At 45.7% G+C, this 243,793-nt stretch overlaps 6 protein-coding genes and 1 pseudogene across 7 annotated transcripts; 5 read left to right on the plus strand and 2 right to left on the minus strand.

Moving 5' to 3' along the window:
- Positions 1-14,349: 14,349 nt before the first annotated feature.
- On the minus strand, positions 14,350-18,543 carry GKN2 (gastrokine 2). Its single transcript, XM_054049679.1, has 6 exons — positions 18,509-18,543; positions 17,906-17,959; positions 17,247-17,378; positions 16,621-16,731; positions 15,534-15,687; positions 14,350-14,585 (listed from the first exon to the last, which is right to left on the minus strand). The coding sequence occupies exons 1-6, from the start codon at positions 18,518-18,520 to the stop codon at positions 14,506-14,508; spliced, it is 543 nt and encodes a 180-aa protein (XP_053905654.1). The 5' UTR covers positions 18,521-18,543; the 3' UTR covers positions 14,350-14,505.
- A 5,426-nt stretch (positions 18,544-23,969) lies between these two features.
- LOC104065552 (gastrokine-1) lies at positions 23,970-26,975 on the plus strand. The gene is made up of 6 exons (XM_054049773.1): positions 23,970-24,025; positions 24,657-24,710; positions 25,379-25,528; positions 25,931-26,032; positions 26,220-26,361; positions 26,858-26,975. The coding sequence occupies exons 1-6, from the start codon at positions 24,014-24,016 to the stop codon at positions 26,932-26,934; spliced, it is 537 nt and encodes a 178-aa protein (XP_053905748.1). The 5' UTR covers positions 23,970-24,013; the 3' UTR covers positions 26,935-26,975.
- A 14,486-nt stretch (positions 26,976-41,461) lies between these two features.
- On the plus strand, positions 41,462-43,715 carry LOC128854653 (gastrokine-1-like). Its single transcript, XM_054088786.1, has 5 exons — positions 41,462-41,707; positions 42,167-42,220; positions 42,584-42,787; positions 42,915-43,025; positions 43,542-43,715. Exons 1-5 carry the CDS (start codon positions 41,468-41,470, stop codon positions 43,713-43,715), a joined length of 783 nt encoding a protein of 260 aa, XP_053944761.1. The 5' UTR covers positions 41,462-41,467.
- A 7,792-nt stretch (positions 43,716-51,507) lies between these two features.
- LOC128849193 (gastrokine-1-like) lies at positions 51,508-54,359 on the plus strand. Its single transcript, XM_054049588.1, has 6 exons — positions 51,508-51,531; positions 51,788-51,841; positions 52,191-52,391; positions 52,607-52,717; positions 53,392-53,530; positions 54,227-54,359. Exons 1-6 carry the CDS (start codon positions 51,520-51,522, stop codon positions 54,313-54,315), a joined length of 606 nt encoding a protein of 201 aa, XP_053905563.1. The 5' UTR covers positions 51,508-51,519; the 3' UTR covers positions 54,316-54,359.
- A 6,508-nt stretch (positions 54,360-60,867) lies between these two features.
- On the plus strand, positions 60,868-65,311 carry LOC128854654 (gastrokine-1-like). Its single transcript, XM_054088787.1, has 7 exons — positions 60,868-60,969; positions 62,333-62,386; positions 62,721-62,924; positions 63,052-63,162; positions 63,597-63,735; positions 64,481-64,582; positions 65,301-65,311. Exons 1-7 carry the CDS (start codon positions 60,868-60,870, stop codon positions 65,309-65,311), a joined length of 723 nt encoding a protein of 240 aa, XP_053944762.1.
- A 55,272-nt stretch (positions 65,312-120,583) lies between these two features.
- On the minus strand, positions 120,584-123,259 carry LOC128854655 (gastrokine-1-like; annotated as a pseudogene).
- A 4,640-nt stretch (positions 123,260-127,899) lies between these two features.
- ANTXR1 (ANTXR cell adhesion molecule 1) lies at positions 127,900-240,521 on the plus strand. Of its 2 annotated transcripts, XM_009569678.2 has the most exons (18): positions 127,900-128,457; positions 135,695-135,766; positions 137,279-137,350; positions 139,882-139,963; positions 141,138-141,171; positions 143,011-143,090; positions 144,786-144,854; positions 147,256-147,336; positions 155,052-155,112; positions 159,972-160,070; positions 174,138-174,207; positions 174,497-174,575; positions 190,917-191,012; positions 202,125-202,166; positions 210,589-210,684; positions 211,174-211,341; positions 217,631-217,711; positions 240,249-240,521. In XM_009569678.2, the coding sequence occupies exons 1-18, from the start codon at positions 128,306-128,308 to the stop codon at positions 240,519-240,521; spliced, it is 1,707 nt and encodes a 568-aa protein (XP_009567973.2). In that variant the 5' UTR covers positions 127,900-128,305. The 2 variants fall into 2 exon arrangements, with proteins under 2 accessions (XP_009567973.2, XP_053905687.1); XM_054049712.1 differs by lacking the exon at positions 147,256-147,336.
- Positions 240,522-243,793: the final 3,272 nt, after the last annotated feature.

Below are 243,793 nucleotides of genomic sequence, written 5' to 3' on the forward strand. Positions count from 1 at the left end.
CTTGAAAAGAAATTGCCCACAAAAAAATCTATGCTAAAGAGATTAACTGAGGTAGCTGGAGAGAGAACATTAATAAGCATCACTGCTTAATTATTATTAAATCTGTCACATAAACAACAACCCCATTGCATGAATGGTGCATCAGGCAGGCAGATCTATAGAAAAGGTCTCTTGGCCCTCACTCCTGGAGAGTTGGAGTTGATTTCCCCCGTGAATTTTTGGTTGTACATGGGAAGATGTTGCTGATGAAAACCTGAGCCTCTGCACCGGCCCTGGCGGTGCCATTCGGCATGGATACAGCACTGTTTCATTACTGTTTCACCTTTCCCATCAAAGCAAGCTTCTGGTGGATGTGGCACTGTGGGTTGGACACCCTCCACTCTTATGCCACGGGAAGAACTGGAAGGGAAATCAGCCCAAAGAGCAAATAGCACAAAGCAGATGGGGCAGAAACACGAGTGCGGCTGACGCGACCGCAGCCAAAGCCGTGCAGCAGCTCCTGGGAACGGCTCACTTGTCGAAAGGGTCAGTCCTGAAGATTGTGGGGCTCCAAAATAGACTCTAATCTCAGGCACCCCACAACTTCCTCCAAGCTGATGCCTCCATGGCTTCTTCTGTCAAGAGGCAGCAGAAGAGCGCGGGTTTGAGCAGGAATGTGTGAAGCAAGCTCGGTGCTGAAAGGCTAAAAAGTGAAGGGGGGCTTTATGGAGTGTCAAGGTCGACGATATACAAGACTGAAAGGGTGTGATGCTCCTCTGAGAGAGAGGAAGTGGGGAAAAAGAATGTGAAGTGGGTTTTAAGCATCCTTGCCCTTCCTTAGCCTGACTTTCAGAACGGAGAATCACCTGCTCTCACTACACACTCAGAGCAGACTGGGATGTGGAACTTTTCCCAGGAAAAAACAATCCATGTTTCCTTCTGTGTCTTGTTTTTTTCTGGACATGAATAGTTCCCCAGTGAATAAAAATAGAATCTGCCAGTTAAGTCACACGGAATTTCTCCACATGCAAACTCAGGTGGATTTTTGGCTGAGTAATCCATACCTTAACAGATTTAATTAAGGTTTTAAAACTAGATTGTTAGTATTATGAGGCTTCTTTGAAACATGAAAAAATGTTTATTTTTTCTATTTTTCCCCTTTTTTCTCTGATTGTTTTTAATGGCTTCTACTGAAAGGGTCTCTCAGAAAACACCACCCAAACAAGCCCAAACGGATTAAGGTTTCAGTAAAGACAAATGGAGTTGTTCTTGGTTTCAACACAGAAGCATTGCTGAAAGCCTTTGAGTGCCTCTCTTTTTATAAAAAAAATATTTGAAGAGGGATATTTGATGAAAAAATATTCAATTAAATAAATAACCAACTGGAGTGGGATAGTAAAATTTTGCCTGTCCTGCTAATATATGAATAGAAATATCATAGGTAAAACTGGGCTGGAATGTGGAGCTTTTCATTTCAGACTTCCCAAGGGAAGGACTCACATCCAGTACAGGATCTTGGGAACATTTTGTGTACATCTTCAAACTGCAATTCCAAATCCCCATATTTAGGGCAGGTGAGACAGGAAACCTAACGAGCACCAAACGTTTCCAGTATCCCATGATCGCAAAGAGCTCCACAGTTCTCATTTAAACTTTATGCTTGTCAGCAGCAGTGTTGGACATTTACACATTCAGAAGACAAGAAACAAATCCTGTGCCCCAGGAGCGGGCTGTGCGTACAGAGACGTGCGGGGACGCAGAGTGAAGCATCCCTCTTCCATGGAAGCAAATCTATTGAACGACTTGTCCAAGGCTACAGAAGGCACAGAGAGCAGAGCCAGCAATCATGCCTCAGTTTCCAGAACCCACAATGCGATGTCCTGCTTCAGCACAAGAGAAGATGGTATCCCATCCTGCTCCTGCAAGGGATTTGTGTTACAGCACAAGGGAACCTTTGTTTCTGTCTGTGCTAAAACCATTGAGAAAACAATAATGTCAAGACTGAGAGTCATTTCTGTATGACACAGAGAGTTGTCACTCTCAGCCATGTGACTGATTTTGCCCATAAATAATAGAACATTAATAAAGAAGAGAAGGAAATAATAGAACATTAATAAAGAAGAGAAGGATATGCTTTAACGGGAGAATAAAGAGCCTCTGGGGATGGTAATTGGCCTCAAACCTACTGAGATCAGTTTGAAAAAATCCCACGTCTTTCCTCTGCACAGCGTAAGAAGGTGTAAGATACAGCTCTGTCACAGCACTTGGATCAAATCTGAATGCTCAGACAGAGTCAGCAGCGAGGTATTTGTCGAGAAAATTTTCGAATTCATGCTGGGCAAACCTGAAATCCTTTTCAAAAGCTGTGTGAGTGCAGGGACTTCAGCTCAAGGCCATTTCGGGGAAGTAGGAGGGTGACGCAATCTAACGCACTCTAGCAACCATCACAGCATGTGATTCGAGGTTTTCCAAAATACAGGGATGAAATTATTACAAAAATGCCCCACAATGGTCTCTGTCAGGAGATAGCTGTGGTATGAGGCAACTGCTGGATGTGATATGGGAGATAAAGAAGAGTGTGACACTGACAGTGTGATGAGCTTGCAATGGAATAACTAAAATTAGTTTCCATTCCTGCATCTGCCTGAGTCCTTATTCCTGTATGCCTCGGTTCAGGGCTGCTCTGGATTTCCTCTCCATAAATGGGCTGTTCCCAGCACCTCTCTGTTCCAATTTCAGATGTCACTGGAAAATGAGAAGATAGTATTTAATGAAAGCATGGGGAGAGAAATGCAGCAATGCCTTCCAACCAGTGTGATCGAGAAAAAGAAAACTGGGAGAAGGAAAGTCACTGTGCAGCTACAACTGTATAACAACCTCCTTCTGACCCTGAGACAGCGTGAAATGCCCATCAATAGCTTTAGACGGGAAGCCAGCAGCACCTCTTCTTCATCAGCTCTTTCCAGGCAAGTGAAAAGGATGGGAACACGCTAACGAGCAGGGTACACAAACGACTTGTGCTGCTACTGGCAATTCCCCCTCTCTGTTTTTCCTGCTGAGGAGGCAGAACCTCTGGGCTCCGGGACGGGCGGTGCGCGCTTGCGCTGGTGCACCCGGGGCTCAGCTGTGGGTCACTGGCCATGAGGCAGTTCAGATAGTGACAAGCACAGATTTTTCAGGCAGGCACAAAGCCTGAGCAACTGAAACAGAAAGAAAAGAGCTGGAAATAGCTGGACGTTCCCTTCCTGCCTGTGTCCTGTCAGTCACATGTAGCAAATTCGCTGTAAACCCATGGCCTCATTGTTCCTGTGAGTCCCAGCTCCTCACCTGCCTGTTCCACAAGCAATGATTTGGAAGAGCAGCCGTTTCCTACTGTGACTGGGTTGGCTTTGTATTCAATCAGGAAAGTTCTAGCACATACTCAAATATGTAACTCAGTCCTGCAGTCAGAGTGCAGAAAACTATTAGATCCTTGCATGAGAAAGGCAAAACAGACCTGTGCTCTGGTATCTGCTTCTGTACAATCCAGCATTTAACCTTTTTTTCTTTCTAGGTGTCACAATGAACTAACACAGGCAGCCCAAATGCTTCCGTTTAGCACAAATAGCTCCCTGCTCCTGGAAAAAAAGTCTTTGCTTCTATCAGTTATGTGTCAAGAAACCTACTGGTTTGCCTCTACTCCTGCTATCTTTATGTGTCTGTGCAGATGGAGGCTCTGACCAATATCAAAACTTTATTAAAGGTCACTCAGTTTCATTCCAGTCTGACCTGATTCAAACCTGGTGATATCTGGTCAAAAATAAATCGTTATTTGAGATCGTTGCACAGAAAGGGATTGCGCTGCAGTGCTAATGAGCAGCAGAGCAGGGACACTGTCAATGCCGGGAGCTTCTTATCACACTTGCTTCACAGAGCATTTTAACGAAAAAGGTCAAGAGAAAGTTTTAATTTTACATTTTTTAAATTCCTTCTCTCATCATCCGGTTATTTTATGGAGCTTTGGTATTCATGTGGGTGTGAAACTTGGGGCAGCTCTTGGAGCAGTGTCAGTAACACCGACAAAAGCAAGACACAAAGCTTCACAGGAAACTTCAAAACCCTTCCTCTTTCCATGGCCGCTGTGCGCAAGCGGTGCTTTCCCTTAATAACTCCACTGAAATACTCTCACAGCCCTAAAGAACAAAGCTCATGGAACAATCACTAAACGTAATTACCAAATGCATCTCACTTTTAGAGCTATGGATTCTCAATCCTGAGTGATTCATTGGAAGCAAATAGGCTCTGTTCACCAGGAATTACTTGACTGGCAGTTTTGATTAATACCTTGAAATTATTTAACTGACAACAGGAGCATTAAGCAGAGACAGAATATTTTCTGGCAATGTTAGTCGATGTCTCTGCACAAGAATGTAATTACAAAGCCAATAGCTTGTAATCTCTGCAAAATACAAGGAAAAATTAGACAAGCGTGTCTAATGTTCGGTCTGTTTATTTGATTTTAGAGTTGGGATCAAAATGGGAAAGCAAGTTGTACCCAACGATATAATCTCTAAAGAGTAAAAACCATTGTTTATGTACAGCCTTAAAAATTCAAAGGTTAAAATGTATTGTATTATATACAGATATTATATATAACATATACATAGAATACATATATTAGATATTAGATACAAATACTCAGTTTCTGTAACATGGTGATTGGAATTTTACTGGATAAATCAGGATTGTCAGCAGCCTGTCTCATTCATGTTTGCTGTGCCACTGAATACCAGATTTTATCTTTTCTATCCTTTTTAAGAGAAATAGTATAGAACTCTGTGTAAATTTTGGCTTTGGTTGCAGCAAAAATTCCAAATGTGGTCTGGTCCTCCTAGCCTGGCTTCTGCAACTTCATTGTTTTGAATGTTCAAAATACTCGTGTATAGGTTAGCATTACTGAAGGATTTAGCATAGAATCATAGAATAGTTTGGGTTGGAAGGGACTTTAAAGATCATCCAGTTCCACCCCCTGCCATGGGCAGGAACACCTCCCACTGGATCAGGCTGCCCAAGGCCCATCCAACCTGGCCTTGAACACCTCCAGGGATGGGGCAGCCACCACTGCTCTGGGCAACCTGGGCCAGGGCCTCCCCACTCTCATGGTGAAGAAATTCTTCCTAATGTCCAGTCTAAATCTGCCCCTCTCCAGTTTATACCCATTCCCCTTCATCCTGTCACCGCAAGCCTTTATGAACTGTCCCTCTCCAGCTTTCCTGTAGCCCCTTCAGGTACTGGAAGCTGCTCTACGGTCTCCTCTGAGCCTTCTTTTCTCCAGGCTGAAGAACCCCAATTCTCTCAGCCTGTATCCTCATAGCAGAGGTGCTCCAGCCCTCGGATCATCTTTGTAGCCTCCTCTGGACCCGGTCCTACAGCTCCATCTCCTTTTTAAGTTGAGGATTCCAGAACTGGACACAATACTCCAGATGAGGTCTCACAAGAGTGGAACAAAGGGGCAGAATCCCCTCCCTCGCCCTGCTGGCCACGCTGCTTCTGACGCAGCCCAGGATATGGTTTGATCAAATGCTGCTAACAGCTCACTTCATGAGGCAACTGCTGAATCCTCCTTGGTGAGGATTACTTTCCTACATCCAAGACCAACAAACTGAAGGACTGACTGCTCTCCAAAGTTAACTAGCACATAAAAATACAACTTTATCCTGACAGCTTTAAAAACAAATCACAGTGGGCAGGGAAGATGGGAATCCATAGTTAAGAGTTCTCTGCAAATCTCTTTAGAGACAGGAGAGTTACCTCAAGGAGACAGACTGTTTCCTCATTAGCTGCCACACCAGTTTCTGTCCATTTTAGTAGCAGCACACAGAGTCTACTCTCTCTCAGGCACAATCTATACTGTATTAACACACGTGAGGCCCAGGAACAAGAAAATACATTCTAATTCAAGATTTTTTTAATCTGTCTCCCACTTTTTAGATTCTAGTACTGCTAGCTCTATCATTCCTGTTGTGGTTGTAGTTATCTTGTTGTAGTTATCTCCTTCACAGCTGGTTAACACTCGTAAGCTAAGCACAAATGCTGGCCTAGCTGAAGGATCCCACCTCTCTGATAGTTCCTCACTTTTAGTCACCAAACCCCCCACATTTAGGATTGTAGCCTGGGGGAGTTTGTAACGTGCTTTAAATCCTGCTGCATATCTCCCTGTTTTTCTCAGCGCGGTTTGGCAGATAGGAGTGTCTTGTGAGGCGCGGATGGCAGCTTATCTCATCGAGAGCATGGAACAAGCCCCTCGCAGTCCCTGGTGTTAAAGGGCTCGACTTATCTGGAATGAGTGGCAGGGTGCCCTGGCTCAGCTCTCTGTGTGTTGCACCCAGCGTCATTGCTTAATGTGCTGCTGTCAAACACCTCCCAGTGTGCTCAGGCCACATTTCAGAGTCAGGGAGCTTCTTTAGGTGAAAACAACCTCTGCTTCCTATCACAGAGGATGGAAAAGGTTATTGGCTGCCCCTGTTGGCCCAAGCCTCAATGTTCTTATGTCTCAATTTAAACTTATTTTTAAATGCTTGACAATCCTTCTACGACCATCCATACAATGGTGCAGGCAGGAGAAAAGGGAAACTCCCCAGCGGCTGTAAATCATGACTACTGTGATGGGAAGGGTGGATGTGTTGTGTCCTGCCTGGGGAACACTGGGCAGGATTTACAGCCTGAAAACACATAAGGGTCTTAGCAACCTTTATAGCCGGGGTTGTCCTGGAAGCTATCTGAATTACATCAACCTCCTCAGAAAACTCACTGCACTGCTTTACTCCTCTGCCCTCTTTTATTTGCCCACATCCAGCAATTGCAAAGTGACCTTTTTAAGGATGCTCTCTCCACTCTGAGCAGAGCCACAAAAGAATCTACTTTATGCAAAATCTGCTTTTCTATCCAACAAGAAAAAGGCTGGAGCAACCTGCGATCCCCATTCAATAGGTCTGAATAAACTTCCTCTCTTTATGCACACCCTCCAGAAATTAAATAAAATGGAAACTCCAGCAACATGAGAGGCTGTCTCAGTGGGCTGAGAGAAAAAGAGAAAAAAGAACCTGTAGGGAGAGTGACACCAGCAGAGGATGGGGCCATGACGAACACAAGGAACAGCGGGACCTGCCTGCAAGAAACACAGATCTGGCTACAAAAGTCCAGCCAAATTCCAAGCCCTCTCACCTGATCATAGAATCATTGAATCATAGAATAGTTTGGGTTGGAAGGGACCTTAAAGATCATCCAGTTCCAGTCCCCTGCCATGGGCAGGGACATCCCACTGGATCAGGCTGCCCAAGGCCCATCCAACCTGGCCTTGAACACCTCCAGGGATGGAGCAGCCACAACCGCTCTGGGCAACCTGTTCCAGTGCCTCACCATTCTCATGGTGAAGAAATTCTTCCTATTGTCCAGTCTAAATCTGCCCCTCTCCAGTTTATACCTGTTACCCCTCATCCTATTGCCACAAGCCTCTATGAACAGCCCCTCTCCAGCTTTCCTGTAGACCCCCTTCAGGTACTGGAAGGTCATTCTAAGGACTCCTTGGAGCCTTCTCTTCTCCAGGCTGAACAACCCCAACTCTCTCAGTCTGTCCTCGTATGGGAGGTGCTCCAACCCTCGGATCATCCTTGTAGCCTCCTCTGGAACCGTTCCAACAGCTCCACCTCCTTCATACATCTTTCTCCCTTCATACCCTCAAAAAAATCCCAAACCAGATAAGAAGCCAAGCATAGAGAACCCTGTGGGTTCTTCATGCCCAAGGGAGGAGCAGGACTGGGCAGGGGCAGAGACAGATAAGGCTGGTTAGTTGTCACTTGATGGCAGCAGAATTGTGTTAAGGAGAGGGCAATAAGAAGAATGCAGGAGTCTTGGGGCTTACCCCCTCACCTGGGCTGCGGTCAGGGTGTGACTGGCATTTGTCAGATTTATCTTTTCTCCGTTGCTGCATCCTTTTCCTGAATGAGAAAAGATTTCACTCACTCATATTAGACCTTGTGAATCTTTGCTACTTAAGTTTCTAGAACATTTTGAAGTCTTTGATTAATAAACTTCATGCAAATGCAATGTCTCATTAGATAATGAGATCTTGTTGGGGGCTGGAACTAGATGATCTTTAAGGTCCCTTCCAACCCAAACAATTCTGTGACAATGAAATACATATCTACACACATATTAAAGAGAAAAATTGACAGATATTAAGGGATTGAAGAAGAATTTAGTTAGTCAGCAAGTAGGACACAATTACACCTAAATCCAAATATCTGACTGGTTTGGAAATCTGAAAGAAAGCATTCTAATCCTCTGCATCCTGACTGAACTTTTCCTTCCTTAGGAACAGGCCTCAGGTTGACAGGAATTAATTTTATTTTCAAGTTATATTTTGCTCCTAAACAATCATAGAATCGTAGCATCATAGAATGGTTTGGGTTGGAAGGGACCTTAAAGGTCATCTAGTTCCAACCCCTCTACCATGGGCGATATCTTTATTAACCTCCTGGCAACAAAATCTCACTTAATAACAGTGATGGATTCAGATCGCAATAAGAAAAATAACTCTTGGTGTCACTGTGATGATTTGCCATCTAGCGGTCATTCCACATTGCACTCAAGTAGAAAGCAAAGTGGACCAGGACTGGATTATATGCCTCGGAAAGCCTGGTGTGGCTCATTGGCAAAGACACTTCTTTTAAACAACCGTGCAAAAGGCACCTCACCTCCTTTCTGGACAATAATTAAAAACCTGAATATTTAAGATTAGGCACCTTGATTCAACCCAAGCACATGCTTTGCCTTTACTGGAATGTATCCACTTTTCCTCTTGCACACAGATCATGCCATGCTTTTCAGTGCTTGACAGCAGCAATTTGCTCTTGAGTGGTCGGTATTTATACAGACAAAATGAGACAAAACTTGTCTCTGTTTTCGTCTTCTAAAAATGACAGATATTTTTTTTCACCTCACAACTATGCATCAGTAGCACAAAAACAGTGGGGGGAACTAGCAAGTGAGACTCACTCCCATCTTTGGCTTCGCAGTTCAGTCCGCACCGTTGTTGTTTCAGTTACTGGGCTCAATTCTCCAGTCTGCTTTTGTTTTTCTCCTCTAGTGGAAATTCTGTCCTGTGAAAGAACATTTGCTAACGTTACTATCTGTCCCTTTTCATTACTTGATACAAAATGGAAAACTTGTTTTTCAGACAAGGTGTATGAGTATCTGCCCCTCCTCCGAATATAAGCAGTCTCTTTCATTTAAATGATATTGCTCACCAGGGTAAGGGTTTCCAGGTTAATCTCCAAGTTTAAGAAGATCACACTGGGTAGAGATATCACACCTCAACCTCGGTGAGTAGTCTCGTACACTGGGAAATTCAGGGAGGGTAAGAGGTCCTCAGTGGAATGGATTCGTTAGTAAAAAGATCTTGGATTAATGTGCAGCACAGGTGACGAGATAAATTGTTGTCCTTGACAGTGAGGGACCATAGAGGCTTCCTGCCCGGTGATATGTGTAAGGATCAAGAAAGGTTAATTGCAGCAGAGCTGGAGATGTGACTGGAATGTGTGTTAATTCCGCCCTCCCCGAATGCTTGACATATTTCAGCTGCCTGTCAGTGTGTATCCAATGATACGGCTGCTTGGATTCCAGGCATGCCCTCAAACACCTTCCAGGCTCTTTAAAAAAGCTGGGAGCAAATGATCAGCATTATTCTGATATCCTAGCCCAGGATAAATATTGTTTTAACTTACAAAAGCTGCTGATGCACTTGCACACACATACTCACTCGGGCGTGCCCAGACACACTCCCAGTGCCCTCTCCTCTACATAAAACAAATTTCCCACCGTTTACAGAAAAAGCCTAGCTGAGGAGCTAGCTAAACTTTCAAAACCTGCTCTTACTTTGATGGAGAGAAGCTCTTGGAAAGATCAGGTGTCTTTCAAGACAGTAAGAGTCACATCCTAATGCTCTCTGCCTCTTTCTTCGAATATGTCTTCAGGATCTAGGCTTGTGCTCTGGTTCCTTTCTTAATTTTTGTGATACATCTGGTGTCCAGTGCTGGTAGGCTCACCACAGCCCTGCCCCTCTCCTGATACAGGCACACCAGTTGCCTGGGCTATTTTCAAGGAGTTAATCTTATGCTTAAGGCTAATTAGCCTCATGGACAACCCACCCTGCACATTAACCTTAAGCAGTGGTCTAGGATAAGAACTTTTTCGTTGCTTGTGAACATAACTCTCTCTCTTATTGTTTCTGAGAATAGATGCTTGCTGGTCTCCAATTTGGAAGTGGCTGCAGTCCTCTGTGGGTCCCTCCTGTAGAAATCAGTGGGAATTTTCCATTGATTCCAGTGAAAAATCTCATGGATCACAATGTAAAAAGACCCTTACTGATAGACGATCGATAAAGCTGATGATAGCTAATAAGATGTACAGCACCAGGTGCTTCATGTTCTGTAGGACACATCTAAAAGAAATAAAAGGTAACTATATATTTCTTTCAAGTTTTGAACACTCAGACCAGACTTTTTGCTGATGGCTGTATATTTAAAAACTGAAAAGATTTACAGACTATGATTATGTGAGGCAATAAATCCACCATATCATCAGGGATGCTTTATCTGCTGATCACAGAATCATAGAATCATTTGGGTTGGAAAGGGCCTTAAAGATCATCTAATTCCAGCTCCCCTGCGATGGGCAGGGACACCTCCCACTGGATCAGGTTGGTCAAGGCCCCATCCAACCTGGCTTTGAACACCTCCAGGGATGGGGCAGCCACAACTTCCCTGGAGAACCTGTGCCATGGCCTCACCACTCTCATCACAAAGAAATTCCTCCTTATGCCTGGTCTAAATCTGCCCCTCTTCAGCTTATGCTGCATAGCTGATGCTGCATTTTGCTTCCTTGGTCTTTCCCTGTAGTCCAGTAATAACATCCATCACCTTGAAAGGTAAGAAAAAGGTGATTAATTATAGTCTAAGACAAGTAAGTAAAACATATGGTAAACTATGGGTTGTCAGCAAAGAAGGAAATAGAACTGGCCAACTACACTATCAAAATACCAATGTTCTCTCTCCTGTATAGATAATTCTCTCCACTTTTGTCCAGAGCTGACTCTACATTCCTGTTTGCTCTGCAGTTTGTTGCTATATTCAGCAGGAATTTGCTTTGCTCTGCAGCCATTTCTAGCACGATCTTTGAAGTCAGTGGTATGTTGGTGATACTAACGGGCCTCAGCACAAGGTCTGTAAATTCGGAGCTCTAGCATTACCCAACCACGTGCTCAGGCGACAACAGCCCATCCTCTGAAAAACGGGGGAAAGGAGAAGGTGGACGTATGAGTTGTATGGCATTTGATTCTTTCTGTGCTTCTTTTCCTTTTTGTTTTGAGCTATACCTCAAAAGGTACAGCAACGTCACCACAGATTTACCTCCAGGACACGTCATTCAGAACAGTTTCCTCTGAGCTGTGCCCCTCACTGTTGGAGGTGCGGTGAGAGTAAATGTGTAGCTGAAGCATAATTTATCAAACAGTAAACACAGCAGTCAAAACACAATGTATTGCTAACAGGTCTGACTGATACACTGAGATTGTGAACTAAAATAATAGATAGAAACAATCTTCTTCCATGTTTGAGTACATGAAGGGCAGAAACACTACCTCCCTATCTCAAACAAAATTAAACGGGAGATAATAAGGTATTGAAGCATGTTTCAGACTTCTTTGTAGAACCTATTTGCTCTAATGTCGAGTGGAAATCTACCAAGCGTGTAACACTGCCTTCAAAATTAGTAAGAAGTAAACACTAACTTATTGGTAGGCTTTTAGCGGTATGTGTAATATTTTTCTTTTTTATTTAAAAAGACCTCAAATATGCTTACAATTAAAATGAAATTCAGTCAAACCACAGAAAGAGGTATTTTTTAAGCCATCGGTGAAGACTGAAGAGCTGGACTGAGTTCCTGCCTCGGTCATGGATAGCAGGCAAATTGTACAGAGTAGATTCTGCTTCGGTTTCCCATTGAGAGTATCAAGGCAGCAATACATGCCTTATTTCGTCCATTCAGAATTATCCTTACTATTTGTAAGCAACTGTGAAAGAGGTGAATAGGGCTCTCTTCACATGAGTAACGCTCAATGGAAAAGTTTAGCCCTGCATTTTTTATAACCAGGCATAACCTCTCCCTTGTTCCATTCAGGTCTCACTCACAAGTCTGAAAACACTGTTCCACTAATAAATGGAGGCAGTACTCAGAGTGACGCCTTAGAGTAACTAATTCTGGTTAAGCTAATAGCAACAGTATGTCTCAAAGGACATTATTAGACTGCACACATAACAAAGGTTCAGATACAACTATACTGCAATTAGACAGAAATCCAGATTACATTGACTGATTATTTTACATAACTTCGAATTAAGTAATAATAATAATAATCTTAGAGTAATTAGACTCAGCTTTGCTCGTACATCTAGTCCGCCTCTCTGGAAGCTCTACCAGTTTGTTTTTTAGGGATCTACTTCAGTCTCTGGTCTTTAAACTTCCGCTGGATGGTCAATGTCAGGTCATCATCCCTAAAGAAATAATGCAATGTTATATAAAGCCTGAATAAATTAACACAGTTATCTTCTAGATTTTGAAAAGCTTGGCTGACTTGGGGTGGGAGTGAGTGGGCGCAGGGAGGGGTTTATTGTGGCTTCCATGCCTTCTAACAGAAGGATACACAAAGAAAGTGTTGAAACACGACAGTTGTCATCTGAAAACTAGGTTAGGGCTTCCAACTGAGTTTTTGAAATCTTGAAACAACAGCTTCTCTGGATACTGCAACCACAAACACTTTAAAACCCACTCCCACCAAGTGGAGCTCTCATACAGTGCTTTCAGGTGTTTCACATCCCCCGTGCATCAGCCAAGAACATCACAACTACAACTCCTAGTTTCATACCCCACCAGTGAGCTCCACTTCAGCTGAACGGGCTGTCTTGGATCTTGCAGACATGTGCAAGTATTCCTGGACTTAATTTCCAAACTTCAACTCTCCAGAAACATTCTCTGGATCATCAACCTGCAGCCTTTTGGGAACACTCTATAGAAGAACGGTTTCACCATATGATAAACCACTCTTTTAATAAATAGCAGCTGGGTTGACCAAGAGCCTGACTTGAAAATAACAAATTGCCAATCTGGGACCAGTTTCCTGGGCTCCAAAGGAAAGTCCTGCCCTCTGGCAGCCATTCAAGACTCAAATAAACAGTAAACATTTAGTATTCAGCCACAAAACATACTCTCATTCCAAGCACTGGTGAAAGAATGTGCAAATTCAACCTTTCACTGAGAAGATCTATCAGCAGAGCAGGCAGGCAACACCAGTGCTGTCTTGTGTTTTAGTCAGCTTCTGACACAAACTACTCTCCAGCACAGGCAGGATGCTCAGCAAGTGGTCACAGCACTTTTTACACTGATATTGTGAAAGAAGACAATTTTGTACTGGGTATGAATATTTTAAGACTGGGACAGTTTCCTCTGTCCAGGCTTGAAAAACGCCCAGAAGAAAAAGCTCTCTGACTAATCACATCTATGCAAATGTCTACAAATTTTCAATGGCCTTGCAGAATTCAAGCTTCTCTGCAAGGATAACGCCATCTCTCCATTCATCTCTTTGCTCCCTCCCCCCAAACAATCACGCGTGAGGTGAATCAACATCTGCAGAGGCTGGATGCTGCTGCCAAAGGGAAGTTCTCCAGTGGAGAAAACTATTCTGTTACTACTCTTCATTGGCATGAGGTATATATCAATGTCTAGGTCATGCTGCAGTCTAAGCGTGGGAATCATAGAATCATATAATCATAGAATAGTTAGGGTTGGAAGAGACCTTAAAGATCATCTAATTCCAACCCCCCTGTATGGCCAGGGACAACCCACTGGATCAGGTTGCTCCAAGCCTCATCCAGCCTGGCCTTGAACACCTCCAGGGATGGGGCAGCCACCACTTCCCTGGGCAACATGTTCCAGGGCCTCACCACTCTCATGGTGAAGAACTTCTTCCTTGTGTCCAGTCTAAATCTTTCCCTTTTCAGTTTATGCCATTACCCCTTGTCCCATCACCACAAGCCTTTGTAAACAGCCCCTCCCCAGCTTTCTTGTAGCCCCTTCAGGTACTGGAAGCTGCTCTAAGGTCTCCTTGGAGCCTTCTCTTCTCCAGGTTGAATAAGCCCAACTCTCTCAGCCTGCCCTTGTACGGAATGCACCAAAGGGGAATGTAGCTCTTCTACAGGAAAACGAGCAAGGCGCACTTTATTCCCGTTGATTTTTGGATGAAGAAAAAACATAGAGCATTTTTATTCCTGCGTTATCTTTATTTGTATATGATGGATTTGTTGCACTCAAAGCTTTAGATAGGCAAGGTAATTCTAATACCAAGTTTTTTTCTGGTTGGAGAATATTGCTACCATCACAAAAGCATGCGAAGAAATAAGCCATTTCCATGTAGCATAGTTGTCAAGATTCAGCCTAATTGATTTTATCGCAGATTTTAATGCCCAAAATGCTTGGAATTCCTGCACTGGCGCAGTCACGAGTATCCATTTGTGCTAAAAGAAACAAGAAAATAAATACATTATCATTGACAACAAGATCTCTGTATCCAGCAAGGAAAAGCCTGTTAATACACAAATTTCAAATAGCCAACTATGATCTTATTGGAGGCACCTGTTGGTCTTATTGGCTAATGTGTAAACCTTTTGTGGTGTAACTCAAAGGGAGGAAATGTCTGTATAGCTTTAAAACATCTTTGTGCTCCTTTCCCACACCAGCCTGCAGCAGTTAGCACGTTGGCATACACTAGGTTCCTTGTGGGACCATGGTATCACTGGGCCATAAGCTGTGTACAACTGCTACATAGGGCCTTCCTCTGACACTAGGTAAGCCACTTTGGAACAGGTATTCCAGATATTTAGAAGTCTAATAATGGAAACCAGTGCTTTACCAGATTTTCCAAAGCATCCCAGAGCCCTACCCTTTCAATCTTGCTGGGTATTTTACTCCTCTCTCAAACAGGGAAAAATGTTCCTGCCTCAAAGGTACCACATAGTCTTAGGTTTGAAGGACGGAAAGGATAGAAAGGTGAATGGTGTTCAGTCTGGAGAAGAGAAGGCTCAGGGGAGACCTTATAGCAACCTTCCAACACCTGGAGGGGGCTACAAGAAAGCTGGGGAGGGACTTTTTACAAAGGTTTGTAGTGATGAGAGAGAATGCGTATAAACTGGAGGGGATCAGATTTAGGCTAGACATAAGGAGGAATTTCTTCATAATGAAAGTGGTGAGGCCCTGGAACAGGTTGCCCAGGTAAGTGGTGGCTGCCCCATCCCTGGAGGTTGGATGGGGCTTGGAGCAACCTGATCTAGTGGGAGGTGTCCTTGCACATGGCGGGGGGGGGTTGGAATTAGATGATCTTTAAGGTCTCTTCCAACACTAACTATTTTATGATTCTATGATTATGTACTGTCACAGAAGCATACTATACAGATGTTGTCACTTACGTGCAGTGCTTTCAAGCTGGTAGAGAGGCAGACCTGAACAGAGTTGTTGAATGGCTCTACCATAGATAAGCCAGTCTTTCAGACCCCCGAGGAAGGAATGGCCAGATTGAAACTGTACCCACACATTGTTTGGAGAGTACACTGCCGCTAAAGTCTAAAAAGAAAATGTTAAACATCATCAATAATGAGGCTTTGGTTTCATTCTACTAGGATGTCCTTTGAGAAAATCCCCCAAACTGAAATGACCTTCTGTTGCCTTACACAAAGCATTAGCTGAAGATTCTACATGCTTTGAAAGAAAATAAATCTTTTCAATCTATTAAAAACCAAAGTTCACTAGATACTAATTCTGTCAACATACAAAAACTGAGCTGTATTACTGTTATAGTAAGTTATGGTTATCAGCAATAAGCTCTGCTGTAAATGCACTACTGTTAGGCTGTCATAAATGGGCCAGAACTCAAGTTCATCTCTGGGCAATAGTTCAGTCACCTTCATGAAACCCTTGCCTAAACAGGAAAGTCAAAGTCTGGCCAAAGTAACTTGAACACCCTGGAGGTGTTCAAAGCCAGGTTGGGTGGACCTTGGCAGCCTGATCCAGTGGGAGGTATCCCTGCCCATGTCAGGGGGGTTGGAACTGGATGATCTTTAAAGTCCTTTCTAACTCAAACTATTATATGATTCTATAATTTTTAAGTTCTATTCTGCAAGCAGAATAATTTCAAGTTATGCCAAGCTCAAAATATCAGCATGACAATGAAAAAAAGGAAAAGCCTAACTTATATTTGCAATCACATCAAAAGAGTCAAATTACACTGCTTCTGACAGGGAGTTTTATAGTTCTAGTCACAATGACATCCACTACAGAAACTGTACAGTGGGTCATGATGGGTCATTCTCTTAAAACAGTGTTTTATATGATATTGCCTTGCAGTTCTGTCTTGCCAGATCTGCTTGGTCATTGCTAATGCAGTAAAAGACCTTCCTAACAGCAGCTTTAAGGCAGAAAGGAGGGCTCCTGCCACACCACACAACTCTTACACAGTAGCCTTTCTTCTATACAGTACAGGTTTCACTACAAAGTCACCTTTTTCTCAAAAGCCAGGCGTCCAAGTTCCTGCAGCTCTGGGATGTCGTTCTTATTTATTTTCATGATAAAGCAGGCATTTCGTGAAAATAATCTTGTTGCAACATACCCCTATGATTAAAAAAATTATAGTTAATTCTTCAATTTAAAATGGCTGCCACTAATATGAATTGATTATCCCTAGTCTTTAGGACAACCTAGAAGACACCTGTAGTGGCTACAGGGGTCACTACTGTGGAATAACTCTGCATTTACATTGTCACCTTTGGGGAATGGAAGCAACTACACTACTATCTGTCCATAAGACTGGAAATATCTTTTCCCATAGAATTCTGCTGCACTTGTGATACATGAGTGATGGCAGTCCATCCTCAACCCTCTTGCACTGAGGTCAATGACATTCTTCTCACTTTCGTGAACCGTCACCACAGGTTTCAACGCAAGTCCTTTAAACTGTGCCATCATATGGGTGAAAAGAAGAGATGGCCTAAGAGTTGGAGAAGTGATGGGAGTCTTCAAAGAAACAGTATTTGACATCAACTCATAGTGACAGTACACTACAATAATTTCTGAGTTTAAAAACATCCTCAGAGATTAAGTCTCGGCAGATTCTTAGATTTACTTACACGTGAGTAGTCAAAAATGGTGTCAGAGGAGTACACGCCAGAACGGACATGGACATCAACAATGTGGTCCTCATTCTGGATAGTCATAGTTCCAGTGACATAGTTTTGGCCGGGTTCGTGCAGGAGATAGGTCTTTGGTAAAAAACACAAAATCATTGTTCATCATCTGGTTTGAAATGTAAAGAACTGCGTTCTCTAAAATAAACAAGCATGATTGCTTTATGTAAATCTTAAATCTGTATCAACCCGCTAGCAGCCTCAGGAGGCCCTTGAGGTGAAGATTACTTACGCAAGGGTGAGTTAAGGTGAGAAAAGAGGAGACAGACTCAATGCAGGCTAAGGAAAAATAAAATGGGGCATCCCAGTCATTACGTGCGGCAGCAGGGACTGGCAATAGGCTGGATCACACTCCAAATTTTAGCTTGAGGTAAAGGCACCTGTGTCCCTACAAATTTCTTGGTGCTCTGCAACTGCACAGAACCGCTTCTTCGGCTTATACAGTTGTCAACTTTGGCAAATGCTATTTTTCTCCATGCTTGGCAATAAAACATCTTGCTTGTTTCTTCTGTGCTTTTCTTTCTATGATATTTGCTCCCTGCCCAGGAATAAAATACATTTCAAATGAGTACCTGCGGCAGAAGGCTTACCGCTCCACTTACCTGCAATGCAGAAGCCTGAGTCCAAAAGACTCCCAGCAAAACGAGAACGGCAGCCTGCAAAAGGAATAAGCACTTTCACTGAGCAGAAACACCAGGCAACACCATAAAGATACCAAGGTCATGAATTTAGGGAAGCAGTTGTAGCACTGGCTTGAAAAATGACCCTCTTGACACATGTATTAGTTGAAAACAATTACAATTTTTCATTATAAAATTCTCACTATTAGGGTTTCTTTTACTTGTGACTGAAAAAGCAGAATGAAAACTTAACCCTTTTGTACTTTCCATGAGTCCTTTCTTCATGCCGTATTACTTCTTGATTTGCCTATACTGTAATAATTAAATTATAACTAAAACCCCCTCCTGACATGCAGTCAAGTTCTGCACTTTTTGCTCAATTGATGCTTCCACTAACTCCAAAGGCATTACTGCACACCCAAAAAACGCACATTTCCCACTGAACAACCCAAAGCAAAGATACACAGGTTGTATTATCTCCAGTACTGTACAAATTAACATGGAGCATCAGCTTCTCTATCCTCTTGTTTTTAAAAATAGGGAGCTTATTATAATATGAGCTCAATAAAAAATGGATATACTCACAAATCTGTCCATTTTTCTTTCAGATAAGAACCAGAGGCTGCAGAAAGTAAGAATGCAAGAAAGCCTCAGAGGCCTTCAGCTTTTATATCTTGCTGGAGGTGTGGGAAACACTTCACAGAACCTTCCTTCATGACTCGAACAAGTCAATATCAACATGCCACACTGTGGTAAACCTCATATCTGATTTTGGGGTTGGCACAGATAACCTGACACGGATTTGTAAAAGGAATCAGTAAGCGGGCTTTTGTAAAATTAATCACTCTACAAATGGCTATTATTAACGTGTTTAAACTCCCACTCCTGCCGGTTCAATTTTTTAAATATTTAACAGGCCATTGTCCAGAATTAAATGGCATCAGGAATAACTCTACTATTCATTCATACAAACTGCAGTTTGTCTTCCGCAATGTAACCCCTAACAGCCTGATTATCTGCAGGCAAATCCTGAAAAGAAATACTTACGTTACGGTGGCCTACGTGTCAGCCGCTGAGCAGACCGATTCTTCAGCAACTTCTTCTATCTAATAAATCCATGAAGAGCTCCTTATTTTTGACCAGTTACCATGATTTATGCAATACATGAATTGAAATTAGTGACATAATTAGGAATAACAACCTTTCTTCACAAGACCATCTGGGTAACTGTTATCCTCCTTGACATACAAAGGAGTGTTGAGAAACGTCAGAGGATGTGTGGATCACACAAGGTCACAAAACAAAAGCAGCAGGATGGGGGATTCCTTGTTTAAAGCTATCACCGCTTTCTGTACTTTACAAAAAGTCAATGGGTATAAACTGGAGAGGGGCAGATTTAGACTGGACATTAGGAAGAATTTCTTCACTATGAGAGTGGTGAGACACTGGCACAGGTTGCCCAGGGAAGTGGTGACTGCCCCGTCACTGGAGGTGTTCAAGGCCAGGTTGGATGGGGCTTAGGCAGCCTGATCCAGTGGGATGTTCCTGCCCATGGCAGAGGGGTTGGAACTGGATGATCTTTAAGATCCCTTCCAACCCAAACCATTCTATGATTCTGTGACCACATGGGATTGCTATGAGAAGTATTCTCCTATGAATGTGACCTTCCTTGGACTCCTCTTCAACTGTCTCTTCACGTCAGCCAGCGCCAAAACCATGTCAAATCACACTGCTTTCTACTAGAAAGTCATAACTGAGGCCTGTTCCCTTCTAATAAAATGAGAACTTAACGTAAGAGCCAACATGTTTCTGTCACCTCTGTCATTGGAAAAACAGGTGAAAGGGATTGCAGGGAAATCTCTCTCAGCAAACAGGCCTTAATGGAAAAAAGGAAATCGCATACATTTACTTGATTCCACCCAACTCAGCACAGGAAATGTTATCTCAAGTGTAACAAAGCTGTGCTGCTAAGCAATTTATCAGAATACATACAGACAGGTACCATATTGTGACAACCAGGGTTAGATTAGACTAATTAGATTAAAATGATGTTACCCTCCTCTTGAACTCTGGCTCTGCCTCTTCTTCTTAAGAGATTCTTTGTTTTTAAGATTACAGATATGTCAGAAATACTCAGGGTAGAGTACAGCAAATAACCCTTTCACAGCCAGAATCTAGCAGGATTCAGGCACCACAATCTAAAATACAAAGTTTCAGTGATTTTTAAATACTTTTAAACTAAAGCTTAAATTAACTTTCCATTACAGCATTCATACACACGTTACTTCTGGAAAACACTCAAGAAGCACGAGCTTCCGCATCCCTAAGTATTGATATGCTTAGGCCCAGGTAAGAGCAGAACAACATAGAATGATAGAATAGGTTGGGTTGGAAGGGACCTTAAAGATCACCCAGTTCCAAGCCCCTGCCATGGGCAGGGACACCTCCCACTAGAACAGGAGCTCCAAGCCCCATCCAACCTCGCCTTGAACACCTCCAGGGATGGGGCAGCCACAACTTCCCTGGGCAACCTGTTCCAATATCTCACCATTCTCATAGTGAAGAAATTCTTTCTAATGTCCAGTCTAAATATGCCCCTCTCCAGTTTATACTTATTCTCCCTCGTCCTATCACTGCAAGCCTTTATGTACAGTCCCTCTCCAGCTTTCCTGTAGGTCCTTCAGGTACTGGAAGGTCATTAGAAGATCTCCTCTGAGCCTTCTTTTCTCCAGGATGAACAAGCCCAACTCTCTCAGTCTGTCCTTGTAGGGAAGGTGAAACGTGAAATCATTCATTCAGTGAAGGAGAATTACAACCATAGCCACGATCTGATGGTTTTCATCTTATGCTGAACTGACTGAAATTCAATGATCTAATCAGATAAGGCCAAAACTTAATTTCCAAGAAGCATTTGACTAATAAACGTTATTGCAATAGAGAACGGACTCCTAGTTGTCCCAGGCAATAGAGACATATCTAATATTGGATATTCTTCCAACAGGAAAGCCTGGCTTTTTGAGACTTTTTCCCTGCGGTGAATCCACACATCTCCCAGTAATGCCCCTGAAATCAGCATCCATGCACCTGGAGGTAAGACTCCTCACGACTGCACCAAGAGTCCTTGCAGCAACCTTCCACATTAATCAACTGAAGTAAAGAGCTGCGTGAGAAGAGCTATAACCGACTCTGATTTCCACACACACAACTTTCTCTTTGGCTAATTCTCATGCCGAGTGAAGTTTAGCTTTAGGAAGCCACGACTCTGAACCCCTTGGTGAACAAGAAATTTCACAGGTCTGACCATATTCCCAGTTGTCTTCTTACTTCAGACACCTTTGGTCTAAGTGAAGACTCTCAAACTTTTCACCAAATAAAATCACTTTCCCTCAGCTGTTAGACTTGTGGTCAGGTTGGCCATAACAAGGAAGCCAGCAGAAAATGGAGCTCAATTTTTCTTAATATTTCCATAAGGCCAAATATTTTCAAATGCATTCTAATTTACCCTGATGAAACATGATGAAGTTACAGTTACTCTTAATCTACATAAGTAAAAATGCCAGAAGAATTGCACCCATTACTTGGCGCTGTCATTCACTAAAAATCATTTAAACAGAAGAACCTTGAACATGAAAAGAATAATTGCACAATTTCAGTTCAAATCCGATTACAGAACAGCGATTTCAACACGTAAGGGACAGCGATTCAGTCAAGTGAAGGTGAGAGTTTTCTATCATAACAAACTCACCTGGTGACTCATGGGTTTTTCCAGGTACTTTTCATAAATATTTTCTTTATCAGGGAGTGAGCAGGTAGGAGGAGAAAAGTAAAGAATGAAACAACACCTCAAAAAATCAACAAAATTCTCTTTACTTCCATTTGCGTTAAACTGGCATCCCACACACTGGATAAAGATGGGGTGACATAGTCTGGAAAAATCTGTATGGCACAAGGACAGGTCACGCAGAACTAATCACCTTCAGTAGTTAAAAAAAAAATCAGGTTTCAAGGGGGAATTCAGAAATAATTTCAGCAATTTTATTCTTGCCAGACAGTAAGGGATAGAAAACCACATGAAAATGTAAATGTGGGGACAAAATGAAACACTGAAGTAATTTGAGAGCAGGGTTAAAGTTGGAGTTGCTCTTACCATTAGGAGTTTGCTGCACAGTGGTACAAGAATTTAGTATGGAAACAATGCCTTGAGCAGAGCTTTAAAAATGAGGTAGAGACAAGCTCGGACTGAAAAAAGAATGGAGTCCTATACACTGAAAGTATTCCTCTCTGACTTTTTTTGCCAGCTTCTACTGTTGCAATTAGTTTTGTAAGCTATTCATACTGTCCAATGCTGTAGCTGAGTGTGTTTACCATACAAACTGCTCAAGTAATCAGAAGCTGATTTAAATTGTGGAGATTCAGACTTTCAAGTGTGGCACATTACAGTAATGGCCAAATCAGCTACGGTTGTTGGAAGAAATGGACACAACTTCTTCCCAATGTATCACTGATGGCACCGCTGGGCTTGGCATTGTACAGTTCAGATTTTTTCTTAAGAACCAGTTGACTAAGTAAATTTCCAGCGACTATGAGAGGATTTCATGATGTACAAAATAAGACCTTAATGTGTGTTTTGGATCTTGGAGGCTAAGGACATTCCTGGCTCAATTTGGTATCCACAAGTCAGTCCAATTCGAAGGACTGTCCTCAGTAATTTCTTACTTCCATCCACCATTTTTCACATCCTGTGCAAATTGCAAAATAGGTGAAAAACAGACGAATAACAGAGATCTCCAGCCATGACAGACTGCTACAATTCCTCTGCACTCACATAGTCCAAGCACAGCAGCAGTTAGTAGCAGAATGACAGTGTGGCCCAGAATGGTGTAAATGAGAACTGGGCCTCACCTCCTCAATCTGTAAGATGCCCTGGCTTTTCCAAAACCGGCTGCAACAGTGATCCTCAGCAAATGCTGACAGTGGAGGACTTTGTTCATAGACGTGTTCTAATAAGCATGAGTCCCCATTCTGGCTCTGTAAGGGGAACATGAGTTTGCAAACCTGTATGGAACAACAGCAAAGGGCACAGTTACGACACAGAGGGACTGATAGAAATGCTATGAGAGAAGAACTTCTGGAGCAGGTGAAAAAGCACCTCTGAAAGGGCTGCGTCTGTAGCAGGCACAGCTAAGAAACAAATCCAAATTGTCAGAGACTGGATAACTTTAGAACTCTCTATCTACCTTAGTTTATGAACAAGCAGTGGACAGTATTTCTGGACATAAGGACTCAGACATTTGTACTGGACAAGTGAAAACCCTAGATGTTTGTCAGATTTTCCACACCAAACAAGGCAAATAAGCTCTTATGCCACGGCTCTGTAGAGCTTTATACAATTCAGAGAAATATGAAAACCCACATTCGGAATAAGAATTGTCACAAAATGCCCATTGCTACGGCTCCTCCCTTACTCAGATGTTGTTCTCTCCACGTATGGCCCCTTTCTAGAATCAGCCCTTAGTCCATAATCAGGTACCACATTTGTGAAGAGGCTCTGCGAAGATGCAGACCATGCCTGAAGAGAGGGAAGCAGATCCCAAGAGAATGAGCTCAGAAACGAAGGTTCATGAAAGAACTCAGTCATTTCTATTGTTTAGAATCAATGTCCTGATTGCCAGACACTCACTTAATGTGTTTAACACAGCAAGATTAACACCTCCGTTGACTTAATAGATGGTATCATCTGTGGATAAAATATCAGGGTGAGTCCTTTGCCATGTAGGCACAAAGTGCCATTGCAAATTTTATCAGGTATCTGTTCTCTCATTCTGATTTTTTTTCCCATTTAAGTTACTATCAAACACTTTGAACTTTCCACAATATTTTTTTTTTGTCATCTTCCTGTAGGCAATTAATTCAATCACGCTGGTATCAAAGCCTCGTCTTATCAGAGCCCTTCCTCAGGAAACTCGTCATGATTCTGTGAACACAGGGCATGTGCCAATAAGTCAAAGCCATTTTAAAATTGCTGTATAAAACACTCTGTGTAAGGGTACACAACAGCTGCCGGCAGATCTTGCCTCACCTTCCATCACAATGAAGTTCGCTGTAAGTATCTGTATCACTTTCTCATAGAGCTCTTAATGCTTCACAGTTTATTATTGTGAGTCTTTCTTGGTGCCCAGCGAACTATTAGTGATTTAAGCAGGGAGTACAGAGTAAAAGTTTACATTTTTCTGTGAAAAAAAAGGTTGTGCCTACCCTTATACCCTAAGCCCTGCATTTGGATGCAGGAGATCTGCTATGGAGATGCTCAAGTCCCATTTCTGCTGTGTTCTGAGTACAGAGCTGACCTGTGCACCCACCCTCCAACCCTCCCCAGTAGGTGCACGTGCACACAGACTTTTCATGGATCTGCTCTACATCTGAAATTAAAAGCTCGTGGTGAGAATTTCTCTAATTTAAACAAAGGATTTCAGACCACCTTTCCCCAAGGAGAGTACTGAACTAGGGCTGAGCGTATTTTACCTGCTGAGGTGAAGACTAACGTATATAAATCGAGGATTGGATGTAAGCTGCACATTTAAATACTCTTCAGCCAGACCTCACTTCAGAAAACGTCTGAGCGTGTACACAAAGTTAAACAGGAGGGCAAAATTATTCTAAGACAGCAAATAACTTGATGTGAGCTAAACAGGGACAAAGTTCAAACACTGTGAATGTCAAATGTTCATTTCAGATTGTGATTGCTTGTCTTCTTGGACTTGTCCTGGCTCCAGCTCTTGCTGAGAGGGTGAGTACAGAGCTACATGCAATTACACACTGCGGCCAGAAGACCTGGGGGCCTTTAGCTATAGCCTTGGGAAACGAGGTTTCAGAAAATAAATCTGCATTTAAAATCTGATACTTAGCAGCAAAGGATCTAACGATGGAGTACAGTGAAATACTGTAAATAACACTGCTTGCAAGTGCCTGCTGAGGAAAGAGCAATTGAGAAATGATGTTACTTCTCCTAGACATTTTCTTTGCAAGTTTGACTTGCACCATCCAGTCTCAGGACAGAAGACCTGATCCTGAGTTTGACTCTGAATCCAGTTCAGTGATTAACTTTAAAAGAAATTCTCCAGTACTTAAACGGAACAGCGCTGTCCTTTCCGCCTGGTTTAATAGGCATGGGGGAACAGAGCAGTGATGTTAAAGCTTGTCTGTCTTTGTAAGGTGGGTGCATCAGAGACCTCAAAACCAGGGCAAGGCAAAGCCTGACTGTAAGGTTTGACACAACAGCACTAATGCTTCCCAGCCTCCCCTCTTAAGGCCAGAAACCATCACTCCTTTAATCTGCTCTCTAAGACCAACCATTTCCCAAAACATGGCTACTAGAGTTATTGCTTTATCGAATGAAAGACTCCTGGGAACCCAGACACCTAAATCCTTTCCTCCTTTAATCTTTCCCAAAATCAGAATGGCAAGAAACACTTCGAGGGACACAGCGATGAAAGCTCAGATGGAAGCTCAGACGAAAGCTCAGACCACTCTTCAGGTAGCGCTGGCGTCAGCTCTGAGTCAGAAGATGACTCTGAGCCCTGGAAATCTGTCTGGGACGTCAAGACTGTAAGTGCCTGTCACCATGGCTCAACCCAAAAGGTGTTTGAAAAAAATCTTAACAAGATTTTAGAGGAGATGCTTAAAACCCTTCCACTCCACTGCTTCCACTTTACCATATACTACTGCAGAGAGGTTTTCAGAAGTCAATTCCCTCAACTGCCTTAACCAGTGCGATGTGTCAGACACATGGAATGACTGGAGAAGGCAATTTACAATTTATCAAAGTCCCCTGTCAGCCTTCAACACTAACCTGGACAACATAATTGAAAAAACCACTATTTTCCTTCCTTACGATTGTTTGTGCTGTATAAAGCATATTTTTTTCTTTTTAACCAGTGATTTTCAGGCAATCCACTTACCTGTTTCACTGTATATTTGGAACAAGAATGTTTCTTTTTATTTTAACAGGGATACGTTGCAACCAAGGTCTTTTCAAAAAACACCTGCATCATTGCTAAAATAGACACAGGTTTTTTGCTTGAGAAACACTTTCCTGCTCAAGGACACAAGGTAGGATGGTGAATAAAAGGCAAGTTTCTCAGCAGGGCTGAGACCCTCCCAAAGTTCAGTCGCTGAAGTTGCCTTGCACTTGAATAACTCCCTCTCCGTTATCAAAGATGGGTGTACAGATTCTGAATGACATTCTTGGTTGTGCTAAATGTTCTTCTTGGGGTTTGTATCTTTCTTTGGTGCTTAGGGACCTGGTCCTCACCAGCTTCCACCCAGAGAGAATCGCTTCATTATCTCAAGAAGGAGACTCCAAAACTTACACACATATGGGAAACTCATTCAAGATCTGTGCCGAGGAGTTCCCTCTTACCTTGCTCACCCCGCTGCTGGTGAGTAGACTGCTAAGAGCGTTTGGCACACCAAAATAAAGATTAATGAGATTATTAATGAGGATGGAAAAGGTTGAAGGAAAATTTAATTATGGGAATGCTGTGGTTTTCTGTGACATTTTGTAAATCAGCGAATGCATCCCAAATGGAAAAATCAGCTCTGCAACGCACAACCTGGAGACCAGGCTTCGTCAGGAAGGTTTTGGGCTCCAGCTGTTGACACAAGGCGAGGTTTTGTAGGCAACTGCATGCAGATACAATCCCTGCTACCATGGCTCCTGCCGCAGCACGGTTTTGAGACTAAAAACTTGTGTTGCAGCTTAGGTTTGACCCCAAAGATTCACTAACAGGTGTGGTAGTCCCAGCTTAGAAAGACTCAGCTCAATTTCTAAATGGCATTTCCTGGTCCATTTCCAACACAATGTTGGAAGAATTTAAGCTACGTTGTTCTCTTATTTTCTCAGTCAAATCTAATCAGTTTTTCCTGTTCTTTCAGGATCCAACTTCCTACAAGAAGATGTCCCGTGTTTGAAAGTTAATATTAAGGAACAGTCTGTCTACTATTGTGATTGATTATTCCTGACGTTTTGAGGAACAACATTCACAGAACCCTGTACCTATGAACAAGATTTTTCTTCTAGATAATCTTCACTTCATCCCATTTTCAATCATTTTTCCATTCTTTCTGCTCTGTGTGGAACCTATTGTGTTTCAGTAAAATTGATCATCAACAAACATTGGTCTGTACTGTATTTTCACTGAGCCTTTAAAAAAGTGGAAGCAATTCCAAAGGCAAGTTTCTCAAATGCTGTTCTCACAAAATCCCAATTTTCACATTCATACCTCATCCTACGCAATTTCTCAGAGAGATTTCACATGCTGCCTTAAGCAATTATTCATCACTACCAAAAGCAAATGGTGCTATACCTACTGCCTAACCACATTTAAGACAATATAGTCTGAAGTTCAGGTTTCTAGAACAGCTTATCTGAGGTACTTTTATTTTAACTTTATATGAACATACCAAGCATTATAATGTTTTAATTTACTATAAAGATTAGCATTGCAATGCAAGACGGTCAGCTACAAATAGATCAAGCTGTGAATAAGTGTATTAAATGTAGTTTGGAGCTGAATACAGATGTTATTTGAAATAATAAAATAAATGTTTAACATGGGAAGCAAAAAAGCCTGCTCTGACCCATTAAAAGTATAGCTGGAAATTAGAACGAGGCCCGCTGGGCCAAAACTCAGGCCAAATGGACACCACTAGTTTCTTCTGGACATTAAGAAGAATTTCTTCACAATGAAAGTGGCGAGGCATTGGAACTGGTTGTCCAGGGAAGTTGTGGCTGCCCCATCCCTGGAGGGGTTCAAGGCCAGGCAGGATGGGGACTTGTACAGCCTGATCCAGTGGGAGGTGTTGCTGCCCATGGCAGGGGTTTGGGACTGGATGATCTTTCAGGACCCTTCCAACACAAACTATTCCATGATTCTATGATTCTATGATTCTATGATTCTATGATTCTATGATTCTGTGATTCTATGAAATGATGCATTCAGGGTTCCTCTGAGAAAAGGATGCAGCAGCCTGTTCTGATCAGGACTGAGTTTTGGGGGTCTTTAGTATTTCCCTAACATTAAAATCACAGCAAAACTGCACTGAAAAATATTTCAGCACTTCCAAAGGAAAGCAGCTGTATGGCTGCAATGTGTACACAAAGCTCCTGCCCAGCTTGCCTGGTGTTTCTGAAGAGAATGTCCTCTCCTTTTCCAACTTCACCTGGTACTTTTGTTGTGATAGAAGAGGCAAAGCCCACTTCACTTATCCTATTGCGAGTCCCTAGGAAATGTCTTTCTGAGGGCCTTTGGGCCGTGGCAGGTGATGGCCCAGACTCTGCAACTGATAATGATTTCAAGACCCCTGAATCAACAGTTCTTTTAGAGCAAACACCTGCATTGGGAGAAAAGTTCAAGAGAGCTATTGAGTAAAATTAAAAAGCCATAACAGAATCTAAGAAGTGCCATCGCACAGATTTAAAGAGCAGTTCGGAGTGTTGAGAGAACCAGATTTGTGAGGATTATAATACAGAAACAGACAGTGGGTCTGACAGCAGTCTCTTGGGAAAAGAGTCTTCCAGCCCTGTGAGTCCCCAACCACTATTTGCCACATGGACTCCTGCGAGCGCTCCTGCCTGTCAAGAACCAAGAACTTCCCCACAATTTGGAGACCAAAAGTGTCCCTGAGGCTTGTGCACTCGACTTGGTAACACCAAGACCAGATTTACTGAGATGTTGCTCTGGCAGCACATGATAGAAATCACTTTTCTACTTGAAATCCCCTTTCTCTTTTGTCATGTGCTGGATTCCAGCTGAAAAGGAATGTTCCCCACCACAGACACAGATCGCGCACAAAATGGAACTGAGCAACAGTTGGCATCCCCACAGAAAATAATCAGGGACAAGTGGAAGAAAAATTCATTGTTGACACCTGAAATAAAGAGCAGACCCTAGATTTGCAGGTACATGTAATATTTCAGCTTGAACTGCCCATGTAGTGTAACACAGTTCTCAGCAGCCACGTGGGATTTGGGCCGTGTATTCTAGGGAGCCCTGTGGTTACCTGGGCACATGCAGTACAATTTAAAAAGTACAAAGCCCCTTGTTTATTTTGTCTACTGTGAGGCCTTGTTTTACACCCTTGGCTATCTCTGACCATAGTTTGACATGAGTATTCTACTTATTAGTTCATGGCAGAAAGTTGGTATAAAACATTTGAGTTTTACTGCCAATGGATTCTTATCTGGGAATTATCGAAGTCCAGCGGGAAAAAAACCTCCCCTGTTTGTGAAGCAGTTACAGTAGGAAGTAATTTTCAGTCACATACAGACAGGGATACAAATCACAAAATAATTTTATTTCAACACTGAACTCTTCCACCCCTAAATCTGAACATGTATATAAGGTGGACGGTTCACATCGCTCATTCTGCCTGCACCAGCATCAGCTCTGCAGTCAAGATGAAACCGACTGTGAGTATACCGGCTTCTTTATTCCTTGTAAACTAAAACTCTGATCCAAATCCATTGCCTTTCTCTCTCAGGAGCGCCTATGTCTGCTTACAGCAAAAAGATACTCCCTGGGGAGATGCCTCTCCTCCCGAGTGAGCAACTCTCACCCTGTTCACCTGATCAGACCAAGAAGTCAGGATCTCTTTCAAGGTGTAACTGCATTTATTCAACCTACAGGAAACCAAATCCATGCTTATTGTTGTCAATGCCTTTGCCAAACTGGAGCAGTGCAGTGATGGATCAACCACTTTCTTGGAATGCTTAAGCAAAAGGAATTGAATTCCTTCTCCCCACTCTTCTAAAATACCCATACGTGACTGTACAGGTCTCAGGAGCAGCTTCAGATTCAGCTCTTTCAAAACCCAACGTTCCATGTGCCTCACTTGCATTCTTCCAGGGTAAAGCGAGGATGGGTCACTGTTGGTGACTACTGTAATTCCAGTCTGAAAGCAAAAACATCTCCCAGGCGTGCAGTTAAACACCAGATTGAGAAAAAGGCGCTAGGATTCTCATGACCAGGTTTGCCACTCAGACCTGCAGTTACAGCCTTCTTTCCCATTTCCATTTCAGATTGTGACTACCGTCCTCCTTGGACTCCTGCTGACTCCAGCCCTGGCTGATTACGTGAGTAGAGGGACCAAGTTATGCATAAGTCGTTGCTCTTCCCATCGTCCCCACTTCTCGCATTTTCCTTGCTTCTCTCCCAGTCCCTTTGGAGGAAAGGAATCTCACACTTCTTTCATGCATAAAACTCCAGCTCAAACAGATGACAGTTGTAAGATACAGAAATTATTCATTGAATCTATAAAACCATTTCTTACGAATACTCCAGAATGCCACAGCCTTTCTTCTGTGTCATTTTGCAAAAGCTGTGCTCACCAGCGTTGCTCCCTGTGGGACAGCCTTTATTCTGTCAGAGCAGTGATTTTCTATAGCTTTGGGGAGGCAACTGACAGTCTAAAAGTGTTGATTCATTTTGGTTTCTAGAATTTGGATACTGAAGGTAATCAGCACTCGAATGGAAATGACCAAAACATAAACGAGTTCTTCCAAAAGACTCCAATCGTGACAAAGCAAGTCAGTGTTGCTGGAGGCCTCCAAACTCTGACCATTGATGGGCAACGGCACATTGCAACTATCCAGCAAGAGGGCAGCCAGGAGTCATGGAAAATCATTTTGAACTACAATTCGGTGAGTGGCAAGGAGCACTCTTTCTCAGAAAATGAGCAAGGAGAGCAGCTCCTCTAAAGGTGATCAAAATACAGGACTTGTTTCTTTGTTCTTAACATTTTGAGTCCCAGGTTTCAGAGGAAAACTATCTGCATTTGTTACTCTTTTAATGTTACTCTTTTTTAATGTAGACTTTATTCCAACCTTAATTCTTAAGCAGCTGAATTCCTACATGCCAATAATTTTATTCCGCAGGGTGCAGTTGCAACCAAAGTGCTGCCACAGAGAGTCTGCTACATTTCCAAGGTGGACAGAATGAAGCTGCCTAGCCTTGATGAACTTCTCGGACTGGTTGAAGAGATCATGGTAAGATTTAAAGGAGTTATTACTTGTGAAGTTGTGCAGTAAAGCAGAGATACCAGAGACTGTGCTATTTTCTAAAGCTTTTAAACCAACAGTCACTTTCAAAGCCATTCAGGGTGCACCATTGGTGCTGAAGTTGCTTCAAAGTCAATGATGTTTGACATTAGCAGAATCCAAAAGCATTGAAAAGTCAGAATGCCCAGTTTCAGATGCTGTAGTGGAGGGCGATCCTGTTTTTTCAATGTTGTCGATGAGAGATACTTTTTATAATGTTGTAAAAGATTATATAGATTGACTGCTTTTGAATACTGCCTCAGACAGAGATTTCAGAATTTTGGCATGATGCTCTTCATAATCTCACATTCTTGGCAGGCTACAAAAAATCATCTTTTTAGGCTGCTCTAATGGAAGAAGATCAAATGATTCAGCAATGAGGAAAAAAAGTTTAAATAGGATTTCAAGTTCCCCAACCTTTTTTCACAAGAACTCAGCACTACATTAGCCTGAGTTCAGCTTCCAGAATTAACACAGACAATGTGAAAATGCTCTCAGCACTCAGTGTACCTGCCTTGACTCCCTTGGACAGATCAGCCACAGGAGCTCTCTTCAGGCCTTGTTAATGGTCCCCTGGTCATGCAGGGCATTAAGAGACTGCTCTAAACACAGTTTGGGTGAAACATCTATAACTGAGCCATCATTCCAGAAATGGGAATGTGCATAGCATTAAATGGATCAGGGCCCTGATCTCTCTGAATGATGTTATTTGATGTTTAGAGCCTGCAAGGTCAAAGACAACCTGCAAAGGAGGTCACATTCGTCGCTGAGAGACGTGTCCGTGACCTCAGGTCTTATGGACAAGATATCTTTGCTCTGTGCAGAGGACTTCCCTCCTATGTGGCTTATGAAGTGCACGGTGAGTGCAAGCAAATGGATTCTCTCTTATAACTAAGCAGGTATTTTTTTCCCTTGGGGAATAACACACAAGTACATCTGTTCAACAAGAGAAAGACACAAATCAAGAACCTCAGGAGTTGCAGAGAGGGATTGATATCTCTGCAGATCAGGATTGGAAGAGTGTTGAGTCACAACCTCCAAACCAGATCGACTACCCGTTTTAAGCAAGTTCATGGTGGCTTAAGTTTTGGCCCAGAGTTTTTCAGGGTGCCCTCACCTGCAATGCCAGAGTACAGGAAAAGGGTCACCCAAAGAGTTGCTGTCCTTCGGTTCCGAGACTGATAATCAGGTCCTGAGGAATCCCACCAAACACTCGTGTTTTGCTACACTAAGCCAAGTTGCCTTATTCCCTGTAGGACTGCCACAGGTGGAATGATCACATTGTCTAAGAGTTTGGTGACCTGCACTTCACAGCATTCCCTGGCACTATCAAACCCTTGAAGGGGCTGCTCACTGGCACTGGCACAGCCGTGTGACACACAGCGATATATACGACCAGTAGAGATTGTCATAGTGCCCCTCTGTGCTTATTCAGTGTCTGGAGTGGGACGAGTTGTTATGTGGAGGAGTTAATCCTGGAGCAGCAGCAAAGAACTCCGAGCTGTACTGCAGGCGGATCGTCTGCAAGCCCTGTTATGAGAAAGCTGCTCTAGAGATCAGGCAGAGGATGTTGCGTTCTGCCCTGGCAGCATCTGCATCTCCTCACTGTGTGCTCTGCTTTGGTTCCTGAGGTGGCTGCATTTGATCAAACACGCCAGTATGACGTGCCTGGTATTAAGGGCTGCCAAGCAATGCTCAGGGCACTTAACACCACCTCAGCTGTTTCCTCATGCTATGTTTTTCTTTTTTTGTTTTTCAAGGACCAAACTATCAATACAATCAAGAATCATGCAATATACTTGATGTCCTGTCACTTCTGGGCCTTCAGTACTGCCATCAGTATGAGAAGGGTATGAATGAGGATCAGTTTGATCAGACTGCGAAGCAAGGGTCAGTTTGAGCAGGGTGTGAAGCACGTCATTGAAACCAACTGAACTAAGTATGGATGCTCCACAGCTGCTGTACAAAGCCAACCCCAATGCTGTTCTTCCCCAGCATCTCCTCTTTTGAGGATTTCACTCTTGATGATTCAGATGCTGACACAGATCAATTGGTTACTATTTCTTTCAAATAAAGACCTTTAGCATGGTTTAACTCTGGCAACTGTCTCATTTACATACCCTTTAATCAACTATGGACACATCCAGAAACCTATTTGGATTGCAAATCTTCTCCCCATTTGGAGCCCTTTGAAATCTCTTTTCAAAGGCTGCTCATAACCCAGGGCGAACCCAGTGAGGTGGGCAGGGGGGGCAGAGTGTGTTCATTATAGATGAGGCACACGGAATGGAGGGCATTTCATAGAACCATAGAATTGTTTGGGTCGAAGAGACCTCTAAAGGCCATCTGGTCCAATCCCCTTCAATAAGTAGGAAAACATCAACCTGTTCATGTTACTCAGAGCTCTATACAACCTGACTTTGTATGCTTTCAGGAATGGGGCTTCCACCACTGCTCTGGGCAACCTGTGCCAGTGTTTCACCACCTTCAGTGTAAATAATTTTTTCCTTAGCTCTACTCTTTCAGTTTAAAACAGTTACCGCTTGTCCTCTTGCAACATCCCTTGATAAAATGTTTGTCTCCACCATTCTTGAAGGCCCCCTTTAAGGACTGAAAGGCCACAATAGTGTCTCCCTGGATTCTTGTCTTCTGCAGGCTGAACAACGCTGACTGTCTCAGCATGATCTTGTAGTAGAGGAGTCTATTTCTCTGACTATTTCTGTGGCCTCCTCTGGACTGACTCCAACAGGTCCATGTCTTTCCTGTACTGAAGATGCCAGAAGTGGATAAAGGACGCCAGCTGGGGTTTCCCCGGAGTGGAGTAGAGGGGCAGAATCTCTTCCCTTGTCTTGCTGGCCATGCTGCTTTTGTTGCAGCCCAGGATATGGTTGTCTTTCTTGGCTGCAAGCACCCATTGCTGGCTCATGTCCAGCCTTTCATGTTCCAGTGCCTTGAAGTGCTCCTTGGTGGGACTGCTCTCAGTCCCTTCATCCTCCAGCCTCTATTTTAAACTAGGGAGTGCCCTGACCCGGCTATAGGACCTTGCACTTGGCCTTCTTGAACCTTGTGATATTCACATGGGCCTAGTTCTCAAAGAACTCTCTGAACCAGTGACCTGAACACGCCAATAATGGCCTAACAGGCCAAGCCAATATCGCCTCCAACAACATAGACAGTGAGATTGACTGCTCCCTAAGCAAGTTTGCAGATGACATCCAGTTGAGTAGTGGCATTGACCCACCTGAAGGACTAGGTGCCATCCAGAGGGAACTGGCCAACCAGCCAACCAGCCATTTTTTTATGAAGCAAAGAGTACACTCCATCCAAGCTATGGGCTTCTAAACAAGAACATTCTGGGAGACAGCGTCAATGGCTTTACTGAAGTCCGTGTAGACAGCTTCCACAGTCTTTCCCTCATCCACCAGGTAGGTCAGCTGGTCATAGGAGGAGATCAGGTTAGCCAAGCAGACCTGCCCTTCATGAACCTCTGCTGGCTAGGCTTGATCCTGTGGTTGACCTGCACTTGCCTGCTGAGTGTATTCAAGATGAACAACTCCATAATCTTTCCTAGTACCAAGGATTGCTGATAAATGATGGAGAATGGTTTGGCAAACTCCTCCACTAGCTCCCTCCATACTTTTGGGTGAATCCCATCCAGCCCCACAGATTCGCCAGTGTCCAAGCGGTGCGGCAGGTTGTTGAATGATTCCTCCTGGATTATGGGGAGGAACGTCTTCCAATTCAGGGCACTGAATAACCTGGAGATAAGTGGTCTGACAAGACTGAGGCGAAGAAGTCATTAAGCACCTCAGACTTTACTTCAACCTCAGTAGCAATGTTCCCCTCCATACTCAATAAAGGATGGAAATTCTTGGTTCTCTTTTCATAGTTGAGGCATTTGTAAAAAGACTTTTTATTGTCTCTTCCATCAGTGGCCATATTGAATTTGAGCTGGGATTTTTCCTTTCTAACCCACCCATTTGACTTGGATTCTATGATTCTATATTAAACAGCACTGGTCTCAGTATGACTTCTAAGAGACAGGACTATATTATACCACAGAAAGAAGTCTCAAGATCACACCAGACCTGTAGATCTCATTGCCCAGATAACCATTGTTGACTGCAGCGCTCAAAAGGACAGGTTTGCCGGGTCTGCCCTGATAATGAATGCAGCTACCAGACAAAACAATTGCCAGGAGCTGAACATGCCCAAACAGGTGCATGTTTATGGCAGACAAGTAAGGAGTGGAGTTAGTGAAAGAAGCCTATTAGCAAAGCATGACCCTGAGCGTTTAAATGGACAAAGCAAGGGTGAGGTTTTTGAAAACATTCTTCCACCAGATTGAGCATTGGACTAGTGGGACACCACAGCACCGGGGGAGTAGCTATCTTTATGTTTTCCTTCCTTCCTTCCTTCCTTCCTTCCTTCCTTCCTTCCTTCCTTCCTTCCTTCCTTCCTTCCTTCCTTCCTTCCTTCCTTCCTTCCTTCCTTTTCTCTTTTGGTGCATGCCTCAACCAAATAAATAGTGTCACGTGACCTCGTTTGAGTCTTAATTCTGTGTCCAAGCTAAACATACCTGTATCTTTATGGCATCAATGTCTATCTGGACATTGGGCCATTTATATCTACCCTCTGGATGCCACCATCCAACCAATTCCTCATTCAATCAAACAGACCGTCCATAAAACCCAATTCAGAGATCAAGGTGTTGGGTGTGACCATGTCAGAGGCCTTATAGAAGTCCTGAGAGATAACATCCACAGCTCTTCTCTTGTCCACTGATGTAGTCATGCCAGCGTCAAAGGCCACTAGGTTGACCAGGCAGGACTTGCCCTTGGTGAAGCTGTGCTGGCTGTCTCAGATCACCTCTCTGTCCTCCATGTGCTTTTAGCATAGCCTCCAGGAGGATCTGTTCCGTCATCTTCCAGGCACAGGGCTGAGGCTGACAGGTCAGTAGTTCCCAGGGTCCATTCTACTTCAATTTAAAAATGGGTGTAATGCTACCCTTCTTCTGGTCACCAGGGACTTCCTCTGACGGTCGTGATGTTTCAAAAATCATGGAGGGTGGCTTGGCCAGTAGCTCAGCCAATTTCATCAGCACTCGTGGATGCATCTTAGCCAGTCCCATAGACTTCAGAATGTTCAGATTCCTCAGGCGGTCACCAACGTGATCTTCTCTTACAGTGGGAGGGACTTCGCTCCCCCTGTCCAAGCCTTATGATCCATCTACTTGAGAGGCTGCCTCCGTGGGAAGCCAGGATGCCTCTGCCCAGCGCCTGTGGCTGCTGTCAGCAAACGGCTTCTCTGGTGGTACCTCAAGCTGCCATGGTGTGTGTTCAGTGCACTCCGTGCACGAAGGAGAGGCTTCATCCAGATGCTCTGCTGGAGTTTCTGCCACAAGGAGGCGTTCCTTGAGCTGTTTTTGCTAAGACAAACTGAACTTTCCCATCCTTAATAATAACAACAATAACTCGGGGGGCAGAAAGCCTCAGACCCTCCCCGTATTTTCTGAAGAAAGCAAGATTTGTGAGGAGGCTGCTCCTTCTCTTGCCAAACAACGGTGCTGCTGCCTGAGAGCTGCAAGGGAGCCTGAGGGTCGAGTGCCTTTAAAAAACAGAGAGAAAGGGAATCTTGTGCCTCTGGAAATCTGAAACCCAGAAAGAGGAGGGTGAGGGAAACAAGAGGGAGAGTCTTGCAATTCCTGAGGACAACGGTTGCAAGTGGAGTTTTAAGGAATAAAATATACGAGCACACATTGAAAGGTCACTGGATGGCTTTTGTGGAGAACCCTGTGAAATAAAGGAGCCTTGGAAGAAGAGATTCTTTTTCTCCTCCTCTCTGGATATAACGGTCATTGCAAAGCAAAGCATCTTGCGATATAGCTTCAAATGCCTCTTGCTAGCAGCTTTGATGATGGCCTGTGACGGACAAGGTGGAAAGAGAGAGAATGGTGGTCCTGCCTGTTACGGAGGATTTGATTTGTATTTCATTCTAGACAAGTAAGTCAGTTCTACTCTGCTCTTGTTCAAAGAAAGCTTTCTCTGGGCATGAACTGAATGGTATTGAGCGACAGGGAGGAGAATTTCTGTGGATTTGGGTTTTGTAGAAGTCCCTGTGTCCCCAAGGGACCTGCACAACTCCTTCCGGCTCGGGCTCTGTTTTTGTCACGGTGACTTCTTTGGGAGGTCTGGTAGGGGATCCCATTGTGCTCTGTAACTCCAGTTGTTAGAAATTTGCTGCAGCTGATAGAGATGCTGTGGTGTGTAGGTGAGCCCAGAGCTTCTTCAAGGGGTGAGGTTTTCATCTTTGCTCCTGGAGTCTTTGGAGAGCTCATTTGTGTCTTTCTTGGCTCACTTCTGTTAATTTTTAAAGACTAAATAAAAAGATGCTGCAAACCTTCCTGGGTCAATGGAAACTCTGGAAGTTAGTCCAATACTGTGGAAGCCCATGGAGAATCTCTATCAGCATCAGTCTCTGCATCCGGTGCCTTCCTGCCCTTCCGTCAGGTGCAGTGCATGTAACTGAGTCTTTGTCAAAGAGTTTCTGGGCTCGATTCTGTTTTCTTCTAGTTGGTGAATTACATAAAACCATGGATGTTCTGAAAAGGTGCAATGGCAGCCGTGGAAATAAGGAGTCTAAGCAGTGCGAGAAAGACAAACTGTGAGCAGGTTTGAGTTGCGGCCCCTTTGAGTTACAGGGCATTTTGTCACAGTGAGCAGCACAAAAGCACCTGCTGGAGGGTAGGGTTCAGCCAGAGCACGGCTTTCCATGTCTGGAATCATGTGGAGGGTCTCTCTCAGCCCTGGATGTTGTTGAGATGTACAAAATGCCAACACAGTTGTCCACAGCATGTATCACTCTCTGGTTAAAGGCATGGTGGTTTATATAGTCTTAATTTCCATTTATTGGGCTTTTCTGCAATGAGAGAATTTGGCAGCCTCACGGTGAGCCTTTTCTGAAGGTGCGAGTTGACAGCATCAAGCATCCAGCAGCAAAGTGTTGGCTCGCTGCTCACCTGGTTCCTCTTTGGGAATGTGAAGGGATAGCGATTTTAAATTTGGCTTTTATTGTCTTGCAGTCAGGCTTTAGAAATACTTGTCCTGCTCAGAGTTCTTGGCCTGCCTTGTGAGAGGCTTTTCAAGGGACAAGTTTCTGTTGCTCCGCGGCTTCCAAATTCCAGAGCTGAAACTGCTGCAGGGAACACGGAGGCTGTAGCGTGCAGCCTTCAGGTGCTGAATGCCTCGAGACTGGATGAGAAATCTCTCAGGTGCAATGCGTGTTAAGAGAAACATTATTCGTCCCTCGTCTCCATGGTGACACCAGGAAGCACTCGAGTCTTCTTGCTTTAGCAATCCTAAGGTCAGGATGCAAGTGCCACTTACAGACTTTAGAAGGATTTCTCGTGGTTCACCTTGACTGGGAAGGCCCAGGGCAAACCCCTTCTGCTGCTCTGTTCTGGCTTTCGTCCTGTTGAGTTAAAATGCAGGTGGCAATCAGAGCATCCTGCAGATCTGGTGTTACACATACAGTGAGCTCTGGCCTGGACCACCACAATGATGTACTTCTTTCTCTCTTTCTCCAGCCCTCAGCTGAGGATGTCCTTCATTGTTTTTTCAGAAGAGCGATGGTGGAGAAGTTTGTTCACAGGCACTTCTACCTAATGACCATGAGTCCCCTTTCTGGCTCTGTAAGGGGAACGTGACTTTACAAACTCATACGGAACGACAGCAAAGGGCACAGTTAGGATGCAGAGGGATTGATAGAAATGCTATGAAAGAAGGAGCACTTCTGGAGCAGGTGAAGGAGCACCTCTGAAAGGGCTGCTTCTGTAGCAGGCACAGCTAAGAAACAAATCCAAATTGTCAGAGACTGGATAACTTTAGAACTCTCTATCTACCTTAGTTTGTACTGGACAAGTGAAAAACCTAGACATCTGGCAAATTTTCCACACCAAACAAGGCAAATAAGCTCTTATGCCACAGCTCTGTGGAGCTTTATACAATCCAGAGAAATATGAAAACCCATATTCTGAATAAGAGTTGTCACAAAATGCCCATTGCTATGGCTCCTTCCTTACTTACGAAGGTTCGTGAAGAACTCAGTCATTTCTATTGTTTAGAATCAATGTCCTGATTGCCAGAAACTCGCTTAATGTGTTTAACACAGCAAGATTAACACCTCTGTTGACTTAATAGATGGTATCTGTTGTGGATAAAATATCCGGGTGAATCTTTTGCCACGTAGGCACGAAGTGCCACTGCAAATTCTATCAGGTATCTATTCTCTCGTTGTGATATTCTTTTTCCCATTTAAAATTTACTGTCGAATACTTTGAGCTTTCCATGATAAGTTTTTAGTCATCTTCCTGCAGGCAATGAATTCAAGGCTGCTGGTATCAAAGCCTCCTCTTAACAGAGCCCCTCCTCAGAAAACCTGTTATGATTTTGTCAACACAGGGCATGTGCCAATAAGGTAAGGACATTTTTTGATTACCTTTGGGATATTGATGTATAAAACGCTCTGTGTAAGAGTACACACCAACTGCCAGCAGATATTGCCTCGCCTTCCATCACAATGAAGTTCACTCTAAGTATATGCATATGTCATTTCTTTCAAATACTGAAGGAAACCATTCAGAACTTGATTAATCAAGAGAAAAAGAGAGTTGCCACATGGGAAATAAACAATGTCTGCCTTGATGTTAGCACAGACTGTGAAAAGAATTCTGGGGAGTAAAACAAATATTAGCACGAAGGAACTGACAACAAATTGCAGTGAAATACGGTAAACAATCCTCTACCTCTAGAATGCATTGTGACAAGTTAAGAAAAATGGATTCTAAAGGACAACCAACAGCTGGACTGAGGTGAAGCACCAAAACACTGACCCAAACCTGCTAATGTGTCCATAAGGGAAAAATCAGGTCTGTCTCTCTGCAACGCACAACCTGGAGACCAGGCTTCCTCAGAAAGATTTTGTGCTCCAGCTTTTGACACAAGGCGAGGTTTTGTAGGCAACTGCATGCAGATACAATCCCTGCTACCACGGGTCCTGCCACAGCACGGTTTTGCGATTCAAAACTCGTGTTGCAGCTTAGGTTTGACCCCAAAGATTCACTAACAGGTGTGGTAGTCCCAGCTTAGAAAGACTCAGCTCAATTTCTAAATGGCATTTCCTGGTACATTTCCAACACAATGTTGGAAGAATTTCAGCTACATTGCTCTCTTATTTTCTCAGTTCAAATCTAATCAGTTTTTCCTGTTCTTTCAGGATCCAACTTCTTGAAGCCAACTGTTTCATGTTTGTAAGTTAAGATTAAGGAACTGCCAATCAAATGCCTGTGGCCACCTCAGGGCTGCTCTCACCTGCCCCATCCCTACTGCTCCCATGCCTCAGCGATGGGCAGTGGGCTCTGCCCTTGGAGTGTGACCCCGACACAGAGTCACACAGACACCTGTGAGCGCTGCCGCCAGTTGAGAACCAACGACATCCCCATCATTGAGCATGACAGCAGATACCAAAAGTGTCCCTGGGGCTTGTGCCCTCGGCTCCGTGACAGTGAGGCCAGATTTACTGAGATGTTGCACGGGCAGCACTGGATAAAAGTGACTTTAACTTACTCTGGGGACCGCTTTCATTACCTGGGCACACGCAGTGCATTTTGGAAGGTACAAAGGGTCTATGAGAAGGTCAACATGAGCTGGCAATGTGGCACAGTGAAACCCACTGTGTCCTGGGCTGCATCAAAAGTAACGTGGCCAGCAGGGCGAAGGAAGTGATTCTGCCCCTCTGTTCCTCCTCTGTGAGACCTCATCTGGAATCCTGTATCCAGTTCTGGAATCCTCAACATAAGAAGGAGATGGAGCTGTTGTAATGGGTCCAGAGGAGGCTACAAAGATGATCCAAGGGCTGGAGAACCTTCCCATATGAGGACAGGCTGAGAGAGTTGGGTTTGTTCAGCCTGGAGAAGAGAAGGCTCCAAGGAGACCTTATAGTGACCTTCCAGTACCTGAAGGGGCTACAGGAAAGCTGGAGAGGGACTGTTCATAAAGGCTTGTGGTGACAGGACGAGGGAGAATGGGTATAAACTGGAGCGGGGCAGATTTAGACTGGACATTAGGAAGAATTTCTTCACCATGAGAGTGGTGAGGTACTGGAACAGGTTGCCCAGGGAAGTTGTGGCTGCCCCATCCCTGGAGGTGCTCAAGGCCAGGTTGGATGGGCTTCGGGCAGCCTGATCTAGTGGGAGGTGTCCTGGCACTAGGGAAGTAGATGATCTTTAAGGTCCCTTCCAACACTAACTATTTTATGATTCTTTATTTTATCTACTGTGAGGCTTTGTTTGACACCCTAGCCTATCTCCGGGCATAGTTTGACGTGAGTTTTCTGCGTGATTAGTACATGGCAGAAAGCTACTATCAAGCATATTTGATATTTCATTGACAATGGATTCTTATCTGAGAATTATCAGAGACTGTCAGGTGCAAAATCCACCTACTGATGAAGCAGTTACAGTAAAAATTAATTTTCAACGACATGCAGACAGGGATACAAATCACAAAATAATTTTATTTCAACACTGGACTGTTCCACCCCTAAATCTGAACACGTATATAAGGTGGACCGTTCACATCGCTCATTCTGCCTGCACCAGCATCAGCTCTGCAGTCAAGATGAAATTCACTGTGAGTATACCGGCTTCTTTATTCCTTGTAAACTAAAACTTTGATCCAAATCCATTGCCTTTCTCTCTCAGAAGCACCTACGGCTGCTTAGAGCAAAAAGATACTCCCTGGGGAGATGCCTCTCCTCCCGAGTGAGCAACTCTCACCCTGTTCACCTCATCAGACCAAGAGGTCAGGATCTCTTTCAAGGTGTAACTGCATTTATTCAACCTACAGGAAGCCCAATCCATGCTTATTGTTGTCAATGCCTTTGCCAAACTGGAGCAATGCAGTGATGGATCAACCACTTTCTTGGAATGTCTAAGCAGAAGGAATCGAATTCCTTCTCCTCACTCTTCTAGAATAGCTGTACATGACTGTATTGCAAACACCACATTGAGAAAAATGCACTAGGAATCTCTTGACCACGTTTGTCAGCCACACCTGCAGTTACATTTTTCTGCCTCATTTCCATTTCAGATTGTGACTACCGTCCTCCTTGGACTCCTGCTGACTCCAGCCCTGGCTGATTACGTGAGTAGAGGGACCAAGTTATGCATAAGTCGTTGCTCTTTCCATTGTCCCCGCTTCTTGCATTTTCCTTGCTTCTCTCCCAGTCCCTTTGGAGGAAAGGAATCTCACACTTCTTTCATGCATAAAACTCCAGCTCAAACAGATGACAGTTGTAAGATACAGAAATTATTCATTGAATCTATAAAACCATTTCTTACGAATACTCCAGAATGCCACAGCCTTTCTTCTGTGTCATTTTGCAAAAGCTGTGCTCACCAGCGTTGCTCCCTGTGGGACAGCCTTTATTCTGTCAGAGCAGCGATTTTCTATAGCTTTGGGGAGGCAACTGACAGTCTAAAAGTGTTGATTCATTTTGGTTTCTAGAATTTGGATACTGAAGGTAATCAGCACTCTAATGGAAATCACCAAAACATAAACGAGGTCTTCCAAAAGACTCCAATCATGAGAAAGCAAGTCAGTGTTGCTGGAGGCCTCCAAACTCTGACCCTCCACAGGCAACGGCGCATTGCAACTATCCATCAAGAGGGCAGCCAGGGGTCATGGAAAACTATGTGGAACTACAATTCGGTGAGTGGCAAGGAGCACTCTTTCTCAGAAAATGAACAAGGAGAGCAGCTCCTCTAAAGCTGACCAAAACATAGGACTTAATTCTTAAGCAGCTGAATTCCTACATGACAATAATTTTATTTCACAGGGTGCAGTTGCAACCAAAGTGCTGCCACAGAGAGCCTGCTACGTTTCCAAGGTGGACAGAAAGCAGCTGCCTCACTTTGATGAACTTTCTGCAGTGGCTGATGAGAGCATGGTAAGATGAAGAAGGAGTTGCTGCTTGCAAAGTTTTGCAGTAATGCAAAGATGTCAGAGACTGTGCTGTTTGCAAAAGCTTTTAAACCAACAGTTACTTTCCAAGCCATTCAGATTGCACCATTAATGATGAATTTGCGTCAAAGTCAACAGTGTTTGACATTAACAATATCTCAAACCACTGAAAAGTCAGAATGTCCGGTTGCAAGTGCTGTGGTTGAGGACTATCATGTTTTTTCAAAGTTGTAAATGACTTAGATTCCTTTTAGAATGTCATGGATTACTTAGATTTCAAACTTCCAATGCTTTTTTCCTAAGAAATCAGCACCACGTAAGCCTGAGTTCAGCCCCCAGAATTCCTAACAGACCCCTGCTCATGCAGTGCAATAAGAGACTGCGCTAAACATGGTTTTGGCGAAACACCAAGCAGGGAGCCATCATTCCAGAGATAGGAACGTGCATAGCATTAAATGGATCGGGGCACTGATCTTGTTGAACGATGTTATTTGATGTTTAGAGCCAGAAAGGTCAAACACAACCTTCAAAGAAGCTCACATTCGTCACTGAGAGACGCATCCGTGACCCCAGGTCTTATGGACAAGACATCGTTGATCTGTGCAGAGGACTCCCCACCTATAATGCTTACGTAGTCTTAGGTGAGTACAGGCATATGGAATCCATCTATGACTAGCCAGGTGGTTTTTTTTTTCCCCTTGGGGAATAACACACAAATGATGCTATTCAGCAAGAGAGGGACAAAAATCGAGAACCTCAGGAGTCGCAGTGAGGGATTGATATCTCTGCAGATCAGGATTGGAAGAGTGTTGAGTCACAACCTCCAAAATTGATCTGATCCAACTCCTTACTACCCATTTTGGGTAAGTTCATGGTGGCTTAAGTTTTGGCCCAGAATATTTCAAGGTGCCCTCACCTGCAATGCCAGGGTACAGGAAAAGGTTCATCCATGGAATTGCTGTCCTTCAGTTCTGAGACTGATGACCAGGCCCCGAGGAAATCCATGAAACACTCGTGTTTTGCTACACTAAGCCAAGTTGCCTCATTCCCTGTAGGACTGCCACAGGTGGAATGATCGCATTGTCTAGGAGTTTGGTGACCTGCACTTCACAGCATTCTCTGACACTATCAAACCCTCGCAGGGGCTGCTCTCTGGCACTGGCACAGCCGTGTGACACACAGCGATATATACGACCAGTAGAGATTGTCACAGTGCCCCTCTGTGCTTATTCAGTGTCTGGAGTGGGACGAGTTGTTATGTGGAGGAGTTAATCCTGGAGCAGCAGCAAAGAACTCCGAGCTGTACTGCAGGCGGATCGTCTGCAAGCCCTGTTATGAGAAAGCTGCTCTAGAGATCAGGCAGAGGATGTTGCGTTCTGCCCTGGCAGCATCTGCATCTCCTCACTGTGTGCTCTGCTTTGGTTCCTGAGGTGGCTGCATTTGATCAAACACGCCAGTATGACGTGCCTGGTATTAAGGGCTGCCAAGCAATGCTCAGGGCACTTAACACCACCTCAGCTGTTTCCTCATGCTATGTTTTTCTTTTTTTGTTTTTCAAGGACCAAACTATCAATACCATCAAGAATCATGCAGTACACTTGGTGTCCTGTCACTTGTGGGCCTTCAGTACTGCCATCAGTATCATCAGGGTATGAATAGTGGTGATTTAATTTGAGCAGAGTGTGAAGGTCATTGGAACCGACTGAACCAAGTATGGATGCTCCAAGGCTGCTGCACAAAGCCAACCCCAATGCTGTTCTTCCCCAGCATCTCCTCTTTTGAGGGTTTCACTCTTGATGATTCAGATGCTGACACAGATCAATTGGTGACTATTTCTTTCAAATAAAGACCTTTAGCATGGTTTAACTCTGGCTACTGTCTCATTTACATACCCTTTGTCAAGTATGAACACATCCAGAAACCTATTTGGATTGCAAATCTTCTCCCCATTTGGAGCCCTTTGAAATCTCATTTCAAAGGCTGCTCATAACCCAGGGCACACCCAGTGAGGTGCGCAGTGGGGCAGAGTGTGTTCATTATCGATGAGGCACATGGAATGGAGGGCATTTCATAGAACCATAGAATTGTTTGGGTCAAAGAGAACTCTAAGGGCCATCTGGTCCAATCCCCTTCAATAAGCAAGAAATCATCAACCTGATCATGTTGCTCAGAGCCTTGTCCAATCTGACCTTGAATGCTTCTGGGAACAGGGTTTCCACCACTGCTCTGGGCAACCTGTGCTGCAGTTTTGGCACCTTCAACATAAAGAATCTCCTCCTTAAATCTAGTCTGGATCCTCTCTCTTTCAGTTTAAAACAGTTAACACTTGTCCTCTTGCAACACCCCTTGATAAAATGTTTGTCTCCATCGTTGTAGGCCCCCCTTAAGGATTGAAAGGTGACAATAACGCCTCCCCGGATAATTGTCTTCTGCAGGCTGAACAACGCCAACTCTCTCAGCCTCTCCTTGTAGCAGACATGAGTAGAGCAGTCCATCCCTCTAACCATTTCTGTAGGCTGTTCTGGACTGACTCCAACAGGTCCACGTCTTTCCTGCACTGGGGATGTCAGAGCTGGATGCAGGACCCCAGGAGAGGGTTTTAGCAGAGTGGAGTAGAGGGGCAGAATCCCTTTCCTTTGCCCTGCTGCCCAGTCTGTTTTTGTTGCAGCCCAGGAAACTGTTGGTCTTCTGAGATGAAATCACCCATTGCATCTCAGTCAGAATAAATGACAGAGGAACCAACGGGAACCTTGTCGTTGGTGTATACTACAGGCCACCCGACCAAGGAGAGCCAACCAATGAAGCCTTCTTCCTCCAGCTACAGGAGGCTTCAGGATCGCAAGTTCTCATCCTACTTGGGGACTTCAACCACCCCGACAAATGCTGGAAAAGTAGCACGGCAGCTGTAGGCAATCCAGGAGACTCCTGGAGTGCATTAAAGAGAATTCCTTAGTCCAACTAATAGAGATCCCCATGTGAGGGGAGACAATACTGGACCTGATGGTCACTCATACAAGTGAGCTCATCAGTGACATTCGCATTGGAGGCAGCCTGGGCTGCAGTGATTGTGCTCTGGTGGAGATCAAGGTCCTGAGGGATATGAGACAGGTGAGGAGTATAGTCAGGACACTAAATTTCAGGAAAGCAGGCTTCCAGCTCTTCAAGGAGTTACTCGGTAGAACCCTCCGGGACATGGTCCTCCGGGACAAGGGAGTGGAACAGAGCTGGAAAATATTTAAGAATGTTTTCCATAAAGCGCAAGAGAGCTCAGTCCCCGGATGTGGAAAATCAGGCAGGAAAGGGAAGAGACCAGTGTGGCTTAGTCGAGAGCTGCTGGTTAAACTCAAGAACAAGAGGGAACTGCTCAGGCAGTGCAAGAAGGGACAGAGAACCTGGGAAGTGTACGGAGATGCTGCCCGGTTGTGTAGGGACGAGCTCAGGAAGGCCAAGGCACACCTGGAGCTGAACTTGGCAAGGGAAGTGAAGACCAACAAGAAGGGTTTCTACATGTCTGACAATCAGAAGAGGAAGGTTAAAGAGACTGTCCCCCACCGATGGTTGGGAATGGTGACATCGTATCAACAGACAAGGAGAAGGCTGAGGTACTTAACAACATTTTTGCCTCAATCTTCACCCACAACCACACTCCTCACCCCTCCTGGGTCATGGAACAACAACATGGTGACATGGGGGGTAAACCCCTCCCACTGTAGAGGAAGATCAGGTTTGTGACCACTTGAGGAACCTGAACATTTACAAGTCCATGGCACCTGATGAGATGCACCCCAGAGTACAGACGGAATTGGCCGATGTGGTTGCCAAGACACTCTCCATGACATTTGAAAAGTCATTACAATCAAGAGAAGGCCCTGGAGACTGGGAGAAGGGTGACATTGTGCCCATTTTTAAAAATGGTAGAAAGGATGACTCTGGGAACTACCGACACGTCAGTGTCACCTCAGTGCCTGGGAAGATCATGGAACAGATCCTCCTAGAAGCTCTGCTAAAGCACATGGAGGACAGGGAGGTGATTAATGGCAGCCAGCACGGCTTCACCAGGGGCAAATCCTGCATGACCAACCTAGTGGCTTTCTACGACGGGGTAACCGCAGCAGTGGACATCGGTAAACCAATGGATGTGATCGATCTGGACTTCTGTAAAACTTTTGGCACGGTCCCCCACAACATCCTTCTCTCTAAATTGGAAAGATATGGATTTAATGGGTGGCCTCTTTGGTGGATGAGAAGCTGCTTAGATGGTCATATTCAGAGAGTAGTGGTCAATGGCTTGAAGTCCATATGGAATCTGTGACAAGCAGTGAACCTCAAGAGTCCGCACTGGGACCGGTGCTGTTTAACATCTTCATCAATGATATTGACACCGAGATCGAGTGCACCCTCAGCAATTTTGCAGATGATACCAAGCTGAGTGGTGTAGTTGCCACACCAGAAGGATGGGATATCATCCAGAAGGACCTGGACAGCTTGGAGAAGTGAGGCTGTGAGAACCTCATGAGGTTCAACAAGGCCAAGTGCAAGGTCCTACAGATGGGTTGGGACAATCCGCAATTTCACTACAGAATGGGGGATGATGTGATTGAGAGCAGACCCGAGGAGAAGAACTTGGATTGCTGATTGCTTGTCATCATCCGGCAACGTATGCTCACAGACCAGAATCCAACAGTTTCCTGGGCTGCATCCAAAGAAGTGTGGCCAGCAGGGCAAGGGAGGTGGTTCTGCCCCTCTATTCCTCTCTTGTGAAACCTCATCCAGAGTATTGTGTCCAGTTCTGGAATCTCCAACACAAAAAGGAGACGGAGCTGTTGGAACGGTTCCACAGGAGGGCTACAAGGATGATCCGTTGGGCTGGAGCACCACCCATAAGAGGACAGGCTGAGAGTGTTGGGGTTGTTCAGCCTGGAGAAGAGAAGGTTCCCAAGAAATCTTACAGCGACCTTCCTGTACCCGAAAGGGGCTACAAGAAAGCTGGAGAGGGGCTGTTTACAAGGGCTTGTAGTATAAACTGGAGAGGGGCAGATTTAGAGTGGACATAAGGAGGAATTTCTTCACTATGGGAGTGGGGAGGCACTGGAACAGGTTGCCCACCAAAGCTGTGGCTGCCCCATCCCTGGAGAAATTTGTCTCTGCCCATGGCAGAGGGGTTGGAACTGGATGGGCTTTAAGGTCCCTTCCAACCTAAACTATTCTATGATTCCATAATTCCATGATTCTATGACTTTATGATTGCCTGTTCTCATCCAGCCAAATTCATGAGGTTCACATGGACCCACTTCTCAAGTTTGTCCAGGTCCCTCTGGATGGCATCCCGTCCCGCAGGTGTGTCAACCCCACCACTCAGCTGGGTGTCATCTGCAAACCTGCTGTGGGTGCACTCAGTCCCACTGTGTATGTTGTTGATGATGATTCTAAAGAGTAGTGGTCCCCAGAGGACACCTGAGTGACACCACTTGTCACTGATATCCATATGGACATTGAGCCACTAATGCTGCAATGGCACCGTAAAGGGAGAAAACCATTTATTCCATTTATCCTTTTGCCTGACAAGCTGTGGAAACCAAACTCCAGAAGATCCCAGTGCTCTTTGGAACAAACCGTGTCCTCTGAATGCTGTTTGCATATTCACTTGCCAAAGTCAGGCACACGTTTCTAGATAACCAGCATTACCTTAGACTTCATTGCTTCAGGATTCCTGCCCCTTACTGACTCCGAGGGGTCAGTTACAGCTCTCTAAACACGTGATCAACTGGAACAGGCTCTGAAGGGGAATCCAGAGTTTGCATTCTGGTGAGTCACAGAGGACTGAGAGTCCGGACACCTCTGCTGTGGCTTGGACTTGGTCATCGGAGGATTCTGAGGCTTAAGCTCAGGTTCTTAGAAAACACTTTTAACCGAGTGCTTTCATTTCCAATGGGCAGCCAAACTCAGCCACCCACGTTTTGGAAACACTGAAAACCAGAAGCCCCTAACGATCTCCTCAGCATCTGCTCCAAACTCTGGAGGGTGGGAACCAGGTTGAGCATCTTTGTCTGAATTCATTTAGAGAGGAATCTTCTACTGATTACAGACACCCCTTTGAGCAGCCTGGGAGGAACTTTGTCCAGCAAGAAATCAGTGTGAAAGACCATATTCAGAAGTGCTGCAGGGATGCTCAGGCCCTGGGCAGTGCTTGGAAATGGCTGAAGTCGAGACAAACAAAAGCAAGAGAGACACAAGGCTGAACAGAGCAGGGCAGGCTGCTGAGAAGGGCATGGCCCAGTGACACAGCCCTCCTGCCTATGGCACTGAGCAAAGGGGACAGCAGCTCCTGGGACTGTACCCTGCCCCTAGGCAGGCTGCTGGATAAATGTGGCAAGTATTTTTGCAGCTATCTAATAAAACGGAGAAGGGGTTTCTACTTGAGAAACAGTTTCCTGCACCACCTCAAGGACACAAGGTAGGATGGCGAATGAAAGCGGTGAGAAAGCTAATTGATTGCTTGGGAAAAGTACTCATTCCCTACCCCAAAGGGGAGAAAAGGCTCCAAGAACCAAAGACAGGTCTCTACACAGGGCTGAGCCCCTTCCCAAAGTTCAGTCTCTCAAAAGTTGCCTTGCACTTAATTAACTCCCTCTCCCTTATCAAAGGTGGATGTACAGATTCCAAATGACATTCTTCGTTGTGCTAAATTCTCTTCTTGGGCTTTGTATCTTTCTTTGGTGCTTGGGGACCTAGTCCTCACCGGCTTCCACCCAGAGAGAATCGCTTCATTATCTCAAGAAGGAGACTCCACAGCTTGTGCCCATACAGGAAACTCATTCAAGCTCTGTGCCGAGGAATTCCCTCTTAACTTGCTCACCCCACTGCTGGTGAGAAGGCTGGTAGCAGCATTTGGCACACCAAAATAAATATTAACGAGATTATGAATGAGGGTGTAAAAGGTTGAAGGGAAAACGAAGAAGGTAATTATTGTAATGCTATGGTTTTAAGTGATATCCTCGAATTCAGGAAATGTGTCCCTAAGGGAAAAATCAGGTCTGTCTCTCTGCAACGCACAACCTGGAGACCAGGCTTCCTCAGAAATGTTTTTGGCTCCAGCTGTTGACACAAGGTGAGGTTTTGTAGGCAACTGCATGCAGATACAATCCCTGCTACCACGGGTCCTCCCACAGAACGGTTTTGAGATTCAAAACTCATGTTGCAGCTTAGGTTTGACCACAAAGATTCACTAACAGGTGTGGTAGTCCCAGCTTAGAAAGACTCAGCTCAATTTCTAAATGGCATTTCCTGGTACATTTCCAACACAATGTTGGAAGAATTTCAGCTGCATTGTTCTCTTTTTTTCTCAGTTCACATCTAATCAATTTTTCCTGTTCTTTCAAGATCCGACTTCTTGAAGCAAAGTGTTTCATGTTTGTAAGTTAAGATTAAGGAACTGCCAATCACATGCCTGTGGCCACCTCAGGGCTGCTCCCACCTGCCCCATCCCCGCTGCTCCCACGCCTCAGCCATGGGCAGTGGGCTCTGCCCTTGGAGCACAAACGCAGCCCCGTGTCACACAGACCCCTGTAAGCGCTGCTGCCTGTTGAGAACCAATGACATCCCCATCATTGGGCACAACGGCAGAGACCAAGAGTGTCCCTGGGGCTTGTGCCCTCAGCGTAGTGGCATTGAGACCAGATTTACTGAGATGTTGCACTGGCAGCACTGGATAGAAGTGACTTTTCCATCTGAAACCCCTTTCTCTTTCATCATGTGCTGGATTTCAGCTGAAAAGGAATGTTGGAATCTTGACATCCATTCCTCACCACACACTCAGGCCTCACACAAAATGGAACTGAGCAACTTGACACAACCCCAGGGGTTCCAATCCCTCCCTCCCTGAGTGATCGTACCTTTCCACAAGGATTGGCATCCTCACAGGAAATCATCAGGGGAAAAAAGTCACTGCTACCACCTCAAATCAGCTGCAGACCCTCCAACTTGCAAAGACGTGAAATATTGCACCGTGAACTGCCCATGTACTGTAACATGATTCTCAGTGGCAACATGGGATTTGCATCATGTATGTTGGACGTCTCTGTGGTTTCCTGGGCACACGCAGTACATTTTGGAAGGCACAAAAGGCTCTTCTTTATTTTCTCTGTGAGGCCTTGTTTTCACCCTCGGCTATCTCTGGCCATAGTTCGAGGTGAGTTTTCTGTGTGATTAGTACATGGCAGAAAGTTACGATGAAACTTATTTAATTATTTACTGCCAATGGATCCTTATCTCAGAATTATCAGAGTGTGGCAGGTCAAAAATCCCCATGTTTATGAAGCAGTTACAGCAGGAATTAATTTTCAGTGACATGCTCATGGGCATACAAATAAAAAAAATTATCTCAACACTGAACTGTTCCACCCCTAAATCTGAACACGTATATAAGGTGGACCGTTCACATCGCTCATTCTGCCTGCACCAGCATCAGCTCTGCAGTCAAGATGAAATTCACTGTGAGTATGCCAACTTCTTTATTCCATGTAAACTAAAACTCTGATCCAAATCCATTGCCTTTCTCTCTCAGAAGCGCCTACGGGGGAGGATGGGTCACTGTCAGTGACTACTGTAATTCCAGCCTGAAAGCACAAACATCTCCCAGGCATGCAGTTAAACACCGGACTGGGAAAAAGGCACTAGGATTCTCATGATCAGTTTGCCAGTCAGACAAGCAGTTACACTTTTCTCTTTTCTTTCTGATTTCCATTTCAGATTGTGACTACCGTCCTCCTTGGACTCCTGCTGACTCCAGCCCTTGCTGAGAATGTGAGTAGAATCACCAAATCTTTGTTCTTTCCATAGTCTCTACTTCTTGCATTTTCCTTGTTTCTTTCCCCATCGCTTTGGAGGAAAGGAACCTCACACTTAAACCTCTGGCCCTCCAGATGACAGCTGTAAGAAACAGAAATTATTCATTGAGTCTATACAACCATTCCTCAGGGCTACTCCAGAATGCCACAGCCTTTCTTCTGTGTCACTTTGAAAATGCTGTGGTCGCCATCGGTGCCACCCTTGGGCCAGTCTGTATTCTGTCAGAGCGGTGACTTTCTACAGCTTTGGGGAGAAAAATGGCTGACATGAAGGTCTAAATCCGTTATTTCATTTCGTTCCCTAGTATATGAACACAGGAAACCAGCATTCGAGTGGAAATAACCAATATATAAATGAGCAGTCCCAAAACAATCAGATGCTAACAAAGCAAATCACTGTTGATGGCGGCCTCCAAACTCTGACCATCCATGTGCAACGACGTGTGGCAACAATTGAGCAAGAGAGCACCCATGGATTATGGGAAACCATCCTGAACTTCAATACGGTGAGTGGCAAGAAGCATGCTGTCTCAGAAAATGAACGAGAGCAGCTTCTCTAAAGCTGACCAAAATACAGGACTTGTTTCTTTATTCTTATCATTTCTAGTCCCAGATTTGGGGGGAAAAATATCTGCATTTATGACTCTTTTACTAGAGGCTTTATTCCAACCTTACTGCTTGAAGAGATGAATTCCTACATGCCAATAACTTCATTTCACAGGGTGCGGTTGCAAGCAAAGTGCTGCCAGAGAGAGTTTGCTACGTTTCCAAAGTGCACAGAATGGAGATGCCTGACTTTGATGAGATTGCCAGACTGATTCAAGACGGCATGGTAAGACCAAAAGGGAGTCGTTACTTGCAAAGTTGTTGCAAAGTTTGATGAAATTCCACCATCATTTTAAAGGCGATGTCACTCCCAGCCCTCCCTGCTAAGTGTGCCCTTAGTCTGGTGTTCATCGAGCTGTTCGGTAACTGAGCTTTCTCTTTTTTGAGAGGATGAGACTTTCACAGGTGTCAGGATTGTCCTGAACAGGAACGTGGCTTAGGAATTCCTCCTGGCTACGGTTTCTCCAAAGAGAAGGAATAGGTGTGTGTATCTGCCAAGCGGTGCTACCATCCTCTTGGGTTCTGCTTTAGAAGGCAGAATGACTAGGCTTCTGCCATGCCTCCCAGTTACAGCCAGAGCACCTCGAGGGCAAGACAGTAGAGAGTCACTTTGGAGGAGGTCTGTGTTTAAGCACTGGCTGCCCCACTCTCTTCCTCTACAGCTCTTTCATTGAGCTTCCAGTGCTCTTGAGCCTCCCTCCACCTCCCTCCCTGTCCAAGGCTCCCTTGGACAGATCAGCCACAGGAGCTGTCTTCAGGCCTTGCTAATGGTCCCCTGATCACGCAGGGCATTAAGAGACTGCACTAAACATGGTTTGGGAGAAACTTCCAGAAACAATGATGTGCATAGCATTCAATGGATCAGGACACTGATCGTGCTATACGTTATCTGATATTTAGAACATGGAAAGTCAAGGACAACCTGCAAAAAAGGTCACATTCATCGTTCAGAGACGCATCCGTGACCTCAGGTCTTACGGACAAGACATCGTTGACCTGTGCAGAGGACTCCCCACCTACGTGGCTTATAAAGTTAATCGTGAGTACAGGAAAATGAATTCTCTCTATAAATAACCAGGTGGGTTTTTCCACTTGGGGAATAACACACAAGTGATGCTGTTCAGCAAGAAAAAAAACACAAATAAGGAACCTCAGAAGTTACTCAGAGGCTTCGATATCTCTGCAGATCAGGAGTGGAAGAGTGTTGAGTCACAACCTCTAAACTGATCTGATCCAACCCCTTACCACCCATTTTAACTCAAGTTCAAGGTGGCTTAAGTTTTGACCCAGAGTTTTTCAGGGTGCCCTCTCCTGCAATGCCAGAGTACAGGAAAAGGGTCATCCCAAGAATTGCTGTCCTTCAGTTCAGAGGCTGATGATCAGGTCCTGAAGAATCCCACCAAACACTCGTGTTTTGCGACACTAAGCCAAGTTGCCTCATTCCCTGTAGGACTGTCACAGGTGGAATGATCACATTGCCTAGAAGTTTGATGATGTGCACTTCACAGCATTCTCTGACACTGTCAAACCCTTGAAGGGGCTGCTCTCTGGCACTGGCACAGCCATGAGACACGCAGTGATATATACGACCAGTACAGATTGCCATAGTGCCTCTCTATGCTTTTTCAGTATCTGGAGTGGGACGAGTTGTTATGCAGAGGAGTTATGGGAAAGGGTACTCAACACCACCTTAGATATTTCCTTATGCTATGTTTTTCTTCACTTCTTCCTCAAGGACCCCAAGATCAATACAATCAAGAATCATGCAATATATTTAATATCCTGCAACTTTTGGGCCTTCAATACTGCCATCAGTATGAGTAGACCATGCAGAAAGGTTTTGAAACCAATTGAACCAGGTACGGATGCTCCACAGCTGCTGCACAAAGTCAACCCCAATGCTGTTCTTCCCCAGCATCTCCATTTTTGAGGGTTTTGTTCTTGATGATTCAAATGCTGAAAAAGATCAATCGGTGACCATTTCTTCCAAATAAAGACCTTTAGCATGGATTAACTCTGGCTGCTTTCTCATTTCCATACCCTTGACCAACTAGGAACACATCCAGAAACCTATTTGGATTGCAAATTTTCTCCCCATTTGGAGCCCTTTGAAATCTCTTTTCAAAGGCCGCTCTTAACCTAGGGCACACCCAGTGAGGTGGGCAGGGGGCAGAGTGTGTTCATTGTATTGTATACACAATGGAGACCTCTCCATAGAATCAAAGAATGATTTGAGTTGAAGGGACATTTAAAGGCCATCTGGTCCAATCCCCTTCCATAAGCAGAAAACTGTCAATCTGATCAGGTTACACAGAACTCTGTACAACCTGACTTTGAACGCTTCCAGGAATGGGGGATTCCACCACTGCTCTGGGCAACCTGTGCTTGTGTAAAGAATTTCTCCCTTCAATTTAGTCTGAATCCCCCCTCTTTCTGTTGCATACCCTCACCCTTTTTCTTCCTGCAACACCCCTTGAAAAAACATTTGTTCCCATCACTCCTGTAGGCTCCTTTTAAATATTGAAAGGCCACAATCACGTCTCCCCAGAGCCTTGTCTCTTGTAGACTGAACAACCCCGACTCTCACAGCGTTTCCTCCTAGCAGAGGTGTTCCATCCCTCTGACCATTTCTCTGGTCTCCTTTGGATGCACTCCAACAGGACCCGATATGAGCTACGGCCTTCATAATAGTCCCACTTCTGGCCTTTCTAGTGTGAGACTGAGGGACTGATAGAGGGAGAGGCTGACCCCTACGCTCCCAGCTCCCCTAGAGCTCAGGTGGGGAAGTCCAGAACAGCCACTACCAAAGATCTGGTTCCTTTCCTACCTAGCCTTAGAGAAGCCTGGCCTTCCAAGGGTTCTCCACTCCGTTAGCTCTGCCCAGGCCTCGGCAGCAGGAGCCAGGAGGTACCGTTGGCCCATGTCTCTGTCTTATCCACGCGGGATGGGATGAGGCTGCTGCATTTGCACTCTCAGTGTTTTAATCCTTGGGGCAGCAAGATGCCTGACTCACTTGTAGCCCAGAGGTCTCCACTTCTGTCCAAAGTCTGTTCCCATGCTGGCTGGTGGTCTCCCTTGAAACCTGGCCTGCTGCTTTTCCTGCTCTTTCCTCAGGCTGTTGCTTTTGCTAAGAATTTTTTAAAGACAAATTTCACTTTCTCAGCCACAAAACCAGCTCAAAAGCCTGAGTCAAGTGCACTGGCAGCCCAGCCAGAAACCTGACATGGTGCCCCCACACTTAGAATCATAGAATCACTAGGTCAGAAAAGACCTCTTGGATCATCGAGTCCAACCATTGATACAATTCCTGAAGCTGCTCCACTCCTCAGCCGTCAGGACTGGGAGAAGAGGCACGTTGCTGTAGTCCCAGAAGACTGGAGAAGGAAGGCTCGGCGCCCCTGTGCCTGGGATCTCCTCTTTAGCTCCTGCTGGAGTGGGGGCTGCTCTGACTGCAGCACGGTCTTGCTTCTGAGCTGTGCCGCTCAGGTTTTAGAGCTTGTGGTGGTGTTTGTGATAGGAGACCAAAACCACAAGTGGAGCTGAAGTTGTGTTTTCCAGCAAGTTCTGTTGGAAGGAAGAGGGTTCATGCTCTTGCAGCTGAAATGAGTTTGCTGAGGATGGTGCGAGGGGGAGCTCGTGTCATAGGCACAGTCTTTGCTGAATATTTCTGAGGACTGAGGAAACACAAGGGCTGAAGCCTGGCATGGCTTGTCACGCTGACCACTGGGAAGCTGCACCAGGTTTTCAAAGGTCTGTAAACACCGGGGCTGCCTCCGTGGGAAGCCAGGATGCCTCTGCCCAGCGCCTGTGGCTGCTGTCAGCAAACGGCTTCTTTGGTGGTACCTCAAGCTGCCATGGTGTGTGTTCAGTGCACTCCGTGCACGAAGGAGAGGCTTCATCCGGATGCTCTGCTGGAGTTTCTGCCACAAGGAGGCGTTCCTTGAGCTGTTTTTGCTAAGACAAACTGAACTTTCCCATCCTTAATAATAACAACAATAACTCGGGGGGCAGAAAGCCTCAGACCCTCCCCGTATTTTCTGAAGAAAGCAAGATTTGTGAGGAGGCTGCTCCTTCTCTTGCCAAACAACGGTGCTGCTGCCCGAGAGCTGCAAGGGAGCCTGAGGGTCGAGTGCCTTTAAAAAACAGAGAGAAAGGGAATCTTGTGCCTCTGGAAATCTGAAACCCAGAAAGAGGAGGGTGAGGGAAACAAGAGGGAGAGTCTTGCAGTTCCTGAGGACAACGGTTGCAAGTGGAGTTTTAAGGAATAAAATATACGAGCACACATTGAAAGGTCACTGGATGGCTTTTGTGGAGAACCCTGTGAAATAAAGGAGCCTTGGAAGAAGAGATTCTTTTTCTCCTCCTCTCTGGATATAACGGTCATTGCAAAGCAAAGCATCTTGCGATATAGCTTCAAATGCCTCTTGCTAGCAGCTTTGATGATGGCCTGTGACGGACAAGGTGGAAAGAGAGAGAATGGTGGTCCTGCCTGTTACGGAGGATTTGATTTGTATTTCATTCTAGACAAGTAAGTCAGTTCTACTCTGCTCTTGTTCAAAGAAAGCTTTCTCTGGGCATGAACTGAATGGTATTGAGCGACAGGGAGGAGAATTTCTGTGGATTTGGGTTTTGTAGAAGTCCCTGTGTCCCCAAGGGACCTGCACAACTCCTTCCTACTCGGGCTTTGTTTTTGTCACGGTGACTTCTTTGGGAAGTCTGGTAGGGGATCCCATTGTGCTCTGTAACTCCAGTTGTTAGAAATTTGCTGCAGCTGATAGAGATGCTGTGGTGTGTAGGTGAGCCCAGAGCTTCTTCAAGGGGTGAGGAGGTTATCATCTTTGCTCCTGGAGTCTTTGGAGAGCTCATTTGTGTCTTTCTTGGCTCACTTCTGTTAATTTTTAAAGACTAAATAAAAAGATGCTGCAAACCTTCCTGGGTCAATGGAAACTCTGGAAGTTAGTCCAATACTGTGGAAGCCCATGGAGAATCTCTATCAGCATCAGTCTCTGCATCCGGTGCCTTCCTGCCCTTCCGTCAGGTGCAGTGCATGTAACTGAGTCTTTGTCAAAGAGTTTCTGGGCTCGATTCTGTTTTCTTCTAGCTGGTGAATTACATAAAACCATGGATGTTCTGAAAAGGTGCAATGGCAGCCGTGGAAATAAGGAGTCTAAGCAGTGCGAGAAAGACAAACTGTGAGCAGGTTTGAGTTGCGGCCCCTTTGAGTTACAGGGCATTTTGTCACAGTGAGCAGCACAAAAGCACCTGCTGGAGGGTAGGGTTCAGCCAGAGCACGGCTTTCCATTTCTGGAATCATGTGGAGGGTCTCTCTCAGCCCTGGATGTTGTTGAGATGTACAAAATGCCAACACAGTTGTCCACAGCATGTATCACTCTCTGGTTAAAGGCATGGTGGTTTATATAGTCTTAATTTCCATTTATTGGGCTTTTCTGCAATGAGAGAATTTGGCAGCCTCACGGTGAGCCTTTTCTGAAGGTGCGAGTTGACAGCATCAAGCATCCAGCAGCAAAGTGTTGGCTCGCTGCTCACCTGGTTCCTCTTTGGGAATGTGAAGGGATAGCGATTTTAAATTTGGCTTTTATTGTCTTGCAGTCAGGCTTTAGAAATACTTGTCCTGCTCAGAGTTCTTGGCCTGCCTTGTGAGAGGCTTTTCAAGGGACAAGTTTCTGTTGCTCCGCGGCTTCCAAATTCCAGAGCTGAAACTGCTGCAGGGAACACGGAGGCTGTAGCGTGCAGCCTTCAGGTGCTGAATGCCTCGAGACTGGATGAGAAATCTCTCAGGTGCAATGCGTGTTAAGAGAAACATTATTCGTCCCTCGTCTCCATGGTGACACCAGGAAGCACTCGAGTCTTCTTGCTTTAGCAATCCTAAGGTCAGGATGCAAGTGCCACTTACAGACTTTAGAAGGATTTCTCGTGGTTCACCTTGACTGGGAAGGCCCAGGGCAAACCCCTTCTGCTGCTCTGTTCTGGCTTTCGTCCTGTTGAGTTAAAATGCAGGTGGCAATCAGAGCACCCTGCAGATCTGGTGTTACACATACAGTGAGCTCTGGCCTGGACCACCACAACGATGTACTTCTTTCTCTCTTTCTCCAGCCCTCAGCTGAGGATGTCCTTCATTGTTTTTTCAACAAGAGCAATGGTGGAGAAGTTTGTTCACAGGCACTTCTACCTAATGACCACGAGTCCCCTTTCTGGCTCTGTAAGGGGAACGTGACTTTACAAACTCATACGGAACGACAGCAAAGGGCACAGTTAGGATGCAGAGGGATTGATAGAAATGCTATGAAAGAAGGAGCACTTCTGGAGCAGGTGAAGGAGCACCTCTAAAAGGGCTGCTTCTGTAGCAGGCACAGCTAAGAAACAAATCCAAATTGTCAGAGACTGGATAACTTTAGAACTCTCTATCTACCTTAGTTTGTACTGGACAAGTGAAAAACCTAGACATCTGGCAAATTTTCCACACCAAACAAGGCAAATAAGCTCTTATGCCACAGCTCTGTGGAGCTTTATACAATCCAGAGAAATATGAAAACCCATGCTCTGAATAAGAGTTGTCACAAAATGCCCATTGCTACGGCTCCTCCCTTACTCAGATGTTGTTCTCTCCACTTATGGCCCCTTTCTAGAATCAGCCCTTAGTCCATAATCAGGTACCACATTTGTGAAGAGGCTCTGCGAAGATGCAGAACCATGTCTGAAGAGAGGGAAGCAGATCCCAAGAGAACGAGCTCAGAAACGAAGGTTCGTGAAATAACTCAGTCATTTCTATTGTTTAGAATCAATGTCCTGATTGCCAGAAACTCGCTTAATGTGTTTAACACAGCAAGATTAACACCTCCGTTGACTTAATAGATGGTATCTGTTGTGGATAAAATATCCGGGTGAAACTTTTGCCACATAGGCACAAAGTGCCACTGCAAATTCTATCAGGTATCTATTCTCTCGTTGTGATATTCTTCTTCCCATTTAAAAGTTACTGTCAAATACTTTGAGCTTTCCATGATAAGTTTTCAGTCATCTTCCTGCAGGCAATGAATTCAAGGCTGCTGGTATCAAAGCCTCCTCTTAACAGAGCCCTTCCTCAGAAAACCTGTTATGATTTTGTCAACACAGGGCATGTGCCAATAAGGTAAGGACATTTTTTGATTACCTTTGGGATATTGATGTATAAAACACTCTGTGTAAGAGTACACACCAACTGCCAGCAGATATTGCCTCGCCTTCCATCACAATGAAGTTCACTCTAAGTATATGCATATGTCATTTCTTTCAAATACAGAAGGAAACCATTCAGAACTTGATTAATCAAGAGAAAAAGAGAGTTGCCACATGGGAAATAAACAATGTCTGCCTTGATGTTAGCACAGACTGTGAAAAGAATTCTGGGGAGTAAAACAAATATTAGCACGAAGGAACTGACAACAAATTGCAGTGAAATACGGTAAACAATCCTCTACCTCTAAAACGCATTGTGACAAGTTAAGAAAAACGTATTCTATAGGACAACCAACAGCTGGACTGAGGTGAAGCACCAAAACACTGACCCAAACCTGCTAATGTGTCCATAAGGGAAAAATCAGGTCTGTCTCTCTGCAACGCACAACCTGGAGACCAGGCTTCGTCAGGAAGGTTTTGGGCTCCAGCTGTTGACACAAGGCGAGGTTTTGTAGGCAACTGCATGCAGATACAATCCCTGCTACCACGGGTCCTGCCACAGAACGGTTTTGCGATTCAAAACTCGTGTTGCAGCTTAGGTTTGACCCCAAAGATTCACTAACAGGTGTGGTAGTCCCAGCTTAGAAAGACTCAGCTCAATTTCTAAATGGCATTTCCTGGTACATTTCCAACACAATGTTGGAAGAATTTCAGCTACATTGTTTTCTCAGTTCAAATCTAATCAGTTTTTCCTGTTCTTTCAGGATCCAACTTCTTGAAGCAAACTGTTTCATGTTTGTAAGTTAAGATTAAGGAACTGCCAATCACATGCCTGTGGCCACCTCAGGGCTGATCCCACCTGCTCCATCCCTGCCGCTCCTGAACCTCAGCAATGGGCAGTGGGCTCTGCCCTTGGAGCATGACCCCAACACAGTGTCACACAGACACTTGTGAGCGCTGCCGCCTGTTGAGAACCAACGACATCCCTATCATTGGACACAACGGCAGAGACTAAAATTGTCCCTGGGGCTTGTGCCCTCGGCTCCGTGACAGTGAGACCAGATTTACCGAGATGTTGCACTGGCAGCACTGGATAGAAATTACTTTCACTTATCCTGGGGACCGCTTTGGTTACCTGGGCACACGCAGTGCATTTTGGAAGGTTCAAAGGGTCTATGAGAAGGTCAACATGAGCCGGCAATGTGCACTCGCAGCCCAGAAAACAACCGTGTCCTGGGATGGATCAAAAGAAATTTGGTCAGCTGGGCGAAGGAAGTGATTCTGCCTCTCTGTTCTGCCCTGGTAAGACCTCATCTGGAATACTGTGTCCAGTTCTGGAATCCTCAATGTAAGAAGCAGATGGAGCTGTTGGAATGGTTCAGAGGAGGCTACAAAGTTGATCCAAGGGCTGGAGAACCTTCCCATATGAGGACAGGCTGAGAGAGTTGGGGTTGTTCAGCCTGGAGAAGAGAAGGCTCCGAGGAGACCTTATAGCAACCTTCCAGTACTGAAGGGGCTACAGGAAAGTTGGAGAGGGACTGTTCATAAAGGCTTGTAGTGATAGGATGAGGGGGAATGGGGATAAACTGGAGAGGGTCAGATTTAGACTGGACATTAGGAAGAATTTCTTCACCATGAGAGTGGTGAGGGCCTGGAAAAGGTTGCCCAGGGAAGCTGTGGCTGCCCCATCCCTGGAAGTGTTCAAGGCTGGGTTGGATGGGCCTCGGGCAGCCTGAGCTAGTGGCAGGTGTCCTTGCACTAGGGAACTGGATGATCTTTAAGGTCCCTTCCAACACTAAGTATTCTATGATTCAATGATTCTAGGATTCTATGATTCTTTATTTTATCTACTGTGAGGTTTTGTTTGACACCCTAGCCTATCTCCGGCCATAGTTTGACGTGAGTTTTCTGAGTGATTAGTACATGGCAGAAAGCTACTATCAAGCATATTTGATATTTTATTGACAATGGGTTCTTATCTGAGAATTATCAGAGCCTGTCAGGTCACAAATCCACCTGCTGATGAAGCAGTTACAGTAAAAATTAGTTTTCAATGATGTGCAGACAGGGATACAAATCACAAAATAATTTTATTTCAACACTGAACTGTTCCACCCCTAAATCTGAACATGTATATAAGGTGGACTTTTCACATCGCTCATTCTGCCTGCACCAGCATCAGCTCTGCAGTCAAGATGAAACTGACTGTGAGTATGCCGGCTTCTTTATTCCTTGTAAACTAAAACTCTGTCCAAACCCATTGCCTTTCTCTCTCAGGAGCGCCTACAGCCACTTAGAGCAAAAAGATACTCCCTGGGGAGATGCCTCTCCTCCCAAGTGAGCAACTCTCACCCTGTTCACCTCATCAGACCAAGAGCTCAGGATATCTTTCAAGGTGTAACTGCATTTACTCAACATACAGGAAGCCCAATCCATGCTTATTCTTGTCAATGCCTTTGCCAAACTGGAGCAATGCAGTGATGGATCAACCACTTTCTTGGAATGTCTAAGCAGAAGGAATTGAATTCCTTCTCCCCACTCTTCTAGAATACCCGTACACGACTGCATTGCAAACACCACATTGAGAAAAAGGCACTAGGAATCTCTTGACCACGTTTGTCAGCCACACCTGCAGTTACACTTTTCTGCCTCATTTCCATTTCAGATTGTGACTACCGTCCTCCTTGGACTCCTGCTGACTCCAGCCCTTGCTGATTACGTGAGTAGAGGGACCAAGTTATGCATAAGTCGTTGCTCTTTCCATCGTCCCCGCTTCTTGCATTTTCCTTGCTTCTCTCCCAGTCCCTTTGGAGGAAAGGAATCTCACACTTCTTTCAAGCATAAAACTCGTGCCCAAATAGATGACATTTGTAAGATACAGAAATTATTCATTGAGTCTACGACACAGCCTTTCTTATGTGTCATTTTGCAAAAGCTGTGCTCACCAGCGTTGCTCCCTGTGGGACAGCCTTTATTCTGTCAGAGCAGCAATTTTCTATAGCTTTCAGGAGGCAACTGACAGTCTAAAAGTGTTGTTTCATTTTGGTTTCCAGAATTCGGATACTGAAGGTAATCAGCACTCGAATGGAAATGACCAAAACATAAACGAGTTCTTCCAAAAGACTCCAATCATGACAAAGCAAGTCAGTGTTGCTGGAGGCCTCCAAACTCTGACCATCGATAGGCAACGGCGCATTGCAACTGTCCAGCAAGAGGGCAGCCAGGGGTCATGGAAAACTATGTGGAACTACAATTCGGTGAGTGGCAAGGAGCACTCTTTCTCAGAAAATGAACAAGGAGAGCAGCTCCTCTAAAGCTGACCAAAACATAGGACTTAATTCTTAAGCAGCTGAATTCCTACATGACAATAATTTTATTCCACAGGGTGCAGTTGCAACCAAAGTGCTGCCACAGAGAGCCTGCTACATTTCCAAGGTGGACAGAAAGCAGCTGCCTAGCTTTGATGAACTTCCTGCACTGGCTGATGAGAGCATGGTAAGATGAAAAAGGAGTTATGGTCAAAGCCATTCAGATCGCACCATTGATGATGAATTTGTGTCAAAGTCAACAGTGTTTGACATTAACAATATCTCAAACCACTGAAAAGTCAGAATGTCCGGTTGCAAGTGCTGTGGTTGAGGACTATCATGTTTTTTCAAAGTTGTAAATGACTTAGATTTTTTTTAGAATGTCATGGATTACTTAGATTTCAAAATTCCAATGCTTTTTTCCTAAGAAATCAGCACCAAGTAAGCCTGAGTTCAGCCCCCAGAATTCCTAATGGACCCCTGGTCATGTGGTGCAAAAGAGACTAAACATGGTTTTGGCGAAACACCAAGAACGTAGCCATCATTCCAGAGATAGGAACGTGCATGGCATTAAATGGATGGGGGCACTGATCTTGTTGGACGATGTTATTTGATGTTTAGAGCCTGAAAGGTCAAAGACAACCTTCAAAAAAGCTCACATTCGTCACTGAGAGACGCATCCGTGACCTCAGGTCTTATGGACAAGACATCGTTGATCTGTGCAGAGGACTCCCCACCTACAATGCTTATGTAGTGTACGGTGAGTACAGGCATATGGATTCCATCTATGACTAGCCAGGTGGGGTTTTTTTCCCCTTGGGGAATAACACAGAAGTGATGCTGTTCAGCAAGAGACGGGCAAAATTCAAGAACCTCAGGAATTGCAGAGAGGGCTTGATACCTCTGCAGATCAGGACTGGAAGAGTGTTGAGTCACAACCAGATCGACTACCCATTTTGGGTAAGTTCATGGTGGCTTAAGTTTTGGCCCAGAGTTTTTCAAGGTGACCTCACCTGCAATGCCAGGGTACAGAAAAAGGTTCACCCAAAGAATTGCTGTCCTTCACTTCCAAGACTGATGATCAGGTCCTGAGGAATCCCACCAAACACTCGTGTTTTGCTACACTAAGCCAAGTTGCCTCATTCCCTGTAGGACTGCCACAGGTGGAATGATTACATTGTCTAGGAGTTTGGTGACCTGCACTTCACAGCATTCTCTGACACTATCAAACCCTCGCAGGGGCTGCTCTCTGGCACTGGCACAGCCGTGTGACACACAGCGATATATACGACCAGTACAGATTGTCACAGTGCCCCCCCGTACTTATTCAGTGTTTGGAATAACTCCTCACTGTGTGCTCTGCTTTGGTTCCTGAGGTGGCTGCATTTGATCAAACACGCCAGCGCAACGTGCCTGGTATTGAGGGCTGCCAAGGAATGCTCAGGGCACTTAACGCCACCTCAGCTGTTTCCTCATGCTATGTTTTCCTTTTCTTCTTCTTCAAGGAACCCCGTATCAATACAATCAAGAAGCATGTGATACACTTGGTGTCCTGGAAATTCTGGGCCTCCAGTACTGCCATCAGTATGAGCAGGGTTTGAATAGCGGTGAGTTAATTTGAGCAGGGCGTGAAGCAGGTCATTGGAACCGACTGAACCAAGTACAGATGATCCATAGCGGCTGCACAAAGCCAACCCCAATGCTGTTCTTCCACAACATCTCCTCTTTTGAGGGTTTCGCTCTTGATGGTTCAGATGCTGACACAGATCAATTGGTTACTATTTCTTTTAAATAAATACCTTTAGCATGGTTTAACTCTGGCTACTGTCTCATTTACATACCCTTTGTCAAGTATGAACACATCCAGAAACCTATTTGGATTGCAAATCTTCTCCTCATTTGGAGCCCTTTGAAATCTCTTTTCAAAGGCTGCTCATAACCCAGGGCACACCCAGTGAGGTGCGCAGGGTGGCAGTGTGTGTTCATTATAGATGAGGCACACGGAATGGAGGGCATTTCATAGAACCATAGAATTGTTTGGGTCAAAGAGACTTCTAAGGGCCATCTGGTCCAATCCCCTTCAATAAGCAAGAAATCATCAACCTGATCATGTTGCTCAGAGCCTTGTCCAATCTGACCTTGAATGCTTCTGGGAACAGGGTTTCCACCACTGCTCTGGGCAACCTGTGCTGCTGTTTTGACACCTTCAGCATAAAGAATCTCTTCCTTAAATCTACTGTGGAGCCTCCCTCTTTCAGTTTAAAACAGATACCACTTGTCCTCTTGCAACATCCCTTGATAAAATGTTTGTCTCCATCGTTGTAGGCCCCCCGTAAGGATTGAAAGGTGACAATAGCATCTCCCCGGATTCTTGTCTTCTGCAGGCTGAACAACGCCAACTCTCTCAGCCTCTCCTTGTAGCAGACATGAGTAGAGCAGTCCATCCCTCTGACCATTTCTGTAGCCTGTTCTGGACTGACTCCAACAGGTCCACGTCTCTCCTGCACTGGGGATGTCAGAGCTGGATGCAGGACCCCAGGTGGGGTTTCACCACAGTGGAGTAGAGGGGCAGAATCCCTTTCCTTTGCCCTGCTGCCCAGTCTGTTTTTGTTGCAGCCCAGGAAACTGTTGGTCTTCTGAGATGAAATCACCCATTGCATCTTGGTCAGAGTAAATGACAGAGAAACCAACGGGAACCTTGTCGTTGGTGTATACTACAGGCCACCCGATCAAGGAAAGCCAACCAATGAAGCCTTCTTCCTCCAGCTACAGGAGGCTTCAGGCTCGCAAGTTCTCATCCTACTTGGGGACTTCAACCACCCCGACAAATGCTGGAAAAGTAGCACGGCAGCTGTAGGCAATCCAGGAGACTCCTGGACTGCATTGAAGAGAATTTCTTAGCCCAACTAATAGAGATCCCCATGTGAGGGGAGACAATACTGGACCTGATGGTCACTCATACAAGTGAGCTCATCAGTGACATTCGCATCGGAGGCAGCCTGGGCTGCAATGATTGTGCCATGGTGGAGTTCAAGGTCCTGAGGGATATGAGACAGGTGAGGAGTATAGTCAGGACACTAAATTTCAGGAAAGCAGGCTTCCAGCTCTTCAAGGAGTTACTCGGTAGAACCCCATGGGACATGGTCCTCCGGGACAAGGGAGTGGAACAGAGCTGGAAAATATTTAAGAATGTTTTCCATAAAGCGCAAGAGAGCTCAGTCCCCGGATGTGGAAAATCAGGCAGGAAAGGGAAGAGACCAGTGTGGCTTAGTCGAGAGCTGCTGGTTAAACTCAAGAACAAGAGGGAACTGCTCAGGCAGTGCAAGCAGGGACAGGGAACCTGGGAAATGTAGGGAGATGCTGCCCAGTTGTGTAGGGATGAGCTCAGGAAGGCCAAGGCACACCTGGAGCTGAACTTGGCAAGGGAAGTGAAGACCAACAAGAAGGGTTTCTACAGGTCTGACAATCAGAAGAGGAAGGTTAAAGAGACTGTCCCCCACTGATAGTTGGGAATGGTGACCTCGTATCAACAGACAAGGAGAAGGCTGAGGTACTTAACAACATTTTTGCCTCAATCTTCATCCACAACCACTCTCATCACCCCTACTGGGTCATGGAGTAAAAACATGGTGACACGGAAGGTATACCCCTCCCACTGTAGAGGAAGATCAGGTTTGTGACCACTTGCGGAACCTGAACATTTACAAGTCCATGGCACCTGATGAGATGCCCCCCAGAGTCCAGAGGGAATTGGCTGATGTGGTTGCCAAGCCACCCTCCATGACATTTGAAAAGTCATTACAATCAAGAGAAGGCCCTGGTGACTGGAAGAAGGGTGACATTGTTTGTGGAGGGCAGGGAGTTGATTAATGGCAGCCAGCACGGCTTCACCAGGGGCAAATCCTGCATGACCAACCTAGTGGCTTTCTACGAGGCCGTAACCACAGCAGTGGACATCGGTAAACCAATGGATGTGATCGATCTGGACTTCTGTAAAACTTTTGGCACGGTCCCCCACAACATCCTTCTCTCTAAATTGGAGAGATACGGATTTGATGGGTGGACTCTTTGGTGGATGAGAAGCTGCTTAGATGGTCATATTCAGAGAGTAGTGGTCAATGGCTCGAAGTCCAGATGGAGATCTGTGACAAGTGGTGAACCTCAAGGGTCCGCACTGGGATCGGTGCTGTTTAACATCTTCATCAATGATATTGACACCGAGATCGAGTGCACCCTCAGCAAGTTTGCAGATGATACCAAGCTGAGTGGTGTAGTTGCCACACCAGAAGGACGGGATGTCATCCAGAAGGACCTGGACAGCTTGGAGAAGTGAGGCTGTGAGAACCTCATGAGGTTCAACAAGGCCAAGTGCAAGCTCCTACAGATGGATTGGGGCAATCCACAATTTCCATACAGGATGAGGGATGATGTGATTGAGAGCAGACCTGAGGAGAAGAACTTGGATTGCTGATTGATGAGAAACTTGTCATCAGCCGGCAATGTGCACTCGTAGACCAGAAGCCAACAGTTTCCTGGGCTGCATCCAAAGCAGCGTGGCCAGCAGGGCCAGGGAGGTGGTTCTGCCCCTCTATTCCTCTCTTGTGAGACCTCTTCAGACTATTGTGTCCAGTTCTGTAGTCTCCAACAGAAGAAGGAGATGGAGCTGTTGGAACGGGTCCACAGGAGGGCTACAAGGGTGATCCGTTGGGCTGGAGCACCTCCCATATGAGGACAGGCTGAGAGAGTTGGGGTTGTTCAGCCTGGAGAAGAGAAGGTTCCCAGGAGATCTTACAGCGACCTTCCTGTACCCGAAAGGGGCTACAAGAAAGCTGGAGAGGGGCTGTTTACAAGGGCTTGTATTATAAACTGGAGAGGGGCAGATTTAGACTGGAACATAAGGAGGAATTACTTCACTATGGGAGTGGGGAGGCAGAGGAACAGGTTGCCCACCAAAGCTGTGGCTGCCCCATCCCTGGAGGTGTTCAAGGCCAGGTTGGAAGTTGTCACTGCCCATGGCAGAGGGGTTGGAACTGGATGGGCTTTATGGTCGCTTCCAACATAAACTTTTCTATGATTCTATGATTCCATGAATCTATGACTCTATGATTGCCCATTCTCATCCAGCCAGTACCCTGATGTGCTTCTTGGGTGCTGCTCTCAATCCCTTCATCCACCCACCTGTATTGATATTGTGCAGTGCTCTGACCCAGGTGCTGGTCCTTGCACTTGGCCTTGTTGAACTTATGAGGTTCACATGGACCCACTTCTCAAGTTTGTCCAGGTCCCTCTGGATGGCATCCCGTCCCGCAGGTGTGTCAACCCCACCACTCAGCTGGGTGTCATCTGCAAACCTGCTGTGGGTGCACTCAGTCCCACTGTGTATGTTGTTGATGATGATTCTAAAGAGTAGTGGTCCCCAGAGGACACCTGAGTGACACCACTTGTCATTGATGTCCATATGGATATTGAACCATTAGTGCTGCAATGTAAAGGGAGAAAAAACATGTATTCCATTCATCCTTTTGCCTGACAAGCTGAGGAAACCAAACTCCAGAAGATCCCAGTGCTCTTTGGAACAAACCGTGTCCTCTGAATGCTGTTTGCATATTCACTTGCCAAAGTCAGGCACATGTTTCTAGATAACCAGCATTACCTTAGACTTCATTGCTTCAGGATTCCTGCCCCTTACTGACTCCGAGGGGTCAGTTACAGCTCTCTAAACACATGATCAACTGGAACAGGATCTGAAGAGGAATCCAGAGTTCGCATTCTGGTGAGTCACAGAGGACTGAGAGTCCGGACACCTCTGCTGTGGCTTGGACTTGGTCATCGGAGGATTCTGAGGCTTAAGCTCGGGTTCTTAGAAAACACTTTTAACCGAGTGCTTTCATTTCCAATGGGCGGCCAAACTTAGCCACCCACGTTTTGGAAACACTGAAAACCAGAAGCCCTAACGATCTCCTCAGCATCTGCTCCAAACTCTGGAGGTTGGGAACCAGGTTGAGCATCTTTGTCTGAATTCAATTAGAGAGAAATCTTCTACTGATTACAGACACCCCTTTGAGCAGCCTGGGAGGAACTTTGTCCAGCAAGAAATCAGTGTGAAAGACCATGTTCAGAAGTGCTGCAGGGATGCTCAGGCCCTGGGCAGTGCTTGGAAATGGCTGAAGTCGAGACAAACAAAAGCAAGAGAGACACAAGGCTGAACAGAGCAGGGCAGCCTGCCGAGAAGGGCATGGCCCAGTGACACAGCCCTCCTGCCTATGGCACTGAGCAAAGGGGACAGCAGCTCCTGGGACTGTACCCTGCCCCTAGGCAGGCTGCTGGATAAATGTGGCAAGTATTTTTGCAGCTATCTAATAAAACGGAGAAGGGGTTTCTACTTGAGAAACAGTTTCCTGCACCACCTCAAGGACACAAGGTAGGACGGCGAATGAAAGGCGGTGAGAAAGTAAATTGATTGCTTGGGAAAAGTACTCATTCCCTACCCCAAAGGGCAGAAAAGGCTCCAAGAACCAAAGACAGGTCTCTACACAGGGCTGAGCCCCTTCCCAAAGTTCAGTCTCTCAAAAGTTGCCTTGCACTTAATTAACTCCCTCTCCCTTATCAAAGGTGGATGTACAGATTCCAAATGACATTCTTCGTTGTGCTAAATTCTCTTCTTGGGCTTTGTATCTTTCTTTGGTGCTTGGGGACCTGGTCCTCACCGGCTTCCAGCCAGAGAGAATCGCTTCATTATCTCAAGAAGGAGACTTCATAACTTGTGCCCATACAGGAAACTCATTCAAGCTCTGTGCCGAGGAATTCCCTCTTAACTTGCTCACCCCACTGCTGGTGAGAAGGCTGGTAGCAGCGTTTGGCACACCAAAATAAATATTAACAAGATTATGAATGAGGGTGTAAAAGGTTGAAGGAAAAATGAAGAAGTTAATTATGGGAATGCTGTGGTTTTAAGTGATATCCTCTAATTCAGGAAATGTGTCCCTAAGGGAAAAATCAGGTCTGTCTCTCTGCAACGCACAACCTGGAGACCGGGCTTCGTCAGAAAGGTTTTTGGCTCCAGCTGTTGACACAAGGCGAGGTTTTGTAGGCAACTGCATGCAGATACAATCCCTGCTACCACGGGTCCTGCCACAGAACGGTTTTGAGATTCAAAACGCATGTTGCAGCTTAGGTTTGACCCCAAAGATTCACTAACAGGTGTGGTAGTCCCAGCTTAGAAAGACTCAGCTCAATTTCTAAATGGCATTTCCTGGTACATTTCCAACACAATGTTGGAAGAATTTCAGCTACATTGTTCTCTCATTTTCTCAGTCTAAATCTAATCAATTTTTCCTGTTCTTCCAGGATCCAACTTCTTGAAGCCAACTGTTTCATGTTTGTAAGTTAAGATTAAGGAACTGCCAATCACATGCCTGTGGCCACCTCAGGGCTGCTCCCACCTGCCCCATCCCTGCTGCTCCCACGCCTCAGCGATGGGCAGTGGGCTCTGCCCTTGGAGCACAACCCCGACACAGTGCCAAACAGACCCCTGTGAGCACTGCTGCCTGTTGAGAATCAACAACATCCCTATCATTGGGCACGACAGTAGAGACTAAAAGTGTCCCTGAGGCTTGTGTCCTTGGAGCCGTGACTATGAGTCCAGATTTACTGAGATGTTGCACTGGCAGAACTGGATAGAAGTGACTTCCACTTACTCTGGGGACCACTTTGGTTACCTGGGCAAACCCACTGCATTCTGGAAGGTACAAAGCGGCAATGTGTGCTCGCAGCCCAGAAAACAACCATGTCCTGGGCCGCATCAAAAGAAACGTGGCCAGCAGGGTGAGGGAAGTGTTTCTGCCCCTCTATTCCTCCCATGTGAGACCTCATCTACAATACTGTGTCCAGTTCTGGAATTCTCAATGTAAAGAGCAGATGGAGCTGTTGGAAAGGGTCCAGAGGAGGCTACAAAGATGATCCAAGGGCTGGAGCACCTCCCATCTGAGGGCGGGCTGAGGGAGACAGGCTGAGAGAGTTGGGGTTGTTCAGCCTGGAGAAGAGAAGGCTCCGAGGAGACCTTACAGTGACCTTCCGGTACCTGAAGGGGCTACAGGAAAGTTGGAGAGGGACTGTTTATAAAGGCTTGTAGTGATAGGATGAGGGAGAATGGGGATAAACTGGAGACGGGCAGATTTAGACTGGACATTAGGAAGAATTTCTTCACCATGAGAGTGGTGAGGCCCTGGAAAAGGTTGCCCAGGGAAGTTACAGCTGCCCCATCCCTGGAAGTGTTCAAGGCTGGGTTAGATGGGCCTTGGGCAGCCTGAGCTAGTGGCAGGTGTCCTTGCACTAGGGAACTGGATGGTCTTTAAGGTCCCTTCCAACACTAAGTATTCTATGATTCTATGATTCTATGATTCTTTATTTTATCTACTCTGAGGCTTTGTTTGACACCCTAGCCTATCTCTGGCCATAGTTTGACATGAGTTTTCTGCGTGATTAGTACATGGCAGAAAGCTACTATCAAGCATATTTGATATTTCATTGACAATGGGTTCTTATCTGAGAATTATCAGAGTCTGTCAGGTCACAAATCCACCTGCTGATGAAGCATTTACAGTAAAAATTAATTTTCAATGACGTGCAGACAGGGATACAAATCACAAAATAATTTTATTTCAACACTGAACTGTTCCACCCCTAAATCGGAACATGTATATAAGGTGGACGGTTCACATCGCTCATTCTGCCTGCACCAGCATCAGCTCTGCAGTCAAGATGAAATTCACTGTGAGTATGCCGGCTTCTTTATTCCTTGTAAACTAAAACTCTGTCCAAACCCATTGCCTTTCTCTCTCAGAAGTGCCTACGGCCGCTTAGAGCAAAAAGATACTCCCTGGGGAGATGCCTCTCCTCCTGAGTGAGCAACTCTCACCCTGTTCACCTCATCAGACCAAGAGGTCAGGATATCTTTCAAGGCGTAACTGCATTTATTCAACCTACAGGAAGCCCAATCCATGCTTATTCTTGTCAATGCCTTTGCCAAACTGGAGCAACGCAGTGATGGATCAACCACTTTCTTGGAATGTCTAAGCAGAAGGAATTGAATTCCTTCTCCCCACTCTTCTAGAATACCCGTACACGACTGTATTGCAAACACCACATTGAGAAAAATGCACTAGGAATCTCATGACCAGGTTTGTCAGCCAGAGCTGCAGTTACACTTTTCTGCCTCATTTCCATTTCAGATTGTGACTACCGTCCTCCTTGGACTCCTGCTGACTCCAGCCCTTGCTGATTACGTGAGTAGAGGGACCAAGTTATGCATAAGTCGTTGCTCTTTCCATCGTCCCCGCTTCTTGCATTTTCCTTGCTTCTCTCCCAGTCCCTTTGGAGGAAAGGAATCTCACACTTCTTTCATGCATAAAACTCCAGCTCAAACAGATGACATTTGTAAGATACAGAAATTATTGATTGAATCTATAAAACCATTTCTTACGAATACTCCAGAATGCCACAGCCTTTCTTCTGTGTCATTTTGCAAAAGCTGTGCTCACCAGCGTTGCTCCCTGTGGGACAGCCTTTATTCTGTCAGAGCAGCGATTTTCTATACCTTTGGGGAGGCAACTGACAGTCTAAAAGTGCTAATTCATTTTGGTTTCTAGAATTTGGATACTGAAGGTAATCAGCACTCGAATGGAAATAAGCAAAACATAAACGAGTTCTTCCAAAAGACTCCAATCATGACAAAGCAAGTCAGTGTTGCTGGAGGCCTCCAAACTCTGACCATCGATAGGCAACGGCGCATTGCAACTGTCCAGCAAGAGGGCAGCCAGGGGTCATGGAAAACTATGTGGAACTACAATTCGGTGAGTGGCAAGGAGCACTCTTTCTCAGAAAATGAACAAGGAGAGCAGCTCCTCTAAAGCTGACCAAAACATAGGACTTAATTCTTAAGCAGCTGAATTCCTACATGACAATAATTTTATTTCACAGGGTGCAGTTGCAACCAAAGTGCTGCCACAGAGAGCCTGCTACGTTTCCAAGGTGGACAGAAAGCAGCTGCCTAGCTTTGATGAACTTCCTGCAGTGGCTGATGAGAGCATGGTAAGATGAAGAAGGAGTTGCTGCTTGCAAAGTTTTGCAGTAATGCAAAGATGTCAGAGACTGTGCAGTATTCAAAAGCTTTTAAACCAACAGTTACTTTCAAAGCCATTCAGATCGCACCATTGATGATGAATTTGTGTCAAAGTCAACAGTGTTTGACATTAACAATATCTCAAACCACTGAAAAGTCAGAATGTCCGGTTGCAAGTGCTGTGGTTGAGGACTATCATGTTTTTTCAAAGTTGTAAATGACTTAGATTCCTTTTAGAATGTCATGGATTACTTAGATTTCAAAATTCCAATGTTTTTGTCATAAGAAATCAGCACCAAGTAAGCCTGAGTTCAGCCGCCAGAATTCCTAACGGACCTCTGGTCATGTGGTGCAATAAGAGACTGCACTAAACACAGTTTGGGTGAAACACCAAGCAGGGAGCCATCATTCCAGAGATAGGAACGTGCATAGCATTAAATGGATCGGGGCACTGATCTTGTTGGACGATGTTATTTGATGTTTAGAGCCTGAAAGGTCAAAGACAACCTTCAAAAAAGCTCACATTCGTCACTGAGAGACGCGTCCGTGACCCCAGGTCTTATGGACAAGACATCGTTGATCTGTGCAGAGGACTCCCCACCTACAATGCTTACGTAGTCTTAGGTGAGTACAGGCATATGGATTCCATCTATGACTAGCCAGGTGGGGGTTTTTTTCCCTTGGGGAATAACACAAGTGCTGCTGTTCAGCAAGAGACAGGCAAAATTCAAGAACCTCAGGAGTTGCAGTGAGGGATTGATACCTCTGCAGATCAGGATTGGAAGAGTGTTGAGTCACAACCTCCAAAATTGATCTGATCCAACTCCTTACTACCCATTTTGGGTAAGTTCATGGTTACTTAAGTTTTGGCCCAGAGTTTTTCAAGGTGACCTCACCTGCAATGCCAGGGTACAGGAAAAGGTTCACCCAAAGAATTGCTGTCCTTCAGTTCCGAGACTGATGATCAGGTCCTGAGGAATCCCACCAAACACTCGTGTTTTGCTACACTAAGCCAAGTTGCCTCATTCCCTGTAGGACTGCCACAGGTGGAATGATCGCATTGCACTTCACAGCATTCTCTGACACTATCAAACCCTCGCAGGGGCTGCTCTCTGGCACTGACACAGCCGTGTGACACACAGCGATATATACGACCAGTACAGATTGTCATAGTGCCCCCCTGTGCTTATTCAGTGTTTGGAGTGGGACGAGTTGTTATGTGGAGGAGTTAATCCTGGAGCAGCAGCAAAGAACTCCAAGCTGTACTGCAGGCGGATCGTCTGCAAGCCCTGTTATGAGAAAGCTGCTCTAGAGATCAGGCAGAGGATGTTGCATTCTGCCCTGGCAGCATCTGCGCCTCCTCACTGTGTGCTCTGCTTTGGTTCCTGAGGTGGCTGCATTTGATCAAACACGCCAGCGCGATGTCCCTGGTATTAAGGGCTGCCAAGGAATGCTCAGGGCACTTAACACCACCTCAGCTGTTTCCTCATGCTACGTTTTTCTTTTTTTGTTTTTCAAGGACCAAACTATCAATACAATCAACAAGCATGCGATACACTTGGTATCCTGTCACTTGTGGGCCTTCAGTACTGCCGTCAGTATGAGCAGGGTTTGAATAGCGGTGAGTTAATTTGAGCAGAGTGTGAAGGTCATTGAAACCAACTGAACCAAGTATGGATGCTCCACAGCTGCTGCACAAAGCCAACCCCAATGCTGTTCTTCCCCAACATCTCCTCTTTTGAGGGTTTCACTCTTGATGATTCAGATGCTGACACAGATCAATTGGTGACTATTTCTTTCAAATAAAGACCTTTAGCATGGTTTAACTCTGGCTACTGTCTCATTTACATACCCTTTGTCAAGTATGAACACATCCAGAAAACTATTTGGATTGCAAATCTTCTCCTCATTTGGAGCCCTTTAAAATCTCTTTTCAAAGGCTGCTCATAACCCAGGGCACACCCAGTGAGGTGGGCAGGGGGGCAGAGTGTGTTCATTATCGATGAGGCACATGGAATGGAGGGCATTTCACAGAACCATAGAATTGTTTGGGTCGAAGAGACCTCTAAAGGCCACCTTGTCGTTGGTGTATACTACAGGACACCCGATCAAGGAGAGCCAACCAATGAAGCCTTCTTCCTCCAGCTACAGGAGGCTTCAGGCTCGCAAGTTCTCATCCTACTCGGGGACTTCAACCACCCCGACAAATGCTGGAAAAGTAGCACAGCAGCTGTAGGCAATCCAGGAGACTCCTGGACTGCATTGAAGAGAATTTTTTAGTCCAACTAATAGAGATCCCCATGCGAGGGGAGACAATACTGGACCTGATGGTCACTCATACAAGTGAGCTCATCAGTGACATTCGCATCGGAGGCAGCCTGGGCTGCAATGATTGTGCTCTGGTGGAGTTCAAGGTCCTGAGGGATATGAGACAGGTGAGGAGTATAGTCAGGACACTAAATTTCAGGAAAGCAGGCTTCCAGCTCTTCAAGGAGTTACTCGGTAGAACCCCATGGGACATGGTTCTCCGGGACAAGGGATTGGAACAGAGCTGGAAAATATTTAAGAATGCTTTCCATAAAGCGCAAGAGAGCTCAGTCCCCGGATGTGGAAAATCAGGCAGGAAAGGGAAGAGACCAGTGTGGCTTAGTCGAGAGCTGCTGGTTAAACTCAAGAACAAGAGGGAACTGCTCAGGCAGTGCAAGCAGGGACAGGGAATTTGGGAAGTGTAGGGAGATGCTGCCCAGTTGTGTAGGGATGAGCTCAGGAAGGCCAAGGCACACCTGGAGCTGAACTTGGCAAGGGAAGTGAAGACCAACGAGAAGGGTTTCTACAGGTCTGACAATAAGAAGAGGAAGGTTAAAGAGACTGTCCCCCACTGATGGTTGGGAATGGTGACCTCGTATCAACAGACAAGGAGAAGGCTGAGGTACTTAACAACATTTTTGCCTCAATCTTCATCCACAACCACTCTCATCACCCCTACTGGGTCATGGAGTAAAAACATGGTGACATGGGGGTAAACCCCTCCCACTGTAGAGGAGAATCAGGTTTGTGACCACTTGAGGAACCTGAACATTTACAAGTCCATGGCACCTGATGAGATGCACCCCAGAGTCCAGAGGGAATTGGCCGATGTGGTTGCCAAGCCACCCTCCATGACATTTGAAAAGTCATTACAATCAAGAGAAGGTCCTGGAGACTGGGAGAAGGGTGACATTGTGCCCATTTTTAAAAATGGTAGAAAGGATGACCCTGGGAACTACCGACACATCAGTGTCACCTCAGTGCCTGGGAAGATCGTGGAACAGATCCTCCTAGAAGCTCTGCTAAAGCACATGGAGGACAGGGAGGTGATTAATGGCAGCCAGCACGGCTTCACCAGGGGCAAATCCTGCATGACCAACCTAGTGGCTTTCTACAAGGGCGTAACCACAGCAGTGGACATCGGTAAACCAATGGATGTGATCGATCTGGACTTCTGTAAAACTTTTGGCACGGTCCCCCACAACATCCTTCTCTCTAAATTGGAGAGATACGGATTTGATGGGTGGAGTCTTTGGTGGATGAGAAGCTGCTTAGATGGTCATATTCAGAGAGTAGTGGTCAATGGCTCGAAGTCCAGATGGAGATCTGTGACAAGTGGTGAACCTCAAGGGTCCGCACTGGGATCGGTGCTGTTTAACATCTTCATCAATGATATTGACAGCGAGATCGAGTGCACCCTCAGCAAGTTTGCAGATGATACCAAGCTGAGTGGTGTAGCTGCCACACCAGAAGGACGGGATGTCATCCAGAAGGACCTGGACAGCTTGGAGAAGTAAGGCTGTGAGAACCTCATGAGGTTCAACAAGGCCAAGTGCAAGCTCCTACAGATGGATTGGGGCAATCCTCAATTTCCATACAGGATGAGGGATGATGTGATTGAGAGCAGACCTGAGGAGAAGAACTTGGATTGCTGATTGATGAGAAGCTTGTCATCAGCCGGCAATGTGCACTCGTAGACCAGAAGCCAACAGTTTCCTGGGCTGCATCCAAAGCAGCGTGGCCAGCAGGGCCAGGGAGGTGGTTCTGCCCCTCTATTTCTCCCTTGTGAGACCTCATTCAGACTATTGTGTCCAGTTCTGTAATCTCCAACAGAAGAAGGAGATGGAGCTGTTGGAACGGGTCCACAGGAGGGCTACAAGGGTGATCTGTTGGGCTGGAGCACTTCCCATATGAGGACAGGCTGAGAGAGTTGGGGTTGTTCAGCCTGGAGAAGAGAAGGTTCCCAGGAGATCTTACAGCAACCTTCCAGTACCCAAAAGGGGCTACAAGAAAGCTGGAGAGGGGCTGTTTACAAGGGCTTGTATTATAAACTGGAGAGGGGCAAATTTAGACTGGAACATAAGGAAGAATTGCTTAACTATGGGAGTGGGGAGGCACAGGAACAGGTTGTTCACCAAAGCTGTGACTGCCCCATCCCTGGAGGAAGTTGTCTCTGCCCATGGCAGAGGGGTTGCAACTGGATGGGCTTTAAGATCCCTTCCAACCTAACCTATTATGTGATTCTACGATTCTATGATTCTATGACTCTATGATCACCAGTTTTCATCCAGCCGGTACCCCGATGTGCTTCAGGGTAGGATGGTGAATGAAAGCAGTGAGAAAGCTAATTGATTGCTTGGGAAAAGTAGTTATTCCCTACCCCAAAGAGGAGAAAATGCTCCAAGAACCAAAGACAGGTCTCTCCGAAGAGCTGAGCCTGGAGACCAGGCTTCGTCAGAAAGGTTTTGGGCTCCAGCTGTTGACACAAGGCGAGGTTTTGTAGGCAACTGCACGCAGATACAATCCCTGCTACCATGGGTCCTGCCACAGAACGGTTTTGAGATTCAAAACTCATGTTGCAGCTTAGGTTTGACCACAAAGATTCACTAACAGGTGTGGTAGTCCCAGCTTAGACTCAGCTCAATTTCCAATTTTCCAATTGGAATTCCACATTTCCAATACAATGTTGGAAGAATTTCAGCTATATTGTTTTCTCAGTTCAAATCTAATCAGTTTTTCCTGTTCTTTCAGGATCCAACTTCTTAAAGCAAACTGTTTCATGTTTGTAAGTTAAGATTAAGAAACTGCCAATCACATGCCTGTGGCCACCTCAGGGCTGCTCCCGCCTGCCCCATCCCCGCTGCTCCCACACCTCAGCAATGGGCAGTGGGCTCTGCTCTTGGAGCGCAACCCCACCCACTTGTCACACAGACCCCTGTAAGTGCTGCTGCCTCTCGAGGATCAATGACATCCCCATCATTGGGCACAACGGCAGAGACCAAAAGTGTCCCTGGGGCTTGTGCCCTCGGCGCAGTGACATCGAGACCAGATTTACTGAGATGTTGCACTGGCAGCACTGGATAGAAGTGACTTTTCTATCTGAAACCCCTTTCTCTTTCATCATGTGCTGGATTTCAGCTGAAAAGGAATGTTGGAATCTTGACATCCATTCCTCACCACACACTCAGGCCTCACACAAAATGGAACTGAGCAACTTGACACAACCCCAGGGGTTCCAATCCCTCCCTTCCTGGGTGATCCTACCTTTCCACAAGGATTGGCATCCTCACAGGAAATCATCAGGGGAAAAAAGTCACTGCTACCACCTCAAATCAGCTGCAGACCCTCCGACTTGCAAAGATGTGAAATATTGCAATGTGAACTCCCCATTTACTGTAACATGATTCTCAGTGGCAACATGGGATTTGGATCATGTATGTTGGACGTGTCTGTGGTTTCCTGGGCACACGGGGCACATCTTGGAAGGCACAAAGGCTCTTCTTTATTTTCTCTGTGAGGCCTTGTTTTGCACCCTCGGCTATCTCTGGCCATAGTTCGAGGTGAGTTTTCTGTGTGATTAGTACATGGCAGAAAGTTACGATGAAACTTATTTAATTTTTTACTGCCAGTGGATCCTTATCTCAGAATTATCAGAGTGTGGCAGGTCAAAAATCCCCATGTTTATGAAGCAGTTACAGCAGGAATTAATTTTCAGTGACATGCTGATGGGCATACAAATAAAAAAAATTATCTCAACACTGAACTGTTCCACCCCTAAATCTGAACACGTATATAAGGTGGACCGTTCACATCGCTCATTCTGCCTGCACCAGCATCAGCTCTGCAGCCAAGATGAAATTCACTGTGAGTATGCCAGCTTCTTTATTCCATGTAAACTAAAACTCTGATCCAAATCCATTGCCTTTCTCTCTCAGAAGCGCCTACGGCTGCTTAGAGCAAAAAGATACTCCCTGGGGAAATGCCTCTCCTCCCCAGTGAGCAGCTCTCACCCTGTTCACGTGATCAGACCAAGAGCTCAGGATCTCTTTCAAGGTTTAACTGCATTTATTCAGCCTCCAGGAAACCCAATCCATGCTCATGGTCATCAATGCCTTTGCCGAATTGGAGCAATGCACTGATGGATCAACAACTTTCTAGGAATGCCTAATCAGAAGGAATTGAATTCCTTCTCCCCACTCTTCTAAAATACCCATACAGGACTGTACAGGTCTCAGGAGCAGCTTCAGATTCAGCTCTTTCAAAACCCAACCTGCCGTGTGCCTCAGTTGCATTCTTCAAGGGTAAAGCGAGGATGGGTCACTGTCAGTGACTACTGTAATTCCAGCCTGAAAGCACAAACATCTCCCAGACGTGCAGTTAAACACCGGACTGGGAAAAAGGCACTAGGATTCTCATGACCAGGTTTGCCAGTCAGACAAGCAGTTACACTTTTCTCTTTTCTTTCTGATTTCCATTTCAGATTGTGACTACCGTCCTTCTTGGACTCCTGCTGACTCCAGCCCTTGCTGAGAACGTGAGTAGAATCACCAAATCTTTGTTCTTTCCATAGTCTCTACTTCTTGCATTTTCCTTGTTTCTTTCCCCACCGCTTTGGAGGAAAGGAACCTCACACTTAAACCTCTGGCCCTCCAGATGACAGCTGTAAGACACAGAAATTATTCACTGAGTCTATACAACCATTCCTCAGGGCTACTCCAGAATGCCACAGCCTTTCTTCTGTGTCACTTTGAAAATGCTGTGGTCGCCATCGGTGCCACCCTTGGGCCAGTCTGTATTCTGTCAGAGCGGTGACTTTCTAAGCTTTGGGGAGAAAAATGGCTGACATGAAGGTCTAAATCCGTTATTTCATTTCATTCCCTAGTATATGAACACAGGAAACCAGCATTCGAGTGGAAATAACCAATATATAAATGAGCAGTCCCAAAACAATCAGATGCTAACAAAGCAAATCACTGTTGATGGTGGCTTCCAAACTCTGACCATCCATGTGCAACGACGTGTGGCAACAATTGAGCAAGAGAGCACCCATGGATTATGGGAAACCATCCTGAACTTCAATACGGTGAGTGGCAAGAAGCATGCTGTCTCAGAAAATGAACGAGAGCAGCTTCTCTAAAGCTGACCAAAATACAGGACTTGTTTCTTTATTCTTAACATTTCTAGTCCCAGATTTGGGGGGGAAAAATATCTGCATTTATGACTGTTTTACTAGAGGCTTTATTCCAACCTTACTGCTTGAAGAGCCGAATTCCTACATGCCAATAACTTCATTTCACAGGGTGCGGTTGCAAGCAAAGTGCTGCCAGAGAGAGTTTGCTATGTTTCCAAAGTGCACAGAATGGAGATGCCTGACTTTGATGAGATTGCCAGACTGATTCAAGACGGCATGGTAAGACCAAAAGAGAGTCGTTACTTGCAAAGTTGTGCAGTAATTCAAAGTAGCCCATGCGCATGGTCCTGCATCTCACTGAGGGCAGTCAAGATCCAGGGTGGGCAGAGAATGGAGTGAGAGCAGCCCTAAGGTGAAGGACTTGGGTGCTGGTGGGTGAGAAGCTCAAAAGGAGCTGCAACACGTCCAGGAGCTCAGAAAGCTAGTTGTGTCCTGGTCCACATCCAAACCACAGGCACCAGCAGGGCAAGGGAGGGGATTCTGTCCTTCTACTCCACTCTAGTGAGACCCCACCTGTAACCCTGTGTCCAGTTCTGGAGTCCTCAGCACAGGAAGGACATGGAGCTGTTGGAGTGAGTCCAGAGGAGGCCCCGGAGATGATCTGAGGGCTGGAGCACTTCTCTTATTAGGACAGACTGGGAAAGTTGGGGTTGTTCAGCCTGGAGAAGTCTCCAGGGAGACCTGAAAGCAGTTTCCAACACTGCAAGGGGCTGCACAAAAGCTGGGGAGGGGCTCTTGATCAGGGAGTGCAGGGATAGGATGAGGGGGAACGGTTTTCAGTTGAAAGAGGTGAGACTGAGATGAGATCTTAGGAAGAAATATTTTCCTGTGAAGGTGATGAAGCCCTGTCCCAGGCTGCCCAGAGAAGCGGTGGCTGCCCCATCCCTGGAGCTGTTCAAAGCCAGGTTGGATGAGTCTTGGAGGAACCTGGTCCAGTGGGAAGCGTCCCTGCCCATAGCAGGGGGTTGGAATTGGATGGGCTTTGAGGTCCCTTCCAATCCAAACCATGCCATGATTCCATGATTCTACGAAAGTAAACTGATGTCGGAAACTGTGCTATTTTCAAAAGCTTTTAAACCAACAGTTACTTTCAAAGCCATTCAGGTTGCCCCATTTATGATGAAGTTGCGTCAAAGTCAATGACAAGTGACAGTAACACAGTCTGAAGGCATTGAAAAGTCAGAATGCTCAGTTTCAGATGCTGAGGTGGTGGGGTTTCATGTTTTTTTTAATGTTATAGAAGACTTTGGATTCTTTTTATAATGTAAAAGATTATTTAGATTGCTTTTGAATACTGTTTCATGCCTAGAGATTTCAGACTTTTAGCATGATGCTCTTCATAATCTCACGTTCTTCGAAGGCTACAAAAATCATCTTCTTAGGCTGCTGTAGTGGAGGAAGAACAAATAATCCAGTAATGAGGGAAAAAAGGTTTAAATAAGCTTTCACACTTGCAAATTTTTGTCGTAAGAATTCAGCACCACGTTAGCCTGCGTTCAGCCCCCAGAATAAGCACAGACACTGTGAAAACTCACTTAGCATTCAGTGCAGTGACCTTTTGTAGCCACCAGGACGCTTTGATGAAATTCCACCATCATTTTAAAAGTGATGTCACTCCCAGCCCTCCCTGCTAAGTGTGCCCTTAGCCTGGTGTTCATCGAGCTGTTCGGTAACTGAGCTTTCTCTTTTTTGAGAGGATGAGACTTTCACAGGTGTCAGGATTGTCCTGAACAGGAACGTGGCTTAGGAATTCCTCCTGGCTACGGTTCCTCCAAAGAGAAGGAATAGGTGCATGTATCTGCCAAGCGGTGCTACCATCCTCTTGGGTTCTGCTTTAGAAGGCAGAATGACTAGGCTTCTGCCATGCCTCCCAGTTACAGCCAGAGCACCTCGAGGGCAAGACAGTAGAGAGTCACTTTGGAGGAGGTCTGTGTTTAAGCACTGGCTGCCCCACTCTCTTCCTCTGCAGCTCTTTCATTGAGCTTCCAGTGCTCTCAAGCCTCCCTCTACCCTGGCTCCCTTGGACAGATCAGCCACAGGAGCTGTCTTCAGGCCTTGCTAATGGTCCCCTGGTCACGCAGGGCACTAAGAGACTGCACTAAACACGGTTTGGGGGAAACTTCCAGAAACAGGGACGTGCATAGCATTAAATGAATCAGGACACTGATCTTGCTGAACAATGTTATTTGATATTTAGAACATGGAAAGTCAAGGACAACCTGCAAAAAAGGTCACATTCATCGTTCAGAGACGCATCCGTGACCTCAGGTCTTACGGACAAGACATCGTTGACCTGTGCAGAGGACTCCCCACCTACGTGGCTTATAAAGTTAATCGTGAGTACAGGAAAATGGATTCTCTCTATAACTAACCAGGTGTTTTTTTCCCCTTGGGGAATAACACACAAGTGATGCTGTTCAGCAAGAAAAAAACACAAATAAGGAACCTCAGGACTTGCTCAGAGGGTTCGATATCTCTGCAGATCAGGATTGGAAGAGTGTTGAGTCACAACCTCTAAACTGATTGGATCCAACCCCTTACCACCCATTTTAACTCAAGTTCAAGGTGGCTTAAGTTTTGACCCAGAGTTTTTCAGGGTGCCCTCACCTGCAATGCCAGAGTACAGGAAAAGGGTCATCCCAAGAATTGCTGCCCTTCAGTTCAGAGGCTGATGATCAGGTCCTGAGGAATCCCACCAAACACTCGTGTTTTGCTACACTAAGCCAAGCTGCCTCATTCCCTGTAGGACTGTCACAGGTGGAATGATCACATTGTCTAGGAGTTCGATGATGTGCACTTCACAGCATTCTCTGACACTGTCAAGCCCTTGAAGGGGCTGCTCTCTGGCACTGACACAGCCATGAGACACACAGTGATATATACGACCAGTACAGATTGCCATAGTGCCTCTATGTGCTTTTTCAGTATCTGGAGTGGGACGAGTTGTTATGCAGAGGAGTTATGAGAAAGGGCACTCAACACCACCTTAGCTACTTCCTCATGCTATGTTTTTCTTCCACTTCTTCCAAGGACCCCAAGATCAATACAATCAAGAATCATGCAATATATTTGATATCCTGCAACTTTTGGGCCTTCAATACTGCCATCAGTATGAGTAGACCATGCAGAAAGGTTTCGAAACCAATTGAACCAAGTACGGATGCTCCACAGCTGCTGCACAAAGCCAACCCCAATGCTGTTCTTCCCCAGAAGAACATCTTTTGGGGAAGATCCCTCTTTTGAGGGTTTCACTCTTGATGATTCAGATACTGAAAAAGATCAATCGGTGACCATTTCTTCCAAATAAAGACCTTTAGCATGGATTATCTCTGGCTGCTTTCTCATTTCCATACCCTTGACCAACTAGGAACACATCCAGAAACCTATTTGGATTGCAAATCTTCTCCCCATTTGGAGAAGATTGAAAACTCTTTTCAAAGGCCGCTCTAGGGCACACCCAGTGAGGTGGGCAGGGGGCAGAGTGTGTTCATTGTATTGTATACACAATGGAGACCTCTCCATAGAATCAAAGAATGATTTGAGTTGAAGGGACATTTAAAGGCCATCTGGTCCAGACCCCTTCGATAAGCAGAAAACTGTCAGCCTGATCAGGTTACACAGAACTCCGTACAACCTGACTTTGAACGCTTCCAGGAATGGGGGATTCCACCACTGCTCTGGGCAACCTGTGCTTGTGTAAAGAATTTCTCCCTTCAATTTAGTCTGAATCCCCCCTCTTTCTGTTGCATACCCTCACCCTTTTTCTTCCTGCAACATGCCTTGAAAAAACATTTGTTCCCATCACTCCTGTAGGCTCCTTTTAAATATTGAAAGGCCACAATCACGTCTCCCCAGAGCCTTGTCTCTTGTAGACTGAACAACCCCGACTCTCTCAGCGTTTCCTCCTAGCAGAGGTGTTCCATCCCTCTGACCATTTCTCTGGTCTCCTTTGGATGCACTCCAACAGGACCCGATATGAGCTACGGCCTTCATAATAGTCCCACTTCTGGCCTTTCTAGTGTGAGACTGAGGGACTGATAGAGGGAGAGGCTGACCCCTACGCTCCCAGCTCCCCTAGAGCTCAGGTGGGGAAGTCCAGAACAGCCACTACCAAAGATCTGGTTCCTTTCCTACCTAGCCTTAGAGAAGCCTGGACTTCCAAGGGATCTCCACTCTGTTCAGCTCTGCCCAGGCCTCGGCAGCAGGAGCCAGGAGGTACCATTGGCCCATGTCTCTGTCTTATCCACGCGAGAGGGGATGAGGCTGCTGCATTTGCACTCTCAATGTTTTCATCCTTGGGGCAGCAAGGAGCCTGACTCACTTGTAGCCCAGGGGTCTCCACTTCTGTCCAAAGTCTGTTCCCATGCTGGCTGGTGGTCTCCCTTGAAACCTGGCCTGCTGCTTTTCCTGCTCTTTCCTCAGGTTGTTCTTTTTTTAAAGACAAATTTCACTTTCTCAGCCACAAAACCAGCTCAAAAGCCTGAGTCAAGTGCACTGGCAGCCCAGTCAGAAACGTGACATGGTGCCCCCACACTTAGAATCATAGAATCACTAGGTTGGAAAAGACCTCTTGGATCATCGAGTCCAACCATTGATACAATTCCTGAAGCTGCTCCACTCCTCAGCCGTCAGGACTGGGAGAAGAGCCACGTTGCTGTAGTCCCAGAAAATTGGAGAAGGAAGGCTCGGCGCCCCTGTGCCTGGGATCTCCTCTTTAGCTCCTGCTGGAGTGGGGGCTGCTCTGACTGCGGCACGGTCTTGCTTCTGAGCTGTGCCGCTCAGGTTTTAGAGCTTGTGGTGGTGTTTGTGATAGGAGACCAAAACCACAAGTGGAGCTGAAGTTGTGTTTTCCAGCAAGTTTTGTTGGAAGGAGGAGGGTTCATGCTCTTGCAGCTGAAATGAGTTTGCTGAGGATGGTGCGAGGGGGAGCTCGTGTCATAGGCACAGTCTTTGCTTAATATTTCTGAGGACTGAGGAAACACAAGGGCTGAAGCCTGGCATGGCTTGTCACGCTGACCACTGGGAAGCTGCACCAGGTTTTCAAAGGTCTGTAAACACCGGGGCTGCCTCCGTGGGAAGCCAGGATGCCTCTGCCCAGCGCCTGTGGCTGCTGTCAGCAAACGGCTTCTCTGGTGGTACCTCAAGCTGCCATGGTGTGTGTTCAGTGCACTCCGTGCACGAAGGAGAGGCTTCATCCAGATGCTCTGCTGGAGTTTCTGCCACAAGGAGGCGTTCCTTGAGCTGTTTTTGCTAAGACAAACTGAACTTTCCCATCCTTAATAATAACAACAATAACTCGGGGGGCAGAAAGCCTCAGACCCTCCCCGTATTTTCTGAAGAAAGCAAGATTTGTGAGGAGGCTGCTCCTTCTCTTGCCAAACAACGGTGCTGCTGCCCGAGAGCTGCAAGGGAGCCTGAGGGTCGAGTGCCTTTAAAAAACAGAGAGAAAGGGAATCTTGTGCCTCTGGAAATCTGAAACCCAGAAAGAGGAGGGTGAGGGAAACAAGAGGGAGAGTCTTGCAGTTCCTGAGGACAACGGTTGCAAGTGGAGTTTTAAGGAATAAAATATATGAGCACACATTGAAAGGTCACTGGATGGCTTTTGTGGAGAACCCTGTGAAATAAAGGAGCCTTGGAAGAAGAGATTCCTTTTTCTCCTCCTCTCTGGATATAACGGTCATTGCAAAGCAAAGCATCTTGTGATATGGCTTTAAATGCCTCTTGCTAGCAGCTTTGATGATGGCCTGTGACGGACAAGGTGGATAGAGAGAGAATGGTGGTCCTGCCTGTTACGGAGGATTTGATTGTATTTCATTCTAGACAAGTAAGTCAGTTCTACTCTGCTCTTGTTCAAAGAAAGCTTTCTCTGGGCATGAACTGAATGGTATTGAGTGTCAGGGACGAGACTTTCTGTGGATGTGGGGTTTGTAGAAGTCCCTGTGTCCCCAAGGGACCTGCACAACTCCTTCCTGCTCGGGCTCTGCTTTTGTCACGGTGACTTCTTTGGGAGGTCTGGTAGGGAATCCCATTGTGTTTTCTTCTAGCTGGTGAATTACATAAAACCATGGATGTTCTGAGAAGGTGCAATGGCAGCGATGGAAATAAGGAGTCTAAGCAGTGCGAGAAAGACAAACTGTGAGCAGGTTTGAGTTGCAGCCCCTTTGGGCTACAGGGCATTTTGTCACAGTGAGCACCTGCTGGAGGGTAGGGTTCAGCCAGAGCACGGCTTTCCATGTCTGGAACCACGTGGAGGGTCTCTCTCAGCCCTGGATGTTGTTGAAACGTACAAAATGCCAGCACAGTTGTCCACAGCACGTATCACCCTCTGGTTAAAGGCATGGTGGTTTATATAGTTTCCAGAAATTTTTATTTTCCATTTATTGGGCTTTTCTCCAATGAGAGAATTTGGCAGCCTCACGGTGAGCCTTTTCTGAAGGTGCGAGTTGACAGCATCAAGCATCCAGCAGCAAAGTGTTGGCTCGCTGCTCACCTGGTTCCTCTTTGGGAATGTGAAGGGATAGTAATTTTAAATTTGGCTTTTATTGTCTTGCAGTCAGGCTTTAGAAATATTTGTCCTGCTCAGAGTTCTTGGCCTGCCTTGTGAAAGGCTTTTCAAGGGACAAGTGTCTGTTGCTGCGCAGCTTCCAAATTCCAGAGCTGAAACTGCTGCAGTGAACACGGAGGCTGTAGCGTGCAGCCTTCAGGTGCTGAATGCCTCGAGACTGGATGAGAAATCTCTCGGGTGCAATGTATTAAGAGAAACATTATTCGTCCCTCGTCTCCATGGTGACACCAGGAAGCACTCGAGTCTTCTTGCTTTAGCAATCCTAAGGTGCAAGTGCCATTTACAGCCTTTAGAAGGATTTCTCGTGGTTCACCTTGACTGAGAAGGCCCAGGGCAAAGCCCCTTCTGCTACTCCATTCTGGCTTTCATCCTGTTGAGTTAAAATGCAGGTGGCAATCAGAGCACCCTGCAGATCTGGTGTTACATGTACAGTGAGCTCTGGCCTGGACCACCACAATGATGTACTTCTTTCTCTCCTTCTTCAGCCCTTAGCTGAGGATGTCCTTCATTGTTTTTCCACACGAAGGACAAACCTGATGATGTCCACAACTCTTTGACCTGTACGAGGGATATTGGTTCCTGTCAGGTCTCAAAAGTCACGTTCTGTATTTCTCACGGCGCTGTGAGAAGCTGTTCCTGGAGCCTGCATGCATCATGGAGATGTAGGCCATAGAGTGCAGCTTTCAGGTGCTGAATGCCTTGAGATGAGAGATCCCCCAGGCCAGGGAGTGCAATGTGTTAGGATAAACATTATTTGCCCTTAATCTCCATGGTGACACCAGGAAGCACTCAAGCCTCCTTGCTTTAGTAGTCCTAAAGTCAGGATGCAAATGCCACTTACAGCCTTTAAAAGGATTTCTCATGGTTCACCTTGACTGGGAAGGCCCAGGACAAAGCTGGTTTTGCTGCCCTGTGTTCAATTCTGGAGTCCTCAGCACAGGAAGGACATGGACCTGTTAGAGTGAGTCCATAGGAGGCCAGGGAGATGATGCAAGGGCAGCAGCTCCTCCCTTACAAAGACAGGTTGAGAAAGTTATTAATTCTGGCTGGAGAAGAGAAGGCTGTGGGGAGATTTTCAAGTAGCCTTCCTGTACAGAAAGAGGCTACAGGAAATCAGGAAGGGCCTCTTGATCAGGGACTGCAGGGGCATGGTGAGTAGGAATGGTTTTCAGCTGAAAGAGGAGAGATTGAGATGAGATCTCACTAAAAGATGATTCCCTGTGAGGATGGGGAGGTACTGGCACAGTTGCCCAGAGAAGTTGTGGCTGCCCTTTCATGGGAAGCGTTCAAGGCCAGGTTGGATGGGGCTTGGAGCCCCTGATCCAGTAGGAGGTGTCCCTGCCCACGGCAGGAGTGAAACTGGATGGGGTTTAAGGACTCTTTCAACCCAATGCCTTCTATGACTCTATGGTGATACCACGAGGCACTTGAGCCTCTCTTGCGTTACCAGGATGCATGTGTCACCCTTGCAGTCTCCCTTGCATTTAAAAGGAGTCCTCGTGGTTCACCTTGACTGGGAAGGCCCACTTCTGCTGCTCTGTTCTGGCTTTCATCCTGTTGAGTCAAAATGCAGGTGGCAATCAGAGCATCCTGCAGACCTGGTGTTACACATACAGTGAGCTCTGGCCTGGACCACCACAATGATGTACTTCTTTCCTTCTCCAGCCCTCAGCTGAGGAAGTCCTTCATTGTTTTTTCAACAAAAGCGATGGTGGAGAAATTTGTTCACAGGCACTTCGACCTAATGACCATGAGTCCCCTTTCTGGCTCTGTAAGGGGAACGTGACTTTGCAAACCAATATGGAACAACAGCATAAGGCACAGTTAGGATGCAGAGGGACTGATAGAAATGCTATGAAAGAAGCAGCACTTCTGGAGCAGGTGAAGGAGCACCTCTAAAAGGGCTGCTTCTGTAGCAGGCACAGCTAAGAAACAAATCCAAATTGTCAGAGACTGGATAACTTTAGAACTCTCTATCTACCTTAGTTTGTACTGGACAAGTGAAAAACCTAGACATCTGGCAAATTTTCCACACCAAACAAGGCAAATAAGCTCTTATGTCACAGCTCTGTAGAGCTTTATCCAATTCAGAGAAATGTGAAAACGCACGTTCGGAATAAGAGTTGTCACAAAATGTCCATTGCTACGGCTCCTCCCTTACTCAGATGTTGTTCTCTCCACTTATGGCCCCTTTCTAGAATCAGCCTTTAGTCCATAATCAGGTACCACATTTGTGAAGAGGCTCTGCGAAGATGCAGAACCATGCCTGAAGAGAGGGAAGCAGATCCCAAGAGAACGAGCTCAGAAACGAAGGTTTGTGAAAGAACTCAGTCATTTCTATTGTTTAGAATCAATGTCCTGAATGCCAGAAACTCGCTTAATGTGTTTAACACAGCAAGATTAACACCTCCGTTGACTTAATAGATGGTATCTGTTGTGGATAAAATATCCGGGTGAAACTTTTGCCACATAGGCACAAAGTGCCACTGCAAATTCTATCAGGCATCTATTCTCTCGTTGTGATATTCTTCTTCCCATTTAAAAGTTACTGTCAAATACTTTGAGCTTTCCATGATAAGTTTTCAGTCATCTTCCTGCAGGCAATGAATTCAAGGCTGCTGGTATCAAAGCCTCGTCTTAACAGAGCCCTTCCTCAGAAAACCTGTTATGATTTTGTCAACACAGGGCATGTGCCAATAAGGTAAGGACATTTTTGATTACCTTTGGGATATTGATGTATAAAACACTCTGTGTAAGAGTACACACCAACTGCCAGCAGATATTGCCTCGGCTTCCATCACAATGAAGTTTACTCTAAGTATATGCATATGTCATTTCTTTCAAATACAGAAGGAAACCGTTCAGAACTTGATTAATCAAGAGAAAAAGAGAGTTGCTACATGGGAAATAAACAATGTCTGCCTTGATGTTAGCACAGACTGTGAAAAGAATTCTGGGGAGTGGAACAAATATTAGCACGAAGGAACTGACAACAAATTGCAGTGAAATACGGTAAACAATCCTCTACCTCTAGAATGCATTGTGACAAGTTAAGAAAAATGGATTCTAAAGGACAACCAAAAGCTGGACTGAGGTGAAGCACCAAAACACTGACCCAAACCTGCTAATGTGTCCATAAGGGAAAAATCAGGTCTGTCTCTCTGCAACGCACAACCTGGAGACCAGGCTTCGTCAGGAAGGTTTTTGGCTCCAGCTTTTGACACAAGGCGAGGTTTTGTAGGCAACTGCATGCAGATACAATCCCTGCTACCACGGGTCCTGCCACAGCACGGTTTTGAGACTTGAAACTTGTGTTGTAGCTTAGGTTTGACCACAAAGATTAACTAATAGGTGCTTGTAGTCCCAGCTTTGAAAGACTCAGCTCAATTTCTAAATGGCATTTCCTTGTACATTTCCAATACAATGTTGGAAGAATTTCAGCTACGTTCTTCTCTTATTTTCTCAGTTCAAATCTAATCATTTTTTCCTGTTCTTCCAGGATCCAACTTCTTGAAGCCAACTGTTTCATGTTTGTAAGTTAAGATTAAGGAACTGCCAATCAAATGCCTGTGGCCACCTTAGGGCTGCTCCCGCCTGCTCCATCCCCACCACTCCTGCACCTCAGCAATGGGCAGTGGGCTCTGCTTCTGGAGCACAACCCCAACACAGTGTCAAACAGACCGCTGTGAGCGCTGCCGCCTGTTGAGAACCAACAACATCCCTATCATTGGGCACGACAGCAGAGACCAAAAGTGTCCCTGAGGCTTGTGCCCTTGGCTCCGTGACAGTGAGACCAGAGTGAGATGAGATGTTGCACTAGCAGCACTAAATAAAAGTTACTATCACTTATTCTGGGAGCCCTTTTTGTTACCCGGGCAGACGCAGTGCATTTTGGAATGTACAAAGGGTCTATGAGAAGCTCGACATGAGCCAGCAATGTGCGCTCGCAGCCCAGAAACCAACTGTGTCCTGGGCTGCATCAAAAGAAACGTAGCCAGCAGGGAGACGGAAGTGATTCTGCCCCTCTGTTCCTCCCTTGTGAGACCTCATCTGGAATACTGTGTCCAGTTCTGGAATCCTCAACGTCAGAAGGAGATGGAGCTGTTGGAATGGGTCCAGAGGAGCCTACAAAGTTGATCCGAGGGCTGGAGAACCTTCCCATATGAGGACAGGCTGAGAGAGTTGGGGTTGTTCAGCCTGGAGAAGAGAAGGCTCCGAGGAGACCCTATAGCGACCTTCCAGTACCTGAAGGGGCTACAGGAAAGTTGGAGAGGGACTGTTCACAAAGGCCTGTGGTGATAGAACGAGGGGGAATGGGGATAAACTGGAGAGGGGCAGGTTTAGACTGGACATTAGGAAGAATTTCTTCACCATGAGAGTTGCAACCAACAGGTTGCCCAGGGAAGTTGCAGCTGCCCCATCCCTGGAGGCGTTCAAGGCCAGGTTGGATGGGCCTTGGGCAGGGGCCTTGGACACCTGGGAGGTGTCCTTGCACGAGGGAACTGGATGATCTTTAAGGTCCCTTCCAACACTAACTATTCTATGATTCTATGATTCTTGATTTTACCTACTGTGAGGTTTTGTTTGACACCCTAGCCTATCTCCGGCCATAGTTTGACGTGAGTTTTCTGCGTGATTAGTACATGGCAAAAAGCTACTATCAAGCATATTTGAAATTTCATTGACAATGGATTCTTATCTGAGAATTATCAGAGTCTGTCAGGTCACAAATCCGCATGTTGATGAAGTAGTTACAGTAAAAATTAATTTTCAATGACATGCAGACAGGGTTACAAATCACAAAATAATTTTATTTCAACACTGAACTGTTCCACCCCTAAATCTGAACACGTATATAAGGTGGACGGTTCACATCGCTCATTCTGCCTGCACCAGCATCAGCTCTGCGGTCAAGATGAAATTCACTGTGAGTATGCCGGTTTCTTCATTCCTTGTAAACTAAAACTCTGTCCAAACCCATTGCCTTTCTCTCTCAGAAGCACCTACGGCTGCTTAGAGCAAAAAGATACTCCCTGGGGAGATGCCTCTCCTCCCGAGTGAGCAACTCTCACCCTGTTCACCTCATCAGACCAAGAGCTCAGGATCTCTTTCAAGGTGTAACTGCATTTACTCAACGTACAGGAAGCCCAATCCATGCTTATTCTTGTCAATGCCTTTGACAAAATGGAGCAATGCAGTGATGGATCAACCACTTTCTTGGAATGTCTAAGCAGAAAGAATAGAATTCCTTCCCCCCACTCTTCTAAGATAGCCGTACACGACTGTATTGCAAACACCACATTGAGAAAAAGGCACTAGGATTCTTGTGACCAGGTTTGTCAGCCACACCTGCAGTTACATTTTTCTGCCTCATTTCCATTTCAGATTGTGACTACCGTCCTCCTTGGACTCCTGCTGACTCCAGCCCTTGCTGATTACGTGAGTAGAGGGACCAAGTTATGCATAAGTCGTTGCTCTTTCCACAGTCCTTGCTATTTCAGTTTTCCTTGCTTCTCTCCCAGTCCCTTTGGAGGAAAGGAAACTCATGCATCTTTCACGTATAAAACTCCAGCCCAAACAGATGACAGTTGGAAGATATAGAAATTATTCATTGAGTCTATAAAACCATTTCTTACGGATACTCCAGAATGCCACAGCCTTTCTTCTGTGTCATTTTGCAAAAGCTGTGCTCACCAGCGTTGCTCCCTGTGGGACAGCCTTTATTCTGTCAGAGCAGCGATTTTCTATAGCTTTGGGGAGGCAACTGACAGTCTAAAAGTGCTAATTCATTTTGGTTTCTAGAATTCGGATACTGAAGGTAATCAGCACTCGAATGGAAATGACCAAAACATAAACGTGTTAACGCAAAATACTCCGATCGTGACAAAGCAAGTCAACGTTGCTGGAAACATCCAAACTCTGACCCTCCACAAGCAACGGCGCATTGCAACTATCCAGCAAGAGGGCAGCCAGGGGTCATGGAAAATCATTTTGAACTACAATTCGGTGAGTGGCAAGGAGCACTCTTTCTCAGAAAATGAACGAGGAGAGCAGCTCCTCTAAAGCTGACCAAAACATAGGACTTAATTCTTAAGCAGCTGAATTCCTACATGACAATAATTTTATTTCACAGGATGCAGTTGCAACCAAAGTGCTGCCACAGAGAGCCTGCTACATTTCCAAGGTGAACAGTATGCAGCTGCCTAGCTTTGATGAACTTCCTGCACTGGCTGATGAGAGCATGGTAAGATGAAGAAGGAGTTGCTACTTGCAAAGTTGTGCAGTAATGCAAAGATGTCAGAGACTGTGCTGTTTTCAAAAGCTTTTAAACCAACAGTCACTTTCAAAGCCATTCAGATTGCACCATTGATGATGAATTTGTGTCAAAGTCAACAGTGTTTGACATTAACAATATCTCAAACCACTGAAAAGTCAGAATGTCCGGTTGCAAGTGCTGTGGTTGAGGACTATCATGTTTTTTCAAAGTTGTAAATGACTTAGATATTTTTTATTGTGTTGTGGATTACTTAGATTTCAAACTCCCAATGCTTTTTTACATTAGAACTCAGCACCACATAAGCCTGAGTTCAGCCCCCAGGATTCCTAACGGACCCCTGGTCATGTGGTGCAATAGAGACTGCACTAAACATGGGTTCGGCGAAACACCAAGCACGGAGCCATCATTCCAGAGATAGGAACGTGCATAGCATTAAATGTATCAGGGCACTGACCTTGTTGAACAATGTTATTTGATGTTTAGAGCCTGACAGGACAAACACAACCTTCAAGGCAGGTCACATTCGTCGCTGAGAGACGCGTCCTTGACCTCAGTTCTTACGGTCAAGACATTGTTGATCTCTGCAGAGGACTCCCCAGCTACGTGGCTTATGAAGTGCCTGGTGAGTAGAGGCATATGGATTCCGTCTATGACTAACCATTTTTTTTCCCCCTTGGGGAATAACACACAAGTGCTGCTGTTCAGCAAGAGACAGGCAAAAATCAAGAACCTCGGGAGTTGCAGAGAGGGATTGATATCTCTGCAGATCAGTTTTTCAGGGTGCCCTCACCTGCAATGCCAGGGTACAGAAAAAGGTTCATCCCAAGAATTGCTGTCCTTCAGTTCCGAGACTGATGATCAGGTCCTGAAGAATCCCACCAAACACTCGTGTTTTGCTACACTAAGCCAAGTTGCCTCATTCCCTGTAGGACTGCAACAGGTAGAACGATCGCATTGTCTAGGAGTTTGAAGAGCTGTACTTCACAGCATTCCCTGGCACTATCAAACCCTTGCAGGGGCTGCTCTCTGGCACTGACACAGCCATGTGACACACAGCAATATATACGACCAGTACAGATTGTCATAGTGCCCCTCTGTGCTTATTCAGTGTCTGGAGTGGGACGAGTTGTTATGTGGAGGAGTTAATCCTGGAGCAGCAGCAAAGAACTCTGAGCCTTACTGCAGGCAGATAGTCTGCAAGCCCTGTTATGAGAAAGCTGTTCTAGAGATCAGGCAGAGGACGTTGCATTCTGCCCTGGCAGCATCTGCACCTCCTCACTGTGTGCTCTGCTTTGGTTCCTGAGGTGGCTGCATTTGATCAAACACGCCAGTATGACGTGCCTGGTATTAAGGGCTGCCAAGGAATGCCCAGGGCACTTAACGCCACCTCAGCTGTTTCCTCATGCTATGTTTTTCTTTTCTTATTCTTCAAGGATCCCAATATCAAAACAATCAAGAATCATGCGATACACTTGATGTCCTGTCGCTTGTGGGCCTTCAGTTGTGCCATCACTATGAGCAGAGTCTGAATGAGGGCAATTTAGTTTGAGCAGGGTGTGAAGCACGTCATTGAAACCAACTGAACCAAGTACGGATGCTCCACAGCTCCTGTACAAATCCAACCCCAATGCTGTTCTTCCCCAGCATCTCCTCTTTTGAGGGTTTTGCTCTTGATGATTCAGATGCTAACATAGATCAATTGGTGAACCTTTCTTTCAAATAAAAACCTTTAGCATGGATTAAGTCTGGCTGCTTTCTCATTTACATACCCTTGATCAACTAGGAACACATCCAGAAACCTATTTGGATTGCAAATCTTCTCCCCTTTTGAAATCTCTTTTCAAAGGCTGCTCGTAACCCAGGGCACACCCAGTGAGAAGGGTAGGGGAGCAGAGTGTGTGCATTATAGATGAGGCACACAGAATGGAGAGCATTTCATAGAACCATAGAATTGTTTGGGTCGAAGAGACCTCTAAGGGCCATCTGGTCCAATCCCCTTCAATAAGCAGGAAATCATCAACCTGATCATGTTGCTCAGAGCCTTGAACAATCTGACCATGAATGCTTCTGGGAACAGGGTTTCCACCACTGCTCTGGGCAACCTCTAACCATTTCTGTAGGCTGTTCTGGACTGACTCCAACAGGTCCATGTCTTTCCTGCACTGGGGATGTCAGAGCTGGATGCAGGACCCCAGGTGGGGTTTCACCACAGTGGAGTAGAGGGGCAGAATCCCTTTCCTTTGCCCTGCTGGCCAGTCTGTTTTTGTTGCAGCCCAGGAAACTGTTGGTCTTCTGAGATGAAATCACCCATTGCATCTCGGTCAGAATAAATGACAGAGGAACCAACGGGAACCTTGTCGTTGGTGTATACTACAGGACACCCGATCAAGGAGAGCCAACCAATGAAGCCTTCTTCCTCCAGCTACAGGAGGCTTCAGGCTCGCAAGTTCTCATCCTACTCGGGGACTTCAACCACCCCGACAAATGCTGGAAAAGTAGCACAGCAGCTGTAGGCAATCCAGGAGACTCCTGGAGTGCATTGAAGAGAATTTCTTAGCCCAACTAATAGAGATCCCCATGTGAGGGGAGACAATACTGGACCTGATGGTCACTCATACAAGTGAGCTCATCAGTGATATTCGCATCGGAGGCAGCCTGGGCTGCAGTGATTGTGCTCTGGTGGAGTTCAAGGTCCTGAGGATATGAGACAGGTGAGGAGTATAGTCAGGACACTAAATTTCAGGAAAGCAGGCTTCCAGCTCTACAAGGAGTTACGTGGTAGAACCCCATGGGACATGGTCCTCCGGGACAAGGGAGTGGAACAGAGCTGGAAAATATTTAAGAATGCTTTCCATAAAGCGCAAGAGAGCTCAGTCCCCAGATGCGGAAAATCAGGCAGGAAAGGGAAGAGACCAGTGTGGCTTAGTCGAGAGCTGCTGGTTAAACTCAAGAACAAGAGGGAACTGCTCAGGCAGTGCAAGCAGGGACAGGGAACCTGGGAAGTGTAGGGAGATGCTGCCCGGTTGTGTAGGGATGAGCTCAGGAAGGCCAAGGCACACCTGGAGCTGAACTTGGCAAGGGAAGTGAAGACCAACAAGAAGGGTTTCTACAGGTCTGACAATCAGAAGAGGAAGGTTAAAGAGACTGTCCCCCACTGATGGTTGGGGATGGTGACCTTGTATCAACAGACAAGAAGGCTGAGGTACTTAACAACATTTTTGCCTCAATCTTCACCCACAACCACTCTCCTCACCCCTCCTGGGTCATGGAACAACAACATGGTGACATGGGGGTAAACCTCTCCCACTGTAGTGGAAGATCAGTTCTTAGATTCTGACCACCTGAGAAACCTTACGTTTACAAGTCCATGGCACCTGATGAGATGCCCCCCAGAGTCCAGAGGGAATTGGCTGATGTGGTTGCCAAGCCACCCTCCATGACATTTAAAAAGTCATTACAATCAAGAGAAGGCCCTGGTGACTGGAAGAAGGGTGACATTGTTTGGGGAGGGCAGGGAGGTGATTAATGGCAGCCAGCACGGCTTCACCAGGGGCAAATCCTGCATGACCAACCTAGTGGCTTTCTACGACGGCGTAACCGCAGCAGTGGACCTTGGTAAACCGATGGATGTGATTGATCTGGAATTTTGTAAATCTTTTGGCACGGTCCTCCACAACATCCTTCTCTCTAAATTGGAGAGATACGGATTTGATGGGTGGACTCTTTGGTGGATGAGAAGCTGCTTAGATGGTCATATTCAGAGAGTAGTGGTCAATGGCTTGAAGTCCAGATGGAATCTGTGACAAGTGGTGTCCCTCAAGGATCCACACTGGTACCGATGCTGTTTAACATCTTCATCAATGATATTGACAGCGAGATCGAGTGCACCCTCAGCAATTTTGCAGATGATACCAAGCTGAGTGGTGTAGTTGCCACACCAGAAGGACGGGATGTCATCCAGAAGGACCTGGACAGCCTGGAGAAGTGAGGCTGCAAGAGCCTCATGAGGTTCAACAAGGCCAAGTGCAAGGTCCTACAGATGGGTTGGGGCAATCCACAATTTCACTACAGAATGGGGGATGATGTGATTGAGAGCAGACCCGAGGAGAAGAACTTGGATTGCTGATTGATGAGAAGCTTGACATCAGCCTGCAACGTTTGCTCGCAGACCAGAAGCCAACAGTTTCCTGGGCTGCATCCAAAGCAGCGTGGCCAGCAGGGCAAGGGAGGTGGTTCTGCCCCTCTGTTCATCTCTTGTGAGACCTCATCCAGAGTATTATGTCCAGTTCTGGAATCCCCAACATAAGAAGGAGATGGAGCTGTTGGAACGGGTCCACAGGAGGGCTAAAAGGATATTCCGTTGGGCTGGAGCACCTCCCATAAGAGGACAGGCTGAGAGAGTTGGGGTTGTTCAGCCTGGAGAAGATTCCCAGGAGATCTTATAGTGACCTTCCAGTACCCAAAAGGGGATACAAGAAAGCTGGAGAGGGGCTGTTTACGAGGGCTTGTATTATAAACTGGAGAGGGGCAAATTTAGACTGGAACATAAGGAGGAATTGCTTCACTATGGGAGTGGGGAGGCACTGGAACAGGTTGCCCACTGAAGCTGTGGCTGCCCCATCCCTGGAGGTGTTCGAGGCCAGGTTAGAAGTTGTCTCTGCCCATGGCAGAGGGGTTGGAACTGGATGGGCTTTCAGGTCCCTTCCAACCTAAACTATTCTATGATTCCATGAATCTATGACTCTATGATTGCCCATTCTGATCCAGCCAGTACCCTGATGTGCTTCTTGGGTGCTGCTCTCAATCCCAACATCCCCCCACCTGTATTGATACTGTGCGGTGCTCTGACCCAGGTGCAGGACCTTGCACTTGCCCTTGCTGAACTTCATGAGGTTCACATGGACCCACTTCTCAAGTTTGTCCAGGTCCCTCTGGATGGCATCCCGTCCCGCAGATGTGTCAACCGCACCACTCAGCTGGGTGTCATCTGCAAACCTGCTGTGGGTGCACTCAGTCCCACTGTGTATGTTGTTGATGATGATACTAAAGAATAGTGGTCCCCAGAGGACACCTGAGTGACACCACTTGTCACTGATGTCCATATGGACATTGAGCCATTAATGCTGCAATGGCACCGTAAAGGGAGAAAAAACATGTATTCCATTTATCCTTTTGCCTGACAAGCTGAGGAAACCAAACTCCAGAAGATCCCAGTGCTCTTTGGAACAAACCGTGTCCTCCAAATGCTGTTTGCATATTCACTTGCCAAAGTCAGGCACACGTTTCTAGATAATCAGCATTACCTTAGACTTCATTGCTTCAGGATTCCTGCCCCTTACTGACTCCAAGGGGTCAGTTACCGCTCTCTAAACACGTGATCAACTGGAACAGGATCTGAAGGGGAATACAGAGTTTGCATTCGGGTGAGTCACAGAGGACTGAGGGTCCGGACACCTCTGCTGTGGCTTGGATTTGGTCATCGGAGCATTCTGAGGCTTAAGCTCAGGTTCTTAGAAAACACTTTTAACCGAGTGCTTTCATTTCCAATGGGCGGCCAAACTCAGCCACCCACGTTTTGGAAACACTGAAAACCAGAAGCCCCAAACGATCTCCTCAGCATCTGCTCCAAACTCTGGAGGGTGGGAACAAGGTTGAGCATCTTTGTCTGAATTCAATTAGAGAGGAATCTTCTACTGATTACAGACGCCCCTTTGAGCAGCCTGGGAGGAACTTTGTCCAGCAAGAAATCAGTGTGAGAGACCATGTTCAGAAGTGCTGCAGGGATGCTCAGGCCCTGAGCAGTGCTTGGAAATGGCTGAAGTCGAGGCAAACAAAAGCAAGAGAGACACAAGGCTGAACAGAGCAGGGCAGGCTGCCGAGAAGGGCATGGCCCAGTGACACAGCCCTCCTGCCTATGGCACTGAGCAAAGGGGACAGCAGCTCCTGGGACTGCACCCTGCACCGAGGCAGGCTGAGGCAGAACTTAACAAAATGGCCTCGGGAAGCAACCGCACGACCTTCTCAGATTGGGGTATAATTATTCCCTACACCATCTTTTCCCCCATTTTACTTCACACTTTAGAAGCAGAATCCTCTCCATGTAGGAGTTACATTTGCATACAGACTTAGGCGCCCCTGCTAAAAAAGCCTGTGGAACCAACTCCACCCAAGAGGGTAATAATGCAAGACAGCCTTGGCTGCATCGAAAGAAGGCTATTGGTCGCTCTTTGGTTTTTGTCAACTGGAATCACCCACGATGACTTCTTGAGTCCTGCTGAAATCATCACACTTGAGAAGTATTGCCAGGAAATCAACAAAATACACCAACAACTGTGACGGTTATGTCCAATATTGGTCAATCCAAAAGCACCAGCTCTTCTCTATGGCAATGCCTGAAAACATCTCACAAATGACTATGCAAAAGCTGCAAAAAGTGGTCTACAAAACTCTACCGCACCCAGCTTACTCACCACACCTTTCTCCCACCAATCACTGCATTCTCAACCATCTCGACAACTTGTGCAGGACCTCAAAACACCTTTGAAGAATTCATCAACTCCAAGACCCCAGAATTCTATGACACCAGCATAGGCAGCCTTGCTTCATGTGGGCAAAAATGTGTAGACCACAGATCCTTCTTTTGCTTGATAAATTTAATTGCAAGCTCAGATTTACTGCTTTCAATTGATGGATAAACGTGGCAAGTGTTTTTGCAGCTATCTAATAAAACGGAGAAGGGGTTTCTACTTGAGAAACAGTTTCCTGCACCACCTCAAGGACACAAGGTAGGACGACAAATGAAAGTGGTGAGAAAGCTAATTGATTGCTTGGGAAAAGTACTCATTCCCTACCCCAAAGGGGAGAAAAGGCTCCAAGAACCAAAGACAGGTCTCTACACAGGGCTGAGCCCCTCCCAAAGTTCAGTCTCTCAAAAGTTGCCTTGCACTTAATTAACTCCCACTCCATTATCGAAGGTGGATGTACAAATTCCAAATGTCATTCTTGGTTGTGCTAAACGCTCTTCTTGGGGTTTATATCATTCTTTGGTGCTTGGGGATCTGGTCCTCACCAGCTTCCACCCAGAGAGAATTGCTTCATTATCTCAAGAAGGAGACTCCACAGCTTGTGCCCATACAGGAAACTCATTCAAGCTCTGTGCCGAGGAATTCCCTATTACCTTGCTCACCCCACTGCTGGTGAGAAGGCTGGTAGCAGCGTTTTGCACACCAAAATAAAGGTTAACGAGATTATGAATGAGGTGTAAAAGGTTGAAGGGGAAATGAAGAAGTTAATTATGGGAATGCTGTGGTTTTATGTGATATTTTCCAAATTAGCAAATGTGTCCCTAAGGGAAAAATCAGGTCTGTCTCTCTGCAACGCACAACCTGGAGACCAGGCTTCCTCAGAAAGGTTTTGTGCTCCAGCTGTTGACACAAGGCGAGGTTTTGTAGGCAACTGCACGCAAACACAATCCCTGCTACCACGGGTCCTGCTACATCATGGTTTTGAGATTTAAAACCCGTGTTGCAGCTTAGGTTTGACCACCCCAAAGATTCACTAACAGGTGTGGTAGTCCCAGCTTAGACTCAGCTCAATTTCTAAATGGCAGTTCCTGGTACATTTCCAATACAATGTTGGAAGAATTTCAGCTACATTGTTCTCTTATTTTCTCAGTTCAAATCTAATCAGTTTTTCCTGTTCTTTCAGGACCCAACTTCTTGAAGCCAACTGTTTCATGTTTGTAAGTTAAGATTAAGAAACTGCCAATCACATGCCTGTGGCCACCTCAGGGCTGCTCCCACCTGCCCCATCCCCGCCGCTCCTGAACCTCAGCCATGGGCAATGGGCTCTGCCCTTGGAGCGTTACCCTAGTCCCGTATCACACAGACATCTGTGAGCACTGCCGCCTGTTGAGAACCAACAACATCCCTATCATTGGGCACAACGGCAGAGACTAAAAGTGTCCCTTGTGCCCTCGGCGCAGTGACATCGAGACCAGATTTACTGAGATGTTGCACTGGCAGCACTGGATACAACTGACCCCTTTCTCTTTCATCATGGATTTCAGCTGAAAAGGAATGTTGGAATCTTGACATCCATTCCTCACCACACACTCAGGCCTCACACAAAATGGAACTGAGCAACTTGACACAACCCCAGGGATTCCAATCCCTCCCTTCCTGGGTGATCCTACCTTTCCACAAGGATTGGCATCCCCACAGGAAATCATCAGGGGAAAAAAGTCACTGCTACCACCTCAAATCAGCTGCAGACCCTCTGACTTGCAAAGATGTGAAATATTGCACCGTGAACTGCCCATGTACTGTAACATGATTCTCAGTGGCAACATGGGATTTGGATCATGTATGTTGGATGTCTCTGTGGTTTCCTGGGCACATGGGGCACATCTTGGAAGGCACAAAGGCTCTTCTTTATTTTCTCTGTGAGGCCTTGTTTTGCACCCTCGGCTATCTCTGGCCATAGTTCGAGGTGAGTTTTCTGTGTGATTAGTACATGGCAGAAAGTTACGATGAAACTTATTTAATTTTTTACTGCCAGTGGATCCTTATCTCAGAATTATCAGAGTGTGGCAGGTCAAAAATCCCCATGTTTATGAAGCAGTTACAGCAGGAATTAATTTTCAGTGACATGCTGATGGGCATACAAATAAAAAAAATTATCTCAACACTGAACTGTTCCACCCCTAAATCTGAACACGTATATAAGGTGGACCGTTCACATCGCTCATTCTGCCTGCACCAGCATCAGCTCTGCAGTCAAGATGAAATTCACTGTGAGTATGCCAGCTTCTTTATTCCATGTAAACTAAAACCCTGATCCAAATCCATTGCCTTTCTCTCTCAGGAGCGCCTAGGACCGCTTAGAGCAAAAAGATACTCCCTGGGGAAATGCCACTCCTCCCCAGTGAGCAGCTCTCACCCTGTTCACGTGATCAGACCAAGAGCTCAGGATCTCTTTCAAGGTTTAACTGCATTTATTCAGCCTCCAGGAAGCCCAATCCATGCTCATGGTCATCAATGCCTTTGCCAAACTGGAGCAACGCAGTGATGGATCAACCACTTTCTTGAAATGCCTAATCAGAAGGAATTGAATTCCTTCTCCCCACTCTTCTAAAATACCCGTACACGGCTGTATTGCAAACACCTCAATGTGAAAAAGGCACTAGACACATGACTGTACAGGTCTCAGGAGCAGCTTCAGATTCAGCTCTTTCAAAACCCAACCTGCCGTGTGCCTCAGTTGCATTCTTCAAGGGTAAAGCGAGGATGGGTCACTGTCAGTGACTACTGTAATTCCAGCCTGAAAGCACAAACATCTCCCAGACGTGCAGTTAAACACCAGACTGGGAAAAAGGCACTAGGATTCTCATGACCAGGTTTGCCAGTCAGACGAGCAGTTACACTTTTCTCTTTTCTTTCTGATTTCCATTTCAGATTGTGACTACCGTCCTCCTTGGACTCCTGCTGACTCCAGCCCTTGCTGAGAACGTGAGTAGAATCACCAAATCTTTGTTCTTTCCATAGTCTCTACTTCTTGCATTTTCCTTGTTTCTTTCCCCATTGCTTTGGAGGAAAGGAACCTCACACTTAAACCTCTGGCCCTCCAGATGACAGCTGTAAGAAACAGAAATTATTCATTGAGTCTATACAACCATTCCTCAGGGCTACTCCAGAATGCCACAGCCTTTCTTCTGTGTCACTTTGAAAATGCTGTGGTCGCCATCGGTGCCACCCTTGGGCCAGTCTGTATTCTGTCAGAGTGGTGACTTTCTACAGCTTTGGGGAGAAAAATGGCTGACATGAAGGTCTAAATCCGTTATTTCATTTCATTCCCTAGTATATGAACACAGGAAACCAGCATTCGAGTGGAAATAACCAATATATAAATGAGCAGTCCCAAAACAATCAGATGCTAACAAAGCAAATCACTGTTGATGGTGGCTTCCAAACTCTGACCATCCATGTGCAACGACGTGTGGCAACAATTGAGCAAGAGAGCACCCATGGATTATGGGAAACCATCCTGAACTTCAATACGGTGAGTGGCAAGAAGCATGCTGTCTCAGAAAATGAACGAGAGCAGCTTCTCTAAAGCTGACCAAAATACAGGACTTGTTTCTTTATTCTTAACATTTCTAGTCCCAGATTTGGGGGGAAAACTATCTGCATTTATGACTGTTTTACTAGAGGCTTTATTCCAACCTTACTGCTTGAAGAGCCGAATTCCTACATGCCAATAACTTCATTTCACAGGGTGCGGTTGCAAGCAAAGTGCTGCCAGAGAGAGTTTGCTACGTTTCCAAAGTGCACAGAATGGAGATGCCTGACTTTGATGAGATTGCCAGACTGATCCAAGATGGCATGGTAAGACCAAAAGGGAGTCGTTACTTGCAAAGTTGTGCAGTAATTCAAAGTAGCCCATGCGCATGGTCCTGCATCTCACTGAGGGCAGTCAAGATCCAGGGTGGGCAGAGAATGGAGTGAGAGCAGCCCTAAGGTGAAGGACTTGGGTGCTGGTGGGTGAGAAGCTCAAAAGGAGCTGTAACACGCCCAAGAGCTCAGAAAGCTAGTTGTGTCCTGGTCCACATCCAAACCACAGGCACCAGCAGGGCAAGGGAGGGGATTCTGTCCTTCTGCTCCGCTCTAATGAGACCCCACCTGGAACCCTGTGTCCAGTTCTGGAGTCCTCAGCACAGGAAGAACATGGAGCTGTTGGAGTGAGTCCAGAGGAGGCCCCGGAGATGATCTGAGGGCTGGAGCACTTCTCTTATTAGTACAGACTGGGAAAGTCGGGTTTGTTCAGCCTGGAGAAGAGAAGTCTCCAGGGAGACCTGAAAGCAGCTTCCAACACTGCAAGGGGCTGCACAAAAGCTGGGGAGGGGCTCTTGATCAGGGAGTGCAGGGATAGGATGAGGGGGAACAGTTTTCAGTTGAAAGAGGTGAGATTGAGATGAGATTTCAGATTTTTAGCATGATGCTCTTCATAATCTCACGTTCTTCAAAAGCTACAAAAATCATCTTCTTAGGCTGCTGTAGTGGAGGAAGAACAAATAATCCAGTTTAAATAAGCTTTCACACTTGCAAGTTTTTTTCGTAAGAACTCAGCACCACGTTAGCCTGCGTTCAGCCCCCAGAATAAGCACAGACACTGTGAAAACTCACTTAGCATTCAGTGCAGTGACCTTTTGTAGCCACCAGGACCCTTTGATGAAATTCCACCATCATTTTAAAAGTGATGTCACTCCCAGCCCTCCCTGCTAAGTGTGCCCTTAGCCTGGTGTTCATCGAGCTGTTCGGTAACTGAGCTTTCTCTTTTTTGAGAGGATGAGACTTTCACAGGTGTCAGGATTGTCCTGAACAGGAACGTGGCTTAGGAATTCCTCCTGGCTACGGTTCCTCCAAAGAGAAGGAATAGGTGCATGTATCTGCCAAGCGGTGCTACCATCCTCTTGGGTTCTGCTTTAGAAGGCAGAATGACTAGGCTTCTGCCATGCCTCCCAGTTACAGCCAGAGCACCTCGAGGGCAAGACAGTAGAGAGTCACTTTGGAGGAGGTCTGTGTTTAAGCACTGGCTGCCCCACTCTCTTCCTCTGCAGCTCTTTCATTGAGCTTCCAGTGCTCTCAAGCCTCCCTCCACCCTGGCTCCCTTGGACAGATCAGCCACAGGAGCTGTCTTCAGGCCTTGCTAATGGTCCCCTGGTCACGCAGGGCATTAAGAGACTGCACTAAACATGGTTTGGGGGAAACTTCCAGAAACAGGGACGTGCATAGCATTAAATGGATCAGGACACTGATCGTGCTATATGTTATTTGATATTTAGGACATGGAAAGTCAAGGACAACCTGCAAAAAAGGTCACATTCATCGTTCAGAGACGCATCCGTAACCTCAGGTCTTACGGACAAGACATCGTTGACCTGTGCAGAGGACTCCCCACCTACGTGGCTTATAAAGTTAATCGTGAGTACAGGAAAATGGATTCTCTCTATAACTAACCAGGTGTTTTTTTCCCCTTGGGGAATAACACACAAGTGATGCTGTTCAGCAAGAAAAAAACACAAATAAGGAACCTCAGGACTTGCTCAGAGGGTTCGATATCTCTGCAGATCAGGAGTGGAAGAGTGTTGAGTCACAACCTCTAAACTGATTGGATCCAACCCCTTACCACCCATTTTACTCAAGTTCAAGGTGGCTTAAGTTTTGACCCAGAGTTTTTCAGGGTGCCCTCACCTGCAACACCAGAGTACAGGAAAAGGGCCATCCCAAGAATTGCTGCCCTTTAGTTCAGAGGCTGATGATCAGGTCCTGAGGAATCCCACCAAACACTCGTGTTTGATGATGTGCACTTCACAGCATTCTCTGACACTATCAAACCCTTGAAGGGGCTGCTCTCTGGCACTGACACAGCCATGAGACACGCAGTGATATATACGACCAGTAGAGATTGCCATAGTGCCTCTATGTCCTTTTTCAGTATCTCGAGTGGGACGAGTTGTTATGCAGAGGAGTTATGAGAAAGGGCACTCAACACCACCTTAGCTACTTCCTCATGCTATGTTTTTCTTCACTTCTTCCTCAAGGACCCCAAGATCAATACAATCAAGAATCTTGCAATATATTTGATATCCTGCAACTTTTGGGCCTTCAATACTGCCATTAGTTTGAGTAGACCATGCAGAAAGGTTTTGAAACCAATTCAACCAAGTACAGATACTCCACAGCTGCTGCACAAAGTCAACCCCAATGCTGTTCTTCCCCAGCATCTCCAATTTTGAGGGTTTTGCTCTTGATGATTAAGATGCTGAAAAAGATCAATCGGTGACCATTTCTTCCAAATAAAGACCTTTAGCATGGATTAACTCTGGCTGCTTTCTCATTTCCATAACCTTGACCAACTAGGAACACATCCAGAAACCTATTTGGATTGCAAATCTTCTCCCCATTTGGAGAAGATTGAAAACTCTTTTCAAAGGCTGCTCTTAACCTAGGGCACACCCAGTGAGGTGGGCAGGGTGTATTCATTGTATTGTATACAGAATGGAGACTACTCCATAGAATCAAAGAATGATTTGAGTTGAAGGGACATTTAAAGGCCATCTGGTCCAATCCCCTTCCATAAGCAGAAAACTGTCAATCTGATCAGGTTACACAGAACTCTGTACAACCTGACTTTGAACGCTTCCAGGAATGGGGGATTCCACCACTGCTCTGGGCAACCTGTGCTTGTGTAAAGAATTTCTCCCTTCAATTTAGTCTGAATCCCCCCTCTTTCTGTTGCATACCCTCACCCTTTGTCCTCCTGCAACATGCCTTGAAAAAACATTTGTTCCCATCACTCCTGTAGGCTCCTTTTAAATATTGAAAGGCCACAATCACGTCTCCCCAGAGCCTTGTCTCTTGTAGACTGAACAACCCCGACACTCTCAGCGTTTCCTCCTAGCAGAGGTGTTCCATCCCTCTGACCATTTCTCTGGTCTCCTTTGGATGCACTCCAACAGGACCCGATATGAGCTACAGCCTTCATAATAGTCCCACTTCTGGCCTTTCTAGTGTGAGACTGAGGGACTGATAGAGGGAGAGGACCCCTACGCTCCCAGCTCCCCTAGAGCTCAGGTGGGGAAGTCCAGAACAGCCACTACCAAAGATCTGGTTCCTTTCCTACCTAGCCTTAGAGAAGCCTGGACTTCCAAGGGATCTCCACTCTGTTCAGCTCTGCCCAGGCCTCGGCAGCAGGAGCCAGGAGGTACCATTGGCCCATGTCTCTGTCTTATCCACGCGAGAGGGGATGAGGCTGCTGCATTTGCACTCTCAATGTTTTCATCCTTGGGGCAGCAAGGAGCCTGACTCACTTGTAGCCCAGGGGTCTCCACTTCTGTCCAAAGTCTGTTCCCATGCTGGCTGGTGGTCTCCCTTGAAACCTGGCCTGCTGCTTTTCCTGCTCTTTCCTCAGGCTGTTGCTTTTTCTAAGAATTTTTAAAGAAAAATTTCACTTTCTCAGCCACAAAACCAGCTCAAAAGCCTGAGTCAAGTGCACTGGCAGCCCAGCCAGAAACCTGACCTGGTGCCCGCACACTTAGAATCATAGAATCACTAGGTCAGAAAAGACCTCTTGGATCATCGAGTCCAACCATTGATGCAACTCCTGAAGCTGCTCCACTCCTCAGCCGTCAGGACTGGGAGAAGAGCCACGTTGCTGTAGTCCCAGAAAATTGGAGAAGGAAGGCTCGGCGCCCCTGTGCCTGGGATCTCCTCTTTAGCTCCTGCTGGAGTGGGGGCTGCTCTGACTGCGGCACGGTCTTGCTTCTGAGCTGTGCCGCTCAGGTTTTAGAGCTTGTGGTGGTGTTTGTGATAGGAGACCAAAACCACAAGTGGAGCTGAAGTTGTGTTTTCCAGCAAGTTTTGTTGGAAGGAGGAGGGTTCATGCTCTTGTGGCTGAAATGAGTCAAATCCTGTTTCCAGGATTTTTCTGCTGCAGAAAAGATCACGGTCTGATGTAAAAATGTCAATGGTCTCCAGTGGCGTTTGGAGGGGTGGGATGGTGTTTAACCTACGAGTGTGTACAATGTGTCATGGATTTGATTGTTTCAGTGTTTGAGGAGGCTGGCGAGAGACAGACCGTAGTGGAGTAGGTTGTTCCATATCCTCTGTCTTTGAAACTTTCTTTCACTCCCTAGAGGCCAAGCTGAAGTTTTGAGTCTTAATTAGCCTGGGGTTTCTACCTTCTAATTGTTTAGAGAATGTTCTCAAGAATGCTGCTGAAGTCCTGAACGGAAGAGGGGTGCTGCCTCCAGAAGCCTTCAGACAAACTATGAGAACATACGAAGGATTCCTCACGGTTCATATTGACTTGGAAGGCCCAAGACAAAGCCCGTTCTGTTGCACAGTCCTGGCTTTCATCCTGTGGAGTTAAAAGGCAGGTGATAATAAGAGTGCCCTACACATTTAGTTTCACACATACACCAAGCTCTGGCCTGGACCACCACAATGATGTACTTCTTTCTCTCCTTCTCCAGCCCTCAGCTAAGGGTGCCCCTCATAGTTTTGGGTTTTTTTTCATCATTCAGAGACTTTTGTTTCTAATGACCCTGATTCTCCATTCTGGCTATGTAAAGGGAACGGGAGTTTGCAAACCCATATGGAACAACAGCAAAGGGCACAGTTAGGACGCAGAAGGATTGATAGAAATGCTATGAGAAAAACAACTTTAAAACTTTATAAATCTCCATCTATCTTAGTTTATGAAAGAACGATGTACAGTGTTGCTGGGCGAAAGGACTCAGACATTTGTAGTGGTCAAGTGAAAAACCTAGACATCTGGCAAATTTTCTGCAGCAAACAAGGCAAATAAACTCTTATGCCACAGCTCTGTAGAGCTTTATCCAATTCAGAGAAATGTGAAAACGCACGTTCGGAATAAGAGTTGTCACAAAATGTCCATTGCTACGGCTCCTCCCTTACTCAGATGTTGTTCTCTCCAAGTATGGCCCCTTTCTAGAATCAGCCCTTAGTCCATAATCAGGTACCACATTTGTGAAGAGGCTCTGCGAAGATGCAGACCATGCCTGAAGAGAGGGAAGCAGATCCCAAGAGAACGAGCTCAGAAACAAAGGTTCATGAAAGAACTCAGTCATTTCTATTGTTTAGAATCAATGTCCTGAATGCCAGAAACTCGCTTACTGTGTTTAACACAGCAAGATTAACACCTCCGTTGACTTCATAGATGGTATCTGTTGTGGATAAAATATCCGGGTGAAACCTTTGCAAAGTAGGCACAAAGTGCCACTGCAAATTCTATCAGATATTCATTCTCTTGTTCTCATTTTTGTTTTCTCAATTAAAAGTTACTATCAAACATCTTGAACTTTCCACTAAGTTTCCTGTAGGCAATGAATTCAATCATGCTGGTATCAAAGCCTCCTCTTATCAGAGCCCTTTTTCAGAAACCCATCATGATTCAGTGAACACAGGGCGTGTGCCAATAAGGTAAAGACATTTTATGATTTAACTTTGAGATACTGCTGTATAAAACACTCTGTGTAAGAGTACACTCCAACTGCCAGCAGATCTTGCCTCGCCTTCCATCACAATGAAGTCCACTCTAAGTACATATAGATGTATTTATTTCTTTTAAAACTGAAGGAAACCTTTCAGAGCTTGATTCATTAAGCGAAAAAGAGAGTTGCCTGGTGGGAAATAAACAAAGTGTGCCTTTAGATTAGCACACACTGTGAAAAGAATCGTGTGGAAAGAAAGAAATGCTAGCATGAAGGATGTGAGCACAAAGTCCAGTGAAATACAATAAGTAACCCACTGCCTGCAAGTGACTGCTGGAAAAAGAGTAATTACGTTGTACAAAATGAATACATTCCTGATTGCATCATGACACATGATGAAAAATGGATTCTATATGACAACTGATGCCTGGCTTGAGGCGAAGCACCAAAACCCTTCCACAGACTGAAGCTGCATCAAAAGAAGACTATTGGTCACTCTTTGGTCATTGGCAACTGGAATCACCCACGATGACTTCTTGAGTCCTGCTGAAATCATCGCACTTGAGAAGCATTGCCGGGAAATCAACAAAATGCACCAACAACTGTGACATTTATGTCCAATATTGGTCAATCCAAAAGGACCAGCTCTTCTCCATGGCAATGCCTGACTACATGTCTCACAAATGATGCTACAGAAGCTGCAAAAAGTGGCCTACAAAACTCTACCTCACCCAGCTTACTCACCACAACTTTCTCCCACCAATCACTGCATTCTCAACCATCTTGACAACTTGTGCAGCACCTCAAAACACCTTTGAAGAATTCATCAGCTCCAGGACTCCAGAATCCTATGGCACCGGCATAGACAGCCTTGCTTCTTGTTGGCAAATATGTGTAGATCCAAATAGTTCTTCTATTGCTTAATAAATCTAATTGCAAGCTGAGATTTACTGCTTTCAATTGATGGATAAACGAGGCAAGTATTTTTGCAGCTATCTAATAAAATGGAGAAGGGATTTCTGCTTGAGAAAGTTTCCTGCACCACCTCAAGGACACAAGGTAGGACGACAAATGAAAGTGGTGAGAAAGCTAATTGATTGCTTGGGAAAAGTACTCATTCCCTACCCCAAAGGGGAGAAAAGGCTCCAAGAACCAAAGACAGGTCTCTACACAGGGCTCCCAAAGTTCAGTCTCTCAAAAGTTGCCTTGCACTTGAATAACTCCCTCTCCCTTATCGAAGGTGGGTGTACAAATGTCATTCTTGGTTGTGCTAAATGCTCTTCTTGGGGTTTGTATCTTTATTTGATGTTCGTGGACCTGGTCCTCATCGGCTTACACCCAGAGAGAATCACTTCATTTGCTTGTGCCCACATGGGAAATTCATTCAAGCTCTGTGCCGAGGAATTCCCTCTTACCTTACTCATCCCACTGCTGGTGAGAAGACTGGTAGCAGCGTTTGGCACACCAAAATAAAGATTAATGAGATTATGAATGAGGATGGAAAAGGTTGAAGGGAAAATGAAGAAGTTAATTATGGGAATGCTGTGGTTTTCCATGATATTCTATAAATCAGCGAATGCATCCATAAGGGAAAAATCAGGTCTGTCTCTCTGCAATGCACAAAGATTCACTAACAGGTGTGGTAGTCCCAGCTTAGAAAGACTCAGCTCAATTTCTAAATGGTATTTCCTGGTACATTTCCAATACAATGTTGGAAGAATTTCAGCTACATTGTTCTCTTATTTTCTCAGTTCAAATCTAATCATTTTTTCCTGTTCTTCCAGGATCCAACTTCTTGAAGCCAACTGTTTCATGTTTGTAAGTTAAGATTAAGAAACTGCCAATCACATGCCTGTGGCCACCTCAGGCATGCTTCCACACCTCAGCCATGGGCAGTGGGCTCTGCTTTTGGAGCGCAACCCCAGCCCGGAGCCACATAGACCCCTGTGATCGTTGCTGCCTGTTGAGAAACAAGGACATCCCCATCATTAGGCACGATGGAAGGGACCAAAAGTGTCCCTGGGGCTTGTGCCCTTGGCGCCGTGACATCGAGACCAGATTTACTGAGATGTTGCACTGGCAGCACTGGATAAAAGTGACTTTTCTATCTGAAACCCCTTTCTCTTTCATCATGTGCTGGATTTCAGCTGAAAAGGAAAGTTGGAATCTTGACAGCCATTCCTCATCACACACTCAGGCCTCACACAAAATGGAACTGAGCAACTTGACACAACCCCAGGGGTTCCAATCCCTCCCTCCCTGAGTGATCGCCTCTTTCCACAAGGATTGGCATCCTCACAGGAAATAATCTGGGGCAAAGGGAAAACAATCACTGCTGCCACCTCAAACAGGCAGCAGACCCTCTGATTCGCAGGGACGTGTAATGTTTCAGCGCGAACTGCCCATGTACTGCAACACAATTCTCAGAGGCAATGTGGGATTTTGAGGCATTGAACCGAAAAGGTCTGATGAAGAGGTCTAAACCAATACAAGTGACCCATGGATGATTGATATTGCACTGCTGTTTAATCTGTAACTTCTCACACTGTTATTATCTGTAGAACTGTGCTGTGCTATTCTTAAATTCTGAGAGTGTGAGAAAATGCATCATGGTAGGCATTGTGAATAGAATTGGTCTGTGCCACCTTACTTGTAGCTTCTCCAGCACATACAGAATGAGAAAAAGACCACCAACACCCTGGCTCACCAATGAGCATGAACACGAGTGCTGTTTGAAAAGCATGGGGCTCTGCAGGAGTGTTGCACCTCAACAGCCCCGTGTTTTAGTGATAAAAGATACCCAGGTGCTTCCTTATCTCCTCTCCTGCGAACTTGGCTATGCTCCAGGAGAGGGGGACAATGAGCAGCTGACACCAGAGCTCCCACAGTTTTGGAATGATTTAAGTTGTTTATTCAATGATATAAAAGCTGGGCCCTTTTTCCTATTATCTTTGGAGACTCAATTTAGGAGTGGATGCACAGTGTGGAACCCCCAACTGTCCAGGGACCAGCTATCCAAATCTTCACTGCAAAAGGAGCTCCTGTGGCAACTGCAGATGTGGGTGATGATAGTAGGACATTTGGTGAAATATATTTCTTAATTACTATACTTATTCTCTGGTAGTAATTGATCAGATGCATTGCCTTAAAAGCTGTCCAGTTATTTTGTTGTTAATCACTATTAATAATTTGTTACCTTTCCTGTAAAAAGTGTGGTAAAACTTGATTTCACAGACTATTCAAGAGCTTGGGCTTATATGCTGATCATAATTGCACAATGCGGTCAAACAAGGGTCCTGTGGTTTCCTGGGCACGCACAGTGCATTTTGGAAGGTACAAAGGCCCTTCTTTATTTTGTCTCCTGTGAGGCTTTGTTTTACAGCCTTGTCTATCACTGCCCATAATTTCAGGTGAGTTTTCTGTGTAATTAGTACATGGCAGAAAGTAGCTATAAAGCATTGATTTTTCACCGCCAATGGATTCTTATCTCAGAATTATCCAAGTCTGACAGGTCAAAAATCCCTGTGTTTATGAAGCAGTTACAGCAGGCATTAATTTTCATTGACGTGCAGACAGGAATACAAATCACAAAATAAATTTATCCCAACACTGAACTGTTCCACCCCTACATCTGAACACATATATAAGGTAGACAGTTCACATCACTTTTCATTCTGCCTGCACCAGCGGCAGCTCTGCGGTCAAGATGAAACTGACTGTGAGTATGCCGGCTTCTTTATTCCTTGTAAACTCAAGCTCTGATCCAAATCCATTGCCTTTCTCTCTCAGAAGCGCCTAGGACCGCTTAGAGCAAAAAGATAATCCCTGGGGAGATGCCTCTCCTCTCGAGTGAGCAACTCTCACCCTGTTCACCTGATCAGACCAAGAAGTCAGGATCTCTTTCAAGGTTTAACTGCATTTATTCAGCCTAGAGGAGCCCCAAGCCATGCCCACTGTCATGAATGCCTTTGCCAAACCGGAGAAACGCAGTGATGGATCAACCACTTTTTTGGAATGCCTAAGCAGAAGGAATTAAATTCCTTCTCCCTGCTCTTCTAAAATACCGGTAAATGACTGTACAGGTCTCAGGAGCAGCTTCAGATTCAACTCTTTCACAACCCAACCAGCCATGTGCCTCGCTTGCATTCTTTCAGGGTAAAGCGAGGATGGGTCACTGTCAGTGACTACTGTAATTCCAAGTCTGAAAGCACAAACATCTCCCAGGCATGCAGTTAAACACCAGACTGGGAAAAAGGCACTAGGATTCTCATGATCAGGTTTGTCAGCCAGGCCTGCAGTTACACTTTTCTTTATCATTTCCATTTCAGATTGTGATTACCGTCCTCCTTGGACTCCTGCTGACTCCAGCCCTTGCTGATGTCGTGAGTAGAGGGACCAAGTTATGCATAAGTCGTTGCTCTTTCCACAGTCCTTGCTATTTCAGTTTTCCTTGTTTCTTTCCCCATCCCGCTGCAGGAAAGGAATCCCACATTTCTTTCACACATAAAACTCCAGCCCCACAGATGGCAGCTGTATGATACGGAAATTATTTGTTGAGTCTATAAAACCATTTCCTAGGGCTACTCCAGAATGCCACAGCCTTTCTTCTGGGTGAATTTAAAACTGCTGTGGTCACCAGTGTTGCTCCCTGCGGGCCAGGATTTGTTCTGTTAGAGCAGTGATTTTCTAAAGCTTTTGGGGACACAACTGACAGTCTAAAAGTGGTGATTCATTTTCGTTTCTAGAATTGGAATACAGAAGGTAATCAGCACGCGAATGGAAATTACCAAACCATAAACGAGTTCGCCGAAAACATTAAAACAATAAGAAAACAATTCAAAGTTGATGGAAGGCACCAAACTCTGACCCTCAATAAGCAACAGCACATTGCAACTATCCAGCAACAGAGCACCCATCGATCATGGAAAACCATTTTGAACTACAATTCGGTGAGTGGCAAGGAGCACACTTTCTCAGAAATTGCACATGGAGGGCAGCTCCTCTAACAGTGACCATAATATAGCACTTGCTTCTTTATTCTTAACAGTTTGAGTCTCAGGTTTGAGGGGAAAGATATCTCCATTTATTACTCCATAATACAGAGTTTATTCCAATCTTAATTCTTAAGCAGTCGAATTCCTACTTGCCAATGATTTTATTTCACAGGGCGTAATTGCAAGCAAAGTGCTGCCACAGAGAGTTTGCTACATTTCCAAAGTGAGCAGAACAGAGCTGCCAAACTTTGACGCACTTCCCAGACTGGCTGAAGAGAGCACGGTAAGACGAAAAAGGAGTTGTTACTTGCAAATTTGTACAGTAACACAAAGATGTCAGAGATTGTGCTATTTTTTAAAGCTTTTAAACTAACGGTTACTTTTGATGCCGTTCAGATCGTAGGTGCATCGAAGTCAATGACATTCGACATTAACACAATCTGAAGGCATTGAAAAGTCAGAATGCCCAGTTTCAGATACTGAGGTGGAGGCGTTTCATGGTGTTTTTTAATGTTATATAATGAGTAGGTGCATCATCCCCTGTTCCCCGACATCCCAAACTCCATTTCCTCTGAGGAACTTTAGGTCTGCAGGTTGCTAAGAAACAGCTTATAGCAGGAAACTTTCAGTGGCAGTAATTATTTTTGGTCAGCTGTTTCTAAATTTAGCTTTGAATCACTCCAATATGAAAACTGATTTTTCATTTCGGAGCAGTGCTGTGCAGGCGCAAGTGTTCAGACCCCATTTTCCTCACAGGCGTAAGAGAATATCTCTACAGGCGGCAGCCTCCCCTCTGTATTAATTGTGTGAACCAGAATAGGAGTCGCATGGCTGTAGCTGAATGAGGAGAGACTCAGACCACCAGGAAACTTTGGTCATAAAAGAAAGTACAGGCATCACAACACTGTTCCAACAACAAAGCACTCGAGGAAAAAGTCATATTTGAAATCCGTTTGACACAAAGTACCCAGAGCAGTTCAGAGTAATCTGTTCTCCTAGAACTATCAGGGTTCTCAAAGAGGTCACAAGCTCAGCTCACCAATGATGTCAGTGTAAATCTATCTGCCAAGGGGTGCTACCGCCCTCTTGGGTTCTGCTTTAGAAGGCAGAATGACTAGGCTTCTGCCATGCCTCCCGGTTACAGCCAGAGCACCTCGAGGGCAAGACAGTAGAGAGTGGCTTTGGAGGAGGTCTGTGTTTAAGCACTGGCTGCCCCACTCTCTTCCTCTGCAGCTCTTTCATTGAGCTTCCAGTGCTCTTGAGCCTCCCTCCACCCTGGCTCCCTTGGACAGATCAGCCACAGGAGCTGTCTTCAGGCCTTGCTAATGGTCCCCTGGTCATGCAGGGCATTAAGAGACTGCACTAAACACAGTTTGGGTGAAACACCAAGCACTGAGCCATCGTTCCAGTAATAGGAACGTGCATAGCATTAAATGTATCAGGGCACTGATCTTGCTGAATTATGTTATTTGATGTTTAGCACCTGAAAGGTCAAAAACAACCTGCACAGGAGATCTCATTCATCACCAAGACACGTGTCCATGACCTCAGGTCTTATGGTCGAGACATCTTTGCTCTGTGCAGAGGACTCCCCACCTACGTGACATTTAAAGTTATCGGTGAGTGAAAGCAAATAGATTCTGTCTATAACCAAGCGGGATTTTTTTTTCTCCTGGGGAATAACACACAGGTGCTGCTGTTCAGCAAGAGAGGGACACGAATAAAGAACCTCAAGGACTTGCAAGAAAGGGTTCAATATATCTGCAGATCAGGATTGGAAGACTGTTGAATTGCAACCTCCAAAACTGATCTGATCCAACCCCTAACGATCTCTTTTAGTCGGGTTTAAAGTGGCTTAATTTTTGGCCCAGAATTTTGCAGTGTGCCCTCACCTGCAATGCCAGGGTACAGGAAAAGGGCTGTTGTGGCAATGAAGGCCCGGCCTCATTGGGTGCTCTAACGAAACCCCCTCGTTAGGCACAGGCAAGGCTTTATACACCCTTATCTCCTCTTTAGGAGCTGCCCCGGTGATTTGCCACCCCTAAGGATCTCACAGCTGCAGCAATTAGGCCTAACTCGGCTGCCTACAATTCTTCTCACAGAAAGTTCCCACAATTCCCCTTTCTTTGTTTACAACTCGTAAAGCATTAACTTTCTGCTGCAGGTCTTTGTTTCTTTTTCTAACCTGTCCGCAATGACTCCGCTCAGTCTTTGACATTAGTTAGTTGACACACCTTTCATTCAACTTCTCTTTTTCTTTCTCACAATTAAGATGACTTCTTCAGCTTTAACCCTTTCTAATCTTTCAGTTACGTTTCCTTTATACTATTTAAAAGCTCTTACCAGCTTATCCACATCCAACAAAGCGTCATTTCTTCCCTGCTCTGCTCTCTTTCCTCACGTTGATTGTGGTCTCGTTTAAAATGTCCCTCTTTGCCACACGTGTAACAGAGGGTCTTTCCGCCCTGGTTTGGAGCCCGAGCGGCAGCCGCTAACTGTGCTTGGTAGAACCCCACCTGCTGCCACGCCTGAAGCACATCAACAATTGCAGGATTCTTTCAGACCCTGCGGTATTTGCCCGCGTTCTCCACCAGCATCTTCTATCGCTAACTGCGAAATTAAAGCCTCTTTAGCTTTAGGTCTCCAGTTCAAGTCCCGAGTCGTTGCTTATCATACTCGGCACCCCGTGTTTTACAATCTAGTTTAAAGGTATGGAGCGCAGACCGCTCTCCTCGCGGGCCCCATCCCGGTCCCGCTCTGGGTCGCTCACCTTCTTTCAGGCGTTCTATCACTTCAGTGCTCCTCACTGGCTTTATCACGTTCAACCGAGCGCCGCCAGCGCTGCTGCTCCTCAGCGATTCTTCCCCTGACCAATGTCAGGCCGTTGCCTCCAGGGTTCGCGCCATTTGTAGAGATCAATGGAGCCTCTGTTTGGGTGCTCCAGAAACCCCCTCATTACGCACAGGAAAGGCTTTAGCTGCCCTTAGCGCCTCGTTAGTGGCTCCCCTCGGGATTTGCCACCTCTAAGGATCTCACAGCTGCAGCAAATAGGTCCAACCCAGCCTGCAACAATTCTCACACATGAAAGAGCTGCTGTCCTTCAGTTCCGAGGCTGATGATCAGGTCCTGAGGAATCCCACCAAACACTCGTGTTTTGCTACACTAAGCCAAGTTGCCTCATTCCCTGTAGGACTGCCACAGGTGGAATGATCGCATTGCACTTCACAGCATTCTCTGACACTATCAAACCCTCACAGGGGCTGCTCTCTGGCACTGACACAGCCATGTGACACACAGCGATATATACGACCAGTACAGATTGTCATAGTGCCCCTCTGTGCTTATTCAGTGTCTGGAGTGGGACGAGTTGTTATGTGGAGGAGTTAATCCTGGAGCAGCAGCAAAGAACTCCGAGCTGTACTGCAGGCAGATAGTCTGCAAGCCCTGTTATGAGAAAGCTGCTCTAGAGATCAGGCAGAGGATGTTTTGTTCTGCCCTGGCAGCATCTGCGCCTCCTCACTGTGTGCTCTGCTTTAAGGGTTCCTGAGGTGGCTGCATTTGATCAAACACGCCAGCGCGACGTCCCTGGTATTAAGGGCTGCTAAGGAATGCCCAGGGCACTTAACGCCACCTCAGCTGTTTCCTCATGTTATTTGTTCTTTTCTTGTTCCCAAAGGACCTCAAAAACCACACAGTCCAGAATCATGCCTTACAATTGATGTCCTGCAACTTTTGGGCCTTCAATACTGCCGTCGGCCTGAGCAGACCATGATGCAAGGCCTTGAAACCAACTGAACTAAGTATGGATGCTCAATAGCTGCTGCACAAAGCCAACCCCAATGCTGTTCTTCCCCGGCACCTCCTCTTTTGAGAGTTTTGTTCTTGGTGATTGAGATGCTGAAACAGATCAACTGGTGACCATTTCTTTCAATTAAAGAGCTTTAGCATGGATTGTCTCTGGCTGCTGTCTCATTTCCATACCCTTGATCAACTAGGAACACATCCATAAAACTCTCTGGATTGCAAATCTTCTGTCCATTTTGAAGCCTTTGAAAGCTCTTTTCAAAGGCTGCTCGTAACCCAGGGCACATCCAGTGAGGTGGGCAGAGTGTGTTCAGCACAGATAAGACCCATAGACTTATAGACTTTCCTTTCCCTTTTCAGGGAAAGATGCTTCACATTGAAACCTTGCTTCATCCTGCAGGAAAGGTAGAAAGAAAGAAAGAAAAGGAAGGAAGGAAGGAAGGAAGGAAGGAAGGAAGGAAGGAAGGAAGGAAGGAAGGAAGGAAGGAAGGAAGGAAGGAAGGAAGGAAGGAAGGAAGGAAGGAAGGAAGGAAGATGCAACAGCTATGTCTTTTCCAGGGAAGAGGAGTAGGGTTGGTAGAATTTACAGTGTTGTTCTGTGCCTAAAACAGAGTCCTTCATTTGTTCCAGTGTGTAGCAAGGACCCGTTAGAGGCAACGCCTTCAGCCCTCAGGTGGATGACGCTTTGCTTCAAAGATGTGTACGCAATGTAAGCACAATACTCAATCCCCATAAGACAGTGCAGGATCCTCAGCTGTCTCCTCCCAAACACTTCCAACTCAGTCCTGGAGATGCAAAAAAAGGCTGGCTTAGTTTTCCTTCCTTAATGCTGCAATGGCACATAATGGGACATTTATTCCATTTATCGTTTTGCCTGACAAGCTGAGGAAACCAATCTGCATTAGAGAGAAAGCTTCCTATTTTATTTCACATGGTACGAGCAGTACATTTTCCTCTCCAGGAAAGAGCTACATCCGCATGCAGAGTTATCAGCCCCAGCTAAAAAACCCAGTGTAACCAACTCCACCCACCAGAGGCAGGACAGCCTTAGGGACTGCAGCGAGGCAAATGCAAGCCAAGTCAGATCAAAGAACCAGAGCACTCCAGGGAAGAAAACCCCTTTCTGGGCACTGGCTGTCATCTCCTTTGTCCAGCTGAAAGGGAAAGGCACAGGGCTCCTGCCCAGGGCACCTGCCCTCCTGCCCCAGGGGAGGCAGGGGAGCTCTGCTGCTCTGGCAGCGCTGAGCTCAGCGACACTGCTGGGAGAGGCAGTCAGTGGCCTTTAGGCCATGACAACAGGGGCGTCGTTCCTGTACAGTGACGGTCTGTTTGGGAGGGGCGTCGTTCCTGTACAGTGACAGTCTGTTTGGGATAATAACGACCATCAGTGCAGGCAATTTGTTACATCTCCATGATGCCTGCAGGCTGCAGGAACAGCTTCCCAGAGCACCATGAGAAGTACGGAACGTGACTTTGAGACTTGACAGAAGCCAGTATCCCTCATACAGGTCAGAGAGTTGTGGGCATCATCAGATTTGTCCTTCATGTGGAAAAACAATGAAAGACATCCTCAGCTGAGGGCTGGAGAAGGAGAGAAAGAAGTACATCATTGTGGTGGACTGGGCCAGAGCTCACTGTACGTGTAACACTAAACCTGCAGGGCACTCTGATTGCCACGTGGATTTTAAATCAACAGGATGAAAGCCAGAACCAAGCAGCAGAAGGGGCTTTGCCCTGTGCCTTCCCAGTCAAGGTGAAACGCAAAAAATCCTTCTAAAGGCTGTAAATGGCACTTGCATGCTGACCTTAGGATTGCTAAAGCAAGAAGGCATAGTTGTTGTGTCCTCCTTTCTTTTGTTCTACGCTTTCCTGCAAGATGAAGCAAGGTTTTAAAGTGAAGCATCTTTCTTTGAACAGGGAAAGGAAAGGTTTAACTCTGTATGCCTCATCTGTGCTGAACACACTCTGCCCACCTCACCGGGTACGCCTGGGTTATGAGCAGGCTTTGAAAAGAGCTTTCAGAGGGCTCAAAATGGGCAGAAGATTTGCAATCCAAAGAGTTTTATGGATGTGTTCATTGTTGATAAAGGGTATGCAAATGAGACAGCAGCCAGGAACCAAAGCAGAGCACTGCAGTGAGGAGGTGGCAAAAAATGAGTGTTTGTCAGGATTCCTTGGGAACTGATCATTAGTCTGTGAATGGCAGGACAGCGGTTCGTTGGACAACCTTATTCCTGTACCCTGGCATGGCAACTATGAGGTTTTTGATTTATGTCTGTCTCTTGTTGGAAAAGCAGCATTTGTGTGTTTTTCCCCAACGGGAAAAAATGCCTGGTTAGTTATAGAGAGAATCCATTTGTCTGTACTCACCATTAACTTTATAAGCCACATAGGTGGGGAGTCCTCTGCACATAGCAAAGATGTCTTGACCATAAGACCTGAGGTCATGGATACGTCTCTTGATGATGAATGTGACCTCCTTTGCAGGTTGTCTTTGACCTTGCAGGCTCTAAGCATCAAATAACACCATTCAACAAGATCAGTGTCCTGATCCATTTAATGCTATGCACGTCCCTATTACTGGAACGATGGCTCGGTGCTTGATGTTTCCCCCAAACCATGTTTAGTGCAGTCTCTTAATGGCCTGCGTGACCAGGGGACCATTAGCAAGGCCTGAAGACAGCTCCTGTGGCTGATCTGTCCAAGGGAGCCAGGGTGGAGGGAGGCTCGAGAGAAGCTCAATGAAAGAGCTGCAGAGGAAGAGAGTGGGGCAGCCAGTGCTTAAACACAGACCTCCTCCAAAGCCACTCTCTACTGTCTTGCCCTCGAGGTGCTCTGGCTGTAACCGGAAGGCATGGCAGAAGCCTAGTCATTCTGCCTTCTAAAGCAAGAGGGTGGTAGCACCCTTTGGCAGATAGATTTACACTGACATCATTGGTGAGCTGAGCTTGTGACCTCTTTGAGAACCCTGACAGTTCTAGGAGAACAGATTGCTCTGAACTCCTCTGACTGCTTTGTTTCAAATAATTCCTGAAAGCCTTCTCAAATTAGCTTCTATCTTGCTGGTAAGCAAAGTGGTGACATAAGCTTCAGGGAGCACCAAAATGTTCTTTGCTGCAAGCCAGTCTTCAAATTCAGCTAGAGGTGAATGTTTCTGCTCAAGCTGGCACATGTGTGACTCCTCCCTGTTTTCTTTCCCACCATCCCTTCTTTCTCTCTAAAGCCAGGATTTTTGTAGGCACTCTGTTCTCAGATTTCAGGGGAAGTCTGTGTCTGCAAAGGACTGGCATGTGGAATGCCAAGAGAGTTGTTCACGGTGTCTGTGGTAAGTCTGGGAGCTGAACTCAGGCTAATGTGCTGCTGAGTTCTTATGACAAAGTTTTGGAAGCTTGAAATCTTATTTAAACCTTTTTCCTCATTACTGGATTGTTTCTCCTTCCTCATCACCAACACTGAAAAGTCATGAACGCTTTCCACTAGAGCATCTGAAAATGGGCATTCTGACTTTTCAATGCTTTTTGATTGCGGTGATGTCAAATGGCACTGACTTTGATGCAACTGCATCATCAACGGTGCATCTGAATGGCCTGGAAAGAAATTGTTGGTTTAAAAGCTTTTGAAAACAGCACAGCCTCAGACATCAGTTTACTCTGCATTACAGAACAACTTTGCAAATAACAACTCCATTTTCACCTTACCATGCTCTCATCAACCAGTCTGGGAAGTTCACCAAAGTTAGGCATCTCCATCCTGTTCACTTTGGAAACGTAGCAGATTCCCTCTGGCAGCACTTTGGTGGCAACTGCACCCTGTGAAATAAAGTCATTGACAAGCAGGAATTTACCTCTTCAAGGCCTAAGGTTGGAATAAAGTCTCTAATAAAATAGTAATAAATGGAGATTTTATCCCAAACCTGGGACTCAAAACACTAAGAATAAAGAAACAAGTCCTGTGTTTTGGTCAGCTTTAGAAGAGCTGCTCTCCTTGTTCATTTTCTGGAAACACGTGCAGTTTGCCACTCACCGTATCGAAGTTTCCAATGATTTTCCATGACCCCTGTGTGCTCTCCTGCTGGATACTTGCCACACGCTGTCAACTATAGATAGTCAGAATTTGGTAGCCTCCATCAATAGGGATTTGCCTTGTTTGTGTTTCATCAGCTAGGAATCCCTCATTTACAGTTTGGCCACCTGAACTCCAGTTGTTGTAATATCCACCATTGAAATTCTAGAAACCAAAATGAATCAACACTTTTAGACTGTCAGTTGCCTCCGCAAAGCTATAGAAAATCACTCTTCTGACAGAATAAATCCTGGTCCACAGGGAATGCCACTGGTGACCACAGCATTTTCAAAGTGACGCAGAAGAAAGACTGTGACATTCTGGAGCAGCTTAAGAAGTGGTTTTATAGACTCAATCAATAATTTCTCTACCTTACAACTATTGGGGCTGGAGTTTTATGTGTGAAAAAAAGTGCAAGATTCCTTTCCTCCAAAGGGATGGGGAGAGAAGCAAGGAATATGCAAGAAGCGGGGACGATGGAAAGAGCAAGAACTTATGCATAACTTTGTCATTCTACTCACAACATCAGCAAGGGCTGGAGTCAGCAGGAGTCCAAGGAGGATGGTAGTAACAATCTGAAATGGAAATCAGAAAGAAAAGTGTAACTGCAGGCCTGGCTGACGAACCTGGTCACGAGAATCCTAGTGCCTTTTTCTCAATCTGGTGTTTAACCTGGGAGAAGTTTTTGCTCTCAGATTAGAATTACAGTCGTCACTGAGAGTGACCCATCCTCGCTTTACCCTGGAAGAATGCAAGTGAGGCAGACTGCAGGTTGAGTTTTGAAAGAGTTGAATCTGAAGCTGCTCCTGAGATCCGTACAGTCGTGTATGAGTATTTTAGAAGAGCAGGGACAAGGAATTAAATTCCTTCTGCTTAGGCATTCCAAGAAATTGGTTGATCAATCACTGCATTGCTCCAGTTTGGCAAAGGCATTTACAACAATGAGCATGGATTTGGCTTCCTGAAGGCTGAATAAATGCAGTTAAACCTTTAAACAGATCCTGACCTCTTGGTCTGATCAGGTGAACAGGGTGAGAGTTGCTCACTCGGGAGGAGAGGCATCTCTCCAGGGAGTATCTTTTTGCTCTAAGCGGTCCTAGGCGCTTCTGAGAGAGAAAGGCAATGGATTTGGATCAGAGTTTTAATTTGTAAGGGATAAAGAAGCCGGCATACTCACAGTCAGTTTCATCTTGACCGCAGAGCTGCCGCTGGTGCAGGCAGAATGAAAAGCGATGTGAACCATCCACCTTATATATGTGTTCAGATTTAGGGGTGGAACAGTTCAGTGTTGGGATAAATTTATTTTGTGAATTGCATTCCTGTAAGCATGTCAATGAAAATTAATTTTTGCTGTAACTGCTTCATAAACATGGGGATATTTGACCTGTCAAACTCTGATAATTCTGAGATAAGAATCCATTTCCAATGAAAAGTTGAGTATACTTGACAGTAACTTTCTGCTGTGTACTAATCACACAGAAAACTCACATCAAACTATGGCCAGAGATAGCCGAGGGTGCAAAATGAGGCCTCACAGGAGACAAAATAAAGAAGGGCCGTTGTACCTTCCACTGTTCAGCCTGGAGAAGAACAGCCTGAGGGGGGACCTCATAGCAGTTTAGTGCTATGTCCTTGGTTCTCAACAGGCAGCAGCGCTCACAGGTGCTTGTATGGCACCAGGCTGTGGTCAGGCTCAGAGCACAGTGCCCACTGCCCATGGCTGAGGTGCGGGAACTGCGAGGCTGGGCCAGGTGGGGAGCAGCCTCGAGGCAGGAAGGGCCGTGAGTGGGAAAAGCTTGATCTGCCGCAGGACTTCACAGGACTGGGAGCCTCTGTTCCCAAAACAGTGCTGTCAGAGCCGGTGTTCGGCATCCCAAGTGGGAATACTGTGTTAAACCCCTCAGAGATCTGGTTCTCTCACATTCATGAGCTTCTCATGGAGTCTGTGAGGGCATGTGATGGCATTTCTTAGATTCTGGTGTGGCTTTTTAATTCCACTCAATCGCCTTCTTGAACTTTCTGTGCCAGTGCAGAGAAATCATCAGTTTTTCAGGTGTTTTTACACATAAAGGCAATTGAGTCTTCAAATTCTGCTGATGTGGGGAGAGAGAAAAACCTTGGGAAAAAACCCAATCCTTTAAGAGGGAGAACTTTCCCCCCTGAGCTTTTGATTTCAGATGTGGAGCAGACCCATGCAATATCCATGGACGTGTTCACCTCTTGGCAAGAGCTGGAAGATGGGTGCTGCTGGAAATACCCCTGCTTCACGGTCATGAGCTTGGAGTCTTGCACGTCTCACGTTCCCCTGCACTCTCACCAGCCAGATGTGCTCTAACTTTATGTCACTTGCTGAGAATACTGACTTTCATGTCAGTTGTGGATAAGAAAATATCACCCTTTCAACATTCTATAAGCATGTCGCATCCTCGGAACAGAGTGCTTCTCTCTTTCACGTTTGAAGACGCCTTTGGAGAGAAGTAGCTGCTCATTTCACCCATGCACCCCAGCCCTTGTACTCCCTGCAGAAATCACTAATAATTTGCTGAGCACCAAGAAAGACTCAAAATAATTCATAAATAGTCCAGCATTAACAGTTCTATGAGAAAGTGATACACATACTTAGAGCGAATTTCATTGTGATGGTAGATGAGGCAAGACCTGCTGGCAGTTGATGTGTACTCTTACACAGAGTCTTTTTTACAGTAATATCCCACAGTTAAATTGTAAATTGGCTTTTCCGTATTGGCACATGCCCTGTGTTCCCTAGAATTCCGACCAGTTTTCTGGGGAAGTGGTCTGATAAGAGGAGGCTGTGCTACCAATCTGATTGAATCCATTGCCTACAGTAAGAGGAAAGAAAGCATGTTCCTGGTAAGTTCAAATTATTTGATACTGACTTTTAAATGGGAAAAAAACCCCAAACTCATAATTAGAGAACAGATGCCTGATAGAATTTGCCGTGGTGCTTTGTGCCTACATGGCAAAGGACTCACCCTGGTATTTTATCCACAGATATATACATCTATTAAGTAAACGGAGGTGTTAATCTTCCAATGTTAAACATGTTAAGTGAGTCCCTGGCAATCAGGATGTTGGTTCTAACCAATAGAAATGACTGAGTTCTTTCATGAGCCTTCGTTTCTGAGCTTGTTCCCTTGGGATCTGCTTCCCTCTCTTCAGGCATGTTCTGCATCTTCGCAGAGCCTCCTCACGAACATGGTACCTGATTAAAGACTAAGAGCTGATTCTAGAAAGGGGCTATAACTGGAGAGAACAACATCTGAGTAAGGGAGGAGCCGTAGCAGTGGGGATTTTGTGACAACTCTTATTCAGAACGTGGGTTTTCATATTTGCCTGAATTGGATAAAGCTCCATTCTGTGCAGCTCTGCTCCCTCCTGCTGGTCACATGTGCTTATTGTTTTGCCTGAAAAGCTGTGGAAACCAAACTGCAGAACAGTGTCTCCTCAATGTTGTTTGCATATTCAATTGCCAAAGTCAGGCACACATTTCTAGATAATCAGCATTACCTTAGACTTCATTGTTTCAGGATTCCTGCCCCTTACTGACTCCAAAGGGTCAGTTACTGCTCTCTAAACACGTGATCAACTGGAACAGGCTCTGACGGGGAATACAGAGTTTGCAGTCTGGTGAGTAACAGACGACTGAGAGTCCGGACACCTCTGCCGTGGCCTGGACTTGGTCATCGGAGCATTCTGAGGCTTAAGCTCGGGTTCTTAGAAAACACTTTTAACTGAGTGCTTTCATTTCCAATGGGTGGCCAAACTCAGCCACCCAAGTTTTGGAAACACTGAAAACCAGAAGCCCCTAACGATCTCCTCAGCATCTGCTCCAAACTCAGAGGGTGGGAACCAGGTTGAGCATCTTTGTCTGAATTCAATTAGAGAGAAATCTTCTACTGATTACAGACGCCCCTTTGAGAAGCCTGCGAGGAATTTTGTCTGGCTAGAAGTCAAGCTTTGGGAACAGCTTCCTGAAGCGCCTTGAGAAGTAGGGAACGTGACTTAGAGACCTTGACAGAAGGCAGTATCCCCTGTACAGGTCAGAGAGTTGTAGGCCAAAAGGAATGACCCCAAAGACACCCAAGTGCTCATAAAGCCCACTTGATGCTGCCTCATCTCACAGACTTTCAGCAACGAGTCCCTCAGATCTGCAGGTGCTCACCCTCAGCTGGGGCACCATCACAGCTGCATCAGCAGAAGGTTCTCCTAAGCCAAGGCTCTAACAGCAGCCTTGCTCCTGTTAGTTCTAGACAACCTGGACACCCTGACACAGACCTTTTGCCAGGGCAGTAACCAGCTCTGCTACTGCTCTCCTTTCCGACTAAGAGATACACGGAGAAGCCAACCCCTATGCTCCCAGCTCCCCTAGAGCTCAGGTGGGGAAGTCCAGAACAGCCACTACCAAAGATCTGGTTCCTTTCCTACCTAGCCTTAGAGAAGCCTGGACTTCCAAGGGATCTCCACTCTGTTCAGCTCTGCCCAGGCCTCGGCAGCAGGAGCCAGGAGGTACCATTGGCCCATGTCTCTGTCTTATCCACGCGAGAGGGGATGAGGCTGCTGCATTTGCACTCTCAATGTTTTCATCCTTGGGGCAGCAAGGAGCCTGACTCACTTGTAGCCCAGGGGTCTCCACTTCTGTCCAAAGTCTGTTCCCATGCTGGCTGGTGGTCTCCCTTGAAACCTGGCCTGCTGCTTTTCCTGCTCTTTCCTCAGGCTGTTGCTTTTTCTAAGAATTTTTAAAGAAAAATTTCACTTTCTCAGCCACAAAACCAGCTCAAAAGCCTGAGTCAAGTGCACTGGCAGCCCAGCCAGAAACCTGACCTGGTGCCCGCACACTTAGAATCATAGAATCACTAGGTCAGAAAAGACCTCTTGGATCATCGAGTCCAACCATTGATGCAACTCCTGAAGCTGCTCCACTCCTCAGCCGTCAGGACTGGGAGAAGAGCCACGTTGCTGTAGTCCCAGAAAATTGGAGAAGGAAGGCTCGGCGCCCCTGTGCCTGGGATCTCCTCTTTAGCTCCTGCTGGAGTGGGGGCTGCTCTGACTGCGGCACGGTCTTGCTTCTGAGCTGTGCCGCTCAGGTTTTAGAGCTTGTGGTGGTGTTTGTGATAGGAGACCAAAACCACAAGTGGAGCTGAAGTTGTGTTTTCCAGCAAGTTTTGTTGGAAGGAGGAGGGTTCATGCTCTTGCAGCTGAAATGAGTTTGCTGAGGATGGTGCGAGGGGGAGCTCATGTCATAGGCACAGTCTTTGCTTAATATTTCTGAGGACTGAGGAAACACAAGGGCTGAAGCCTGGCATGGCTTGTCACGCTGACCACTGGGAAGCTGCACCAGGTTTTCAAAGGTCTGTAAACACCGGGGCTGCCTCCGTGGGAAGCCAGGATGCCTCTGCCCAGCGCCTGTGGCTGCTGTCAGCAAACGGCTTCTCTGGTGGTACCTCAAGCTGCCATGGTGTGTGTTCAGTGCACTCCGTGCACGAAGGAGAGGCTTCATCCAGATGCTCTGCTGGAGTTTCTGCCACAAGGAGGCGTTCCTTGAGCTGTTTTTGCTAAGACAAACTGAACTTTCCCATCCTTAATAATAACAACAATAACTCCGGGGGCAGAAAGCCTCAGACCCTCCCCGTATTTTCTGAAGAAAGCAAGATTTGTGAGGAGGCTGCTCCTTCTCTTGCCAAACAACGGTGCTGCTGCCCGAGAGCTGCAAGGGAGCCTGAGGGTCGAGTGCCTTTAAAAAACAGAGAGAAAGGGAATCTTGTGCCTCTGGAAATCTGAAACCCAGAAAGAGGAGGGTGAGGGAAACAAGAGGGAGAGTCTTGCAATTCCTGAGGACAACGGTTGCAAGTGGAGTTTTAAGGAATAAAATATACGAGCACACATTGAAAGGTCACTGGATGGCTTTTGTGGAGAACCCTGTGAAATAAAGGAGCCTTGGAAGAAGAGATTCTTTTTCTCCTCCTCTCTGGATATAATGGCCATTGCAAAGCAAAGCATCTTGCGATATGGCTTCAAATGCCTCTTGCTAGCAGCTTTGATGCCGACCTATGAGGGACAAGGTGGAAAGAGAGAGAATGGTGGTCCTGCCTGTTACGGAGGATTTGATTTGTATTTCATTCTAGACAAGTAAGTCAGTTCTACTCTGCTCTTGTTCAAGGAAAGCTTTCTCTGGGCATGAACTGAATGGCATTGAGTGTCAGGGACGAGACTTTCTGTGGATTTGGGTTTTGTAGAAGTCCCTGTGTCCCCAAGGGACCTGCACAACTCCTTCCTACTCGGGCTCTGCTTTTGTCACAGTGACTTCTTTGGGAGGTCTGGTAGGGGATCCCATTGTGCTCTGTAACTCCAGTTGTTAGAAAATTTACTGCAGCTGATAGAGAAGCTGTGGTGTGTACTTGAGCCCAGAGCTTCTTCAAGGAGTGTTTGGGAGAAGGGTGGCACCCTGGTCACCTCTGGTTTCCCTAGGAACCGTGAAGATTTAAGTACTCACCGGAGCAGGGTTTGGGGAGTGACTATTGCAGGCACTGATTCTGCAGCTGAAAATGTGGCACAAGTGCTTGCCTGCCTGGAGATCTGCTTCGGTACCGCTTGCTCCTTAGCTTTGTGTGCTCAGGAGCTGCAAGAGGCAGGTAAAGACCCAGCTCTGAGAGGTGGATACTCTGTTTGAAAGGTTCTGATTCCAGCGGTTGTGGTGTAAACAGCTGGAGCGCCTTCTTAAAAGAGAGCCCTATTTTCTCTACACTGAGTCACATTTTCTTTGTTTCCTGTTAATCAAATACATATTTTTACTGCTTAACCTCTCAGACTGATGATCACTTCCTACCTCATTTTTCTCATTGCTAATTGTCATAGTGTCATTGTTTGGCAGTGGAAAGTTTGCTTCTTTACAGGTGTTCAGTTGTAGATGGAGCAGTGTGAAATGGAGAATTGCTGAGCTTTGGAAAGCTTCGTATTGAAGCAATATAACAATTGACAAGAACCTGTAGGAAAGTAGTAGCTAAAACAATTCCCTAACACCCTTGATTAAGAATAGTTATTTTGAACCCAAGGTTTGAAAATGCTAGAAAATTTGTGTGCTAGGGCCACGGTACTGATGTTATTAACCATAAATTCCAGAGACAGAGAAGTATTCGCAAGTTGCCAAAAGGGCTCACAGATGAAGATTTCTGCTTGATCCTCTTGGGTGTTTTACAGTGACTCTCACACTCCATCAGTATAAATGACTTGCAATTGCGTAACTCTTTTTTACAAAATACTAAGTAAAATGCTACAACTGAGACACCAGCTGTTTAATTTGCCAGCTGTTCTAATGCTCCAGGGGAAGGATTTTTTGAAATAGTTTTTGGTTTGGTGAGCAGATTTGCCTGCCCAATGCATTTTGGTGCTTTGGCTGCTCCGTTATCAGCTGGAATATTTTATTGCTACATATGAGAAGAAAAAAATGTCTTAAAGCATGATTTGTACTGCAGAGAGCTTTTACAAACTACACTTCCCTGAAAGCAGAAGCAGGATTGAAGGTTTTCTCAAATCTTATGGCTGTGCTGTGTTCTATCTCCTCGCCAATGTCATTTTAACAGCTGCTTATTTCAGATTCTGGGCTCTCACTCACAGGCCTGACTCTCTAGCCTTGCTCAAGACCTTGTGAATTTGCGGGGAAGGTATGAGATTTGGCACAAACTTTCAAGTAGGCAGGCTTACCTCAGTGTATGGATTGAGTTATCAACAAAAAATCCTCCTCTGAAGGTTACAGGATTCCTATTTTTCTGCTGCAGAAAAGATCAGGGTCTGATGTAGAAATGTCCTTGGTCTCCAGTGGCGTTTAGAGGAGAGAGACAGTGTTTAAGCTACAAGTGCATACAATGTGCTGTGGATCTGATTGTTCAGTGTTTGAGGAGGCTGGCGAGAGACAGACTGTAGTGGAGTAGGTTGTTCCATATCCTCTGTCTTTGAAACTTTCTTTCACTCCCTAGAGGCCAAGCTGAAGTTTTGAGTCTTAATTAGCCTGAGGTTTCTACCTTCTAATTGTTTAGAGAATGTTCTCAAGAATGCTGCTGAAGTCCCGGTTGGGAATGGGGTGGTGCCTCCAGAGGCCTTCAGGCAAACTATGAGATGATACAAAGAGGTTCAGGGCTCACTGCTTTTCTTTGAAATGCCTCTAAAAGTGATTAAAACTTATTAAAAGCGATAAAGAGTGCTGAAGCAGTAGAGATTTGGATTCTGAAAGATGAAATGTTAATTTACTCTTGCTCCCTGCAACGTTCTCCGTGGGAGACTCCTGCAAAGTGATGATATTGAACACCTGAAGGGAAAGAAGCTCTCCTCCGGCTGTCAGCCGCGACTCCCTGCAAATGGCATGCTCAGAGGACCTGAAGCTAATGTCCCATTTCTCCTGGTCAGAAAGGAGAAGAAAATCCAGTATTCAGCCCCTCAGGAAGAAAGCTGTTACACTACACAGCCGAGATGTGCATGTTATAAAGAGAACCAAAACTTGGGTGCTACTGGACACGCTTGCTGGGTTACAATAGCATCCTTAAGCTCTGTGTGTGCACCTGCATGTATTCTGTCACCTCCAAGAGTTCTCACGCAGGTTAGGCAGCAATGGGGAAGGCCTCTCATGAGGTGGCCATCGTACTTCGAGTGAGCAAAGCAGGGTTCCAGAAGGGAAAAAGCAAAGCCACCTCAGAGGAGTGTGGTTCAAGTTGGGCAGACTCCTTGCCAAGTAAAACTGAAGTTGTCAGGCTGTTGTGAGTGCAGTGCTCCAACTTTGGAGGAAACTATGGTTTGCCAGCTCTCTAGGGAATCACTTCTTAATGTGCAGCAGGCTTAAAAAGACAAAAATAGCATTACACACAAGCTCCTAACCTGAAATTCTGAGAGGCCGGTTCACTGAAGGATTTCTATTCATGTGAATTATGACTGGACCCATCAAGGTCTCTTGTGCTTTGACTGCAAACAGAAAAAGGAGCTACAGATCAAGCCATGTGCTATTCAGAGGGCAGTTGTGTGCTGTTTGCTATCCAAGTTGTATCCAGGATCTATTTGTACAGAGTGCTGAGCATCTCAAGGGGAGGCAGCTTCCAGGTTAATTTAGTTGCAGGCAGGAGGGAAGGAAGGAGTAACAATGATGGAGTCTTCTCTGTAACCTGTTGCTGTATCCTCTGTCTAAGGTGTTATTTCCCATGATCTTGCCTGTTGTGTGCGAATGAGAGGCATTTTATTATACCCATGGGCAGAAAACAGGCAAGGAACGGTACATGTGTGAAAGAAAACCTGACTCTCAAAGATGGTTGACAGAATGAAGCCATCATTCCAAGGTGTTTCCTGGGACCTCTTCATTATTTAGCCAGGCAGCTGATCTCTTGCTAACCAGTTGGACTGAAGTGAAGTGAAACTTGTGCTCTGGAGAGGCTAAGAGTTGCTCCTCTGAATCTGGCCTTGGTGGCTGTCGTCAGTATGGCTCAAGAAGGACCAAGCCCAGATTTATACTCAGGGTGTAGGAGAGTACAGGGGCTGCAGTGGGATGGGAAGAGTCAGAGACTGCCTCACCAGGCAGGGCCTGACCTACACAAACCGCTTCTGGTAGTGGTGACTCTTGCCCTGGAAACTGTGAGCCCTCCGACAGAGCTGACCAGAGGACCCTTACAGAACTGGAGAACAGTCGAGCTGCTCCAGTCTGAAGATGTACAAGCCTTTAGTAAGTACTGGTAACTCCGAGCACCTGCACAAAGAGATTCAAAATCGGCTCTGCCCTTCCTTGACCAAGCCAGGGATTCTTTGATTGTTCATCTGGAATTGCAAGCCTGAATCCAGAGCAGCATACACCTTTTGTTTGCATGGCAGGGGGCTGCAAGGATACATGGAGGCACAGTTTTCCTTTGGTTTAGCATGAGGGCTAAGGGATGCAAGCAAGGCAGTGTGGAGGACTTTGCACATTCTTGTGCCTGTTGGCTTGATGCCTGAAGGAATGAATGGAACTCAATCCTAGTGCTGCTGTAGTGATGCAATTGCAATGGGCAAAGTTAGCCTGTGACAGCTTTGCCCACCGAGACCCGTGTCCATGTTTTTAGTCAGTGGACAATCTAAGGTTAACAATTCCTTGGTGAAAGGGATAAATGGGATCTGCCTTACACCCTGGATCAAGTGTGGGCCTGCAGCACTCTGCTCTTCATCTACTGATTGATGTAAATTCAGTCCAGGGCTACTTCCTTATTGTTTTTACGTATCCCCTGCCAATCAGGAAGGATGGATGTTCCTGGATTGTGTTTGGACTTAGAGGTTCATGCTGCTCTGAACTGGACCTCGACAGGCCCAGTGATCTCCACTGTTTGACAGCATCTCTGGTGAGCTGTCTCATGGCTCCACCAAGTGGAGCCATGCTGGCTGCCATTAATCACCTCCCTGTCCTCCATGTGCTTTAGCAGAGCTTCTAGGTGGATCTGTTCCATGATCTTCGCAGGCACAGAGGTGATGCTGACAGGCTGGTAGTTCTCAGGGTCGTCTTTTCTACCCTTTTAAAAATGGGCACAATGTTACCCTTCTTCCGGTCACCAGGGACTTCTCCTGACTGCCAGGACTTTTCAAATATGATGGAGAGTGGCTTGGCAACCACATCGGCCAATTCCCTCAGGACTCTGGCATACATCTCATCAGGTGCCATGGACTTATATATGTTCAGGTTCCTCAGGTGGTCACAAAGCAGATCCTCCTCTACTGTGGGAGGGGATTTACCCCCTGGTCACCATCTTGCTGTCCCATGACCCAGGAGGGGTGAGGAGAGCAGTTATTGGTGAAGACTGAAGCAAAAAAGTTAAGTACCCCAGCCTTCTCATCTGTTGATACATGATCCCCATTTCCAACCATCAGTGGGGGTAAAAGAAGCCTGCAGTGAGTTTAGAAAGACATACTTTGTGTATTAGAGGAATATCTTGGTAGATGCAGACCTGGGCATTTGTTGCCACTGACACCTGGGTGCGATGAGATGGAGAAATCGATGGCAAGGAGAACTCAAGCTGCCCGGCTACAGATGGAAAACTTGCTGTGCAAGAAGGAAATATGTATGTTCAGCAAAAGTGTGAAAGCAAGAAATATGGATGTTCAGCATGAATGGCTTGTAAAGTCTTCCAATTGCCCCCCTTTCAGTGCATTTGGAACTGAAAGCAGAAACCATCCTCCTTTTGTGCAATAGAATGTGTTTGAGTTTATGATTGTAGCAACAGTAAGGAGGTTCCTTAAAATAGATATTTAACATTCTGCTGCTCTACAACTTCAGATTGTTGCTCTTGTGTGTTAATAGATGCGTGGGGAGGTTTCATGGACAAAGGGCTGTAACTTTAGAAGCCTGGAGTTTTGTTCCAGAGGGCACGGAGCTGGGACTGTCGGTGGGAGAAGAGAGTGATGATGAAGGGGAGGATGATGAAGGGGAGGAGCTGCAGCCGGAGCTGCAGTCATACCTGCATGAAGAGTTACAAAGAGTTACCTGAAAAATCTGCCCAAAGAATTTAAGAGCAGCAGAACAGAAGTTGCAAAGTCAAACATTGAAACAGGATGTGCCAAACTTGGCACATCTGTGAATTGAGCTGTTGGGTTTTCACCTCTGTTCTGGCAAAGACTGTTTTTGAAAAAGGCATGACTTCTTGGAGCCATGGGAAGTGAAAGGAGGTTTAGGTGATGACCTGCCTACCTTTTGTGCTCTGAGCCTGCATCTCGCTCCCAGCTGCCTTGCTGCAATAGTCATTTTAGGTGATGACCAACTTTTGTCCAGGAAGGGGAAGAAATTAGCAGACTTTTAAAGTCTAAGGCAGCTGCTGAGGCCGTGTCCTACTGCAAGCAGAGGCTCACTAGAGCCCCTATGTTGACAGGGGCTGAGGGCTGAGTTTTCCCTGACCATGAAGCATAGTGTAGTTGCCTTATCTGATGGCTAAGATAAGGCTGATTAGGGTATATCTGTTAAAGGGTCCAAACTTCATGTGTCTGCAGCCACAGACCGTTAGGAAGACATGTGGAACTTCAGTGAGGTGCACTGTCACTGAGAGGTGGATACATGGTGAAAAGCAATGTACATTTTGCTGAAGGAGATCCTAATTGTTTTATAGCTAACAAAGCCTTGGCTTTATGTGTCTTCCGGAGACTGATGCACCCATTGCTGTAAAGTCAAGTATTTCTTTTATGCCTCATCATGTAAAGACAATAAATACTATTTTTTCCAGGCCAGTTCTCAGAAATTAATTGGGTTACTTGGCACTGATGGGACTAGAGGGCCTGTCATATTCGAGGCTTCATGGTTATTCCATACATCCAAGAGGAATTTGCACCTGGGTTTGAGCTCTGTGTGTCTCTGTTCTATCAGTCTGCAGTTTGGATGCAGCAAGAAGGGAATTTGAATGACCAGCACAGTGGGGTTTGCATGCTCGCTGTGCTTCTCGGAAGGGAAATAACGTTCTTTACCACCAGGCTGGGGCTGGCTCTACCAGGGGTACAATCCTTGAGCGAAATGTTCATGGCTATTCGTTTGCATTCTTGGCTGTAAGGCAGAACAGAGACAGGTCAGCTGCCTTTATTTTCTGTGAAGTGAAAAACCATCTTCTCAAGCAGTCACTTTCCACAGGTGCTGATCAGTGAAGTTTCTACTAAGGCTGGAATAGTTATTGCCCCTAGAAAAGATTTTAATTGTAGTCGATGAATTAAATAAGTGATGACACATACATTTTTCCAGCTCTAGGAAGGATTTTTTTTTGCAATATGAATATTCCAGTGTTCATAGAATTCTTTATGCCAGGAGGGGCATCTAGTGCTGAAAGATTGAGATCAACCTAACTTTTCCCTGGTTCTTACAAGATAAAGAAGAATAATCCAATCCCATTATAGTCCATGGTTTGTTTTCCTGAGAAGCAAAATTAGTTTGTTTTGCCTTTAAATGAGGTGTGAAAGAATTAACCAGAACAGTCGAGATGTGGCCTCGAAGTGTTTTACTTTTTGCTGTCCCTAGCACAGTGGAAGCGCCGGAGTTGTTTCCTCCAACTCAAAATACAGCTCAGCTAAAAGCTCTGCAGAATGGAATGGCAACTGGGTGGGTGGAATTAATCTAAACTCCTGTGCAGAGAGACAATAGATGCCCTATGTTATTACCAAGTGTAGTTGAAAATGCTTGAATGGAACATAAATGGTGCTCTTCCAAGCACCATTGCTTTTCCAAGTTAAATAGGAAATGTCATTTACAGCTTAATATCTCCTGAATGGGAGACTATGGACAAGGAGTATGAAACAAAACAAAATTACTAGCCTGAGCAAAGTGTAAGAAAACCCTAAGCAGGGAAAATGACGAGAGCAGCAATTAAAACTACTGTCTCCTATATTGTTTCCCTAGATCAGGAAGCGTCCTGCACCACTGGAATGAAATATATCACTTTGTGGAACATTTGGCCCGCAAGTTCATAAGGTAAGCAGTGTTGCTTTGCAAGTAACCGGCTGAGGAGGATTGCTGCCAGCGGCTAGGAGACCTCCTCTTAGCTGCAGGCAAGTAGCATGGGCTGCTTTGCACCAGGGACCTGCTGGAGAGTGAGTTCTTAATGCTTTTCTCAGATCGTCCCATTGTCTGCTTTCCCCCACATTTCTGTCATGCAGGAAATAGAAGTAGATAAGTTCCTTTTGTTCCTGCCTGACTTCTGTGGATCAAATAATGTTTTTTGGGGGCAGGAATCCCCTCTGAGATGGCTGGCTACTGCCTGGGGTACCGAGGTGCGAGTCTGCAGGGAGAGGCTGGAGGGTGTAGCATCAGGTGCTGAATGCTTGAAAGCGGATGAAAAATTCCCCAGGCCAGTGGGTGCAATGTGTTACGATAAACATAATTAGCTGTCCTTCATCTCCATGGTCAAGGGAGGTGATTCTCTCCTTCTGCTCTCATGAGACCTCATGTAGAGTCCTGTGTTCAGTTCTGGAGTCCTCAGCACGGGAAGGACACGCACCTGTTAGCATGAGTCCAGAGGAGACCATGGAGATGATCCAAAGGCTGGAGATCCTCCTGTACAAGGACAGGCTGAGAGAGTTGGGGTTGTTCAGCCTGGAGAAGAGAAGGCTCCAGGGAGAACTTAGAACAGCCTTTCCACATGAAAAGAGGCTACAGGAAAGCTGAGGAGGGGCTCTTGATCAGGGAGCACAGAGGTAGGACGAGGGGTATGGTTTTCATTAGAAAGAGGGGAGATTGAGATGAGATCTTAGGAAAAGATGTTTCCCTGTGAGGGTGGGGAGGCCCTGGCCCAGGGTGCCCAGAGCAGTGGTGGCTGCCCCATCCGTGGAGGGGTTCAAGGCCAGGCTGGATGGGGCTTGGAGCCCCTGATCCAGTGGGAGGTGTCCCTGCCCATGGCAGTGGGGTGAAACTGGATGGGCTTTGAGGTCCTTTCCAACTCAAACCCTTCTATGATTCTATGGTGATACCAGGAGGCACTTGAGCCTTTCTTGCTTTAGCAGGATGCAGGTGCCATTTAGCCCTGCATTCTCCTTTACCTTTAGAAGGATTCCTGGTGGTTCACCTTGGCTGGGAAGGCCCAGGGCAAAGCTCCTTTTGCTGCTCGGCCTTGGCTTCCATCCCGTGTAGTGTAGGGCAGCTGAGCTCGTCTGAATTGCTGCAGCTGTGGGATCCTGAGGAGCGGCCGATCACCGGGGTAGCTGCTAACGAGGTGATTAGGGGTGTACAGAGCCCGGAGCGGCAGAGCAGCGGGGGAGGAGCTCGGAGGGAGAGAGGACGGGAAGGTTGGGGCGCTCAGAGGGGGAGTTGAGGGTCAGAGCAGCACCGCGGGGGACAGAGGGTGGGAAGAGGTTTGGCTCTGGGCCGCAGTCCCGTTGGGTTAAGGCGGAGGTGGTGGTCAGAGCTCCCCAAGTGTTCAGCGTTACACATACAATGAGCTCTCGCCTGGACCGCCACAATGATGCACTTCTTTCTCTCCTTCTCCAGCCCTCAGCTGAGAATGTCCTTCATTGTTTTTTCCACGAGAGGGACAATTCTGATGAGGTTGACAGAAGACAGGTAAGAAGAGGCTGAACGGTGCTCAGCACGTTTGGAGTCCTTGTAGCTTCCTTCGCCTCTTGAGCTCAATGATTTCCAGCCCACTGTGAGCAGTGTTGTGGCACCTTTGTGCTTCTCAGTTTACCTGTTTGAATCTCCTGCCCATTTTCCCCTTTGGCTGTCATTCCGCTAGAATGTGTTAAGGCCTCTTAAGGCAGAGGTTGCCCTCTCAATTTTAACTTCTAAATGTCTTTCTGTCAGCAATTGGGGTTTGAACTCCACCTCCCTTCATTGGGAATCTGCCTTGTGTCAGAGAACAAGAGCCTTGTTGCCTTTGAAATGGTGCTCAGGGATTTTCCTCTGCAAACAAATATGTGAAACTCTTCCCATAAAATCGGGCTTGAAAGCTGCAGGCGATGCCCTTACTCTGGAGGGAGTGGTGAACATGACTTCCTAGGCAGACTGAGGTACGTTATGGCAAACTGTTTAGGGTGGATTGCAGGGGTATGCATTTTTTTGGCAATGACAGTGTTATTGCCATGTTTCTGAAGCATGCTCCTGCTTCCCCCTTGTAGATCTCCAAGTTAATCTGAGTAATATCTATCAGATGGAATATTTTTTTTGTTTTTTTAACTATGACTTCAAAGGAAGCTTGATGAGGTCCTTTAGTCACTCTTGCTTCCTCTGCTAACTTCATTGCCACGTGGAACAGAAGTATATGTAACACATGTGAAGGCTATATAAGTCAGCATGTGTTTTAAATATTGGATGTCTATGAAATCGCATACCAGAGCAGCTACTATAGAGCAATGAATAGGAAACTGGCCCCTTGCCTAAGGAGCAGTCCATATGCATCTTGAAAAATGTTGTTGAACCCAGCTAGCCTAAGCATCTTGCTGCAACATTAAGTATAAAGCATAGTAAGTACAATGTAAGTACAATAAAGTATATATAAGTACAGTAAGTATAAAGAGAATGAACCACATCTACCTTGGTGTCAAAGGAAAACCTCTTTCCTGCCTCCTTCTGTCTCCCGCTCTGTGAGCACATGCCATTGCAAAGATCTCTACTCTGCTAAGCCTCTAAGCTATGAGACTTAAGTGTTTCCCATGTGGAAGTGCATTTCATATTCATCCATCTGTCCCAGAAATGTTGACTGGGAACAGGATATTGATGTGGTATTAGCCTAAAAGCCATCTGACTGGAGAGCTGGTGGTTTATACTGGAGGACTCACAAACAAGGTGTGGGCTTCATGCTAGTCCTTTTAATTGAAATTGGTCTTTCTTAATCGGGAAGCTGGAGAAGTGACTAAATACTTTCTAACTTGCCTATGCCTCCATGTGGTTTGCCAGCATGTGAATGTGAAGACTGAGGATTCCTGGCATCCCTCTGTGTAGCTAACAGGGCTGAACTGATGTATTTTAAAGACCTTTGCTGCCTATTTTAAAATTTTGGTGTTTGCATTTAAAAAAAAATAGTTCTGATCACAGGAAATGCTCTTAATTTTATATTCAGCTTTTGGCAAGTGTAGCTGAATAGAGGTGATATCTGCCCTGGCTTACCTGTGATATACAGCTGAGAGCCTACCTAGCCTGGGATGTCATAGGCACAGAATGAGTTCTTGGATGTTTGATAATTCAACCTATTGCAAAAGCAGATGCACTTCCTGTGGGAGTTGCTGCTCTGTAGACTGGATGTTGTTAATGCACCGCTACAGTCAGCCTCACCAATGCTGATGATCACAAAAACTGGATTTTCTGAAGTAGTTAAAACATGCAGGGGTGAAACTGGCTTCTGTCCTCCGGTCTTGCAGTGTCCACATGCTCCTGGATGCAGTGACTTAATCTGTTTCCCATGAAGATTGGACTGTTTGCTCACATAAGCCCCACACATCGCAGGGTTTTATCTTGGCACTGAAGACTCCTGGCCTCCAGAGTTTGGTGTCTGTAACTCAGTGGAACACCAAATAGGTTCCCCACTGCATTTATCCTGCAGCTTATCTGCCACTGTGCCAGGGATGAAGAATTAAAACAGATACCCTGGGTCATAATCAGATATTGGGGAAGGCTTAATCTTCAAGACAGTTTGAACAGGAACTGAGGGAATATGTCCAAATAAACTGGAATGGTTTGCAATTGTGTCCTTTTTTGTGGATGTTTGATTGCATTTGTCTACTCAAGTCAGCAAGTGTAAGTGAGGAAAGTGAGCCAGGTGCGAGTCAGCTGCTCTGCTTCTGCATCCCATGTTTGATCAGGGTTGCAGGGAATTCTCATTTAGAAGAAAAGTGTAGGTGTTGGTTTAAGAGATGCTGCTGTTGCAATGTTTTCCCCAGCATGTGTGAACACTGGGAACAAATCTGCTCTATTTTCACATACTTACGGGTATCTTCCCAGACCTTACCCTGTAATATTACCTATATAAAACATTGGGTTAATTCTTTTTTTCCCCCTCTGTATCTGGTTCTGTCATGTGTGTCTTCACCTTGCTGCTGATAAATCAGCTCCTGATAAATTTGATCTTGGATCTGACAATGCATCTGCATCCATTTCAGGGAACAGATACGCCAGGGTCTAGAAGAGCTGCAGAAAGTCCTTCCAGGAGGTGACACATACATGCATGAAGGATTTGAAAGGGTAACTAGATGCATGCTGTAGTGCCTCTCAACTGTGTCTGAGTGCTCCTCAGGAGAGGTTAAACAGAAGAATCTGATTAATGTTTCTCTGGTAGGTAAGGGAGGCTGTCTCCCTTTTGTGCAATAGGTACGCTGAAGTCAGTGTACGCATTGTGCTGGAGCTGGTACAAAGGTGCTGCAAACCCTACAACTTTTCTTTCTTTTTGCCTCCAGCTTTTATGAGGGGAGCTGCCTTTTTAGCTTAGGACAAGGCAGAAGGCTTTGCCGTTGCAGTCCCACATGGAACCACATTCATGAAGGATGCAAAGCTGTCTAGTGTCCTGCATGGGCATGTAGTCAGCATGTTAGAGTTGGGTAGGACTGAGGCCATGGCTGTAGCCTGTTTTCACTGGTGGACAAATAATGCAGTGGAGAAGGTTTTGCCAGCTCTGATCTTCTCCTTCTGCGTATTTTACAAGCTCAAGAGCTTCTGTGAATCTGAATTCCCTCTCACTTCTGTACTACACACACATTTGGGAGGATTGTGGAACTCTCTGCCTATTGAAAAAACATGTGAATGCACAACACAAATTCAGACAACCTGACAGAGAGGCTGGCTCTTAACTGGGAGTCAGAAAATAAATCCCAGAGTTTGGTGACTTCAGAAACTTTACAGGAGAAGCCTAGAAATGAAATCTGTAAGCCAAATGCATTCAGAGTGGCCTACTTTTAATTTTGACTTGATGCACGCTGAAGCGTTTGCCCTTCTTCCCTGCAGAATGTGCTTGTGCATAAATCACGCGGGAGACAGAAGTGTAAGAACATCTCTCTGCAGTTGGTTTATTTGCAATTAGAGTAGTTGATCTAGGGGTGCTGGGGAATACTTGCCAGTTTTCAAGGAAGGTGAATATGATTTTGAGATTTGCAGAATAGTGGGAGGCAATGTTGGTTTTGGCCAATGGCCCTCGGGTTGGTTTGACTCTGTTATGCTTTAGATAAGACCTAGAGGTAACAAATTCAAAACCATATACAAAAAACTGGTTCTATGAAGCAGGTAACTTTGAAAGCAGAGGTTATGCATAGACTGCAAACATGGCATCCTCCCTGCCATCTTCTCTTTCTTTCTGGTGCATGTGTAGATGCCCCAAAATTATTGTTATTAATTTATTGCTAATAATATTCTGATTTAATTTCAGGCAAGTGAACAGATTTACTATGAAAATGTTCACGGTGAGAGACTTTCTTGATCCATTGAATGTTTTTTTTCCTCTTTCTTTTTGATTGATAGCTTTAACAGATTTGAAATGCAGCTTCACTGTGGGGAAAGGCGGGGAGTGGCTCCTATTCTTACAGGAATGCAATGCTATTCAGGGTAGTTGTTGCTGAAGAGGAAAAAGAACAGGTGGAGCTTTAAGGATCCAGAGCTAGAATGAATGTGTTTCAGCCCAAAAGTGAGAAGCCAGATTGACAGAAGGTGCTTACATTTATCAAAACTGCTTGGTACCTTATCTTGTTCTTTTTGCTTGAGGACTCGGCTAACCATTTCTTCTTCCTTCTGAACCATAAGTATGTGCAGTTACTGTTAGGCCAAAGTTTTTTCTCAAGAAACAGTTATTAAATGCAGCAGTAAGTGCAGACAATGACAAAAATAATTGTCCTTTCCTTCATTAATGTAAAAACTTTCTGGACTGCAGAGCCTGAAATGGAATTATAAATATTGCTTCTTGGAAGCCAAAGATAGGCAACCAGATGGCTGAGAACAAAGCCAGTCCTAATGGTTTTGCAGGGCCACTCTTGAATAAAATTAAGCAGTGACCAAGATCACACTGTTTGGGACTCACCTGTAAAATACAACTGGAGCTGAATGGAAGAGGTAGCTGGAGCAGTTTGATTGATAATGCTTTTTGTTTATGTAACATCACACTTTACATGTAAACAGAGTGACATCATTTGCAAGAAGCAGTGGACAACTGAGTTCTCAAGTATGAATGTTGGCTGAGTATTTAGTTCTGGATTTTTGCCCTTGTTTATACCACCTGCAGCAGGTCCAAAGGCTCCTGCAGTAGTCAGTGGAGGTGGTTTGGGCTCCTAAGCTGTACAAGAAGTGCTCACTTTTCTCCATTTCCTACAGAAAGCCTTGGCATTTGAGTTAGGCATTTGCAATGTGAATGACCCTGCCTGTTGCTTGTTCTTTGTCAAGCACTTGAATTTCTTATTGCATCATTACCACATTATTTAAAATTGGGTATTTCTAAAGTAGCACCAAGAAAACTAGGTGTCAGATCTCTGTTCTGCATTAATTGAAGTTGCTTGTTTGGAATTTCTGTCTCTTCAGCCATAGCTTGTTAAAGGCACAGCTATTTGTAATGGCAGAAAAATGCCCCAAATGGCTGAAGAAATTCAGAGGTTGATAATTTAGATGCCTTGACATATCTAGCCTTTGTCAGTCTTTAACACTTTAACAGTGTTTGTCCAAGATGAACCTTCAGATCTTAGCAAGCCTACTGTCAGAATTAGGAATTAATTCTATTTGGCTACCCCTGAAAAGTAGTGCAAACTTGCATCACCCAAGCTACAGTCAATACAAGGAGAGGGGTGCAAGGTTTAACTGCACTGCTGAAGCGTGTTCCATAAAAAGGTTGATTTTAGGCCATTTTCCTTCTATCTCTGTTTAAATACCAAGCTGAAAAAAATCTCTAGATTTCTTGAATTGACAGTAAAATGAAATCAGTACAAAAATAAGAGCATTTTATATTGGTTTGTTTTTTTTTTTTTGATGGTTGCAGTCTAATCTACTGGTCTGAAATACTGAAGTAATAAGGGACTGTCAATTAAAAATCATTGGCATGTCAAGGGAATGTGGTATAAAACTGGTATTGAAGGCAGGTGCCTGAGTGGAAAAAGTGTACAGTAGTTCATGTCTTCCAAAAACTGGTTGGCTAAAGGGAGATAAGGTCTTGGCCTTCATGTCCTCTGTCTATGCTAACAGGTTGATCACAGAACATTTTCTAGGTTAGTGTAAGAAATACAACTAAAAGAATGAAGCACTAAAGAAGTTTGTGTTTTTAGGTTACAGAACTGCAAGTGTCATCATTGCACTGACAGATGGAGAACTCCATGAAGATCTATTTTTCTACTCAGAGAGGGAGGTAAATGTCTTATGCATTTTTAGCCAACGAGACAGTGAAATGTCTGGAATTGCTGCTTTGAAAACAAAAGACAGGGAAAACCTTTTTCCCTACTAACAAAACTTCCTTCGGTGCTCTTTAGACATAAATCTTCAGGATAAACATTAACAGCAGCATTCCTTCTGACTCATCAAAACTGAGACTGTTCATGGGGTTCATGGGGAAGGGGGTTTAGACTTCTTAGAGAAAGGAACAGTTCACAGCTGAAAAGTTTCAGTATTTACAGTGTTCTGGGAAATACTTGAATCTTCTCACTTTGACTTTTATTCTTTCACAAAAGTAAAGACGACAGAAAGATGACTGTTGTTCCTGTAATCTTCTGTCAGATCAGAAAGCCTTTCAGAGGATCAAATCCAAAATTTCCAGAAAGGTTTCCAAGATTCAAGCCTGTATTCTCGTTAAATTTGCATATTATGCAAAACATTACATAAACAGTAGGTTGACCACTTGAAAGCTTTGCTGCAGGATGTTCTTACTGATGTCCTTTTCATGGTTATCTCTGAAGAGGTGAACCAATTTTCAGTGTCGGTCCGACAAACTAAGATGACCTAAACTTGGAAGATGGTATAGTTAGGTGAATTTGCTACGGACAGACTTTTTCCTCTCGATCCATCCAAAGTACAGCTTTAAATCCAATAACAACAAAAATGGTTTTGTAGAACAAACCCAGTATTGCTACAGCACAAACATCATGAAGGTAGAGTTCACCTTCTTCTCTTGCCTTCTAAAATCAAAAATCCACAAGAAAAACAAGTTCAGTTTTAGAGGTGAATGAACAAATTGAGAGGTCAGCTGTGTTAGATTTGCTTTGGTTTGGAGAGGAGCAGTTAGTGAGCTGGTAGAGCGGAGATCTGAACTCAGCTCTTACACTGTGAATTGCTTCAGCTGTTTGTGTTTAAGTTTCTTGGTGTAAAACTGGAATGATGCTTCTCCTGTGAAGCACTTTGCTATCTAACAATTCGAACTGCTAGAGTCTTGTGATATAACCTGACTGGCTACTGTATTTTCTGGGAATGGGTCAGATGTTCTTCTTCTAATTAGATATGATTAGGTGGCTTAATTCGTATTTATGCAGGTGACAGCATTTATAACAGTGGATTTTTGAATAGTAAATTCAACTTCATCTGCATGTCAATGAAAAGCCTGGAAAAAAATGAAAACTGTGGAAGTTCTCCCTTTTTTAGTTTGAAATGTTAAACAGTGAGGGTGATACAGATTTGTGGCAGATGGGATGAAATATCTTTTCACCTATGGCTATCACAAGTCTAGACACGTATCTGAAACGGAAAATACCCAAACATTTTAGGTTACTGTTATACTGGGATGTGTCTTAAATGATGAAAAGAAAATGGATTTCGTCTGCCTAACATCTGTTGGACAGACAAATGTTAGGAAGCTGGAATAGCTAGGAAGGTGAGCTAATCTGGTTTAAAAAAACCCAGATATCTTGGGGTTTGCTTTACTAAACAAATAGTGACTCTTCTAGCAGATAAAACCTCTTATCGCAGAACCAGGGAGGAAAGCTTTAGAGCACTCTTTTGACAAGCGCCCCATTGCTCATTTTATGGACAAAGACTGAATTTATGATTCAGAACTTTCAGGAACCTGCATCCCATCACATTTGCATCCATGTCATCCTACCTTTTCTTGTTCCAGGCTAATCGGTCACGGGACCTCGGAGCAACAGTATATTGTGTTGGTGTGAAAGACTTCAATGAGACCCAGGTAAGTGAGGTGCTCGAGTTTACTGAGGTCCTTGGCAAAGATGCATGTACACAGGCACATGCTTCTGAATTGATTTATCAAGACTTCTCAAATGGTCTTCCTTCTGGTTTTGTTGACTGTTTGACAGTTTAAAGTGACTTCCTGAAGTGTCTGGTCTGGGTGTTGGGATTAAGCCCCTTTCTGTCTAAATCTCTGCATGTCGAGAACTGTCCCTCTGTCTGCATGCCACAATGACTCTTGCTAATGGTGGAGAAAATCGGAGGAAAAGACACAAGAACAGTGAATCAGTCTGGCTTACACTGTAGGCAAAAAAGTTGTGGGCATTTTTTTCCCCCATTAAATTGAGGTATTGCCACATAATGTTTCTGCTTGTGTCCAGCTTTTCCTTCATGGGAAATGTAGGCAGTAAAAAGCAAACAGCTTCATTAGTGCCACTAATATTTTAGTGTTTTCCTATTCAGGAGACTGACTTCTAAATTCATCACATGAACGTTAGTATGTCCATGAGTTACGTTTCACACCAAATGTTGACATTATATTTTTCTAACATGAGTGAAAGTCTTATACAACCCCTAAGAAGAACACTGATTTACTTATCGAATAGGGCTTTTCCACACTTTCAGCTTTCTAACAGAACTTCGAACACTGATTCAAAAATGCATCATAACAAACCTGGTTTAGAGCAGTCTTCTTTTAATCAAACCCAGAGACTAGTGTAACCTACAGTAAGTCATAGAAAAAGCAAAGGGTGGGGGATAAAGGCAGAGGCTAGGTCTGAAGTAGCACATGTCAAAGAGAGCTGCTACTTGAAGTGATTTAGGTGCTGAAGAAGTTAAATGGAATTAGATGACTGTATCTGAAGTCCCAAAATGCAGTAGGAGGGAGGCTATGGAAAGACTATGGGAGAGTTGGGGTTGTTCAGCCTGGAGAAGGCTCTGAAGAGAACTTAGAGCGACATTCCAGTACTTGAAGGGGCTACAGGAAAGCTGGGGAGGAACTGTTTATAAAGATTTGTAGTGATAGGACAAGAGGCAGTGGGTATAAACTGGAGAGGGACAGATTTAGACTGGACACAAGGAGGAATTGCTTCACTATGAGAGTGGTGAGGCCCAGGGAAGTTGTGGCTGCCCCATCCCTGGAGGTGTTCAAGGCCAGGTTGGATGGGGCTTGGACAGCCTCATCTAGTGGAGTGTCCCTGCCCATGGCAGGGGGGTTGGAATTAGATGATCTTTAAGGTCCCTTCCAACCCAAACTATTCTGTCATTCTATGAATGAGCTGAGGAAACTGTGGATATCTTGGTTTACAGAGGCTGCTGTATCTTGGTCAAGAAGCAGTAAGTACCTTTAATACCCTTCTCAGTGCAGGCAGAGGAAAGTTGCCTCGTTTATTTCTCTGGTTGGAAGCCAGGAGATTGGTAGTTTGGTGTTTTGCTTAAGGAGTGAGCGTTCTGAATGACATGAGCTGGAGAGGTGGGGCCAGTGGGGTTCAGGGAGGAATGTGTGGCCAGTCTGCTGCCTCCAGTTTGCAATGCCACAGGAAATGCCAAAGAGGCCTGCTTGGATGATGTTACCTTTGCCATGGGAGAGAATTGCTATAACAAACGTTGGCTTTGCAGCAGTAAAACTTGATTCCGCTCCAGCAGATGCATGGAGAGCTCATTACTTCTGAATTAGGCTTGTATTTTTGCCTTAACCCTTAGCATGCTATTGACAAGTGAACCTGCATGTGATGTCCTGGTTCCCTTTATCTTACCACCACCTCATGAATAGCTCTCTTCTCTGTCATGCAGACTTCTGCTCTCTTTCTCCTCCCACTCAGAAAATACCTACAGTTATAGCTCCATGCTTTCCTCTTGTGACTCTCTAATGGGTAAGCCTAGTACAAATCGTCAAATCTCTGTCCTGACAGGAAAGATGAACAAGTCTGTATCTTCCAATGGGGTTTTATTTGCTTTAGTCTTCTCCATATGTGAAAATACGGAATCACGTTGATTAGTTCCCTGGTTTCAATGGTGCATGTGCTGAAGTGTTTTGCTGCATTAGTGGCCTGTCATGTTGCTGTGTTGGTTGGGGAGTTACTCTGCTGGGTCACTTACAGTCATCTGGGAGATAGGTTTGCAATAAAGATCAGTAGGCTCTGGGCCATGACCTGTCTTGCCTTCAAAGTTAAGGGAAGCCTTTTCTGGTTCCTGACACAGAGCTTTTGAAAACCAGTCAGGCTAAAGGGAGAAACTTCTCATGCCTGACAAACTACAATGCATGAGCAACCCGTAGAGTACTGGAGTATTTGGGTTTTTTACTTACAAATGGATGAGTCTGGAGGAGTCTTAATTTGCTGCCTGCTGGCTAATTTGTCTCATTCTTTGCATTTCTGTTTTATTTACTTTCACCGCTCTGTCAGCTGGCTAGAATTGCAGACAGCAAAGATCATGTCTTTCCAGTGAATGATGGTTTTGAAGCCCTTCAGGGGATCATAGACTCTGTAAGTATTTTTAACGTGTTTGCATGTGTGCATGTTAGTCTGTGTTAGCTCACACAGCTGAGGGTTTAGTTTCCCTGTGTTCACAAGGACCTGCTGGCTGCTAATAAATAAACATTTTGTCCAAAGAAACTGGCCTTTGTACTGATAGTGCAACTTCAAGACGGAGTTTATTGACAGGCCCCAATACAAGAAGCTTTGAGCCCAAATATTATCTTTTACGTCTTCCCCCTTGATGGGAAGCGACTGACTGACTGGGCTGGGCAGGTGTGATGGTTTGTGGAATGGCTGCCAGGGTCTGGGACAGCACAGGTGGGGCAGAGCGCATTCTGTACGCAGGATTAGGGCACTCCTTGATCTCCATCCTTCTGCTTGATTAGCATCCTTGCTGCCCTGGCAGATGTGCCGCACTGTTCACCTGTTTAGAATTGGGGGAAGGGATCCTGGTGTGTACACCAAAACCCCCAAACCTCGGCTTTCTACATTCAGCCTCCTGTGATGTGATTATAACTCATTTTGGGTTATAGAGTTTGATTCCGCAAAACATCTGACAAACGGACTGGAGTTTTGTTCCACTCTGGATCTAGGTTTTCTGATCCAGATTGATCAGCTCTTGGCGTTTCCTTTAGGGGCTGGCTGCAGTGTATAAGAGTTGGCCCGTTCCCAAGTGGCTGGGGCAAGAGCTTGAGGTTCAGCCAAAAGAGTGCTCTAAATTGATTCTTCTCCCATGGCTTGTGTACAAGTCATGCAAATAGCTCCATGGTCTTTACTGGCAAATAAGGAAGCTTGATGAGGAATCCCTGTTTCTTGCTCTAAAACTTTGAGCAGCCTAATGCCATCTCACCCAGGACTGAGCAGGAAAGGCAGAATATGGGAGGATGTGTGTGCCACTTTCATTGTAAGCGTGAAATGTGCCAAGCATTCACTAGCAAACAGTATGTTTTCAGGTAGCTTTCAGTATTTTTCTGTTTCGTTTGCTCAGTCCTACACCATAACAGTTCTAATCAGGTTGCTTCTCATGACTACAAAGAACGATGGGAAATACTTTTAAGGACACATGTTTTTTTAATTTTGGTATAGGCATTTTAGTTGATAAAATACAGATGAAATGTACAACTGGAAGCTAGGAAGGGTGGGTTCACCAGGGGGGCTCAGATTTCTGTGTTTACAGTGGTTACACGCTATTTTGACTGTGCAGTACCAAGCAAAACTATTCCCTTAATGCAGGCTCAGTTTTCCCTAGTCTCTTGCATGTGGATGGAATACAGTCCCTGGTTTATTGGTTTTCCTGGCCCTGTCCAAGTGTAGGGCTACTACCTCAGTTCTCTTAGACAATCAGGTGTTGTATGTCATTTAAGAAAGCAATAAAACAACAAAAAAATACCTAGTTCACTTCCTGGCCCTGCATTCTCTTTGCAACTGATTTTAATGAATTCCAGGAGCACTTCTGACTCCCTTTCCAGTCATATTTAACAGAATGGGAAGGCTTCAGCCCACAGGAACCCAGTAAAGCACTGCTTCAGTTGACTGGCGCAGTATTTACCACCAGCCTTGGAAAGAAGGGTCACAAGGAAGTGGAATTGTAGAGTAAGGAATCTGTGACCCGATCACTTGCGTTTGAATGTAGAGGTTGCAGTAGGCTGGGTAGAAAGGAGGTTGTAAAAGGAATGGCAAGAAGGGCATTAATCACTCTGTACAAAGAATCTGTAAATTCCTATCCTAGCTGGAAAATAAGCTCCCTCATTCCTTCTTTTCTCACCCACCGCCAGCAGTTCTGGAGTCCTCGGCACAGGAAAGACCATCTTTGGAGTGGGTCCAGAGGAGGCCCCAAAGGTGATCTGAGGGCTGAAGCACCAAAAGAGGACAGTCTGAGAGAGTTGGCGTTGTTCAGCCTGGAGAAGAGAAGGCTCTGGAAACCTTAGAGCAGTTTCCACTGTGGAAAGGGGCTACAGGAAAACTGGGGAGGAGCTCTTGGTCAGGGAGTGCAAGGACAGGATGAGGAGGAATGGTTTTCCACTGAAAGAAGGGAGATTGAGATGAGATCTTGGGAAGAAGTGTTTCCTGTGAGGGTGGGGACGTGCTGGCGCAGGTTGCCCAGAGCAGTGGTGGCTGCCCCATCCCTGGAGGTGTTCAAGGCCAGGTAGGATGGGGCTTGGAGCAACCAGATCCCATGGGAGGTGTCCCTGCCCGTGACGGGGTGGAACTGGATGGGCTTTAAGGTCCCTTCAAATGCTCAAAGCATTTTGTGATTCTGATTCTTTTCTTGTCCTTGCAAAGCACCTCTGTCTTGGAGCAAAACAACCCATTTGTGTTCATAGGAAAGTGTTTTAATGTTGAAAGAGCCATGAGGTTTGGACACTTCTTTCAATCCGTTTGTAAGAGTCCCTCAGCCATGTGTAGAGGGGATTGGATAGGCTGCTGGCTGGTATGAGAAGGGAAGGAAAATGAAATTATGAGCCTGGGGGATGTTAGTGTTTGAAATCATTCCAGAGATGTGAAGATCTGGCTTTGCTCTGGTCTGCAGTGGTTTGGTGTGAGCTGCCCTGTATTCCTGCTGTTCCCTGTCTCTTTCCTTCTCCTCTTGCCCTGAGGAGCAGATATTTTTTTGACCCTCTGTGTGTGCAGATGTGGTGGACTTAGAAGTCCTTCTGGAATGAGGAAGAGGGTGGGATCTGGGAGTGGTAGAGCCTGAGGCTGGCCTCCTCTGAGCCTCTACATCTGCTGAGCAAAGATGTTCAGGGTGACGGGTCTGCAGATGTTTCTCTACACTCACCCTTCCTTTTCTGTAGGAGCCAACAGTGAACAGGGAGATCTGCTTGGTGCTTTTTGAGGAGGATTCTCTCCCACTGCGCACAACCAAGCTATTCAGGCTGTGCCCCGGAGGCTGTGCTTAAATGAACTGAAAATATAGTCCTACCCTAAAGTAATGCTTAAAAACATAATTCTTAATGTGGGAATAGTCAGTGCACTGTAGATTTTGGTCTTTTCTCTCCTGTGAGTTCCAATGTAGCTTTTTTATGAAGCAAACCAATTGCATTTTCTCTTTTGTCGCGAAAAAGCCACTGCTAAAATTCAATTTCCTCCATGGTCAATGGGGAATTTCAGTTTGTTAGGAGGAAAGAATCTGGCAGAGAAGCAGACATCTGAGTTCTGTAACCTGGGAAACAAATGCAAGGAAACAAAGTGATTTATTAAATTTTATTTTGCTGCAAAAAAATTCTGCAGATCATAACCTGTGGGTTTAAAGCAAATGGAGCAAGGGTTAGAAGGAAAACCTGAAATTGCATCTACTGCTTGATAAGGCCTTTGGTAGGAGTGCTGGAAGCAATGGAACGTGAAGCAACATGAAGGTCAGGATGGGATCCTGTCCTTGCTTTGTTTTGAGCCTTAGCAGAAAGTGACTGAAATAGTGGTCACTTGAAACAGGAATACTCCCTGACCCCTGCGTGTGTTAAACAGCGGCACGAGCTCAGAGCTCATCTTAAACAGAGATGGAACCATGGGTCCATTGAAAAGGATTCCCCGAGTGAGCTGCAGGAGGCCTCATGAAGCAGTTGTGATGTATAAGAAATGAAATAGTATGAACTAGTTTTTGGACTGTCTCCTAACTGTAAATTGTACAAATGATTCTTCCCTTCCAGTTTAATTTCCTGTGTGCTCCTTTCAGATCCCCTTGCAATGGTGTCCACCTGCCTCCAGTATCTTTCAGGCGTTGCCTCAGCTCTTAGAATTGATGTGGCTGTTCATCGTATTCCTTTCCCCCAAGAAATTTCAGCTCAGCCATCCCCTGTCCCTGAATACTTCTGTTACAGAAATGTTTTCTGGGACAAGCTGCAGGGCTGGGTGTGTGTAGTGTGGTCATTTTTGTGAGAACTTGATGGAAGCATCTAACAAAGCACGAGAAACACGGTGACGCTGTTACGTGCTCTTCTGAGCCAGCTTGAAACAGTTAACCTGTGTGTTCCTTGGTGGAGGGAGAGGGGCTGAGACCCTGTGAATGGGGGAGAGAGATGAGAGAAAGTTCCTTCCTTTGCAAGACGTGTCCTGTATGGGCAAATTATGCAACACACACAAAAAGTCTAAGTCAGCTGTCTGCCTTACTGCTGAAAGATAGCCGGAGCTCTCGATGTGCACTGCCCTGGCTCAGCAAGCCGGGCTTTTCAAGCTTCTGCAGCCAGTAAGGAAGAGTGGGATCTCCCGAGGGCAATTCAAAGCAGGAGCATCACATAGATATCCTGAATCTGTCTTCTGTCAGAGCCAGGATTTGGTGAGGCCCTGGAAGGGGTTGCCCAGGGAAGCAGGGCTGCCCCATCACTGGAAGTGTTCAAGGCCAGGTTGGATGGGCCTTGGGCAGCCTGATCCAGTGGAAGGTGTCCCTGCCCATGGCAGGGGATTGGAATTAGATGATATTTAAAGTCCCTTCCAACTCAAACCATTCTATGATTCTTTGAAACTCAATGACTTGAGCCTCTTGGCTTGGGCAGGCAGCTTACCTATCTACAGCAGAGGCTGTGAATCCCCAGTCTCAACTTTATTGTGTTTCTCATCACTTTTAGTGATGCCTTCTACATCTTCCTTTCCCTAAATGCATCTTCAAAAAGGACTTAAATATATTTATTTTACTTAGCAGAAATTATTGGACAGGAATCACTTCATAAATTAATTACTGTTTTATTGTCAAGAGACTTCATTAGTTAGCAATCCAACAGAGCATGATAATGATTACCTGGCCTCAGACTTGGGTGATTCACGCCAGCACTGGTTAGACAGGAACTGTCTATTAAACTTCAGCATCCTGTTTGCTAATTAGGATTCCCGAATTGGGTGAAATAAATGTATAAGAAATATACAGCTGCTGTGGTGAAGGCATCTGTGTGCATGTTTGTGGGCCAGAATGCTGAATGAAAGCTTCCAGCAGCTGCAGAATTTCACTGTCCTTCTTCTCTTTGTTTGTAAATGGTCCCAGGTGACCCGCAGGGCCCCGCTTGGTTCTTGACTTCGTGCATTGCCTGGTGGAAAGATAAATTGGTCACAGGTAGTGCTGAATACGTCCCAGGAGCGATAACTGTGACAAAGAAAGTCATGCTTCTGCTGGGATGAGTTGCATTTTTTATTTGTCATGTCAACAAACATTGACAAGAGATCCTTCCAGGAGCTTGTGTGAAGCTGGAGCATAATCGGAGCCCCACAGTGTACAACAGGAGCCCAGTTTGGGGACCTGAGCTGGGTCATCGTGCGTGTGTTGCTGCAGACAATGGGCTGCATCCTCACCAGCAGCAAGCACATGCTTCAAATAATTTTCTGCATGGGTGCCAGGGTGAGCTGCCTCGCAGCCTGCAGTTACCTACCAGAGAAGCCAGAACTGTTGTAGTTCTCCCTGTGAGAATGAGGATGCGGAGTCAGTTCTCCCGGGTCGGCTCTCGGAGCAGTTCTACAGCGGTTCTAGGCACTCAGCTGGGAGGTTGCATCACCACTCTTGCATGTTATTTTGCTTTCCTGGGGAGCAGCCTGCAGTGCACCTACAGCCCCCAAAGCCTGTGCAGCCCTTGGGACATACAAAACAGATGGTTTGATGAAGTCTTCTGCACTGAAGAAGTTGAAGCCCTTTTTGAATTTGAGGAAGAGACATAAAGGAATTCTTTTGCAATAGATAATGCTACTTGATTTTCACTTTAAGTTAGGGTGGGTGCTTGGAGCATTGGAAACTTATTATTCTAAATCAAAATAAATATTGCAGTTGGCACTGCAAAAAGCCGTTAAGGACCAATTTTTATAGTCGCATAAATGGGTTGGATTGGACTGGCTCTGCGTCATCTAGTTGAGGCACCTGCTATTCCCCCCCCCTCCCAAGTTGGCTTAGGGCATGTTTGCAAATGACTGAATAGAAGCCAAGAAGTTAAAACTTAATCATGTGAGCTTTTACTTGATTTTTTTTTTTTTTTAAGTGAAAATATTACTTGTTTTCATGCATTTGTCCTCTAACATGTTTGCCTACTTCATGGCTGCAAAGCAATGAGGCAAAGACATATATATAAAATGTTTGGGGATGTTGAGGAAGAGAGGAATAGGACCTAAGGGAGAAGAAATTGTCTTCTTAAAAGAGACATTTTTCAGTGGGGAGAAAAAACACGTGGGAAAACATCAGCTGTTGGTTGTGCACACTACCCCCGACAGTCACTTTAAGAGAAAAATGCTGTCTTCAGAGAAGCAGAACCTGGAATGAGTAAGAGGGAGATAGTAAAGGACTGAAAGGAGATGGATGGATGGATGGATGGATGGATGGATGGATGGATGGATGGATGGATACAGTTGGATATTTTGGAAGAGTCTTCTCACAGTCCTGTTTATTCCTTGTGTATATTTGTTATTCTGCCTTTCAAGTTCTCCTAGTGCTTTTCAGTTCTGTTCTCAACTGTTGATTTTCTCTTCTTTTTCTTCTTGACAGTTCCTGTATAACCTTGTTCCTGTAAATCTTCTTTCTCCTCATTTGTCAGGCTGCCAGCAGCTCAGATGGTCCTGGTTCCTTCAGCCCCTTGGTACTCTTCCAGTCTCTACCAGCCTTGCCTCCGAGTAATTCCAACTTTCGTTTAAAAGTTTTAAGAGATAAATCATGGCTCTGTCTGTACCCTTTGCAGTTATGATTTGAGGCAGAGAGCCATGATTGTGAAGAAGAAATGGATTATCTTTTTCTTACAGAATTTATTGTATTGGTTGCTGTCCTTTCCTTACAGATGTTTCAATTTAAAGTTGGGAAAATTATTTTCATGTTGGATTTGAGTCATGACGCTTGGCTGACATTTACTTGCCTCTTGGAGCTGACCTAAATTCTGATCAGTATTGCCTCGTCCAGGGGCTGCTCAGCCCAGCTCTGAACACCCACCCTCTCAATCGCTGCCGCTGTTCTCACAGGGGCTTGTGGACACCATCACAAGTTTGCTGACTGTGTGCAGTGAAGAATACCAGTTGGTCCTCAGAGCAGGGGAAAGGCTGCTCCTTGCAAATAACAGCTTGAGCAATGTTAGCACCCGATGGGAATAAACAGTATCCAACTCCAGCAGGCTCCTCGTGCCTTGCAAGCGGTCTGCCAAGCCTGATGCCGAAGTGTTTGTGTCAATCACAGTCTGCATGCAGAGTGGTTATGAAGACATGCTGCTTAATTTCAGTTTGGTTTAAGTACAGAACAATTGTCCATACATCTTGAAATGAAATCACAGCACAGCTTTGAGGATGTGTTTGGGGACGCGCTCATGGATGAGATTTAAAACTTAGGAGGTTTAATCCCCATGCTGGGGCTTGAGAAGTGGCTATGCAGATGTTCCCAGAATGTTTTAACGCAAAGGTAAACAGCTTATCTTAAACTTGTGATGTTTTATTTGGAGTTTTGGGCTCCAGAATAATTCTGTGAGGGAGTTGGTACTGCACAGGGAGGTCAATGACATTTCCTTGCCAAACCTCCAGAGTGCACCTTAGCTGCAGATCACCATGTGCCTAATAACTTGTGCCACAGGCAAAGTGTGTGCTGAGTGGCTAGAGAGCATCAACATTCCTGTGTGGTCAATTTGAAGGGAAAAGCTCAGATGGCATAATTGTGGCAGGAATGCAAAGTGCAATGTTGAATTAAGCAGATGTGTAAGAACAAGCGCACTCTCATGCTTTCAGATTCATGTTTCTATAGAAACAAGTCTGCGATGCTTCATGACACTATTTCTGTCTTTTAGATTTTGAAGAAATCCTGTATAGAAATTCTGGCGGCAGAGCCTTCCAGTATATGTGCAGGGGGTAAGTGTAAGCTGAGGCCTTGGTTGTTCATGTTGCCTAAAACACATCTTTCTGACCATCTCTGATTGCTAGAGAGTGCAAAAGCAACTAATAAACTGGAGATAAACCTTTTGCTTCTTTAATGAATCTCTTTTTCATCTTAGAGTACCTTACACGTTCCCCATTTCTGTCAAATGATATCAAATGGGATTTTCTTACAGAAGAGGCTTGAATTTGACAGGTTTGTGTGGTTTTCTAAAGAAAGTGCAAGCAAGTCAAATGACACTTTGATCTAAAGGCTACTAATATTCTTTGAACACACCCAAGGAATTTAGGGTTCATACAGTGACTGAGAGGACTAGAATTTAAACATCTTTCAGCTGACCTGTGTCAATTGTTCTGCCCCTTCTTTGTCTGCTTGTTCTAATATGATTGTGCTGTGTGCATTGTGGTTTAAGGTCCTGGCAAGCATTTCTGCATTCAGCAGAATCTGGGCTTTTTTGAAGAAAGCTTGAGAACCATCTGAGCCTCCTCCATCTGCTTCCTGTGAATTCTTAGCATGTTGTGAAGTGTATCCTAGCTGTTTGTTGAATGTGTAGCAGCTCTTTAAGTAGAGAGGTTGGGAACAAAGCTGAGGATTGTAGAGAAGGATGAGTCCCTGACAAGTTCTGCAGCTTTGTTTTGCTTAAGTCAGTAGCGCAAATAAGAAAGCCAACTGTTATTACTACATGATAAAGGAGCTGCTTTAATCATCCTACCTGTTCCTGAAGCAACTGCCTGTACACCCAAATGTTACATAGGAGTCAGATTGTCAGAGCACATACAGGACACTGAGCCAAGTGCCCAATTAGTACCAGGAACCTGTTTTGCATTCCATGCATGCCCTTATGGTAGTTTTGGATTTTGAAGCCGGGATGGCATAATCAACACAAATTCTAGTACTTAGTCACCTATTTCTCGTTTTGGATGACCATTTAAATAGTTCCTTTGCTAAAAAAAACCAAACCAGCTCCAAAACCAGCTCTGTCAACCTTAGCATGATGCTTGTCTCGATGACCATTTCTGATACAGAGCAGTGATGGTCCATAAATGCTTGGGAAAGGAAATCAAATTATATGAACATTCAAACCCACTGTGCAATTTTTTAAAAAATAGATTCATATAATTATACAAGTGATAGACAATTAATGCTTATGTGATATTGCGAGCTAGAAGTTGAGTTATAACCATCATTTATGACCGTCTTTAACACTTTCTAGTATGCTTGTCAGTCACTTGTAGAACCATGGAATCAATAGGTTGGAAGAGACCTTTGAGATAATCAACTCCGACCATCCCTGTCCACTACTAAATCATGTCCCCAGGCACCTCAACTACTTGCCAAAAGGGTTTAAAAAACACCTCCAGGGATAGGACTCCACCACCTCCCTGGGCAGTCGTCCAGTGCCTGAGAACCCTTTCAGTGAAGAAATTTTTTCTAGTGTCCAATCTAAACTTCCTCTGACAGAGCATAAGGCTGAGAGGAGATCAACACGCACCTCTCTGCAACCTCCATTTAGGTAGTTGTAAAGAATGATGAGGTCTCCCCTCAGCCTCCTCCAGGCTAAACAGCCACAAGTCCACTCCTCGTAATCCTTGTTTTCCACCCCCTTCACCAGTTTTGCTGCTCTTCCCTGGACATGCTTCAGGACCTAAATGTCTTTCTTAGAGTGAGGGGCCTAGAACTGAAGCCAGTATTTAAGGTATGGCCTCACCAGTGCAGAATACAGGGGGAGAATCGCTTCCCTGGTTCTGCTGGCCACTGCATTTCTGATACATTTCTTATATATCTTATCACTCCCATTCATTGTGTCTCAATGAGAATGTGAGGTAATGTATAGCTGCACCCAGCGGAGCCAGCTGAGAGGAAACAGAGGGGTTTTATGTGAACCATTCACACTGGAATTTGGCCAGTACTTCACAGGAGGAGTAGTATTAACCTTGAAAAATGCCAACAGTTATTTAGATGCTCAATTCAAGGCCTCATCTCTGGCTTTGAAGTCCATTGCTCTCAAACTGTAGACAACGCCATCACTTAGGACTTTGAGTCTAATGAAAGTACCATTGAATATGGAAGCTGTGTGCATCAGTGTCTTTTAGACATAAATGTTTGCAAGTATAACTCTGGTACCTCGTGTTCCCTTGTTTCACATCTTTGAAGAGTGGTGGTGATCTTTGAAGGAGAGAACACGAGGGCTCAGCGTTACCTGAGGCCACCCTTGCACTGCAGACTGGTCCCAAGCACTTGAGGGGTGACAGCCACAACACATCATTCTGAAATGCTGGTTTCTGGATTATTTAGTTTTGCATCGGTACAGACATGCAGGGTGCGTACTGTATCTGCTCATTGCAGCCTCGAGCAGAGCCAGGATCCGCGTGGTTAATCTGACATCACTGATATGCTGTTCACTGACTGCATTTGAACTCTTATTCCACAGCAGTTGAGACTTCTGTGATTTTTCTTAAGTATTCCTCAGCCCCCGCACTGCAAAACAGAGTTCTATTCCTCCATTCTTCCCAAATGCTCTTGGATGACACATAATGGCCCTGCGAGGCAGCTTTCCCTGGCTAGATGGGATGGGATGATTTGCAGCTTGGCTGTAAATGAGTGGGACCTGGAAGACAGCCCAGATTCCAGAGTAAATCTGCTTTTTTTTTGACAAGTACAGTGTGTGAGTCCTTAAGGGAGATGAAAGAAGATGGAGACTGTAAAGTGCAAAGGGAAAGATTTGAATCTGCAAAAACTAGGTTCCTTGTTGCTCCTGGGAATTTTAAAAGCAAGGTGGTACTTCTGATGCACTGTGATTTCTCCTTCTTGTCTTGGACAGTGAAACGTTTTGTGTTCAAACCATATTCACCAGGCAAACATTAGTGGGGATTATCTGAGTGTCCTCCTAGATAGGAACGGGAATTGAGGGGGCTGTTTCCTTCTCCGTGGGGAACTGCACAGTTTGAGGCCCTGTGCTTGCTGCCAGAGCTTTTCTGGGACTATGGCCCTGCTTCAGAATCTGAAAGTCTGAAAATGAAGCTTTCCTTGCGAGGCAGTCTTAACGCTGGCAGTAGGACGTTTGTAAGCCTTTCCCAGCACTAGGTTCAAGTAGCTGGAATAACAAGGGACAGTAGAGAGTTGTCCAAAAGACTTGTGAGGATATGATCTCATTGTTCAGCACTGCTCATTCCGAACAAGACTGCTCGGTTCAGTGCTCTGGTGTAGATGACTGTCCTTGATGCCTTCTGGTTGCACCACAGCTTGCAGTGACCTTGTGAAGTTGATCTGGAAGAAGAGCAAAGAGAAAGACCCGGGGAAATGCCCATAGACTCTGATATCATTATATTGAGTAATTAGAAGCGTTTTTCTGCCATATGAAATCTTCCTCCTGAGTTCCTCTTGGCATGTAGATCTTACACAGAAGAGAAAGCGGAATGACTACACACAAAGTAGTACATTTGGCGAGGCTAACAAAAGAAGATGTGGCGTGATTAAAAAATGTCAGTCACATACCAACCACAAGGTGAAAAGGTACAAGGCTTTCTTGCATAAGGATTATACTGGAAAACACATTATGCACTTTTCTTCGGTACAGACTTACTGAAATCCTCTTGTTTCAAAATAAGCTTAGTAAGGCTAAGGCTCCTCTTGGAGCACTGATTTGATAATTTTCATAGTTATGCCCCTGACTAGTGCCAGGTACATCTTCACATTCCTATTTGCAACAAACATCTATAAAGACAACAGAATAGCAGTTTTCAGTAATCACAGGACATTAGGAAAGTTGAGGCATGTGCTTAACAACAGGCAACTGGGAATTTTTACAACATCAGAATGCAAAGCAATGGCATAAACCTTAAGAAGAAGCTAAAACAGACAAGAAAATAAGGTTTTCTTTGTCAATATGGAGGACAGACATACAAAACTCTTTGTAAATTTTGCTTTAAAGTAAATCTTTCTGTAAAACAGACCCATTTAATCTGAGTTTGGGAACCATACCAGGACCAAAGGGGCTTTCTGTAATTTGTTTGTTAAACCTTATAGACTACTTTATCAACATGTCCGTGAAAACTCCCTGTTTGCAGAGAACTGAAATTAGCGGCCTCAAGTTGCACCAGGGGAGGTTCAGATTATACACCAGGAAGGAATTCTTCACTGAAAGGGTTCTCAGGCACTGGCAGAGGCTGCCCAGGAAGGTGGTTGAATCGCCATCCCTGGAGGCATTCAAAGATGAGATGCTCAGAGATATGGTTTAGTAGTGGACAGGTACGGTTGGACTCGATCTCAAAAGTCTTTTCCAACCAAACAATTCTATTATTCTATTATATTGTCATAGTCTTTGTCCAGAGACTCATAAGCTTATGGATTGATGAAATCTGCCAAGGACTCATGGTTGTTGTATAGGCAGGACATGGCAAAAGTCATGGCAACTGATAAAATTTTGCAGTTACCTAAGAAAGCAGCACTAAAACTTCTCCAAATTGTCTGTCATTGGACAATTTTTTTTCTTTCCGTGGAAAAATACTTTGGGGTTTCCTCACTCAGAAATTTCTGCTATTTAAAATGCAGACTCAGGAGGGGAAAGCTCAATGTCTCTAAAGCTTCATGTTCCCACTGCAGGTCAGTTAAAACATTTCTGTCCTGTATTGTTTCACTTTCTAAAAATTCAAGTTGCAATTGGGTAAGGAGAAGAGGAAGTTCACTGTTAAACAATTTTTAAACTTAAAAATTGTTAAACTGCAAATTTTAGAGCAAGAGATCTCAAGCAGAAACTTCTGACATATGTGCCTTGTCTAAATGACCGTTCTTTGCCTCACTACGTGTCAATAATCTGCTGTCTCTTTTGCTACAGAGTCGTTTCAGGTTGTCGTGAGAGGAAATGGATTCCGACATGCCCGTAATGTGGACAGAGTGCTCTGCAGTTTCAGGATCAACGACTCAGTCACTCTTAGTAAGCTGGCTTGATATTTTTTGTCTGACTCCACACTGGCAGGTATTTCCTTGTGAAACGTTTTAGTTCTTCAAATATGTTGACTGTGAAGGCAATAGTTATGGGATAAGGAGCTATTAATTGGCAGAAAGCAGAAGATTTTTTTTTTTTAGAGGAAAATTGCTGGTGGCATTGTACGCCAAGACTCTGACAGCCACTGTGCGAACAGACAGGCTTGAGCAGTAGAGGGGTCAAAATATAGAAGACAAGGAAGTTGCCTGCTAAGAGTACCTGTATGTGTCTTGCTGGGTTCAGCACGTGGAGAGATCAGGTCTGTTTCTCTCCTTACCTGTATTTTGTGGTACTTAGCGAGCCTGGTCATGCAGCTTAAATAAATGCTTTTACTGGGAACTGCGTTGGGCAGTGGCTGATGCCTTGCTGTGGTTCTGTGGATGCAGCTTGGAAAGGTGTTTCCTCTACAGAATTCACCCAGCGGCAGAACTGAAGAGAAGCAAATCAGACCTTGAGTGCATGTTATTTTTGTGAAGTGTAGTGAGCCGTTTAGCTGAAAGAATTAATGGTCCTATTGTTCTCCTCTGGCATGACCACAAACCCACACTGGAAATCAGATAGCATAACTCCTAGCTGATCTCCCCAGTGACAGCAGAATTCACCTTTTCTAATATGGAATCCATTCCATGTTAGGGTAGGGAGGCCCTGGCCCAGGTTGCCCGGGAAAGTTGTGGCTACCACATCCCTGGAGGTGTTCAAGGCCAGGTTGGATGGGGCCACAGGCAGCCTGATCCCATGGGAGGTGTCCCTGCGCATGGCAGAGGCATTGGAAGTGGATGATCTTTAAGGTCCCTTCCAACCCAAACCATTCTACGATTCTATGATGCAGACGGTGCCTGATTGTTTTGAAGGTGGTCCTGACTCTTCTGAGTCTTACATGTGGACGTCTAATGACTCAGTTCTGGACTTTGCTCATGCTGTTACCATGCAAGGGAGCAGTTTGCTGTTTGCCTTGTGAGGGATGCCACTGAGCACTCAGGGCAGGTATAGACAGTGAGCGTTTGTAACTTGTCTGAATGTCTTTTGTACTGTTCTGCTGGCCTCCTCTGTAGTAGGCCAGCTCTTGTGTCATAAAACAGAAAGCTTGGCTGGCTTAATTTTTTAATGTTTCTTTGTGTTTGCTGAATTCAGATATATGTGTGTTACAAGCAGAAGCTGGAGGGCTACGTGTCTGGGGAGGGAGAAGTAGGAAAGGAGAAGGACCTGAGTTAAAGCACTGGGGTGGGGAGAATACAGTGAATTAATTCAGTGAATTAATTGCTTTGGAGGCATCTCCATGCAGCCCAGAGATAAGAGGTGTGCGAACAAGTGAGAGGTGGCTTTCAAAAAAGAGCAAGTGAGGCAGCCACAGATTCATACTTTTCCTTTTAAGCTCCATAAAATCGGACCCAAACCTGATGTGTGGCCAGAACTCCTTAAACCTGGATCATGGTTGCATTTAGGTGTTGAACAATGTTTGGTTTCTCCCCAGAGTTCAGATCCAAAGTTTTGTTTGGATCATACGTCTTCTGTAGTTCTCTAGAGCTTGGCAGGAAACCCTCCTTTCTCTCTCCACCTGGAAGGTTCCAATGGAAATTAAATTGCTGCTCAAATATTTAGAAGTTTTCTTTTCATTAAAAGCCTGAAGCTGTGTGATGCATACCCCAAAGCCTTTGGGTTTGTCTGCTAGAAGCTGGCAGTTTGTTGCCTTCTTAATTTGTGTCTCCTGTCTTCCTTCAAGAAAACTCTGAATAACCCATATCCAAGATAAAATTTGGGTGCAAATTTCTACTTTGTGGAGGAGCTACTATAAGTTCAAGAGAAATGTCAGTGAAAGATTTTTCAAGCATTTTCATTCTACGCTAAAAAATGCATGGACTTGTATAATGGAAGTCATAGGACTCACAAGACGATCACAAAGCATTGCAGAAGCCCCTAAAGTTGCAAGATTTAGGAGTGCCCGTGGCACCCTGCTGTAGCTTGGCCTGGCCTTGTTTTAAGTCCAAAACATCTCTCAGGCCAGATATCTCTTTGAGAGATTTGTGCTGTCGGTGATGTCTAAAGCAAGACTGGTTGAGTGAATTTGTGCAGCATTTCCATTTTAGGACCATCGGGGATAGATTTGCAACCTGTGTGGGTGGGGATAAGAGCTAGGTTTGGTCTTTCAGTGGGGGAAGGACATCATGACTCTCTTTCCTCATGTTGCTTTCCATTTCTTCTATAAAATGCCTTCAAGAGCTGCAGAACAAAGATCTTTTGAGCATGAGTTCTGAAGGCCTGAAAAATTTGTATCTCTGGCTTAATTTGAACTTTTTGTTAGGACTCTTGAAATAAGTCTATATCTTGAAGAGAGAAAGCACTGGAAGCTGGATGTAAAATGAGTAAATACTGTTCTACAGACAGGGGAAATGACGTATGCTGCTGAAGGTAGCTGTTCCGAGTGAGCTCATCGCAGACAAGTGCAGAGGTGTCCTGCCACCCAGCCTAGTACTCCCCTCACTGGTTTATGGAGCCTCTTCAGAAGCTAGAGATTTGGTACAGGTCTCCTTTCTCTACTGCTTGTTCTTCTTGCAGTTCTGCCTCCGTATCCATCCAGCAATTGTCCCTCCTAGGGCCCTCGCTGCATTGTGAGTCTGGGACAGGGCTCTGAGCCTGAATGGAAGGTAAAAGTGCGAGAGAATCATAGAATAGTTTGAGTTGGAAGGGACCTTAAAGATCATCCAATTGCAACCCCCCTGCCGTGGGCAGGGACACCTCCCACTGGATCAGGCTGCCCAAGGCCCATCCAACCTGGCCTTGAACACCTCCAGGGATGGGGCAGTCACAACTTCCCTGGGCAGCCTGTGCCAGTCCCTCCCCACTCTCATGGTGAAGAAATTCTTCCTAATGTCCAGTCTAAATCTGCCCTCTCCAGTTTATACCCAAGGTAAAAGTAGTTCCTGTCAGCTGTGTGAGGCCATTAATATTAATGCTGTCCTTCCTTTCTCTCCCATGTAAAGTCTGTTCGGCACTGGATTTTCTGTTCCACTTTTTCTTTGAAAGAAGACTACTTGCTCACTACTTGTGAGGTTACCTCTGTTCCTTGAGGCTATGCTTGTTGTGACCTGCCATGGTATCCCTATTGCATCTCAGCTCAGCTTCCTCAGAGCTGGCTGGCTCTGGAGCAAGGCATTCATTCCTAGAAACATCTAAAGTCTCCACAGAGCTAAGAATGTCATCCATCAGCTTTCCACTCTTCAACGTGTCCTGTCTATGGAGACACAAAACTAGCCAGTGTTACCAGTGGAAGGTGAGGCCACACCTCAAAAATAGTGTTCAGTTTTGGGCCCTTTACTCTAAGAAAGACATTGAGGTCCTGGAGTGTGTCCAGAGAAGAGCAATGAAGCTGGTGAAGGGGCTGGAGAACAAGTCATCCGAGGGCCAGCTGAAGGACCTGGGGTTGTTTAGCCTGGAGAAGAGGAGACTGAGGGAAGACCTCATCACTCTCCACAACTACATAAAAGGAGATTGTAGAGAGGAGGGAGCTGGTCTCTTCTCCCAGGTGACAGAATCATAGAATCATAGAATCACCAGGTTGGAAAGGACCTACTGGATCATTGAGTCCAACCATTCCTAACACTCCCTTAAACCATGTCCCCCAAGCACTTCATCAACCCGTTCCTTAAACACCTCCAGGGAAGGTGACTCGACCACCTCCCTGGGCAGCTGTTCCAGTGCCCGATGACTCTTTCTGTGAAGAATTTTTTTCTGATATCCAACCTGAACCTCCCCTGGTGGAGCTTCAGGCCATTCCCCCTTGTCCTGTCCCTTGTCACTGGGGAGAAGAGCCCAGCTCCCTCCTCTCCACAACCTCCTTTCAGGTAGTTGTAGAGAGTAATAAGGTCTCCCCTCAGCCTCCTCTTCTCCAGGCTAAACAACCCCAGCTCTCTCAGCCGCTCCTCATAAGACTTGTTCTCCAGCCCCCTCACCAGCTCCTTGTTTTTCTCTGGACACGCTCCAGAACCTCAACGTCCTTCTTGTGGTGAGGGACCCAGAACTGAACACAGGATTCAAGGTGCGTTCTCACCAGTGCCGAGCGCAGAGGGAGAATCCCCTCCCTGGACCTGCTGGTCACACCGTTTCTGATCCATGCCAAGATGCCATTGGCCTTCTTGGCCCCCTGGGCACACTGCTGGCTCATGTTCAGTCGCTGTCAACCATCACCCCCAGGTCCTTCTCCTCTGTACAGCTCTCCAGCCACTCTTCCCCCAGTCTGTAGCGCTGCATAGGGTTGTTGTGCCCCAAGTGCAGGACCCGGCATTTGGCCTTGTTAAACCTCATGCCATTGGCCTCAGCCCAGCGGTCCAGCCTGTTCAGATCCCTTTGCAGAGCTTCCCTACCCTCCAGCAGATCCACGCTTCCACCCAGTTTAGTGTCATCCACAAACTTGCTGAGGGTGCACTCAATGCCTTCATCCAGGTCATTGATAAAGACATTGAACAGGGTTGGACCCAGTACCGAGCCCTGAGGAACCCCACTTGTAACTGCCCTCCAGCTGGAGTTAACTCCATTGACCACCACTCTCTGGGCCATCCGACCAGTTTTCAACCCAGGAGAGTGTGCGCCTGTCCAGGCCAGAGGCTGACAGTTTCTGAAGCAGAATGCTGTGAGAAACTGTGTCAAAGGCTTTACTGAAGTCCAAGAAGACTCCATCCACAGCCTTTCCCCCATCCAGTAGTTGAGTGGTTTTGTCATAGAAGGTGATCAGGTTAGTTTGGCAAGATCTGCCTTTTGTAAACCCATGTTGACTGGGCCTGATCACCCGGTTCTCTTGCATGTGCTTCATGATAGCACTCAACATTACCTGTTCCATGACTTTCCCTGGCACTGAGGTGAGACTGACAGGCCTGTAGTTCCCCGGATCCTCCCTGCAACCGTTCTTGTAGATGGGCACAACATCAGCCAGCCTCCAGTCCAGTGGAACTTCCCCAGTCAGCCAGGACTGCTGGAAGATGATGGAAAGGGGTTTGGAAAGGACATCCGCCAGCTCCTTCAATACTCTTGGGTGGATCCCATCCGGCCCCATAGACTTGTGGGTGTCGAGCTGGGCAAGCAAGTCTCTAACCGCCTCCTCTTGGATCACGGGAGCCTCATTCTGCTCCTCTAACTCCTGGGTTCGTACACAGAGGGAACAACTTTCCTTGCTATTAAAGACTGAGGCAGAGAAGGCATTAAGTACCTCAGCCTTATCCTCATCCCCTGTCACTGTTGTTCCTTCTGCATCCAATAGGGACTGAATATTCTCCCTAGTCCTCCTTTTCTTGTTGATATATTTGTAGAAAGATATTTTATTATGTTTCACAGACTTAGCCAATTTGATTTCTAATTGGGCCTTAGCCCTCCTGATTTTTTCCCTGCACGATCTCACTTCGTCCCTGTAGTCACCCAAGACGCCTGCCCTTTCCTCCAAAGTTCATAGACCTTCTTCTTCTTTTTGATGCATCCCAAAATCTCCCTGCTCCACCAAGCTGGCTTTTCCCCCCGCCGTCTCCTTTTCTGGAACACAGGGATGGTTTGCTCCTGAGCTGCTAGGATTTCATTTTTTAAGAGCGCCCAGCCCTCATGGGCTCCCTTGCCCTGAAGGACTGTATCCCATGGGACTTTGCCAACCAACCTTCTGAACAGGCCAAAGTCTGCCCTCTGGAAGTTTAATGTGACTGTTTTGCTAATCCCCTTCTTTTATCCCACCTAGAACTGAAAACCCTATCATCTCATGATCGCTTAATCCCAGGCGTCCTCCAACCGTCACATCCGCCACAAGACCTTCCCTATTCTCAAACAGCAGGTCATGGAGGACACCCTCCCTTGTTGGTTCACTAACTGTTGTGTGAGGAAGTTGTCTTCCACGCAGTCCTAGAACCTCCTAGACTGCTTCCTTTCTGCTGTATTGTACTCCCAGCAGATATCTGGAAGATTGAAGTCACCCACGAGGACAAGAGGCAGAGATCTAGAGACCATCCCCAGCTGTTTATAGAAGAGCTCGTCAGCTGCCTCCTCTTGGCTGGGTGGTCTGTAGCAGACTCCCATCACAATGTCTGCCTTCTTGTGGGCTCCTCTGATTTTAGCCCATAAGCACTCAGTCCCTTCCTTACCGTAATCCAGCTCAAGGGTATCGAAGCACTCCTTAACATAGAGGGCTACGCCGCCTCCTTTCCTACCCTTCCTGTCCCTCCTGAAGAGTTTATACCCCCCCCGTAGCTGTACTCCAGTTATATGAGTCATCCCACCACATTTCTGTGATGACAACGACATCATAGTCACCTCGCCCTACAACAGCTTCCAGCTCCTCCTTCTTATTGCCCATGGTGCGTGCATTGGTGTAAATGCACTTCAGCTGAGCTGACGAACCTTCATCCCTCATAAAGGGCATAGAGTTCATTCCCAATTGGCTGGTCCTTGGAATAACTAACTCCACAGTTCCAGTTTCATTCTTGCGGTCCCCAGCTGTATTTGCCCCCTCTTTCTCTGTGGTGGTGTACTGGTCGTCCACTCCAGCACACCATATCTCAGTCACTGGACCCACTTCCAGGCTCATTCCCAACTAGCCTGGTCTCCTCCCCTCCCCCTTCACATCTAGTTTAAAGCTTTATTTAAAAGCCTAACTAGATTTTTAGAAAGTACCTTAGACCCCTTGGAGACAAGCGTGTCCCATCCCTACTAAGAAAGTCTGGGGGTGGGTGGGTCACTCCATGATCAAAGAATCCAAAGCCTCTCTCCTCACACCAGGCTCGGAGCCAGGCATTAAACAGCTGTTTGTGTTTGACCTCCTGTTCCTTATACCTTAGTGTTGGGATGGAACAAAACACCACTTGTGCTCCAGAGCCCTCCATCGTTCTCCCCAGAGCCCTGAAGTCTCTTTTGATGGCTATAAGCTTTCTGCGCTGTAAGTCATCATGGCCTATTTGAAATACCAGCAGGGGGTAATAATCCGTTTCCTTCACCAAGGAAGGGAGTTTTCTAGTGACATCCTTCATTGACGCCCCCGGCAAGCAGCAGACCTCCCTGTGGAGCGGGTCCGCTCTGCAGATGGGTCCCTCTGCTCCTTTTAGAAGGGAATCCCCCAGGACAATCACTCTCCTCTTTTTATTAACAGAGGATGTTTTTAAGGTCCTCTGAGGATGCCGGAGCCTAGGGAATGTTTCTAGGCTGTGGGAGCCATCTTCGTCTTCCCTGGGCATAGGTTCTACCTGCAGCGCTTCATATCTATTTTTGAGGGTGATTTGGGGGTTTGTTGTCTGGGTGGGGGGAGCAGGTTTCCTGCGCCAGACAGGGACTTGCTGCTATTCCCCATCTCTTGATCCCCCAGCCTTGCAGTCCGTAGGTGGGAGCTGCTTAGCCACACTGGCTCCAGCAGCCTGCTGAGTTTCGGAGAGGGCGCTGCTCCAGAGATCTATTTCCCTCTCGCATTCCCTGATCATCCTTAACCTATTTACTTCCTCCCTCAGCTCTGCCACCATGCAAAGGAGTTGCCCCACGCGAGCACAGCTCCCACAAGTGGAGCAGTTACCAGAGGCATGAGCTGGTGGGGAAGGGGGGTGCTGCCTGCAGCCCAGGCTCTGCGGAGCTGCACGGACCCACTGAGGCTCTGTGACAGGGGACAGGACAAGATGGAGTGGCCTTAAGCTGTGTCAGGGAAAGTTTAGATTGGACATCAGGAAAAAATTCTTCACAGAAAGGGTTCTGAAGCACTGGAACAGCTGCCCAGGGAGGTGGTGGAGTCCCCGTCCCTGGAGGGGTTTAAAAGGCGGGTAAGGTTAAATGCTTGGGGACATGACTTAGTAGTGGACAGAGATGGTTGGAGTTGATCTCAAAGGATTTTTCCAACCTAATGACTCTGTGGTTCTGTGATTCTACAAACTATTTGTAAGGGTTACCTCACTCCCAAATACTGTAGCCTGATGCTAGCTGGAGGTGAGGAGGAAGTCTCCTTCCTCTCTTTTTGCGTGCTGATTAATTTGTTATGGTGTCTGTCATCATAATTTCATAGTAACTTTCAGGAAAGATCAGCTTGTCTTATGCAGCCCATGGGCTTTTTTTTTGGAAGCAGTCTTCCTGTGTCCACTAAATGACTGTGGAAAATGAGGATAAGGGCCAAATATGTCCCCCACCTTCTGCCCTGATGCATTTGTTGTGTCGTGAATCAATGCAGAGACGAAAAGTGAGCTTATTCTCCTTGGCAGTGCACCAAGACTTCTTAGTTTGCTTTGCACAGCACTAGGTTTGATGCAGCAACCTGGAAGCAAGGGGCCATAAACTCAGTTTCTGAGTTCAAACAATTCCATGGTTGAGGGAACCCAACATTTGCTCATCAATGTTCCCAAACCCAAGAATCTCCTGGTGAGAACTGGCACAGCACTGTTAAGTTTTAAGTTGCTCTGTGCAAGAACGTATCCTGGTGTTTGGCTTTACTGGAGCCTGCAGCTCCAGCCCGTGTTCTCAGTGTGCCTTTGTGGCGCTTGGCTGCAAACACCTTAACATCAGAGTTCATCATAAGAGTATTTTATGGAAACCTTATGGACATTGGATAGCTCAGCTGTTTTTGTTTGCTTGAAACCTCTCAGCCCCTGATTGTGTCAGGGAGGGAGGTATTTTTAAAGATAACACTAAGCCAACAATTCCTGAAATCTTAAATTATCCCAGATGAGATGGAGAGCAGCACAGCTAGGACTTGCTGAGGCTAAGGGCATGAGCTAATAGATTTTTATTGGGATTATTGGCAGACAAAAGTGCCAGGTGAAGAGAGCATCGGCTCATAATGTTCATAGCTATGGGATAAAAAAAGGAACATCTGTAGAAACCATGAAGAATATTTGGCTGAGCAGAAGTGCATGTTCAACAGCAGGGTGTTCTCTGCCAACAGCAGGACCTAAGAGAATTGGTTTCAGACTGCACAGAGTTAAAAGTAATTATCCAGTGTGGTGACTTATGACTGCTTTGTGGTGCTAAAATGTCTTTGTCTGCTTGGATTGTGCAGGACCCAGCAAAGATAGTTCTGGGCATAGAGGCGAGCTCTGTCCCAGGCAATTTAAAAGTGAATGAAAAGAAGAAAGATTGATAAGGAAGCAGCATGAACCACAGCAGAGGTGCAGCGAGAGCTTTTGCATCCTAGTGAATGCTCTGGATGCTTGGCCAAACCAATCCTTTGCACAAACTAACCTGTTTTTTTCAGCATCATCTTGAAGCGAGGGAAAGTGAGGCAAATACAGGGAGAGCAGGAGTGCCAGGTATCAGCAGAGAGTGAGCTGAATAGGGAACTGTATCCCAAAACTGCACAACAAATGCTTTCAACATATCACTTTCTGTTTTTAAAGCCTAGCAGGTTTCTCCATTTTCCCCATCTTCCCTTATTCCTGGCAACACAGTACATTACTTGTAATAGTGTCTTTACTTTCTCACCGCCTGGTCGCTCCGAGCATGGGAATATTTTCCTTTGCAGTTTGACCCTCTAATCCCCTATTTCCCCGCTTGGTCAGGTCACTTAAACCCCCACTGAATCATTGCTTTTCTTGTAGTAGCTTTTCCCTCTTTCCACTGTAGTACTAGAGAATGTCTATCACTGTACAAATTCCATCAGGTGTTTTGGGGAGTACAACCTTTATGTAGGTCACAACAGATGCCTCTAATTTTTCTTAGGTGAACATGCACACTATAGTGAGCATCCTATTTTGGAAGCGGCCTAAGGCATTACTTGACAAAGAATATGAGAATGGGAGAAATGATCACACTTCCCTGAAATGCTCTTCTAGCCTCCAGCAAATTGCAGTGTAGAAACTACAATCGGGGTTCCTAGGTGTTTACCTCCAGCAGATTTCTCTGCAGCTCTTCAAGCCAGGGATGGAGGAACAAGCAGGAAACTTAGGCTGAGTGAGGAGGAGAATCCTTGTGCAATGTGGAGTGCTTTGCCAAGCTCGGTTGCTGGTGCTGGGGCACCAGGATGGTTTCTCACTGTGACATTAGTACGTGTGCAAATAAGCATGATGGAGCTTGTGGTAACAGCTCGGAGATTGGAGTGGGGCTGTTTCAGTGCTGGACTGAGACTCCTGCCTGAGAGTGACCCTGTTGTACTGCAGCATGGGCTGCTCTCCTGAGCTGCCAGTTGTGAGCACGAGCAAATTAATATCGTGGAGCTTTACCAAGTTCCATTAGAAGTCTTGAAGTTATGCATGCTTTTTGAACAGAGCTGTATGCACAGCAAATGAATGTATCAGAGGAAAAGCGATTCCTTCCAGACCCCTTCTCTCTTATCCAGAGACTGTTACAAATGTTCTGTGCTTATCTATCTCTTTCCCCCATCTCCTAGGCTCTGTTCTGAATGACTTTGGCATTCAAAGCTCGCATCCCTACACAAAGCAGAGCAATTATAGCATGATCTCAATGTGGTTTTCATGACAGCATTAACAAAACATTTCTTATTTATGGGTCTTTCTCACTGCCAGTTTCTCTAGCTCAGAGAGTGTTCCAGTGTCTTTCTACATTCCTGTCTCCCCACAAAATGGATTTGAAATAAAAACTTCGCTTGCAGAGTTGTCACAAGGAGTGGCATAAGAGGAGGAGTCAGCCAGAATGAAGAAAGGTTGTGCTTTGGTAGATTGTGCAGAGAATTATGGAGGTGTTTTGTCTCATCTGAGGTGACAAAGGACAATAGAAGTGCTCAGGCTCACGATGGCTGAGGGCTAACCCACCTCGAGTGGGCTGAGGTACAAGGAACAGCTGCCTTGGCACAGATGGTGCTGAGGGAGTGGTGTGCGAGAGCAGCCAGAGCCCACCCCAGTTTGGCTGTGCTAATCGAATGGCCCAAAGTCTTCTATCTTGTAGTAACAGAAGGCTAGGTCGAAGCATTTTCTGAGATGTGCTTTAGTTGAACACAAATCATAAGTATAGGGATAACAGAAGGAGATTGTTACTCAGTGATATATGGAAAGTTTGGCAAACGGCTTTTGCAGCCTTTTCTGGCCTGAAATCCTGCTGATATTGCGAGTCCAACAGTCAGTGCTTGTGATATTGTGGTGGCAATTTGAAAATGTTGTGCTTTCTGAAACCCTTCTGTAAGTCAGCTTTCAGTATGCCAGTCGGTTCCAAGATGAACCATTAAACAGAGAAAAGGCTGCTAATTTCAGCTTGGTTATATGGCTAAAAGAAAGTACTACAGTCTGTCTTGGTCACCTTCTTCGGGTTTTTGTACCTCTCTGTTATTGAGGTTTGTTCATCTGTGTTAAAACATCATGCATATATCGAGGCTTTTATTATTACAGTTGGGAAGTGCTCCAAGTCCTGGCTTGCCAAAAGGTTACACCCTGCTAATGGCAAAAGAAACTGTTCACTAATGCAGGGACAAATAGGTTTTACAGGCTGTGGATAGTTGTTAAAAGGTGTAGGAATGCTGCCTGGTGAATTACTGGAATCCTAGCAGCAGAAAGTGCCTTGCTGCAAGGGCATCTGCAGAAAATAGATGGATTTTTGTGAGATGTTTGACCCTTCTCCATTTCTGCACCCTGCTCTGAAGGGCTTAAGTCAGCACTGACTTGTTTTAGTTGCCCATGAGTCCTGGGGTTTTTTTTTTTTATATGATGAGAACCTTCTTTTGCTTGATGGAGGAGTGAGAGGCACCTGGGTAAGGAGCAAACTGTGCCCACTGCTATGGGCGGACTTTCTCAAACGCAAGGCATTGCAATATTTCCTGGAGGTGCCCAAGCTCTGCCGTTGGCTGGTGTCGACGGTGCAATCAAGGCCAAGGAGGCAAAGTGATTTCTTCCCAGTTACCCAGGCAGCCAGGCTGAGGGCTGAGACCCCTCCCTGGGCAGCAAAGTCAACGACATCGAGCTGAGTGCTCCGCCCTTCACCTTCTTTGGCTCTTCCATTAGAATCATCAGTGGAGAGGAGTCCAAACCACACAATTCAGCTTTTGGCACAAGATCTGGAGTTTGGGAGCATTCATGCCCACCACTTACTGTGCAGGAATACAGCAAGTTATTCTGTAGCGGGCAAGAAAATCGTCCCGCTTCCAAATGCATCCTGCAGGTACAGATGCAAGAACAGATGAGAAGTGTTGCTTTGTTTGGTTTCCCTATATAAGTTTTCCAGGAAGGAGTCGTATGGCCAGAGTTATGAAAACCAAATGGATCCTCTTTTGTTTGGAGCAGAAGAAAATAGTCACTCATTTTTGTGGTGAAACACAAGCATTCTCCAAACAAAATAAGCTCTCCCTGTAGCCAGCCTGGCCAGCCACGAGTCCTCTCATGGGACTGTGGGTCTGATAAACTTTCTACAGAGGCATAGACTTGAATGCGAGCTCGGGTGGGAAGAGAGAGAAAGAGAAACAAAAAGCTAATGACATCTAAGCAAAAGGCCTCGCAAAATTAAGCCAACTTTTGTTTTAGCAAATGCTGGCACAGAGAATTCTTTGGCCTTTCTGTCAGTGTTAGCAAAGAAGAAAACAAGACCTTGGTCTTCATTCTCTTGGCACGTATGCACTGGGACAATGCCATAAATTTATGGGAGCTAATGATATCTTCATAAATCAGGGTAAGAACAGGGCTGCAGAGCCAGACTCACCACCACTGAGCATCTGCCTTGCTTCTGCAAAGTGGGAGGTGCTGCTGGTTGGATTTAGTGACCTCATGGCAAACCTGAGTCCCTGTGTGTGATGCAAGCTCGCCATAGGAAGTAGGGGACGTGCATTCTGCCACTACACTGCGTGTTTTAAATGCCTGTTGTCTTTCTACCTCTCTCTTAATGAGGACATCATCTTCTGGACAGTATGGGGCTGGAAAAGGAATACCTTGTGCTAAAAGCACCTGCTCCTAAAGATGAATATACTGTGTTCTTGCATTGAGGCTGTGGGAAAGCAGCTATAATGTGGTATTTCCCAGGCCACCAGCAGGAGCAGGGATCTAGAGGGATCACCAAAGCCTGAAGGCTGTTCTCAGTAGGTGAACCATGATGCAGAAGCAAAGCCTGTTGGTGAAAACCATATCCAGCTGGCTAAAATGTTTTACCTTCAGCTGGTTGCTGTGTCAAACAGTCCTTAACAAAGTAAGTGCTGCGGGTAACCCAAAAATTCAAGAGTATAAGTAGGCCTGGGATCTGCTGGAAGCTGGAAACATAAAGAAAACTTCAGTGGAGATTACAAATTTCATTACCATGCCATTTTTTTAATGGAGTGTGAAAAATAAACATTTCCTAACCTGCTTGAGGAAATAATCGTTTATATTACAGCCAAAGCAAAGAAATACACTGGTATGAAACAGGGATTACAATGTGTGATAGGAATTACTAGAGTAGTATTACTGCTTTCTAAAATTTTGTATTGAGTGGAAACCTTTCCTTGTCTGGAGAAGAATGCTTGATTTGGTGAGTTCTGCTTCTGCATGAGGGTAAAGCTCTTACAGTCTGCATCTCTTATCTTTATGCCTCATCCACTGCGGTACAATCATAGAATCATAGCATCATAGAAGCATAGAATAGTTTGGGCTGGAAGGGACCTTAAAGATCGTCTAGTTCCAACCCCCCTGTCATGGGCAGGGCACCTCCCACTCGATCAAGTTGCTCAAGGCTCCATCCAACCTGGCCTTGAACACCTCCAGGGATGGGGCAGCCACAACTTCCCTGGGCAACATGTTCCAGGGCCTCACCACTCTCATAGTGAAGAAATTCTTCCTTATGTCCAGTCTAAATCTGCCCCTCTCCAGTTTATACCCATTGCCCCTCATCCTATCACTACAAACCTTTGTAAGCAGTAAACAGTAAATGTGAGGTGCTGGTTGGTTTTCCTGAGATGCAGGATATCTGCTGTGACTTTGTATTTACTCTGTAACTCCATGGGCTAAACTCATGCCTACAGTTAATGCCTACAGTTACCTCAGAATGACTGCTTCTTATCCTTCGTGCAGTGTTTGATCTTGCTTATGTTTCAAAAGTGAGGTAAAGCAGTATTTAAGCTTGGACTTCAACACCTCTGTTACTGATCAGGTAATCAATCCCGATATTTCTTTTTTCCAGATGAGAAGCCTTTTGTAGTGGAAGATACCTACTTACTCTGCCCAGCACCTGTGCTGCAAGAAGTTGGCATGTATGTTTTTTTAAATATATTCAAATATTTACTTTGCCTGTGGGAAAATGAGCTTGTGTCATTCCACTATATTTTGTCTTTCTGTGCATCTAGTCAATCACCATTGTCTCTTGTGCTTGCCTGGTGAACTGGCAGTTGTGCACTGGAGCACGGGGGGGATAGCAGCATCAGTGGGAATTAGCCTTTTCCAAAAGCTCTTCTGTGCATCAGGAGCCTGGGTGCCAGAGGATATTATCCAGGAGAGGGCTGTGGACCAGCTTGCCTGACTTTGTTGTGGGTTTTTTTTCAGGGAAGCAGCTCTTCAAGTCAGTATGAATGATGGTCTGAGCTTCATCTCCAGCTCCGTCATCATCTCCAGCACTCACTGTGTAAGTTCCAATTCATGTACCTAAAATGATGCAGTTGAGCGGTGGTGCTTAACAGCAGATGTTTGTTACACCAGTATAAGGGCTTCCAAGCTGATTGCAGACCTGAAGGTTAGGTCTGTTTGAAGATCTGGGGCTGAAGTACGACAGCCAGAAAGATGTAGAATGAAGTGATGGTAACAAGCAGGAAGGTTTTCTTCCCTGTGTGCAAAGGAGCAGTCAGTGCTTTGGGTTTCCTCTGTGTGCTATGTTTCAGAAATGATCAGGTTTGGAAAGGGATCTGGAGTGTTGTCTTCAAAAAGCTGCACCACAATCAGCAGTGACTTCACATGGCAGCCCCGCACTCCCTTTGGTGGGAATGCTTTGAACTCTGATTTTGTTGCTCTCCAGAAATGGCTATTCAATTGGAGAAGGAACAAAGCAAGGGGCTTGACAGCCTCATAAGTTTTACTAGGTCTTTATTTTTTTAAGTTGCTCCACAAAAAAAACCTTTCTTTGAAACACGTGAATAATCTGCAAATATCCAATTTTCCCTGTAAACAATACCTGTCCTGTCCTGTCCTGTCCTGCCCTTCAAGGGCTGTCTGGAGGGAATCCAGGGAGGAAAACTCCATTAAGCATATAGCTGAAGCAGACGGCTAAGTTCCCAGCAAGTAAAGGCCAGAAATGAACAATTAGAAATGGACAATTAGAAAAGCCAGACTTTGGCTCCTAAGCTATGGATGCAGGCATTTAAAGATCAGAACAGATAGAGCCGAGATACTGAACTACCTAAAAAGCTTTATCACCCTAGCTGGCAGAAATTTTAGTGTAGGTTTTCATGGTAAGAGGATTGACCCAGTTACTCATAAGTTAATAGAGCAAAGCTGTTTTATACTAGTGTAGGTCCCGACCTTCATCTAATATCCAAAGACTCCTAGGAATAAGGCAGGTAAAGAAAAGTCACTTTTATTGAGCAGTGAAAACCCTAGAAGAAAGAAAGCTCTTTTCATCTTAGACAGATAGGTCACTTTTTGGAAAGAAACAAGAGCTCAAAGCCTTTGCCTTTTCTAGAAGCGCATCACAGCTTCACTGCTGTAGGGCCCGGCTCCAGCGATGGCCAGATGCGAGGAGGCTCAGAACTCCTGTGCTCACACTCTTCGCTAACACCAAGTGCCAGCTGCTGAAAATGAAATACCAGGATTTTTTGCCTTGCCCAGTGGTGTCATTTTTGTGATGCTGCCAGTTCGAAGTGATTTCCGCAGACTGTGCTGCCTTCATATTCAGATACTGAACGCGTGGCAGAAAGTGTTCTGTGCACTTGTCCTCTTTAGGAAGCTCTGAATGCAGTGATACACTCACCTCTCTAGTACAAACTGGCTCCCTCTGGGAAGAGACAGAGCTTTTGCTTGTCCTATGCTGCCCAGTTGAAGTTATTATTTGCACTTTTTCCCCTTGAGGTGTGAAATCAACATTTCAAAGGAAAGAAAATGTGGGGAGGTTAGGAATGGAGGACTGACCTTATCTCCTTCCTAGTCTGAGAGAATTAAATACATCTCCCCTTAGAGCTGTAAGAGATACTACTTGTCAAATCTGTCAGCACCAAACTAAAACTCACTGTCTGAACACTGTTTGGAGTTTGGGGGGTTTTGTTTTGTTGCAAGGAGTCGTATGTAGAGCTGGAACTGCCTTAGAGCTTTCAAATGTGGGCACTTCACAGTCCTGGACTGCAGGTGCCCATTGTGCTTTGAGGGACTTGTCACTCTCCCGCCTTTTTGCTTCCTGAAATGTGTCTGCATCAAGGTTTGCAGCCCAAAAGGAATGCAGGGAGTGTCAGAAATTAAAAGACATTGGTTTTGTTGTATTCTGCCTTTTGCTTAACTGCTAGTGCTTTCCAGTATTTGAGTACAGACATGATTGTATAAGCCTCTATACCTCTTTCTCCATGGGACTCAAGGAATTGCTGGTTAGGTTCCCAAAATACAGTTGCCAGAAGTGCTTAAGTTTTGAGTTTTCAAGTGAGGTAATTGATTTTTTCATTTAACAAAAGAAAACAGAAGAAGGTGTAAGAGAGACTTGTAAAGCTGCTTTTGTTGCAGAAGTTCTTTCAGCATTTTCAATTTAAACTACATTTTGGGAAGACTTGCAGTCACATAAAAGTGATCTCAGCTTGATCAGGTGGAGCGAAATCTCCATTTAAGAAAGAATCAAAACTCTTCTCAGTTGGCCTGGTTATTTTGAAGCCTGAGGCACCAAACTGTCCTTAGGAGGTCTTGGAGGATTTTATTTCATTTTTTCTTCCTGAGGATCTTCAATGTAAGTTTTTACAGGCAAGAGAGTTAATTATGGGAAGCCTTTTTAAATCCCCTGTGGTAAGTACCAGTCTGGAATTTGCCCAGGCACTTCAGCCAGCAAATGAAACTCCGCATGCAAAGTCTGTCTGGTGCGTAAAGAAGTGTCAGTCAGAAAAAAGCTTGACTCCCTCATCTCAGCCGGGGTGGCCTTTAGATAAAGATGGGGCTGTCATCTTCTGGAGATGATAAAAAGCATTGACTGCGGAATTGCATGGGACTGCTCAGATTTCAGAGTGCAATATTTAACGTGAAAAAGAGTAAAAGAAAGAAAAAAAACATAGGACTAGGTTAGTAGAGGAGAATTTTTTTTTGGTTTGATGAGTGCTACTCCTTCTCCCACCCTCACATTAGTTCCTCAGGAATAGTGCTTTTGATGGGGCTCGTTACCATCTTGATTTTCTGGTGGCTCTGGAGTCTAATGGGAAACCCATCTGGGCAATGCGAGATGCCCTCCGGATGATAAAGCTTTAAGGCACAGATCTGCCAGTAAGGAGTGGAAAATAAAGGATGCTGGAGGGAGAGCAGAGCATTGCACCCACTGCTTTGAGATTATCCAGCAAGCCTGTCTCAGGTGCCCCAGCCCTGCGGGTGATAAGGGGCTGCAGCACACATCCTCACAGGTTCCAAAGTGATGCAGGGCAAGAAGAGGGATGTAATTCATGGGGGAAGAAGTGAGGAGGGCTGTGCTCTGCTCATCCTTGCGAGGCGCCTGCAGCAGCCCTGGAGAGCCAGGCTCAGTAGACAGGGTAAGGAGCTCTGTGAACAACATGGGATTGCTTGTTGGAAGGACACAGTGATTTCCATTTATCTGTCAAAAACAGGCCAGACACAGGAGCTTCTGTGGCTGGGCAAAGCATTTGTTTTATTAAATTATGGAATGCAGCTGAAACCCTCTAGCTTAGGGCAGAATGATACTGCATGTAAACATCAAGCTTGCGTGTGCCCTCGCTGAGGATGGCCAATGCTGTTTTTCTTTCAAAGGCTTTGCTGACTGCACACCCCGGACTGAGGATTACTGGCTGGCTGCTGGTAAAGCTGCTCACAGTGGCTGGGCTTATTTCAGAACCAAGAGGGTAACGCGGAATAAATCAGGGGCTGCAGACAGAAGTTTAATCCTGCTCCCCACTAACTTATGTATTACCCAGTTAAACTAAGACAGAGCTGTCCTGAGTGTAATTGAGGGTGTTATTTGGCCCTGGGCTATGTGACCACTGGCAACTACCCCAAGAGAACAGGGGAATGGCTGGAATGACTGTTCTTAAGGTTTGGAGACAGCATGCTGTTTATACGCTTAGCTGGAGGATGAGATGCCAGCATCTCCAGTATGACAAAGCTCAGCTGGCTGGAAGTATTTGATGGATTAGTCTCTTGGCTTGCTTGTCTTGGAGGGTTACTAATTTATTTCTCTGAAGTTGGTTTTTCAATAACTATACCTTTTAAGTAATGTTTTTCTTTCATTTCGAAGTTGCCTGGGGTGGGGGTGGGGGGAGGAGGATCCCCCCCTTCCAAGCAAAGGGCAATAAGGTTGCGTTGTTACTGCACTGCTTAAGCAAAAGACAGCATATCCATGCAGGGACATTCAGGTAAGCCCTGCAGCTGGCAGGAGGTGCTAAAAGGCAGCTCTGAACACTGAAGCCTGCAAAGGCTGGGCACACCGAGGGGCAGGGCCCGTGCTTCTACAGAAATGGACTTAAGGCTGTGGTGTCAACACTGGCCCAGAGAGTAACTGGGCTTGTTCCCCTGGGTTCTTTTGAACAAAGTAATCTCTCCTCTATGGAATCCAATGTGTATTGGAAGCCCTTCCTCTCTCCAGCCCTTGGAATCAGTTGTGAATACTTGGACTGAGATTTCAGGAGGAGCTTATACTTGAAAGCATTACTTAGGAGGTTTGTGGATGTATCCTGAGCATCTGTTTAGCAACTTGGTCCTCCAGTTCTGAGTGCCAAGGAGGTATTTTGTTTATAAATTATGTTTAGCTATCAGAACTTGCCACTATCTGTCTCTGTTCCTTGTCTCAAATTAGACAGAGGTCCTTTTTGGGGAGCAAGACCGCTTCCACCAACCTACACCCCTCTCCTTCTGCTGATATTCTCTGTTCCTTGGCTTTTATGCTCCAGTTACAATAGCAGAGCTGACTTTCTCCAGGTGCTGTGTAACCTCAGAAGACAAAGTCAGATCCTGCCCCCAAATTGCTCCGGTCTAACCCCTTACAGCAAGGCTATTTACTTCAGATGTTGCAACGCTCTTGTTGTCAGCCAAATGCTCTCAGCTTTCCAGTGTCTCAGAAAGGCACCATCTCCCATGGTGGGCTGCACTGGCTGCTCTGCAGGTTAATGCGATGCCTATGTTCTCCGCTACAGAAGTTTCCATGCAGTGTGCTAGCAGAGGCCAAAAGTACCCAGCAACAAATTAAAGCTCTCAGGGAATGCAACAAGGGCTTCAGAAACAATTGAACAAATCTACGTCTGATTTTACAGCTTATGATTGGTATATTGTGGAGCATCGTGTCCCCCACCCAGAGTATTGTGTCCACTTCTGGAATCCACAACATAAGAAGGAAATGGAGCTGTTGAAATGAGTCCAGAGGAGGCTACAAAGATGATCTGAGGGCTGGAGTACCTCCCATATGAGGAGAGGCTGAGAGAGTTGGGGTTGTTCAGCCTGGAGAAGAGAAGACTCCAAGGAGACCTTAGGGTGGCCTTCCAGTACCTGAAGGGGCTACAGGAAAGCTGGAGAGGGGCTGTTCATAAAGGCTTGTGGGGATAGGACGAGGGGGAATGGGTATAAACTGGAGAGGGGCAGATTTAAACTAGATATAAGGAGGAAATTCTTCACAGTGAGGATGGAGAGGCCCTGCCCTGGGTTGCCCAGGGAAGCTGCGGCTGCCCCATCCCTGGAGGTGTTCAAGGCCAGGTTGGATGGGCCTTGGAGCAACCGGATTCAGTGGGAGGTGTCCCTGCCCATGGCAAGGGGGTTGGAACTAGATGGGCTTTGAGGTCCCTTCTAACTCAAACTATTCTATGATTCACATACCTTGAAAGGCTCAAATCTTGTCACCGTGTTTGGTTTCCTTTCTCTCAGGTTTAGGTACTACAATTCTTTTTTTAACGTCTCTGCATTTACCAAAGATACTTTAAGGCAGAAATGAAGCGTAAGGGCACCTCCAGTCCCAGTCTGGAAGCTGACAACTTAAAGTGCTACAGGTGTTATTGTGTGATAGCACAGCTTCTACATTTTATCTGATAGACCAGAATATATTCATTGGATGACAGATAATAAATGACAAGAGCTTAAAAAGCAGTTTCATTCTGCTGCTGACATCATTGGACCTTTGATAACTGAAGGCCTCAAAAACTATGGTTTACTCTCTGCTAAATGTAAAAAACCCATTTTGTAACAGCAATAATATGAGGAAAAGGGTCACAAGTGCAATGGGAACTGAGCATCCACAGCTTCCACAAGTTCTGAGACTAAAACAAAATTGAATTGGTTCTTCTTCCTCAGCTGTTGGTCTCAGCATGCCATCAACTTCCTATGCAAAGCTGCCCCACGTCAGGCTTTAGTGGCATGAACACTGTGTGCATTGCTTTCACTTGCACCTGCCAATGCCTCGAGGGCTGCAGCGGTTCCCCACTGCTTGAAAAGAATTAGCGAGGGACGGCTGATGGTGTAGGGAAACTCTTAAAGAGGGATTTACTCCTGTTCCTGTGTTAGGGGTCTGAAAAACTGAAAGAGGGAGAAAGCATAAATGCGGTTTAATGACTGTGTCTACATGCAGATGTGCCCAGAGCAGGTTGCACAGCAAGGGCTGTCAGGAAAAGGTGTGCAATAGAGGAAATCATTTACAAGGCAGCATCGAGAGGCAGGAAGTCCTCCTGCTCTGCTGGCTGGAGGGCTGCTGCCAAGTCCTTCGGTGCTAAGAGAGCATCTCGGAGAGCAGCCAGGATAGGAATTAAAATAAGTCTTTGTTAATTTTCTAAAATCCTCCCAGAGGAGGAAAAAACACTAATGGCCTTTTGCAGTGGTAACTCTTGGACTCAAAACTGGAATGGGGGCGAAAAACTGCAGGGCTGCAGTGGGAGGGTAAGGCAGGTCTTCCTGGGTGGATCATGATGGGAAGATGGGAAGAGCTAAGAGCTGTAGGTGATATTCCTGTAGCCCCAAAATCACCTAGTGAGATACAGATTATGCTTCTTTGCCATAAGGTGAGACAATGGAGGCACCTACACATGGGCTGAAAGAGCATTTCTGTTGCAGGACATCAGACTTGCCTTAGACTAGCATTGACTGAAACTCATTTTCAATGTGTTTCTAATGGATGTCTTCCCAGTTCACACCCTGTTCCTTCAAGAAGAGGAAGAGAGGAGTTATGCTTGTGAAATAGAACACCTGTCAGCTGAGAAGGGACACATCGGGTCAGGGCAGTTTGGGGAAGCAACATATTTGCAGCTGTATGCAGTGCCCAAACTGGGCTGGCTCCTGTGCTCTAGGGTCCTGCAAACCTACCTGAGATGCTGGTGCTCCAAAACCACTCTTGGATGGGAAGGGCTCAAGATGGTTAAGCACACCTTAGCCCTTCCCCAGTGCTGCGTAGGATTTCAGAGTTTGGAAACCAGACCAGAGCTGCTGGCCGGCAGTGGGACCAAGCCAGGTCTTGGCTGTGGAAGAGGCGCTTCTGGAAAGGACATAGAATCATAGAATAGTTTGGGTTGGAAGGGACCTTAAAGATCATCCAGTTCCACCCCTTGCCATACCTCCTGCTGGATCAGGGTGATCCAAGCCCCATCCAACCTGGCCTTGAACCCCTCCAGGGATGGGGCAGCCACCACTTCCCTGGGCAACCTGTTCCAGTGTCTCACCACTCTCTTAGTCAAGAAATCCTTCCTTATGTCCAGTCTAAATCTGCCCCTCTCCAGTTTATACCCATTGCCCTTCATCCTATCGCTACAAGCCTTTGTAAACAGCCCCTCCTCATCATTGTTGCTGCTACACTCATTGAAGTGAATGGGTGCAGCAGCTTATTGCAGCTGACAGCAACCTGGGGCAACAGAAAGGCTTGCAGAGGCAGGTCAGAGAAGTGGTTATCTTATCATGAAGCAGTTAGCTTGGTGGCAACTAAGTGGCTCAGGATGGTGGGGAGGTGACAGGTGGGAAGCAGATCTTCCTTCCTGGAAACAAATAGTCCCTCTGGTTTTCTGGTTCCAGATGCAAAGGTGCAGGAGCCACTGAAGTAAGCTGAAAAAGAGAATTCTGTCTCTTAGCTTGGACAAGTTTACATTTGACAAAAGGACCATGGTACAGACACAGCTTATTATGTCTCAGTATCCTGGTCTTCCTGTGGCTGTTTGACAGGATGAAGGAATTGGCACCTTTGAGTTAAACAAGAACGGATGGGTTTGATCTTCAAATCTGGTGAAAGAAAAAGTTAGAAAAATCAAGAAAACCCTGCAGGCTTGTAGTAAAAACTAATGATGTCCTTCAACCAAGGGGTTTTTTTTATTCAAAAGAAGTGTAATTCAAGGCTAAAACAGAATTTTTTCAATTGTGACTTTGTTCTGGGCTGCACGCTTAAGGCTCTGCTGGTTATCAGGGCTCCCAAGTCTGCAGGCAGTTAAAGTGCATTTGCTGTGGTGTCAATAGAGGCTTTATGAAACTGCAGAGGGAATTTAATGAGCACTTGCCTCGGCCCTTGACCTGTGTGTTATTAGTTGAGGTATTGCTCTGGGGGAAGGCAAGGAAATACAATTTCAGGTTTGTTTCTCAAATAAATTGCTCTGAAATGCTTCATGCTGCAAGTATAATGGGCAGGGAATGCTTTTGCTAACACAAGTCACTCCCAAGAGTTAAATGTGTGGAGATGATTTCACTCTAATATTGCGACCTAGGCTGGTTTAGAACACCTTTAAGTGTGGTGGGCATGTTACAAACAGTGTGTTCCTGTGGTTTGGAAAGTAGGGATTCACAAAAGAGACATTGGAAGTGGGGGCAGAATTGCAGAGGAGATCTTTGAGAAATTCTGATTTGGGAATAGTGGTGCAGTTTGTGAGTGTGCAGGCTCTTTCTGTGACAGAGCTGGAGTTATCTAGAAAAGTATGTGCTATAATATCTGCCCATGTGTGCACCTCGAACAACGAAATCCCATTCAACATTTAAGCTGAAACAGAGCACTTTGAAACAGTGCGTTTGAAACAAAATGTTTTATTTTATTGAAATGTTTTGCTGTTGAAAATGTGATTTCAATTTAAACAGAGTTTCCAAAGGAAACATCCCAAACACATCTTGTGTGGGTTCAGGTCATGTTGGCAAGCTCTTAGGCTTGGCAGGCTCATGGCAAGGCACCTGTGACCTCTCCTGTTCTGCTTGTGGGGTACATGCATGTTAACTCGAGCAAGGTGCTCCTCAGGGATTTGTTTAAGTGCTGCTTAAATGCTGCAACTCACAGACATGATCGGAGGTGAGGTATTCCAGAGCTGGAGCATGCTGTTCTCCTTGCAAAGAAATAAACCCAAATTCAGCCATAAATGGTTGCTGTTATGACAAAGCCTAATTCCACAGAATTTTGTCTGCTGTTATCCTAGTTGCTGTTCACCTCCTGAAATGGATCTAACATATTTCTTGCTAAGGACTGCCTTCGGGGACAAATAGAAAGCAAAATAACTACTTAGTTTTCACCTCAAAGGTTTTGTTGTTTAGCTACAGGCTTGGGGATCATGCGATGGCTGTTCCAGAGCAGGAGCCCCTCAGAAATCCATCACTCAGAACAGGAGCATTGCAGCCAACCATGCACTGTCAGGGAAGCACTCAAGCTGCTGGCGTTACTTCAGGGCAAGTGTGCATGCAGACTGAACCTCAAAAGAGCTGATCTCAGGCCCACGATGTCCCAGTCAAGCCAAGGCTCTCACTCACCTCCAGGACAACATCTGAGGCCTGACAAGGTGCTGTGACTCTTGCCTGTAGTGGCATGGTGTAACGATGGAGAAGCTCATCTATAGCTGGAGTGCTGAAAACTTGCAGGGAAGAGGTGCTGCTCCCTTCGATCTCTGGTGCAGAGAGGCTGTTATGAGAAACCTCAGAATTCGCTCAAGACCTCAGAATGGGGAGGTGCTTGTCATCCAAAGACTGCTGAACCCCTACACTGATGGACAGGGAATACAATTGAATAGGAAAAGCTCCTAACTGCAGGGGTTTGTCATGTTGTGTTTCTTTTCATAAACTCTCCCTCCAGACCCTGCTGTGTTTAGTGCAGGATCGCCTTACAGGCGAGGCACCAACCTGGGACTGGGCAACCTTGAATCCTTCCATCAGTTCTGCCTTTCACAAGTCTTGCTAACACGTCTGTTTACCTGCAAACTTTCAAATATTTCTTCTGAAGGAAAAGTTCGGCTTGTTTTCATAAGCATAAACACACCAATCAGAGATTTGAATTGTTTTCCCCAAGCAAAGATCTTTCCTTGTAACAGAGGGAGTAATGATTACTCTTCCTTCCCACCATGTGTTTGCCAACTCTGTTTGGAGTGTGAACTCTTCAGGACAAGGGTTTATACAGCGTGTGGTGAAGTGAGGCTTCACTGATGTTTATGCTGGGCGGTAAAACAAATAACACTGGAGAAGTGTTTTGTAAGCGGGCTTTCATCTCCCTTCAGCTGTGGAAGGAGAGGAGGGAAGAAGATCATCACCAGAGGGGCATCTCATTTCACACCACAGTAAACTTGGGAAAAGGACCTGAGAACACCCATTCATCCTCTCTTGTGAGACCTCATCTGGAGGATCGTGTCCAGTTCTGGAATCCTCAATGTAAGAAGGAGATGGAGCTGTTGGAGTGGATCCAGAGGAGGCTACAAAGATGATCCGAGGGCTGGAGCACCTCCCATACGAGAACAGGCTGAGAGAATTGAGGTTGTTCAGCCTGGAGAAGAGAAGGCTCAGAGGAGACCTTATAGGGACCTTCCAGTACCTGAAGGGGCTACAGGAGACCTGGGGAGGGGCTGTTTACAAAGGCTTGGAGTGATAGGTCGAGGGGGAATGGGTATAAACTGGAGAGGGGCAGATTTGCACTGCTCATAAGGAAGAATTTCTTCACTAAGAGAGTGGTGAGGCCCTGGCTGAGGTTGCCCAGGGAAACTGCGGCTGCCCCATCCCTGGAGGTGTTCAAGGCCAGGTTGGATGGGCCTTGGTCAGCCTGATCCAGTGGGATATCCCTGCACATGGCAGTGGGGTTGGAACTTGATGAGCTTTAAGGTCCCTTCCAACCCAAACTATTCTGTGATTCTGTGATTGAGCGAGCTTTTGGTTCCTTCTAGAAATTAGGCCAGATTATTTCTGTTGTATTAAAAAAAAAAAAATCCAGTGTTTGATATAATAAATCATAGACCTCAGCTTCTGTTCCTGTGATGGGAGAGGCCTGGAAAGAGTAAGGCAGAAGAGAGTGTTCCCTTTACAAGAAAAGCTGCCCGAGCCTCTCTGATGTGAAAAGGCAGGATTATCCTTTGTCTTCCCTCCCCCTATTAACTGAAGGATATTAAACCTGTTTCTCATTTCTCTCCAGGGAGAAAACCTCTGTCAGATTTTGAAGGCTTGTTCAAAACTGTAGTGAAGATTTTCACAAAGCTTTTTAAAAAATACTTTATTCTTTTCCCCCTGACACTGAAAGCTGCCAGCATGGCAGCGCTCTTCTTCTGGGAAAGTGTCAAAAAGGCTTTTTCTAATGTGCAGGACACTGGATTGGGATGCAGGGTGCATTCACCTCTTCTCTGTCTCTGGAATGACATTAACCTGTTTTTGTTCTTTGTGACGTATCCCAGGTTGAACAGTGATAAGTGTTTCTGAAATTATTACTGGAGTCGCTCTGAAGTGAGACCTGGTTCCCTGACTGTCCTCAAGCTGCTCTTCCCAGTCCTTGGTAGCAGTGCAAGTGTTTCTACCCTCCTAGTCCTGATGCAGCAGTGAGGACAGCTTTCCAGCCTGCCCTGGAGGCACCAACCCAGGGCTGTATGACAGCCTTTGGTCTTTGGCTGCACTTAATGGCTCGAAGGGCTCCCACAGGCTCTTCTGTGTAGCACGGGGACTGCCAGGCTGCCTGCAGTGCTGAGAGCAACCAGCTGACAGGGTGCATCACTTTTGTTTGGTGGAGTAGTGAGTGCAGAACCAAATTAAACAGAATATTTAGGCTTCTTACTTTCCAGTGAAGTCTGTAGGAATTAGGACCAAGTCCTCTTACTGAATCCAGCCTTCCAGGCCCAGTAAAGCCAAGCGCTTGATGCATATATCTAACAGAAGTCTGTCCCTCTTAGGCATAGCATGAAGTCAGCACATTTAAACACATGTTTACAGTTAAATCCATTTATTGCTGTGGTAATAAGCATGCAGGCTACCCACCCCCTCTCCCTGTAAATCAACAGTGCAGTAATTCGTCAGCCACAGTGCATGAGCACATTTAGTAGATGCACCCAGTACCTCATTCATCACACCTGGATGCCAGCAGCCAAAGCTCTTGAGGGTCCATGAGCGTTGGAGTTGTTATTCCAGGTTAGCTTTCTGGAACAGCTAACATACGCTGCAAATGCCAGAGCAGTCAATGGAGAGAGTAGGAAATAAAATCTTAAACAAATACAAGAAGATGGGGAAAAAAACAACTGAACCCAAACCAAACACAACAAAAATGCCCCTTGATGCATAGTGGCATTTTTTGTAAAACCCTCAGAAATAAGCTCTGTCTCCACCCAAATGCCAACAAACCACTTTATGTTTGTTTATAAACTGCTTTATGTTTGCTTCAATGTTAGAAGCACTGAGGATGTCTAAGATTAAATAGGGGGCTTAAAATAGGGTTGTGTCTTAGCTCTGTCTCTCTGAGTGATTGCGTACATGCTTCCTGGGGCAACATTTGAGGAGCTTGGTTGTAAGCAGCAATCTCAGTAGGCAATAGCAGAAGAGCTCTGGAGGATGAGTCATGTCCTCTGTGGCGTGACCGACACTGGAGTGCTCGTCCCTGTTCCCTGGCTATTGAAGGAATGTGCATGGTTGACACTAATCTTTTTGTTAGATGGGATCTTCTAAGAGGTTGCATGCATGCCTTAGAGGAGCGTGTTCGATTGTGGGGCAGCACATATCCCAATGTTTGGGGGTAGATTTAAGGAAATAACCCATGTGATTTGCTGGATCGGGCTCTGACATCCTCCCATCTTCTCTCAAGCAGTACTTGGTTTCCAAGAGGTGAGCCAGGTTTCTGCCTTGTGGCAGAAGGATTCCCAGAGCCACGGTCTGGCTTCTCAGAGTCTATAACCATTCATTAGTAACTCCTGAATGAAAGCATATATATACACACACACACACGTATGTATACACACCAACACACTCCTGTGTATGAGGAAATGCCTCTGACGTGTCCTGTTTCAGATGTCTTTATCTTTTACAACCCCTTCCAGAAGCTGTTTTCCATTGTACTTCAACTGCCAGCAATACTTGCAGCATTTTCTTGTCCTTGTTGGACTCTGGCAGGGAGAAGGAGGCTTCAAGGCACAGCTGCTTTGCTTTCTCTACCAGCTTACTTGTTTCAAAGTCTGCATGGTCAAACTCTAGCTTGTCAAATGTGCAACACTGAAAGGTCATTTAAGGAGCCTGCTCTTCTTCATATTACTTTTTTCTTGATAGAATAGCGAGGCATTTCAGAGCAATGACTCCAGACATCGTCTGGCTCTTCAAGAAGCAAGTGGCCAACGTTTTGCACATTGTGTCCTGATGGGTGCCTTGGCTGCCTGCCTTTTCTTAGCCATTCAGGTGCAATGGAATTTTAGGCTGTTGATCTCACTATGGATACGAGCACCACCGTTGTATTAGAAACACCATGGCCAACAGGACCAGGGAAGTGATTGTGTTCCTGTACTCAGCATTGGTGAGGCTGCACCTCAAGTTCTGGGTTGAGTTTTGGGCCCCTCACTACAAGAGGGACATTGAGGTGCTGGAGCATGTCCAGAGAAGGGGAATGGAGCTGGTGAAAGGGCTGGAGAACAAACCTTAGTGAGAGGTGACTGAGGGAACTGGGGTTGTTTAGCCTGGAGAAAATGAGGCTGAGGGGAGACCTCAGCACTGTCTACAACTGCCTGAAAGGAAGTTGTAGAGAGGTGGGTGCTGGGCTCTTCTCCCAAGTGACAGGTGATAGGACAAGTTGCATCAGGGGCAGATTCAGTTTGGACATCAGGAAAAATTTCTTCACCAAAAGGGTTCTCAGGCATTGGAATGACTGCCAGGGAGGTGGTGGAGTCCCCATCCCTGGAGGGGTTTAAAAGGCAGGTAGGTAGGAAGTGCTCAGGGATTTGGTTTAGTAGTGGGCAGGTACGGTTGGACTCAATGTTCTCAAAGATCTTTTCCAACCAAATGATTCTATGATTCTATTCTATGATTCAGGATGAATCCATATGGGAAAGCAGTCCTGAGTTCAGGTAACCATGTGTCTTTAAGGGCTACGTATGCCTTGTTTCAATAGATGTTTTTTAAGGAAAAATCACTAGTTTAGTGTTAAATTTCTGGGGATTTGTCTTTAAAATGAAAGTTGTTTTCTTGGTCTGAATTGACAGCCTTTATTCAATGTGTTAAGCACAGCTCATTGAATTATTCCATGGCTCAGTGTTTCCATGAGCATTTCTCTTGCTCTTCCAAATTCTTGCTAAAAAAAAAATAATGGAATGAAAACAGACCTTACAAATGCTTCAGCCCTTTTTAACCAGCTATATGGCTGGGAGGGAGATTTCAAAATGTCAGTGGAACTTTTTCAAATTATTTTAGCAGGCGTATTTTGCTCCTTGTTTATTTTTCAGCTTGCATAAGTGGTAGTTTCTATCTAAGCATGGTTCTAGATGTACAACACCATAGGTATTACACAGAATGGTAGCTAAATTCTAGCAGAAAGTGGTGAAATAAAGATAAAACAAAGCAAAAGCAGAATTCCAGCCACTTTGGATGATTATAACACGTCTGTATGTTTTGTCCTAGTGTGACTTGCCAGGGTTTCCTCAAAGCTGGGTTGGGAGAAGTGGCAGCGCAGTCTGAGTAGATGAGGTTGCAGTTCTTGGTTAAGGGTCCCAGTTTTACACTGTGTGGCTATGGCCGAGCCCAGAAAATCCACTTCATATCTGTCTGGAATATTTTGACGTTAACTCAGCCAGGATGGTTTTTGAGGGGGTGGTGCCGCTCTGTTTTTGATCTCAGAGGAGTGTTCATTCCTGCAGGCTCGCCAGGCAGCATCGGCGCTGGCCGGGGGTGTTACCTGGGGGAGAAATGTCAGATTTGGCAAATCAAGCCCTTCAAAGTCCTCCAGACAGTTTTGCTGCTGGAGTGCACAGAATACCAACTGCCCACAGAGAAACTGATATGTAGGGTGGTGTAGACTGGTCTTTACAGACTGTCTTGGGGAAAAGAGAAAGGTAAACATAAATTTTGTTTAAGAAATATCCTCAGAACAAAACAGCTTAAAAAAGCCGCTTTAATTTAATTCATATTTTTGCAAATTTATTTAGAGTATTCTTAATGACAAAATATTTGTTTCAGTATGGGGCAAAAGGGACAAACCCCTTTACTTCTACAATTTCATGGCAGCAGGGTCAGGTTTGCATTTTCTAAAGCATTGAATACCAACAGGTTCCATTTTTCAGATGATGGATGTGACTTTGTGCTGTCTGTCTGGAGGAGCAGCAGCAAACGTACAGCTCTTTCTTCTCAAATGAGATTTTATTTTGTTTTGGGTCCAAGTTCCATTTCCAGAGCTGTCTTGGGTGAATTCTTTGCCTGTGTGGACTACTCTTCTTTTGTTTCCAAGTGTTAAAGATCAGGTTGTCTTGATCCAAGCTCTCCAGAAATTTCTTCTGCACCAGAAGAGAGTTTGGAAAATGCTCTCAACCTGATTGCATTTTTCCATTGCTCTTCCCATTACGGTTTGATGGGAGATCATCTGGCCATTGAATTACAGTGAATTAAGCAGGCACCCAGTTTTCTCGCTCTACAGGTCAGTCTGCTCTTGAACAGGTCCTTGATCTGGCATTGTGATCTTGACACTTGGGTGGAGTTTTTTACTTGTCTGGCTCTTAAATCAAGGACATCCCAAACAGCCTTATGTCAGGCTGCCAGCTTGCTTATCTTGGAATAGGATGATGTTGGGGCTGAGTGATACAGAGAAGCTGGCATCCCTCAGGGGGCCAAGAACATCTGGTTTGGGTTAGATTTAAGCAACGAGAAATAGTGCATGTTGGGTTTTGATTGCCATATTGAACTGGCTTGTGCAGCAGTTTGCATTGTTAATTGATATCAGAGAACTGCAAATGCCTTTCTAAACGGAGGAAGTGTCCCAGCTAGAGAGAGGTGTCCCACCTAGAGAGAAGGACCTTCCAGACTGAATGGCTTGTGCTGTGGAAAACCGCTATATATTGTTGCGGTGATGAGGATGTTCAAATGTCCTTGAACAGCAGAACAACCCTGACTCAGCACTGCTGGGAAGAGCAGGCTGACCCGAGCCTTGGGCCCGCGGGGATCTTGGTTTGAGTTTTCTGTTTGGAGTAAACTTTAATTCTAACATTGCTTTCAAGTGTATGCTGCAAGAGGGAAGAAGAGTTGCAAAGAAAGGAGAAAGCTGAAACTGCAGTGAATTGTTGTGTTGCTCTTTGTAAAATTTTTTTTCAGTCTACCCAGTATTCTGAGGAATCTTACACCAATCTGGATCTGAAGGGAAATAAGTGTTTTACCTAATTGTGAGGTTCTTAAAACTGAGTCAAGGCTTACAGCTCTATAGGAAGTGAACTGGAGTGGCAGCCTCTCTGCGATCGGACAGTGGGTGGGTGGGAGGGTGCCACGTTTGGATGTACAAGAAGAGAGGAAATCTGCATTTCATCTGAAAACTAACTAGAAGATGGCAGTGGCCCTCGGGAGAGGTACCTGCCTGCAAGGAGGGTGCACGGGAGAGGAACTGTGGGGAGGGGAGGTCTGTGTTTGTAGTGCTCACACGTTTTCTGTGTTTCTCTTCCAGTCAGACGGAACCATCTTGGCTCTTGCTTTGCTGATCCTGTTCCTCCTGCTGGCCTTGGTTCTGCTCTGGTGGTTCTGGCCACTTTGCTGCACAGTGGTAAGTGGCAGAAATCACTAGCATAAAACAGCAATTCAGTGTTGCCTGAATGTAAGAAACGAGTGGGAAGGGGCCAAAGTTTTCCAGTAAGAAAGGGCATAGGACTGGTCATCGAACAAGACAGCATTTCTTCAATTGCTGGCACTGGTTTTTGCTTCTATTTCATCTGCCTGCCTTTGGATTTTACCCATGAAATAGGAATGTCGCCAGCATACAGACCTCATCAGGAGCTTTTGGTCTTATTTATTGGTCACAAAATAGAAATGGTTTGCAGAAACATATTAGTTGCCATGTCTTATTAGGAGGGAATGGCTTTTCTGGATTCTCTATTCCTTGTGTTAGTATCCCACTGCTGAAATACTCCTGGAGAAGGGCAGTCATACGGATCTCGGGCTGGAATCCTTGTTCTGCATCAGGTACAAGGAAAAGACTTTTCTAAGTATGAAAATTTTTGCAAGATTAACTCTTTTCCCGGCTCACCATGTCTGAACGACACTTTGAAATACCCAAATGACAGTAAGGTTACGCTTCTCTGAGCAATGCGTTTCCTCCACACTTTTTCACAAGCTGCCCTGTGGAGACCAAGCAGAGTTCAGTGTTCAAAAAGGCAGAGAGAAGGCAGCATAAAACTGGAGAGAAGGAAGAGGTCAAGGGAGGCAGGAAGGAAATCCCAGGGTGTGAGACAAACTTTTCTCTCACACATGACCCTGCTCTTTGTCTCCAAGGACCTGTCATATCCCTGTGCATCTCTGCTGCTTATCCCCTAGGGCTGCTTTTTCCAATGAAGATCAGAGCAAAGACTGATTTTGTGGAACACACGATACAGTGAAGTGCTGCCCTTGCTTTGGGTCTTGTTTGTGCTGCAAATATAGAAGAGGAATTAGAGATGCACAAATGTCAGCCGAATGTCTGTCTGCGTGTTTCAATGATTCTTTTAAGACCACCTAGCTGGCCCCAGTTTCTGGGTCACTGTTGTCATTCCTGATTTTAGATCACTTACCCAGTGTTGTAAATTTGCATTGTGTTATAACAAACCTACAATCCGGCACTGAGAGCTTTGGAGCCATGAACAGCCTAGGAGCAGTCACATTTGAGGGGGCGTCTTTGTAGTGAGATGTATTTCTCTATCCAGAACAAGGATGTTGTCTCATATGTTATCTCATAGAAAAAACTTTACTTGTCTATTTCTGTTTCTGGCTGGATATGCTAGAGGTGAAACACTTCTTTTCATAGCAGTTTGGCACCTCTGTCTTGAGATGAACATCAAGAGGGAAATAATACTGGTTTTTTTCACCTTTAGGACAATAAAAAAATTGGTTCTAAAAGCGAACAAAGGATTAGCAGTGTGGTAGATTGCTCAGAGTTATTGTTTAAGCTAGGTGGCACGTTCCCAGAGAAAAAGGGCCGTCTGCTGTGTTGGTGCATCTGCAGAAAGTCAATGGAGATGTGTCCTGTACAGATGTCTACACTGGGATTTGGTGGAGAATTGAGGTGATTCAAGCAAAGGCTCTAAGTGATGCTGTCATTTTAAGTTCTGTTACTGGAGGAAGACGAAGCTGATAGTGAAAAAGGCATAAAAACCTGAAGGAGGTTTGGAGTAAAGGGAATATGGAGCTAGGCACTGTGAGGGCAGCAGGGATCTGCTGCGGTGGGGTGGTATGAGGGGAGTGGGCACGTAACTGTGTTCTTGAAGTGTGAGAAGTACAGTCCGGATAGGCAAAGTGGTGCAGCAGAGATTGTGAGGCTCTTGTCCACAAGAAACTTAAGCTTAATATTTTCCAGATTTAAATTCTGTTCTGAAAAAACTTGTTGTAGATAAAAGCATTTCCTCACCCTCTCTCCTCTTTTACCTCCCACATTCTCTCATAGCGAGATCTCCGAGCAGGGAGGATCTCACTGATGTTTTCCAAATGTAAGTGAAACACATCCTTCTGCTCCTGGACAGCCTTTGATTCCAGACCCTGTATGAAACCTCTTCCATCTCTCTGGGATGGCAATCAGGAGTGTTTGGCAGCAGATCAGCAGCTCAGATACCTCACTGCATACCGTGTACCTGAAGAGTCTGTACAATTAAAGCAAACCCCCTGCCTGCTTGGCTGAGGGCAGTGGAAGGAGGGCAGAGCAGGGCTTATTTACTGCTTTGGTAGTGGCCCATTAAGGAATGCGGTGTTGTCAGAAGCACAAAGTGAATTAAGGGCAGAGGAACTGGCTTGCACAACAGACGAGAGGCAGGCAAGGAATAATCACTGGTAATCAAACTACAGCCCTGGCGACACTGCTGTGGATCGGAGCCCAGGGCGTTTCAGAGGTGATTGAGTAAGTGTCCAGGGGAAAAGAAAAAAAACACAACCTTTTTTCTTTACCAAGTATAAATTTATTTCTGAGTGACAAGCACATTTCTAAACCCTGAAATTCCTCTTGGCATGCTTTTTAATTAAAGAGGAATCATTATTATCCAGCAGTTCTTCAGGAAAGACACCAAGCCAGCTTCATCCCTGGAGCAGATGGACTGAAGTCAATGGACTTACCCTGGAGATTTATCTGGAACCCAGCATCTCCTTGGCACGCATCCATAAAGAAATGCTGTTTCCAAATGTATCCAAGTTTATTGGTCTCAGAAGTATTCTGGGATGAAGTTTGGAATTTACCACTCAGTTTACAGTAGATGCAATTGTTGTTTAGTGGATCAGAATAATAATTAGGTCTTTGCTTTGCCCGATACCAGCACGAGCAAAATTTCCCTTGAAATTGTGGGGGTATTATGAAAGCGTGGGAGGCAGGTGCTGACCTTTCAAGAGGCTTCAAGGATGTTTATTCAACAACTACAGAAAACAAAGAAGGACAATTCTGCTAAGCTGACCTCCCCAACACTGTACACTTTAGAAGAATGATGGCAAATACAAAGGCTCTTCCTAAGCAGAGCACGTCGGCAGAGCAGCGCCTGCCAAATCCTGGCCTCACTGATGTTAGCAGGCATTTTGCTGTTGTCGGCGTGTTCCTTCTCCTTCCTGAACACAGTGTAAACTGAAGGACTCCAAGTGATCCTGGTCAGTTCCTGGTCAGTTTGCAGTTGGAACAGGTCCAGAGGAGGCTACAAAGATGATCCGAGGGCTGGAACACCTCCAGGGCACCTCAAGGACAGGCTGAGAGAGTTGGGGTTGTTCAGCCTGGAGAAGAGAAGGCTCTGAGGAGACCTTAAGGCGACCTTCCAGTACCTGAAGAGGCTACAAGAAAGGTGGAGAGGGGCTGTTTACAAAGGCCTGGAGTGATAGGACGAGGGGCAATGGTTATAAACTGGAGAGGGGAAGATTTAGACATAAGGAAGGATTTCTTGACTAAGAGAGTGGTGAGGCACTGGAACAGGGAAGCTGTGGCTGCCCCATCCCTGGAGGTGTTCAAGGCCAGGTTGGATGGGCCTTGGGCAGCCTGATCCAGTGGGAGGTGTCCCTACCCGTGGCAGGGGGTTGGAACTGGACGGGCTTTGAGGTCCCTTCCAACCCAAATTATTCCATGATTCTGTGATTCTGTGATGGTAGCAGTTATTCTGTGTGCAAGAGGCTTTTTAGGTACTCAGGGGTGAACTTGTTCCTCGTAGGAGGCCAATATAAGGCTGAGGATTATTATTGATGTAAACCAAATAGATTTTTAATATAGACGTGAGCCAAGTAGATAATAAGCCTCCAAAACTGCCTGAAGGAGGATTTTGCAGGCACGTTGTTAGATTGGCTTAGAAATGGAGTTAGTTAAAGTGGTTTGGATGTATTGTGAAGGCATAATTAACACAATCGTAGCAAGGCTCATCTGTGCTGGGACAGTTTCCCTGTGCCAATACACAGCACCACTCTGGGCAAGCATCTCCCCTAGACACTGAAAACTGGCAGGTGGAGTGAATTGTGTTTGGGCCATGCTTTGCACCTGAACAGGATCTGCATGACGGATGAGCACTTCAGTCATCCTGTCCCGAGCTTTAGGCTGAATCTTAGCCGTGGCAGTCCAGGGGGTGAAACACAGGGGATACGAGTGGGAATATCTCCCTGGTGCAACTGAGATTCTGAGACTCAAAGCATTCCCTCACATGCTTATACATCGTATCTCCACGCAGTTTTTTGAGTAAACATAATTCTCTTTTATATATCCACAGAGTGTGGCCCAAGCAGGCGGGGCACAAGAAGCTGGTCTGTGTTAATTGCCTATACATACACCACTTTACTTACTTTTATACTGCAGCTTTTTTAAATACAGGAGTGTGGCTGGCATTTAAATGAGGTATTGGTAGTTATGCATCTAACACCAGTTTTAGCTTTAAAACTGCTTTCTGGAAGGAAGCATGGAAGAACCCAGCAATTTGTTTGGCTCTCAATCTTTGCTGCAGCTGACCAGAAGTTTTGGAAAATAAAAGCTGGATGGAGAAAATACAGAAAATATATATTAAAACCACATGAAAATCATGGCTAAACTCAAGGAAGAGGAGGGGAGGAAATGCATAGACTCTACAGCAGCCTTGAAGAGTCATTAAATTACATGGTGCGTGTTGGCTCCTGAAGATAACTTGCAAGGGTCCACGTATTCCGATTCCCACCCAGTCCCATGTGCACAAGGCACAGTTTTTCTGCAGCTATGATGATTTGGGGAGAAGGGAGCACGGGACTATGAATAATCTGAAACACTGAAACAAGCTGAGAGAGAAAGAAACGTGCAGGCAGAAATTGCTTATGGAGTCTGCTGTCCCTGCGTTCAGACCTGAGCAAGAGGCAAGCACTCGCCTGGTGTAATGTGGTACCATTTCACTGCATTTATTGGAACCTAATGTGGTGTGAAACATCCAAGCTGTGAATCCATCTATGCTGCCACAAATGAGTGTCTCCATTTATAGCACAGTCAATCCAAAATGTTTGAAGGTAGTGTTGTTATTGTAGGTTTAAAGTGGTGTAAATAACAGAGCCTGACTTTGCACTTGCTCTGCACAAAGGGCAGCGGAAGGATAAGGACAGTCTTATTAATCAGCCAGAATGCCCACAGCAGTTCCCTGCTCCTCTCAGCCTCCTGTCAGTCAGATCAGCGTGTGTTGTGGCATCGATATGATGTTCTATAACTGGCTGTCTTTAAACAGCCTAGCAGGAATCCTGAGAACAGCATAGCGGAAGCATTCTGCCCTGGCTAATGCCATCAGCTCTTCAGCAGCCCAGGCAGAGAAGTGGGCTAGTAGAACAGTGTGTGTGCCAGGCACTGAACTACAGTGCTTTGATGCGCTGCTTTGATGTGTCATCACCAAAAATCTAAAGCCAAATTCTCCGAAGTATCCATCATTTCTGGGATGCCCAAACAGAAAGATCTTCTGACCTTTTTGGAGAGTGCTAAGCATTGCCCTCTGAAACTTAGGGAAGTGCTCACCTGCCTTTTGATGAGATGCCTGTACTGCCGATTCACAAACCATTTTATTTGCTAATGCATTTTTTTCAAGGCCAGATCCAAAGGCCAATTATAGTCATCTTGACCAGCTTCAGCATGCTTTGTTCCAGACCACAGCAGATACTTAACGCAGTGGAGGCACTGTTATTCTTTGCCCCAGTCTTGCATGGGAAGTAATTAACTCAATAAAAATGACTTCTTCCTTTGTTTATTCCCGGGGTGGCCCTCCCTTCTATCAAAGAAAATTGGCTCAGCCCAGCTAAGGAGAAGCAGATCTTTAGGACATCATCTCGCAGAACCAGGCAATTCACTAGCAGTTGGGAGTGAGAGCAAGGGCTCCTACATGGAGCTGAAAGTAGCTGTGATGTTTTCTTTTACTCCAGAAAATGAATTTCATTTACATCGTCTTCCAAAAAAAGTGGGTCAGGCGCTTGGAGCAAACCCCGCTCATTCTGGCCTCGATTGTCGGTGTGAGTGCAGTGGCCGAGGAAAAGGAATGACCTTTGCAGATGCCACATTTTTGTCATTCCCTGGAGGACTGTGTGTCAGCCTCACTCCATTGCAAACCATCGCAGAGTTAATTAAATGGAGGGCTTTTCTTCCCTCTGTGGTGCGTCATTCACAAGTGGATGGTTTTGATACATGCTATGATCCGTATTGAATGTGGTTTGCACACATCAGCTTGAAGTCTTAGGTGTGAGACAATGCTGTCTTCTAGTTTTAATGAGTTAGAAGTGAGATTCCTGGACCTGCTTCCAGGCTGACAAGAGAGGATAACTTAAAAGCATGAGTTAGCTTTCCTACTGGACTTAATTTCCTCCTACTTGTGTGTCTAGGAAGAAGAATATATTGTATTTGCAGATAAAGAAATAGAGACAGGCCCCTGCTTGTGTTAGAAACTTTGAAGGGTAGATCGAATCTCTGAGGGTTTAGTGGGCGCTTAGAAGACATAGTAGTTATGAAACAAATAGAAAGGAAATGTTCCTTTACCCAATTCTTAACTAAAGTATGAAACTGTCACAGGGCTTAGAGGAAGTCAAAATTATGAATGTGTAATGGGAAAAAAAAAAAAAGGATGGGTCATTGTTAATGCTATAAATGCCTGGTTTGTCAGGGTAGGAGAAATACCTACCCCATACTTTCCAGAAGAGTGAACGTAAAAAAGGACAAAAAAAATCTGCTTAGTTTACTGTATGCTCCCTTCCCAAATTTTAGTCCGAATTAGAGGCAAAGCTCTCTATTTCTGACCTTGTACTGTTTTCTCATGTAGCCCTCATTTTAAATGATAATCTTCTTCATCTTAATGCAGATACACTTCACTGACAAGAAACATATTGCCCTTATAAATCATCTAAAAATCCAGGGACATTTACCAAGGATGTACTTGCTGGACACTGTATATTGGTGGAGTTTTCTCGTCTTCCAAGATGGAAAACATCTTAGACACATTCCTGGAATATGCAAAATTTGGATTCAACCTGTGCTTTCTTATGCCTGAATGGCTCCAGAAATTTCAGGGCAACAGAAACCCAGTCCTCTCTAACGCTTTTAGATGTCTAGGAGGTGGCTAAGAGCATTCCTCTGCTTTCACACTGGGTTATTCTTCAGAAAGAGCTGTGTTTCCATGCATCTGTGACACCAGGGTCAGCTAGCAGAGACCTGTCAGTCATGTGGAGGTGGAGAAAGGCAACAGAAAGGCAAAGAATTACTTTACTGTCCTGAATTTTCACGGTTAAGTGTTCAGAAAAGGCTGACAACTCCTCTCAAAGTTCCTTCCTCTGCCAAGAAAAGCCAGTGGCCACCTCTCCATCCCACAGGCCTTTACTACTTGAAAACAAAAGCTGCGTTGTAAGGTTTTTTTATAGCATGACGGTAATGTAGAAACTCTCAGGTCTTCCTCACCTGGTGAGCAGATAGTGACAAGAGATGCGGTTGCAGCAGCAATTGCAAAAATCGTTTGGGGTTACCAAAACAGTTGCAGCACACATGAACAAACACCGCAGCCTTGCCAAGCTAAACTAGCCTAAGCATTTTGTTTGGCCACGCGTGCTCCCAGCTGATTGTGTTCAGCGGGTCCATGTGTGTCATCTGGCGAGGCAGAGGGAAGAGAGATGCAGCCCAGAGCAGAATGTGGTGGACTCGAGCCTTCTGTGCCAGTGTGGGCTGTATCCTCACTGGCTTCCCTGCATTTTCTTTCTTGCATTTGAGTAATTGTTTCTATTTGTGCAAGAGGAGCAGGTGTAAGACAATGCCTTTCGGCTCTGGGAATCTCTTATCTCCCTTGTCCTTTGCTTTGCTCACTTGTATGGGACAGAACAGAGATCTCCTTTGCTTTGCTGCCTCCAACACCCCAGAATGAGGGTCTTGTGCATATGCAGCTGTAACTATAAGAATCCAAAAGATTTCTACATTTGTAGACCTGGGCAGTGAGACAGAAAATGTAGTTTTTGTATAGTCTGAACTTTGGAAGCTCAGACAGGCTCAAAGGCAGAGAAGACAAAACTCTACCCATCTCCAGACTTGTCCAAACTGACCAATCTATGTTGCCAACTTATGGGGTGTTCGGTTTTTCTTAGCATAGAATTTAAAAATCTGTGGGTTTTTTATCCTTTTGGACTGTGATAGAAAAACTTGATCTGTTTATAGAAATTGGTCAGCTTGCATGTACGTGTGTACATATGTTATGAGAAGGAATGCAAATGCACAAAAACCACAGCCATCTCTCCATTTCCAAGTCTGTAATCTCAAGAGTTTCTAGTTATACTGGCTGAGAAGTTGTATTTGGATGCTTAGCTGGACCAAATATGTTGGACAGATTGTCCTAATGTTTCGTGCCAATGCAAATGCGAGAAACTCCACTGAAACCCATGATGTTCCACCAATGATGTTAGAGGAAGGAATAAGGCCACTTCCAGCAGGTGTATTTTGGATCAAATATCTGAAATTTCTCAGCATTCAAAGGATTTGAATTAAGAAGTTTGGTTTAAAAGTAGGTCTGTTGACAAGTGTCCCCTCTCACCCTGACCAAAATGTATCTGAAAACATGGTTAGAGCAGTTTTCTGTGCCAGCTGTATCCTGGTCCGCAGGTCAAGAGAGGTCATTCTCCTCCTCTACTCTGCTCTCGTGAAACCCCACTTAGAGTCCTGTGACCAGTTCTGGAATGTCGAACATAAGAAAGATATGGAACTGCTGGAATGGGTCCAGAGGAGGCCAGGAAGAGGATCTAAGGACTGAAGCACCTCTGCTATGAGGACAGGCTGACAGAGTTTGGGTTGTTCAGCCTGGAGAAAAGAAGGCTCCAAGGAGACATTTTAGCAGACTTCCCATATGGAAAGGGGCTCCAGAAAAGCTGGGGATGGACTTTTAACACAGGCAAGGAGTGGTCATACAAGGGGTAATGGCTTTAAATTGGAAGGAGGGAGATTTAGACTAGACGTTAGGAAGAAATTCTTCATGATGAGTGTGGTGAGACAGTGGCCCAGGTTTCTCAGAGCAGTGGTGGCTGCCCCATCCGTGGAGGGGTTCAAGGCCAGGTTGGATGGGGCTTGGAGCAACCTCACCCAGTGGGTGGTGTCCCTGCCCATGGCAGGAGGGTGGAACTGGATGGGTTTTAATGTCCCTTCCAACCCAAACCATTCCATTACTCTATGATTTTTGTGCATTGTACATACTGTGTCAGTATTGATCGTGTCAAGAACCATAGAAAAGATTATGTTGTCTCCATGTTAAACCAAGGAGTGGCACTTTGAGTGAACACTACTGATACCCATGTTTCCACAGAGCAATACTCTGATGCAGACAGCTTTTCATCCACTTCTCATCGCTTGCTTTCCATCAGGGAAAGAGCAGGTATTCCCAGAGCTGCAAGAACAAGCTGAGAATCGCACAGTAGACAGACAAATGGACGCTCTCTCACATTCACTAGCTCTGCTGGTCAGATGGATCTCCTCTGGGCAGCATCCCTCCTTTCTCCTGAATGTGGTCAGTGCTTTACTGCCACAGCCTGACCCATGGTTCTGCTGCATCAGAATGGGCAATGTCGCGAGAAGGGCAGTGGGTGCGCCTAACAGGCTTCTAAAACATCATTTCATGCTTCCACGTGTGTTTTGTGCTTGTGTGCATGTTAGCAAAAATGCAGTGTGGATTCCCAAAGCACAAAGATTCTTTAGCAGGGGATCCCCAGGGGCTCTTAGGCCACTGAAAGAAAAAGCCCTGCTGCCCAGGAACAGGTAAGGGCAGAGCTCTACAACCGCGAGATGAAACAAAGGGCTGAGCCAGCCCCATCTCCTCCCTAGCCAGAGGCACATGCTCTTCATTAAGGGCCACATTGCATGACTAGAGGTTTGTAGAGGAAAATAAAAACAGTGAGCTCATCAGAGCAGGAAAAACACAAGTGAGAGGAATTGTTGTAAATATTTATATCTTCAGGGCCTTTAATGTGATTGTCATTTCCCCTTTCTGCATTTAAACAGGCAAGCTGTTATTGTTTGAGACTGTGATATTTTTTGTTACGGGTAATTTTTAAACCCAGCCATCTGTACCCCAAGCAGCCTCTGCCTCTAATACTCAGACCACAGAGGAGCTCAGGGCACTCAGCGCTATCTCCACAGGCACTCGGCACCCTGACAAGATCTTTTTCATAGCCTGGTGTGTAAAGAAAGACCTGCCTCATCCAGATGCACTTAAAACTACTGGAGAAAACCCATGCCTGGGACAGTTGGTGAGACTGGCTGGGTTCAGGCTGTTGCCTGCAATGACTGTGCATTGCGATGCATCTCGTGTAAGGGGGAGATGTTTGACGTGCTTGTAGGCAACTGCTTTCCCCTTGGAAGGTCCTCTGTTGCTCTTGGAGTAGAGGGCTGTGATAAGAGCCAACTGCCTGCCGAGCCCGAGATGCAAACTTTTTGCATGAAATAATAGCTTCACGCCCACATAAACTTAAATTGTTTCTATGGAGAATATCCTGGACCGGTCTAAAACCTCACCCTGATTGCTTTATTAGAAATTCTGGGGCGGCCTCAAATGTATGAGTATTTTTATATATATTTTTTAAAGTTTATGAGACTGAGTTATATTAGCCTGATAATATGAAAAGCATTTTCCATGAAAGCATGAGGTGGCACAGCCTTCTGGAATGAAATACAGGCCTGGGAGAGGGAGCCTGGGGGTTTATTACTGCTTTGCAATGTCTCCAGGGCATTTTATTTCACCTTGGGTTTGCTTTCTAGTCTTTGCTCAAACCGTGAATTATTTGAGGCAGGACTTGTACACGTGTGCAGTGGCCAGAGGAAGGAGATGCTCCTTTTAGAATGGCTGTTCAGATGAAATAGGGATTGCTGTCTGGTGCTTCAAGCCAGCGCTGACCATGGCTCCTGCTGGGATGAGGAGACTGGAGAATCAAAGAGATATAACTTTGGATTTGCTGTTACTTCATCCAGGGCAGGAGATTCCTAATGAGCAATATGCGCCTGGAGCTGTAATTAAGAGATGCCTATATGGCAGGGCTTTCAGACACCTCCTGTTTCCCCTCTTCCTCTCACCAGCAGCACCCAGAGCCACCCTGTGATCACGCCGTGCTGTCACTAAGTTCAGAGATGTTCACAATATCTTGTTTTCTTGTTTGGGTTTTTCTTAGTGGCATTTGAATTGTGCTGCAGAATAAAGTATGTATTTACTGTTCTGTTTCTCTTTGATCCTTCCAGATCATCAAAGAGCCGCCCCCACCTCCTGCAGAAGACAGCGAGGTGAGTAACACTGACAACCTGATTTCCTCAATGAGTAGTACAAGATTTTGTTCCTCTCTTCACAAGCTGTTGTGACTCTGCTACACGGCAGAGTACAGACTGATTAAACCTGTGTGCTCAGCTCTGCAGCTTCAAAAGCCAGTGGTGGTTTAGATAAATTAGGGACTTTCTAGCTGATGACTGCCATGTGAGTTTCACTCTGTACATTTTATTTTCTACAGAATTAGAGGTATGGTGTTTGTTTATTAAAGAGCAACTGTAGATCTATGCATACGGTACCTCCATGGAGAAGGTAGGAAAAGAGGACAGAGGCAGACAATACTTCCACTTGTACAGAACAACACTAGAGTTAAGTTGTGATTCACAAGAAGGACAAGCCCTCAGTGTATGTTTAACTTTTAAGTTAATGGAACTTAAACATATGCTTAACTGCCTTCCTGGAATGGCGCAGTAATGATTTTGATGGTTTAGCATAATATAACCATTTCTGGCCACTGAGCAGTAACTTGCAGTGCTGATCTCGTGGACTGCAGCAAGTGAAGGCAGCCCACGGTCTTTGCAATCAGGCTGAAGACAGCGGGCCAGATCCTGAACAGATGTAAAACTGTCGTGACATCAGAAGAGCTGCACCAGCCAGGGAAGTCTCAATGGAGAGAAACAGTAAAGCAACATTAAAATCTTCATCTTAATTATGCTTACACTTTTTAGATGGATATAGCAGCAAATGGTTTAAAGCTATGTCACCATTACTTAATTAGAGGACTCTGCCCAGAAAGATGCCCAATTTTTCTTCTGCCTCTTTCTATGTTCTGCTTTCAGGAAACAGGGAGTCTCTTCTTTGCTTTCACTGTTTTGCACATGGGGTTTCACTGAAAAGTCTTGGGCTGTGTTCAGGGCGCATTGATGTCAATGGGAGTTTTTCCGTTGACTTCACTGGGGTTTGGATCAGTTCCTCTTAACCATGCGTATAAGAGAAGACTTAGATCTATGCTCAGAGTGATTTGCTTGGTAAGTTTGTGTTGCTTTTTGCATCTGGAGACAAATTCTTTGCCTGCTTCAGCTTGCAAGTGGAAAAAGCTTTCTGAAATGATCCTCTTCGTGGTCTCCATGAAGCCTGGCCCAGTGAGAGTGCTCTGTGCTGAGGCAGATAGATACTCTTAGAGCTCAGTTCTCTGCAACACTTCCGAGATGGAATCCAGCCTAGCTTCTGCCTGCACTGAGCATGGAGAAATGGTTCAGGGCAGCTGGAGCCAAAGGCCAGTGCTAAAACATCCATCTTGGTGGCACTTGTCCCCTTCAAAACAAGCCTGAAGCAAAACTGCAAATCTGGACATTCCTGGACCAAATGGAGATTTGCCTTTGGATCCAGTGCTCCTCGTGCCCCTACAGGCAGGCAGCTGGCCTGTTTTCCTAAGTAGTCATTTCTCTTTGGGCTGTATCTAAATCTACGAGCTTTGTTCACTTCTGTCCTCTGAAAAGGAAAATATTAACTGAAATCTGACAGAAAAGGAAAATATTAACTGAAAATCGAACAGGCTCTGTTCTTCACCACACACGCCTCCAAGCCGAGGGACTCAATTGCTGAAATTAATTAAAATACATCATTCTGGAATGCTGGCTCACTGGCCAAGGGCTGGAAGGCGAAATTACATCCCTGTGCTGAGAGGGGAGGTGTACTTCACGTGTAAGGAAGCTTCTTATCAAACCAGTACATGCTGCAAAAGCATACCAGTTGCTGCAAAATAAACTAGTTGCAAGAGACCAGTTATGTTTTCCTCAGGTTAAGTTTAGTTAAGCTAGTGTAAAGTTACTTCTGGAAATGTTATATCTTATTTTGGCCCTGATTCTGGCAGAGAGGAACAGTCTGTGCAGCAATTTGGATGCAAGATCCCTCATTAAGGTTTATTATATACCACTCTGGTCTGGTACTGTAGGGAACAAGGAGCAAACACTCTTTGTGTAGAAGCAGAATGTTGTTCTGTTTGCTCTCGGGATTGTTCCCCGTAGATGATGACTTTAAATGCAGACTACTCCAGGTGTTGGTTGTACCCAAAGTAAGGCACTGCACAAGTGCCTAGAAATTACATTTATCTCATACCTGTAGTTTACCTGCTTCCCTGCTGATACAGAAGGAGATCTGTACAATCTTTTGGCTATTAGTTTTACTGTTTTGGGATCCTGAGGTGGAGGACTTTGGTTACAACGATGTGCCAACATTGTTGGGACTAGTCTACTGGTAGAATTTCAAATGCATTTTCCACCAGAGCACATCCTCTAAGCTCAATGCTTAATTATCCTATAGACATCTCACACAATTAGCAGCCAAAGATGTCTTAAAAAGGAAAATATATTTTATACTGGTTTAGAAATGTATAGCATCAGAACGGTGCTCAAAAATTAGTTAGGCTTGAAGCTGTACCTCGTACTATGCGTTTGTTCCCAGACAGAGGAGCTTCTAACTAGTGGAAAAACAGCAGAAGCTCTGGAAAAATGCATTCCATTGGTCCTGCTTACTCTTGTAGAGCCTGGTCACAGAACGGGATTGGCAGGACTAGGATGCTTGCACAGAAGGTTGGGGAGTCCAGATTTTCTACTTTGCTCAAAACAAATAGAACATGGAGTCAGTTTTCTGCAATCCAGTTTTTCTTAAGTGTTGCAGATAGCTTTCTCCCTATCAGAAAGCCTAGCAACTGCTCCTCTCCAGCCTGAAAAAACGCTAATCCCTTAAGCAGCATTACAGTTACAGTAAGACTTTTTTTTTTCTTCTTCTCCCAAAAATCTTGGCAAAAAAAAGACAAGAGGAATTCTTGCATCAGCACATTTGGGAGCTGAGGCCCATATGTCTGTGCTGCAAGGAGAATGCATTAGACTGTAACAGTGAAGGAAAGTAGCACTGCTGTCAGACCCGCCAAAGCTTTATTGAACTCTAAAGGCCTTTTGAGACATATTGGAGACACATTTGGTGCTGGTGAAGGAAATCATTATTGACTAGAAACGTCCAATTAATTCATTCAAAACTTGCAAATGTCGTCAGTTTGTCGCTGTGCTCCTCAGACCATGCAAGATACTGGGGGAGGTTAAGCCCAGATGAAGGACAGATGGTTTTACTTACAGCCAGGAAAGACCAAGTTAATGCCAATTGGAAGAGGTGAATGCCTTAAGGAGCCAGTGAGCACCTCTCTGGCCTCTGATTAGTCGTTGAGAGTGGACCAAAACTACCTTCTTCTGTGTCCAGTGGATAGGAGGGCTTTTTCTAGCCTTGTGGAAGGAAGACACAAGTGCCACCCTCAGGCTGGGTTCATTGGAACAACCCTTACTCCGACCAGAATTCTACTGTGAACCTGAAGCTGGTTCTCACTGCATCAACTCATTTTCAACATCAACAAAACCCCATCCTACAGGGCTCTGGAGTGTTCAACAATTTCCTCCTCACTACCTGGCCCAGTCCAGAGGTCTGGTGCTAGTCAGCCCCAGGGAAGGTCAGATGCTGGCTGCAGTGAGAGAATGCATGAACTGGAGCCCTCTAAGGGATCCCCAAGAGGCACACACTTTCCTCATTGCTTCCTTGCCCTGTAAACAGAGACCAGGCAATGCTAAAATAGACTGCTGCATCTTCACTTTCTGTCATGGCAGCACTTTTGCCCACAGAAGGGATTCAGGGACAGAAAGTTCCCTCAAGTCTGGCAAAACCAGGCAGAAGATCTACCAGATGACCAGAGTGTGCCCTTTCCTCATCGCTCAGACCCATTTTTTTCCATGCTGCTCTGTCACCCAAGCTCCACAGTCACCCCTAGCATGACACCAGAGCCAAGCCACCAGCCAGCCCATAATTGGATAATTCTTATGTCAGTTGTCATCTTACCCGCATTCACCAAAGCATACACACACAGGGAAGTCCTGGAGAGAAAAAGACATTCAGCAGCACAGTCGTGAGATGCTGAAGGTAACTCACTGTCACGGGAGGGTGGCATGAAAAGGAGGAATTTAAATAACTGCATGGCAGCTATTGTGAAGCCAACAGATTAAACCTTCTGTTCAACTTGAACCAGTTTGATTTTGTGAACTAATCTCTTTTTCCCACAACTGAACATTCATGAGGAAGGCCAGTAGGGATTCACCTGGAAGGAGCTGCTTTCACCTTCAATTATTTGTGTTTATCTGTCTTTTTCCAAATTGTTTCCCTCTCTCTTACTGCTGGAAAGAGCGGAAAAGAAGCACCAGAGAAAGGATCTGATAGGAATTTTTTGCAGACACCAAGGCAGGAAATGTATTCTGTTATTCCTGAAGTAACGCCAGGTCACAGTGGAATGCCAGCTCTTTTTCTTTCCCTTTACTCCCTTTTTACAGTGAATTGTGGAAATACAGGAGAAGGAGAAAAGGAATCTTTTAAGAGAGAGGCATTTAAGACAAAGAGCTTGTTAAAAGGATGTTATTGGCAACAGATGAGGTGTAGGCATTACACCATGAAGGTGTGGAGTTTTATAGCCAAATTTCATGTGAGGTACTTAGGCGTGCCCAGCACAGCCAGCTCAGCATCTAGGCTGTGAAAGGTGGGTTTAATCACATCACAGTTGCAACGGGAGCACCAGTGTTAATTCCCTTGACCTTATAAGACCTTATTTCATCTTCCTGTAGCGCAATGGCTGAGCTACAGAGTGGGAATAACTCAACATCTTTCTTCTTCATCTTCATCAAAACTGAGGTTCTCTCTAACTGCAGGGCTTTGTACTTGGAGGCTTTAACTTCAGGGAGGATCTTTCGGAATCTGTACCACAAACAAACCAGGAGTTTCTGTGATCAGTAAGACCAACAAATCGTAGAATCATAGAATCATAGAATGGTTTGGGTTGGAAGGGACCTTAAAGATCATCCATTTCCACCCCCTGCCATGAGCAGGGACACCTCCCACTGGCTCAGGCTGCCCAAGGCCCATCCAACCTGGCCTTGAACACCTCCAGGGATGGGGCAGCCACAACTTCCCTGGGCAACCTGTTCCAGTGTCTCACCACTCTCATGGTATTTCTTCCTTATGTCCAGTCTAAATCTTCCCCTCTCCAGTTTATACCCATCCCTCCTCATCCTATCACTCCAGGCCTCTGTAAACAGCCCGTCCCCAGCTTTCCTGGAGCCCCTTCAGGTACTGGAAGCTGCTCTGAGGTCTCCTCAGAACCTTCTCTTCTCCAGGCTGAACAATCCCAACTCTCTCAGCCTGTCCACGGATGGAAGGTGCTCCAGCCCTCGGATCATCTTTGTAGGTTGTTTACTGAGCATCTGTGTCTCAAGGATAGGGTTATGTGTGCTTCATGAGAGCTGAGATCTTTTTTCAGCCTGGTCCTTAGTAAAGCACCAGTTGAACATCTCTTGGATGCTCTTGTGGCCTGTGAGCCCTTTCAGACAACAGTTTGCAGGTTTAGGCCAGTGACAGGCAGAGATGAGAAAACTCAAAGTGATGTTCTTGCAAAACTGCTCAGGGATGACAAGGATCAAACAGAGTTTCTGCAGAGCATAGTGTAACAATCAAAACCTGCTACAGCAGGGAGGAAACATCTCTTGAGAACTGAGCGAGGTGTCCTCGAGGTGAAACAACGCCTCTGCATCTGTGAGGTGGCTGTGCAGTTTGGGAATGAGCACAGCGTTGGGAGGAAAAGGAGCCAGAAGCCTTGAGGACAGCGTATCCACCTCCGTGTTTCGTCAGCTATAAAATCAGTTGATAACATCTCTTACTGAGAGGAACGATTGTCCTGGGTCTTACAGTGCTTTTTGCCGGCAGAGCTCCCCATAAATGCTAAATTCTGACAAAATTCAGGCTTCGCAGAGACAACTGTGAAAATAATTATATGGGTGGGGAGAGGGGTAAGTTGTCCAAACTTTTTTTATATCTGGCCAGATTTAGTTTGAATTCTTACCCTGAGTGGTTCAGATGTCCCTAGAGGGGCCTGCATTATCCTTGTGTTACCCACAGATGAGGTTCCCTCAGGTCAGGGTCAAAGCGTACAGAGCTCGGCATGGACTGAGATAAACACAGATCTTTGTTTTCTGAAATCCCACAGTTAACAATTTGGATCTCTGACTGTGAAATGTAGCTCTGTGCTGCTTCGTCTTATTTTTGAAAAAGAAACTCTAGCTCCATCTAAAGCAGATTTTGGGGGTGGAAAGATGCCAGGTTTGTACAGTCAATTTCCAGCATCCTTAAATGCACTTGAATTTTCCGGCACTGTTTTTCGTCCTGCTGCTGGGGCAGAGCTGAGGTTCCTTACGCAGTTCTTCCTCAGGCGAAAAAAAAAAAAACAAAAAACAAAACATTGTAGCTCAGTGTAGAAAAATATGGGTAAAACTGAGCCAGGATGTGGGAACTCAGTCCCGTTTTATTGGCTCAGATCTTCTGAATGGGGCAGTGAGTTAGATGCTGGGTGTGGGGATTGTATGCCTGTTCCTTCTCATTTTCCCACTGACCCCCAAGTTTCCAATTGCTTTCCTTTAGCTCCTCACGTGTGTCAGGAGTACGTTGGCCAAGTGTGTAGGACACCACTGGTGGGGGTTTTTTGCCTGTATTGCAAAACCTCCCATGCCCTTCAAAACATGTAAACAGACTCATCCTGAAGGAAGCTTGTGACTCCTTTGTTTTTCAAGTGTCCACTGTTGTCCTTTGGTGCTGTTGCTGTTGTTGATCTGGCAGAAACGCTCCTGTCTCAGACTGAAGTGACTCGCAGGGCTTTTAGGGGCTTGTGGGGAAGATTTCCTAAACCCTGGTATTTCCTGTTGTGAGAAGTCCAGTCTGTGCTGAACTGAAGAGAGAGAAAGATAATTGCTGAAGGAAAATATTTAGATGGCTTTGATTCCAATTTTTTTAAGAAGTCCTCATGGAAAACTTCATGCAGAGATATTAAGTTCTTAGGTTGCAGCAAAAAGCCCCAGCAGCTCCAAGCAGAGCTAGAGAAGGAAGGCACCTCTGAAGGAGAAGAACCTTGTCTTTAAGACTCAATTGTTCACATTTCTTTTACATCAGGACAAAATTTGAGGGTAATTTATGTGTTTTTTGAAAAACGGAAATATTTTTGTTTGACATGAAAAGAATAGTTTGTCTTGGATCCCCCCTGCCCCCCAGTTTTTTCAGGCTTCCTATTGGGGAGTTAAATTTCAAAGTATTTTTGGCTTTTCCAGTTTTGGAAAGCTCCTAAGTTTTGGCGTTTTGCCAAATCCCTGTGAAAAATTAAAGAAACAAAACAGAGAGGAACCATTTTTTCATTTCTCTGTACACTTTTCACGGGAAATACTTCACGTTTTTGATTAACTCTGCTTTTCTGCTTTGTCAGTTCACACCCTGAGCTGTAGGAATTAAAGGGAAAAGCACTGTACAGGTCAGAGCACGTGTGGGGTTGTTCTGCAGTGCAATAAAGCATATGGAATCTATAGAACACGCTCACTAGAACTTTAGCTAGACTCATTTTAAATAAACTTAAGGAGATTTTCTTTGTTTGTTAATTTGCCCATATCTGACATCATTGTGAAGGCCAGGGTCCTGAGCAGGTTTAACTTTGTGGTGGTGCATGGTTCTCTCTGCAGTGGGTAAGGGTAGAGCATGTTCCAATTTGTACAGGATTTAAGTCTTATTTTTCACACGAGGCCTGACTTTCTGATGGTTTAAGCCCAAGAAAATCACCGGAGCCATATGGGCTTCCTTGGGCAACCTCCTGAGCAGAGGCAGAAGTTAATTATGAGAGCTAATTCCATTCTGGTAACTTGTTCATTAGACTCTTCCATCCTATTACACTTGGCCAGCTCATCTCAAAATCCACTCCTCTCTGTGCCGGACATTCACGTTGGTGTGGTTCCCAAATGTTTGCCTTCGCTCAGGAGCACATTTGATTTGCTTGCTTGCTTGCTTTTCCCCTCATTCTGTCAACTCTGAACACCAATGCAGTGATTTCCCTGGGCCCTGGAGGGTTCTTCTGGCACAGGGAGCCGTCAGTCAGGGAACGCAGGCGTAAAAAAGGCACAGCAACAAGCTGGGTCCCTGCTACCAGCGCTCATGGCCAGCACATCAAACAGGCTTGCAGCCAAAAGACCACGGCTCTTGAGCTATGCTGAGTGGTATTTTGATGTGTGCTTCAATTATTTTGCAACTTGGAAACAATTTTCTTCCTTAAATTTAAAGATGATGAAAGATAGAGTCTCCTTAATAAAAGGCAAAAATCATGTTCCTGCTGGAGGTGGGCTGGACCTTTGAAGTGGTAGTGCTGTTTATATCATGAAACATTTTCTTTTCATGAGTGTACATCCTCTGGAAAATAACCAGGGAGAGACCAGAACCTCAGCTGCACTGGTTCCAGCAGACTCGGAGAACCACGTAGTCTGGACTGCTAATTCCTTTCCACCTCTGGTCCTGTTCTCTAAAGTGCAACCCCTTCCTTTGGTTTTGTAGGAGGAAGATGATGATGGCCTTCCAAAGAAGAAATGGCCAACAGTAGATGCTTCTTATTATGGTGGGCGAGGAGTTGGTGGCATCAAACGAATGGAGGTAAATAGACACCAGTTCATGTATCGGAAAACCTTATTTGTGATCTGAGCTGTGATCTCCCTCCGATTACTCGGGAAGAAACTCAGTCCATAGGAACAAACTTCTTTCAGCTTCTTTTGTACATGTGAGCCCAGACCACTTTTCTGTAGGAATATTTGAAAGCCAAACATAAATTTCTCAAATTTGGGACCATCTTTTTCTTCCAGTACAGTAAGATCCTGCTGCACGCCTGAGATACAGGAGCAGTGTTGCCACCCAAATTACTAGGCAATATTTTTAGTCCTTCCAAAACCCTTCTGCACTCTCACATTTCTCATAAATCACAAAGAAGAATTTTGAAGTTTGGGCTCTAGTCGAGAAACAAGCTTCACAACCGTGACTTACTCTTTGGACACTGGGAAAAGATGGACCAGGATCTAGTTATTACAGCAGAGATGTAACTCTCTGCAGCAACCACTGTTGTAATATGCCCCGATGCCATCTTTGCAGGTACGCTGGGGAGAAAAGGGCTCCACAGAAGAAGGCGCTAAGTTAGAGAAAGCCAAGAATGCCAGAGTCAAGATGCCAGAACAGGAATATGAGTTCCCTGAACCCAGGAACCTTGTGAACAACATGCGCAGGCCTTCCTCTCCTCAGAAGTGGTACTCTCCTATCAAGGTAAGCCCACTTCAACATTGTCCTGCATAGGATGTTTCAAGGAGATCTGTATTGTTTACAATTCCAAGGCTGAAATGTAGAACTGTCCACAAGCCTGTGACATCAGATGCTGCTGGAGTCGCTGCGCATGAGGGAGTCTTTCCTAGGTGCTGTAGAAAGGAGCCACGTGGCGCGTGGGGAATTTCCCATCAGGTTGATCGGGTTTCAGGGTTGCATTGCTTTCCTAGACCAGAGCAGGATCCTCATCTCTTCCAGGGGCGTAGCTAGCTTCTTGGAAGTGCTTACAGACTTGACTGCACTTCCAGGAGCAGGCCCTTCAGTCCACACTGCATGTTCCCTGAGACACAGGGGATAGCATCCTCTTTCCTTAGAAAGAGGGGAGAAAATAGGAAGAAAACAGCTGCTAAGTGTCACCAGGGAGAGTTGTCCTCAGCAGATCAAGGACTGCAGTGCAGCAGATGGCATGGGTCACAGGTTTGCTGCACCCGGCACGCTCGCCTCAGGAGGAGGGGGTGCCCTGCAAGAAGTGCTTGGCTGAATTAGAGTGGAAGGTCAAATCCTTGGATGTGGAAGGTCAAATTCACACCGATATGAGGTCACACACAATGCAAATCTGCACAGCAGTCGCCTACAGGAGCTGGGAGGACTCCTCTGCCATCTGTCCCAAGGACAGGCAAACGTTCTGCAGCTCGTTTTCACAAGTGGCTGGCAGTGCACAAAATAGACACAAGGAAGAAAGTGAATACTTTATTGAAGCAAAACTCTTCATTGTGCATGTGAGTGCTTCTCATGGATTAAGAGAAACAAACCTTACAAAACAGATATCAGCAGCATCATACAGGGCGCGGTAGGAAGGCACTCCAATGTCAGAAAGCTGATCTCTTGCATTCAGGACGAATTAAGCTGTCCTCAGGGAAGAGCCACAGCTCAACTACTGTAGAACTATTCTGATGAAATGGAAAAAATAATCCCATGCTTCTTTTTCTCAAGTTTTAACTCTTTTGGGAAATGCTACTACCCCTTTCATCACTTTTCAGTCTGGGCAGCACCGTGCTTATCAGTCTCAGAAAAGACTGAAAATGCCTAAGTCATATCCAAGCGGGGCACCAAGCCTTGCACTGCCGAAGCCTGGATCTCGTTTCAAAGAGTGGAGATGCTCGTTAGGGTCTGAGAAACCCTCTGCAGGCAACTTACCTGCAAGAGGTCTGCAAAGAGGTTGTGTGTAACATATGTAGTAAACCTTTTGGTGTATAGAGCTCGCCTTAGACTTTGCACTGGGGAAGGAAGAAGTGCCTCACTGCTGGAAACTAGACATCTTATTCTCCTGTTTTCTTCCTTCCCAATAGCAGCCGATCTAGTCAGGCAAACTCTATTAGCCAAGATATTGCAATGCAGATACTTTAGACTGCATTACATCCAGGTTTCCCTGCATTGTGTCTCATTACTGATCAGCTCCAAGCAGTGTCCGTAGGAATCTGGGCACGTCACGTGTTTTGGCTTTCTGCAGGCATTGATGTCACAGCTGGTTCCAGTCCAGTGATGGCAACAACAAGGGTGCACAAGGGAGTAAGGGTGATTTCCGGAGGATACGGAAATATGAGCCACTTTGAAAATTTGGTCCAGTGCCTCCTCTCTTTTCCCCATTAAGGACGATCATCTAATAAACATAGCCTACCAACAAGTCATTTGCAGTTCTGTTATAATGAGTTCAACATGTGTTTGCAAAGGTTATTCATTCCCACAGTGGGACAGGTTAGAGAGTGAACTGTTTTCAGTTCAGAGCTGGGAAATGCAGTAAGCACCATCCCATATAGCTGCTCCTTTGTTCCTAAATGCAGTGCATTGTCATTTTACATCAGTGCAAAGTGTCTGGAAAACACACTCATCCCATCTGGGAGATCTCTCGCTCCTACTGTAAGCTCTTGGAAATGACCTCATCCAGCTGAGAGTCCCAGCTCAGTTGCTTTTTCTATCCTGCAGTCAGAAGGGTTCACAGCACACAAAGCTACTCTCTAACCACTGAGGAACTAGCAGAAACAATGATTTTATCACAAAGGGCCCTGAATACGTGCTCAGTCAGCTGGAATCCATATGGATACAGCTACCTGAGATCATTAGTTGAGAGCTGCATCCTTTCCTAGAGAAGACACTGCTGAGTTTCTCCCCTCTTCCTCCACCAGTCCCACTGTTGGATTACAGCCTCGGGAGATTTCCAGATATTTTTCAGAGTTCATTCTGCGTGGTAGGAAATCAGTTCTGAACAGAGGAGTCAAGTTTGTGGCAAAACTGTGTCCCAGCTGGAAATTCTCCAAAGTTCAAGAGAGGCTTGGAGAAAAGATTCAGTTTATGCAGGGTTCAAGTTCAGTTCTGACTCTGACTAGGAACAGCTTTTGCTTCATAACAGCAGGATTTCAGTTATAAGGGGGCCTACAGATATTAGGGGTATCTCATGGGTGATATATATTCTGAATTCTTTTAGAAATATCTCACTTATCTACCATTCAAATAGTACACAGTCTAAAGACAGTTCCAATCCAAGACCCCATATCCAAATACACCCAAAACCTCGGGGTGTTCCACATCTGGATAGTATTTAGCAGCCTGAGTCTGTTTGTGGACAAGAATTTACCTAATTGTGACCCCATCCCTTGTTGGGCTGCACCCAAAAATAGTGTTTGCAGGTGGGATAACTGTATCCTACGCTTCCCCCATGTACAATCACCAGCACTTTTGAAAACTAGAGGGGATCATTTGTATGGGAAGGGGTCCTGCTCTTGCTCTCCCTGTGCAGTCAGGAATTAGTGAAATCAGTAAAATACATCATCACTCTTGGCAGAAGATCTTGTCCTGAAGACCCAAGCGTATGAAGATGAATTTGCATTGTGTTACGCAGAGAAGCTATCACAGAGCCCCAACAGGCAGAGGGGAGTGAGGAGGGGTGATCTACAATGTCATCGGGTCTATGCTCACAGCCAAAGCAGGGCTGCTAATTCCAATGTGGCCCTTGCTGCTTTATTCCAATCTGGATTTTAAAATAACAGAGAGGCTTCCACCACTTCTCAGGGGGGAATATTTCACACTACCAGACCTCACCGTAGGAAATATCTCCTTAAATTTTCCCTCATAGCCATGCTCCAAGGGCCCTCTGGCTCCTTTGGTTAAAGCAGATATTTGATTCCCACCTGCTCTGCTGGCCTGGTTGGAACACCTCTTGGGAAGGTTGATAAATTTGCATGTAATGACCTACTTGAAAAAGAAATTCATCGGTAAAGGAGGAGGGCAAGGAATCTCAGGAACAGCGAAATCTCAGGAACAGCGAAACAAGGTGGCTTGAATCTGACAAACAACCAGGAAATTCACATTTTAGCACCAGTTACCTCGCTGGTTGACAGGCCTCCTTTTCTCCATGCAGCATAAGTGCCAGGCTTTACTTAGGGTGTTCTGTCTTTTGCCAATTTATCTGAGTTTTTCTTATGTCTCTTCGTTAGTCTTCCCAGAGTAACATCTATAAGGCAGGTAGATGGCTGAGAGTGGACAGATTGCTATTTAAGATTACTCCTAAATGTGGCTACTGCCACTTAACAGGTTGTTGTCATTATTATTGTTATTATTTTGATTTGCATCTGTTGCTTCTTAGCATGAAGACAACTGGATTATCCAGCTTCTGAAATACCATTTCAACAGTTCGAAAAGTCAGTGCAAATAAATCCGAGGTGAATGACAAGTCTGAAAACCTCCTAAGAAGCTTCCCAAATCCTCAGTTCATCTGACACAGGGAGGGACAGCACAGAACAGAGATAGAGTCATAGAATCATAGAATCATAGAATCATAGTATCATAGAATCATAGAATAGTTTGGGTTGGAAGGGACCTCAAAGCCCATCCTGTTCCACGCCCTGCCATGGACAGGGACACCTCCCACTAGCTCAGGCTGCCCAAGGCCCATCCAATCTGACCTTGAACACCTCCAGGGATGGGGCAGCCACCACTTCCCTGGGCAACCTGGGCCAGGGCCTTCCCGCACTCAGTGAAGAAATTCTTATGTCCAGTCTAAATCTGCCCCTCTCCAGTTTATCCCCATTGCCCCTCATCCTATCACCACAAGCCTTTGTAAACAGCCCCTCTCCAGCTTTCTTGTAGCCCCTTCAGGTACTGGAAGTCCACTATAAGGTCTCTCCTCCAGGCAAAACAACCCCAACTCTCTCAGCCTGTACTTGTATAGAAGGTGCTCCGGCCCTCGGATCATCTTTGTAGCCTCCTCTGGACCCATTCCAACAGCTCAGTGTCATTTTTATGCTGAGGATGTATCCTAAGTGGAGGCTTTTACTAAGCCCTGTGTCCCTGGCACGTACTCTATCCTTTGTCCCTCCTGTCTCCATTTACAAAGCTGATTTGGCACAGCTTTCTTGTTAGAAGGGTGGCTTGGATTTGTAGGCAGGTTACAAATTTGCCTCTAACTGACACTACCAGATACCAGGGCCAGGTATCAAGTCACTCATTGGACAAGGGTCAATATAGTGCTGAATTAACTGTTAATTCATAGAGAGAATGCATTCACATTAAAGCAATGGCTGAAACTAAGCCCTCCTCTACTTGTTATCCACCCTGATTGTTTCTTCTTTCTGCACTTCATATCTACTAAGACTCAAAGCTTTATTTGCCTTCAGAACTACTTTTTTCCTGTCGACCTTGCAGTTCAATTGCAAGAGTTCCCAAACACAGAGGCTCAGTCCATTCAGCAAAGAACACAGAAGCATTTGTATTTCCAAGTGAATGCATTGCCATTTTCATTTCTTCAAGCAACATCATCCTTTCCATGATCCGTTCTCCCTCTTTTCTGTGCAGATGTCTCAGACAGACCCTGAAGCTCCATTCAGACTCTCAAAGATGGAGCTTTTGGCTGTTCTCAAGAAACCTTGGTAGGCCCTTGGAAATTAGGACCATGGCATAAATAGGACTTTTTTGTTCATGGAAAGTTGTAATTTTCACTCTGGTTGCATAAAGGAGCAATGGAAGAAAAAGGTACTTGTTTCTTAAGTTGTCAGAGGGGAGATCAAAAGCTTCAACCAACTCTGATGATGTTGGGGGAAAGATGGATTGGGATAGACAGGGATGCCTTCCCCTCAGGTCTAATAGGTTGTGTAGTCCAAATGTCAGACAGAGGAGTTTCTTGCCTCTTTCTGTGAAAGTAGCAGACTTTCCTGGCTCTCAGCTTAAGAAGTATTTTTCCCAGTATTCTATGTAAACAAGACCTGTGCAGTCATTCTATGTGTCTGTCTCCACCCATGTATCCCTCCATCTCCCTAATAAGCTTTGAATTGTTGGCTCAACTGGTTAAGGAATATAGTTCTCAAAGAGGATCACAACATTAATGGTTTTTTGAAAAAGGAAGAGAAAGACTATGTGTTCCCATAAAAGGAAGATTTTTCCTTGAGTTCACTGAGTCTTTAATTGGTATTAGAGAACCCGTGTCACTGGCAGACCTTATAAATACCCTGGCTGTCAGGGAGTTTATACCCATTGATCCTAGTCCTATCACTCCAGGCCTTTGTAAACAGTCTCTCCGCAGCTTTCTTGTAGCACCTTTCAGTTACTGGAAGGTCGCTATAAGGTCTCCTCGGAGCCTTCTCTTCTCCAGGCTGAACAACCCCGACTCTCTCAACCTGTCCTTGTATGGGAGGTGCTCCAGACCTCGGCTCGTCTTTGTAGCCTCCTCTGGACCTGTTCCAACAGCTCCATCTCCTTCTTATGTTGAGGATTCCAGAACTGGACACAGGACTCCAGATGAGGTCTCACAAGTGGGGAACAGAGGGGCAGAATCCCCTCCCTCGCCCTGCTGCTTCCATGCTTCTTCTGATGCAGCCCAGGTCACAGTTGGCCTTCTGGGCTGTGAGCGCACGTTGATGGCTCATGTCGAGCTTCTCATCAACCATCAACCATCACCCCAAATCCTTCTCCTCAGGGCTGCTCTCAATCACATCATCCCCAATCCTGTACTGAAACCACGGATTGCCATGACCCAGGTGTGGGACCTTGCACTTGGCCTTGTTGAACCTCATGAGGTTTGCAGGTTCCCCTGGATGACATCCCGTCCTTCTGCTGTGCCAACTGCACCACTCAGCTTGTTGTCATCTGCAAACTTGCTGAGGGTCCACTCAGTATCACTGTCTATATAATTGATGAAGATATTAACCAGTGCCAATCCAGTATGCACCCTTGAGACCAGTGCTGTTTAATGTCTCCACTTGTTCTTGCACAGCAGGTAACACTGTGTTTCTTTTGCTTGCAGGGGAAATTGGATGCGCTCTGGGTGTTGCTGCGGAAAGGTTACGACCGTGTATCTGTGATGCGCCCACAGCCAGGAGATAAGGTACCCTGCGTCCAAACATTTCTTACTGCTAGTGGAACATGAAATACCTCTAAAGTTTCTGACTGCCTTTACATGTGGGACTGAAGGCAGATGTTCATCACAGCTTAGAAACAAAAGTTCAGCCACGTCTCTCAGCTTTGTTCACAACTGCAGCTCCTGCAGTTTGATATGGTTTGAAGTATGAAAAGACAGAAATACCCATCCAAGAGCCAAGTACAGTTTTGCTCTAGGATAATGTAGCTGCTTTCAAGTAATTACGTAATTAATTCTAATGAATAGTAGGGAATATTTCTGCATATTTTCAGTCATTAAACCCTTACATTCTGGAATAAAACTCTGAACATACACGTAAATATACATCTATTTTGCTACCTAAATTTAAAATTAATCGGCACTTTTATGAAGCAAACTTTGCAGAATGAGGTCTGGACTGTGGTGTGAGAGGAAGTATTCCCATATATTTTCAGCAAAAAATGGCTTTGTGCAAGTTTCTGTATGTCAGAAATGCTTATGGGTGTGAACAGAAGCCACTGAAGGGAAAGGACTAATGTCACTTTGCAGGAATGATCCTATCTGTGACAGCAGGATGCTACAGCACTGTCTCTCAAATGCAAGGAACTAATCTCCTCCTTTTCAATGGAATTAAATGACTGGGATCTTCCTAAACCATGTCAGGACAGTTATCCCCAGCTATCTCCAGGAGTACTTGGCTGAGCTCTGAAGTGCCCGCACTCACTCTGGGGTTGTGCTCCACAGCATCCGGGCAGGGACGTGTGGCTGGGAAGGGAGAGTGAGGGCTGCACCCAGCCTGGCAAATTCAGTGTGCATTCAAGGCACTGTGCGCGGGGGAATTGAAATCCCTGTGGCAGCCATAAGACATCCCCTGACTCTTTGCGATTTGGATGATTACGCCCAACTGCCCAGGGCTGTTCCCAACCCATTGGTGGAGATTCAGGATCTCTCTAAGCCCCTGTCTGTATTCACCTCGTGGTGAAAAATGTCAGCTGTATCAATGGCAAAATCGCTTGGTTGGAAAAGACCTTTGAGATCATCGAGTTCAAACGTCCCTGTCCACTACTAAATCGTATCCCTGAGCACTTCATCTACCCATCTTTTAAATGCCTCCAGGGATGGTGACTCCACCACCTCCCTAGACAACCATTCCAGTGCCCTATGATCAGTGAAGAAATTTTTCCTGATGTCCAATCTGAACCTGCCCTGGCACAACATGAGTCTATTCCCTCTTGTCTTATCACCTGTCACTTCGGAGAAGAGACCAACACCCACCTTGCTACAACCTCCTTCCAGGCAGTTGTAGACAGTGTTGAGGTCTCCCCTCAGTCTCCTTTTCTCCAGGCTAATCGGTTGATTAGTCCCTTAGTCACTTCTCATAAGGCTTGTTCTCCATCCAGCCCCTTCACCGTCTTCATTGTCCATAATGTATTAAGTGGTCAGTTTACACACCCCTGACAGAAACCAACAAAGGAGATCAATGTTGCTAGTGGAATATATTTGGCCCAAAGCGTAAGTAGCTGTGTAGCACTGAGAAGGCTTCAAGAAACTCAACTGCACATAAAATAACAGGGTAATTTTTTGGTTATGAATCATCCCTGTGTACCATTTGGCTCCCTGTAAGGTTTTCCATTGGATACAGGACCAATAAAAAGGTTTAAAATCTCATTCCTTCAGGGGGAGGATTTGTTAAAATGTCTTCCCTGAGAGTGATAGTGATTTCTGGGAGAAAAAGCCATAGCAGACTGCTAATGCTGGGTAATTTTCCCTCAGATATCAGGGTTTGGAGAATGCCTCTTCTAGGAATATTTTTTTTCACTTGGCAAGCTAAGATTGTTCACTTGAATGATGCCACGTCGATTTATGCTGGGGAAACCCAGAGTGGTTCAGCTGAGGCTGATACAGCGCAGAAGCCAGGGGGCCCCCTCTTGTTTTGGCGCTGTACCTCTGTGTCCTGTCAGAGCGGAATTAGCCCATGTTGGGTGTTAAATGATTCAGCCTCAAAGTAAATTGAGCTCTTTAGGATTCTGCTCTGCTCTGAAGGGTCTCTGACTTGGGTGTGGGTATCCTTTAGTGTGAAAGGAGCTGGCTGAAAATGCACCCGCGCTTACAGCTGCTGAAATACCTGCTTCCCTCCAGCCGACTCATGGGAGACCAAAGGTTTGGGTGCTTTCCTGTGCAGATATAGAATCATGGAATCACCGAATGCATTGAGTTGGAAGGGACCTTAACAATCATCCAGTTCCACCCGTGCCATTGGAAGGGACACCTCCCACTGGATCAGGGGCTCCAAGCCCCATCCGACCTGGCCTTGAACACCTCCAGGGATGGGGCAGCCATGGCTTCCCCAGGCAACCTGGGCCAGTGCCTCACCACCTTCATCGTGGAGAAATGCTTCTCAGAAGTGCTTCTCAGACTTTCTGTGAGGGTAGACTGCTCTTACAACATTTGTTTTCCTTCATGTAAACAAAACTATGAGCCTGAGTGTCTGTCTCCTTTGAATTACCATGTGTGACCCTCTTGATGTTTTTAATCACTTTCAGACTTCAGTGAGCCCTTTATGCTTATTCCTTTACAGTGGTGACATAAGCACAGGATGACATCACCCCCACAGCACAGGCAAAACCAATATGAGAACACACTGTAAAGTGCTAAAGTGAACTTTATCAGTTTACACAGCTTGAAATGGCAGAATGAGGCAGGGTTTTCCTCTCCCCTGGTCAGCAAAAATGTGGAGGGGTTGTTTCCCTACTGATTTAATATAGGGAGAAGAATCTATCTTTCAAGCACTGGGTTCAGCTTTGAGATTTCTGAGTCATCTCCCATCTTGTTGTAGGCATTCCCCATGATTTGGACACCGGTTTTAGTCTGTCACACTTCACTTTCTCCTTTGTAGACATAGAAAGTGATTTTACCAGTGCCGGGCATTAGAAAGATTGGCTCTACAGCATTTGCAAGGAACTGGGAAGGGATGAGGCAATATTGCTGCTAACTGAGCTAATGCAAACTACAGCTGTGCCTTGGGAGACAAGTCAGTCAAAAAGAAAAGGAAAGTTGCAAACATAGTTGCAAAGTGTTCACCTTACAAAATAAGGGTCTCTATGCCCTATTTGATCCCTGCCAGCCTCCCTCTGTTCTTCTCTGTGCCGCTGTTACCTAAGAGAATTTTAATTACCTATGCAAACCTTAGGATGCAAAGGCTGCCTCAAGACTTGTGGCTTCTCTCAGGTCAGCAAATATCAAATATTATCTCAAAAAAAAGATATTTGTTTTGGTGTGATTGGGAACCCAGTGGGAAGGTCGGTGCTGAATCGATGGGGATGGCAGCGTGGACACATCCGCCAGCGCTGACTGCAGTGGTCAGTGCCTCCCATGCAGACAGTCCTGAGCCAGTGACGAGAGCTCACTTTCCTTGCAAAAAAAATGGTCAAGGAAAAGGAGCAATTCCACAGAAAACCTTCAGCTGTCCCGCTTTCCACACTGCCTAACTTCATCCCAATGCCATCCTCTTGCAGGCTGCTGTGGTGCATGCTATCTGCTGTACCTCAGGGCACCAGGCCACCCATTGCTCTATCCCAGGTCCTCTGCAGGGATGCCAGATGGTGGAGGCTGGGCTGGGCCCTCTGGTTTATCTACCTGGCAGTCACCCAGAGGAGCTCCAGACTAACTAGCTCAGTGCTCCGTTTCAATCATACCGTGCAGCTGCCCTGGGTAGACTTCACAACGCAAGCTGAATAAATACTCCAGAGCTGCTTAGCAGCAAAGCCGCGTGCCCGCCCTGCCAGCTGTGGCCAAACTGCCGGCTGTCACAGTCCGTACGGCACGGACCTGCCCTGGGAAGGAGAGAACCAGTGATTAGCAGAGCATCCGACAGTAATCAGCAACCTCAAACAGAACCACCAGATTAAAAACCTACCACATGGTGCATTCTCAGGCTAGATAAGAATCCAAAAACTTGAAGGCAGGATTCATGGCTAGTAAAGAGTAGCCTGAAATTTGCATACAGGAGCCTCTGACCGTTTGATTCCTAAGAGCTACAAAGAGGAGCTGTTTTGAAAGCAATTTGTACCTCCTTCCTTCTCTCCCCTGAAGAAAAGAAGGAAGCAGGTTTCAGACTGCTGATGCTGTCAAATGGCACCTTATTTCACCCACTGGTTAACATAAAAAAACGAGGCCAGATGAAAAATAACTGAAAGGCATCTCTGTTTGCTTTTGAAAAGCACTTGGACGTAATCCTGGGGTTACATCATTTTCATATATAAGCAATCCCTTGCTATAATCAGTTACTTTGTTCACTGCCAGCACGTTAGCTGAGCTGTTCAAAAAGATCACTTGCATAAAATGAGCCGTGGATTCAGCTTCAAACTCTGTGTTGACTAATTGTTAATGTTCATCTGCTGTAACCCGCAAAACTCCTAGGTGCCATACAGGCACCATACAGGTCGAGAGAGACACTCCCTGCCCTGAAGTTCACATTAGTCTGTAACTAAGACACTTCTTAAAGCGTAGTGACTAACAAATTTGTAGTTTATATACATTGCAGTGGATGATGTGGGGACTGAAGCTTAGATTCTGGTTCTCCTTTTCTGTGTGACCTCAGACCCCCTTCTCTTTGTCTCTTGTCTGTCCATGCCCTGGACAGGAGATGACTTGTCAGGGTGGAGATGACTTGTACCAGGACTTCACTGCAGAAGGTACAGTTATAGCAATAACTGACTAGTGAGTGCTGGATACAGAGTCATAGAATTATAGAATCATTAGTTTGGAAAAGACCTTTGAGATCATCAAGCCCAACGTACCTGTCCACTACTAAATCATATCCCTAAGCACTTCATTTACCTGCTTTTTTAAACACTTCCGGGAACGGTTACTCAGTCACCTCCCTGGGCAGCCTTTCCAGTGCTTGAGAACCTTTTCAGTGAAGATTTTTGTAACGTCCAACCTGAACCTCCCCTGGTTAGCTGTGTCTGTACCAGCGAGCTGGGACCTCCTCAAGGAGGGCCACCGGAAAGGATGCCTGCCCAAAGCGTGGCAGCAGCCTGAGCCAGAGCCGTGCCTGTCTGTGAGCACTGTGAAACGCATCCTTCAGACAGCAGCCACAGGTCCTGGCCAGCACATAGTGCCATCTGCAACAGCTGCCCATGGGCCAGTAGGTGTTTGCAGGAACGGACCATGAGGCAAACCTTGGTCTGGTTTGCAGAAGGCTTTTGAAAATGCATCTTTTATCCCAGAGAAAAGGAAAAGAGAGGGATGTTTTGGACCTGTTTTGAAGCACACGCAGAGAGGCTGAGATGCACAAAAAGGTTGTGAAATTCTTTTTTCGGAGGCAAACGTGGAAACGGGCTGAGGTGACCACAGGCACAGATGGTTCCAATAAGGCAAGGAAGTCAAGAGTCACATGGGATTCCTGTGGTCTTCTCACATTTTCAGGAGACAGGGTTTGCATTCTTGTCAGCATTAATGGGGTTATTTTTACATTCAAAATATCATCAGATGGGGAGGATTTAAAAACATGTATCTTTTTTAGAAAACTTTGTCACTTTTGTCACGGAGTAAGGGGACACTTATTTCTGCCAATTGCTCACCACGCACGGCACTAGATAGTTCGTGTCTCTTCAAGGTGTCAGCTGTACTTCATTGATAAACATTGTTCTGTCAGGAATTTCTGGGGAGGTTATTAAAGTGTGTTTCAGGCTCAGACTTTGCCAGGAACCTCTCAATGTGGGAGCAAATTGTATTTTACATTTTTGTTGCAGTGCATTCATTGCATTTTCATTTTGTGTATGTGTGTAGGTGAGCATAGATAGAGATGGCTCTAAGCATGGAGAAAAAATATAACAAAGCCATGTGTAATTATGGGTAAAGAGGTACCTGAATTAACAAATATGTGAGATCCTCTAATGAAAGGAGAGGAGCTTTTTCCAAAGCTAGTGTAGTTTTCAAGTTCATTGGTGAAGTCGCATAAGCTCATATCTTGTTAGATCTCAGAGATATGGTTCTGGTACAAATTGTGGTTAGTTATGACAAGAGGATGAGGCTGCAAAATACCCAAAAATGTCCCAAGTAAAGTAATCACAATTGTTCTTTTTACTAGGAAAGGAAGAATGTGTGTCTGTGCGTGTGCTGACATTAAAAAATGATCTTCATATAAACAGAACAGAGTATGAAATAAGACAAATTGACAGCCAAATTGCATGAGTCTTCACTACAGAAAAGCACTGGTTTTCAACAAGAGCTTATGAAATTCCCTCTGCCCTACGATTCATGTTTTTACATTACAGTGAAATGCCAAAACCTCAAATTCACTTGATTTCAGGCTTCATTGTGAATGTTTTGTGCAGCCTAAGGAGTTCAGCTGCCCATTCTGGATATCAGCCATTTATCCCAAATGGCCATTTCTTGTGAGGGGCCCAATTCTGAAAACAAGGACTTGCTCCTCTGTGTGACGTCCCCACTGCATCTCTGGAGAATGACAGGAGCCCCCGTGCTGCTGACCAAGGGCTCACCACTACAGCGCTGTGCGACGGGGGAAAGCAAAGAGCTGCCTGACCCTAATAATGGTTTGAAAGACTTAAGCCTAGAGGTGGAAAGCGTTTTTAATTTGCATCCTGCTATTATAGTTCTAGATTGAAGATGGCCAGCTGAACTGGAGGCAGGGAAATCGGAGGTTTGGGTGCTAGACTGAAAGGCAAAGCCTAGAGTTGCTCCAGTCTCTGCCACTGACCCACAGAGTCACCTGGACCAAGCTACTTAATCATCTGCCATTTTTCAGAGGCTTTTCCTGTCCTCTGAATGAGACTAATCCAACGTATTTTCATTCCCAAAGAATTTGTGAAAATGAAGGCTGAAACTTGGTAACAAATTTAAAGGATTGGCAAACCCATGGCTGTGGGAAGGGCCAGGAGTGTTTGTGGCTTTGTGGATAGGTTTGCATGGTGACCTATGGGTTCACATGGTTACAACGTGATGCTAATGGTACAGAGATGCAGGGTTTGGAGGCTCAGGTCAATTTCAGACCTGTATGATGCTCAGGTAGCTTAAGTAGAAGTCTGGCAGTGTTTCGTACATGGTTCACTTTTCTTTTGCAATCTGAAGTGTGTTAGAAGAAGAAGCAGTTCAGCGGGTACCAGGAGCTGGCTTTGCCAAGTTTGTCCACAAGCCACCTTTGGCATCTGTGTCAGGAGGTGACTTGTTTCAGCAGACCATGATTCTCAGTTCAGGGGACAGCCCTCCTGAGCATGCCCGGATGAGGGGGCAGTCATCATTGTGTCTGAAAAATGCAGAGGAGGAAAAAAGCAATCAGAATCATTTCCATGTTACAGTAAAATTTCATTCTCTGTCCTTCTGCTTTGAAAACCCTGAAAAAACACTGCACGAAGATGGGTGTTCCACAGAGGAGATCAGCACTGGGTGCTGTGCCATTGGTGGAATATGAGTGCCCTTTGATTTCGGACAAGTTCAGACTCTTAGAAAACAGTCTCACTTCCATGACTTCCCCTCTCCCATAGAGAAAGCCATGTACTTGCAAAGATCTATTTGAGAAATATCTACTCACCTCTCACTCTCCACACAGTGCTGAAACAGAAGAGTGTCCTTCTGTGAGTGGGTGACCCTCTCAGTGGATGAAGGGGAGGCTGTGGATGTTGTCTACCTGGACTTTAGTAAAGCTTTTGACACCATTTCCCACGGCATTCTCCCAGGGAAGCCGGCAGCTCATGGCTTCGATCCACATACTCTTCACTGGGCAAAAAATTGGCAGGGTGGCCAAGCCCAGAGAGTTGTGGTGAACAGAGCTAAATCCAGTTGGCAGCTGGTCACAAGTGGTGTCCCCAGGGCTCTATGTGGGGGTCAGTTCTGTTTAGTATCTTTATCCATGATCCGGACAAGGGGATCGAGTGCTTGCTCAATCAGTTTGCAGATGACACCAATTTGGGTGGCAGTGTGGATCTGCTGGAGGGCGGGAAGGGTCTCCAGAGGGACCTGGATAGTCTGGATCCATTGGGTGAGGCCAACCTGATGAGATTCAATAAGGCCACGTGTCAGGTCCTGCACTTGGGTCACAACGACCCTGTGCAATGCTCCAGGCTTGGGGAAGAGTGGCTGGAAAGCTGCCTGGTGGAAAAGGACCTGGGGCTGTTGGTCAACAGCGGCTGAACATGCGCCAGCAGTGGCCCAGGTGGCCAAGAAGGCCCACAGCACCTGGCTTGGATCCGCTATGATGTGGCCAGCAGGAGCAAGGAAGGCATTGTCCTCCTGGGCTTGGCAATGGTGAGGCCACATCTTGAATCCTGGGTTCAGTTTTGGGCCCCTCACTCCAAGGGCATTGAGGGGCTGGAGCGTGTCCAGAGGAAGGGAACAGAGCTGGGGAAGGGCCTGGAGAACAGGGCCTCTAGGAGTGGTGAGGGCCCTGGGGCTGTTTAGTCCCAGCAAGGAGCCTGAGGGGAGACCTCATCACTCTCTGCAGCTCCTGGAAAGGAGGCTGTAGAGAGGCGAGTGTTGGTCTCCTCCCATATAACAAGTGACGGAATGAGAGGAAATGGCTTCAAGGTGCACCAAGGGGAGTTTTAAACTGGATAATAGGAAATACTTCTTCACAAAAATGTTAATCTATTTTTACTTGCCAGAGGACAAATGTCTGGATGCAAGCACTTCGATAGTGATGTGGGTTTCTCCATCCTTCTTGCTACAAAGGCAAGTGCTTGTATTTCTGCTCCGGTTCCTCTTCTCCTCCCATCCTCCGTAGCCCCAAGCACACCACTGCATTTTTGTCCTCTGAGAAACTATATGAAACAGGGTTTGTCTGGATTTTATGCAGCACTGAAACCATCGCTATGCTGTAACGTGTGCTTTCAATTGAGGCAAGAAATTACCCCGCTTAAGTGTTGACTTGCGATTCCCAGAGCGATGAGGGGCTGGGCAGGGTCTCTGCTCAGAGGACATTCTTGCAAGGGGCTCACGGGAAGGGCAGTCTTTGGTATGAGGAGCTGAGAAACTAAAGGGCTACCTAGTTTGTTTTAAAGAACCGAAGGCAAAACAAGCCAATAGAACAGCACAGTTCAGACTCTCCTCTTTGTGGAGTGAGTAAGTTCTGCAGCTGTGGGGTGAATGCAGGAACTATTGGAGAAAAACCCTTCCTGGAGCAGCGCCATGACAATAATGCTGTGGGGATAGAGCTGCAGAACCCAGGAGGAGAGAGAAGAAAAGTGCGTAGTGATAGGACAAGGGGCAATAGGTGTAAACTGGAGAGGGGCAGATTTAGACTGGACATAAAGAAGAATTTCTTCACTCTGAGAGCAGGGAGGCCCTGGCACAGGTTGTCCAGGGAAGCCATGGCTGCCCCATCCCTGGAGGTGTTCACAGCCAGGTTGGATGGGGCTTGGAGCCCCTGATCTATTGGGAGGTATCCCAGCTCATGGCAGGAGTTGGAACTGGACGAGCTTTGAGGTCCCTTCCAACTCAAACTATTCCATAATTCTGTGATTCTATGTACATCCTCACAGAAAACACTGCAAATTAGTTCAGTAGGTGCTTATGTTCTTAGAAATCAGTAAAAACATAGGGAGTGGAACTCCTGTAACAGAAAAATAGGATTGTGATGCAGAGAGAATCATCTTGTCACAGATGTGTAGAAAACCTATCTCTCCCCTGCATGCTTCTTGCAGAGTCAATGTTGATGTTGCATTTCTGTTGTTTCTCTCGAGCAGCTTCCAGCAGGACTCTGGACTTACTCTCATCCGTATGGGAAAGCGAGGTTGTTGGTTCCTGTGGGATTGCAATAAATTCCTAAAAATAAGCAGCAGCCCCAGCTGAAAAATTTGGACTGTATCTGGGTCCACCTGCACCGAGAACTTGTGAGGGGAACCCTAACTCTTACATCAGCAACCAGAAGGCCCTCAGTGACTTGCTAGGCATGCAAAGCCACTTAGAAACTTAAACGCTGACTTAAATGCTTTACCTGTAGTTCAAGGCACAGAAAGGGATGACTTAAACTACACCTAAATTCAGCCTTGGGTTTCCTTGGTCAGGCTCCTGACCTGGACATGAAAGTGTGTTGTTCCTCCAGGACCCCGGGGCAAATGTCCTGCATGAAGTGCAAAAAGAGCACACAGTGTCAGACAGAAGAGTTAGGATAGAATCATAGAATCACCAGGTTGGAAAGGACCCACTGGATCATCGAGTCCAACCATTCCTAACAATCCCTAAACCATGCCCCTCGGGATGGAAGTTGTAAAGACAAAGGTGCAGTAGGTCAAGGAGGCTCACACCATTTCAGGGTGTCACCCAACAGACAGCGCACCAGCAGTGGCTGAGCCGCACCTCTCTGGTCAGCTGTCCCCGGCATTACACAGGTGTGAGACCCCATAACTGCGAGCCCTGCTTCCTGATCCACTTTTGTGAATACATGTGCGAATTCCAGACCTGTAAGTGCTATTTTTGAAGAGCCATAAATAGACACAGTGGCGCATGCAGAGCAACCCTCACTCTGTGTGGGTGGCACCTCCTGCTGGCCCTGGGCTGCTTTACATCACGCTGTTCTCCTGCCAGGGCTGTGGCTCTGCCTCTTTCCTCTGTTGTGCTTAGAATCATTGAAGCACAGAATGGTTTGGGTTGGAAGGGACCTCAAAGCCCATCCAGTGCCAACCCCTGCCATGGGCAGGAACACCTCCCACTGGATCAGGTTGCTCCAAGTCCCATCCAACCTGGCCTTGAACACTTCCAGAGACAGGGCAGCCACCACTGCCCTGGGCTACCTGGGCGAGGGTTTCCTCACCCTCACAGCAAAACATTTCTTTCTAATGTCTCGTGTCCTTCTTGATGTCCCCCTGAAGCCTATGGGTACTGTGCAGTGTGCACCACCCCTTGCCCAATACACAAAGCCCAGTCTCTTTCAAAGAGGAGTACAGGACTCTACCAGTAACGAAGGACCTCTTCCTGTACATCCCTCCAAGCAGAAGGCACCGATGCTTGGTAGGCCATGGCCTGCGTCCCACCCCGTGCCACCAGCGACTTCCAAACCACAGGGACCACAAAGGCAACTTATTTCAGTGTTGGCACCAGTTGTTGTGCACTTGCAACAAACTCAGCCCTTAGCGGGATCACAAGGAGCTGTAAAGCCCATTAAACACTGCCGGCACACAGGAGTGCTGTCTTTAAGGCTGTGTTAGTAGAGCTATAAGACAGAATACAGGAGGAATGTAGGCATTAACTTGGTGTTGGGGTTTGAGCAATTCCAATGCAAACATCCCCGAAGCCATTATTTTGTTTTCACATTCATAATTGGATACTGAGGAGCAAATTCTGCCACACAGACCTCTAGTGAGTTCACCGAAAGTCATGAAATCGGTTTCATTACAGACTATCCAAAATGGGTGGTGACACGGGGAAGGCTCAGTGTCACTCGTTAACTACAGACATCACAAAGCCCATGAGAAAAGTCAATATTCCTGGGAAGCTCCTTGAGTCCTCTGTACATTCCTGTCTTGTTCCTTGCTCGATGTTCCTTCCTTTTGCAGACTCAAAACTGCATAGATGCTAACGAGGAGCTACTGTTTAACCCATGGTTAAGTCTAAGCTAGCAGGTTTCTGGTGACAGGCTGCAGATTGCGAACAAAGTTGCAACCTTCCCGCACATACTGTTGCTGTGTGGTTTTCCATTAATAGCCATGGAAAGGTTAACCTCAACATAAGCTCTTTTTCCTGGAACCAACAGCTCCAAAGCCAGAAGCCCAGAGCTCTGCTCATCAGCCTGCTGCAAAGCAGACTGCTCCCTGCTGTAAAACAAAGCACAGAGCTGGCTCTTGAACTGCCGCTCCTCTGTCCCTGTCACTGAGATGAGCCAGCTCAGAAAGGGGAGCATCGTAGAACCATAAATAGTTTGAGTTGGAAGGAACCTTAAAGATCATCCAGTCCCACTCCCTGCCAGGGGCAGGGACACCTCCCGCTGGCTCAGGCTGCCCAAGGCCCATCCAACCTGGCCTTGAACACCTCCAGGGATGGGGCAGCCACGGCTTCCCTAGGAGCAACCTGGGCCAGGGCCTCCCCACTCTCAGAGTGAAGAAATTCTTCTTTATGTCCGGTCTAAATGTGCCCCTCTCCAGTTTACACCCTTTGCTCCTAGTCCCTCCCAGCTTTCCTGTAGCCCCTTCAGGTACTGGAAGGTCGCTATAAGCTCTCCTCAGAGCCTTCTCTTCTCCAGGCTGAACAACCTCACCTCTCTCAGACTGTCCTTGCATGGGAGGAGCTCCAGCCCTCGGATCATCTTTATAGCCTCTTCTGGACCCGTTCCAACAGCTCCATCTCCCCCTTATGTTGAGGATTCCAGAACTGGACACAGGACTCCAGATGAGGTCTCACAAGAGAGGAACAGAGGGGCAGAATCCCAATCATAGTCAGTGGTCAATCTTGGACAAAATTTCCTGGAGACAGAATTCCACCTTATCTATGCACAAGTTTATGCCTTTAACATTGGCAGTCAGATATCTCTCTTCGCCACCAAGGCAAATCCAGCAAACAGGGATTGCAGGAATGGGAATTATTTCTCTCTAAATACTAGTAGGACAATATTCAGTGGACAGTAATTCCCATTTTCTTGAGCCATTAGGAACTACCCGTACCCCAGGTAATTTTCCTGAATCACATAACGTGAAAATAGACATTGAGTTGTATTCTTCTCACATTCACATCTTGGAAGATCCTGTTCTGAACCATGCCCTGTCTTATTTGCCCCAGGACAAATTTCACCCAGAGACATCCTCCCTGAATCACTGCTTTCTGGAAGAGCAGATCCTGTGGGCTCTTTCTTCCTCCCCAGGGGGATGTTTACCACTACCCTTGATTAACTGTTCCAGTTATCGCTGCCAAAAGCATGTGGTTCATTTTTCATTTGATTTTTTTCTCTCTTTTCCCCATACCCAGTAGGTGTTGTTATTCAGCCTCAGGATGAATGATTGCAGTCCTGTGTGAGGCAGCGTCTTTGATGTGTCACTCAGTGTTTCTCCAAGACTAGCTACCTCTTTCCAGAAAGACAATGGGAAGAATGAGCAGATCTTCCTGGAAATGACACCCATCCTGCAGCATAAATAAGCCAGAACCAGCTCCTGCAAAAGTCATCAGGCCAGTTTGCTGACATACAAATGCCCACTCATCATGGATTGAGCCGTGCTCCTGAACTCTGGCACGAGCCAAAGATTGAGGCTATTAAGCTCATTCCCACGCTCAAATTTGGCAAGGGAGAAACCTGTATCATCTCATTTCACATTTTGCAGGAGTTTCCTCTGAATGTTTCCTTTGCAATCGGTTCCACAGCTGGTTCAGGCCTGTGCAGTGTAGTTACTGATATCAAGAACCGGAGGCTGGCAGAGCAATGGGTGTTATCTGGATTGTGGACTAAGAGCCAGGCACAGACGAGAAGTTATGAGTAAGCTTATGAGTAAGATTTCAACTGGAGGTTGGATTGGCAGACCCGCTCTTCGTACTGAGGGGCCCTCAGATGCACAGTTATATACGTTAGTACATGTGAGCTCTAGTCATAACACAATGTGACTGAGCTGACGCTCTACATGAACTCTTACTTATTTCAAATTCTGTGAAAGATCTGTGAAATCTGCGACACTTTATGGTTTTTATAGTAGTTTCCTCTGTTCTTCAACGCATGCTGCTTTTGGGTTGCTTAAACAGAACAGGATCATATAAATACAAACCATCGCTTTAACGTCTAAATAGACCAAACCATATTGGACCAAATTAGATGATCTTTAAGGTCCTTTCCAACTCAAACCATTCTATAGCTCCATGATTCTGTGATTCTATGATTCTATGATTCTATATGGAGGCATAAAAGAAAGTTAAGTAGTTTTTCTCCTTTTTCCCTTCTGAATTCAGCCAGGATGCTTGTCTGAAGTGTAGGAAACTGCCTCTGATATAAACGGAGTTCAGCGAGTGTATATAACCATCCTTGACCACTAACTCTGTCTCCCTTGTCCACTGCTTCTGCCTGTGCTAACAAGCTAGCGGAACATCTTGAAGAGGGCCTGCAGGAAAGCTGGGGAGGGGCTTTTTATCAGGGAGGGAAGGGATGGGATGGGGGGAATGGTTTTCAGCTGAAAGAGGGGAGATTGAGATGAGATCTCAAGAAGAAATGTTTTCCTATGAGGATGAGGAGGTCCTGACATACCTTGCTCCAAGAAGTCGTAGCTGCTCCATCCCTGGAGGTGTTCAAGGCCAGGTTGGATGGGACTTTGAGCAGCCTGATCCAGTGGGAGGTGTCCCTGCCCATGGTGGGGGGTTGAAACTGGATGGGCTTTGATATCCCTTCCAACCATTCTGTGATTCTGCGTAAGACCACTAGTTTTGATGAGGCATTTATCATGCTCATTTGAGGTAAATCTCACCTCTTTGCTGGCTTCAGAAGGAAAAATGCTGGTTTGTACCCCTCTGTTCCTGGGAGTTTGAAAGTCAAATCTGGCATGCCGTATATACTGAGACCTGGCAGAAAGCTCTGGATGTTGCTCCCAAATTTGTCACTCTGCAGTAGTTTCTACATAGTCTTCTAAGGTGAACCATAACAGTCCCTGGTGAGTCCCTGTGCTGCCTCTGCAATAAGAGACCGGGTTATTAGAACCCCGTTGGAGTGATGATCTTATCAATGGAAGTCTTCCTCTTAATCTTGTGAGAAAATAGCCTAAGTCTCCAATTTATTATTTACTGAGTGGCCAAGGTGGCAGGAAAGCCTTGGAAATGGTAGGTTTTTATGAGCAACACTGAGTTCTAGGCTCCTTGTTCAGTAATGAGACACAGATGGGAATCATTTTGTTGCGATGATGTTTTGTCATGAAATGAGACAGTTTTAATAGCTGGCTGGTGACTTAACAGATACAGGGGTAGCCGTATAATGAGCGTGCTTGCTGCAGGAGGGGGGGTTTCCTAGCATTACCCAGGTACTCAGCACAGGCTGACCTCACTGAGAGAGGCTGGCTGACAAAGCCCAGAAGCTGGTTAACAGTTTCCTAAAACTGCCTCCAGACACCCTCGTGTGATTCAAACATGTGCAAGCAGGATATTTCAAGCTCACGGGCTCCTTCCACGTAGCAGAAGCTACCTGGGATTTGGGAGGTTATCTTGACAGGGGTTTGGAGCAGGAAAAACCCTTGGGAACCCAAGAGCTCTCTGATCAATGCTGTTCCCAAATGACGAAGTGCTGGTGGGAAGCAGATATCAATTCTGCTCACTGTGGTCTTTGCCCAATATCACCATTGTTCAGGCACAAAGGGATGCATTTTTTGAGAGAGGTTTTAGAAAGCAGAATCATAGAATAGTTAGGGTTGGAAAGGACCTTAAGAACCGTCCAGTTCCAACCCCCTGCCATGGGCAGGGACAACCCACTGGCTCAGGCTGCCCAAGACCCATCCAACCTGGCCTTGAACACCTCCAGGGATGGGGCAGCCACACCTTCCCTGGGCAATCTGTTCCAGTGCCTCACCACTCTCAGAGTGAAGAAATTCCTCCTTATGTCCAGTCTAAATCTGCCCCTCTCCAGTTTATACCCATTGCCCCTCATCCTGTCCCCACAAGGGAACAGCATTTTTTAACAGCCCCTCTCCAGCTTTCCTGTAGGCCCCCTCCAGGTACTGGAAGGTCACTATAAGTTCTCCTTTGAGCCTTCTTTTCTCCAGGCTGAACAACCCCAGCTCTCTCAGCCTGTCCTGATACGGGAGGTCCTCCAGCCCTCAGATCATCTTGTAGCCTCCTCTGTTCCCGTTCTAACAGCTTCATCTCCTTCTTACGTTGAGGATTTGAGAACTAGACATAGTATTCCAGATGAGGTCTCTGCACAGTACTTCTTTGCAAAGAACCCCAAAGAACCTTTGCAAAGACCACTTTGACAAGAGGGGATCCACACGACGTTGGCTACAGGCAATTTTTCTCTGTAGCCACAGGAGAGGCAGCATTTAGCTCTCTGTGCCATCTGGCTCTCACAGGCTGCGGGCAGGCAACCTGCCAGTGTCCCGCGCTACTCTCCCTGTGGGGCTCAGGGCTGCTATCGGATCCACTGGGACTCCCCCAGTCTGTGTTCTCCTTTTCTCCGCTCTCCTCACCCTCACAGATGTTTGTGGAAGTTTCATGCCTGGACCAAGTTCCAATCGAGCAGCCGGGACCCTTGGTGGGGAGGGACTGGCTTGGAGAGTTTAGCATTAGTTCCTCTCATCCATGTATGTGCTTTGTTTTTCAAGCAGCTACAGTGCAGTAAATCATCTCTTTGCAGAGACTGACAATAACCCACATATATGTAATATTTGCCTATTATACACCTGGCCAGTATCTCCTATAGGTTTTTGTGCACACCTGATTCAGAATAAGGTATCAAACAATAGGTTAATATTTACGTTTCTTTTCTTCTTTTTCTTTTCTTTTTCCTCCTTTTTTTCTTTTCTTTTTCCTCCTTTTTTTCTCTTTTTCTGCTCTTTATTACTGTATTTCTTGCTATTTCTCATTCCTCTTTCTCATAACAGCAGTGTAAACCAGGATATTGTTTCTGGAAAGTTTGAATTACTAATGGCCCCATACAACACAGCAATAAGGATCATATCTTCTCCAGTGCCTCTTTTTCACCTCAGGAGCTCAGAAGTCAGTCCCAGTGTTCTGTGATCTTAAAATGTTGATGTTTTTCCAGATATTAATTCCAGCTTGGTAGGAAACCAAGAGAAACAGAAACATTTTTCATCTTCACTTCAGAAAAAAAATTGTTCCATCTTCTTGGGTTAAAGAGATATCTTCTCCACACAGTGGAGGGTATGCATCCTTTTCTAAATTACCTTTCCACTGTGCCGTGCGTGAGCCTCACCCAGAGCAGCTGGAACCACAGAGAGCAGGGCTGGAATGAAACAAAGGACAAGGCTTCCTCCTAGTTTGAGTCCTGCTGCGATAGGGGATGGCGAGCTAGCTGGTTAGAGAAGAAAGAAATACTGCAGTGTCCCAAGAGAGAGGTCCATCCTCCCTACAGCTGGATTCAACGTGCCGAATCCCTGTCGATGTCTCTGTGCAGGCAGAGCTCTGGGCAGGTCATTGTGCTCTCCCAGTCCCTCTCCCAGTTTGTCTCCAGACTGAAATAAAAGCAGAAGGAGGAGGAGGAGGAAAGAAGGCAGGAGGAGGTTGGAAGTGACTTGGACAAGGCTGTGGAGTTCCTAGGAAATGTCACAGCTTGCCCAAAGTGTCTGCTGCTCTTTGTACCTCTGCTTGCCAGCTCTGTGTCCAAGATGTGAATGCTCCAGTTCACTCTCTTGAATGCTCTGCAACCACCACCCTGTGCTATGACCTTGGTAGCCTAATGTGCCACCCACCCCACCTCCTACCCTTCTCTCTCAACCCTGACAGTGCTCCTCAATCGACCAGATGTGAAGAACAAAAGGAAAAGCTTGGATCAAGTGTGCAATCCTCTGGCACGCCGCATGCAAAGGGCTCGGAGGGCTCGGCTCATGGTCGGAGGGGACAAGCCTCCCACGGCTGAGCGCTTTGTTGTCCTAAAGGCAGTGCTGCTGTCTTCATCCCTAGGACAATTATCTGTTGAAGGTGAAAAAGCAAGGTCACTCCAAGTAGAATTCATTATGCATCTGCCTGTGAGCAGTACTCCAGGAAAACAACGTATTTTATTACGAGAGTGAATCGCCCTCACTGATTTTGCTGATTCCACTAAACTCCAAATCTAATAATGTCTCCGTATTTCTTCAATCATCTCTTCTGAGGCACGGCTGTGACTCTCCCCCCTGAAGAGTTGTGGCTGCAGAAAGGGAAATAAAACCTAGCCAAAGTGTTCAACACAGCAGCCTTTTAATACACAGCCTGTTCTCTCTGTTCATACATTATATATCTCCAAGTGCTGTCTCCCTGCTAGGAATGGTTATAAAACCGACTCCTCTTATTCTCAGAGCTGCGGTATAATCTGGTTAAAGAGTTTTTTTCTCCTGGGATGACGTGTGACTTCTGTTTAAGGGTCCAAAGTAGCATTTAGTAGAAATGGGTTCATCTCCTGACTCCTGGATGTTCTGCCACCACCTTCCACACCCACCACATCTAAATCTGGACACCTGTATGAGGTGGTAAAGCTTGGTAGATAGCCAGGAGGGTGGCAATTGAGACCCTTATAAAAGCACAGTCTTGTGAAGGTCCTTGCATTTCCACTGATGGCAGAGAGATCCTGCACATCTCATACCTGTAGTAGCTCAGACATGCACTCCGATTTTGCATCCAAATCCCAAGGTTCTGGTTCTGCTCACATCAACTTTGTCATCTGTGGGATGAACTGAGCTATGCTGGCAGTGGAGAGCCCTGTAAAAGCTTGAGTGGATGGGTGATCATCCAGCCAACTTAATCTTCATCCAGACAGTTTTCCCCATAAAACAGCGCTGAACCATGGCGTAGGTCAGTGATGCTGATGTTTTATTTCTCTATTGCAATTGCATGGTACAAAGCCTAGCTGTGAATTAGGGCCTCCTTCTGGTAAGTGCAGGTGGGAAAACACATCTCTTGCCACACATTTCAGAGAAAGCTGAGACTTCTGGAGCTCTAGGATTACTTGTGGTCACACTGGCGAGCACAACCTCTGCCCTATTATGTCTGTTATTGTGTGGCTAGATACAAGCAGAGAGCTCTGTTTACCATCCAGCTTTTTGGTTAAAGTAGCTCTCTTCCTCCTGCTTTGCATTTGTACCCAGGGCACTAGTCAAACTTTTTCTGCCTCTCGTGTGAGACAGCGTAGTAATTTGTTTCCTGGATTTCCCGTCATTCTATCTGACATTTTTTCTGCCCTAGGAGATGTTGGTTTCCCCATCTCCTCTGAGGCAGTGTAGCTGCCAAAGTCCATCTCAGTCCATCTGGACTGATAACTCCTGTCTGGCGTTCTCCCTCCGCATCTGCATGGGTGAGAGAAATGTCAAGCCATGAAACATGAGAACTCCCTCGGTCTGTTAGTTCACGTGAAAGAAAGAGAAAGCCTCAACTGCGTATCTGCCCTTCACGCTTGTGGATGCCCTGCAGAACCACCCATCACACAGTAGTAGGAAGTGTTGCCAAACAGGTCGCTGTCAACTCACAGCAGAGCAGCTGAGCCAGGCAGCGAAGCAAATAGGAAGAGATAGGCAATGACAGGCTTGAGCTGAGCAGAAGGCACAATCTATCTCGTTTTAAGGAGAAGAAGATTTGAATTCTGAAGTTAGCAAGGCACGAAGGTATGGGGAAGAGGTGCATGATGAGTACAGCTACGTGCTGTGCTCGCTCTGAGCTCTCACATCTGCACTCCTGTGCTGCCTGTTCTCTGGTGTGTGTCTGAGCGGCTTATGCTCAGACCCCAGTCCAACTCCTTGTTTGAACCAGACAGCACGTCCAACAAGCCCAAGTTAAAGCACTGTTATCAAGGACATTGGGGATTTAATCACTTCTGAACAAAAGAGATGTTTAATTTCAAAACAACCCTATTACTGGAGGAAATAAGTTACCATTAGTCATGGATATAAGCAGTGGTTTATGGGCACAGGCTCGCTAGGTGGTAGCTGATTACAAAAACTAGTGTAAGCATAATGCAGTGATATGTTGGTGTGATTTGCTTGCACCTTTTTATGATAATGACGCTGCTGAGCTCTCTGAGCCATTTTTCAACAATAAGTCAAATCTTCGCACAGCACAGGATGTGCAGGATGTACTCTCTCACCCAATTTGAGCCATGCCTTGGCATTGGCATGAGTATCAGATGGCATTTAGTCCTTGATCCCTGCCTCAACCCCAAATCCAAAGATTTCTTAGCCTCCCTGCATCCTCTTGAATGCTTTTAGGGTGGTGCTCAGTTCCATTTGGATCAGCAGCACCATAACCTCACCCCTGGAGCATCCAGACACAATATCTCTCCTCACAAAAACAATTGCAACTTCTCATTCTCTGGCTGGGACTCCTGGACTGCTGCTTATTGCTCGGGTTTATTTTATGCTCAACATAAATAATGAAAACAAAAACAGTGCAAGTAATAGTCTGAAACTACTAACGTTGCATTGTAGGAGTTATGGAATGAGAACAAGGAAAACGTTCACATGGAGTTTTTCTTCTGATTAGAATTGGTCAATCTTTGGTGGAGACTGTCATTCACTCAGCAGACGTGCCCCACAAAATTTGCTTAAAATCACAGCAAAGTGCATTGAAATGATATTAAAGCAGAGACACCAGCCCACAAAGAGCAAATAGAACCAGGAGTGCTCTGAGACAAAACAGCGATGTGCTTGTTTGAGGCTTTCCTCTGCATTTCAGATCATGGAATCATAGAATAGTTTAGTTTGAAAGGGACCTTAAAGATCATCCAGGGATGGGGCATCCACACCTTCCCTGGGCAATCTGTTCCAGTGCCTCACCACTCTCAGAGTGAAGAAATTCTTCCTTATGTCCAGTCTAAATCTGCCCCTCTCCAGTTTATACCCATTGCCCCTCGTCCTATCACTCCAGGCCTTTGTGAACAGCCCCTCTCCAGCTTTCCTGTAGCCCCTTCAGGTACTGGAAGGTCACTGTAAGGTCTCCTCAGAGCCTTCTCTTCTCCAGGCTGAACAACACCAACTGTCTCAGCCTGTCCTCGTAGGGAAGGTTCTCCAGCCCTCGGATCATCCGTGTAGCCTCCTCTGGACCCGTTCCAACAGCTCTATATCCTTCTTATGTTGAGGATTCCAGAACTGTGTATGATGTTCCCTTTTTGATCATCACCAGAGACACGGGGACATTACAGAGGGAGCGTAGCGCTTCCGGTCAAGGGTATTGCCCACTCCGGCACTTCAGTTTGTATTGGCATTTTGTCCAATGCAAGGGAAGAACATGACCCCACTGCACAGAGGACACATCAGCGGTAATGCTCCTCACCTTTCCCCTCAACCTTGTCATGCTGAAAGCACAAACCTTAACTGAGAGACCACTGATCCTCAAGAAGGGCCTGCTGCCTTCATGCCTTCCTTACCATGGATGTATTCATGACTGTTACACGGGTCTCTGCTCTGTCCTGGAGCCTGAGACTTTGAGGAGAGGCAGACCTGAAGCCAGAGGCTCTTCCAGCTGACAAAAGGCGAGGGCTGAGCCATGCAGAGAGAGTTCAGCTGACACCACTCTCAGAGCAGCCCTGAGGTGATGCTCTCATCTTGAACTTGATGCAGTTCAAGGTGCTGTGAAATCTTTGTTTTCCTTAAACGACCTTTTCTTGCACAGGGCAACCTGTACTCAGCCGTGGGCTGCTCCGCATACTTCATCGCTTCAGCAAGGAATCCACTTCCCTCTGCTGAACGGCTAAGGCTCAGACAGATGTTGCTTCATATTCACAGAGCGTGAGGATAGAATTGGCAGAGCTCTTGGAGAGGAGCTGCAAGTATCTCTTTATATGTCAGCCCCTTCCATGCCAGCTCCTCTCACCCCTCTCAAATCCCTGTACAGCACTCTTTGGCCTTCCTACCAGCATCTTCCTTACTTCACTTTTGATCAGTCTTCTGCAGAGCGTTTGTCCGTAGGCACAGCAGTGAGAAGGTACAGCGCCATGCTGAGGATTCAGAATGGCTGGAATTGTTACCCCCACAGATCTCAGTGCTTCATACAACATTTTTTTCATGAGGAAAAACAGTCACTTTGGGAGACGAAAGAGGAAAGCAGAAAATAAGCTTGTGCTTACAAATCTGAAAACAAAATATGGACTGAGAAATCCTCTAGTGCCTTTTTGGATGACTTCATATCTGAAAGAATGGATCCATCACACAATAGTGCTGATTCTGACATTTGAGTATTTACAGTGGGATCTTTTGCAGGTGGAACTTGGGAGAAAAAACAGCTCAGAGGGCAAAGGTTTTGTTTAAAAATGTACAACAAACTGTAGCTTAGCACCAAAGAGCAAGAAAAGCAGTTTATTGGCTTCCCAGAAGCACTGGAAGATCGAGAGATCCTAATGAGGAATGGATGCATTTCAGGAAACATTCTGAGCAAGAAACTGTCTTAGTCAAACTGATCTTCCCTTTGGTCTGGTTGTTCAGTGACTGGAAATAGGACACAAAACCAGGTATTTGAAGGAGACAGAGGCTCCAAAGGGACAAAGTCCAGATTTTATGCTGTTGGAAGTTTAAGACTGAGGTCTGGGAGGAGGAATCTGTAGAGGCAGGGATTACAAGACATGCATGGACTCAGACATCAGCTCTGAAGAATAGGAGCAGCTCTTGGCAGCTCTCACAGCTTCCGTATGACTTAAAGTACTGGGTGCTCTGTGTAAAGATTCTGGAGTCAGAAAAGAGGATGAGAGGATTTCATCTTCCTTCACTAGAAAAGCTGCTGTTAGAGTTTAATCTCTCGGTTGTTCAGCACAGGACTCTCTGTTATAACATCCGTCTCTGAGAAAGAGAGGGAACAAAGCCATGTGCCCGGGATAATAAGATTGAGATCAGGTTTGCACACAGCCAAGAAGGCGTCTCAGCTGTGTCACGTCGCCTCAAACAATAACTGTGCTTTTCTTCTTTGTTCTCTTTCGGTTTAGGGCCGCTGCATCAATTTCACCAGAGTGAAGAACACGGAGACCCCACCCAAATACCCACTCAACAACGCATACCCTCCATCATCTCCACCTCCAGCACCCATCTACAACCCCCCGCCTCCAGCTCCGATCTACACCCCCCCTCCTCCCAGCTCACCCACACCCCACACCCCATCCCCGTCCTCCACACTCCCCCCGCTCCCTCCTCCACCCCAAGCCCCACCACCCAACCGGGCCCCCCCTCCATCTCGGCCCCCACCTCGCCCCACAGTCTAGGGGGTCAGCCTTGCTCCCGTCTCTTCCAGAAGTGTTCCAGAGGCTTTTTCAGCAGTACTGTACCACACCCATCTTCCTGGGGGGTGGGAGGGCTAGAGGCAGCCGGGCCGTTTTTGTGATGGGTGACAACAGAACAAATGACTTTGTAGTTGTCTTTCTCCTTTAGTTTTCTTTTATTTTTAAAATCCCTTGTGCATCAGTGCCGCCAAACTGTGGAACCAAGAAAAGCCAATTTACTGCAGGAACAAGGCAAATAACTGGAGTTCCATTTCAGCAAGGCTCTCCCCCGTCTTTGTCCCTGACACTTCCCTGTGCCTTTACCATGGTGATTCCAGGAAACACTGAGAAAAAGGAATTAATTACTAGAGTAAGCGCTCCAGAAAGGCGATTCCCCCCAGGGAAGGATGCAAGAGGCTCTTCCAAGTGCAGACATCCCAGCTAGCTTCCTGCAGACAACTGCACGAACTTCAAGACTCAAGGTATGACAGAAAGCTGATCACATCTCACTCACCTGCCTGCTGCCAAGCCAAAATGACAACAGCGGGTCTGCAAGTAGAGAAACCCTTGTAAATCTGAAAAGAATTGATGGCAGGCAGCTGTTATCATGGACTGGAAACTGGAGAAGGGAAGGTATTGTCATCTCAGAGGATCCAGAAAGGAGAAGGAGAAGGTCTCTGGTGTCTGGATTTGTGTATGTTGGTATGTGCAAGTGCAGGTGAATGAAAATGGAGTGCCACGAGGGTTTCCCCTAGTGGGGAAAATACATGGAAAAATAAAGCAGTCAGTATGTCACAAAGCTTTGACCCCATCCCCTGAGGACAGGGAATAGCTGAGGACAGGTCAGCTTTCAGTGCTCCCAGTGGGACAGCACAGTCCATGAAAACTGAGCAAATCTGGGAAAGGTGTGGTTGACAGCAGAGTCTTTGCATTCCATTTGGACTAATTATGTCCACCTCGTTAATAGCTCTGCGGTTCAGCAGTGTGATTTAATGCTGGTTTCTATTTTAAAAGGAAAGATTCTGCATACGAGCAAGAGGTCAGGTGTATCAATTCTCTAAATCCAGTCTGCTTGGGCTCCTTGTGATTGTTTGAAATGGTTACCACTGATGCCTTCCTGGTTTTTTTTCTGTAAATTGCATTCTTCCGCCCTAGAAATGTTTCCACGTGGACTTTTATTTTTTGTTTTCCTTTCCTGAATAAGTACCAGATGCCTTCCAAACTCATAGCGAAGAGCAGCCAGTGTGCTTACTCACTTTTGTCAACTCTCAACACCATCACTTCTGTTCGCAATCATTGACTAAGGCAAAACTCAACACACCAGACATGCAAGATGGGAATCAGTCATCCAAGAAAAGCACTGGCTGCATTCCTCCGTGCTTTCTCCTCACCTTCATGGGTCCCCATATTCCACAATATTATACTCACACGTTTTATCCTATAGCAAACCTGAGCACCTGCCTTTGCAACACAGTGCTAGAAATAGGTGAGAGCACTAAGCACCTCAGGCAAACCTCTGGCTCTCTAATTTGCTGTCAGGATCAGTTCTCACGAAATGACTCTCTCTCTGGAAATTGCGAAGTCATAAGAGGTAAACTGCCTTTGTAGCTGCAGTTCTATGAATATCTAAGGGTTCTCATAATCATATAAGTTTTTACCAGATAAACAAATGCTTTGCCAAGTTCTTACTTCAGTGCTGATGGAATAGTAATTCTAGCTTTTCTAGCAAAAAAAAAAAAAAAAAAAAAAAAACACAAAAAAAAAAGAAAAAAATGCTCAAGGAGGAAAAGGACAAAAAAGACTCAGTGGAGACTTGACCTGAGACCCTTTTGGCAAGGACATTTGTGAATGAACCCTCACTATGAGTCTCAGAGTCAGCCAGTCGTTCACCAGCCTTGCCCACCGTTAGATCACTGTGTCGTCTATTAGGCGAGATAAATACATCTGCCAAGATGGATCTGAATACGTGATCTCCAGTCAAGGCTGGCTCTTCTGCGAAGAAGGCTGATTCATTCACTCACAACACTGTTTTGTCTGCAGGCAGCACAGAGCAGTCCCCAATTCAGAGCAAAATTGACCATTTTGCTCCTCGCCATGTCAGGTTGTGCCAGCTACAGGCCGTGGTTAGTGCAGCAAGATGACTTTGTGATGGTCAGGCGGGAGGGGGAAGCTTTTAACACCCCAACACCAGTTTGGTTGGACTCCCTCTTGTAATGGATGGGATCTCGTTACATAGATATTTTATTTGGTTTCATGAGGAAAGCTGTAAAAACTGGGAGTAGTGTAATACAGGATCAATAGATATTTCTCTTAACAGATCCTCGGTACTTCAAAAAAATTTGGAAAGGAAACCGATTCTCAACAATATGGCATTCAGAATTTTGGTTTTAGTGTCAATTAACCAACACATCGAAACCCACTGCCAGGGAAATAGAAAAGCAGTGCACACTCCGTGACTAAAGCTAACTTCTTACAGATGTACAGAGGTATTTTCATTCTCCCCAAGCTAAGGGAAAAAAAACCTTCAATGTTAAAGCAGCAAAATAAAACATAGATCGGGCTAGAAAAATAATAACTTAAAAGTACCCCCAATGGAATCATCCGGGTTATGAGTAAAAAGCAAAGTCCAAATTCTTTGTTGTACATATTGTTACTGCATGCTTACCATGTGTTAGATGGAAGCATTTCCTATCCCTTGTGGATAAAAGAACATTTTTCAAGTTGTACTAAATTATTATAAAGCCAATGACATTTCATGGCATGTTATTGTATCAAGCTGTGCTTGTTGTATTTTTTTCTTTATGGTTGTATTGCTTTTTTATAAATGTACAAATATTTCCTGTAGTGACGAATACCTGTTTTACACAGCATTAATTGAAGAGCTCCAGGCTACACTCTCCAATTGGCAAAGAGTTTTGCTCATCGATCCGGGGGGGGTGGGGATACGGCCAGGGCACAGTGGGTAATGACAAGCCAAGGAGTGAACGGGATGCCGACACAGAGCACCCATGCCAGGGAATCGGGTTTGATGGGCTCTGGCTAACGTTCTCAGCAATATTAGCGCACGTTTGGTGACAGACTTTGTTCCCCGTCTCATATTTAGGATCAGCCTAAATGTGGCTGCTAAAACAGCTTCCCAAAAGTACCACGTGCTTTCAAAATCCATCCTCCTTTCATGCCAGTCCCTAAGGATTCATTGAGGAACTTAGCGTAAGGCAATCAAGAGTGAAAATTTGGTCCTGAATTTAAACCAGCTTCCACTGACAATTAATGCT

Source organism: Cuculus canorus, chromosome 26, assembly GCF_017976375.1.
Source record: "Cuculus canorus isolate bCucCan1 chromosome 26, bCucCan1.pri, whole genome shotgun sequence".
In the NCBI taxonomy this organism is placed as follows: domain Eukaryota; kingdom Metazoa; phylum Chordata; class Aves; order Cuculiformes; family Cuculidae; genus Cuculus; species Cuculus canorus.

Bases quoted from the DNA above. Each gene is read 5' to 3' on its own strand.
- GKN2 (XM_054049679.1), bottom strand. The intron at 17,379-17,905 runs GTAAGTGGAGCG...TTTTTACCAAAG, and splicing joins CTCAGGCTTCTGCATTGCAG to ACCTATCTCCTGCACGAACC. The intron at 16,732-17,246 runs GTAAGTAAATCT...TTTTAATCATAG, and splicing joins CCATTTTTGACTACTCACGT to GGGTATGTTGCAACAAGATT.
- LOC128849193 (XM_054049588.1), top strand. The intron at 52,392-52,606 runs GTGAGTGGCAAG...TTCATTTCACAG, and splicing joins CCATCCTGAACTTCAATACG to GGTGCGGTTGCAAGCAAAGT. The intron at 52,718-53,391 runs GTAAGACCAAAA...TCTGATATTTAG, and splicing joins GACTGATTCAAGACGGCATG to AACATGGAAAGTCAAGGACA.
- ANTXR1 (XM_009569678.2), top strand. From the start codon at position 128,306: ATGGCCATTGCAAAGCAAAGCATCTTGCGATATGGCTTCAAATGCCTC. The intron at 155,113-159,971 runs GTAAGTGTAAGC...CTTTTGCTACAG, and splicing joins TTCCAGTATATGTGCAGGGG to AGTCGTTTCAGGTTGTCGTG. The intron at 160,071-174,137 runs GTAAGCTGGCTT...TCTTTTTTCCAG, and splicing joins CAACGACTCAGTCACTCTTA to ATGAGAAGCCTTTTGTAGTG.
- LOC128854654 (XM_054088787.1), top strand. From the start codon at position 60,868: ATGTGCACTCGCAGCCCAGAAAACAACCGTGTCCTGGGATGGATCAAA. The intron at 60,970-62,332 runs GTAAGACCTCAT...TTTCCATTTCAG, and splicing joins TGCCTCTCTGTTCTGCCCTG to ATTGTGACTACCGTCCTCCT. The intron at 62,387-62,720 runs GTGAGTAGAGGG...TTTGGTTTCCAG, and splicing joins CTCCAGCCCTTGCTGATTAC to AATTCGGATACTGAAGGTAA.
- LOC104065552 (XM_054049773.1), top strand. The intron at 25,529-25,930 runs GTAAGTGCCTGT...TTATTTTAACAG, and splicing joins CTGTCTGGGACGTCAAGACT to GGATACGTTGCAACCAAGGT. The intron at 26,362-26,857 runs GTGAGTAGACTG...CTGTTCTTTCAG, and splicing joins CCTTGCTCACCCCGCTGCTG to GATCCAACTTCCTACAAGAA.
- LOC128854653 (XM_054088786.1), top strand. From the start codon at position 41,468: ATGGATTCTTATCTGAGAATTATCAGAGACTGTCAGGTGCAAAATCCA. The intron at 42,221-42,583 runs GTGAGTAGAGGG...TTTGGTTTCTAG, and splicing joins CTCCAGCCCTGGCTGATTAC to AATTTGGATACTGAAGGTAA. The intron at 43,026-43,541 runs GTAAGATGAAGA...TTTGATGTTTAG, and splicing joins CAGTGGCTGATGAGAGCATG to AGCCAGAAAGGTCAAACACA.